Source organism: Puma concolor, chromosome D3 (genome assembly GCF_028749965.1).
Source record: "Puma concolor isolate L17-30 chromosome D3, mPumCon1.1.hap2, whole genome shotgun sequence".
In the NCBI taxonomy this organism is placed as follows: domain Eukaryota; kingdom Metazoa; phylum Chordata; class Mammalia; order Carnivora; family Felidae; genus Puma; species Puma concolor.
The window spans coordinates 56,617,537-56,886,361 of record NC_141678.1 but is presented as its reverse complement, the minus strand read 5'-3'; the positions used below and the strand labels follow the sequence as shown (position 1 = coordinate 56,886,361).

The following is a 268,825-nucleotide window of genomic DNA, read 5'->3' as shown; positions in this document are numbered from 1 at the left end:
CATTGAGCTCACCCTTTCTTTTAGCAGAAATGCTCTCCAGGTCAGTTTCTTCTGCATGGGAAATAATTCTAATCGGCAATCTCCCTTACTTTGAGGATTCATTCAATGGGGCAAGAGAAACAAAGATTCATGGGGGAGCTTGGAGAGACCAAGGTCAGATTTGCTTAAATTTCCAATCCTCAGCTGGACAGTTAATTGCAGTCTATGGAAATGAGGGAGAAGGCGAAAGGTAGGAAACTAAGCATCTTGCCTAAATTGCACATCTTTTAAAATCTGTGTATCTGCAAGACCCATTTAAGGTAAACATTACTCCCCTGGATAGCCTCTATACCAAAATATATAAGAGGGCCCTGAGCACAATTTATTTACTCTTTTCTGGGAAGGCTGGAGAAGAAAATCTATATTGGTGCCTCCTCTTTCATAAACACAGAATGTTGAAGCTTTAACTATAGATCATCTACTCCACTTCCTTTAAAAAAATATATATATATATATATACATATATATATATATTAATATTTATTTTTTGAAGGAGGGAGACAGATTGTGAGCGAGGGGGGGGGGTGGGGACAGAGAGGCACAGAATGTGAAGTAGGCTCCAGGCTCTGAGCTGTCAGCACAGAGCCTGATACGGGGCTTGAACTCACAAACTGTGACATCATGACCTGAGCCAAAGTTAGACGCTTAACCAACTGAGCCACCCAGGCACCCCTACCCCAGCTCCTTTAAACCGAGGGTCAAGTTGTGAGGTGACTTGCCCATGGCTGCAGAATTCAAGAAGCACTAATGTGAACAAGAGGCTCCATTTCAAGGTTACTGCTTTTCTCAACTACAGATAACCTTCATACAAATAACTTGTATTTGAACAGAGATTTATAATTTACAGATGGCTTTTGTTGGTACACTAGTGTGAGATGGGTGTGTCTGCCACTGTCACTTAATGAGGACATCATGTGGGAGTTAACAAGTTAACCTCCCAGGACTTGGGAGGGACACAGATGCTACAGAAAGCATGTACTTTTCTTAGTATTTCTTGACTATCCTGGGCTTTCATTCCTTTTAACCTTTTTTTTTTTCTAAGTTTAAAAGTATTTATTGTAGAAGAGTTTGGAAGACACAGAAAATCACAAGAAAAAAATTAAATCATCTGTAATTTTATCACCAGCTAGCCGGTATAGCAGTCTGAGATTATTTCCAGTATTTTTAATGCATAAATATATTTTTACATGGAGTCATAGTGTACATATTTTTACCCAAGATATGCTGCCATTTCTTTTGACATCAATCAACATCATTTTAACAGCTTTTAAGACTTTGTATACATTCATGATGTTTTCTGAAGCATACGTTTACAGGTAGAATTTTAAAGTCACAAGGCAATGCTTAAGGCTTCTGGTATTGATTGCCAGAGACAGTATCTAGTCACATCTCACCAGCAGCACTGAACTCCCAGGTTCCCTGAATTCTCATTTGATGAGGGGGAAAAAAGTGCCATCTCAACTCTTGCTTTAACACACATCTTGCAAGGCTGACCATTTGTCATCTGTTGGCATTTGTTCTTTTGTGATTTGCTTACTTAAGTACAATCTTTTCTACTGGGACTTTTTCATGGGGAGATTCTAGAGGTAAGTGGCTCCACAGAAAGGTTCTGGATTCCTATTGCCTGGGTTCAAAGTCTGACCTCACCACTTTTTAGCGATAGGATACTGACTAACCCATGATCTTAAGCCTTCACTTCCTCATCTGCAAGATATGAGCTGCTGGAGAAAGATACATACATACAAAGCCCTCAGCAAAGTACCTATTATGTTTCTTACTGATAAATGTTAAGAACTCTCTTTATAAACAATCTCTCCCTTTTGTAATGTTTTATCAATTCCTACTTAATAATTATCCTACCCTTTTCAGTTTGTTTGAGTCCTCATCTTGAGAGGAAACCTAAGAGTTGAATATGAATAGCTTTTACCATGTTACTTTGTTATCCTATCCCTTTGTCTTCACATTCTCTCTCCAAGCATGGGCATTTAGTCCACCTGCCATTCTTCCTGGTTATTACCTGCTCATCTACATATGCCCCAACAGGAGTGCTGTCTACTTACCCTCATGAAAATTATTTTCTTATGCACAGGATTCCAGATTCCCAGATTTGTTTTTGGTAAGGTGTGTTAGAACTCTTACCTGTTAGGTATTCTGACCATGACTTTCTGTTGCTCACTAACTTAGACACCTTTCTGCATTGCACTGAGAAGCATCAGTCAAGGGATACGTTTCCTGATGGGTTGTCAGAGGTGGTCTCTGGATGGACCATGACTGTTATGTCTACTTCCCTTTACCACTGTCCTTAACAAAATTCACAAGACTGAAATACTGCTGATACAAGACAAAACTGAACATGTGTGAGGTGCCGGTGAGGGGTCAGTCACTCGGCGACTGACAACGTTTTCTAGCACCTGAGCCAAGGGAGTACACTAGAAATGTGGGGGTGTAGCCCCAGAAACAAATGTGGTAGCCATAGCAGCTTCTGACAGAGCCTTGGGAGTTAGCAGGACGCAGACAGCAGCTCTGACAGTCTTAAGAACCAGGAGTCCTCTGTTTAGGAAAGGGAAGATTCAGGACTCCCAACAGATGCTTAACCTCTTAACCACTAGGCTAGGCTCTTTCTGACCCCACCCACCCCCAAGGTCTAGCTTAACCTACAGGCCAGGAAACTATAGTTATTAACCCTTTCCCCCAGCTCACACAAGCCCAAGACAGCTCCCTCTACCCTGTGGTCTAAGAGCTCCAGGTTTTGTCCAGTAACAGAAGCTTCTCCCCTGGCTCCTGTTTTACTACCAGCACTGCTCACCAGGTTCTGGCTACATCCATGCTTACTTAACAGACATGACTCCACCCCAAAAGGAACTCAACAGGAATGCTCCACACAAAACAGCCTTTTCATTTCTCAGATATGCCAGACATTCTTCCTGACCTTCGTCTATTGTTCCCTCTACTGGGCATATTGTTCCCTGGCCTGCCTGCCTACTTTGCTGGCTAAGTTCTACTCATCCTTCATCGTTTTTCTCAGAAACTTTCCCTGATCCAAGGTTGAGTCAGGTACTCCTAATGCCCCACAGCAGCGATTATACCGTATCACTGCCTGTCTTCCTTGTCCATTAAACTGTACAGACTATCTTCTTTCCCACTGTATTCCTAGTGCCTGGCACAAAGCAGGCCCTCAAAAAACAGCTGTTGGATACATTAGTTTGGATTCTTTCACTACCTCATTTCTGGGCTGTCACAGGCTCAGTAGGTCACTGATGAACTATTTCCCCATCTGTCTTGCTGCCCTGTCATTGTTCTTAATTGGTCAGTAAATTTTTTGTATTCCTGAGACAAAACGTCCCTCATATTGTCCACACCATATCCCAAACCTGGTATGTGGACAATCAGGTGCAGTGACACAGCCTGGGTTGCTGTACCCTCTTTGTGACACTCTCGTGGAAAATGAGGTTTCAATGTTATATTCCCATTTTTCTTATCTCCTGAGTATTCCTAATAGTAAGAGAAAAGCTGGAAGCAGTGATTCTTCCATCTGCTGTTCTGATTAGTCACAGGAAAAGCTTTCAAAGGACAATTTGCAGTAGCATTGAGAAGTGCTGCTTTAAGTCAGAATGACTCAAGATCTGGTAGTTTACCAGTCTGGAGTCTTGTTCCAAAGTAAACCCTTTCAACTAACAAAGATGTAAATCTGACCAAAATATTTACAACATTCCTTGTATTCACAAGTTACTTTACGGTGTGGACTCTCTGATGGCGCATGAGGACTGATCTGTGCCTGAAAGCCTTCCCACATTCATTACATATATAAGCTTCATCCCCAGAATGGATTCTCTGATGCTGAACAAGGGCTGAGCTCCTTTTGAAAGTTTTGCCACATTCATTACACTGATAAGGTTCCTCTCCACTATGAATTCTCTGATGTCTGATGAGGTTTGAGCTCAGACTGAAAGCTTTTCCACACTCATTACATTCATAGGGTTTCTCCCCACTATGTATTCTCTGATGGGTTATCAGTTCTGAACTCTGCCTGAAAGCTTTTCCACATTCATTACATTCATAAGGTCTCTCTCCTGTATGAATTCGCTGGTGTCTAATAAGCTTTGAGCTTTGGCTAAAGGTTTTCCCACACTCATTACACTCATAGGGTTTCTCGCCAGTGTGAATTCTTTGATGTATAATGAGATATGAACTTTGACTGAATGCTTTGCCACATTCGTTACATTTACAGGCTTTCTCACCAGTATGAATTTTGCGATGTCTAATGAGGGCTGAGCTCTGATTGAAGGCTTTCCCACATTCACTACATTCATATGCCTTCTCACCACTGTGAATTCTCTGGTGAATAATAAGATATGACCTCAAACTAAAAGCCTTTCCACACTGGTTACATTTATAGGGCTTTTCTCCAGTATGGATTCTCTGATGTTGTGTTAGAGAGGAATGCTGCTTGAAGCTGTGCCCACATACATCACATCTATAAGGTCTCTCTTCTGTAGGAACTTTCTGATAAGTTATAGAGTTTGTACTTAGAATCAAGCTGCTTTGAGGCTCATGATGGTCTCTCTTTCCCAGAGATTTGTGTGTGAAGATTACTTGACTAAGGCTGTCCCCTTGGGAAGGGGATCTTCTTAACTTCTCCCCTGTAGCATTTCCTTGTTGCCACTCTAAATTGCTTTCAGGTTCACTAATTCCTCCAGATGAAGGTTCCTGGGGAAGTCCTTGTGACTTTTCTCCTGAAATGTCCTTCTTTGTTGCTGTTTCACTGTTCTCACAATCTGAAATGATAATAGCAAAAAACAGACTGTTTTATTTCTCCAGTCACTCTCAATACCTACTTTCCATGTGAGAGGAAATACAGGCTTCTCCTTACAAAAGAGGTCACTGTCCACATATATCTTTCTTTAACGGGCCATACTAGGGTCCCTCCCTCCTCCTTTCGAGTAACTAACGCCTATATCTACACTTTGAAGTTTATTCTTTCCTACTTCCTCTGAAACTTCAATTGATCAATTACCTACTATTCCTTTCCTATTATTTTCAACCTCTTTATCTGCTGACTCCCATTCATCACCATTTAAACAAGCCCAAATTTCTCATCTTTTTCTTTTTAAAAAAAATTTTTTTTTAACGTTTTTTATTTATTTTTGAGACAGAGAGACAGAGCATGAACGGGGGAGGGGCAGAGAGAGAGGGAGACACAGAATCGGAAGCAGGCTCCAGGCTCTGAGCCATCAGCCCAGAGCCCGACGTGGGGCTCGAACTCACAGACTGCGAGATCGTGACCTGAGCTGAAGTCGGACGCTTAACCGACTGAGCCACCCAGGCGCCCCTCTCATCTTTTTCAAATCAAGCTCCTTGCCTACACATCTCCTTCATGCAACCTCATTTCCATTCGGTGTAAAGCTGATGCTGCTTCTTTTTATTTAAAAAGACAGAGACAGCAAGAGAGGGAGCACTTGCACACACATGCGCATGAGCAGGGGAGAGGCAGTGGGAGAGGGAGAGAGAGAATCCCAGGCAGCCTCCACGTTCAGAGCAGAGCCCCATGCAGGGCTCAATCTCATGAACTGCAAGATCATGACCTGAGCCGAAATCAAGAGTTGGATGCCCAGCCAACTGAGCGACCCAGGTGCCCACAGAGTAAAGCTTCTTGAAAGAGTTAGCCTTACTCATCTCTGTTCTGCAATCTGGTTTCTGCCTCACCTGTGCACCCCCTCCCCACCATGCTACTCTCATCAAGGTCACCAACGTCATAGATGCGTAATCCAGTAAATACTTTCTGGATCTTATTTAGTTGGCTTCCCTGTAGCACTGACACTGGGACCACACCTTCCTCTAGAGACATTTCTCTTCCGGTTATGTTAGCCTGATTTCTGGGGGCTGTTCCTTAGATTCAAGGTCAATCACTCAAACACAAGGTCCTTCAGGTGCTGTTCTGGGTTCTCATGTGTCCTCGCTCTACGAACTGTCTACCACCCAGGTTTCATCACTACTTATGTTATAAGCTAATGTCTCCCCAGGTCCCCAGTTCTATCCCAGTTCTCCCTATTAAACTCTAGACTATCATATCCAGTGTTAACTGGGATATTACTTGTGAATATCTCACAAGCCCCCAAATGGCTAAACACATCATCAGGTATATTTTTTTCCCTTATATTTTCACATTTACATGAATAGCACCATCATTAACCAAGCTGTTCAAGACTAAAACCTGAGAATCATCCTCAACTCCTTTCCCACATTCTCCACTTTTAACCATGACCAGCTACTGCAATGCAACTTAAAATGCTGGTCAAGAGACAGCTTTGATTGTCCCCATCTCTCACTGTAATACATCTTAATTTATTCACTGTGGCCATTTAGATTACAAGTTTCTAACAGGACTCCACTCTCGCCTTCCTCTAATCCATTCTCCACTTTGCAGCTAGATTCTAAAGCACAAATCCAATCAACTACTCCCTTGTTCAAAACCTTTCAACTGTGCTCCAGTGCACTCCTTCCAAGTACTTAAGATGTCCCACAAGTTTTCACAACCTGGGTCTCCTTTTTCTCTCTGGTTATGTCTCACCATTTCTCCCCTATGAATTCTCTCAAGTTAAATTGAATCACCTGCAATTCCCAGAATGGGTTGTATTTTCCCACCTTCAGGACTTTGTGGCCTTTGCTTGTGTGATATTATAATATAGGAAATATATATTTGGTCTTCATCCTCCGCTCTTGGCACAGAGCTTTAAAAACCCTTGCAACTTCTTTCCTAAGTGGTAGAGGTGAGAAGAGTGTCTTTTGTTACCCATAATAAGCCCCTATCAACCAGTACCTCAGTTTATGCTAGTGAGGTAACTCCTGGAGGGTAAGGGCTGGCTACCAAAGGAACCAACTATATGATTAGAAGGTTGGAACTTTCAGCTCTGCCTCCTGACCTCCAGGGAGAGGGGCTGGACATTCAGTTAACCAATGGCCAATGATCTAATCAACCATGCCTATGTAATGAAACTTCTATGAAAACCTTAAACAAAGCGGTTCAGAGAGCTTCCAGGATGATGAACGCATCCAAGTGCCATGACAGTGGTGAACCTCTAACTCCCCAGGGACAGAAGCTCCTGTGCTCAGGACCCTTCTGGATCTTGCCTGAAGTACCTCTTCATATGGCTGTTCACCTGTGTCCTTTATAATAAACTGGTAATGGTAAGCAAGGTGTTTCCCTGAGTTCTGTGAGCTATTACCGCAAATTATGAAACCCGAGGAGGTGGTCATGTGATGTCTGAATTGCAGCCAAATCGGAAAGAAGGGTGAGTAACCTGGGGATTCATTACAAGCGGAGGTGGCGGCGGGGAGGAAGGGAGGCAGCCTTGTGGGACTGAAACTTTAACCTGTGGGGTCAGCCCTAATTCTGGTGTGTCAGAATTAGTGTTGCTTAATGTGAAGGAAAACCCCCACACATCCAGTGTCAGAAGTGTGTGAGTAGAAAAAGTTTTTCCCTTTAGGATGGGAAAAACTCCCACCCTATTTACCTAGTTTTCTCCTTACTCATTGTTCAAATCTTAGCTCAGATGTCTCCTCCTCTGAGAAGTACTCCTTGAACCTCTAAGGTTGGGTTAGGTGTGTTCATATGTGCCCCCACAGTACCTAAAGCCCACTTTTATTCTAGAATTTACTATACTATATTGCAATTGCCTTTTCACTTGTCCACCCCATCTAGATGTAAAAGTTCCTTGAGGCAGAGACCCAGTGCCTACCACAGTAGCAGACATGTATTAGCACCCTATTAAGTTATATAACCAAGGAGTAAATGAATAAATGCCAGGGAAACTGACACAAGAAAGACTGACTGCACTTCCTGAGGGTTAGTAAATACAAAGCTGCTGAAGTGAATACCTCTGGTCCAGAGTAATAAAGGGGAGGCTCACATGTGGCATGTTTGTAAAATCCAATTAATTCTGTATCCTCAAAACCAGACGCCTGATAATAGTTCCCAGGTGAGTTTCTATTTTCTTACCACTTTTGGGGGAAAGGCAAGGTTCCCAGGGTTTCAGCTGTGTCTTTAAAGGTTGGAGTGGGATGTTTGTTAACTCTTGGGATGTTCCAAGACATGTCAGATCCTTCCATGGCACTGCTGGTCCCTGAAATCAGTTAAAACATGGTTAATTTTGTGAGAAACTCCCTAGGGAAAATGCTTAGTAAAAATCTGAAAGAGGTCAATGACATCCCCAGGGATGCGCAACAGGGGAAAAAAAAGACCTATTTAAGGACAGGGATAGGTATGGGCACAGTAGTCACTTCAAGGTATGGTTCAGTAGAGACAAATTTTCATCCCACTGCTATGAGGATGCTACATGCATCGGTCTGTAAATTTCTCTTCCCACAACACACCTGCTGCCCTGGATCATCAAATTCCCTCTCCAAATCTTCCAATAGGGTCACAGCTTCCTCGCCGCTTGTTGGGCTATGTTGCTGAACCCAGATCTGCAGCTCCTCAGGCAGGATGCTCAGGAACTGCTCCAGCACCAGCAGTTCCAGGATCTGCTCCTTCGTGTGCAACTCTGGCATGAGCCACTGATAACAAAGCTCCTGGAGTCTGCCCAGAGCTTCCCGGGGTCCAGGTGTCTCCTGGTAGCAAAACTTCCTGAATTGCTGGCGAAACAATTCTTGGCAGGATCGGGTACTTGCACTCTGCTTAAACTTCTGACCCCAGGAAAAGCTTTCTTCTACTTTCACTAGTATTAGTTCTTGTTCCTGAGGATTCTGAGGTACCAGGGTTGAAACTGCTCTAGATTCCACAGCCATTTTGGCTTGAACAGCTTAGCCAAAAGCTCAGCACAACTGAGTACTGTACTTCACAGTTTCTTTGAGTAATTTCTTCTTGCCTGAAAGATACAAAAGCACTGTTAACTTAGCAGTGGGAAAAAAAAAAAAAAACAACTCTAAGATTTATAATAAATATCAGTCATGCCAGTAATACATTGAAAGGGAAGAAGTTTGAGACTATAACTAAATAAACAATCAAGCAACAAACTAAAAGTCACTCATCCCATTTGTCTTCCATAGTGGAATTTCTACCACTAATGCCCTAAGAAATTATTTTAGAAGCAAAAGAATGCAATATTAACATGAATCACAAACTGAGAAATTTCCTTTTCAATTTTCTTTCAATCCTGATGGTATAGGGAAAAAAAATCTTTGTCTGTAAAACTTGCAGAATTCCCTTTTTAAGCCTCAGACTTCCAAGGGTAACTGTATCTAGCTAGGATTTAATAATACTGGTTTTTAAAATTTTATTTTTAGTTACCCTCTAGCTATGGCAAATAATATTTTCATTTGCGGTAACAACATTTTAAAAAATCATATTGAACAGAAGTTGATTTAAATAAAAACACTTTTTGGTAACTGCCATTTGATCAAATTTGGTTTTCAATGCATTTCTTCAACAAACACAGAGGCACTTACCATGGGCTCTGTCGTGAGCCAGGCTTAAGAATACAAAGGTTTTTGCTTGTTGAGTAAATGAATCTACAGAGGAATTAACCAAGAAATGTTTGTTAAAACGTTTACTGTGTGTTCAAAAAGATATCAATTGTCACGGAGACACAAAATCAGCAAAAACGTCAATCTCCGTTCTAAAACTTAGAATATACGAGAGAAAACATTTAGAGAAAAATACGGGAACAGATAATTATGTATTAAATTTTGTGATAGAGGTCACACATGACCTGATTCTAGGGATGGGTGAATATCCATAAGAGGGTATGCCCTTGAAACAGCAGGACAAATCAATCACAATTTGATCCTAACAGTACAAGTAACTTTAGAGATTAGAAGTATTTAGGCTAACATTTAGGTTTATTAAGCCAGCCCAGCCGCATTAGCCTGTATATGTTTGTATCCCGGTTAAACTTCAGCATTGGCGAAGTCACGGGGTGGGGGAGTAACTGCCCTCTCTGCTGGAAAGCAAGGGCCTAAGGTGGCCTCCTCTGGTCCCCAGGACGCTCAGAAACGCCGCCCGGACAAGGGGTCGCGACCCGGGACGAACAGGCCGGGGAGCAGGGCTCGTTCACCTTGCGCCCGCCGCCCGGGCGGCGGGCCCACCCCATCCCCGCCCTCCCTCCGCTCGGGGCCCGCGTCCCTCACCACGAAGCCCAGCAGCGGCCAGGGAGCAAGCCGCCGACTCCAAGCGGCCAGCCACAAAGACCGGAAGTGCGCGCCCGCGGCCTTCCGCTCGCGCAACCTCGGGAGCCTCCGTGTATCCCGCCCCGTGCTCACAGGCAGCCAATCAGCGCCGTGGATCCTTCGTTCCCATCGCCTTCCCTGCGGCCGGGAGCCCCGCGGAGCGTCGAGGCCCGGGTGTGAATGAGTCGGCGGGCGGGCGTCTTTCTGAGAGGTTGCCTTACGAGGGAGGGCGCTGCTTCCAACCTTGGCTGCCTCTTACCCTGACCTCTCACCGCCACCACTCCCTATCATTTCCCCTGCAGTTTTCCAGAAAAGTGTTAGGATTTTTCTGTAATTCCAGTGCGTTTCCAGTATCTCCGACAAAAGTAAACACGTGGATGAACAAGCCAGACAAAAAGTAACCATTTCTATTGCTCTTCCGTATGCATATCATTTTTGCCTTACAGCAGCTCTGTGCCGTGGCTTTATTATGCCCACTGTACAGCTATAGACAGTGCCCAAAGTCAAGCAGCGCGTGAACACAGACGCCCGAGTCCCCGTTGTTCAAGAAGACTGGCGTCCCAGACTGCGATTGTAACGGAGGGTTTTCCCATTTTTTCACTGTAACCCACCAGGCATTAAGACTTAGTGTTTACATTTTTCTTGGCCATTTAGTAGATGAAAAATGATGCTTCATGTTGTTTTAACTTCAGTTTCATTTGGATTAGTGAATTTGGGATTAAGGTATTTCCCTCTCATGTTTATTGACCGTTTATGGTTCTTCAAGGAAATGGCTTTTCCCATTTTTTAAATTGAGGTGTTACTATTTTTCTTTAAACTTGCAAGAATTTGTTTTACTTGCTAATGATATCAACTCTCAGTTTTTACAAATATTTTCTTTGTATTTATTTTTTGAATTTTGGCACAAGGTGATGCATAGTTCAAAATATCTTTTGCGAGCTAACACAATTAGGACGCACATATCTGGGGAAAAATAATTAGCTTTTAGTTCTTAATCATTGTGAACCAACTGGTAATTTTATCAATTAAGAGAACAAATATTACCATATGTTTCAGTTATCTGTTCCTGCATAGATAAAACAGCAGGTGTTTTATTGCTCACAATTCTGTGGTCAGGAATTCAGGGAGGGCTTAGCAGAGATGGCTAGCTCATGCTTTACCGGGTGGCAGCCTGCATGGCTTAATGGAGATCAGAGGGTCCAGGAAGACTTCACTCACATTGCTGTGACCTTGGTGCTGGAGTTACTTGATTTTCCATAAAACCTCTCTCCATGCAGTTTCTCATCATTCGGGAGCTTAGCCTAAGGAGTTTAGCACTTTATATGGTACAGGGCTTCCAACAGAGTGAAGAAGGGAACAGGCTAGTTCTCTTAAGACTTAGGTTTGGAATTGGCATTACATTACTTCTGCGGTATTCTTTATTATTTTTTTTTAATGTTTATTTATTTTTGTGAGAGAGAAACAGAGTGCCCGTGGGAGAGGGGCAGAGAGAGAGAGAGAGAGAGAGACAGAATCAGGAGCAGGTTCCAGGCTCTGAGCGGTCAGCACAGATCCGGATGTGGGGCTTGAACTCAGGAGCCAAGAGATCCTGACCTGCGCTGAAGGTGGATGTGTAACCAACTGAGCCACTGAGGCGTCCCACTTCTGCGGTATTCTGTTGGCAGAAGGACTAGACTCATGGGAAGGGGAAATAGACTCCACCTTTTAACAGGAAGAGCAGCTTGAACATAGAAGGACATTACCCTTGAGTCCAGTCTACCACAATTACTTACATGCAGAAGTAGGAGTGGAATTTAGGAGTGAAACTGTTGAAAGAGAGAAGGAATGCTTTTAACTGCAGTAATAGAAAACCTTACTAAATGTCCTTACTGGTTAAGCCTTTTTATTATCCCACATAGCTCCATGTGTGAAGGTAAGGCCATCCCTGGGATTGGCTGTGAACCAACCAAATGTGGTAAATAGGGCTTGACAATATTGTCGAGGACCCAGGTCCCTTCCCTCTTTTTGCTCTGCCATTGTTTTTAAAGTTTAAAAAGTTTTTTTTTTTAATGTTAGAGAGCACAAGCAGAGGAGAGGGGCAGAGGGAGAGAGAGAATCTCAAACAGGCTCTGTGCTCAGCATGGTGCCAGACATGAGTCTCAATACCACCACCCTGGGATCATGATCCGAGCTCATGAATGCTCAACTGACTGAACCATCCAGGTGTCCCTGTTCTGCCATTTTTAAGTGTGTTGGACTGTTTTCCAGTCTGGCTTCCCTTATGGTCTTAAAATGACTACCTTAGTTTCAGATTACAGATAATATCCAGAGCAGAAAAAGAGAACACCTTATGTTATGACTCTATTTATTTATAATGGGAGAGGGAGGGAGATGGAGAGAGAGAGAGAGAGAGAGAGAGAGAGAGAGAGAGAGAGAGAGAGAATCCCACATAGTCTCTGCACTGTCAGCACAGAGTTTGACCTGGGGCTCAATCCCACGAACCATGAGATCGTGACCTGACCTGAAACCCAGAGTCAGATGCTTAATCAACTGAGCCACCCAGGAGTCCCTGTTCTGCCCCCCTTTAAGACTAATGACGACTTTTCCCCCCAGCAGATTTCTTCTCTTATCTTATTAGTTAAAAGTGCTTCAACTGTCTGTGCCTATCACCAAAAAGTGGTGAGGCATCCATGATGGGCTCAGGCCAATTGAAATTCATATTCCACGTATGAGGGGCCAGTCTCTCCTGAAAGACAATGTGGGGAAGGTAAACAAAATTAGGTTATGTTAAAAAGGCAGAAATGTTAAGGCAGTGTAGGTGTGCTGAGAACACTGATTCCGTCTTTGGCCCTCCATGCTGTTGATGCCCTCGCAGTGACCTCCCTTGGGGCTACATGTTTCAGGCCCCTTGGAGATTGATGCACCCCCTGACCTGAATGCGGGAAGGCTTCTTCTAATTGTCCCTAAAGGGAAGCACAGAAGTTTCCACTTTAGAAAATTAGTAGAGCTAGAACTGGTGCACAGGTGACACCACTTGAGATAACTACCCTATGACCTCACCCCTCATGCCCTTTGCTCTATAGAAGCTAGGGATTAAGAGCCAGACTTAGTGGGGGATAGCTGAATAGCGCTTCGGATCGTCTGTCTGCCTCATTCTCCCTGTAAATTACCGTAAGAGTCTGTAAAGGTCAGGGGGTGGCTTGTGTCATTTTTCTGGTCTCAAAGTGCCTTCTCAGTTTGGAGGATACTTTACTGACTCTCGTCTGCCTTCCAAGAGGCAGAAAAAGGGGATAAACAGATGAATGTTGAGTGTGTAATAGCCGCGTCTACTCCAGTAGTTAAGCTGATTCACCTATATAGGTAAGAAAGTGAGACCTAGAAAAAGAAATTGAAATTCTAGTTATTCCTTATAAGATGGTGCGTATATTTAAAAGATAAACCAAATACTTAGCTGCAAGAGGTGTAGACGAGAGTTATAGCTAATGTGTAGGACTTGGTTAAAATTCCCAGTGGGATAGCAACTTACTATTCTTAACTTTAGCCATGAGGTCTTAGTCTGTTTGGGCTGCTATAACAAAAATACCACATAGACTCAGTGGCTTATAAACAACAGAAATTTATTTCTCACCGTTCTGCAGGTTGGAAAGGCTAATATCAAGGTGTTGCAGATTCAGCATCTGGTGAAGCCCCACTCCTGGTTCATACATCCGTAATTGGTGAGTAAGGCTATTCAGTAAATTTTAACTGCCTGAATTACTGTATCACATTCAACAGTGCTCTCTTTCAATTTCATCAAGCTAGATAAACTCCTTGAAAGTAGGGGTTCCTCGGTGGGTCAGTTGGTTAAGTGTCTAACTCTTGATATCGGCTCAGATCGTGATCTCAGTCATGAGACTGAGCCCTGAATCAGGCTCCAAGCTGAGTGTGGAGCCTGCTTGGGATTCTCTCTCTTTCTCTCTCTCTCTCTGCCCCTCCTCTGCTTGCTCACTTGTTCTCTCTCAAAATAAATAAACTTAAAGTCTCTTTGGGCACCTGGGTGGCTCATTGGGTTGTGTCTGACTCTTGATTTCAGCTCAGGTCATGATCTCATGGTTTGTGGGTTTGAGCCCCCAGTTAAGCTGAAAGTACAGATGAAGCCTGTTTGGGATTCTTTTTCTCTCCCTTTCTCTGCCCCTCCCTTGCTTGCCAGTGTGTGCTCTCTTTCTCTCTCTCAAAAGTAAATATTAAAAAAAATTTTTTTTAAGTCTCTGTAAACCACTATTTAATAATAAAGAATAAAATGGCCTCTGATGCTTAAGGCAAATGGATCATTCCCTTATTCTGCACATATTATTGAACGTTAGTATATGTGAAACTCTGGTAAGAAAAGTGAGGGATTCACATGAAATAAAAGATACGCTTCACACTTCACTTACCACTATAACTCCTAGAGTATAAACTCCATAAGGGGTTGTTTCCATGTTGTCTCTACAGTATGGCCTGGACTACAAACTTACAAGAGAGCTACAGTAATTGCTATTACGGTAATTAAACAAGGAGCCACTAAGGTGACTCTAACGCCTTAGCAGCCTGGGGAAGCAAACCAACACCTAAGTTAGAGTGGATGACTTTAAAAGCCTCGAAATCAAGAACTTGACACTTAACAACAGCTAATCACAAACAGCTAATAGGGTTCTCAAATAAGGCAACAAGATCAGCAATAGCCAATCAGAATTTCCTTGATTTGCTCCTGTGTCTGTGCTAGAAGCCCTTTCTCTTCGCTCCTGCTGGTGGATTGCCCCTAGCCATTGTCAGCTTGGCTCTGCCTGCTTTGCATTGACATTTGCTCAAAAAAACCCCTCAAAATTTTTGTCTACCTCAGTTTATCTTTTAACAGTGCTAAAACTAGTAATATGTATCTGAAGGGTTCAAAGACGGCAGGTTTTCAGAAAGGAAAATTTTGGATAATATGCTTAGACCGTTTGAACCCAAGATTTATTTTAATCAACTATAGTAAGAGGACAGACACAGTGACAACTGCCTTTGAAAAAAAAAGTTTTTTACAAGTGTCTAGGGGATGGGAGGCACTGCATGCCACATGGGGTCAGTGGGGTTACTCACAGGGAGAATCAGGGGTGGAGGGAGAACTAGAGCCAAATTATTATTATTTTTTTTATAGTGCTGGGAAGTAGCTGGGGGTGGATTTTCCCTACTGAGCAGAGAGCAAAACACCTGGTTGAGGCCTGTGGTTGGAGGGTTTGTAAGAGATTTCAGAGTGCCTGACGGTGGAGGTGTTTGTAAAAATAAATAAATAAATAAAAACCAAAAGAATCTTTGGACTGTTAGCATGACACTGTGACTCCAAGATGCCAAATCATCAGTCACAGCAATATCAAAAATGCTTATTACACTGTATATTCTATTACTGGTACCATGATGTCACCAGTTTAGCTTTGTATTTTTTACAGACAGATAATAGATGTATTAACAGAATAAGACAGTGTTTATTTGTAGTACCCACAATAGTAAAGAAAGGCCTTATTTACTAAGTTGTTTCTCTTTGCATCAATGTCAAAGCCCTTGGGGTTGCTCATGAGGTACATCCATGCACTTGTTGTGCCTGGAACAGAGTTAAAGCTACAGGCGGACTCTTTGCTGTTTTACTCTTTTCCCTTCCTTTTCAGGTTAACCACAATGACAAATTTCATCCTGGCTCTTAATCCTATCAGCCACTTCAGAAAGTGGTTCTGTTAGGACTCTGTTCTGCCTTAGGGTGATCCAGTAGAGATAAATTCTAAGATGAGGCAAGGGGAAAGGTGATGCCTTTCAAAGTGCATGGAGTATGAGTAATAAAATGAACAACTTAGCTAAAGAAGCAGAGTGGAACATTTTCTAATGGTTTTGTGGACAGGATCATGAGAGTCTGGAGAGAAAGCTTTTTAAAAAAAGCTGTAGGACTTGGGTACTAAAAGACATTCACCTCATTTCATTTTAACTGTTATTTGTGGGAAAGTGAACATGTTAAGAATCTAATTTGGTTGCCTTGGTTGTAATATTTGCCTCAATTCTTTTGTTGTAGCAATCATTTATTTTTAATTTTTTAAAGATTTTATGAAGTCCTCTATCTGTACACTCAACGTGGGGCTCAAACCCACAACCCTGAGATAAAGAGTCTCATGCTCCATCGACTGAGCCAACCAGGTGCCCCTGTCATAGTGATCATTTAGGAGGAAACGTAGGTTTTCCTTGAATTTTTTACAGAACAGTGAATTCATAGAATACCCATTGGTTTCTCTCTGACAGTGCCTAATGAAAAATTAATTTTTAATCTTGTCAGGCAGCATGGTGGTAAATGACTGACCAGTTTATATACTGCCCAATGTTCAGGCCCCTTGAAGGCCAAATACATTGTTTTAAAATACTTTTCAGAAGGTGCAACCTAATTTGCTTACCTTTTCTGGATTTGTTTTGCTTTTTTTAAAATTTATTTTAACTTGTTTTATTTTTTATTTTTTTAAATTTACATCCAAATTAGTTAGCATATAGTGCAAAAATGATTGCAGGAGTAGATTCCTTAGTGCCCCTTATCCATTTAGCCTATCGCCCTCCCACACCCCTCCCATAACCCTCCGCTTGTTCTCTGTATTTATGAGTCTCTTGTTTTGTCCCCCTCCCTGTTTTTATATTATTTTTGTTTCCCTTCCCTTATGTTCATCTGTTTTGTCTCTTAAAGTCCTTATATGAGTGAAGTCATATGATTTTTGTCTTTCTCTGACTAATTTCACTTAGCATAATGAAGCATACTTTGGCTATTGTTGATAGTGCTGCTATAAACATTGGGGTGCATGTGTCCCTTTGAAACAGCACACCTGTATCCCTTGGATAAATGCCTAGTAGTGTAATTGCTGGGTCATAAGGTAGTTCTATTTTTAGTTTTTTGAGGAAACTCCATACTGTTTTCCAGAGTGGCTGCACCAGCTTGCATTTCCATGTATTTGTTTTGCTTTTAAAAATTCATTATATTATGCTTTTATGCTTAGGATTATACTGCTGCAGGTAATAACATGTCCCTTTTACGTGGCAACTTCTTTGGGTGATATTAAAGAGATCCAATTGAATATTGTTTTGTAGATATTCCTTTATGTGGTCTACCAGTTTGAAATTTGTGATCACTTATATAGAGACCACAAGATGACTTTCATCACCAGGAGTAGAAATGGGTACCCAAAGGGACATTTGGGGCCAGTACTTTGGGGAGGATGGGACCAGTGGGAATGGGCAGAATAACATAATGGTTAGGAGTTTGGTTTCTGGAGCAACACTGGGTTTGAATCCCTGCTCTCTCTGTTGTTAGCTCTGTGACCTTGTGCAAGCTTCTTAAATGTTCTAATCTTTACTCTTCTGTTGTAAAAAAAAAAAAAAAAAAAAAAAGGCAAAGTGATGGTACTTACCTACTTTATAAAGTTGTGAGCATCAAGTGAATAAATACACTCAGAAGTGTTTGATGAATGTGTGTTGGCGGTATTTGGGGAGGAGGAATTGCATTGGTGAGGAGAATGTGGAGGCTAGAAGAAACAACAGTGCTGTAAGTCTGGATTTGTCCAATGGTAAGAATTATTTAGGGTCTTTGTTAAAAATACACATTTCTAGGCCTTCATTTACAACCTTGAGGGAGGGTTTTAGGAATTTGTTTTTGACAAATACCTCAGATGAGTCTTACTACCAAATTAATTTGGGAAACTGATGTGGTAGAATGTAGACTTCAGAGTCAGACATATGTAGATTCTGATCCATTCTTGAAACAATTATGTCCAAATTTCCACATGTACCAGAGCCTGCTTTAGGTGCTGGGCATACAGCAGAGATTAAAACCCACCCAAATCCCTTATTTTTGTCTTTATAGACTTTATGTAGTCTACTGGGATTCCTGTTCTAAGATGTCAACTGGGGCCTATTGGTGTGACTTGAGCGAACTATTTAAACAATAAAAGCTTTTTTTCTCTTGTCACACAAGCATTATAAGTTCATTAAAGAAAAAAATAATAAATCAGAAACACCATAGCCCAGTGAGCGTGATCATGTTGGAGAGGGAAACCCTTAGCTGCCCAGAGGCCTGATGTTTACGTTAAGTGAAAGCGTTTAAGGGGGAAGAAAAGTGGTGGGGTTGGTGGTTTGGTGGTGGTGAAGATGTCCAAGTGGTTCTACCTTGAAGTAGGAAATTGAGCCACTTGACCACAGAAGGGCCATTTATGACCAGCTTTCATTTGCTTGGGTTTTTGTGTTTACTGTCTGATGGCCTGGGTTGCAAACCTAATAGGTTGTTTTGACAAATCCCTTCAAAATTGCCTTTTGCGAGGAAAATTAGGGCAGATGAATTTTAGTTTTCTCTTCCTCCAGGAAGATATGATCAAACAGGAGAAAATATGTTTTCATTGATGGCTTCTTTATATATTTACTTGTGAAAATGGTTTTGTTCCTTTCTTCTAAGGGGATAGCATGGAGTACTTGATAAAGGTTTGAATTGGAGTTCAATTTAATATAACCGGTGTCCTATCTACTCTTAGAGTCAAAGCAGGAGCAGGAACTTTAGTTTGTTTAGTTTGTTTTTTATTTTTAATTAAAAAAATTTTTTTAAGATTTTATTTTTAAGTAATCTCTACACCCAACATGGAGCTTGAACTTACAACCCCAAGATCAGGAGTTGCATGCTCTACCAACTGAGCCAGCCAGGTGCCCCTTTGTGTTTTTAGTAAATGAATTAAGGGACACTAGGATTAAGATTGATGAAAGAATGCTATTTAATTCTGTAAAAAACAGATTAAAGATAAAATATTGTTTTCTTTGGAGTGTCTGTTTTTATCCTTTGATTTGCAAGTTCGGGATTTATTTCACACTGGATGTGGTGATTTATTACCATCCCTACTTTTGGTTCTTATGCTCTAAGTACATTATAAAAGTCATTAAAAACAAAAAATATAGTTTGGACATTGCTGTTGGGGGAAATGGAAGTGTTCTTTTCAGTGACATTTGAGACTGATAATGCTTGCCTCTTTAAGAGCCAAAGCTGTCACATTTTTTGCACTTTCTTAATGTGCTGCACGATTAGTAAATTAGTGTAATTTACTTTTACACTAAAGTATGAGTTTTTGGAAATTATGGGGATATAGAGATAAGGCTACATGCTTAAACATTACTCATCCTAACACAATCCAGTTTCCTGATACCATTCCTCTAATGTTGAACTTTTGAAGGTAGTGACCTTGTAACTGCTAGTACCTTGAAGTTGGCTCTTGAATCCTTATCCATTCTGAACAGTAGCATTTGTCACTGTCGACAGCCTATCTTTTTCTCCCACTCTACTGCTCCATCCACACTTTGCATGGCTAGCTCCTCTTTTGTACCTACTTCCTTTATACAGGCTTCTGCCCAGCTCACGTTCAACACTCCTCTCTTCATATATATTTCATCTACAAGAAATGATTTCACTCTATTTGTGCATAAATGATCCCCACGTTTGTTTTTCCATTCCTGACTTGTCTACTAAAGGAAAACTGTTTGTTTACTCATAAGACTTCTGATACCAAATGTGTGGGTTTCCCCACATCCAGAGGTTCTCCAGTTCCAAAACTGGAGTCTCACAATTCAGTCCATTCTAACGCTAGCTGCTCAGAGCTGGCACGGGCCCTGCAGGTGAAGGGCTCAGCCCCACAAGACTGTCACTTCACTTCAGATACCAATCACAAGTAGTGGGTTACCAGCTTATCCATGCTTTGGTCCAACCTGGCTACACAGTGGAGGTTCCCACAGCCCCCCAAAGGTTTGATAATTTGTTAAGATAGCTCACAGAAATTGAGGGGAACACTTTACTTACTATTGTTGGTTTATTGTAAAGAATACAAATGAACAGTCAGATGAAGAGCTATTAGGGTGAAGTCGGGAAGAGTCCTGGGTGCCAGAGCTTCTGTCCCTACAGAGTTTGGGTTGTGCCACCAACCTGGAGGCTCTTAATGCCTTTGTTTAGGTTCCTTTGGAGGTCCCATTTCATAGCTATGATTGATTAAATCACTGACCACTGATGATTAACTTGATCTCTAGTATCCTCTCCCTTTCCTGGAGGTTAGAAGTAGAATGCAAAACTGAAAATTCCAATTTTCTAATCAGGTGGTTGGTTCCTCTGGCAACCAGCCCTCGTGTTCCATCTCATTAGCATATATACTCAAGTATACTTGAAAGGGGCTTACTGTGAATAACAAAACTCTTCTCTCACTCCTACCACTCAGAAAATCCCAAGGGTTTTAGGAGCTCTGTGCCAGGAACCAGGGATGAAGACCAGGTATTTATTGCTTGTTACATCACAATATTACATCTACAAAGCTCCAAATCTTAATTCCTGGTTTGTATGAACATCAATTCCAGTATTGGTGAATAGTCCAACAATGCTTCAACATTCACACAGCCAATTCCAATTCAACTACCTTCCTTTATTTTTAATCTTATTATTGATAATGAATTGTTATTGTGGAATTATAATAGAGTAATTGCCTTACTTTACTTTAACTTCCACCCCCCACTTTTTTTTTTTTTAACACCTCATAATGTCATGACTAACCAGAAATTTAGGGCCAGTATAGGGGAAAACTGGTAATTTTTAAACTGTGGTCCTATTGAATTACCATCTGAAATAGCTCAAATTTGTTGTCTTTACCTTTCCACGATTTCAATTCAGGCCTTTGTCTTTCTTGTAAATAGATTCTTAATCTCCTTGATTCCTATCTGCCCTCTTATTCCAATGCATCTTTCAGATTGCTGCTGGAATCTTGACATGAATCCGATTATGTAATCATCCTATTTGTAAGTCTTTGCTGCCTTGCTGTATCCTCAGAATATAAGGTGCACACTTTTACCACTTCATTTAGCATCTTTCTCCTGACCGATATTACCTACCTGTGTACTTGGACACCAAAATCATGTTCCATTTCTCTCCTGCTATTGTTTTATTTCTTTGCCCTTGTCCTGACTTTAATAACATTGAGCTTTTGGTTGAAATCTTCAGCATCCTTCAAGGACAATGTATTGGTTATTTCCCTGTGAAGGCTCGCTTAGCCCTTAGGAAGGGCTTTGTTATCATTTGCTCCTCTTAACTTATTCATAATAGTATTCCTTGGACCTGCAAAACACTTGAACGTATTATTAAATTGAAAGTACTTATTTTTTGAAATTATCCTTAAATGTTTTTATTACCATTTAGTTCTTTGGTAAATTTCCTTTGTTTGATTTCTTAGCAAACCAAACTACTACCATCACCATTGTTAGCCTCACTTTGACACGCATTGAACAAATGTCTGGACTGTTTGCATACGATTGGGGTAGACTGGAGTACAGAAAGATCTAACCATTGGTCCTGCACTTAACTCATTGAACTATTCGGTAGACCTTGAATGATGGTAAGTGCGCTTCTCCCAGTGCTGTGCTACCATCACAATGAGTGGATGATCCGCTATACAAGTCTCTGTTTCCTTTGAAATTCAAGGTCATAAACCGATTCATACTCAACACATTTCTAAGCATAGTGGCTACTCCTTTACATAATTTTAAACAAGTCTCGAGTAAATTATGTGCAGCTAAGCAAGTTTAGTCTAAACTAAACTGTTGGGTGTTTAAATAGCAACTGAGGGGCGCCTGGGTGGCTCAGTCGGTTAAGCAGCAGACTTCGGCTCAGGTCATGATCTCACGGTCCGTGAGTTCGAGCCCCGCGTTGGGCTCTGTGCTGACAGCTCAGAGCCTGGAGCCTGCTTCAGATTCTGTGTCTCCCTCTCTCTCTGACCCTCTCCCATTCATGCTCTGTCTCTCTCTGTCTCAAAAATAAATAAACATTAAAAAAAATTAAAAAAAATAGCAACTGATTTCTCAGTCTCCTAGGAAACTGCATGGAAACCAGGGACTCAAGTAGTAACCGTTTAAATAGAGAACATGTCAGGATCTCTTAAAGCTTTAAAATCGAGGATAGTATTACCAGTTTGTGTAAGTAAGTATGACAACATGGTAGAAGGAAATGTTATGAAAGCACACAAGTGAATGCATTCTGCTAATGACTGAATCTAATCAAACCAACCAAAAATAAATTCAAACAAGTAAGTGTTAATTTTTAAAACATAACTTGCCCAACATTTTACTATAATTTTATTAGTCTGTAAAAGGATCACATGCTAGTAGAATCCTACAGGTATAATAAAATATATGAAGTTGTTGAATGTTCATCTAAATAGAAGTTCCTATGCCACAGGATAGATACCTCTATTTTTACTGAGGTGTTTACTTGCACAAAGAATGAGTAAACTAATCGACCTTAAAATCCTCACTAGTTTTTGTAGTTGATAGTATTATTATTGTTAGTATCTATGAGAATAATGTAGTTATATATGAAGGGTTAATAGTATAAACAGTAAAGTATATCACCTATTAATCATGTTTATTAGAAAGGTCATCATGTGCATATTAGAAGTATTTCAGAATATTCAAACAGTTGTCAATTTCTTATTTCCCACGCTCCCCTTGTTTGTTTATCTCTCTGGCTCTGCAGGAATCTTGTTAGTTTGTGTTGTGTTACACTTGTTGTGAGTTAACAAGTGATAATTGGCAATAGTGGTGATACCAGATCTAGTTGTAAAATGGATGCAACCTTAAATTACTTTTAGACGTGGAAATATACTTTGGCTGGACCCAGTAGAATAAATAGATTTTTGTTTATCCGCAGTTTAGTACTTTGGCAGTACTACTGCCAAATATTCCGGAAAAACAGTCACGGGATTCTTGAGACTTTTCCCTGGAGCATGCTGCCACCTGTTGGCCAGATAGTGCAGGGCAGAGCTACAGTAGGATCCGAGGGAGACTGCAGTATCATTTCTCATTCCCACTAACATTTAATACTTCCAGAACATAGAAAATTTAGATTTTCAATATCTAAGGGATTCATCCTTTTCTTTATAAGGAAAAAATAATATAACAGCCTAAGGAACCAAATAATCTGGAACACTTGGCCCAGAGTTTCATGAATACAAAGCTACTGTAACAGAGTAAATTCTAAAACACCTACTTTTGAGTTGTATAAAGCAAAAATAATTAGCCTTGGAAAGTTTCATAGCGAAACGCTTAAGGTGTGATTTATCTTATGCTTATTCAGTTTTGTAAATCTGTCACCACTTTTTTAAAAGTGATGGCATATATGAAAATGAAGTAACTTTGGCCTAAATGGAAAAGTGGCATATTTCAAATGTCGTTAGTAAATAAAATCTGTGCCTACAACACCTACATTTTTGATACTTAATAAACCAATGTTTATTTAGCACCGCTGAGCCAAGAAGTGTACTAGGTTCTGTGACTAGTGCAGTGAATCAAAGACCCAGGGTCTGCCCTCTGGAAACCCATCTAGAGGGTGATGCAGAGGTGGCAACAGAATTCTAGAAAAACAGAATAAGGTACAGTATATGCAGAGTGCTTTGGGACCTTAGAGGAGAGACTTCAAACCCCAGTTTGGATCATGGAAAATAGTAAGCATATTAGAGCAAACATTCTTCAGTAGTTTACAGCTGACATATATGGACTTCAATTTATGTCCCCATAATAAAAACTTAAACTCCAGTTTAATATTGTCAGATTTTTTTTAATGTTTTACTTATTTTTGTTTTTTTAATATATGAAATTTATTGTCAAATTGTTTTCCATACAACACCCCGTGCTCATCCCAAAAGATGCCCTCTTCAGTACCCATCACCTCCCCTCCCCTCCCCTCCCTCCCACCCCCCATCAACCCTCAGTTTGTTTTCAGTTTTTAAGACTCTCATAGGCTTTGTCTCTCTCCCAGTCTAACCTGTTTTTTTTTCCCCTTCCCCTCCCCCATGGGTTTCTGTTAAGTTTCTCAGGATCCACATAAGAGTGAAAACATATAGGTATCTGTCTTTCTCTGTATGGCTTATTTCACTTAACATCACACTCTCCAGTTCCATCCACGTTGCTACAAAGGGCCATATTTCATTCTTTCTCATTGCCACGTAGTACTCCATTGTGTATATAAACCACAATTTCTTTATCCATTCATCAGTTGATGGACATTTAGGCTCTTTCCACAATTTGGCTATTGTTGAGAGTGCTGCTATAAACATTGGGGTACAAGTGCCCCTATGCATCAGTACTCCTGTATCCCTTGGGTAAATTCCTAGCAGTGCTACTGCTGGGTCATAGGGTAGGTCTATCTTTAATTTTTTGAGGAACCTCCACACTGTTTTCCAGAGTGGCTGCACCAGTTTGCATTCCCACCAACAGTGCAAGAGGGTTCCCGTTTCTCCACATCCTCTCCGGCATCTATAGTCTCGTGATTTGTTCATTTTGGCCACTCTGACTGGCGTGAGGTGATATCTGAGTGTGGTTTTGATTTGTATTTCCCTGATGAGGAGCAATGTTGAGCATCTTTTCATGTGCCTGTTGGCCATCTGGATGTCTTCTTTAGAGAAGTGTCTATTCATGTTTTCTGCCCATTTCTTCACTGGATTATTTGTTTTTCGGGTATGGAGTTTGGTGAGCTCTTTATAGATTTTGGATACTAGCCCTTTGTCCGATATGTCATTTGCAAATATCTTTTCCCCTTCCGTTGGTTGCCTTTTAGTTTTTTTGATTGTTTCCTTTGCTGTGCAGAAGCTTTTTATCTTCATGAGGTCCCAGTAGTTCATTTTTGCTTTTAATTCCCTTGTGTTTGGGGATGTGTCAAGTAAGAAATTGCTGCGGCTGAGGTCAGAGAGGTCTTTTCCTGCTTTCTCCTCCAGGATTTTGATAGTTTCCTGTCTCACATTCAGGTCCTTTATCCATTTTGAGTTTATTTTTGTGAATGGTGTAAGAAAGTGGTCTAGTTTCATTCTTCTGCATGTTGCTGTCCAGTTCTCCCAGCACCATTTGTTAAAGAGATTGTCTTTTTTCCATTGGATATTCTTTCCTGCTTTGTCAAAGATTAGTTGGCCATACTTTTGTGGGTCTAGTTCTGAGGTTTCTTTTCTATTCCATTGGTCTATGTGTCTGTTTTTGTGCCAATACCATGCTGTCTTGATGATTCCAGCTTTGTAGTAGAGGCTAACGTCTGGGATTGTAATGCCTCCTGCTTTGGTCTTCTTCAAAATTACTTTGGCTATTCGGGGCCTTTTGTGGTTCCATACGAATTTTAGGATTCCTTGTTCTAGGTTCGAGAAGAATGCTGGTGCAATTTTGATTGGGGTTGCATTGAATGTGTAGATAGCTTTGGGTAGTATTGACATTTTAACAGTATTTATTTTTCCAACCCATGAGCACGGAATGTTTTTCCATTTCTTTATATCTTCTTCAATTTCCCTCATGAGCTTTCTATAGTTTTCAGCATACAGATCTTTTACATCTTTGGTTAGATTTATTCCTAGGTATTTTATTATTTTTTTTTTTTAATTTTTTTTTTTCAACGTTTATTTATTTTTGGGACAGAGAGAGACAGAGCATGAACGGGGGAGGGGCAGAGAAAGAGGGAGACACAGAATCGGAAACAGGCTCCAGGCTCTGAGCCATCAGCCCAGAGCCTGACGCGGGGCTCGAACTCATGGACCGCGAGATCGTGACCTGGCTGAAGTCGGACGCTTAACCGACTGCGCCACCCAGGCGCCCCTATTCCTAGGTATTTTATGCTTATTGGTGCAATTGTGAATGGGATCAGTTTCTTTATTTGTCTTTCTGTTGCTTCATTATTAGTGTATAAGAATGCAACTGATTTCTGTACATTGATTTTGTATCCTGCAACTTTGCTGAATTCATGTATCAGTTCTAGCAGACTTTTGGTGGAGTCTATTGGATTTTCCATGTATAATATCATGTTATCTGCAAAAAGTGAAAGCTTGACTTCATCTTTGCCAATTTTGATGCCTTTGATTTCCTTTTGTTGTCTGATTGCTGATGTTAGCACTTGCAACACTATGTTAAACAACAGCGGTGAGAGTGGACATCCCTGTTGTGTTCCTGATCTCAGGGGGAAAGCTCTCAGTTTTTCTTCATTGAGGATGATATTAGCTGTGGGCTTTTCATAAATGGCTTTTATGATGTTTAAGTATGTTCCTTCTATCCCGACTTTCTCGAGGGTTTTTATTAAGAAAGGATGCTGAATTTTGTCAAAAGCTTTTTCTGCATCGATTGACAGGATCATATGGTTCTTATCTTTTCTTTTATTAATGTGATGTATCACGTTGATTGATTTGCAAATGTTGAACCAGTCCTGCATCCCAGGAATGAATCCCACTTGATCATGGTGAATAATTCTTTTTATAAGCTGTTGAATTTGATTTGCTAGTATCTTATTCAGAATTTTTGTGTCCATATTCATCAGGAATATTGGCCTGTAGTTCTCTTTTTTTACTGGGTCTCTGTCTGGTTTAGGAATCAAAGTAATAATGGCTTCATAGAATGAGTCTGGAAGTTTTCCCTCCCTTTCTATTTCTTGGAATAGCTTGAGAAGGAGAGGTATTATCTCTGCTTTAAATGTCTGGTAGAATTCCCCTGGGAAGCCATCTGGTCCTGGACTCTTACTTGTTGGGAGATTTTTGATAACTGATTCAATTTCTTCATTGGTTATGGGTCTGTTCAAGCTTTCTATTTCCTCCTGATTGAGTTTTGGAAGCGTGTGGGTGTTTAGGAATTTGTCCATTTCTTCCAGGTTGTCCAATTTGTTGGCATATAGTTTTTCATAGTATTCCCTGATAATTGCTTGTATTTCTGAGGGATTGTAATAATTCCATTTTCATTCATGATTTTATCTATTTGGGTCGTCTCCCTTTTCGTTTTGAGAAGCCTGGCTAGAGGTTTATCAATTTTGTTTATTTTTTCAAAAAACCAACACTTGGTTTCATTGATCTGCTCTACAGTTTTTTAGATTCTACATTGTTTATTTCTGCTCTGATCTTTATTGTTTCTCTTTTTCTACTGGGTTTGGGGTGTCTTTGCTGTTCTGCTTCTATTTCCTTTAGGTGTGCTGTTAGATTTTGTATTTGGGATTTTTCTTGTTTCTTGAGATAGGCCTGGATTGCAATGTATTTTCCTCTCAGGACTGCTTTCACTGCATCCCAAAGCGTTTGGATTGTTGTATTTTCATTTTTGTTTGTTTCCATATATTTTTAAATTTCTTCTCTAATTGCCTGGTTGAGCCATTCATTCTTTAGTAGGGTGTTCTTTAACCTCCATGCTTTTGGAGGTTTTCCAGACTTTTTCCTGTGGTTGATTTCAAGCTTCATAGCATTGTGGTCCAAAAGTATGCATGGTATGATCTCAATTCTTGTATACTTATGAAGGGCTGTTTTGTGACCCAGTATGTGATCTATCTTGGAGAATGTTCCATGTGCACTCGAGAAGAAAGTATATTCTGTTGCTTTGGGATGCAGAGTTCTAAATATATCTGTCAAGTCCATCTGATCCAATGTATCATTCAGGGCCCTTGTTTCTTTATTGACCATGTGTCTAGATGATCTATCCGTTGTTGTAAGTGGAGTGTTAAAGTCCCCTGCAATTACCACATTCTTATCGATAAGGTTGCTTATGTTTGTAAGTAATTGTTTTATATATTTGGGGGCTCCCGTATTCGGCACATAGACATTTATAATTGTTAGTTCTTCTTGATGGATAGATCCAGTAATTATTATATAATGCCCTTCTTCATCTCTTGTTACAACCTTTAATTTAAAGTCAAGTTTGTCTGATATAAGTATGGCTACTCCAGCTTTCTTTTGACTTCCAGTAGCATGGTAAATAGTTCTCCATCCCCTCACTTTCAATCTGAAAGTGTCCTCAGGTCTAAAAGGAGTCTCTTGTAGACAGCAAATAGATGGGTCTTGTTTTTTATCCATTCTGATACTGTATGTCTTTTGGTTGGCGCATTTAGTCCATTTACATTCAGTGTTATTATAGAAAGATAAGGGTTTAGAGTCATTGTGATGTCTGTAGGTTTCATGCTTGTAGCGATGTCTCTGGTACTTTGTCTTACAGGATGCCCCTTAGGATCTCTTGTAGGGCTGGTTTAGTGGTGATGAATTCCTTCAGTTTTTGTTTGTTTGGGAAGACCTTTATCTCTCCTTCTATTCTAAATGACAGACTTGCTGGATAGAGGATTCTCGGCTGCATATTTTTTCTGTTCATCACATTGAAGATTTCCTGCCACTCCTTTCTGGTCTGCCAAGTTTCAGTAGAGAGATCTGTCACTAGTCTTATCGGTCTCCCTTTATATGTTAGAGCACGTTTATCCCTAGCTGCTTTCAGAATTTTCTTTTTATCTTTGTATTTTTCCAGTTTCACTATGATATGTCGTGCAGAAGAGTGATTCAAGTTACGTCTGAAGGGAGTTCTCTGTGCCTCTTGGATTTCAATGCCTTTTTCCTTCCCCAGATTTGGGAAGTTCTCAGCTATTATTTCTTCAAGTACACCTTCAGCACCTTTCCCTCTCTCTTCCTCCTCTGGAATACCAATTATGCATACATTATTTCTCTTTAGTGTATCACTTAGTTCTCTAATTTTCCCCTCATACTCCTGGATTTTTTTATCTCTCTTTTTCTCAGCTTCTTTTTCCATAATTTTATGTTCTAGTTCACCTATTCTCTCCTCTACCTCTTCAATCCGAGCTGTGGTCATCTCTGTTTTATTTTGCAGCTCATTAATAGCATTTTTTAGCTCCTCCTGGCTGTTCCTTAGTCCCTTGATCTCTGTAGCAATAGATTCTCTGCTGTCCTTTTTACTGTTTTCAAGCCCAGCGATTAATTTTATGACTATTATTCTGAATTCATTTTCTGTTATATTGTTTAAATCATTTTTGATTAGTTCGTTGGCTGTCCTTATTTCCTGGAGGTTTTTTTGAGGGGAATTCTTCAGTTTCATCATTTTGGATAGTCCCTGGAGTGGTGCGGACCTGCAGGGCACTTCCCCTGTGCTGTGGTGTATAACTGGAGTTGGTGGGCGGAGTCGCAGTCAGACCTGACGTCTGCCCCCAGCCCACCGCTGGGGCCACAGTCAGGCTGGTGTGTGCCTTCTCTTCCCCTCTCCTAGGGGCGGGATTCACTGTGGGGTGGCGTGGCCCATCTGGGCTACTTGCACACTGCCAGGCTTGTGGTGCTGGGGATCTGGCATATTAGCTGGGGTGGATCGGCAAGGTGCACAGGGGCGGGAGGGGCAGGCTCAGCTCGCTTATCCTTCGGTGGTCCGCTTCGGAGGGGCCCTGCAGCACCGGGAGTCAGACCTGCCACCTGAGGGATGGATCCGCAGAAGCACAGTGTTGGGTGTTTTCACGGTGCAAGCAAGTTCCCTGGCAGGAACTGGTTCCCTTTGGGATTTTGGCTGGGGGAGGGGCGAGGGAGATGGCGCTGGCGAGCACCTTTGTTAGCTGCCAAGCTGCGCTCTGTCGTCAGGGGCTCACCAACTCTCCTTCCTGTTGTCCTCCAGCCCTCCTGCTCTCCAAGCAGAAATGTTAACTTATAACCTTCCAGATGTTAAGTCCCGCTTGCTGCCGGAACACACTCCATCCGGCCCCTCCGCTTTTGCAAGCCAGACTCGGGGCTCTGCTTGGCCGGTGGGCTGCCCCTCCCCCTGGCTCCCTCCCGCCAGTCCTTGTAGTGCGCACCGCCTCTCCGGGCCTCTCGTCTATGCTTGGCTCCAGAGAATCTGTTCTGGTAGTCTTCTGGTGGTTTTCTGGGTTATTTAGGCAGGTGTGGGTGGAATCTAAGTGATCTGCAGGACGCAGTGAGCCCAGCGTCCTCCTACGCTGCCATCTTCCGCTCCAGATTTCTTTTTTTAAAAGGTTTTTGTTTATTTATTTATGAGAGCGAGTGCGTGTGTGAGACCAGGGTAGGGGCAGAGAGAAAGGGAGAAAGAGAATCCCAAGCAGGCTCCATCCTGCCATCACATTACCAGCACAGAGCCTGATGCAGGACTTGAACTCATGAACTGTGAGATGATGTCCTGAGCCGAAATCGAGAGTCCCGGATGCTTAACTGAACCACCCAGGTGCCCCACACTGTCAGATTTTTATCCAAACTGTATTATTCATTGTAAATTTTCTTGCTTTTTTTTCTCTCAAGGAGAAATACATCAATTTAGAAAAATGGTGCACTATTTCCATAATTAAAATGTAAACAATTTAATAACTAAAGCTTAGGCAGAAATGCAAGCAGGCTATGCAAGCATGCATATTTATAATTTCCCTGGGTTTAATATTCAGTGACTGAGGAGTGATCACTTTTGCTTTTCACGATCCCTTACCAATACTGTGAATGTGTTATTTCCTGTCTTGTAATTTAGGTTAATGTGCTGTAAAGGACTGCTTCTCTAAATTTTCATTTCTTTAGATACGTAAGTTTCTAAAATAGAGTTCCCTTCTACTTTTAAATTTGTTGTGTTTAAAATGAAAGGGCAAGCTACCGGCCTGGAATAAATGAATGAATAAAATAAACAAATGAACATGTGAGTATATAAGCATGCACACAGTGCACACACAGTACACAAACACGCACAGACCATGAGCTGTTGGAATATTTCTCTCAAGCGTTAGGTTACTGCTGTGGTGAACTGTGGCTCTTTGTTGATTTGTTTATTTTTAAGTAGGCTTCCACCCACTGTGGAGCCCAACACAGGGCCTGAACTCAGGACCCTGAGATCAAGACCTGAGCTGAGATCAAGAGTCGGATGCCTAATCTACTGAGCCACCCAGGCGCCCCTCTTTGGTATTTTTCTAGTAGTCCCCTTCCTACTGCAGAAGCCACTTTCGTTCCACTGCCAATGGACCACTTTCATTGTCGTCTTTTTCGTATACCTTACGTCCCTTTAAAATAGTGTGGCCTTTCTAGATCTCAGAATTTCATAAAAATTTGTTGTTAATGTCTTTAAAATTGGCTGAAATATTAGATCATTGTTCCTTTCTTGAAGTACATCTTAACTAATTTTTTTAGACTATTGAATGGGAAGTCCTTTTTCAGCATTTTGACTCGGGGCACTTCATAGCATCTTAAAAGTTCTAGTCTCTGATGAGAAGAGAGTATTCTAAGTCTAAAAAAATTGCATGGGATACCTTTTAATAGAGGTTAAAATGAATACAATAACCTTTTGAAAATCTACTTAAGGGGCACCTGGATGGCTTGGTTAAGCATCTGACTTTGGCTCATGATCTCCCGGTTCATGAGCTTGATGACAGTGTAGAGCCTGCGTGGGATTCTGTTTCTCTCCCTTTCTCTCTCTGCCCCTGACTCACGAGCTCTCTCTCACACAGAAAACAAAACAAAACAAAACACAAAAACAAAAAGCAAAAAATCATTTCATTTTTTTTTTACATTTTTTTAAAATTTATTTTTGAGAAACAGAGTGAGACAAAGAGCAAGCGGGGGAGGGGCAGAGAGAGAAGGAGACACAGAATCCAAAGCAGGCTCCAGGCTCCAAGAGAGCGGTCAGCACAGAGCCTGATGGTGGGGCTCGAACCCACGAACTGTGAGATCGTGACCTGAGCTGAAGTCGGACGCTCAACCGATTGAGCCACCCAGGCTCCCCAGCAAAAAATCATTTTAGAGAAGATGAAAATCTACTTAGAAGTTGTTTTGAGGGCGCCTGGGTGGCTCAGGTCATGATCTCGCGGCTTATGAGTTCAAGGCCTGCATCAGGCTCTGTGCTGGCAGCTCAGAGCCTGAAGCCTGCTTTGGATTCTGTGTCTCCCTCTCTCTGCCTCTTCCCCAGCTTACACTATTTCTCTCTCTCTCAAAAATAAATAAACATTAAAAAAAATTTAAAGAAGTTGTTTTTAATCCAAGTTTAACATATATTTTTGAAAGGTTCTAAACATTGTTATAAAATGAAAAATTTTTGTTATCCACTTGGTTCTCCCTACATGTCTACCTTCTGGATAGCCACTATAAATGTTTTCTTATATACCATTCTAGAATTTCTTTGTGCATAATAAGCAAATAAAATAGGTTTTACCTCTTACCCAAAAGGTAGCATACCATATACTGTTTTCACTGTGCTTTTATTAAAAAAAAAAACCAAAAACTAAGAACATACATAGAGATCTTTCTGTGTTATTTAAAGAGCTTTCTCGGGGCGCCTGGGTGGCGCAGTCGGTTAAGCGTCCGACTTCAGCCAGGTCACGATCTTGCGGTCCGTGAGTTCGAGCCCCGCGTCAGGCTCTGGGCTGATGGCTCAGAGCCTGGAGCCTGTTTCTGATTCTGTGTCTCCCTCTCTCTCTGCCCCTCCCCCGTTCATGCTCTGTCTCTCTCTGTCCCAAAAATAAATAAACGTTGAAAATAAAATAAAATAAAGAGCTTTCTCGGGGCGCCTGGGTGGCTCAGTCGGTTAAGCGGCCGACTTCAGCTCAGGTCATGTTCTCAGGGTCCGTGAGTTCGAGCCCCGTGTCGGGCTCTGTGCTGACAGCTCAGAGCCTGGAGCTTGTTTCAGATTCTGTGTCTCCCTCTCTCTCTGACTCTCCCCCATTCATGCTCTGTCTCTCTCTATCTCAAAAATAAGAATAAAAAAAGTTAAAAAATTAAAAAAAATAAAAAAATAAAGAGCTTTCTCAATTTTTATAACTGCATAGTATTTTATCCTGTAAAACTTATTAAACCATTATATTCAGTCAGTCAGCCTCCTACTGATGGACACTTAGATTGTTTTCAGTCTTTTGTGATTATAAACAAAGCTACCAAAAATAACCATATACATTTAAACATAGGATATTGACTTTTTTTTTGTGAATGTTTTTCCTCGTGTGTGTGTGTGTGTGTGTGTGTGTGTGTGTGTGTGTGTGTGTTTTAGGCTGTTTTCCATGCAGAACTTTTTTGATTTTTATATAGTCAATTTTGTCAATGGTTTCTTCTATGGGTTCCTTATTTTGTGTCATGGTTAGAAAAACTGCCCTTACCTCAACGTTGTAAATAAAATGTTTATTTTCTTTGAATACTTTTATTGCTTTGTTTTCATATCTAAGTTGCTGATCCATTTAGTATTTGTCCTGATGGAGAGTATGGGTATAACATCCTTTTTTCCATCTAGGTGGCTATTCAGTTGTTACAAAACAATTTATTAAATAATCCCTCTTTCCCCAACTAACTTCAGATGATACCCTTTTCATATACTTAATCCCTATATATGTATCTGATTTATTTATTGTCTTCCTGTTCTGTTTTTCTGTTCTTTTTTTTTTTAATTTATTTATTTTGAGAGAGAGAATGAGTAGGAGAGGGGCAGAGAGAAAGGGAGAGAGAGAATCCCAAGCAGGCGCCATGCTTAGCACAGAGCCAGATGCAGGGCTTGATCCCACGGCTGTGAGATCATGACCTGAGCCCAAACCAAGAGTCAGACACTCACTCAACTGAGCCACCCAGGCACCTGTCTTCTTCTGGGTTTATCTAGCAAAACATATGTCACTTTTCCTAATTAACTTTTGATTTGTTAAATATGAATATAATTTTTGTTTGTTTTTGTTCAGTGAATAATGTGGGGTTGTAAGCATTCAGTGCTTGGGGAGGCATATTTTGACTCTCAAGTTAAGGCATGGATAAAGTCCAAAGATAGAGCCACCCATGCTATCCATGCCTGCACCTTCGTACACTTAGTGTCCAGTCCTTGTGTGTTCGTCCTCCAGGCCAATGTTTTCTTCATGTTAGAGAGATGCTGAAAACAGTTTTTAGCTGTACAGTCTGTACATGAACTAGATGTTGTACATAATCAAAAATTTAAAAAGGGCTTGCTTTTGCCCAGCTCTACAACACAGAAAAATCAGAAAGTCACAGGTGTTTTTTTTTTTTAATACATTCTTTTTTAGTTCTTACCGTAACTTAGTAGATAATGTTTCTTTATTTTATGGATGACAGAACCAAGAGCAGATTGGTTAAATGAGCCCAAGTTCACCCAGGGAGTGGTGGAACCTGGATTTGAATTTAGGGAGGGCTTTGTCTATTTTGTTTTTGAGATTACTACAGATTCACAGGAAGCTGCACACATCGTACAGGGAGGTCCTGTGTACCCTTTACCCAGTTTTTCCCAGTGGTTACATAACATGTAATAAAATGACCGGGGAAACTAGGCAAAGGGTTGCATCTTATGTAACCATAGTACAGTATTAAAACTAGAGCATGGGCATCAGTACAATGTGCGTGTGTATCTATGTCATTCTATGACATGTGCACATTTGTATGACCTCTATAGAAATTAAGATACGGAACTATTCCTACACCACAAAGATGTCCCTCATGTTCTTCATTTATATTTACCACCCCTCCCCGCTTCATCCCTAACCCCCGGCAACCACTAATTTCTTCTCCGTGTTTATAATTTTGTCATTCGGGGAATGTTACATAGTGGAATAGTATAGTATGTGACCTTCTGAGATGGGTATTTTTTCAACCCATACAATGCCTTTGAGGACCATCCAGATTTTTGTGTGCAGTTTGTTGAAGACAGCATATAGTCAGGTTGGGATTTTTATCTCCTCTGATAATCTGGTGAATTTAGACTGTTTTCATTTAATGTAATTATTGATGTCAGGGCTTAAAAATTTTTCATTTTGTCCTGTTTCTCCATTTTGCCTTTTGTGGGTTACTAAAACATGTTTTTAGAATTTCATTTTGATTTATCTATGGTGTTTTGAGTGTATGTCTTCATATAGTTTTCTTAGTGATTTCTCTTGGCATTATATTACATATATATAACTTACCACAGTCTACTGGTATTGACAGCAGTTTGAATAAAGCATAGAAACCTCTGTCTCCCTCATTTATAATGTAATTATCTTAAACATTTGCTGTATATCCCTCTTCTATATTGAGAATCACATCGATTAATATAAAGTGGTTTGTTTTTTTTTTTTGCCTCAACCCTAAAACACAATTAACAAAACTCAAGAGGTAAAGGAATGTCTATTGTAAATTGTTTTTTAATGTTTATTTATTTTGGAGAGACAGAGAGAGACAGCATGAGCGAGGGAGGATCAGAGAGAAAGGGACACAGAATCTGAAGCAGGCTCCAGGCTCTGAGCTGTCAGCACAGAGCCCAATGTGGGGCTCAAACTCACAAACCACAAGATCATGACCTGAGCTGAAGTTGGACACTTAACTGACTGAGCCACCCAGGTGCCCCAAGGAATGTCTATTGTATGTACCTAAATTTTTACTCTTGTTCATTTTTCCTGATGTTCCAAGTTTCCTCCCGTCATTTTGTTTCTGACTCAAAGATTTCTTTTAGCCATTCTTTTGGGGTAGGTCTGCTGGCAACAAATTCTCTTATTTTTCTTTCATCCGAGAATGTCTGATTTCTTCTTCATTCTTGAAGGATATAGAGTTCTTTTCTTTTGGTACTTGAAAAATATTCAGTCTTCTTATGTATGTTTTACATATAATATCCAGGGATTTTCTCTGTACTTTGGAGGAATAGGGAGAAGAACATTTATACCATCTTGTCCTGGAACCAAAAACACATGGAACAATTTTTTTTTTAAATATTATTTGTATTCCAATTTGGAAAATGGGTACTCTGTGAATTCTCCAACATATAGTTGATTTTTTTCAAGTATTCTAGAATTCTCACCAGTGATATTAAAATTATATGTACTAAAGTCACCGGAAAGTGATGTCAAGAGCAAAGCTTAAGGTATCGGATGCAGGAGCACCTGGCTGGCTCAGTCTGTAGAGCATGCAACTCTTTTTTTTTTTTTTTTTAATTTTTTAATGTTTATTTATTTTTGAGACAGAGACAGAACATGAACGGGGGGAGGGTTAGAGAAAGGGAGACACAGAATCCAAAGCAGACTCCAGGCTCTGAGCTGTCAGCACAGAGCCCGACACGGGGCTCAAACTCACAGACTGTGAGATCATGACCTGAGCCGAAGTTGGACACTTAACCGACTGAGCCACCCAGGCGCCCAGAGCATGCAACTCTTGATCTCTGGGTTGTAAATTTGAGCCCCACGTTGGGTGTAGAGATCACTTACAAATAAAATCTTAAAAAAAAAAAAAAAAAAAAAAAGACATTGGATGCAAAATCTAGATGGATTTCTAGGGAGTGTAAAATGACTTGGTTGATCAAAAGAAAAAGATACTAGAAAACAAATTTAAAAATGCCAGCTGTTTGTCACCCATTCTCTTTTGGACTGATTACTTCTGGGAGCTTAATGAGATAATAGCCCTTTGTGAAAGGAAAGAACCTTAGAATCATTGAGGACTCTTTTCCAAAATTACACGTGCAGGACTTCAGTGTGACACATTCATTTGTGTTGATTGGAGTTATGTAATTCCTATCACCCAGGGTATTACAGCTCCCTTTGCTAGTGTCTAATCTAGTGCCAGACTCCCCAAAGACCCTGAATCTGGCAAGGCCACAGTAAAATGAAATGCATAGTCGTTTCTTAAAAAAAAAAAAAAAAAAAAGGCAGTCCAAGCTGTTCTCTAAGTTTTAAGCTTAGATTTAATCAAGTCCAGCCAAAATTCTTCCACCCAGGAGCTATTATCACATTCCTCCTTTTGAAAACAGCTCAAACCACGGAATTGCTGGCAGCCACATCCAATCCTTTAGAAACAAAAAAATTCTTAGAGCCTCCCAGTCTCTAGCTCTTACTTCCTTTTCCTGTTTAACATGTTTGCACAGTTATTTGGGAAACAGCAAAAAAAGATTTGAGTTTTAATTTGTCAGTCCTCAATTTAATGCAGGATAACTTCATGCTAATAAAACAGATAGTGAATCTGGGAGAAAGAGTAATTGGAAAACTGATGTGTATGGGGATTAATACAGAGAAGTATATATCAATAAATATTGCTATAGCTCTGTATTAATCCCCTTGTCAGTCAGAGTTATATGTATGTCTGTATGTGTGTGTATATATATGTACGTATGGTAGAAAAAGAAAACCTGAAACAAAACCCAAGAGATAATGGCAGTAACCTCAGACTGACATTAAAAACGACCAATTTTTATTTATTTAGATATTTAGAGCTGCAACTCCTTGGAAAAATTCAAAGCTGGACTGAGCCATAACCCCTTCTGTCCACATTTGTTTCTTCACCTTGTTCTTATAGATGTTAATGTGAGAAAGAAAATACTTAAAGATATATGTATTCTGCTTGTACCTTGTCAGAAGTCTCTATGGCTTTGTTTGGGATCTCTTTGTTATAGATGATGGCCGATAGCCACTTGCAGTTGAATAAACAAGATACTTTTTTTTTTTTTTATTGTATTGGACAGTTCATGCTAGGGAAGGCCTTATAGAGCTGATCCTGAATGGTACAGGATGTCCTTATTCTGAGAAAAATTGAGAAATACTCAGAGGCATGCTTTTGACTCCTTAAATCAGTACTGGTTTTTCTTAAATGAGTTTACCCATTTCCACCCATGAGCTCTGTTCTGAGGCCTGATTGTACTTTGCCATGGCTGTCAAAAAATTTTTGCTAACATTGGCTTAAGGTGTACATAAAAAATAATTTAAGGAAGGTATCATTCCTCCCAATCCTTTTTTTTTTTCAACGAGATGTTTGGAAGATAAAAAAGTACTTCTCTTCTTCTGCTCTGCTGCCTGTGGCTGGAAGGAAAGAGTTTGTTAGCATACCATCTTGAAGATGCAAACACCCCTGGTCTGTGCTTGTTTGATATAAACACTTGGGTTTTTATGAATTATGGAGGCCACTTCTGGGAGGAGAAGGGCTCGAACCTGAACAAATCACTGGAGTCCAGCCATCCCGGCCTTTCAAGGGAAGAGCCGAAGCTAAAGACCTTCCCTAGTTGGGCCATCAATCTGAATCAGAAAAGTACCTGTTCATTAAACTGCAAGTGGCCATCTGCTTGCTTAATCATGTGCTTCTTTTTTCTTTGCGCTGATTATTATTGTCTGATCTGGCCCCTTTTACTAATTAGCCTATGCTTGAGCCTCAGGTGAACCTCTTCCATTTGGTTAAGCCATTTGAAGGGGGGAAAATGTTGTTATTCTTAAGTTTACAAGGCCTGGTTATTTGGAGTCTGAGTTGATATTTGGCTTTTGCTGAGTACATTTGAATACTCCCGTATGAATTGTTATATTTTATTCTTTTTCTCAGCTTGGCAGTGTAGATAGTAATGTTTACATTTATGGTTTCTTAGAGCTAAACAGTATTCTTTGTTTCTTTATTAAGATACATATTGTAAAAGATTCAGTTGTAAAGTTTAGATAACCAGCGCTAGCCATTTGGTCTGCATTCTTTTGCTATGTTTGTAAAATACATGTTTGTGTGGGATGGGCTAGATATCTAAATGTAGCAAATAAAGCTATAGGAGAATATTTCCAGAATGTGATGGGGTGGAATGTGGAAGTGAAGGAGGGAAGCTTCTTAAGCAAGATGGAAAACCCAGAAGCTTGGAGTCAGATTTGAATGGAACATTTAAACTTTCTGAAGATGATATCCAGTTTGGGAAATTGTTTATAATTCCCAAACAATTGATTGTTTATTTCACTAAGCATAATGTTTTCAAGGTCCATCCATGTTGTTGCATATGTCATGCCATTTAGGCAAGGAATCTCAGGGTTATGGGGACTCAGGGCATATTCTGGAAGGGGGATGCCTTTATGTGGGTAGAAGTGGAGTGAGAGAAAAAATAGAGTGGAGGCCCAGGGAAATATACAGTGCATAAGGATGGACATTGTATTATTTACTGAAGCAAGTACTTAGAAATATTGAACTGCCGAACAGTAAAGGAAAGGTTGAGTATATCCCCTTCATAAGCCAGCCACGAAACTGTAAGCGACAAAACCCTTAATATTGGAGACTTTATAACAACTTGGAAACTACTTACTGTAATATCCATTGTGAAATATCCAGGCTGAAAAATTGAATGGACACTATGACTTTAACTACATAAAACATCAACTAAAGGAGGTTCACTTCTAGGAATTTATCCCACCAATATACTTGCATATCTGCATTAAGATAAGAGTACCAGAATGCTGGTTGTGGCCTTGTTTGTAAAAATAAAAAATTGCAGGGGCGCCTGGGTGGCGCAGTCGGTTGGGCGTCCGACTTCAGCCAGGTCACGATCTCGCGGTCCGTGAGTTTGAGCCCCGCGTCAGGCTCTGGGCTGATGGCTCGGAGCCTGGAGCCTGTTTCCGATTCTGTGTCTCCCTCTCTCTCTGCCCCTCCCCCGTTCATGCTCTGTCTCTCTCTGTCCCAAAAATAAATAAATGTTGAAAAAAAAAATAAAAAATAAAAAATAAAAAATTGCAAGTGAGTGATTTGGTATGCTACTGGGTCAATAAATTATGCAACATTCATTCATTGAAATAATATGCAGCCATTAAAAATAGTGAGACAGCTCTAAATATATACATACATATATACATTTTTTAAAAAAAGAATAGATCCCCTAATCTTCTATTTCCCTCTCATACTGTCACACTGTTAAAAATTTGTTTTAAAATCCAGCATAATGTATGGTGTTATATTAGTTTCAGGCATACAATACAGTGATTCAACAATTCTGTTCATTATTCAGTGTTCATCACAAGGGTACTCTTTAATCCTCATCGCCTATGCCACCCCTCCCCTCTCTCACCCCTCCTCTGGTAACCATCTATTTGTCCTCTGTAGTTAAGAATCTGTGGGGCACCTGGGTGGCTCACTTGGTTAAGCATCTGACTTCTGCTCAGGTCATGATCTCTCTGCTCATGAGCTTGAGCCCTGCGTGGGGCTCTACACTGACAGCTCAGAGCTCAGAGCTTGCTTCAGGTTCTGTATCTGTCTTTCTGCCCCTCCCCTCACCCCTCTCTCTCCCTTTATCTGTCTCAAATATAAATGTTAAAAAAATGTTTCTCTTTTTTCCCTTTGTTCATTTGTTTCTTAAATTCCACAGTTGAGTGAAATCATACAGTATTTGTCTTTCTCTGACTTATTTCACTTAGCATTACATTCTCTAGATCCATCCATGTTGTTGCAAATGGCAAGATATAATTCTTTTCTTATGCCTGACTAGTATTCCATTGTGTGTGTGTATGTCACTTCCTTATCTATCCATCTATCTATGAATCTGTTTTCATATTCTTTGGACAAATACCCAGTAGTGGAATTACTGGATCATATGGTAATTGTATTTTTTTTTTTAAATGTTTGTTTATTTTTGAGAGAGAGCATGAGTTGGGGAGAAGGAGAGAGGGCAGAGAGAGAGAGGCAGAGAGAGAATACCAGGCAGGCTCCACGCTGTCAGTGCAGAGCCCAATGCAGGACTCAAACTCTCAGACTGTGAGGTCATGACCTGAGCCAAAACCAAGAGTCAGATGCTTGACCAACTGAGCCACCCAGGCACCCCTGGTAATTGCATTTTTAATTAAAAAATTTTTTTTAATTTATTTAAGTAATCTCTGCACTCAATGTGGGGCTTGAACTCATGACCCTGAGATCAAGAGTTGTATGCTCTTCTGATTGAGCCAGCCAGGCACCCCTATTTTTAACTTCTGAGGAAACTTCATACTGTTTTCCATAGTGGCTATACCAGTTGGCATTCCTACCAACATTGCAGGAGGGTTCCTCTTCCTCCACATCCTCACTAAGCCTTGTTGTTTCTTCTGCTTTTCTGAGTTTAGCCATTCTCACAGGTGTGAGGTGATACTGTGGTTTTGGTTTGCATTTCCCTGATGATGAGTGATGTTGAGCATCTTATGTCTGTTGGCCATCTGTATATCTTCTTTGTAGAAATGTCTGTTCATGTCTTCTGCCCGTTTAAACTGGATTGTTTTGGTGCTGAGTTGTGTAAGTTCTTTATTCTGAATATTAACCTTTTATCAGATAGGTCATTTGCAAATGTCTCCTACCATTCATTCAGTAGGTTATCTTTTAGTTTTGTTGGTTGTTTCCTTTGCTGTGCAGAAGCTTTTTAGTTTGATGTGGTCCCAGTAGTTTATTTTTGCTTTTGTTTCCCTTGCCTCAGGAGACCTAGCTTGAAAATTGTTGCTATAGGGCCATTGTTAGAGAAATTATTACCTATGTACTCCTCTAGGATTTTTATGGTTTTAGGTCTCACATTTTGAAATTATTTTTGTGTATGGTGTAAGAAAGTGGTCCACTTTCATTCTTTTGCATGTAGCTGCCCAGTTTTTTCAACATTGTTTATTGAAGAGACTGTCTTTTTTGCATATTCTTGCCTCCTTTGTTGAAGATTATTTGACTGTATAATCATGGGTTTTTTTCTGGGCTCTCTATTTTGTTCTGTTGACCTATATGCCTATTTTTGTGCCAGTACCATACTGTTTGGAATACTACAGCTTTGTAGTACATCTTGAAATCTGGGATTATGATACTTCCAGTTTTGTTCTTGTTTTTCAAGATTGCTTTGGCTATTCAGGGTTTTTTTGGTTGCATACAAGTTTTAGGATTGTTTGTTCTAGTTCTGTGAAAAATACTGTTGGTATTTTGATAGGAATTGCATTGACTCTGTAGATTGCTTTGGATAATGTGGACATTTTGACAACATTCTTTCAATCCATGAGCATGGAATATCTTTCCATTTCTTTGTGTCATCTTCCAATTTCTTTCATCATTGTTTTATAGTTTTCAGAGCATAGGTCTTTTCCCTTGTTAGTTAAGTTTATTTCTAGGTATTACTATTTTTGAGCAATTGTAAATGGGAAGGTTTTCTTTATATCTCTTTCTACTGCTTCATTACTAGCATATAGAAATGCAATGGATTTCTGTATATTGTTTTTGTATCTTCTGACATTACTGATTTTATTTATCTGTTCTTGTAGTTTCTTGTGGGGAGTCTTTAGGGTTTTCTGTATATAGTATCATGTCATCTGCAAATAGTGAAAGTTTTACTTCTTACTAATTTGGATGCCTTTTATTCCTTTATCTTGTCTGATTGTTGTGGGTAGGACTTTCAGCACTATGTTGAATAAAAGCAGTGAGAGAAGACATCCTTGTCTTGTTCCTGATCTTAGGGGTAAAGCTTTGAGTTTTTTTCACTGTTGAGTATGATGTTAGCTGTGAGTTTTTCATGTATGGCCTTTATTATGTTGAGATATGTTCCTCTAAACCTACTTTGTTGAAGGTTTTTTATCATGAGCAGATGTACCTTGTCAAATGTTTTTTTTCTGCATCTATTGAAATGATCACAAGGTTTTTATCCTTTCTCTTGTTGATGTTATGTGTCACTTGATTGATTTACAAATATTGAACCACCCTTGCATTCTGGGAATAAATCCCACTTGTTCATGGTGAATGCTTTTTTTAACGTGTTGTTGATTTTGCTTTGCTAATATTTTGTTGAGGATTTCTCATCTGTGTTCACCAGAGATACTGGCCTATAGTTCTCTTTCATTTGTAGTGTCTTTATCTAGTTTTGGCATCAGGGTAACACTTGCCCTGTACAGTGAATTTGAAAACTTTACTTCCTCCACTTTTTTTTGGAATAGTTTGAGAAGAATAGACATTAACTCTTTAAATATTTGGTAGAATTCAGCTATGAAGCTGTCTGGTCCTGGACTTTTGTTTGTTGGGAGTTTTTTGATTACTGATTCAATTTCATTGCTGGTAATTGGTTTGTTCTTATTTTCTGTTTCTTCCTGATTGTGATTCAGAGGTTATATGTTTTCAGGAATTTATCCATTTCTTCTAGCTTGTCCAATTTTTTGGCATATGATTTCTCATAATATTCTCTTATAATCCTTTGTACTTCAGACGTGCTGAATTTTTTTTTTTACTCTTTCTAATTTGTTTATATAAGTGTGTGTGTGTGTGTGTGTGTGTGTGTGTGTGTGTGTGTGTCTGGCTAACAGCTTATCAATTTTGTTGATCTTTCCAAAGAAACAGCTCCTGGTTTCATTGATCTGTTCTATTGTTTTGTTTTGTTTTTTTAAATTTTTCTTGTGTTTAATTCTGCTCTAATCCTTCTGATTTCCTTCCTTCCTTCCTTCTACTGTTTTTGGGTCTTGTTCTTTTTCTGGCTCCTTTAAGTATAAGGTTAGGCTGTTTATTTGAGATATTTCTTACTTCTTGATGTAGACCTGTATTGTTATAAATTTCCCTCTTAGAAGAGCTTTTGCTGCATTCTAAAGATTTTGGACCATTGTGTTTACATTTCCATTTGTCTCCATGTATTTTCTGATTTCCTCTTTGATTTCTTCATTGACCCATTCATTATTTAGTAGCATGTTAACTAACTTTTGTGCATTCGTTCCCTTTCCAGATTATTTCTTGTGGTTGATTTCTGGTTTCATGGCATTGTGACCAGATAAGATGCATGGTTTGACTTTGATCTTTTTGAATTTGTTGAGTCTTGTTTTGTGGCCTAATATGCAATCTGTTCTGGAGAATGTTCCATGTGCAGTTGAAAAGAATGTGTATTCTGCTGTATTAGGATGAAACGTGCATATTTATGTTAGATGTGTCTGGTCCAATGTGTCATTCAAAGCCACCATTACCTTGTTGATTTTTCTGTTTGGATGATCTGTCCATTGATGTAAATGGGGTGTTAAAATCCCTTCCTATTATTGTATTACTATTAATTACTTCCTTTATGTTTGTTATTAACTGCTTTATGTATTTGGGTGGTCTAACCCTGGGTTGGCTCTCTTTGCTTCCTAGATCTGGATTTTTGTTTCCTTCCCCAGATTCAGGAAGTTGTCAGCTATTATTTCTTGAAATAAATTGTCTGCTCCCTTCTCTCTCTTCTCCTTCCAGGATCCCTATAACGGGAACATTGTTGTACTTGATGGTGTCGCTAAATTCTCTTAATCTATTCTCATTCTTTATTAATTTTTCTTTCTTCTGGAAAGAAGCTTGATTTGCTTTCCATTACTCTGTCCTCTAGGTCACTGATGTTCTTTTTCTTCTGCTTCCTCTAGTCTACTATTCCATCTAATGCATTTTTAATTTCAGGTATTGAGTTCTTCATCTGATTGGTTCTTTAAAGTTTCTGTCTCTTTGTTGAGACTGATGTCCTCCACTCTTCTCTCAAGTCCAGTGAGTATCTTTATGACCATTACTTTAAAATCTCCATCAGGCATATTATTTATATCCATTTTGTTTAGCTCTTTCACTGTGGATTTGTCCTGTTCTTTAATTGGGGGCATATTTCTCTGTCTCCTCATTTTGTCTAACTCTCTGTGTCTGTTTATATGTGTTAGGAAAGCCAGCTACATCTCCTGCTCTTGCAAGTAGTAGCCTTATGAAGAAGAGGTCCTATAGTGCCCTGTAGTCCAGTGTCCCCTGTTCGCCAGAACCTGGTGCTTCAGGAGCATCTCCCGTATGTGCTGTGTGCAGCATACTGTTGTGTCTGAGCTGCACTGGCCTTCAGTCCGGTCATCTTCAATGGCTCTCTTTGCCTGTCGTGGACAGGGTTTGCGCCCTCTGGTGTTAATGGGCCAGTCAGTGTCACATTGGGCTTAAGTTGGATCAAACCAGGTGTTTGCCAGAACTGTGGTCACTCCAAACTGCAGGATGCCTTCCCTGTGTTGCTCTCTGGAGGTTTTCACTGGTAGGCAGTGACCTGCATTCAGGTCAGATGTCTGCCCCCAGCCCACTTATGGGGCTGCAGTTGAACTGGTGGTGTGTAATTATTTTCCCCTCTCCCAGGGACAAGAGTCTGCTTGGAATGGTACTGGCTTCTGTTGGGGCTGCTTGCACAATGCCATACTTGTTCTGTTGCTTTGGATGTATTCCTGTCCTTTCTGGGTTAGAGGGGCATGTCTGCAGAAGAATGCAGGGACCCTTCGTGCTTTTAACAAGCTAGGTGGAGAGTGTTTGTGTTGCAATAGTTTCCCAGGTGTCCTTTTATGGAGGCTGAGGGGGTGGGTGGTAGAGGGAGCTGGCATGTACTAGCTCCTTTGTTTTTGGAGTAATCTCCTAATGATACCTACTCCTCTGAGATTATTAAAGAAATTTCCCTCTTGGGGCACCTGGCTGCCTCAGCTGGAGGAGCACATGACTTTTGATTTTGGGGTCATGGGTTTGAGGCCAATGTGGGATGTAGAAATTACTAAAAAAAAAAATTAACTTTAGAAAAAAAATTTCCTTCCAGTATACTCTGGGCATTTTTTAAATTGCTGCTTCTATGCTGTATCTTGACGGGGCTGTTTGTTGTGCTCTTTAAGCATGGAGACTCAGTTTCCTCTTGCCCTCCTGGCTGTCTCAGAGTTGAGTGCTGATTTTTAAAGTTGTAGGCATGAAGCCTGGAACTTTAAAAACTATGATTGTAAGAATTCGAGAAGTTAAGCTCCTCTGGTTTTCCAAGCCAAATGTGATGGGGATTTGTCTTCCCAGTGTGCGTCACCTGTGCCTGGGGTGCCTGGTTTGGGGTTTGTTCCTCTTCTTTCTCTGTGTCTATGGTGTCCCTCCCTCCTGTGGACAGTGCTGCAGGTCAGCTTGGCTCCCTACCACGTCCCTGCCCTTCCTAACCCTCTTCAGTGTGGCTTCTTCTCTACATTTAGCTGTGGAGATTTGCTCTGATAGTCCTTGGTTTATTTATGCTGATGTGGGTGTTATCTAGTTGTATCTGTGAAAGGAGATGAATTTAGGATCCTCCTACCCTGTCATCTTCCTATCACATTCTAAATACCAATATGAAAGCACCTCCAATAAATATTTTGGTATAAAGTAAAGGACTTTGCGTACATGAAAAAGCAAGCCTGAACAGGAATATTACAAATGACAGTACTTTTAAGGTGGCAGGGATGTCGGTAATGGCTTTTCTTATTTTTTATACATTCTTTAGTGCTTTTGTTACTTAAAAAGGAAGATCAAGGAAAAATAAATGCCTAAGCAGCCATGAGAGGAAAGATTCTTAAGCTCTAATTACCTCCCCCTATGCTGTTGAATTCTGGTGCTACTTAAATTTAAGCACACTTGTCCGTTTCACAAGTCTTCATCGCCCTTGTTAGGTTCAGAAGCAGAGTACTGGGACTTGGTTTCTGTTAACAGTCATTTTAGCACCTAGCATGTCTATGCATTATAAAGTGGGAGTTTCATGATACAGCTACATGCAGGAGGAAAGACAAGTTGAGAATAATCTTGGGCTTTGGTTGAGATTTCCTAACTGGTTTATTTCTGTTAATGATATCTTATACAGTGCCATAAATAAAGTAAGCCATCTGGATGCCTTTCCTGGCTTTCATAACTGAGGCTTAACTGGCATTATTTTCCCTTTAGACGTTGTACTTCCATTTGTACCTACATTTGGGACTCTTGACAACAATTTAGTCCTAATAGAAAAATTAAGGCAGGTAACTTCTACAGCAAAGTGATCTGGTACTATTTTGAGAATAGTATTTGGGGGTATTGAGGTAATAAAATCAGTTAAATGCACTGAATTTTTTTCACTCTCTGTGTTCTGTGAGATTTAGCAAAATCATAAATCTTTATCTTTCATTGGCCTGTTTTGCTATACTGATGAGATTTCAAGGGCTAAGCTGGTAACTATTTCTTATTAGCAGTACCTATGGAAGTGCCTGGATTATTAGCCCATTTTAGATTGCCAACTGATGCTGAATTTCTACTCTAGTCCTTTAATTACAATACTTTTAATTTTTTCCCAAAGTCTTGGTAATAATTACATTAAAAAGTTACTACTTTTTTTTCACAGATTAAAAGGAAATGATGCTAGATTGATTAAATTTTATTCTAGACACAGGCAAACTGTTTATGATTGTAGCTTCCTTAATTGGCACATAAAGTAACTTTTAACTATGGCTTACCTCCTAAAAGATATGATTCATTAAAATTGGAGAAATTCTCTTGATTTATGTATGGTTTTCATGTGTCCTTTGCTGTGTTTCATTCAAATTAGTAAGTAATCAGATTGCCAAGTTATGCTCACAACTGGTGTTTTAATTAGTTTGGGCTGGCAGCTCATTCATATGAATGTAATAAGCCAGAAAAATGGTGTTATTTTTTTAGTTGTGGTCTCAGATCTAAGTTTTATTTATTTTTATCTTCTGTTTTTTGAATTTGAAATCTCTCTATATACTCAAGAGACATTACATTCTGTATATTTATTCCTTAAACTTTGCCTTCCCCCACCCCTCCAGGAGGTTATCAGATTGATAATGGAGACAGTGAGACATTTTATAAGCAGAGATCCTGACTGGTTGAAAAAGTATATATATTTTATTGTAAAGTTTGACAGGTTGCAGCATATGGCGAAAACAACATGGGTTTTTAAGTTAGGCCAAGGTTGGAATGCTGATGTACTAATTACTGGTTACTTTTTAGAACTAGATGTGTACATTGGCAAATTGAGCTTTCTAACACACACTTGCTTTGAACATAAACCTTTGTCCTGCTCGGAACTTGTGAGACATAATAGGAGAGAATACATAGAAGTCTGGTTTTCACTTTGGCCTTCAATTCAATAAGCTTTTATTGAGTACTCACTACATCCTTAATATCTTTTAAAAATACATCTTCCATATGACTTCTTAATAAAAGGATACAGACTGAATATTGTACTATAGCAAAAGAGTAATTGATATTTTGTTATCTGGAAACCTCTCTTACTGTTTCTTTCTGCATGCCTATTATATAATAATGATGATTAATATTTATTATGGTAACCCTGAGCCCAGAGGATCCATCCAAATGATTAAAGATGTGGCAAGTCCTATGCTTTCATCTTTAAGCATTTTTATTGTGTTCTAATTCCTTAAAAGTCAGTAATCCAATTGATTGGGTTTCCTTTTGGGTACAGGCAGAAAATCCATAATTTAATCCCACATATTACTTGTAACAATGATAAATATGGACACTGTTGACCAGAATATCATTGTTTATAACCATTCCAGATAACCAGTCCACTGAAAATTAAGAATAACATAATAATAGCGCCCATTATCCAGTGCTTCCTATGTGCCAAGCTCTGTATGTTTCTCATCTACTTTTATTTAACATTAACTTGAACCAGGCAGGATCTGTGTTATTACCCCATTCACAGATTAAGGAACTCCAGGAGGTTAAGTAAAGTGCTCAAGGTCACATAATAGCTAAGTGGCAGAACCCAGACTCGAACCTCCAACCATCTTATTTAGCCACCTTATTCTAAAGCTTGGGTTCTTAACCACCATGTAATTCTAGATGGCCTTTTGTATAGACCTTCTCTTAAATATTTTTCATACGCCTTGTGGTCAGACTCTTTATCTCTGAATGGGTCTATGCTGGGAAAATGTGCCTTATTATGTATGCTATAATATATAAATCTAGACTATTTCAACAGGAGGGAAAATGTACTGGTAGTAGTGAAGCAACACCACATCTCTGATGTTGATGGTGTAGAAAGGTCACAGCATCTTCAACATCACTGTTGAAGACGTGGGACTTTAGCAGTGTGAAGAGTCCATTATGAGTCATTTCCCTACATCATGGACAGAAAGCAGTAATAGAAACGCCACATTTCACTTCGGTAGAAGATAAAAACAAAGAATGGGAGGGCTTGCTGGTAATACCTGCAGAGAGATGACCTGACAACATTAGCCTGTGACTGAGAAGGATTCTAATCTGTCAGTGGAGACGTCTTTAAAGTTGGCAGCCATCTAGACTGTTGTATGTGTGGTGTGTGCTTTCTGTCTGCATGGAGTATATGTAACATTGTCAAATTCTCGATGCACCCGCAGCCAAAATAATGTTAAGAACCAGCTTAAGTCTAAATTCAGCTATACAAAAATGATTTTAAAGAGGTAAAGTTTAAAGATATAATTGAAGATAATTTCTGAGGATATAATTGTGTGTGTGTGTGTGTGTGTGTGTGTATGTTTTAGTTTATTTCTGAGAGGGCATGCATGTGCTTGGGGGAGGAGGGGCAGGGAGAGGGGGAGAGAGAGAATCCCAAGCAGGCTCCACATTGTCAGTGCAGAGCCCAATGTGGGGCTCCATCTCACATACCTCACGTATGGTGAAATCCTAACCTGAGCCGAAATCAAGAGTCAGAAGCTCAACTGACTGAGCCACCCAGGTGCACCATTTGTGTGTGGTTTTATGTTATCTACTCCCATGAAGAGAACTCTGGGAAGTACTGCCTAATGGTTAAGAGCTGTAGGTTTCAGAAGTCACTAATTGGCTTTGAATCATTATTACTGTCCTGCCTGTTTCTTTTATTTTTGTTTTTATTTGAGAGTGCATGTGTGCGTGGGGTGCATGTGCATGCAAGCGGGGGAGGGGCCAAGGGAGACAGAGGGAGAAAACCACACGGGGCTTGGTCTCATGACCATGAGATCGTGACTTGAGCTAAAATCAAGAGTTGGACGCTTACCTGACTGAGCCACAGAAGTGCCTCTGTCCTGCCCATTTCTAATTTAACTTCTGAGGCTCAACGGTCTCTTCTGTATAATGAGAAATGATCACAATTAATATATTCCTCACTGGATTGTTATGGAGACTATATGAGGAAATTTGAATTATCTATGCAAAGAAAATATAATTAAGCAGGAAACAGTATGATACTTGGGTTCGTACGTACTCAGTAAATGATTGCAGTCAGAGTCCCATAGCCTTTATTTTAAAACTTAAAACAGCCAAGGTAATGCAGCCAATATCTATGATACACAGAAAACATAACAAAATGACTACATTCGTTGAAGTCAAGGAAAGTGAGCTTTCAGCAAAACTGAGGTAGGAAGTCTGAGAGAAGGCAGCTAGTTCATCGTGTTTGAAGTAGCACTCCAGGTTTCCACAAGGAGGTTTGGTGTGGGAATGGGGATTTAGAACGGATCTGATGGAACAGTTACAGGAAGTGTGTGATGTTGCTTTGGAGTTACATAGGATGTGCGGGTGGGTCCCACTGTACCACGTTCAGGTACTCCAGTGTTTAATTACGTGACTTCTGGGGTGGTTTTAGCTGTTCACAGTCAACGCCTTATTTATTGTAGTCATGAACACACGAGAGCCCTCATAGTGAGAAATACAGTTGTTTATAACGGGGAGTAGAAGGGAAGGGCTTGATAACTAAAAATGCTCCAGAGTTTCCTTGGCTCATTTGACAGTTATAAAATGGGCAAGTATAGTTCTTCACCTCCAGCAATAAGGAGACTTGTTCACAGGTTAAGTCTTCCAGGGCTGTGTAAAAGAAAGCACTGCTTTTCATGGTAAAATTTAAAGTTTCCAAACAGCAGTCGAAACAAGAGAAAATTTTATTTTATTTTATTTTTTGTATTGAGATGTAATTGACCTATAACATTAGTTTTAGATGTACAACATCTAAATTCAACATTTGTTTATTGTGAAATGATCACAGTTAAGTCTAGTTAACATCCATCACCACACATAGTTACAGATAAGAGAAAATATTTTAAATGATCAGCAATCTTTAAAACTTGAAGACAGAAACTAATATTTAAAATGAGCTATTTCCTTAATGTAACTGTATTAAATTTCCTAGCATGGAGCCTGGCAGAGTAGACTTTACATATTTTTCCTTCCCCTGCCTTTTCATGTCTTCCTTTGCCAATGAAAATTGCAAGCTCATTAGGGACTCTCCTGCCCCAGTACTACAGTGGTGTTTTCTAATGAATAACAAAACACATTTACATGATAAAATATCTTTCTTTTTTTTAACTTACAAGAATATCCTGCCTCTTCAGAGTCAAACATTCTCTGTTCTCCCAGGATATGAAAGCTGAACCCTTTTAACAAATAGAAACAGTGGATTTTCTTTGCTCTGCAATAAAGGCCATAGAAAAGTTTATGGATTCGTCCTTGGGTTTTATGAATGGGACATGAAAACACCCACTTCGCTTTTCCCAGAGGCTGTTTCAGAGAAAACCTCTATTCTCGTTCTACTTACATTCTAAATCCTTGCACAAAGCTACTAATTTATAATTGTTGATTTGGCTGAATGTATAATCTTAAAGCATTTCAAGTTCTTTTTGGCAACCACAGGAAATTTCCATGTTCTAAAAGAGAATGTTCAGTTTGCTTTCTTTAATTAGATGAGATGGTGGTTTTAACCCTATCAAGTGAGGTAAATTTTGATTGAAAGAAAAAAAATCTAGATAGTATGATAGGATAGTGAGGGAAGAATAAATCATGAAGAATGCTAGGCAAGTAGTAACTCAAAATTGAACTTCTGTCCTTAGTTCTAGGAGACTACCAATAGTGAGGATTTGTTTACTCAGAGGTACAAGAGAAATTCCAAGCCTCATGTAGTATCCCATTACTTGCAGTGACAAACATCTCTTTTCAACCAGATGACTCTTAATTTTGTGTTATAAGAGAACTTTGGGCTAAATTTTTATTTCTATAGTAGAGTCATTAATTTTACATGCAGTATGGCAATTTTTTGGTGTCTACTCTTGTTTTTTTTAAATAGCATATTTTGGTAGCACAGTATCATTCCAAATTATTCCTTAGGGGACACAGTGAATTCTAGGCTTATAGCAAATTGGGAAAAGATGGTGGGTGAACCTCTAGAAGCCTTAATAAAGCATTTGAAAACCTCTAAATGACAGGGTGGATTTGGGAGCTTCAGGATCTCCTTGTGTTTCTCTTGCTAGAAGTCTAATATGGAATTGGAATTAACCCTGGGAATCTACTTGGATGAATAGCAGAAATAATTTGTTCTGGGTATAAACCAGACTTACAGAATTTCAGGAGTGCCTGGAAGGGTAGATGGATTTTTGAGAACTCTCAGCACATTGGAATCACAATAATAGGTGGCAAGCTGTGGTCTCTCTGGTCAGATTGCCTGAGTTCATGTTCTAGCTCTCCCACTTCCTGGCTGTACAACTTTGGGAGAGTTACTCAACTTCTCTGTGCCTTAGTTTTCTTATTTATAAATGGGAAGATAATAACAGTAGAATTGTTTTGAGGATTAAATGAGTTAATTTTTAAAAGCCGAATATAGTAGCTGTATATGTTTAAAAAAGAAAATACCAGAGAAGAGAACGATCAACGTAGGCTAGAGTAGGGGTTGATAGCTTATGGCCCATAGGCCAGATTGGGCCGAACACCCACTTTTTATAAATAAAGTTTTATTGGAACACAGCTACACCTATTCATTTATGTGTTGTCTATGGCTGTTTTTATGATAGAACAGCAGAGTTTAGTAGTTGTGACAGAGACCCAGTGGCCTACAAAACCTAAAGTCTTTACCATTAGGCCCTTCACAGAAAGAGTTTACAAGCTCTGATCTATAGTCTTCATTCTTTTGCATTGGTATATTTCCTTGAGTAATGCTTTTGCCATAGAGCCAGCAAAAGTGCTTCCAGCTACTCTTTCCTTCTTTAAATGCGTGAGAGTCTGTAGGTCATGAAACTCCCACGAAGTAGCACATTGTTCCAAGCTGAGAGGCCGCCCCTGTCACAGAATGAATTGTGACTGGATCTTTTGTGGTGGCACTGTGGACCATTGAAACTAATATGAAAATTACCTTCTGAGTATTTATGCGAGATAATTTAATTTTAGAGCTCATAAACAAGATCAGAGTTATGTGGTTTAACAAAAGGTCTCCTTATGTGTACACACTCTTGCCAAAAACATGATGAAATCCTGAAATATGGCAAACTTAATGTGCACTGTTAGATTTACATGTGGCAAACAGAATTTACTAGTGTATCTCCTTCATAAATATTCTTGGTGCTATTAGAAGGTACTTGGGAAACCGATATAGTTCTACTAAATACGAAAATGATTTCCTCCTTTGCTATGGGGGCCCCATACCAATGGGTACACTTATACCAAAGTCCTGCAGGCAGTTTTTCTTTTTAAAAGTTTCTGTTCCATAGAAAACATGGTCATCTTTTCCCAGCATCTTTCCTGTTCATCTAAACCTGTCCTCATTCAGAGCGCCTACTCATTTTGTTATGAACACCTATCTTGAGGTTGCCCTGGTGTCCTATCTTTCCGAGGCTCCCAAAGCACAGTAGTGTACAAGGAAAGTGAAGTCTGCATTAGTCCTAGGTTACAATTTAGATTTGATTTATTTATCAAACTTTTCTAGGTAACTTTAAAACTGAAAACAACCTACTTTCTTTCAACCCAATTTGAAGAGACCAGGCTAAGTCATGCCTGCATGTCAACTAGAAAAGAAATGGTAAAGGAATATGTCTTCACAGATACCATATGTGTTCACTCTTATGTGGATCCTGAGAAACTTAACCGGAACCCATGGGGGAGGGGAAGGAAAAAAAAAAAAAGAGGTTAGAGTGGGAGAGAGCCAAAGCATAAGAAACTCTTAAAAACTGAGAACAAACTGAGGGCGGGGGTGGGAGGGAGGGAAGGGTGGGTGATGGGTATTGAGGAGGGCACCTGTTGGGATGAGCACTGGGTGTTGTATGGAAACCAATTTGACAATAAATTTCATATATTAAAAAAAAAAGAATATGTCTTCAAATTAACTCAGAATTATTGAGGGATCTATGACCACTCTGCAATGCACTGTCAGTTAGGGGCTGGTTTTATTATCATTGTTGGTGAATAGTAAATACCATCCATCAGTGATAAGTTTCATTCAGCAAGGTCTTCTGGACAGACTATGTTCTGTATGGCCATGTGTAGCCAACTAAATTGCATTAGTTATATTAGAACCAGTATTTCAATTACCTGACTATAGATTCCAATAAAGATATTTTGGCAATTTTGATTCACTAAAATAATATAAGCATTTAATCACTATAAACATAATAGCATGTATGAAAAAAGAACAATAGTCATCTTATTATAAAAAAGCATACTGTATAAAACTTCACTGACAATTAAAAGAAACAGACCAAAATAAGATACCGTTTTTTACTTAAAGGCTGGAAAAGATGAAAAAGTTTCATAATATGCCAATTTGTTGGGTGTGAGGGGAAATAACTACTCTCCTACATTATTGGTGGAAGTTTAAATTTGACAAAACTTTTTGGAGGTTTGCAATTTGGCAATATATATGAAAATTTATTCCTTTGATTCAGCAATTCTCCTTCTAGGAGTTTATTCTATGGATATACTCAAACATGCACAAAGATTTCTATACAATGATGTTCATTATACCATTGTTATAATAGTAAGAAGCTGGAGACAATAAAATCTATAATGCTTCTGTTATAGACTGAATTGTGTTCCCCCCCAGGTTCATATGCTGAGGTCCCCAGCCACCCGCCCCCTTCCCCCCATCCCAGCCCCAGGTATCTTAGAATGTGACTATATTTGGAAACAGGACCTTTAAAGGGGAGAGTAACTTTGAAGTCCTAGGGATGGTGCCCTAATTCAGTATGACTGGTGTCCTTATAAGAAGAGGAAACACCAGAGAGCAGGCACACACAGAGGAAAGGCCATATGAGGACACAGCAAGTAGGCAGCTATCTGCCAGCCAAGGGGAAAGGCTTCAGGAAAAAACCAAATTTGCTGACATCTTAATCTTGGAGTTCTAGCCTCTGGAACTGTGAGAAAAGAAATTTCTGTCATTGAAGCCTCCCACTCTGTGGTATTTTGTTATGGCAGCCCTAACAAACTAGTACATCCATCTAATGAAGTACTGTGCAGTTTCAACATCAGGTATACTGTACCCCCATTTATTGGCTTAAAAAAATTTTTTTTAAAGAGATATTGTGCCATGCTGCTTTTGGAGAGAGGCTTGGTAGTAGAGCTTGAGAGTAAGTGAGGAAAATTCTCATTCTCATTACATACCATTTTGTCTTCTTTGAATGTTTTTAGAAGAATGTATAGGGAGGGGGGTGCCTTGGTGGCTCAGTCAGTTGGGCATCTGACTTTGGCTCAGGTCATGATCTCGCGGTCAGTGAGTTTGAGCCCCGCATCGGGCTCTGTGCTGATGGCTCAGAGCCTGGAGCCTGCTTCGGATCCTCTGTCTCCCTCTCTCTCTCTCTGCCCCTCCCCCACTCACAGTCTGTCTCTGTGTCAAAAATAAATAAACACTAAATTAAAAAAAAGAATGTATAGGTGTTATAATAACAATGCATGTAGTTAAAATAAAAGAGCATTCTGCTTACAATATAGATATGCAACAGGTATGGGATGGAATACTGCTCCCACCAATGTATCTGCTTATAGAACAGTGTTTGTTTTGTTGTTTTTTCCCATTCCAAGTTCAGTGTTGAGGAATTTACCCTAAGAAACGACCAGAGATGGGTAAAATGATAGTTGCTCAAAGGTGCCTATCACGACTGTGTTTGAGAATGAAATATTGGGAATTTCAACAACGAGGTATGGTGTAAGACCTAAAAGTAAGGTTCAATAATTATGTGTTGCCTTGACACCTAAAATTGCGTATGTGAGGTGGGGGCTTGAATGGCCTAAGTGCTAGTTCCCCTCCCTATTCTGTTCCCATAGGTAAGATAACCTGGCCAGAAAACCCTCTTCATCATGGGGACCAAACATGGTGCTCTTTATCCCTGAGTAATAGCATTCACTTCCCTACTAGTCTGCAAAATTATTCAAAGAAGTCAAATTCAAATACTATCCTCCTTCAGGAAGCAGGGATCACCTCACCCTCTTATTATTACAAAGCCTGCCTCCCACAAACTCTGCTTATTCACTCTGTTCCCAGGTGTGACCCTCATATGCCCCTGTGTGGCATGCACTGTCCTCCTCTGGACTGTGAGTGTATATGATTCATAAACTGTTCCTCATCTCATCTGTCTAGTGTCACATGTTTGCCTATCCCCATAAGCCGAGGCTGCAAATCCCTCTCTTACCAATGGGGTGAAGAGGGGGTGAATAAAATACAGGGGATTGAGGAATTAAACTGCAGTACATCCCAAAGCCAACAGGCTATGCAGTCATTAAAAATCATGTAAAATATTTAATAATATGCAGAACTGCTTATAATAGATTATGCTTAATGAGTAACTGCTTTCAGCCATTGTGTCATCTGTCAATCTCTGGGTAGTTTCAAGGATGCAATGGAATAGTAGGTAATGGACATTACCTGGGGGAGCAGAAGGAAGCCTCCCTCCCCACCTGACTCTGATCAAGGATATTGGACTCTCAGATTGGGAATCTTGAAAGATCACTTTTTGCCCTGATATTTTGACTCATCTGGAAAATGAAGGGGTTGGGCATCTCTGTTCTATCTCTAAGGTGTCTTTTAGCTGTGATTCTGTAAGATTAATTTCAAGGGAATTACATTCCAGGCTGCAATGTTGGAATCACATTATGGTCTCTTGAGTGTAGGGGCACTACTTCCTGCGGAGACATAGGGACTGCGTGTGTATGTAAATACACACATATGTATACATGTATGCATGTGACACACATGCACACACAGAGATATATGTACAGGTTCTTCCCTACTCTCCTTGTCCAGCAGTAGATAATGACCTGCATTGTAATATGTCTAGACAAAAATGGGCTGTTAGGTCTCATGAAATCCCAGGACCATCATTCTGATACATCAGAGCATTCCAAAGTATCGTTTGGGAAATGGTATAGTGGCTTTGGAAACAAAGGTGGTGTTTCCCCCCAGCATTTTTACCTTTCAACATTCTAAAGAACTTGAACAGAAATCTGTATAACAGTCTTTATATTACTGCTTAGATTCTCAAAACAAAGACTAAGTCCTAGACAGTTGAGACCAAGGAAGAAAAAGCATGCAGTTTTTTAGATCAAAATTGCCTTGGAAATGATTTCATATGTATTAATACTTAAACTGATAATTACTTATAATATAACCTGTAATAAGATATAGAAGGGAATAAAGTAGTAGAGGGAAGGTGTAAGAAATCATTTAATTTAACTTTGATTTTAATAGGCCTCACTGATTCCAGAAGTATTCTAAAGTAATACTGGAGTCCAATTACATTTATCCTAGAGGATGAAAACCTGAATTCCTGAAATAATTTAGGAAGTTGTTTAACATGGTGGTTGAGAGCATGATTTTTGGAGTTGCACTATAACAAGGTCCCAGTAGAAATAAAATGATATATTCTAATACATTCAAATTAAGTTTATTTGGAAGGGGATTTAATTCAGGGATGATTTATAATGACAGAACTCTCATCAGAGTGCATGCCTTAGAACTTATAACAATGGCTTGATGGGATGAGAGGGTGGTAGAAACTGGTTTCTGGAGCCGTGAGAGACAGTTGTATGGAGAGCAGCATCTTGAGAACAGTGGTGATCTTAAGGAACACAGAAGCTTGAAGGTGATGCTATGGGGAGGGACCCCAGAGAATAGGCACCCCAGGTTTAGTCTCCTTCCTCCCCTCTCACCTCCTGCCTTGGTTCCCATCAACTGAAACAACTATAATCCAGAAGGCAAGGAATTCCATTGATGTGATTCATAGAAGCCAACCACCTGGTTATAAAGTTGGCACAATTTATAAAATTGGTGCAGAGATTAGGATGGAAAGCAGACTTGGGAAATGAAGAGGTCCTGCACTCAGATCCATCTGAATTTGAGTCACTGCATATAACTTTGGGCATATTATTCAGTCATCATAAGCTCATTTCCCCATATGTGAAATGGGCTTGATGATACTATCCCAGAGAGTTGTTGCAAGAATGAAGTGAGTAGTTTATAGGAAGCCCTGGGTATAATGCTCTACCTGTAGAAAAGAACAATAAATGCTATTTCATTATTACCATATCCTTCCCTGCCTCTTTATCTGTTCCTCCTCCTTCTCCTCTAAAGAATATGTTTTTAATGCATGCCTGCTGTGGCCTTGATCTTGCAAGGATCTATTGACTAAGACAAGGGTCCAAGGGACTGTTTCAGTCCTCTGCAAAGGGGAAGCAGTGTCTTGTGCTGTCCCTTGGCCCAGCATTGTCCCAGTCAGCTAGATCTTGGAACCCCCAATCTGATTCCTATCAGGGGTCTGTCCATCATAATGATCCTATCACAATATGCTTATCTTTCGTCTTGGTTTTTAATTTAAAATTTTACGTGAATACATTATGTTGTCAAAGTGTAGTAATGTTCATGTCTACTGTCTGGTAATAACCCTGGAAAGTTCATGAGACACAAAATGCCACCATCATTGGGAAAAGGGCAATTACTTTAATATGTTAACTGCCAGGATCCTTGGAATAGTTTCTGAAAACTCGTGTGTGAACTTTCTCTGGCGCCTAACTGTGGGCAATTCATTTTATTTTTGTTTAGAAGTGTGGTATTTTAAAAATGTCTTCAGAAAAAGCATATGTGCTTCTCATGATAAAACACAAAATGAGTGGAAAGTGAAATTTCATTGAATAGGAAAACATTATCCTCCTGACAGTATACACAGCTTAATTCATCATAAAAGGAAGAAGTGTGAGAGATTTTCTTAGAGTAACCTATTGTCATAATGATGATTTCTTGTATTGTATTTGTTTTTATAAAAAACATATTCCAAGCCTCAATGTGGAAACATGAGAGCTGAGCCAGTGAACACACTATGTGGGGTTTTAAAGTTAGGTCTCTGGGACTGTTGGCTCTGTCTCCATCTGAGCTGTTCTCCATTCAGAGGTTGGCAAGTAAAGTTCTTATTATATAACCCCGAGCTTCTATGGAAACAAAATCCCATGATCTCTCTGTATTCCCTTATACCATCAATAGGTTACTATAACAGGCTCCACTCAGGGACCCTAGGGTTAATATGTGTCTATGACTTCCTTGCTTTGGGAAGGGTAGTTGAAGTGGGTAGGTCTTTTCATTTCATTTCATTTTTTAATTTTGGAGAGTATTAGTTATCCCATTGCTTTTATTAGCACTGCTTAAGGGATACACTGTCCACTTCCCTTCTTCACTTCAAACACTGTCAGAATGGTGTAAGGAAGAAAATAAAAGTAAAAATCAAAGTATGTGTCAATATTGCCAATTCCTTTTTCTAAGAATTCAGAACACTTTTCATGAAGTGTAATAATTTCACATGATATCACATGTTAAGTGAAACCTGTCAATCCCCTTCCCTCATCCATCTCTCTCTCTTTCTCTCTACCTCTCACTCACTCACTCACTCACATGCATACTCACACATATCATGTGCCAGAGGAGAAATCAGTCATATTTCATAGAAATGGTGATGGTTTGGTTAACTGAAAACCCAAGTACACCCCAGATCTTATCCAGTGTTGAAGCACAAATGTGGAAAATCAACTCCAGAAGAGCATGGGAGATATTTCCTAACTTCACCAAAGATTTTTTTCTAAGTGAAATCTATGATAGTGATTCAAACTGTCTCCAAATTGTGAATTAATTTTGTTCCAAAAGTCTACTTGTCAGCCAGTTGTCATTGCTCAGAATTCATTTTTCCATCTAAGCAATGTTACAGTGTTCTGTTCCCAGGCTGGCTTCTAAAAGCTGATTGAACACATGTGCAATTGAACAGTGCTGCTCTAGATTTGCAGATTGTTAATACCTGAAGGATCTTCAGAGATTCTTCAAGTTCAGTAAAAACAAAGGATCAGAGAAGTTAAGTGACTCGTGATCTAGTACAGCCAGGACTGGATCCATATCTCCCAACTTTTAGGCCATGATCTTTCTTACGGTACTGTAATTTATAAAATGTACACTGCTTACCAGCTTATATCTCTAAAAAGTTACTTCGGAATAACTATATATCACTGTGACACTTAGAAAATGCTTTCCCATACATCAAGCTTACAAAATCTTCACAGCAATCCTATGAAGATGGTAGACCCTGTCCCCCATTTTACGAGTAAAGACATGGAAGCTGCAGGAGGTTCAATAAATTATCCTTAGCCACACAATTAGGAGGTGGAAACCTGGGACTCAAACCCAATCTTCTGAGTCTGAAGCCAGTGTCGGCTCCTCCACTGACCTTGTAGCAGTAATGAAACCCTCAAAGCTCACACACCAGGGTGTCCCATGGAGGGGCCAGCAGGCAGATGCTGTGCATGTGGGGGGCTAGGTCAGTCCTGGAGATGGGGGTACTGAAGAGCTGATGGGGAAGCAGAAATGAAGAAAGGGGATGGGAAGCAGAGATTAAGGGTGATGGTACAGCTTAGGGTAGTTCCCAGAGTCATGGTGGGTGGTTGGCAATTGGTGGTCCTCAGTGGTAGAAGGTTGAAATAATTGCAGAAGGGGTGAGTTGTGCTTGCTGTTGATATGTTTAGGTCACTTTTCGCTAGGAACTGCCTCCATGTAAAGGTGACCTTTAATAGATCATCTGGCATATGGTTGATGTTTTAATTATAATGTGTGGATTGGGCCTTAGTGCCTTGATATAAATAGGCACTCATTAAGGATTTAACCTAAGTCCTTATTTCATTAACCTAACTGGAATTAACCTAAAGCTTCACTATAAACAGATGAAATGGCTACCAAATATTTTTAAAAAAACGAATCTCCGTTTGAAAAACAAGTGCTTACTTGGATGATAAAAGCTAATGCTTTTACTAAATCTCCCTGTGCAGCTCTATGGATTTTAACCCCTACCTTTTTAGAAAGAAATGTTTACCTACAAAAAAGGAACCTCCTGAATCTGGCTGGAAGGAAAATAGATTACAGCTGCAAGTTTAAAAAGGCTCTGACATAATGGTTTGCACACAACACAGCGAATGTGATTTTTGAAATTCCCTGGAAAGGACAGAGAAGAAAGAAGCATTCAGGAGAATGCACCTTTTTTTTTCTGGTATGTGTCCGTTCTGCTTGATGCCCAGCCCCTCGTCGTGCTGGTTAAGGGTGTGGGCAGGTGAGAGTGTGGGTTTAGAGGCACGTTTGTGAAGATTCCTCCTGCTTGTTCAGTAGTAAATATGGAGTCGGATGCCAGTCTACAACTTGGTGGACTAAGGAGGGAAGAAATTAAATCCATAACAGCAGCCTGCGGTCTACAGGCTTTCTGCAGAATTGAAAATGGTTCCAGAACAACATCGTGTTTCAGTGCCACGCGCCACGTTTCTAAGTACTATGTCATATTGGAATTTAATTTGCATTCCTCGGCGCTTAATTTTCATTGTGAGGGGTCTTGTTTGTTCACTGATGCTTTCAATTTATTACCCTGCTATTTCAAAATGTATCACTCGAAGTTGCTGATCCTGTTAATGTCAGGAAAGGGAGGGAAAACCTTGCATGGAAGGACATGGAACTAATTTATGAAATGACTGGAAGGCTCCATCTGCCTTCTCCTGTATGCCATTCATTTGACCCCATGATTTCTTTGTCCCCCTCTTCTCTCTGATTTTTAATCTTGTTCTGTACTCCTTGTACTTTACCTAACTTTTGTCTTTCTCCATCTCCAGGTTTCATCTCCGTTCCTGCCTCTTCTTAAGCCTCCTTTCTTTATAGACTCCTTTCTCTCTCCTAAGAGCTTTTGTCTCTGGACTCTCTCCTCTTCCTCTTCCAGAGCTTGTTGTGTTGCTGCCCACCTACCTACTCTCTTTGGTCTCCTCCCTTTTCTTTCTTTATCCCTAGTATTCCCTGAGTTTAATGCTCCTTATTAAAAAATTTTTTTGTAATGTTAATTTTTGAGAGGCAGAGAGAGAGAGAGAGAGAGAGAGAGAGAGAGAGAGAGAGACAGAATCTGAAGCAAACTCCAGGCTCTGTGAGCTGTCTGCACAGAGCCTAATGTGGGGCTTGAACCCATGAACCGTGAGATCATGACCTGAGCTGAAGTTGGATGCCTAACCAACTGAGCCACCCAGGTACCCCTGATGCTCCTTATTTTTAATTATGTCTTGGAGTGTAAGAACAAGAGAGTGGTTCTAAGCTTGTGGGCTATATCCTGAGATCGAATATTTGGGAATAAGCGATTATTTTTTTCAACCTCCTGGTCTAGGGTTACTGAATCAACTTAAAGACACTTGAGAAAAAGGGAGTATGTAAATCCAAAGTATATGTCACAATTGTATTATTGTTCCTGCTAATAATAAATAACTCTATTTAATGACCAGTTAGACCTACCTTGCAGGTCTTCTAGCTTGGGTTAAATACTAGTTCAAGCAAATAGTCTCCATTTTGGAGAGGCAGCACAATATTGTGGGGAAAAAAACATGAACTTTTGAGACAAACATGTGAATTTGAATCTGAGCTCTGCCTTTAATTAGCACAGTAATATGGGTAAATTGTTGCCATCATTTAATGATTTATTTTTTATTATGAAATATCTCAAGCTCACAAAGAAGAATATACAATAACATCTGTTTACCCAACATTTAACTTTGTCAAATCTTATTTTGCTGTATTAATTTCAGATCTCTTTATTTTTGTTAAGAAATAAAACATTATAGCAATTACTTAATTGCTCTGATCTGGAGTTTCTTCTACACTAAAATGGGTCTAATCATATCTATATCCTGGAGTCATGAGAATTAAACAGCATGATGTATCTAAAGGGTCTGCCATATGGTAAATGCTTAAAAACATTAGCATTGTTTGTAAACAGTAATGAATAAATCACTTTAGTGGATTGTTAACAAACCCCGTATGATTGAAAGAAAAGACAGTAACATAATTTTGCTGATTATAGGTAGCCCCTAACCTTGACTTTATTATTATAAAAATAAAGGTGATTTTCTCTATCACTGCTTAGAAAAATGACCCCAAATTTAATATTTTCTGAAACAAAGTTTTTTAAAAAAATTTTTAAATTTCATAACCATTTGAATTTTTTAAAATTTTTAAATATGTTTTATTTATTTCTGAGAGTGAGAGAGAGCACAAGTCAGGGAGGGGCAGAGAGAGAGGCAGACACGGAATCTGAAGCAGGCTCCAGGCTCTGAGCTGTCAGCACAGAGCCTGATGTGGGGCTCCAACCCACAGTCTGTGAGATCATGACCTGAGCCGAAGTCAGACGCTTAACTGACTGAGCCATCCAGGAACGCCTCATGCATCTGAATTTTTAAGCAACAACCAACTAGTTCCTCATTAAATGCATGTTAGAAATCATACTTCATAGTTCCTCGGCTACTTTGTAAAAAGTATGACAAGTTACTTTCCCTGGCACATGAGGGTTGAACCACTTTCTCAGTGGGTTTTCCAGATGGTGGAATGGGAAGGGTTCTGGTAGCTGGTTCTGCTTCAGCAGCAGCTGCCCCCCAAATAAGCTGTTGTCCAGGCAAATGCATAAAGTGTGTCCTAGGTGGGGAGAGGGTGGCATATCCGGGAGCCGTGGTTGCCAGGGAAACCCGGTGGGTCACTGCCTAGAAAATCCCATGGCCATCTGAAGCCAGCTGAGCAGTTGGATGTTTGTCATTACTTATTAAGTGCCTATCGAATGCCTGGTACTCTTTTAGCAACATGGGATATAGGAATAAACCAGTGGTCAGAAACCCCTTTTGTCATGAAGCTTATGTTTGGGAAGGATGTTCAGAATGGAGAGATAATAAGTTAAAAAGGTTAGTGAATTTATATAATGTTAGAGGCAAAAAGTGCTAAGAGGAAAAAAAAAAAGGGAAGGGATTAGGAAGTGCTGGGTATAGGACACTGTTTACAATGGCTGTGGGTTTACTTAATTTGTTCATTCAGCAAACATTTATTGAATAACCATGCCATTTGCACAGTGTAGTGACATAGTGCAGGATCTGAAATCACTTACCTGGTGGGGACAGCATGTGTCTGGCAGGGTCTGACCATGGGAAGATGGGAGAGGACTGTTTCGACTCTAGGATCAAGGAAGGGTTTCTTGAAAAAGAATGTTGAGTGATAATATAGAGTTGGAATGGACGGGACATGACTGCAAGTCGGAGACGACTAAGGGGAGGCATCTAGGACAAGGCCTGGTTCCTGCATGGCCACCTGGGTGGTGGTGCTTCTATTGTGCAGAGTCAGGGAAAACAGGAGAAACGCGGTGTTTTGGGGATGATGGTGAGCCCTGTCTGATGCCTTTGGGAACCTGGGGCAGTTCCCTTCTGTGAGCAGAATTGATTTAGAGGCAGAAAGAGGTCTCACAGACTGCCTGGTGCTCTCTTTTACATGGGGCAGCCATGGATCTTTCTGTCCCTGCCACTTGTTTCCTTCCTAAGGGCCTACCCCCTAGGCTTGAAGATTAATCTTTGGGGGAAATTAAGAAACTTTTGTTTAAGAGCTCAGGCTGGTCAGCCTTGTGGCCAGTCATACCCAGAACCTCAGACTCAATCATCTGCCTGGGAGCTAGACCACCACAAAATTTAATAACTGGGTCTTTATTTTCCTAGGTTCTAAATCCTGTCCTGATACCCTATTCTCAACTCTTAGGTCCTTAAGACTGGTTTCCTGCTCCATAGTTCAGTCCCATTTATTCATGAATACTTGGTCCTGGACGCGAAGGGTGCCATGCAAGGAGAATTGAGCTGGTCATGCAAGCATGTAATGATGGTTCTATATGATTTGATGCAATAATAGCAGAATGTTTACTGTCCAGAGGAAGAGTTCTGCCCAAGAGCAGCATCACCAAAACCCACCTCTGGCCTTAAAGCCACCTGCTGTCTGCTATAAGATTTCCCTATTGGTGGTTGCTGGCCTGCCCACCACTATTCTCTCTCTACTCTGCTTCCACGGGACTGACCCCTCAGTAGCTTTAAGCATTCTTTTTGGAGTCTAGCATGGGTGACTTCACTGCCATTCTGTGCTAAATGCTTCAACTATATAGGCTCTTTCCCCTTTCTGTCCTCTCCTATCTCACTTTGACCTCCTCTGTACACTAGTTCCTAGTCCCTGTTTTTAACATGGAAAGTTAGCATCTGTATAAGACTCTCTAATCTGTATAAGAATTTGAATCTAGTTTCCCTGAGTCCCAGTGTAGCATTCCTTCCACTAAAGCTCCTGGCCATGTATTTGAAAGGCACAGCAAGGGATCTGCATATTCAGTAAGCACAGTGTGGTGATTTAAAAACCCATCTGCAAATTCTTTGACATTCCTCCCGTTAAAAGGTGGAATCTAATCTGCCTCTTTCAATATGGACTACCCTTTACTATTTGATTTTAGAGGATAGAGTATGGTAGAATGACACTGTGTGACTTAAAAGGCTAAGGGCAAGAGGTGACAGTTTCTGGCTGGCTCTCTTTTGGGATGTTAGCATGTGGAGCCTAGCCACCATGTTGTGAGGAAGCCCAAGCCACAAGGGGGGAGCTTTATGTTGTGACTCTGGCCCCAGCTAAGTTCCCAACCACCAGCCAGCTGCAACCAGCAGACTTGTGAGTCATCGAACCTTCAGATGCTTTTTACAGGTCTCAGCTTTGCGCCTTCCAAGATGGCTCTGAGTGATGGCTCTGAGACAAACTGTTCCTCCAAACTGCATTTAAGACACATACTTTTGGGGTGATTTTTGATGTTGTAATAGATCATCAAAACACATAATAAACAGAATTACTGGTTATACTAAAAACTGTAAGATATTTGAAACTTTGATTTTGTATAAGGAAGGCAAAAAAAGATAGCAAAATGGCTCCTTCTTGGACTAGAATTGGTTGGTGGTCTCTGAATCAGACCCATTAATAACATTCTTTTGAGAAACTAAATCCTCAGCTTTTTGTACAGGACTGACTTGTTTATCTACAGTTAGTTATGTCTATCTGTAAAAGTGATATAATATCAGCATATCTGAGCAGGAGGTCAGTCTCCAGTTGCTTACACATTATTCTTTTAACAATAACTTTATTGAAGTATAATTGATGTACAATAGACAGCTTGTGTTTAGATTATGTGCAGATAGTGTGGATGCATTTTGAGATATGTTCATACTGATGAAACTATCACTGCAATTAAGATAATGAACATATATTCATCATCCCCCCAAAAGTTTCCTTATGCCCTTGTAATATCTTCCTCCTGACCCTTCCGCCTCCCCCTGTCCCTCCTGAGGCAACCACATTGATCTGCTTTTTGATTAATTTGTATTTTCTAAAGTTTTTTTTTTTAATTTTTAATGTTTATTTTTGAGAGAGAGAGAGAGAGAGAGACAGAGCATGAGCAGGGGAGGGGCAGAGAGAGAGAGGAAGACACAGAATCTAAAGCAGGCTCCAGGCTCCAAGCTGTTAGTACACAGCCCAATGCGCAGCTCGAACCCACAAATGGTGAGATGATGACCTGAGCCGAAGTTGGACGCTTAACCGACAGAGCCCGCCAGGTGCCTCTGTATTTTCTAAGGTTTTATATAAATGGAATCATAGAGTATATATTCTTTTTTTGTTTTTCTTTTTCACTTAGCATAATTATTTAAGATCCTTGCTGTTATGGGTATCATTCTTTCATTCCTTTTTATCGCTTAGGAATATTTCATCATATGGATAGATCACAGTTGGCTCAACTACCCATTAATGGACATCGGGGTTATTTCCAGTTTTTGATTATTACAAATAAAACTACTGTGAACATTTGTGTACAAGTCTTTGTGTGGAATGGCTGGATCATGTGATAGGTGTATATTTTGCTTTTTAAGAAACTGTTTTCACAAGTGGGCACACCATTTTCCATTTTTACCAACAGCCTATGAAAGTTATACTTGTTTCGTACCATCACCAACACTTGCTACAGTGTGAATCTTTGTAATGTTAGCCATTCTAAGAGGTGAGTAGTTGTATTTCATTATTTTGCTTTGTATTTCCCAATTACTAATGATGTCAGCATTCTGTTGTTTCCTTATTTGCCGCTTATTTGCCTTCTTCGGTAGTATCTATCCACATATTTTGCCCATATATTTGTAGGATTTTTGTTTTCATTTTAGAATTTGAAAATTCTTTATATTTTCTGGATACAAATCTTCTGTAAGATATATGCTTCTCGGATATTTTCTCCCAGTCTGTACCTTGTCTTTTAATCTCTTAGGGGCTTTTAGTTTTCATGAAGTCCTGTTTGTCAATCGGTTATTTTATGGATCATATTCTTGGTGTTGTAACTAAGAAATCTTTGTCTAACTCAAGGTTATGAAGTTTCTCATCTATGTTTTGTTCTAGCAGTTTCATAGTTTGGGGTCTTAAATTTAGGTCTTCGATACATTTTAAATTAATCTTTTTATATAGCATGAGGCATTGCTCTAAGTTCACTTTTTGTTTGTATGCTAGCACTGTTTGTTGAAAAGATTATCCTTTCTCCACTGAAGTGTCTTTGCATTTTTTTTTTTTTTTTTGAAAATCAGTTGTTCGAATATGTGTGGGTCTATTTAGAAACTCTTCAGTCAATTTCATTGATGCATTTGTCTATCTTCATGGCAGTACCACAAATGTCTTCAGCATTGTAGCTTCGTAACATGCCCTGAAATCAGGTAGTGTTAATCCTTTAATGTTCTTCTAAAACCTTTTTTTTTTCTTTTGTTATTCTAGGTCTTTTGCCATTCCATCTGAGTTTTAGAATCAGCTTGTCCTTTTCTACAAAAAGCCAGCTGAGATTTTGATAGGAATTATGCTGAATCTATAGATGAATTTCGGGAGAAGTGCCATCTTAAGAGTTTTGAGTCTTTTGACCCATAAATAATGGGTAGATCTCCCTTTATTTAAGTGTTCTTTAATTTTTTTCAGCAATGTTTTATAGTTTCAGTGTACAAATCTTATAATCGTTTTGTCAGATTTATCATATTTTTGAGACTTTTGTAAAGGATATTTTATTTCAGTTTCTAATTATTCATCACTAGTATGTAGGTATATAGAAATATCATTGATTTCGTATATTGTTTAGATCTTGCAACCTTGTTAAATTCACTTACTAGTTCTAGAAGCTTTTAAAAGTATTCCTTAGCATTTTCTACATAGATAATCATGTCATATGCAAGTGACAGTTTTACTTTCTGCTTTCTTTTCCTTTCATGCTATTAAAAAAATGTTTATTTATCTTTGAGAGAGAGAGAGAGAGAGTGAGTGAGGGAGTGGCAAAGAGAGAAGGAGATGGAGAATCTAAGCAGGCTCTGTATTATTAGCGCAAAGCCTGATGCAGGGCTTGAACTCATGAACTGTGAGATCATGACCTGAGCTGTGGTCGGATGCTCAACCATCTGAGCCACCTAGGCACCCCTACTTTCTGCTTTCTAATTTTTTCCTTTTTTCTTTTCAAATGAATGCAGTTTTACTTTTTTACTTTCTAAGCCTTTTATTCCTTTTCTTGTCTTATTGAACTGGCCAGAATCTCCTGTATGATGTTGAATAGAAAAGGTGAGAGTGGAAATCCTTATCTTGCTGTCAATTTTAGGGGGAAGGCAGTCAGTGTTTTACCATTAAGTATAAGGTTAGCTGTAGATTTTTTGTCAATACCCTGTATTGGGATGAGAAAGTTTCCATATATTCTTAGTTTTTTTTTTTTTTAATCAGGAAGGAATGTTAGATTTCATCAGATGCTGTTTCTGTGTCTAGTTTGAGATGGTAATGTGGTTTTTATTTTTTAGTTTACTAATATGGTGATTTACATTGATATTTAAAATATTAAACTAACCTAGGATTATGGGACATCCCACTTGGTCATGATGCATTATCCTTTTAATATATTGTTGCATTTGATTTGCTAATTTTTTAAAAGAATAGTTGCATCTCTGTTTATGAGGGAATTTTATTCTGTATTTTTCTTCTATTGCCTCCATCTGGTTTTTATATCAGGATAATGGTGGTATCCTATAACGAGCCAGAAATATTCTTTCCTCTTCAATTTTCTGAAAGCGTTCACATAGACTTCCACATTATTTCTCCCTTAAATATCTGATAGAAACCATTAGTGAAGCCATCTGGGCTTAGATGTTTTTTGTTGTTGTTGTTGTTGTCGTTTTTTTACTGCATTGGTTTTAAACTACAAATTCAATTTCTTTAGTAGTTACAGGGCTATTCAGGTTATGTATCTATGTCTGTATCTTTATCTCTATTTTGAGTGAATGTTGGTAGTTTGTATTTTTCAAGCAGTGTGTCTATTTCATCTAAGTTGTTGAATTTATTGGCACAAATTTTTTCATAATATTTGCTTATTATCCTAGAAATATACATAGACTCTAGTGGTGTCCTCTCTCTCATTCCTGATGTTGATAATTTTATTCTTTTCCCTTAGTCCCCTCTGATCTGCCTGGCTAGAGATTTACCAATTTTGTTGCTCTACCCAAAGAACTGAGTTTTGGTTTCATTGATTTTTTTCTTTATTAGTGTTCCATGATCTATTTCACTAATTTCTGTTCTGATATTTATTATTTCCTTTATTCAGCTCACTTTTGCTAGAGATTTACCAATTTTGTTGCTCTACCCAAAGAACTGAGTTTTGGTTTCATTGATTTTTTTCTTTATTAGTGTTCCATGATCTATTTCACTAATTTCTGTTCTGATATTTATTATTTCCTTTATTCAGCTCACTTTTGGGTTAATTTGCTCTTTCTGTTTTGTTAAGGTGGAAGCTGAGGTGATTGATGTGAGAACTTATTCCTTTTCTTTTATAGGCAGTTAGAGCTATACATCCCTGTAAGTATTGATTTAGGGACATTCCATGACAGAGTTCTACTTCAGTTACCCTTCCCTGCACCATGACCTGGAATTGCTCTCAGTCAGTAAACTAAGTAGATTGTAGTGCTCGCCTCATTTGTTTCCTGTTTCTCCTCCATTGTCTGATATCCATGACCTTGAAAACCATTCTTTCATATATTTTGCCTGTTTTTTGGTTTTGTTTTGGCCTTTTCAGGTAGAAGGGTGAATCCAATTTTTGTTAATCCATGATGCTTGCAAGTAGAAGTTCTTATGTATTCTTTTTTTAATTTTTAATTTTTTAATTTTTTTATTTTTTAAAATTTACATCCAAATTAATTAGCATATAGTGCAAAAATGATTCCAGGAGTAGATTCCTTAGTACCCCTTACCCATTTAGCCAATCCCTCCTCCCACAACCCCTTCAGTAACCCTGTTTGTTCTCCATATTTATGAGTCTCTTCTGTTTTGTCCCCCTCCCTGTTTTTATATTATTTTTGTTTCCCTTCCCTTATGTTCATCTGTTTTGTCTCTTAAAGTCCTCATATGAGTGAAGTCATATGATTTTTGTCTTTCTCTGACTAATTTCACTTAGCATAATACCCTCCAGTTCCATCCACGTAGTTGCAAATGGCAAGATTTCCTTCTTTTTGATTGCCAAGTAATCCTCCATTGTATATATATATATATACACCACATCTTCTTTATCCATTCATCCATCGATGGACATTTGGCTGTTTCCATACTTTGGCTATTGATAGTGCTGCCATAAACATTGGAGTGCATGTGTCCCCTTGAAACAGCACACCCGTATCCCTTGGATAAATGCCTAGTAGTGCAATCGCTGAGTCGTAGGGTAGTTCTATTTTTAGTTTTTTGAGGAATCTCCATACTGTTTTCCAGAGTGGTTGCACCAGCTTGCATTCCCAAGTTCTTATGTTTCTTGAAGATACATCTTAATTTACAGGCATCATTGTGATTGTGGAGTGCACTGTTGATTTATCCTAAAATTGCTCTTATTCTCTTCTTTCACCCTTCAGACACCAGACCTGGCTTTCCTTTCCCTGAGACACAGTACATTGTAGTAGTTAAGAGCTCAGGTTTTGTTTCTCCTCAACCTTCTGATAGGCTATATGGTAGTTATTTATTTTATTTATTTCCCTTCTGTCCCTCCTCCTCCTCCTCACAAGTGCAGTGAAGAAAAGCATTTTTGTTGGGTTGGTTTTTGCTGAGGTTCAGATCCTGGATCTGCCACTTTTACTAGCTAGACAGTATAACTCCCTGCCTCAGATTCATCATTTGTAAAATGAGAGTAGTAAGGACCATCTCAGTGTGGGGCTGACAATTAAATGTTTATAACATCAAGCACTTAGAACAGTGCTTGGTACATAGTAAATCATTGTTCTTTTTTTCTTTTTTTTAAGTTTATTTATTTTTGAGAAAGAGAGCAAGGGAAGGGGCAGAGAGAGAGAATCCCAAGCAGGCTCTGCACTGTCAGCGCAGAGCCTAACTATAGGGCTTGATGTCACAAAACATGAGATCATGACCTGAGCTGAAATCAAGAGCCAGATGCTTAACCGACTGAGCCACCCAGGCACCCCATTGTTCTTTATTTTTTAATTTATTTTTATTTTTATTTATTTATTGTTTTTAGAGAGAGTTTTATTTATTGTTTTTAGAGAGGGGGAGGAGTGGAGAAAGGGAGAGAAAGAATCTTTTTTTTTTTAAAGAATTTTTTTTATGGTTATTTATTTTTGAGAGAGAGAGAGACAGAGCAGAAGAAGGGGAGGGGCAGAGAGAGAGGGAGACAGAGAATCTGAAGCAGGCTCCAGGCTCTTAGCTTCAGCACAGAGCCTGATGTGGGGCTCAAACCCACAAACTGTGGGATCATGACCAGAGCTGAAGTCAAACACTTAACCAACTGAGCCACCCAGGCGCCCCAGGGAGAGAAAGAATCTTAAGCTGACTTGCAGACTCCACTATAGTGCACAGCCCAATGTGGGGTTCAATCTCATGACCTTGAGATCATAACCTGAGCCGAAATCAAGAGTTGGTTGCTTTACTGAGCCACCCAGGTGCCCCGTAAATCATTGTTCTTAAAGATGTTACTGAATTTTCCTCACTAGAGACTGGACAATGTGACAAGAGACAACAAATGCAAGCTTAGCTCTCTCAGATGAGCCACAAGCCAGTAGCACTTAACACAGTTTGGATAGGGCTATATGTTGAAATGATCCACTTAAATAGGACTATTGATTATATGTGGATATAATGGCTATACTACTCCAAATTAAAAAAAAAAAATTTGAGCATGGACTATGAAAACACATCCTAGTGCTCCTGAGTCCAACATGTCAACCCATTTTGCAGTGAAATATATGATTGTTGGGGCGCCTGGGTGGCTCAGTCGGTTAAGCGTCCGGCTTCGGCTCAGGTCATGATCTCATGGTCCGTGAGTTCGAGCCCCACGTCGGCTCTGTGCTGACAGCTCGGAGCCTGGAGCCTGCTTCAGATTCTGTGTCTCCCTCTCTCTCTGACCCTCCCCCATTCATGCTCTGTCTCTCTCTGTCTCAAAAATAAATAAACATTAAAAAAAAAATAAAAGAAAAGAAATATATGATTGTTGATACTAAGTGGATAAATAAAGACTATAAAAAACCCAGCATTGGTTCAGATCGGGTTTTACCACCAAAAGACTTTGCTGCATACTTAAGAATAAACATCTGGATTTTCAGAACTTTTTGTATATTGGAATTGTGGGCAACAATTGGGGACCTTTTATCATAAGTCTTTGGAGAGGATTGAATACGTAAAACGTTTTTATTTTTGTCTTCGTTACTCATTGCCTCAGCATGAGCAGTAGTATCATGTAGCAGATGTAGTGATCGTGACACGATAAAAGTTGAAGGCCTGCTGGAAATGTTCCTCAGTTTCCCTGATCATTCAGGCTTGGTTTAAGCTATGGGGGGTGTTTCAGAGACGGGCTAGCTAGGAAAAAGGGCCTGGGAGGCTCACCCTTCGAGTTCTTTCCTGTGTTCACTGAGGGATGAAATGGAAAGGCTGGTGGTAAGTGTCTCCAGTGGGGGTGAATGGCTCTCAAAATATTGGGAAATGCCTTTTGCCTCCTCCTCTTCCCCTTCTCCTCTCCCTTCCTTTCCTTTTTTCTTCTCCCCCTTCTCCCATTTTGGTACCGGGTCTTATGGATGTCATCCCATGAGAAAAAGGAAATCACTTCAACCTTGGGCTAGGGGTTGAGGTTCACGTGTGGGTGGGGGAAGCTAACAGAGTTGTTGACGTGCTGCGTGTTGCCACCTGCACTGTGGAAGGTGAGGCTCACACTGCTTCCTCATGTCAGCGTTAACGTGGCCTCTGCCATCCTTGTTCAGCAGCACCCCCTGTTGTGCTGGCGTTTCCTACGTTTAGGGAGTGAACAGCTGGTTGACTTGGGGTTGTTAAACGTTGGGGTAGTTTCCTAAGGAAGCCAGTAGACGTGGGATTGTTCTAGCAGTGCTCCTGTCTTAACTGGAGAGTGAGATGTGGTACAGAGTCTTTCCCCTGATATAGCATAGACTTTGGAGGACTGTGAATCCTGGCTCTTCATATGTAGGTGTGGGCAAGTCATTTAGCCTCTCTGAGCCTCACTTCCATGAGATTTTCTGTCTTATGATTTTACTTTTCTAATCAAGATACCAATATCTTCCTTAGCCTTGTGAGAGTTAAATGTCAAAAATACGCAAACACCTAGTACCTTCTTCAGTGCATAGCATGTGCCCCATAAAAGGTAGCTACATTATCTGTGTGTCATATTAGTTTTTAGCTAATGAGAACTTGCTAATAGAATTATCACTTGATGATCTTTATAGTTAAAAAATGATGAGTTGTAACAAATGTATTACTCTTGGGGGGATTTGCTGGTGGGGGATGCTATGCATGTTTGTCGATAGAGGGTACATGGAAATCTCTGTACTTTCTGCTCAATTTCTCTGTGAGCCTAAAATTGCTCTAAAAAATAAAGTGTATCAAAATAAGAAATTATGGTATGATAACTGTAATAGCAGCCACAGAGCTATTCAGCATTGCACAGTAAAATAAATAGTTCTAAAGTATTTTAGAACATGATGGGGTTGTGCAAAGAGCCTGAGATTTAGTAACAAAATACTTGGCTATGTTTTTTACTGGTTGTATGATCTTGAACAAGTCACTTAATTGGATTTTAGTTTTATTTTCAGTAAAATGAGGATTATGATGTGGACTTTGCCTACCTCCTAGGTCTGATGTGGAGATCCAGTGAGAGAATATATGTGGAAGCGTTTTGTAACAATGTAATATGTCGTAGATATCACATTGATATTGTTTTGTAAACTTAATCTTTTCTTTGCCATTTTGGCAAAGGGACCCCTGGTTCTGCTCCAGGGGAGAAGACTTAATCACAGCGTAATAGTCTGATTTCAAAAAGAACCTTCTCATTTCCTGCCAAACCAACATTTCAGTTAGAGACAGGAGAATACCATCACTGAAAGCAGCGGGGAGAACATACATAGGGAGGAGCCTTGAAAAACGAGGTAAAATGAATAAAACATATAGAAATCCCCTGTTCTGGCCTTTCTCACTTGATACGTAGCTCATTCTTGGCAATGTATTTTTCTCTCCTGCTGCTGGGGTTTCCATTTATATGAACTTAGTTATTTCTATTTATGTAAATAAAATTAAGAGTGTAATTACTTGGAAAATCGAGAACGAGGGCTTGCTGCTGTGTGTATTGATGGTGAGAACGGGGCCGTTGGAACCTCAGATTCTGATTTTCTTCCTGTTGCTGGGTTGTCAAGGCATGTTACTTTAATCCTTTGTACTATCTCAAGTGCTCTCCTTTGCTCTCATGGGCCCTTGGAAATTAGCCTAGAGATTCAGTGTCACTGGCTTAATTGCTAGGAGGACCTGGGAAAGGCAGCCTGGCACAGTGGCAGGAGCATGGGCTCGGAGACCTCAGACCTGCCTTTGGGTCCCAGCTCTGCCACCTGATAGCTTGGTGATAGGAAAATTCAAGTCCCTTCTCTGAACCTCACCTTCCTCATGTGGAGAATGAGGATAATAACTTTCTACCTTTTAGGATGGTTTAGAGTGACTGTACATAATATAGGACAGGGCTCAATACAGGGAATTTATTTTTAATTATTAGCAGGAAAGACTTTGGAATTTGAATCCTGTTTCACAGCCTTTAGCTATGGCCAGAGGACAAGTCACTTAACCTTCCTGAGCTCCAGTCTTCTCAGATGTGACAGGGAGATCAAAGCACCACTGATCTATGAGGATTATTCTGAAAATTAACGCTAATACAAGTAAAGTTCTGGAAAGTAGTGTGAACTGCCTCTTTGTAATGCAGCTTGTTCAGTGGCTGAGTTTGCAGCCACGCGGATCTGAGTTTAAGCCCTAACTTGACCACTTAGCCCTTTTGAACTCCATTTTCCCTTTAGTAAAATGGAGGGTAACTTCCTCCTTGCACGGTTTTGTGACAGTTTATCCTTGCCACTTAAGTAAAACTGCTCAGTAGATGCTAGGATTATTATTGTAATTTGTGGTATTAGTAAGTCATTTGTGAGTTTCATTTGCTTATTGTGATTCTTCATTTACCAGAAAATATCCAATAGCTGATAGGAGTGTTTAAACTTTGTTTTCTTCCTAGACCTGTAAACATTTGCAGCAATGGAACAATTTAGTTTTTGACTTTTAGCTCAAGAAGTGAGGCTGGGCAGTAGGCATCTGATCTGAAGGCACAGTCGGGGAAACATTTCAAAGACCTTCATGCTCAGAAGTGACAGTGGGCATGGTCCTCACCCTCCCATTTAGGAAAAGTCTAATAACTCTCTCAGCCTGCAAAGGAACTGAGTTTATACCTGAAATATGAACTTGAAGACAGTGGCTCTTATATTTTCCTTTTATTTTGTTTAAACTTCATTTTTATTTTGAGAGAGAAAGCATGTGCATGTGTGCATGCAAGTGGGGGAGGAGCAGAGAGAGAGGGAAAGAGAGAGAATCCTAAGCAGGCTCCACATTGTCAGCATAGAGCCTAATGTGGGGCTTGATCCCATGAACTGCAAGATCATGACCTGAGCCAAAATCAGGAGTCGGACACTTAACTGACTGAGCCACCCAGGTGCCCCACTCGTTCCCTTTTAGAATACCGTTTAGAACCTGCTGGCCAGGGGCACCTGGTGGCTCAGCTGGTTAAGTGTCCAATGCTTGACTTCGGCTCAGGCCATGATCTCATGGTTTGTGAGTTTGAGCCCCACAGCAGTTTCCCTGGTGTCAGAGATTGTCCGCCTCCTATCTCTCCATCCCGCCCCGATTCGTGCAGTCTCTCTCATAATAAATAAACTAAAAAAAAAAAAAAAAAAAAAAAAAGAACCCTCCGGCCAAAGCTCAGAGGTTGGTTGTATATCAAGCCAGAAAACAAGGCGTAGACAGTGGTCTAGGTAACTAAAACCTGACATTTTCTTAAAATCTGAATTGTTGATTGGGGTGCCTGGGTGGCTCAGTCAGTTGGATACCTGACTTCGGGCCAGGTCATGATCTCAAGGATCTCATGGTTTGTGGGTTTGAGCCCCGCGTCGGGCTCTGTGCTGACAGCTCAGAGCCAGGAGCCTGCTTTGAATTCTGTGTCTCCCTCTCTCTCTGCCCCTTCCCTACTCATGCTCTCTCAAAAATAAATAAACGTTGAAAAATTTTTTTTAAAATCTGAATTTTTGAGATTGAATTTAGTCCTACAATTTGAATAATTTTCCAAATTGTTTCTCCTCCATGTAGATCAATCAAACATATAATTGTCAATCAGTAGTGCAGAGTGTTTTCTGACATTCAGCTTTGCAGGCCAGCTTGCCTTTAGAAATAATAAGGGCACTGAAGGATCCTCACCTGTACTCACAAGATCTTTTTAATACTAGAGCAGAAGAGAATTCCCTTACCCCTAGTTAAGTATTTTAGTCAGTGAAATGATTATAAAGTAACAATTACAAAGTTACTCTGGAATCAAGACACTCAGTTGCAAAAACTTCAGTTTTAGGGCACATGTTACAACCTGAATACTTTGAGCTGAGACCTGACTAGATAACATATTTTCAATTTGTTGATACAAATAATGGGTGTATTAGTTTATTAGGGCTTCCATAACAATGTGCCACAAACTGGGTGTTTTAAAACAGCAGAAATTTATTGTTTCCCAATTCTGGAGGCCAGAAATCTGGTCTCTCAAAGTATCAGCAGGCCCATGTGTTTTCTGAAGGTGCTGGGGAAGGATCTGTTCCCTGTCCTAGTGGCCTCAGGCTCAAAGATGCATCACTCCAATCCTTTGTCTTTACATGGTATTTTCTCTGCGTGTCTTCATATTACCTTTCCTCTGTGTGTGTGTGTTTCTGTGTCAAAATGTCCCCCCACTTTTTTTAAAAATAAAGATAGCAGTCGCATTGTAATAGGGCTCACTCTAATGATTGATTTTAACTTGATTACCTCCTCAAAGACCCTGTTTCCAAAAAAGGTTACATTCTGAGGTACTGGACTTTAAGACTTTAATGTATCTTTTTTGGAGAACACAATTCAACCCATAAAAATGGGTTTAGGTTTCTTACTAAAGAAGACTTACAAACTTTTCAGTACAGCTTGTCCTTGAACAATGCAGGGTTAGGGGCACCACCCCACCCACATAGTCAAAGTCCCTATATAACTTTTGACTTCGCAAAACTTTACTAATAGCTTTGATTGGAAACCTTACCTATAACATAATCAATTAACACACATTTTGTATATATATTACATACTATATTCTTACAATAAAGTAAGCTAGAGAAAATGTTAAGAAAATCATAAGGAAGAGAAACTACATTCACAATACTGTACTGTATTATTGAAAAAAATCCACATATAAGTCGACCCACATAATTCAAACCCATGTTGTTCAAGAGTCAACTGTATTTATTCTATGACAAAGGAACTCTCTGATAATCCTCTCCATCACACTCTTGGAGATGCATGTCTTTTTTTCTTTCCTTTTTTTTAATATTCACAGCAAGCCTTAAAAAATTTTTTATGCCAGTATAGTTAACATACAGTATTATGTTAGCTTTAAGTGTATAATGCAGTGATTCCACAGTTCTATACATTACTCAGTGCTCATCATGATAAGTGTGTTCTTAATCCCCTTCACCTATTTCATCCATCCCCATCACCAACCTCCCTTTCTATAGGTAAGAGTCTGTTTTTTGGTTTGTCTCTTCTTTTCTTCTTTGTTCATTTTTTTGTTTCTTAAATTCCACATATGAGTGGAATTGGTATTTGTCATATGGTATTTGTCTTCCTCTGACTTATTTCACTTAGCATAATACCCTCTAGATGTATCCATGTTGTTGCAAATGGCAAGATTTTATTTTACTTTATTTTTATGGCTGAGTAATATTGCAGTGTGTGTGTGTATTTCCATTCATCTACAGATGGACACTTGGGCTGCTTCCATAATTGGGCTATTGTAAATAATGCCTCAATAAACATAGGCGTGCATGTATCTTTTCAAATTAGTGTTTTTATGTTCTTTGGGTAAATACCCAGTAGTGGAATTACAGGATATGGTAATTAGATTTAAAAAATTTTTCAGGAACCTCCGTACTGTTTTCCACAGTGGTTGTACTAGTTTGCATTCCCACCAACATTGCAAGAGTGTTCCTTTTTCTCTACATCCTTGCCAACACTTGTTTTTTTTGTTGTTGTTGTTTATTTGTTTGTGTGTTTTACTTTAGCCATTTTGACAGGTGTGAGTGATGATATCTCATTGTGGTTTTGATTTGCATTTACCTGATGATGAGTTGTTGAGCATCCTTTCATGTATCTGTTGCTTATACATATGTTTTCTTTGAAGAAATGTCTGTTCATGTCTTCTTCCTATTTAAATTTTTTTTAAGTTTATTTATTTTGAGACAGAGAGCGAGTGAGCAGGAGAGGGGCAGAGAGAGAGAGGGAGAGAGAATCCCAAGCAGGCTCTGTGCTGTCAGTGTAGAGCCTGACACGGGAGCTTGAACTCACAAAACATGGGATCATGACCTGAGCTGAAACCAAGAGTCGGACACTTAACTGACTGAGCCACCCAGGTGCCCCTCTTCTTCCTATTTTTAATTGGAGTATTTGTTTTTTTGGTGTTGAGTTCGGTAAGTTTTTTCTGTATTTTGATCCTAACCCTTTATTGGGTATGTCATTTGCAGTATCTTCTCCTATTCAGTAGATAGCCTTTAGTTTTGTTGGTTGTTTCCTTTTCTGTGCCAAAGGTTTTTATTTGGATGTGGTCCCAATAGTTTATTTTTGCTTTTGTTTCCCTTGCCTCAGGAGACATAGCTAGAAAAATGTTGCTATGGCCGATGTCAGAGACGGTATTCTCTTCTAGGATTTTGTGGTTTCAGGTCTCATATTGAAGTCTTTGATCCATTATATTTTTGTGTATGGCATAAAAAAGTCATCCAGTTTCATTCTTTTACATGTAGCTGTCTGGTTTTCCTAGCACCATTTGTTGAAGAGATTTTTTCCCACTGCATATTCTTGCTTCTTTGTCATAGACTAATTGACCACATAATCTTGCGTTTATTTCTGGGCTCTCTAATCTGTTCTATTGATCTCTTTGTCTATTTTTATGGCGGCACTATACAATTTGATTACTACAGCTTTGTCGTACATCTTGAAATCTGGGATTGTGATACCTCCAGTTTTGTTCTGCTCTCTCAAGATTGCTTTGGCTGTTTGGAGTCTTTTGTGGTTCCATACAAACTTTAGGATTATTTGTTCTAGTTATATGAAAAATGCTGTTGGTATGTTGATAGAAATTGCATTAAATCTATAGATCGCTTTGGGCATTTTAACAACATTTTTAATCCAGGAGCATGGAATGTCTTTTCCTTTGTGTCATCTTTACTTCCTTTCATCATTGTTTTATAGTTTTCAGAGTACAGGTCTTTCACTTCTTTGGTTACCTTTATTCCTAGTTAGTATTTTTGCTACAATTTTAAATGGGACTGTTTTTTTTTTTTTTTTTAATTTCTTTCTGATGCTTTACTATCAGTGTGTCAAACTGAAATGGATTTCTTTTTTTTATGTTTATTTGGGGTGCCTGGGTGGCTCAGTTGGTTAAGCATCTGACTCTTGATTTTGGCTCAGGTCACGATCTTATGGTTTCATGGGTTTGAGGCCTGTGTCCAGCTCTGTCTGCACCGATAGTGAGGAGACTGCTTGGGGTTCTCTGTCTCACTTTCTCTCTGTCTGCCTATCTCTCTCTCTCTCTCTCTCTCTCTCAAAATAAACTTTTTTTTTTTTTTTTTTTTTCAACGTTTATTTATTTTTGGGACAGAGAGAGACAGAGCATGAACGGGGGAGGGGCAGAGAGAGAGGGAGACACAGAATTGGAAACAGGCTCCAGGCTCCGAGCCATCAGCCCAGAGCCCGACGCGGGGCTCGAACTCACGGACCGCGAGATCGTGACCTGGCTGAAGTCGGACGCTTAACCGACTGCGCCACCCAGGCGCCCCAAAATAAACTTTTAAAAAAAGTTTAAAAGTGGGGGGGGGGGCTCGATCTCAAAAACAGTAAGATCACACTCAACAGACTGAGTCACCAGGCACTCTGAAATGGATTTCTGTATATTGATTTTGTATCCTATGACCTTACTGAATTCATTTGTCAGATCTAATATTTTCTTGGTGGAGTCTTTAGGGTTTTTTATATAGAGTACTGTGTTGTCTGCAAATAGTGTAAGTTTTACTTCTTTCTTACCAATTTGGACGACTGCTATTTTTTGTTGTTGTTGTTGTCTAAATGGTATGGCCAGGAGTTGCAGGACTATGTTGGATAAAAGTGGTGACAGTGGATATCCTTGTCTTGTTCCTGATCTTAGGGGGAAAGCTTTCAGTTTTCTCACAATTGAGTATGATAATAGCTGTGGGTGTTTCTTTCTTTTTTTTTAATTTTTTAATTAAAAAAAATTTTTTTTAACGTTTATTTATTTTTGAGACAGAGAGAGACAGAGCATGAACGGAAGAGTGTCAGAGAGAGGGAGACGCAGAATCTGAAACAGGCTCCAAGCTCTGAGCTGTCAGCACAGAGCCTGATGCGGGGCTCAAACTCACAGACCACGAGATCATGACCTGAGCCAAAGTTGGCCGCTTAACCGACTGAGCCACCCAGGCGCCCCTGTGGGTGTTTCTTATATGGCCTTTATTATGTTGAGGTATGTTCCCTCTAAACCTACTTTGTTCAGGGTTTTTATCATGAATGGATGTTGTACTTTGTCAAATGGTATTTTTGCATCTATTGAAATGATCATACAGTTTTTATCCTTTCTTGTGTTGATGTGATGTATCCTATTGATTGATTTGGGAATAGAGAACCATCTTTGGAGATGCAGGTCTAAAAGGCATGAAACATTTGCAAATTCCAGTGGCTATAGTTCCTTCAGGTCTGAGAAGGTCCTTGATGTTTGTACTTATTTTGTTTTTTTTATAATCTGTAGAGAGAAGTAACAACATTTATCCTGTATCCGTTATTTAAATGATAATGTAATGTGTTTAAAGGTAGCAAATCACTAGTTAAAAAACAAAGGTTATTGTTTGACAAAGAACTGAGAGTTTAGTTGTAAGTATGCATGACTTAAGATTTTCAGAGTTGGCAAACAAAAATGCTAATGCAAATTTTTGTTGTTGTTGTTGACTAAGTGCATGAAAATCCATGGTCAGTAGAGCAGAGCTAATGTAGAAAAGATTTCAGAGGCTTTAAATTGGAGCTTGAAAGGGGGGAAAGAATTATTTCCCCTGCTAAAGAGTTTGAAGAAAGTTAAAGAGGGAAACATGACACAAATCAAACTTTAAATTGGCAGTGTGGTGGGCTTTATTCAATAGATATTTGTTGGGTACTGACTATGTGCTTATATTTCTAGGCATTTGGAATATCTCAGTGAACAAAACCTAAAAGTTACTGCCCTCATGGGGCTTACTTTCTTGGGGTGTGTGTGCTGGGACAGAACAGAAAATAAACTAATAGGTAAATATTAGAAGGTGGTAATTATTTTAGAGAAAGAAAAAAGCGCATGGTAGGGGAAAGAGGATTGGAGTACCAGAGAGGGTGGTTGCAGTTTTAAACAGGTGTTCTGGGCAGGTGTTACTAAGAAGGGAACACGTGAAGGAGGTGAGGGAACTATGTGGCTATCTGAGGGAAGAGTATTCTACAAAGGAAGAAGCACCAGGGCAGAATCTAAGGGAGGAATGTGTCTGATATGTTTGAGGAAAAGCTAGGTGGCCATTATGAATGGAACAGGTTCAGCAAAGGGGAGAAGTAGAAAAGGAGTCCATTGTGAGGACTTTTGTTTTCATCTGACTGATATGGGTAGCCATTGCAGAGCTAAACCAGAGGAATGCAATGATATGACTAATGTTTAAAAAGAATCTTCTTGCCTCTCTAGGAGGCAAGGGTAGAAGGAGAGAACATTTAGGGGGCCGTTGGGGGTAATCCAGGTAAGAAACAATGGAGCCTGGATCAGGGTAAGTAGCTTTGGAAGTGATGGACTGGACTCTGGATACACTGTTATCTTGATGACTTTTCATGTAGTCAAGAGGATTTTCTGATGGATTTAATGTGGAGAGTGAGAGTCAAGTGTGACAGTGAGAACTGTCTTGAGCAACTGGAAAAATGGAGTTGTTATCAGCTGAAAATAGGAAGTCTGTAGGGTCTGTATGTTTGAAAGGTGGGGTAGAGAGAAATTGGGTGTTAAATTTAGGATATGTAAGTTTGAGATGTCTGTTAGACAGCCAGATGGAAATATTAAACAGGCAGCTGTATCTATAAGTTTGGAGCTCAGCAGAGAGTTTGAGCTGAAAATACAAACTTGAGTCACTGGCATATAGAGACTGGATGAGCTCTCCAAGGGTGAAAGTATTGATAGAAAAGAGAGCCAAATACTAAGCCCTGGGAGCTTTCAACATTAAGAGGAGAAACCAGAAAAAGAGACTCGGAGGGAGGAATCAGTGAGGTAGAATGAATAGTAATAGGGTTTGTTGGGCTGTAGCAGAGGGGTAACCATCTGTTGAGACAGGACAAAAAGGATACATTGGGAAGAGGTCTTGAAGACCAAACAGAATCTAGATTTCTTGGATGCTGAAAGTGAGGTATGAATTGATAGAAGATTTGCTTAAAATGATTCATGGCAAATCTGTCCTTCTAATCCTACTTCCTCAATTCAATCGGAATCTTTGTGGTTGAAAAAAAATTTTTGATATGCAATGTTTAGAGATAGGCACCTCATTCTATCATGGAATTTGGTATAAGAGTATATTTCATTTTGAGTTGTTCAGAGTAACAGATCCATCATCTACATTGTGTGTGTGTGTGTGTGTGCATGCACATACACACTTCTGATCAGTGGGATTTTAGAGAGGCTTCCCCAGAGTCACCAAAGCCAGTAGGTCAGCATTAATTTATTAAAACTTAGTTTTACTCACAAGCTTGATAAAGGAGGAGCTTCAGGCTTGAAAGCCAGCCTTGAGGATGGAGTTTATTGAATCCTGGTTCTGGCCTCATGCTCTAGTTTTTGCTGAGATCATTGGTCTTGCTTGTTGACCTTGACTTGGGAACTTGAGTTTTCTTCAGTATGGGTTCTGAAATTAAAGCCCATTAGATTCCAAAGGAGACTGAAATAATATCTTTGGAAACTCAAGTGTAATGTAAAAATATACTAGAGAGAAAGATGTGGATATTCAACAACATCCCGCAAGAGAGATGAAGACTCCGAGGCCGTGGTTTGGCATCTCCTATGACCTACAGATCGCAGGTGTGTCAGCCCTAATTCCAGAGAACACTGGAGCACGGTGCAGAATTTTCACTGATTTTTGTTTGTGGCTATTGGGTAATTGCTGACTAAATTGGTCCCTCAAAGAAATAACTAAGTGTTGGCATTTAATAGCTTTTGAAATTCACTTTTGGACTTTTTTGGGGGGGGTTCCATTTTCCTTGTTGCCTTTTTCATCTAAACTCTCAAACTCTTTGAGAACTGCAGCAGGAAATTTAGATTTAACCTCAAGAGTCAATGTTTTGTCTTGTGTCTCCTCTAATATAACACAGATGTTAGGATGGCTATATTTTACTTGAACACTTATTGAATTTCTTCCTTACTCCTTTCTCTTTTTAATGGGAAACAGTCTGACTCTAGTCCTCATTAAACTCAAAGAATCCAAATTGTAATCTTGAGAATGTACATGGAGAGAAGATCTTTTCAGGCTATTTACTGAGATTACAAACCCTTACATTGTTTCACTATTCGAGGAAAAAACCTCCCATTCAAGAGAAAGACACTGAAAAACAAACAAAATGTTAAATATTAGGAAAGTATTAATTTCAGGACTGAAAAAGTAGATCTTCATGTGTTTTGTTTTGACCAGAGTATCAGTTCATTACCTGAACAGTCTGTAATAAGGGTGAGATGTCACTTTTTACCACTCTGCATCCTAGGTTTATAATGCCTAGGTTTTCTATCTAGAAGTCTAGTTCTCCTAAATTGCACCACTTAGAGGATTGTCAAACCATCTGAATATTTCAGCAATTATGAGGTTGCTATTTCAGCTCCATGCTGTGTGTACCCTCTCTAGGTCAGAGAAAGACCTGGTGTGTCCAGTGACTGTGATAGAAACAACAAAACCTGCCTCCTCTGGCTAAAACGCTGTATTTATCTATCAGTACTCAACCAACAGTGTGATTTTTTTTTTTTTTTTTTTTTTTTGGTGGTGGTGAATTTAAGAGTTAAAACCACTGCATAATGTAGATGTGTAATACGAACTTACTCATATGGTTTAGGTACCATTTCTTCGTTGGCTCAGTGACCTGATCTGCTTCAACTAGTCTAAACATATGTGTCATAATTTTTGTAACCTCTTTTGATTTACTCGATTACAGACTTTCTTGTTGACTTGTGTTACAGAGGAAAATAAACATGTATCCATGTCCTCAGACCGGTCACTGATTTGTTTACTCTGACAGAATGCATCATCAAACAGAGCTGTCCAAAATGGAACAGTGACCTCTGCTCGGGTAGAGAGAGCTCTTTGGTCAGTGTAGCCAGATGACAGGGCATGATTCTGGCATGTAGCCAGATGTCTACATGGTGGGGATCTTATAAAGAGACAAATGCTCTGAATGAGCAGTAGGTCCAGTCCCTTCTCACTCCTAGATGTTTTGATCAATTCATTTGATTCAATGCTGTCAGGACTGAGTATCTGGAGGACTTGGTTGCAGATGAGCAATTTGGAGTCATGTTCACATCTGGCCCATTTTGTGCCAGTGAACCTGCTAATAATTACATGTGTACGCTTGGCCATGTAGAATCAGGGTTCTGTGGGAGGAATATTTAAAATAATTTATTATTTTGGCATTGACATTTGCTTTGAAATTTAAATTTTCTATCATGTGCTCATTAGGAATGCTGGGCATCTGGTTTAAAAAACGTCAGACAACCTGTGTTAGCTCTTACTTCTAAAATAACATATACATAAGACTATAATAAGAAAACCAGTTATTATGTTAGTGATTCTATTGCAGCAGGCAGCAATTTTATGTATCTGGTCAAGAACTATATTATTTTCTAATAAGATAGTAAAAGATTTCTATTGTTGTCACTATGATACACCTTATTGTTGTAGAATTATAACAAATATTCATTTATGAATGTCTGTTCCTGCCTCCCCATCCTGCCCTATGTTTCTTTCCTGAGACTTGGAATAACATTTAAATGTCAGTTTAAGCCTAAGAAGGTAAATTAGAAGGCACCGGAGAAAGGAGTAAGGAGCTTTTAGTATGGATTGGCCTTGGTTCAAAACTCAGCTGTGACTCACTAGCTGTGTCCCATAGTTTCCAACTTCTTCTTTTCTTAGATTCTTTAGAAAAAAAGCCCTGTGCCCCGTGAAACCTGCTTGATACAGGTCCTGTGCCCAGAGAGAGACTTCTTTCACGAGAGGGACCGTTGTTCCCAGTTGGACCTGGGGCATTAATGGGAGCAAGGGGGAGTGAAGTAGATGAAAGCCAACATCAGATCTTCTCTCATCCTTTTCTATTTTATTGGCTTGTACCTTGTTCAGCAGTAGGTAGATCAAAAATGGAAGGAGGAAAGAGCAGCAAGGTACTGAAACCAGAGTGTGCTCAACAACGAAGATCTTGATATTCTCAAAAACTAGCATTTGGCTCAAATAATTCTGTATGGCAAAGATGAAAGCATACTCAATTTATGAGAGTTATGGGATAGCTAAAAAGTCTCTCATAGGTATTTTTATGTCATAGGGCATAGCGGAAGAAAACACTGAAAAAAGATACTTTTCAGGAAGTTTTGTTCCCCTTGGTATCTCCTGCCCTCGTTTTCCCTCCTTACTCTATGGGTGGTCTTACTCCATGTGACATGTTGATCAGGCAATCTAGCCTGTTTATATTTATGTCTGTTTATATTTATGTCTTGCCTTCTCCAGTGTGACTGTAGGATCTAAAATCCTCACTAGTGTCATGTACCTGGTACAGACCCTTCCAAAGTGGAGGTGTGAATCCATGAACCAAGTTTGCTTTGACAAATTCACTCAATATATACATTGCACACTTAATAACCATCCGTCTTTTATTGTTTTAAAAAATGTTTATAACGTTTATTTTTGAGAGAGAGAGACAGAGTGTGAGCAGGCGCAGGGTAGAGGGAGAGGGAGACACAGAATACAAAGGAGGCTCCAGGCTCTGAGCTGTCAGCATAGAGCCAGACGCGGGGCTTGAACTCATGAACTGTGAGATCATGATCTGAGCTGAAGTCGGATGTTTAACTGATTGAGTCACCCAGGCATCCCAGTTACCACCCATCTTTTGAAAGAGCTTCAGGTCTTCAGGTCTTTGAAAGAGCTTCAGGTGCTGGGGATAGCTAACCTGATTTCAGGATGCCCTTCCCAGCTTTGATGATGCTATATAGAGACTTGGAGTTTATGTGGATTTGTATATAGAAGATTCTTAAAAACTAAAATTCTTGGATGCAAAGAACTTGGATTTAGATCATACAACTTGTGTGTTTTGAGATTTTTACCTGCTAACAATTACAGATTATTATATAAGTTTACTTCTGGAGGATCTAGCAAAATATACTCTGAATATGGTGACATTGATGTCCTAATTTATAATTAATTTATGATGGTATGACTGACAGATTTCAATTTGGTTAATACAGGGGATGATAAGCCTTATAGTTCAACAGCAGCATCATAAGGACTCTCATGCATGTGATTGATTTTGTCAGGCACAATGAATAGTGAATTGCTTTCCTTCTCCCTGGGAAGGTGTTGAAGTTGGGTGACATGAGAGGAAGCTCAGTGCTACCTGAGACCTTCTGTGATTAGAACTGATTCATGTCCAAACCACTCCACTTGGCAGGCTTGGAGCTGCAACAGATGAGGTTCCTGGATCTGGAGATGGGTTTAGAGGAAGGGCAGGCTGGCCTGGCCCTTGGGCTGTAGAGCAGAGCCATAGGAGATTGAATGACAAGCATCCAGGGCAAAGCTCAAGTGGGGTGCCAGACTAGCTGAAGAAGCCAGAGCAGAGAGAGGAAAACTGGGCATGAGGCTACAGCAAGGAAACTGAGGGCATTAGACCTAGGAAATGAAGATATAAGGGCAGGCAGGAGGCAGAACACTACAGGTGCCTGGACAAGGTCAGGCAGCCGAGTTCATTAAAGAGCCACCTGTAGCCAGCTTGCTTCCTTTACAGTGAGAATGTCTTAAGGCATATGCACTGTGCAAAAGATCAAATTGCTGGATTCTCTAACCGTGAATCCTCAGGATCCCTGGGCTTGTAAGAGCTGATTACTCTGGCTTCAGGAGAGTGAAAATGACTAGGTTATCCTAGGAGAAGCTGGGGATATCTGACCCTGCACTATTCTACCTTCTGTCACCAATCAGATAAATAGCAAACTACATAGCAGGTCTCAGGAAGTGTCATGGTTAAAGGAAAATGCTGGAGAAGAGGTAGGAAACTGGTCCTTTACAACTGGTTTGAAACTTTACACTCTGGCAGCTAAAAATGTATTGATTCTACATTCTCTGGTATCTGCTTTTACTATTTGGCCTGTAATAGAATGCATTTAATGTATGTTTATTCTTTAATTTTGGTGTGGTCCTTTGAGTGTTAGAAGTTAACAATGAAGGGGACAGGGCATCTTAGTGGCGTAAATCATTAAAATGGTCTTAGTTTCCAGTTTCATTTCATTAAATGATGGTTTGTTCATTTTAATTTTAATACAAAGAAGCTATTGAAATGGAAGACTATTTTCATGTTCTCATATCAGAGCCAAATGAGCAAAACATTAAAGAATAGTAGTTGAAATGGTTTCCAAATCAGAAAAGCCACATTTCTCTATAATTTTCTCATTCTGGTTCCTATTTATATTTTCTGTGGAGGTTGAATTGTGGTTGTCATAGCAATTCCTTTTTATATATGAAACTCTGATAGTTGGATTTTTATTATTTGTGTCCCTACTCAAGACCTATTCAATTCTAAATATTTCTTTTTAAATAATATCTGATTAGACTAGGTCTTTTAACCTTCACCTTTTTTGACCTCTGAATTACAGGATTTCTTAAGACTGTATTTTGGTCGACCAGAAAATAGTCCTATGAGAGGGTGGTTTGATGATGAAATCCTGTGAGTCATGGTACCCATCATTCTTTTCTTTGCCTTGAGCACGTGCAGTGGCACTGAGGCCACTGGGTATTTCCATCCCGGCTGTACACAAGTGATCTTGGCTTAAATACCAAAAGTCTTTGCAGGATTTGTTTCCTTTTCTTTCTTTCATCCTCTTTATTTCCTTCCTTATGCATTTATATTTTTTCACACAATTTTCACGTATTGTTTTGACCCCTCTACTAAAAATTTTGGTTTGAAGCAATGACCCAATTCTTGTCAAATCCATTAGTGTCTCAGAGTTTATCATTTGTGTCTTTCCTTTTGATATGGTTGACCAATCAGTCCTCCTTGAGGCTGTCCCCTTTGATTCTTTTCTTTCTCTTTTTTGTCCTTGCTTCCATCTTGCCACCCATCCATTGGCTATGTCATGCCAAGATACTATTCAGAGCCCTGCATTGTTCTAGTCTCTGAGTCGGCCTTTCCCAGCATCTCCTGGGCTCTTCTTTAATTCGTTCTAAAATGAGCGCCTCACCTCCAGTTCTGCTTTGAACAGCTCCATCTTCCACATTCACTTCATTGATGGGCTTTTTCACCTCTGGATGCCACCTGTCACTAGGGAGGGCTAAAACTCAAATCCATATTGCTGGTTCTGACTGCCCACCTCCCTGCAGTTCTCTGTCTCCAAGTAGAGGTGGAGACAGGGCATCTCCACTTTTGGGATCTGCCATCTAACACTGGGTTCATAGCTTCTCCTGTAATTCCAGTCTGGTTATTTTCAACTACCAGAGGCAATACTCGTCTGTCAGTTGTCTAACCTGAGAACCTTTGAATCTCTGGCTCTCATTTCCTTTTCATTTCCTGTATCCAGATTCTTAGGAATGATCACTACTAATTCACAATGTTTTTTGACCCCAGCACTCTTTTTAGCTGTGACTTTCTAATTTTATAGGTGAGGCCAGGGAGCTTCTTTGCCCTCTTTATCAGTTACCACAGAGAAGAGCCAGGACCTGATTTGCTGACTTGAATGCCAATCCCTGGTTAAAAATCATGGGTCCGGAGCAGTGGTTCTTATACTTCATGGTCTCAGACCCAATTTACACTCATAAAAAATGTTGAAGACGCCAAAGAACTTTTGTTTATATGGATTATAATTATTAATATTTATCATATTAGAAACTAAAAGTGGGAAATTAAAAATATTCTTTGTAAAAAGCAGTGAGCTCATATATGAGCACGGCACATTTTAATGAAAAATACCTGTTTTTCAAAACAAAAACTTACAAGAGTGATACTATTTTATATTTTTGGCAAACTTTCTTAAGGTCTGGCTTAATAGGAGACAGTTGGACTGTTAAATCTATTTCTGCATTTGTCTGCTGTGATATCATACATCCTGTAAACTCTGGAAAGATCCACTGTTCATGGTGCAAGAATGAGAGTGAAAAAGACGAGTAATGCCCTATTATCATTAGGAAAATGACTTTGATTTTGAGGACTCCCTGAAAGGTTGTTGGGGTCTCCAAAGGCCCTATGATCACATTCTGAGAATCATTGGGTCTAGAGAGTTGCTAAGTCTTTATCTTTTTAAAAAAATTTTTTTTCTTAATGTTTATTTATTTTTGAGAGAGAGACAGAGCGTGAATGCAGAAGGAGCAGAGAGAGAGGGAGACACAGAATCTGAAGCAGGCTCCAGGCTCTAAGCTGTCAGCACAGAGCCCGACGTGGGGCTCGAACCCACGAACTGTGAGATCATGACCTGAGCCAAAGTCGGATGCTTAATTGACTGAGCCACCCAGGCACCCCATGCTAAGTCTTTTTCTAACTCAACATTTTATTCTTGTTCACGACCTTTCAATTTTGGTTTTGAAATTTACAAAAGAAAAGTTCAAAATTAAACGCAATCATGTAGTTAGAATCTACTATTTATCAACAACATTCAATTTCTAAAGCTTGAAAATATATTCTATGATGAAGTGGTAGCTTTTTAAAGATCATGATGTAATACTTCCATGCTTATTCCATGTTGAGCCCCACTGACCTGTGTGGAGCCTGCTTGGGATTCTCCCTGTCTCTCCCTCCCTTCCCCACTCATGCTCTCTCTCAAAATAGACATCTTAAGAAAAGATTCTCTCCCTCTGCCCCTCTCCCCAGCTCCTGCTCACTTGTTCTCTTACGCTCTCTCTCAAATAAAAACTAAAAAAATAAAAAAACAAAAACAAGTAATAGTTACATGCATGCATGTAAACAGCTTAGCATTGTGCCTAGGACACACTTGGGACTCTTCACTGTTCTCTCCAGTTCTGTGTTTTGATCTATTCCTCTGACCACATGGACTGTAATTTTAATAGAGAATTAAGTTTCTGTTACTTGTGTTAATGGAGAGTAAGATGGATATATAGAAAATACCTCTAAACTCTATCACTGTACCTTTCGTCTTCTTTATTTAGTAAACATACTGAGTTTTTTCTATGTGCTTAAAATCCTGGATGCTGGGGATATTAAATTTGTAGACAAAATGGTCCATCCCTAATATCATACCCAGTATGAACACAGCTTAAACACCAGTGATCACAATATAATGTGTTAACAGAGAAGACATACTCCTTTAAGAGAAACCTATATTGACACAATGCAAGGTGCATTGTCTCCGGGACCCCGCTAGGTGACCAATGATTTCCAGTTCCATTTCTGTCAAGAGAGACCATTTAGAACGTGTAGATCTAAAGATTTCCAGCACTTAGTATTAAGCAGAAAGCTTATCATCTTCCACCTAACTATGGAAACTTTGATTCTTCTTAGGTCTGAACATAAACTAGAAGAGTTGGGTGTATAGAAGTGGGTGGATTGTGGGGAGAGGAGGCAGGAATTTAGAGCTAGAAAGGAAAATGGTGGCAATGGGGGATCTGAAAAGGAGCAGTAGCATAGGTACTATCTCTGTATAACAGCCTGTGTCCCTGGAGAGCAGAGAGAGTATCTCCTTTTCATGCCACACTTGAGTTCAGCATGGACTGAGAGAAAAAGTACCATCAGTACCGCCACTATTACTCCTCCTGCTAACTGCAGAGGCAACAAATGTGCTGAGTACTAATTTTGTCCCAGGCACAATGCTAAGCTGTTTACATGCGTGCATGTAACTATTACTTATTTGTGTTTTTTTTTATTTTTAAAATTTTTATTTGAGAGAGCGCGTGAGAGAACAAGTGAGCAGGAGCTGGGGAGAGGGGCAGAGGGAGAGAATCTTTTTTTAAGATGTCTATTTTGAGAGAGAGCTTGAGTGGGGAAGGGAGGGAGAGAGCGAGAAATAGAGAGAGAGGGCGGGAGGGAGGGGGGGAGAGAGAGAGAGAGAGAGACAGGGAGAATCCCAAGCAGGCTCCACAGTGCGGGGCTCGATCCCATGAACCATGAGATCATGACCTGAGCCTAATTCAAGAGTTGGACACTCAACCGACTGAGCTACCCAGGCACCCCACGTATAACTATTACTTACTGAGCCCTGTGGATGTGCTAGCCTGTGGGCATACAGCAAGGCTACTGTTATCATCCCTGTTCCAGATAAGCATATTGAATAAGTTTCAGTAAATAGCCTAGTAACTTGTCAGATGGCAAAGATGGGTCCTTATGCATCACGCTGGTAGATGAGTCACTGAGTGTACGTGGACATGTCAGAGGATGGACCATCTGTGGGGTCACTGTCTTTGCTGTGATTTTCTTCATCAGAGGTAACCAAAGCAGAATGTGCAGTCTTGTATCATCAGGCCACTGGGAGCTAGTGTCATGGTGAATGTGGCAGTGGCTACGTTTCCTCACTTATTTGGACGCTGGGAATACAGAGACAGGTGGATAGTGTGATTTCTATGTTGAAAGTGAAGGGCATGTCCAGTAAAATATGGTTTTAAAATTATTCCTGAGCTGTTTTTAAAATCAGAACCAATAAAGAAATCTATCTAGAGGAAGCATTTCCCATTAAGCTCCCCTTTGGAAATAGCCCACGTTTTCTTGTCCTTAGGATAAGGAAGGCAGTTTCAGGAGAAGGAAGTTTGGGGAGAGAGCAGGGCAGGAAGAATAGGAACTTTTTAGATAACGGTCACTTGTAATGGGTTTCCTTTCACCGACGCTGCCTCCCTGGTTACCTCACAGCGTACCTGTTTGTTACTTCACAGTGAGGAAGGATGGTTGCCAGGTGAGTGACATCACATCAGAGCCCTTCCACTGGCTCTGTTTTCTTCTGGTGCCATGCTCCTCTCTGCAGTTATAGAGCTTCTGGAAAGCCTGGAGGAACTGACACTCCTGTTCACCGTGTCATGTTCAGGGCACAGGGTGTGGTAAATATAGGATCTTTTCTTCCTTCTTAGGAGCGGGAAAAAAAGTGCCAGGAATGGGATGGAGGTGAGTGAGGAGGACATGTCCTTACTGCCAAGAGAGGGGCTCATGTGAAAGCTGGGTGTAGTATGTAAGGGGTGACTGGCTGGTAGTTTCCACCTGCTCAGCTGCCCTGGGTGGAATGACCCCAAGAGGCAGCAGGTTGGGTAGACATGCTCTTTGGCTGGAGCTCTGGGAAGTTTGGTACAAGGCTCTAGAGGAGAGTGAAAGAACAAACCTGAGATCATTCTTTAGCTGCTTTGTGTTGACAGTTCACTTTGGATCTGTGTTTACTTTTATTCCATTGGCTTAGGAAGTGACCTCAGGTCAAGTGAGTGAGAAAAAACAATTTAAATTAAGTCGAAGTACCCATGAAGGTGGCATTTCAATTCAAACAAATTTTAAGCACCTACTGTGCCTCTAAAAGCAGTTTTATTTTGCATTTGACTTTTTTTTTTTTTTTTTTAATAAGGTAGTTCAGACGTTAAGCCTAGGGAACCATCCCTTTAGGGCCATGTTTTGACTGTGTCATTTGCTGGCAGTCAGAATTTTTAAGAACCAGAAGGGATCTCAAAGATCATGTCATCTGATTCTGTCATTTTCGTTTTCATTTTATGAAACTCAAAAAAGTGAGGTGCCAAATTATGTTAGCGCAGGCATAGCAAAAACGCAACTGAAATCACATTCCCTCTGCACGATGTTCGCACAAAGCAACAACATAAAACTTGTCTTTTGCTATTAACTACACTGCACTGGTTATCTGTTGCTGCATCACAAACCACCGTGCACTTGGTGACTTAAACCAGTTTATTATTTCTGTGGTTCTGTGGGCTAGCTGGGCAATTCTTGCTTGGGGTCTCCCCTTGCTTGTGTGATGCTCAGAGGTCTGAGCCTCTGAAGCCTCAAAGGGGCTGGATGCCCAGGACACTTCACACACATAGCCACCGGATGAGGCCCGGCTGCTGGGCTTGGGATCGCCTTGTCTCGAAGGTCCCTTCTGCTCTGTAAACTTGGGCAAGTTAGTCCCTGTCAATTCTCAATTTTTGAGAATATCTTAGGTTGCAAGGAGGAAATTCATTTAAGTTACTTCTCTGACTTCAAGACTACACATACATGTCACATCGATAAAACCGATCAACTGGATTTCAAGAGCAAAACAACTGGTGAGTCGTTCAGGGTTCAAGCAGGCAGTAGATGTTTATGGATCTTAGCTAAAATGTTGTTCCTTGGTTCTTGCTTGTCTGTTTTCCTTTTGCTTCTTCTATTTTCTGTTTCAGACCATCTTCTTTATGTATAACATCGCTTGCCATGATGCTTTCTCAGGGCTCCCTTCATTCTGCATCTAAGTCTCGTTTCCACTGCTCAGTCCTCAATCGTTAGTACAAATGAGACGGAGAGGAGGGCAGAGGACCCTGTGAGTGGCCCAGTTCGTAGAGTCAGGCTATGTGGTCACCGGCAACCCTGGACTAAGTGCCCCTGGGTTAGAATTTCACCATCAGCTATGGCTGGGTGGGGACAGGATCTTGGGGTTACAATCTATGACTGCTTAGGGCTATCCCTTCTGCAGGTGCGTGGTGGGGGGAGCAGTGGGCAGTGCTGAGATGTCTAGTACTAGGGTAGTGGTGGTCTTCTAATATCTGGATCACCTCCCTCATAGACTATCAACAGAAAAATCAGTAATAATAGCGACTATTTATTAAAACTCTATATGCAAGGTACTTTATCCATGCTATCTCCTTTGTTCTTCAGAATGACTTTGCAAGGTAGGTCTATTCTATGTATTCAGATGAGGAAACAGGTTAAGAAATGATCTGCAATTTGCTTAAAATCACACAACTAGAAATGATGTGCCTGGGATTTGACTCCAGGTCAGTGCATTTTCAAAGCCTGTTCTTTTTTTCCTCTGCATGGTGGATTATTTTATTTTTTTAAAAATTCCAGTATAGTTAACATACAGTGTTATTAGTTTCAGGTGTACAATAGAGTGATTCGGCAATTCTATGTTACTCAATGCTCATCACAAGGGTACTCTGTAATCCCATCACCTGTCTCCCCTCCCATCTCTCCTCTGGGAACCATCAGTTTGTTCTTTATAGTTAAGAGTCTGTTTTTTGGCTTATCTTTTTTGTTGTTGTTGTTGTTAGTTTTTCTTAAATTCCACATATGGGTGAAATCATCTGGTATTTGTCTTTTTCTGACTTATTTCACTTAGCATTATATTTTCTAGCTCAACCCATGTCATTGCAAATGGCAACACTTCATTCTTTTTTATAGCTGAGTAATACTCCAGTGTGTGTGTGTGTGTGTTTGTGAGACAAAATATTCATTCATCTATCCATAGACATATGGACATTTAGGCTGCTTCCATAATTTGGCTATTATAAATAATGCTGCAATAAACACGGGGGGGGGTATATATCCTTTCAAATTAGTATTTTTGTATTTTTAGATAAATAGCCAGTAGTGAAATTACTGGATCATATGGTAGTTCTATTTTTAACTTTTTGAGGAACCTCCATACTGTTTTCTACATTGGCTGTACCAGTTTGCATTCCCATCAACAGTGCAAGAGGATTGCTTTTTTTCTACATCTTTGCCAACATTTGTTGCTTTAGCCATTCTGACATGTGTGAGGTGGTATCTCGTTATAGTTTCTTTCTAAAGCTTATTTATTTATTTTGAGAGAGCCAAGCAGGCTCTACGCCATTAGTGTAGAGCCCGATGTGGGGCTTGAACCTGTGAACTGTGAGATTATGACCTGAAGTCAGATGCTTAACCAAATGAGCCACTCAAGGCGTCCCTCATTGTAGTTTTGATTTGCATTTCTCTGATGAGTGATGTTGAACATTTTCTTATGTCTCTGTTGGCTATCTATATGTCTTCCTTGGAGAAATGTCTGTTCATGTCTTCTGCCCATTTTTAATTGGGTTATTTGTGTGTGTGTGTTGAGGTATATAAGTTCTTTATTTTGAGTACTAGCCCTTTACTGGAAATGTCATTTGCAAATATTTTCTCCTATTCAGTAGGGTTGTCTTTTAGTTTTGCTAGTTGTTTCCTTTGCTGTGCAGAAGCTTTTTATTTTGATGTGGTACAATAGTTTATTTTTGCCTTTGTTTCCCTTCCCTCAGGAGATTGTACATCTAGAAAAATGTTGTTATGGCCAATGTCAAAGAAAGTACTGCCCATGCTCTCTTCTAGAATTTTTATGATTTCAGGTCTCACATTTAGGTCTTTAATCCATTTTGAGTTTTTGTGTATGGTGTAAGAAAGTAGTCTGGCTTCATTCTTTTGCATGTAGGTGTCCAGTTCTCCCCAACACCATTTGTTGAAGAGATGGTCTTTTTCCCATTGTATATTCTTGCCTCCTTTGTTGAAGATTAATTGACCATATAGTTGTGGATTTACCTCTGGGCTCTCTATTCTATTCCATTTATCTCTGTGACTGTTTTTGTGCCAGTGCTATGCTGTTTTGATTGCTACAGCTTTATAATATAACTTGAAGTCTGAGATTGTGATACCTCCAGCTTAGTTTTTTAAGATTTCTTTGGCTATCTGGGTGTTTTTGTCATTCCATACAAATCTTAGGATTGTTTATTCTAGTTCTGTAAAAAAATGCTGTTGTATTCTGATAGGGATTGTATTGATTGTGTAGATTGCTTTGGGCAATACGGACATTTTGATGTTTGTTCTTCCAATCCAGGAGCACGGAATATGTTTCCATTTTTTGGTGTCATCTTCAATTTCTTTCATCAATGTTTTATATTTTTCAGGTATTATGGGTCTTTCATCTCCTTGGTTAATTTTATTCCTAGGTATTTGGTTATTTTTGGTGCAGTCATAAGTGGGAGTGTTTTCTTAATTTCTCTTTCAGCTGCTTCATTATTAGTGTATAGAAATGCGATGGATATCTATATATTGGTTTTGTACCCTACAACATTACTGAATTCATTTATTGGTTCTAGTAGTTTTTTTGGGGGCGTGGGGTCTTAAGGGTTTTCTATATTTGGTATCATGTCATTTGCAAATAGTGAAACTTTTACTTTCTCTTTACCAATTTGGATGCCTTTTATTTATGTGGTTTAATTGCTGCAGCCAAGACTTCCAGTACTATTATATAAAAGTGATGACAGCAGACATCCTTGTCTTGTTCCTGATATTAAAATCTTTCAAATTTTCACCATTGAGTATGATATTAGCTGTGGGTTTTTATATATGGCATTAAAAACATTTTTTAAGTTTATTTATTTGAGAGAGCATGGGCTCGGGAAGGGCAGAGAAAGAGGGGGAGAGAGAGAATCCCAAGTAGGCTCCGTGCTGTCAGCACAGAGCCCCATGTGGGGCTCAATCCTATGAACCATGAGATCATGACCTGAACTGAAATCGAGAGCTGGTTGTTTCACTGACTGAGCCACCCAGGTGCCTCTCATATATGGCTTTTATTATATGGACATATGCCCCCTCTAAACCTACTTTGCTGAGGGTTTTTATCATGACTGGACATTATACTTTGTCAAATGCTTTTTTCTGCATCTGCTGAAATGATCATACAGTTTTAATCCTTTCTCTTATTGATGTGATGTATCTTGTTGATTTGTGAATTTTGAACCATCCTTGCATCTTGAGAATAAATCTCACTTGATCATGATGAATGAGGTTTGTTTTTAAAGAATTGTTGGATTCAGTTGCTAATATTTTGTTGAGTTTTCATCTACGTTCATCAATGATATTGGTAGTTCTCTCTTGTTTGTAAGATGTTTACCTGGTTTTCATATCAGGGTAATGCTGGCCTCATAGAATGAATTTGGAGGTTGTCCTTCCTTTTCCATTTTTTTTTTTTTTTTGAATAGTTTGAGAATAGGTACTAACTCTTATATAAAGGTTTGGTAGAATTCACCTGTGAAGCTGTCTGGTCTTGGGCTTTTGTTAGTTTGGAGACTTTTGATTACTGATTCCATTTCATTGCTGGTAATAGAGACCAATTACCAAATTTTCCATTTCTTCCTGATTTAGTTTTGGGGGAGGTTATAGGTTTCTAGGAATATATCCATCTCTTCTAGCTTGTCTAATTTGTTGGCATGTAATTTCTCCTAATATTCTCTTACAACCTTTGTAATTCTGGGATGTTGGTTATTATTTATCCTCTTTCATTTATTTGGGTCCTCTCTATCTTTCTTTTTTTCCCCAAGAGTCTGGCTAACAGTTTATCAATTTTGTTATCTTTTCAAAGAAATCAGCTCCTGGTTTCATTGATCTGTTCTACTGTTGTTTTTTTTGTTTGTTTGTTTGTTTGTTTTTTTAGTCTCGATTTTGTTTATTTCTGCTCTTATCTTTATGATTTCCTTCCTCCTACTGGATTTGGGTTTTGTTTGTTCTTTTTCTAGCTCCTTTAGGTGTAAGGTTAGGTCGTTTGAGATTTGTCTTCCTGAGGTAGGCCTGTATTGCTATAAAGTAACCTCTTAGAAGAGATTTTCTGCATTCCAAAGATTTTGGGCCATTGTGTTTACATTTTCATTTGTCTCCCATGTATTTTTTAAAATTTCCTCTTTGATTTCTTGGTTGATCCATTTGTTGTTTAGTAGCATGTTGTTTAACCTCTGTGTATCTGTGTCCTTTCCAGATCTTTTCTTTTGGTTGACTTCTAGTTTCATAGTGTTGTGGTCAGAGAAGATGCATGTTATGACTTAGATGTTTTTGAATTTGAGACTTGTTTTGTGCCCTAATGTGTTATCTATACTGGAGAGTTTTTCATGTACACTTGAAAAGAATGTGTATTCTGTTATAGGCTGGAATGTTCTGAATATATCTCTTACATCCCTCTGGTCCAATGTGTCATTCAAAGCTATTGTTTTCTTGTAGATGTTGTTTGGATGATCTGTCCATTGATATAAGTGGGGTGTTAAAGTCCTCTACTATTACTGTGTTAGTATTGATTACTTCCTTTATTTTGTTACCAACTGCTTTATGTATTTGGTGCTCCCATGTTCAGTGCATAAATATTTAAAGTTTTTACATCTTCATGTTGGATTGTTCCCTTTGATTATATAATGTCCTTCTTTGTCTCTTGTTACAGTCTTTGTTTTTTATTTATCCAATATAAGTATTGCTACCCTGGTTTTCTTTTCACTTCCGTTTGCATGTAAATGATTTTCCCTGCCTTCACTTTGAATCTACATGTATCTTTAGGTCTGAAATGAGTCTCTTGTGGACAGCATATAGACGTCTTATTTTTTTATTTATTTATCATCCCATGTCTTTTGATTGGAGCATTTGTTCATTTACATTCAAAGTAATTATTGATAGGTATGTATTTATTGCCATTTATTGCCATCATCTCTTGACTGATTTTTACAGATATACTTAATTTTACATCTTTTGTGCTTCCCACTTTTCTTACTCCTGCTTAGTCTTTCCTTTCCATTCAAAGAATCCTGTTTAACGTTTCTTATAAGGCTGGTTTAGGGGTGATGAATTCCTTTAACTTTTGTTTGTCTGGGAAACCCTTTATCTCACCTTGTGAGCGACCGCCTTGCGGAACAGAGTATTCGAGCATTCGGTTGCAGCAGATCCGCCCCCTCCAGCCAGGCCTGCCTTAATTCCGGCAGTGGCAAGCCCTCTCTCACAGACGACCAGCACACAAACCTTGCTGCCACCGTATGGGCAGGACACACATTGCGTACAATGTGTCCACTACCTGCACATTATGGATCTGTCCCCTCCGCTACACTCTTGGCTCACGACCCTCCAAAGCGGTGCCACAAGCATGGCAGTGTGCAAGCAGCCCCAACAGGAGCCAGCACCACTCCACAGTGACTCCTGCCCTGGGGAGAGGGAAAGATAACCACACACACCAGTCAGACTGCAGCCCCAGCAGTGGGCTAGAGGCAGGCAGCTGGTCTGACTGCGGGCCCTGTCCACCAAGGACAGCTTCTCAGGGGACAACACAGGGAAAGCACCCTGCACTTGGATGCTAATGCATCCCTGGCAAATGCCTGGTCCCACTCAACTCAAGCCCAAGGCAGCCCCAGGCTGACCTACTAACACCAGAGGGACTAAACCCTGCGCCCAACAAGCAAAGAGAGCTCCTGCTGACCACTGGACTGAAGGAAAAAGCGGCTCAGTCACAGCAGCCAGATACGTGCAACACACGTAGGAGACACGCCTGAAGCATCAGGTTCTGGTGAATAGGGGACACTACAGTGCCTCCTGTTCATAAGGCCACTACTTCCAGGAGCAGACACAGCTGATTTCCTAATGCAGAAACAGACACAAGAGTCAGACAAAATGAAGAGAGAGAAATAGGCCTCAAATCAAGAACAGGATGAAATCACAGCAAGAAACCTCAGCGAAATGGAGTAAGTAGTATGCCTGACAGAGAATTTAGGGTAGTGAGCATAAAGATATTCACCGGACTTGAGAAAAGAGTGGAAGACATCTGTGACACCCTTAACAATGACCCCAAGACTGGCAGAACAACGTCCGTAGCTAAATGGAGAGACAAGGCCACATCAAAGAGGGCGAGGAAGGGTGGAGATGCGATAGGGAGCGAAATGGACCCGCAGGCCTGTCTTCTAGAGGAAGGGACCTATGGGCACCGAGAGGGGACATAAACAGACTGTCAACTGGGGATTCCACGTGGGGAAGATGCATCCCTCACACTTGGCTTTGGGCCAAGTTTCATGAGTTCTTAAAACCAGTGGGATTAAAACCTGGAATTTTAAAACTCAGCGGGCTCTGCTCTGTGAGAGGAAAATGAATATCCACCCTTAAAGAGACAGCACAACGAACAGCCTGTGGAGGTACAGCATCAAAGCAGCAGTTTGAAAAATGCCTGGGGCCTCCGTCAGGGAGAGTTGTTTAACTCCCAGAGTGTAACTAGAGGGACAGAGATTGCTGGGAAACCCCTCCAGGAACCAAGGGGCTGACTTACAGCATTTCCCTCCCCCGCCCCGAGCATAAACTTACAGCAACGGGGGGGGGGAGGGGGGGGGGGGGGGAAGCAGTGGGGTGCCAACGCCCACTCCCTAACTTGCTAACACTGCCGACCCTACTGCCCCCAACTCCCCTCACCCACCCCCATTTTACCGTTTTATCCTGGGATGAAGCCTGGAACTCTGGGAGCAATTTTCTGGGCATAGACTGTTTTGGTCCCCGGTGGACTGGTTTTTACCGCACTGCGTCTTGACACCTTGTCATCTGGGGTAGGCCTGGTGACTCATAGGAGCAGCCCCCCTAGAAGGTTCCTGTATTAGCTGTGAGATGCTGTGACGGTCAGGCTCCCTACTTCACTTAATTTCTTCTTAGGACCCATGGAGAAATTTCGCTTAGTCCTAAGTACATCTACTCGACATAACTGTTTCTAGCTTATGGACTCTTTAAATTGAGTCATGCTTGCTTACCTCTTGCTATTGGCAACTAGGAAGCTCAGTGGTAATTCTTCCCCTTCATACTAGCAAATTCTAGAAGACCTTAGGGCATGTGTGAGGCTCCTGACCATACTTCTGGCTTCCTTCATCTCTTCCCTCCTCCTCATTTGCCTTTGCTCTGATTTCCTCAGTTACAAATGTAATGTACTGCTTACAAAAAAAAATAAACTGCTTTACTTTTTTTTGGACTGAGGAAGGTATGGATTCAAAATGCACCCCCCCCTTTTTTTTAAGAGTTCCATTAGAGTAATTGAAGGATACTGATGTGATAGTAGGAGTAAAAAAGTCACTACTGACTTGTGTTTTACCCATTATTGGTGCTAAGCTTTTGAAAACCATTAGAGGAGAAAACAAAAACACCCTCCTGTTCCCTCTGCCTTTCTTTAGCTTAAAAATCTCTTGGGTCTGAGGTGGTAGGAGCAGCCTTCCTGGATATGGTTTTAAAGAGTGTCTATATTTGCTGATATTTCCCTCTCTTCTTGGGAGGACAGTTAAGTCAACGCATATTCATAAACATCTTTTTAGTACAGAAATGTGACCAGGAATAAACACCCTCTCTGTGAATCAGCAGCCAGTTCGCTCCATGGTTTCTAGGGCATGGTTTCTCCACAGGAGCAATGTTCATGGAACCCCTGACCAAAGATCTTCCACGGACGAGATACTTGGAGCCGTGGGCTTCTCTTGTGCCAAAGCTGCAAGCTTGGTGGAATCCTCTTGCCGGCCTTTGCCTCCTGCCCGCCTCCGCTGGCCTTGGGCCGCCAGTCCTGCTGGTGTCCTCTGCCCCCCCACCCAGGGTCTGGGCTCTTACCTTGCCTGTCCTGTGAAGCTGTCCAGTACAGCTGCTGCCTCAAGGTAATGTGTTGTTGTGGAGCTGCATCCGGGTTGATGATGGGATCAAGTTCCCCCCTTCCCCACCCCCATGCGATTTTCAAAACAGGAACAAGTGACTTGAGGATACTGGATTCTTCTTAAAATATCTTAAAAGGCAAGAGGGATCACCTCTTATATCATTGTCCCCTTTGCAGTCTTTCCTTCTCTCTCCTTCAGTAGGGAAATCGTGTAAGGGAACTGCCACTGAGCTGGAAGACTAGCGAGTGACGAGAGAGCTGAAAGCTCTTGTAGGCCCAGCTTTGACAGGTACAACTGTTCAAGAGTCCTCCTTCTAGATTTAAAAAGCCTCAGCAGGTTCAGCCCCACAGCACAGCACATCAGTTTGGGGGCCCTTCTACATAGAAACCCACCGCTTTTGTTTTTCTTTGTGGAACGCATGCATTGTAGTCCCGTAAGAAAACGGGAGAGGCCGTTCACAGCCTGGAAACCGGCGTGGGTAACAGAACACTACCGTGCAGCATGCCGGCGTAGGCCCACCGTTCCCATCAGTTCGGACACCGAGGACTTAGATGAGGCTCTTCCTCAATGTTATGTGCTGGCTGTATAGCTGGGTGGCCCAGCATACCATTTTCTTTTTTTAAAATATTTATTTATTTTTGACAGAGAGAGAGAGAGAGAGCATGAGTGGGAGAAGGGCAGAGAGAGAGAGGGGGAGACAAAGAATCGAAGCAGGCTCCAGGTTCTGAGCTGTCAGCCAGAGCCTGATGCGGGGCTCGAACTCACAGACCGCGAGATCATGACCTGAGCCGAAGTCGGACGCTTAACCAACTGAGCCACCCAGGCGCCCCCGGGCATACCATTTTTAAGTTGTGTGTAAACTGACTATTAGTGTTTTCAAATAAAAGTCTGGAGCCTCTTTTTCATTCTCAGAGGCTAACAAAATCGTGTGTTCTAACTACGGGTTACCTATGCTGTGAAGTCTTTGCTTAGTAAAAACAGCAGAGATACAACCACATGTCTGCAATTTCCAACATTATGTCCTCAGAAGAGAAAAATTATTACATTTGATCCTTTATAGATCTGTAGGTATGACAAATACAACCGTTCACTCTGTTTATTAAATCTTTAAAAGGAATATGTTTTTCATCCTTAAGTAAATGTTATCAAAATTTAGAAAGAAAGGAAAACTAGACGACGTTGGATGTTGTAGTGATAATGTCTTGGCTGTGACTGGTCAGCATTCTGTGACATTAATTTCAAATCACTCAAGAAAAATGGAAAATGTTCTGAGGTAAAATTCACATTTTCCTTCTCTGTCCCATCACATGAGCTAAAAGGGGTGAGGTGGGGTGGGCAATGTCTGTATCTGTAGGCCAGGAGGATCCCTGAACCTATCTTTGAGAGAGCTTAGCCTATGAAAGACTGACATTTAAGGTAATTTTCTGTAATGTCTCTCGGGAAGAACTTTGAAAAGCCGTTAAAAAACTGTTTCACTGGGAGAAGGTCACATTTCATCTGTATGATAAATGTATCAGATTCGAAGGTAGTGTCATAGTAGTAAACTGTGAATTTAGATCAGATTAAAACTGTGAATACATTTATGGGAACTTTTTATTACTTCTCTAATTTCTAAAGGTTAGAAATTAAGGTGTGAGACTGGACCAAAAATTTTTAGTGAATAAGATAAACACAATTTAAAATAAAAAAGTTATACAGATAAACTTCAAAACCTAGAGAAATAGTTAAAAATATGAGGGACATTTGCTGCATAGCTTTTTTCTGAAAAAAGAACACATTTAGGTACTGGGCTAGTTCCTTCTGAATATCATAAATTCAGAGGTATGTCGATATATTATTACCCTTTAAAAACACTTTGTTTACACTCAGTCTTAACAAAATACCACAGGAAACCTGAAGAAGCTAAAACGTGACAGGCTACAAAGATGCAACATTTGCAGTGGAGAAAGAAAGATGCATTCAACAAATTAGCTTCAGCTGGGCCTTCCCTTGATCACAATCCTAATCTCAACACAGGAGGCAGCAAGGCCTTAACCAGTGCCCTTTCTGTGTGAACCCTACCTGTACGAGGTGGGGGGTCTAGTTAGAGTGGGGAACGGGGGTCCTGCTCGTGGGCAGTCATGTGAGCTGAAGTCCTGGTGCCATCTGAGGGTCCTCCAGGGCTCAATGGATTTTGCCTATTGCCTTTGTTAGGCAATAAAGCCAGAATGTTTCCAGTGAATTCCCGGTTTCACAAACAGTAGTTGTTGCACATCAGGGAGGTGCCCTGCTGTCACACCGATGCTGTCGGGTGGCGTGTGTGAGTGCTGACAAGCTGGGTCGGTGGGTATTGACTAGTGACAGTAGCTGTAAGGATCATAGTAGCTGTGTTCCAGAGCGAAGAGGAAGACTCAGGAAGGCCAGAAATGAAGTCATGTGTTTCATTTTAGAGAACTGGCATGTTAAAACTTAGTGGAATTACATGAACTCCTCTCTGCCCCCACCTCCCCCAGACTGCTGGGCCTACCCATAATGCCAGTAGGAACGCATTACATTTTTAGAGACCATCTCAGATTGAGTCAATGGAGCAAACATGTTATTTCACCACTCGTGTACCATCAGTGATGTGTTCACCAGAGTCCACCAGTGTGCCCTGTAAGTAAGAGAAATTACATGGATTCTTGACTATTTGTGGGCAGATGTCTAATACCTAGTGTTTAAAATCCCAGGGTTAGTGGATGAAATGGAAGCACGTGGGTTTTGAGCATGAGCTTTCCCAACCCGGGTTACGGCTCAGACTTCTGTCACAAACTTACCCGGTGTAGACAGGAGTGTAGATGACGAAGAGTGGCGGTATCTTTGTCTTCTGTCCTTTTCCCACTTCTCTGCTCTTAAAGGGGCCTAAAGGCAAGTGAATGGAAAACAGTCGCCAAAGGATAGTATAGAAACAAAACTGGCCTCTAGGTGGTGCTTGAAAGCAGTTCAGGGAAGGCTGGCCTCCTTCAGGGTGAAGAGTATAGGTCGGCTGAGCCTGAGTAACCTGCCAGCTCCTGGGCAGAGTCTCCAACAGACTGCCATCACCTGTTCTAGCCTCTCCAGGTGGCTCACTGGGCCGCTTCTAATGCATTTCTTTTTTCTCCTCTTCCTGGGCCTATAAGTTTGGATTCTATTTTTGTGTATAAATCACCACTGTTAGCCAAAGTTGTCAAACTAGAGGGGGAGAACGCACTGAACCCCAAAGCTTTTGCTGATCCGAGGTTGTTTTGCCATGAAGCCTTCCTCTGAAACATCTGCCTGCTTCTGTCATGGTTCCCTATTTGCCCAGCCCAGTCTTGCCCAGATGGGGCAGGCTGGGCCTGCAGGGGCCAGGCTTCCGTTTGCCTGCAGGTGGAGTACTGCCTAAGGGAACGGCTTATCCTTATTTTGGATGAAGTCCTTAAAAAGGGATCACAGCTGCTACATCTGATATCAGGTACTAACCTTTAATTCCTGTTAAAACCTTTGCCAGCAATAAAAGCAAAGACACGCCCCTGCCCCAGCCCCTGTAAATCATCCTAAGATGTGGGTAGTTGTGTGAATCCTTGAAAACAGCCTATTCATACACACATGCTCACTGAGAAGCAAACTCTAGCATAAAAATTTAAGAATCTGTAAATCCAGTCCTTTTAACATATACTTTTTTTTTTATTAAATATGTAAAAAGATAAACGCAAGTCAAGTTATTCACATATTCAGAGACAAAAAAAACTATTCTACCATGCGACAATAGGCGGGTAATGTAAAATGAATGAGATACATCTGAATAAGACTTTTTCATCTATTATGTCATTACTTATCTATATTTATAATTAACAATACATATGTTTACATTCCTTTCAGTTTACATTTAATATATAACAAAAGCTTTATGGTGTACTATTTAGTAAAAGTAATCTGAATGCATATTAAACCTTAACGGAATAATGGAAATACTCACCAGGGAAGGGAGGAGTTCTTGGTTCCCTTCTGGAGTTTACTTCTCTCTGGTCAACAAGGTGTTTGTCTTTTCTTTTTCTGCTTTTCTGCTTAGAAAGAAGAGGGGCTCGCTCTCTCTGCCCCCTGCTTCAATCACTTCCTATCTGACATGAGCAGCAGAAGTGCTATAACCAGCCACAGGTGTGTGACTAAGAACGAAGTCTGGCTTCTGAGAGGGAGGGGGAGCACACGAAGGGGTACTTCTCAGCCCAGCGTGAGGATGCGCGATAGGGGGCCGTGGAGTACGGCATGCCCTGGATGCTGGGATGGGAGAATGATGGGGTGCAGTCCTCAGCAGCCCTGGTAAAGGAGACGCGGTCTGCACAGAAACAGGGGTGCAGCCGAAGAAGACCGAGCTAGCTGTTAAAGATTTCCCGAAGCATCCATGATGTCACGTGCGATACGGCACAATGGAAGAGGTTTCAGATGGAGACAGAAAGAGGAACTTGTAGCTCTTTTCTAAATCAATGAATAGTTGGCTCCAAGGCTCTCTCATGGAGAATGAAGTATGACCCCTGGGGAAGGGGAAGGTATCGGGCCAGTATGTTTTTCCAGCTGAGAAGGCTGGGGCTGTTGGGGACAGAGCAGTGGTCACTTGTGAGGCTGAGGCCAGTTGCACATGATCACACAATCACCCACATGACAGGAGTCTGGGTCTCACTCCCCGTGACACTGGGTATTACTGAGATGTCCAGGGCCGGCCAGGAACTGCCTAGGAAACACTAGAGTATCATCGGCATGGAATTACTTACTGTGCCTCTTTACAAAAGCTATTTTTTGACAAGGAAACGCAGGACAAAAGGCCAGGAGGAGACCACACCATTAAGCATGATGCCGCGTATAGCACAACCACTACCTGTAACCAGGTGTGGGAGGGATGTCACTGCCGAGAGCCAGGCTTTCCAGCCTGAGAGAAATGAGCTGCCGCTGTTGTGCAGAGCAAGCAGGAGAGAGAAGAAAGGGAAACCAAATACCACAGAACCTCTGTCCAATTCTGCACAGTGTGTTGTAATAACCTCAAAAATACACTCTTTCACATGTAACTCAGATACCACGTTGCTGCAAAAGATTTTGAGAAGACTTCTTTTGGTGGAAAGCTTCAATGGTGGAATTGAGAATTAGTTCATCAATTAATAAAGAAATGTCAAAGCTTTAGGATACATAATTCAGAAATTTATTTTAAGCTTCAGTTAAGAGGCAAGTGGGGTGGGCACACTTGTTTGGCTTGCACCTGCTAAGTCAAATAACAAGTGAAGTAAATCTGAAGTTAGAAACCAAGTGAAATGAATGATCCAGGAAGGGATACCATCTGTCAAAGGAATAAAAGAGGCAGATTTGGAAAGATACTAAGAAAATGTGCAAATATTTGTTAAAAAAATAAGGAATGCTTTTAATTCATTAATGTTTCCTCTCTTTATGAATTGCCAAGGTTATCAAAGGTCAATGACAAGGAGGGCCACAGTATGAACGAGGGGAGATTCCTTATTCCAGAAGGTATTGGGAGTCCTAGAGTTTCCTGTACTGTCATTCCAGTGTCAACACCAGACTTGGGAAGATGGCGTCTCCCTTGGAATGATGCTCCTAGTAAGGTGGTCTTCACTTCCAGCGAGTGTGCAGCTCCCTGCGGAACCCTGACGCTCACGCGCTCGGGCCACACACCCTCAGGGCATTCTACAGGAGGAGTCCCCTAGCGTGGAGGACAGGCTTTGGGCGGAGACTCAGAGAGAGGCAGGAGGACCGGGACCTACGCAGACCCCCTCTGGACTGTAGCTGACTGACAGCTTACAGGGAGAGGGGCTGCCCACCAAAGAGGACCCTGAGAAAGAAAATAGCATGAGAACCTGGGGGTGGGGGTGGGGGGCAAGCAGTTGGAGAGCTAAGTTGAGATGGTGTTGTCCTTGAGTGAATGTCTTTCAAAACTAACTGTGAGTTTGTCTAACATGCTCAGGGAGAAACACTGGGCCCTGAAGTCCTAGTTTTGATTCTTTTTTTTCCCTTAAGTGTTGGGAGTAGAGGGAGAAACTGGTTTTCCCTATAAAACAAGTCACTGTCCTTATGGCTTTCATATCAAGTATCTCTTTCCCTTTGTTCCAATTTATCATTTGACCAAATTTATGTTCAGAGGTTAGACTTGCAAACATCAAAGCACCACAAATGTGTGACATCTAGTGACACTGGGTTGAGAAATGCCAATATAAATACCATATATCAAATTACCATTGTTTCACACCAGGATAAAAAGGGGGTGTGGGTGGTGGTGGGGTGGGGAGAGTTGTTCTGGAAAGAAATGAAAAAGAGCAGAATCAATCTCAAGCAGCCAAGTGAAGTAGAAGATGTGTGACCCCACGATCTCTCAGGTAGGCCGCCACACGGCCGGCTGCTAACGGGTCTTGGCAAAGGAAACGGGAACCGAGCGCCGTGGCTGGCGTATGCAACAGTGCGTTGGTGTTAACGGCAGACTGGGAACAACTGGTTTCTGTTGAGCTTGAGGCCACACGTTTCTCCAGAAGAAAAGTTCCCACGCAAAGTCGAAGTTGAGAGCTGCCGGGACCCTTCAGTACTCTTCCTGCTGCTGGGGCTGCTGTTCGTGGACTTGTTCCTCTGCCTCCGGCTCTTCCGGGTGACCCTCCTACAGCACAGGGGGAGAGGTTTCGGCTGGAATGATGGACGTGTGGGCGGCCCTGCAGAGGCCACAGCCCCACGACCCCTGCCCAGGACGGCATCTTCAGGCTGGGGGGGGGGGGCATGGGTGTAGGCACACCGGCCCCCCAGGCGCTTCCCCACTCCCAGGAGCCAATGCGCGCACCCAGACTGCTCAACGGACAGGTCATTCGAGAAAACACTCATCGGGGTCTGCGCACCGAACAGTCCTTCTGTCTTGGAAAGACCTCTTCATAGAAGACGTTTCCTACTCTCCTGCCCTTGTGTAAGAGAACCGAATGCACTGCCTCACAAGCATCCTGACAACCACGAGGGAACCCACTGTGAGACAGCACTGGGCCCCGGGTCTCACCCGACCCCACGGGCCGGGGACGTGGAGCTTCTGATTCCTTCCCTGTCCTGCCCCAGTAGTATGTCCACCTGAAGCAGACCCTGTGCTGTGATCTGTTACTACTCTGATGCACGGACCCGGCTGGTTGCAGTGGTAAGGCAAGGAAGACACACGGGTTTGGGGGGCTTCTCCACCAGGGGGGCTCAGCAGCTGTAGCTCAAGGACTCTGCTCTGGGAAAGTGAGGCCTTGGTGCGTCCTTCACTGACCAGGACCTGGAGGGGTGAGGTGTCCTGCTTGGCTCCAAAAGACCTAGTCATTGATTTGCCTGACCCCACGAACGCCAACTCCAGGGAGCATCAACCCTAGTCAGCTCGTTGATATTGTGACCTCACAGAGAATAAGCTGCTCTTATTACCCAAGCAGAGGGAGTGTGGCTAATGAGTACCGCCGATGGCTCCTTCAAGAAGGCACGCAGGGACCTAGAGCCACGCATGTGGCCCCTCACAGCAGGCACATGCACTCCTTTCTTAGCCAGAGACCCCTGCCTTCAGGTCTATTCCCTGCGCTTAGGACAAGCCAATCCAACCGACCGTAGTCAGTCTTCTCCCCTGAGCCACAGTTCTTTCTTTCCCTGGTCTTGGAGTGCTTTGTTTCCAGCTTGGCTATAAAACTTGGGCTTGTCATCTTGTCTCCACACTGTGGCTTCTGCCACTGGGTCCTGAGGTTACTCAAGGCACCAAGAGGGCCTCATCCATCTGTGTCCTACGTCACTTATTTCAGAACTCAGTGCAGGTTGTGTTGAAGGGAAGAAATCCCCGAGGACAAAACAACAGAGGATTTGAGACTCTCAGCCAAGGTGCCATGCTGCATATTTTCTGAGAGGCAGTAAAATGTCAAGGTTCTAAACACGGGCTCTGGAGTTCATATCCTGGCTCTGCTCTTTACCAGCTGGGTGACTCTGGGCATGTAACTTAACTGCCCAGTGCCTCAGTTTTCCCATCTGTAAAATGGGGGATTGTAACAGGAGTACCCGTTGAACAGTTTTCCGTAAGTTTCACTGATCGAGGAGTCAGTGGAGTCCTTGAATTCAACAGAGAAGTCAAGGTAGGTATAGAACAGTGTTTGGTTCATAACACATACTTGTGTGAGCTGCAATTATTACTTCTTGGTGAGAGAACTCTCTGAAATACATTCTAGAAGTGAAAAAGTTTTAACAAGTCACCTTTTCTGGGACAGCAGTACAAAGGGCCATCACACTGAGGACCCTGGTTCAAATCTAGCTCTGTCCCTTTCTGGCTCGGTGTCCAGAGGCCTGTTACTTACAAACGGTCAGCTCTCTCTGTGCCCAGGACCACACCCTATCAGCAGCACCCACAGCTCGCCCGCCTCTGAAGCGTGAAGGTCCAACACCCTACTCTGCCTGCACAATGCCATCCTTTGGCCCTACCCACCCCCCACTTGCTCCCGGGCCCTCATGGCAGCTGCCCACTGCCCTGCTCCTCTCCGAAAGTTCGTGCCTCAACGGCGAGTGCCATTCTTGTGGCAGTAGGGGAGTAGTTCTTGCGGGGACTGTCACTGGCTTTTCCCAGTAAGTGCTCTCGCTCTTGTCTGGGGGCAAAAAAGAAATCTAGTGGTCGTGGGACTTTACCCAGACTGGTGACCTGGGAACTCGCAAGTGTCTGTTCTGCCAGTATTCCTGGCTGACCCCTCTTCTCCCTGCCTTCACCCCAGAACCAATCACTCCTCTAAGCTTTCCGTCCTTGTTCATGCTTCCATCAGGTTACAAGCTGCAGCCCCGAGTGTACGCGCGTGTGTGTGGGCTCACTGGCTGGCTGCACAGCTGCCTCTCTGGCTGAGTTCCCATCCCCTCTATGGGTCAGGGATGTTAATTCATCCATCATCCTAACCGTTCAATGCTAGTGTGGTGCCTTCATTTCACACTGCTAGGACTTCAGCAGGTCTCAAGAGTACTTTTCTTACCTGTTTTGTGCGTGTTAGGCTGCATGGAAGATCTCAAAAAGGAGGATCCGTATGACATTTTACAGAAAATCTTATTTGCTCACATCACAACTGGGAGTTAACCCAGGACGGAACGTCAAAGCTTGGATTCAAATACTGTGAACCTGTACCAAGCTGTAGGACCAGGAACTTCTAAGATCAGACCTCACCCCTGGCCTCCTGTTTATACTTGCCTAGCCAGGGGGCTTTGTGGTCTCCAGCTTGTCGAGGGCAGTTCCCTCAGTCACAGGGCCCCATTGTGATGCCCTCCATCTGCAGGAACTGCAGACCCCAGGCCCCTCTTACTGGGATAAAGAGCAAACCTCCCAGCTTACCAATGGATTGCTAATGCTAGGGGTACAAGCTAAGGTGGTCTGAAAGTCTGCAGACAAATCTTTAATTCTGAGGCAGTTACACTGCATAGCACAGCTGAGTGCTCCCACCTCACACGATACCGTGTAGGCTGGCTCACAGAAAAAAAAAAAACTGTCTTCTTACACCCCATACAAGAAAACAAACACACATGTAAGCAGGAGGCCAGACAAAATTTATGCCAGATACATGACCAATGCCCTGGAGTGCCACCTGCTTAATTCTAATATTTGCTTATCAATCCATCACATCTTTCTGAATGTTTAGCTGTATCCTTAGAGTTCCTTATTCTTAAGGAAGGCCCCCTCCTTCCTAGATGTACAGGCTCAGCTGCCCCCACGCACCCCAGCCTCATCCAGCCATTCTTTCCTCTGACCTCTGTCCATGCTGTTTTCTCTGCCTGAAAAATCCTCTCCCTGCCTTAGCTCCAGGACTGCTGAGGGTCCTAGTCATTCTTTGAAGCCCACACAAACGTCCTCTTCTCTGTCAAGTAAGTCTTTGCTGTCTCTCCAGGCTCCTTGTCCGTGATCACCACCCAAGTTTATGTGTCTGTGATCACATGTATCCTACTCCAAGATACTCTAGTCAGTGGTGCCCCGTCTGCCTGCCTCACTGAGGCAGTGGCTCTGACCCCTTTACGCACACCCCATGCTTCCTCCAGTGACAGAAACACAAGCTCTTCCTAAGAGCTCTTGGTTGAGGGGGGAGGAATCGTTAGGTCACTTAACAGTGGCTTCTGTGACAGTGCCTCAGGAAATAAGTTGCCCGTTTGTATCAGCAGGTACACCTCAGCTGACAGATGGACAAGGCGGCAGTTAACCAATGAATAAGCCGAGATACCTGTGGCCCGTGAGGGAAAAGATCCTGAAAATGATAAAGAGAGGCACTGGAGAGATGGCAGGTGATCTGCTCTGGAACCTTCCATTAAGTTGCTACAATTGTGAACTGAACTGCGCCTGTTTACTGCTGCACACGCCCTGCTATCTGCATTTCTGTATCTTCCAAACATTCTATTCTAGGATCGTCTGACTCGGAGAATCAAAGGCCAGCCACCATCAAATCAAGACTTAAAGAGGCCTCTCCAGCAAACACCTGCACCTGAAATGTCCACGTAGGGCTCATCTGTGTTTTCCTGAAGAATAGGCACTCAGGCAGGAGCACACTAAGAAGGCAGGAATCTCCCCTGGGGCAGCCCTATCGGCTGCTGCCACCAGCATTCAGTGGCCCGTGTCAACTCTGAATTTGGAGTTGGAGAGCGCCCCTGTACAAGGACTCCGTCTGGGGAGACTGGGGACAAGATCCGGCTTGAGGTGACCATCGCAAGAGTTTTCCTCCTGCCGACAGCACAGGGCGGGATAGATCTGGCCCTGCACGCTGCCGTCCTCCCTCAGTGGGCCTGGTCCTTCAGCTACACAGTGCTGGGGAGACTGCATTGGATTTAGCCTCCCACAAGCTTGTGAAGAGAATAACTGTAATTCACATAGTACCTGATAGACTACCAAGCACTCAGGGTGGTGCAGGCACACTAGACATCAACCAGAGGTTTCTGCCATCAGATCTGAAAATACGGAGAACCATATTTTGTGGAGCCATCGCTGCCTCTGGGACCTGGCAAGGCAGCGTCCCAGGACTTCAAGATCTATAGTCTGAGCCAAAGATAACAGAAAAAAGCTTAAAAAAAAAAAGTGGTGGGGGCGGGGGGAGGGTGAGGAATGAAAAAAGTGGAGAGGCCTCAAACCTGGGATTTCATCCCTCGAATTCCAAATCTTACATGGAGTAAACATTTGTCTGGTACTGGGCTGGAATAAGTCATAAAGTACCCTTGCCGGTGACTTGTTCCATTCTGTCCAAGTGCTAACACACGCAACTCGACCACCGGGCTCTGGGTGCGGCCCCAGGCCTCCTGGGCCAACAGAGTCAGACTCTTCCACCAGCTTCAACACAGCCTCAGGAAGAGCTTGAGGCCCCCGCCTACTCTTCTGCATCTTCCACAGGGCGGCTCTGTAGAAGGTGACGCTCCTTCAGGCTCCCACGCTTGTCTTGGTGCCGGGGCCCCTCACTCCCTGCACTGGCAGACGACTTCTCCCGCCTTGCCTTGCCTTCCCTTCCCCTCCTTGATTCTTGAGAGATTTGGTCCTCTGCTGCTCCTCACACCTGCTTTCCATCACCAGGATGGATCCACCTCCCGGGTCCCCGCCTTCCTCATGCTCCTGAGTAGCAAGCCCGACAGCCAGGTCTTCCCCGCAGTGAATTCTAAAAGCGTTTTTCAACTGAGGGCTGTTGTACAGCACCGGTCTGTGCTGGCAATGAGTAACCGAGACAACCGGCTCTGAAATAAAAACCGTCGGGCTTGCGGGGATGCGAAAAACACTTAGACTAATTCCTCCTCAAACCATACTCTGATCTGTCATGAAGAATCCTTACATCTACTTTTATTGCTCATCTGCTCAGAGCTGCAAACCACTTAAGATCTGGCTGCATAAACCTAGTTTTCTCAATCATTCCTCCTACTCTCCCCCTCCCACCCCCATCCACTCATCTCTTCCCAGATTAATTCACGAACACACATCCCACAAGCAGGGGTCAATGGATCACGATGATGATGACACTTATTCCTGAGGGAATAGCACACGCACAGGAGGAGTCCTAATCCTCAGGGATCCCAGGGCAGCACCCGAAGACACACAGACTGCTGCACCTTGACCAAGAGCATCGCTTTAGAAGCCAAGAGTCAAGGGCTCTCCTCACACTTACGTGTTCTTCCGAAGCATAGAGGACTTCCATTAGTCGCTGCACGAGGTCGTCGTTTTCCTGCCCATGCTCTTGACAGAGTAGCTCAATCTCTCTCAACTTGCCAAAGTAGAAATCCCTTTCCTTTTCCACACCTTCAAGGGCAAGTTTTAATGAATGTACCTGCAAGGGAGTGAGGGTGGAAAGAAAATTCCCCCAAAATCCGGTATAAAAATGTGACCAACTACACCTGCCTATAACATGTGACACATGCAAAGACAGATGTGCCAAAATGACTACTAGGCAATGGAGCTTGAGCCTGGGCCACAACGTCCAACTTCAACAACACACTAGTCCTTCCCTCTGCCAACTGAGTGTTCATAACCACTGTCCGAGGGATTGTTCTGCTCAAGGTGGTTGCGTCCGGACCCTGAATGAGCCTTCCTCCTCTCTTAACACAGACTAGGGCACATCCTTCTACTCTGTCCAGCCTCTGCAAAGAGGGGAAGCAGAGGAGAGGGCTAGCACTGTGGTTACTTGAGATGTATTCTGAGGACCCTACTTTCTTCTGAGGACCCTACTTTCTTCGGGTAACCATATTTTGTTGTGGAGCCCTTCGTAAATGTTCCTGAGCCACACTAGGCAAAGTCTTTCTACTGAGAAACTGCGTCTTAGCTACATGAGGGAAACTGGGCAAGACTGAAAGCGTGGTTCAGTGGATCTGTTTCAATTCCTCTGGTTCTAGCTTTGGGGACATCGCAGGAAATAGGGGGAAGACTACAAGAAGGAAGCCCCATTCCCTCAGAATAATAGCCCTTGTTCCCTTTTTCCCTGGGATGCTGGTTCCAGGACCTCCCAGGGCTGGGTGGCCTCTCACAGTGATTACGGAGATGGCGCCAGGGAAGGAGCCAGCAGTGAGGCAGTGTCACCCGGGCTGAAGGAAAGCTGACAGTGCCCCACTCCTACGAGCACAGTAGCTACTCACAGGCCTAAACCATGACCCTGTTCCTGCTTCCCGAGAATCCCTTTTTTTAAGCCCCTTGTGCATTTATATTTACAGACAATATTTGTCAGGAGGTAAATTGAATCTTTCATGGTCTCCATCAGGTGAAATCTCTCATTCAGTGTATTAAAAAATCACCCTAGGGGCGCCTGGGTGGCGCAGTCGGTTAAGCGGCCGACTTCAGCCAGGTCACGATCTCGCGGTCCGGGAGTTCGAGCCCCGCGTCGGGCTCTGGGCTGATGGCTCAGAGCCTGGAGCCTGTTTCCGATTCTGTGTCTCCCTCTCTCTCTGCCCCTCCCCCGTTCATGCTCTGTCTCTCTCTGTCCCAAAAATAAAAAAATAAATAAACGTTGAAAAAAAAAAAAATCACCCTAACGGAATTTCCAAAAATGACATTTGGAATGGGAAATTGTCTTCTCTAGTAATCCTGGGCCTTTGGACATGCTATTTATCAAACGCTTACCAAACATCTGCAGTGTTGGTCCCCTTCCTGCACACCCGGCATAGGCCTCGGGGATATGGCCCCTCAGAGTTCACCTCACTGCCTCCCTCACCCGCTGCTCAAAAAGCAGCTTTCCCTAGCTTTTACTTTTATTTTTGATGATGCTATGGTTGGGATATTTCTAAGAAAGGAAGGCAACCAGCAGCCTCAAGTCCAGGAAAAAGAAAACTTCCCTTTTTCTAGAAATCCTTCCTTGCTTTACAACAAACCACCCTCCTCCCCAGGCTTGGCCACAGAATCCCTCTGAAGCCTGCATTGGTGCCAGTGGACAGATCTCTGGCAGTTGAGGAATCTTGAGTCTGTCAGCGCTCCCTGAAGGAGGCAAGAAGGGTCTCTGGAGTACTTCAACCCATGGAAACTAGGTGTGTCTGCCTCTCGAGGGTGCTCTGGTCTGTACAATGTGCAAAGAGGTGAGGCTTTTGTAGAAATATCCAGTCCAGGTTGGCGTTGGGTGGTATTCCAGATCGCCAGGCAATAGATACACAGCTATAGACATCCCTGGTAAAAAGTGATAGAGGCCCAAGTATATGAGGATAGCCAACTGGCAAAGGAGAGTCCATGTTCACGGTCGCACTCATGCAGAGTGATGCCACCCGCACCCTCATGTATCAAACCAGAAGCCTAAGTGGTGGAGGGGATGCTGGGGATGGACCCTTGAGTAAGTCAAGAGGAAGAGACAAGAGGGGGGACGTTCTCTTCTCCCAGTTCTCCCCTCCCTCAGTGTCTGCACACTGCACGTCCTCCTAGGGAGGCCGCCCAAGCCCCAGCATCCGTCCAAGCCAACTGACGCCCACTCTCCAGCCCCCAGGGGTCCCTGAGCGCAGTGGTGACTCCACCCTACTTCCTGTTTGCTAACCCACTTGCCATAAATGGCCCCTAATTATTTCAGTTATGTCTTTTTCTCCCCTTTTGATTCATTTCTATCATTGGAATTGTCTAGCACAGTGGTACTTTTATAGCATGTCATGGGAGACTGCCTGAATAGAGGCAGGAGGCCAAGAAAAGGAGAATTCTTCAAGTTTATGGCACTCGTCACTTTCTCTATTACGACATGTAATTCACTCTCCAGCCTAGGCATGTCCTCGTCCTAGAGTCCTGAGTCCCAACACAGCAATGCCTCTGCGGCTACCCATCAGCTTTAGGGAGCCACCCTGCAGGTTACAAGGGCAGAAAATGGAGGGGGCAATAATAGATAACCATGCAAATGGGTCTGGGTAAGTGTTCAGTAAACAGTTGAATGAATGCTCACAATCTGGGGTGTGTACAACCTTCGCTCTGAGGGACTGGGGAGGGGAAGAGATGGGCACACTCACTCCTCCTTGATGTAAATGCATCAGGGGATAGGTAGGGGAGTGAAGCCCTTTGGAAGTAATAAGGAATTACAGGACCATTGGGAAGTTCCCTCCCTCTCGAGAGTGACATTTTGGATGGTAGGATGAGGTCTGGGTTCCTTGGGGATGGGAGGCTCTTTGTGTAAACGGACAGCTAATGAGTGTAGAGGCAGTGGGTCTGGTGGACTAAGGCTGAATGGCAGAGGGGCAGGAAGGGTCTTGAGGTTTCTGTGTGGTTATACTTTGGGTTGGAAGTTTGGAGACCAGGGTGTGGTAGAGGGGAAACAACAGGGAGGAGAGAAATCATGACAAAACATGAGATAATCAAGATATCAAAAGAACTTGGGTTTCTATAAGAAAAGGGTTATAAATCTAAAGCATTATAGACCCACACCTGAATCTCTTTAGGTCTACTCTGATTTGCTCTGAGCCTTAGGCATGTGGCCCAAGGCTCATTATGGCTGTCGTACCTGCCTTTTATGTGAGAAAAACTCATTACTGGGAATATCATATGGGCTCAAACTGAGAATGAGCAGGTAATTAGAACATTCCAGAGTTTCTAAATCAAAGTCCTGCCCATTGGATAACTTAAGGTTTCACTATTTTCATTAAAGTGATCAGAAGTGTAAAGAAATACCCTAGCTAAGCAGCTGCCTGCTTTTAAACTAGATTCTTGATTGCAAATATACAATTATCTCAAAAATGGTTTCCAGACTCTTGCTGGCTCATCAGGAATCCGATTAATCATTGGGAATGGCCCAGCCACTTGGCTGGGAACAGCCTAAGAACCTTGAATAGAAGCTCCTCTCCGGGTAGTGGGAGTAGCCAGGATAAAAGACTCTGCAGCTCAGGGTCAGGGCGGGTGGCTTCTTCAGTGGGCCTCATGCTACCAATCGTTTTATTACCTTTAAGCTACATATAATCTCAGGCAAAATTAGCTATCGTTAGGTAGAAAGCATACCTAAACTTTTATATGGAAATTTTCAAAGGCAGCAGAGCTAGATCTACCATAACCATGAAGAATGTTAGACGAAAAGGAAAGTTCTTCGACTTCAACCACAACCGTGGCCTTCTGATCCCCCAGTATTGGGGTCAGTGCTTCTGTGGCATCAAACATCTGCTGTCGTGGCAAGCATTAGGTTCTCGCTTTCATTTGCACGATCACCTACCCCGTACAACTGCTGTAAGCTCCGGGGGGGGAAGGGTTAGCTATCTCACTACCATTATATTAGCACCAAGCACCGAGTCTGTCACACAGAACAAGCTTAACAAATAGCTTGTGCAGGAAAGGAAGGAGGAAGAGAGACTAAAGTCATGAATGCTATCTCGACCGGCCAGAAGTGGGCAGACAGTCCAGAGTCTGGCCTGGAGCTCCGGACAGGCACTGAGGTGTGGGGGATGGGGATGCTGCCTACAAACCTGCATTTACCTGGGGCTGAGTCATCTGTCCTTCTGTCTTAATGTACAGCTTTGGGATTTTTGACTAACATCTTATATTCCTGGCGGACCGCTGGTTTCATCTGCCTGAATGATTCCTTTTATTCTTAATCATTTGGAACCAGATTCCCTCACCTGCCCTCCCTTATCTCAGGCCTACAGGTGTTTGGTCCCTCCCCTCTCAGAGACAGGGCCAGGGCTGAGGGGTTACCTGTTCATTAAGCTGTATGACCTGTGTTTCTAAATCTTTATCAGATTTGGATGCTGAGCTGCTGGATGAAGCCCTTTTGGCTGATGAGGGACGAGAAGGTGTAGATCCCGGCTTAGATGCCGGACTTGATTTAGCCGCACCTGAAAGTAACCAGAATAGATTATAAATACGGGCAACATTAGAAATGCTTTTTAGATACACTGCAAATGTATAAAGGAGTTACTAAGAAGTATAAAAGCTATCCCCAAGGACTCTTTCCAATCACAAAAGTAGCCTACATACACTTAGAAAAAGCACCGACGTTAAAAGGACAGTGCCATCTTTGGCAACTTATTTAATCTTTCTGAGTACTTTCCTCCCCCTCAAGTTAATAGGAGATTAAGCTGTCCTTTGTGCCTCTGGTGAGAGAAGAAAAACTGATTTAACTAAGAGATTTTAAGATTTTTTTTTTTTTAAGAGGAAAGGTTCTGAGATAACCTCAAAGCATCACCATAGTTGAGTTTCTAACAAACAACAAAAAAGAATTTATAACAGATGAATACTTTAGAAAAAAATTCAGAGCAAGTGTAGGTTTTTTTCTCTTTTGTTTCCTAGTTTAGCCACTGAAAGCGCCTGGGAGCAATGACATCTCCATAGCAGCGTGTGTTCCAGGTGCCTACGTCCTGGTGTCTAAGTTTTATCCTGCAGTAAGAGCTTCTTGAGAGATAGCAGACTCCGTGGGTGGGGCAGGAAAGGTATGGCGTGAGCCTGGGACACCTTCTTGTGTCGCAAAGCAAGGATGTGCTCAGGACTAAGGTCAACGGGAACAGGGGCCAGTTTGAAGGTGCTTCCAGATAGCCACAGCTGGGACAGTTTTACATGTCAAAAGTGTAATGGCTCTCATGTGCTAGAACACACTGAATAAATAAAACTCCAGTCTATAATGACGGAGAAAGGAGGGAGGGAGGGTATAAAGATCTTTACAGAACACAGCTAGTAAATGTAGAAGAAATGTTAGAACTTGAAAAATCATGACAATACAACAAGCATAACTGATCCAGGAAAGGCTCAATGACGGACTCTGAAACGTTAAGTGGGAAGTCTGGAGGGAAAAAGACATTCATGTGTGTCAAGATATTGGCCTAGGATTTATTTACTACAATGGAAGAAAGATACGCCTTTACAGCAGGGGCCGGAGCGGGGCGTTGTCTGGGGCTCAGCATCGTAAGTAATTAAACAGCATCACTAATGATGATAGAAGCTAGGGGAAAGAAGGTCCTTAACATCAGGTAAGAGCTCACCCACCAGAAGCTCAGCTCCTAATAGGTGATCACAATCTAGAACATGACACAGACATAGGCAATGGCTTCTGCAGCCAAAACAGAAGCCAACAAGGTAGATGTGGTGATATTTACACACGTTGTGGATTAAGAAATTCAGGGTCATTACCCACGGCCCACCCAGGCCCTTTTACTCTGAACACAGTCTCAACCATGTGGTAGCTCAGGCTGGTGGAGGGGCTCCTCTTATGTATTTCCAGTAGCCCTATTCCCCACCACATCCCGCACACTCTTCCTCCAGAAGGCTCCGGGAACACAGGGGCCAGTGTTCATCACCTTTGCAACCCCAGTACTTAGCACCATGCTGGGCTGAACCGGTATTTAGTGAAGGTACAAATGTTGAAATGAATACATGAACAAGTAAATACAACGTGGTTATGCGGTTTCCAGTCTCAAGGTTTATCAGCACCAACAGATCAGAAACAGGCAGGGGGTTATGAAGCCAAGTGTACTGACAGCAGTTACAAGTTTCGACTAATCTCCTAATTACAAAGTGGCAAACAGGAAGAGTTCCGGTGCCTGGAGTCATCAGTTATAAACATGAAGTCATACGCCCCCCTCAGGAAGCACTGACAACATCATACCCTTTAAAATCCGTTACAAAGAAAAGAGAGAATTTTCTTCTAAAAATACAGGGAAAGGCCTAATATATTTTAAAATGAAAAATTCAATTGGGAAGGACTTAAAATATTTGACTATCCGAAGGTAAATCTTCAGGGACCTGGAAACCTGGCCCATGCAGAAGACCTTCCCAAGGATTCTAGAGAGCTGATGCTCTGCTTCATTTGTGATTCACATCAAGTTGCAAGGACCCTTCATCTCTGCAGGAGCCCACAGAAAACACTCCTCGAACACCACTTCCGACCCCACTGGCCAGGCTCTGTACAGGCCATGCTGGCAGGGTAGAGAAAACTGTGTGGATAACAACAGAGGAGGCAGGGTGAGGACATGCTGACCTGGCAAAGTGCCTCCTCTGAGGGCAGCTACCAGCCAGCCCCGCTGAGGGAGAAGCTTCTGAAAAATCAAGTTACTTCAGGCCTTTTTATCAGCAATACATCGTATTTTAATATCTATCATATCTGACAGAGAGCAGCTTCCAGAGGGAGGTTCAACACCTCTTATTTACTAAATACAGGTTTACCCGGTACCTACCATGAACCACGTCCCACTGGAGATCCCTGCTCTCCAGGAGCTCAGGGTCTCATGGAGCGACAGCTGTGGACAAAGGCCCGGGCACGGCCACACTCACCGTACCCAGGGACAAGGCAGTGTTCCCGACCACATGACCACAAAGCATGATTCATGCTGCGACCCCCTCGCCTCAAACACTCCTCTTCCCCTCTGAGGGACTAAGTGTAGCGCCCTGCAGATATCCGCTTGGACGATGCCGCTCCGGGAGGCCGCAGCACCTGTCCCTTGTAACCGCACAGCCGTTTGTGCCTATTCTCCCATTCCAGTCTACAGGTAGGGGTTGCATCTGTTTTACCATTTAATGTTCCCAAGGCCAAGCTCCGTGCCTGACCCAGAGGCCACGCTCAATAGACGTTTTTATCAATAACGTTAAAACCACTCCAAGGAGAGGTATCTATCCGGGTCAACAAACCGGGGAGAGCTCAAGGGGCTGAGGCCAACGTCCAAGTCACTGGCAATACGTGAAGGAGACCAAACAAAACATCATCAAGTTCCCCCAGAGAGCTCCTACTTGGTTTTCAGATCCTCTTCTGTTATCACCTGGGCCCTTCTAGATGGAACCAGGACAAAGTTCACGTAGGGAAATCGAGTCAGTAAGCATTTAAGTCTGAGTAGGCAGGGGCAAGCTAGTTTGTACCGTGCCGTCCAAGTCAATGCCATGTTCATTACCTCTTCTGAAGCAAACAGCGCCCCGCAGAAGGGGCTTCCCTAGAGTGCGTGACCCACCCTGGGCACTTCTCCCTGAGCAGGGCGGCGGCTAGGATGTGGCTCGTTGTAACAGCTGACCTACGTTCATCAGACACTCATTCTCACACCCTGCCCTATCCAGCCCCACGTAAACTTTAAAAGAAAAACACGGAAGGAATAGAAACCTGACTGCTTGTAAAAGCCACTACTAATTATATTTTTAGGACATCATCAAATGCAGCTTGAGAAAAAACCTGAAATGAAGCAAAAGTGGAAGGGTCGTGGGCAAGCCAAAGCCCTCTGCGAGATCAAGTTATCAGGAAGAGAACTATGAATAAGCAGAGGAAGCTCGCTGGGGAGGAACAGGGGGCCACAGGAGACCCTACGTGGCTCCCGGGGGACAGGCCGGAGCTGCTGCAGTGACTGATGCTGCAGCGGCAGGTACGGCTTCTTCCCCGTCTCATGGATTCTGTCCAGGTTGGCTGGGATGCACAGTCCCCATCTTTCACCTGGTACACATGCATGCAGCTTGTGGCTCTCTCAAGATGACAGAGATGAAAACAATGGAATCGCCTCCACCTCGCCCCGGACAGTCACTCACAGGCTGGAGAAAGGAATGGAAAATAAATTTGAAAGACTGAGTTAACAGAGGAAGTAATTAGTATTTGAAATTTAAAATCAGGGGTTTTGAAACTGTGATTAAATTGTTTGGAAAGAAACTGATAACAAAGGGAAATAAATGTCTAATGAATGAGGTGTGAGAGGGCAGTGCTAGTCAACTGTGCTTTTATTTTTCAACGTTTATTTATTTTTGGGACAGAGAGAGACAGAGCATGAACGGGGGAGGGGCAGAGAGAGAGGGAGACACAGAATCGGAAACAGGCTCCAGGCTCCGAGCCATCAGCCCAGAGCCCGACGCGGGGCTCGAACTCACGGACCGCGAGATCGTGACCTGGCTGAAGTCGGACGCTTAACCGACTGCGCCACCCAGGCGCCCCTGTGCTTTTATTTTTAAATGTTTATTTTGAGTGCACGTGCATGCACTCAAGAGAGAGGGGGAGAGAGAGAATCCGAAACAGGGTCTGTGCTGTCAGCACAGAGCCTGACATGGGGCTTGATCCCGTGAACCATGAGATCGCGACCTGAGCCCAAATCAAGAGTCGGACGCCTGATGGACTGAGTCACCCAAGTGTCCCGTCAACTGTGCATTTACACTGCTTCTAAGGGATGAAGAAATTAAAGAACAGGAAGGCCGTACAGAAGATCTTAGTATCGTCAGAGGTTTAAAGTTTTAAAACCTAGACAATTCAGCATTAAACTAAAAGCTCATTTTTCGAAAGAAAATAAAGTGAGCTCTTTAAATCATAACAAGCTATAATCTGATGTGGAAGTAATCTACCCCTCACAGCTATTTCTCACATTGAGAAATACTAAATAGTAAAATTCATAAAAGTAAAAATGAAGGCTTTTGTTCATTCTATTTAATGATTTCATGGTTTACTTTTTAGAATAGTAAACGATATCCTAAGGTATATGACACCCATTAGACTGTTAAGAACTGTATTTTTGTTTATTTGCTCTGGAAGTCTTGCTGTCTCCTTTCAAGCAAACATACTCCAAAGTGTACCCAGCTTCTGGGGTGCCAGATATTATTCTGCCATTTACCTGGGCTGCTAGAATAAGGATGTTATTAGAAAATTGTAATTATCAATATCAGCAAATTTAACATTGATCTATTACTTTTATGTAAGTTACTATGTAGATTCCAATTTTGTGAAATGACCCAATAATGTCCCGGATAGCATCTATCCCGGCTTCAGATATCGGGGTCCTCAGTAGCTGCCTTCCTGCTTCCTAAGAATGCACCCAGGGCCACGGTGACTTCACTTCTGTGCCTTCCCATGCTTCTGTGCTCAGTGATGCTTACATGAAAAACATTTACATAAGGGCTTTTAAAGAGAGTGCAGCTCCTTCAGCTATACGGCAGATATTTTTTTTTTCCTCGCAGCTATCAACCATTCCAAAAATTTTTTTGAAGCTGTATTTGATGTCCTGAAAACATAATTAGTGGTAGTCCTGTTTTACAAGAATTTTTTTTCCCTCAAGCTTTTCTCTCTCTCCCTAATTTTCCCTTTCAAAATAAAAAGGAGTTTCAGAAGCAGAGAAAAATAGACATAAATTCTGTACAAGTCCCTGTAATTCTCTGACTTTACTCACTGGATATGGACGTGATTTACAATGCTAGTCTTTGAGCAGTTGTGTCTTAATTAATGCCTTTAGGATTTGGTGTATAAATATGATTCTAAGACATTTTAACCATAGTTGTAAAAAAACAAAGAGTAGCCTTATTCACTGTCTTAGTGAAGCCACAGCATCACTGTGTCTAATGTCAATAATTAGTAGCTTAGTGTTTATGGAAAATGCTACATTTGGGCCATATGAGGCCCAATGAATTCATAACGATAAAGCAAAGAAAAGCATTGTACTCGGCTTTATCCTTCATGGCCGGAGCTCTGATGGAATTTAAACATTCTTCTCACTTAATCTGCTGTATTCCTTCTGCCAAAGTCATAAACAGAGGAGCTAAAAATATGACATTAAAACTGTTGACAAGAACCACAGAGACATTAAAAACATGTGCACGCGTGCGTACACGCTCAGGAGGCAACTGATCTTCTGGTCATCCCCAGCTTCTTCCCTAATTTGAGAGCATATTCCCCTCCACCCCCGGGTCCTTTTCACTCAGTTAAAAACCCCACAGAGGTGGGGGCTGGGGAGTAGGTGAAATAGGTGAAGGTGGTCAAAAGGTAGAAACTTCCAGTTATACACAATGAGATACCAAATCACACCTGTCAGAATGGCTAAAATTAACTCAGGAAACAACAGATGTCGGCGAAGATGCAGAGAAAAGGAACCTTTCGCACTGTTGGTGGGAATGCAAACTGGTGCAGCAGCTCTGGAAAACAGTATGGAGGTTCCTTGGAAAGTTAAAAATGGAACTAACCTACAACCCGGCAACTGCACTACTGGGTACTTATCTCCAGGATACAAAAATGCGGATTTGAAGGGGCACAGACACTCCAATGTTTATTTTTATTTCTATTTATTTGTTTTTTTAAGTCTGTTTATTTTGAAAGAGACAGAGATAGCGCAAGTGGGGCAGGGGCAGAGAGAAAGACAGGGAGAGAGAGAGAGAGAGAGAGACAGACAGAGAGAGAGGGAGGGAGGGAGGGAGAGAATGGCCAAGCAGGCTCCACACTGTCAGCATAGAGCCCCATGCAGGGCTCAAACTCACGAACTGTGAGATCATGACTTGAGCGGAAGCCAAGAGTTGCACGCTTACTGACTGAGCCACCCAGGCACCCCTCACCCCAATGTTTATAGCAACACTATCAACAATAGCCAAATTATGGAAAGAGTTCAAGTGTCCATTGACCGATGAATGGATAAAGATATGGTGTACATATACAATGGAATATTGCTCAGCAGTCAAAAAGAATGAAATCTTGCCATCTGCAACAATGTGGATGGAACTAGAGTGTATTTTGCTAAGCTAAATAAGTCAGTCAGAGAAAACAAATATCCTATGATTTCACTCATATATGGAATTTAAGAAAACACCTGAACACAAGAAGGGAAGGAAAAATAAGATAAAAACAGGGAGGCAAACCATAAGAGACTCTTAAATACAGAGAACAAACTGAGGATTGCTGGAGGGGAGGCAGATGGGAAGATGGGCTCAATGGGCAATGGGCATTAAGGAGGGCACTTGTTGGGATGAGCACTGCGTGTTATATGTCAGTGATAAGTCACTACATTCTACTCCTGAAACCAATAGTACACTATATGTTAACTAATTTGAATCTAAGTAATACAAAAAAAAATTCCCGTTACAAAGTAAGTCTGAGGAACTCATGTACAGCAAGGTGGTTATATGTAACACTGTATGTTTGAGAGTTGCAAAGAGAGTAGATCTTAAAAGTTCTTATCACAAAAAAATATTCTAATCATACAGTGACAGATGTTAATCTAGACTTATTGTCGTGATCATTTTGCAATATATACAAATATTCAATCATGTTTATGCCTGAAATGATTATGCTGTATGTCAATTATGCCGTATGTCAAAAGCAAAACCCCACAGACCTGAAACATGACAGAAGATGCACTGTACCTACATTGATTGGTTATTTGTGGATGACCTGCCATCACTTCCTTATCCTTTTTACCTTGGTCAACAGATTTTATTTTTTAACTGGGAACGGGAATGAACTTGGTTAAAATAAAAGTAAATAAAGCCACTGCTGGGGATAGAGTATAGGGCTGGAGTGACGAGAGGATGGAGCTCCCACAGCAAGAGGGTTTCCTGAGTGCCGAAACGGACACGGGAGTGGCCACACTGCAATATGACTGACTGCGCCCCCACCCTTCTCACGGCTTTGGGGTCTGACCCTTTTCTTGGAAAATGGCTCCACGCCTCCCCTTTGTAGGCTCCTAATGAGTTCTCTGAGGGCAAAACAAAGGAAAGTGCCTCTGCGGCCAGAGTCCAGTCCACGTGGAACATCAACGGGGGCTCCAGGATATTCTGATTCAGCAGGTTATTAAGAGGCTGGTTCGTATATTCTGAAATTACTAGTTCACGGCCCTTAGGGCTTCTGTCACCAGTGCAGCCCGCGGCCAAGTGTGGCTCTTCCTTCTCGCCACTTCAGGGTCAGCTTGTAAAAGTGGGCAGCCCCTTTTCTGAGCACCTTGGAGCCTAGCAGAAAGCACACCAGCCGTGTGGGCACGGGGATCGGGTATGGAAGTGGTAATCCTTCAGCTTGCCCTTAGGGAGGCAGTGGCTGAGCTTGGGGGCCTGGTCGCCAGGTGGCCTTCACGGCAGTCCGGGTGCTGCTGCCTGGACCCCTGGATGCGAAAGACCGCAAAAGTAGTGCCTGTTTCCCACAGTCGGGAAGAGCACAGGACAGGTCCTTAAGAGCCTGGCACATGGTAGGTGCTCGATAAATGTGAGCTCACATTAGTAGTGCTGTTACTCAGCGAATATGATCCGACCAATGATGAAGTACACAGGTTTCCCAGTTCCAGACACTAGCAAGATAAAAACTAAACCACTAAAGTAGTAAGAACATCAGACTCTCTTTCAAGAAATCTCTATAAAAATTTTAACCCATAAACCACCAGTGGGCACCAAGGCCTCGGTTCTCCAGTTCCATTCACCCTCTATCTTGAAAATCAGCAAGCTGGAGTCTCTGTGCCCCTTCTTAAATTACCCTGACTCATTCATTCAAGCAGCCAACATTTACTGACCTCCTACTGTGTACCTGGCAAGCTATAGGCAGTTGGGATAAATCAATGAATGAAACATAGAAAATGCCTTTGTGGAATTTACATTCTAACAGCAGAAATGAGATAATAAACATCATGATACATTAGTAAGTGCCATAATAAACCGGCAAGCAAATGCTATGGAGAAGAGACCGGCAGAGCAGGGCGAGGGTGAGCAGCCTCTGCAGTAGCAGCTCCGGGTGTCTGAGTGCCCAGCACGTGTCTTTCTCCAGTCTCAGCTCTGCAGACCCAGGAGCCTCCCATGGGCCTCACTAGACCCAGGTTCCCTCAGAAGGACAGGGGTCAAGATCACGGAGCCCTCTTGATGCAAGTCCTGCCGCAGGCTAGCAGAGACATGAGGCGAGACGTACGCCAGGTCCATGTGGCAGTCACCCTGACCCGCAAGTCCTGTTCCTCACAGAAGCCTATGTCTCTTGTGACAGCTCCAGAGGCATAACCTTCCAGAATCCCTGAAAGAGACTTGCCAGGTGCAGGAGGAACCCTTACTTCCAGGCCTAAGAAAGTCAGATTGGAACAGAGGCCTGAGAGGGGTGAAGCTGGTGCCCTGGACAGCCCAGGAGCAGAGCATTCCAGGCAACGGCAAGGCCTGATGCCCACACGAAGGCCCTACCTCATCTGGGGCAGGGGCCAGGTGGAGTGCTGCCGCAGAGCAAGCCTGGGCCAGTGCAGGAGGGGGCAGATCGTCGGGACTCAGAGGCCGCAGTCAGGAGGTGGGCTTTCGTTCTGAGGGGAAAGGGAAGCCGCGGCAGGGTCCCGAGCTGAGGAGTGACATGGTCTGACTGCTGTGTGGAGAATGGGCTGCAGGAGGGTGAGGGCAGAGGCAGAGTGGCCAGAGAGGAGGCCACTGCCGTGATTTTCCTGGTATGAGTAGTGAGTGCTCAAGACAAGTTTCCTTTAAGGTAAATCATTTACAATGGGCCAGTTCAGAAAGCCCCATCATGTACCCTATAAAATAGGCACCAAATGTCTGGCTGTTTTATACGGCTTCCATTTTGTAATGTTAACAGCAACCTAAAAAACATTTTGTGATCAATAGCATCTGCTATTGACTCTGAGAGGAAGGCTGAAGAAAAGTAGGCGGTGACAAGGGCTATGAGTCAGCGTGTGTCCCTCCCAATTCACTCCTCAGGGTCATTACACAGTGTGATAACTGGTTCTGCCCTGGGAGCAAGCCAGGGAACTACACTCAGAGTGAGAGGCCTGGGATGGCATGGCTGCCTCTGCACCCAGAGCCTCAGAGCCTGAAGGCTCCCCTTCCGCGGCCAGGGGTCACAAAGCCTGCCCCCGCGGTGGCCAAGAGGACCTGAGCTTGGCTGGCCAGCATGAGCACTCAGAAAACTGAATTACTTCTGCCCTGGTTACTGTCCCTGCTGGAGATGATGTGCTTATTTTTAGCCATCATGTGATTCTCCAGTATTTTCCAGGCTCTGCCTGAGTCACTATGGTTTCTGAGAATTTTTCATAGTGGGAAAAAACGCACAGAACTTCTCCTCTTAGAATGGCTCAAGTATTAAAATAGCTAACTTTTGAATAGTTGTTTGAATGTGGCGTGTATTTCCTTATGATAAACCGACTCTTCTCACATCTTGGTAGGTAATTAAGGGTGCTCTGAAACACATTAGGTGCCGAGCAATCACTGTCTTAGTTCAAATTCTCGTTTTTAACTTGTCCTCAGGGCAACTTCTCTCTAGAAATGGCAAGGATCCCTCACTCCCATGAAAACAATACACACCAGAATCCCAACAAGTTAGGGAGGCGCCCCCTTGCCTGTTTACTGCAGGAGGAAGAAAAGCTAGTGGGTGAAACAGCCCAACAAACCTAGCCAGACCATCAAGAGTTAAAACACACAGGCATCACCATGACACCGCGGCATCACTGTACTCCTGGCATACAGCAGCCCTTCAAGCCAAAAGTCTTCAAATTAAGATGGCTATTGCGTAGGAACACGAGCACTCAATACTTCATGATGGACAGATACAGTCCTGACTCCACTGTCAAGACCAGTATTTTAGGTTATTTTTCTGGTGGTGGCAAGTTGACTGTGCTCCATCAACACGATCTTCCCCAGACTCTCTTGCAAACAGAGAGATGTGGTCTGAGGCCACAGAGCTGGAGCTCAGGGAGGCGAGAACCAGAGCTGAGCCTCATATGAATCTTTTACTACAACTGGCTCCTGGCTCCAGCTTCTCTGCTTTCACCAACCAACCACCAAGCCAGAAAAATGTGCATCGTATATCCTTGGCCAACCTCATCTCCTACATGGTTTGTTGGAACAGCTTCTTAGCTAGTCTTCTGGACTGTAACTGTGCCACCCGCCATGTATTTTCTACACCAAACAGCAAACTTGTGCTTAAAACCTTTCAGTGACTCCCAACTGTTCCCTTTAAAGCATAAACCTCTGTGACCAACAGAACCTATGGTGACCTCCTCTCCCCAATAATCTTCACCTCCTGGTATTCTAATCTTTGTATAGTCCCTTCCTCTAGAGTATGGGTGCAGCCTGTGCCTTGCTTCTAAGCAACAGAATATGACAAAGGTGATGGGAGGTCGCTCTCATGATTACGGTACTCTACAGAACTCTGTTTGGCTAGCATACACACCAGAGAGAATCCTATGGGTCTAGAAGCAGCAAGATGCCACGTAAGCACCCATGCTGGAAAAGCCCATGTGGCAAGGAAGCGCAGGTGGCCTCTGGGAACTGAGAGCAGCTGCCACCAGGAGACTGAAACCTCAGTTCTGCAGCGTCAAGGAAACTGTCACAACCTGAGAGCTCTCCCCAGTTAAGCCTCTGATTAGACCACAGCCCCAGAAGATACCTGGATTGCTGCCCGGTGGGACCCTAGAACACAGAACACAGCTAGGCTCGGCCTGGACTTCAGAAGGTGTAAGACAATAGATGTGTGTTGTTTTAAGCTGCTAAGTTTGTAGTAGTTGTTTTGCAGCAACACAGTCTGAGTATCACCTCTCCACTCATTATACAAGGGCCCCACTCACCTCTGCAGCTTTACTTCGCAATACCCATGCAGAATAACACACACTTTACCAAATACAGCATATTCTCTCTTGACATCGATATTCTACTCTGTTTGCAGTGCTCTTGTCCATACTCTTAACCTGGCTAACTTCTACTCATTCAGTGACTCGTCGTCAAAACCCCCATTTCCCCCAAAAAGCCTTTCTAGAATCCACAAGACCAGCTCTGATGGTCTTCCTACACACCCTGATAGCACAGACCTCACTTTGTTGTTATTGTCTATTTATTACCAGGTTTTCATCACAAGACTGTAACTTCCCTGAATCATGATGTGTTTCCAGAACTTCTTACGGTGCCCTGACAAATATGTGTTGAGAGACTGAACGAAAATCCAAGCAAAGCTTTCATAAAAAGAGCAACGACTCCAGCAAACAGGAGCTGTTTAAGAAGGGTTTTTTTCTGAGCCATTGTGTAGTACACCATATACTATTTCCGCAGCTACAGTACAAGGGGCTCCTCAGGTGATAGACAGGACTGGAGAGGATGCCGAAAATAGTCATACACGTGGGCTTCAGTGCTGCATCTTCCTGGATCCAAATGGACATGCTGTGATTCAATTTAAATCAATTCAACAAATTCTAAATGAAATTCTTCAAAGTAAACAATGTTTCTCTTCCTGCCCAACATACCAAGTGACAAAGAATGGCACCAATAAGAAAAACAGACCTCGTTCTGCCATCTTGGAACCTGTGGAGGCCTGCTGGGAGGGAGCAGGACTCCTAAAATGACAAGTATGTCTGGAAGGCTGTGGTCCAAGGCCATTTTTGCTGGAGAAAGCGGGGTCTCCAGAACCAGAGAGAGCACAGAGCTCTTCTTAAAATTCAAGATGTTTATGCTTGAGATGAAACAGAACTGTATCTAGGCAAGAGATGTGCTTATATGTAGAAAGCAAAGAAGAGCACAGTGACTCCTGGTGGCAAACTGAACAAAACCAGAGTAATCTGGGGAAAAGTAACTCATGCTCATGCAAACAGTGCCGTGGTTCATGCCAAATTCCAAAGCAACCTTAGTGCTAAAGCCATTGGCCACAGAATCCATGTGATACTGTGCCCTTCAAGGATTTAAACTTACTGTAAAGTAAATAAAAGTGTACCTTTGCTCTCTTACGGGGGGCAGGGAGGGAGGAAGAAAAAAAGAAAAATAGGTCCATGGGTGACCTGTGATACTCTGTTTACGGAAATGGAGAATAAATGCTAAATCATTGCCTCTGAGACCTCCTAAGTTTTGTCGTGAGGCGGAGAAGCCAGATGCCAAGTTATTATTCCAACAGAGAGAAAAACGATGATGGGAGTAACACGTGGGATTTAGCACAAAACCAAGGAGTATTTCAACATACCCAGGGAGCAGTGAAAATGACCCAATACCAGTTATGAAAGGAATCAATGCTGTTTAAAAGAGGCCTTGATGCTTTACTTCCCAGTGCAGGTGGGACAATAATGGAGGCCATTGGTCCTCTCCTGCAAGGCCGTGAGTGAAGGAACAGACCCCAAGAGGCCAAAATACATGTCAGTTGTGTCTGAAGGGCTTACTCTTCCCTTTGAAATCACCTAGACCATCCATTCAGAGAATGAGGTCAATCCAAGGGTTAAGAAATCAGAGATGAGGAATCCCGCTAATCCAGGACCCAGTATCCCAGGCTTCACGTACATGTCTGCTTCCAGGCTGCAAAGAGGCCTGGAACAAGTGACTCAAGGTTTCCTGCTTTTACAAACCTATACAAAAGACAGCAACTCTCACCCAGAACCTGCTGCAAGGATGAATGAGAATGTTTTTAAACTTGAAAAAGCGGCTGCTAGTTTTAAAAATAAAAATGGAGTTCATTCAAATGCAACAGCATGTGCTCTGGTTCCAGCCTTTATGCCACTGCAGAGACTTTCATTTCCTCCACACACTATGCAATTTGAATCTGGTTTGTGAAAATGTACTGTGGTTCAGCATAGCGTAAGGAGAAGATCAGAACATAAAACAAGACCACATCCATAATATTTCAGAGGCAATATAATGGTTTAAAGAGTAGGCTTTGGAATCACAAGGTCAGGCTTCAAACTCTGGGCCCCCCTTTTTTTTTTTTTTTAATTTTTATTTAAAAAAACTTCTTTTTTAACATTTATTTATTTTTGAGAGAGAGAGAGGGAGAGGGGGGGGAGAGAGAGAGAGAGAGAGAGAGAGAGAGAGAGAGAGAGAGAGACAGAGCATGAGTGGGGGAGGGGCAGAGAGAGAGGGAGACACAGAGTCCGAAGCAGGCTCCAGTCTCTGAGCTGTCAGCACAAAGCCTGATGCGGGGCTCGAACTCACAGACTGTGAGATCATGACCTAAGCTGAAGTCGGATGCTTAACCGACTAAGCCACCCAGGCGCCCCTGGGCGCCCTATTTCTAGTGTATGACCCTGGAAAGTTACTGAACCTCTCTGTGCCTCAGTTTCCCTACTTCTACAACAGGGGTTATGGTTGTAGGTTTTGATCTCTAAGCTTTCAAATATTCTAGTTTTACAGAAAACTAGGTCAGGGTTTGATTCCAAAAAGCCAAAATAACTAAAAGTTGTAAACTGAATTAGTAAATCCTTTATCAAAGATGCAGTCTCAGTAAGCAAGTACATTGGATAGCCATGAAAAATGCATGGCTGTTCCTCGGATGCAGGCCCTCAGCCTTGTCCACAGATACTGCCAGAAGATTCCTATCCAAAGCTCCTGAATTCTTCATGTCTCTGTTCCTCACTGTGCTCTCAATATTCCAAACTCACAGATATTCAGTATCCTGGCAAGGCAGAGCACTGCTCATATTGTATTGCTGTGGTTTTATCATTACAGGTTGAGAAATACAGTTTTAACTACTGTTTGAGGAGAAAAGTATCCTAATGCCCTGTGGTATATCTTATACATCTTGCATAAGACAGATGTATAACTGGAGGAACAAAACTACCAACAGCCTTCTCCTTCCCATGAGCAGCCATTACCTGCTTTGCAGCTTAGCAGTGGGATGGTTTCTTAATATGAGGAGGTCAAGGGGATGCAATGCTGATAAGGGGCAGGGACTGAGTGAAAGATACATCGTTCATATAATAACCGCTAGCATTTGCTTGAAGACAATTCTTGCTAATTATGGGACTGGTAAGAAAAATGCACCTCTTCCTTGTTTTGAGTTGACATTACATGATCTCTTAAAATGAATATTTGATCCTTGAAGAAGTAAGCAGGTATATGGAGGTATAGTTTGTGGTTAGGTGACTGAGGCCTCTGAGAACAGTTAACAGCAGGAGGATACCGGGAAGGTGCAGAGAATAAATAGGCATGACTCATCCTGATGCGGAGACCACAAAGGGCCAAGGAGGATGCCTGTGCATACCCTACGGCTCTGAGAAGTCAAATGCTATCAAGGACTGGTCTGGTCTAAAGAACAGACAAGGGAAAATGCATTTCTTGGAATAAATAATGGCTTTGGGGTGAGAGCAACATTTGTGTTTAAAGGGCAGACTGTTCTCAAAAGGTAAATGAACACATATGTTTTGGCAGTAGTAAGGAAATGGAAGTCCTGCATGAAGGCACAGGCCTCACACCAAGGTCAGGACCCTCTGAGTGAAATTTAACTTCGTGGGTACTTTTTACATGGACTCTAATTGAGTCCCTGTTAAATTAAAAACATCAGAACACTTTGGAGCAATACACCAAAAGCTTCCATGTCCACAACAGAACATTACAATGTCTACGATATAATCCAAAATTATTCAACATACAAAGATCCAGGAAAATGTGACACGTTCTCAAAATCAACAGATGCCAATGGTGAGGCGATCAGATGGTGGCATCAGCAGACAGGAGCTTTAAAGCAGCTATCAGAACCATGCCCAGGGAAGTGAAGGATGTTCACAATAAATGAAAGGTAGGCAGTACCAATAGAGAAAGAAAAAAAGGGAATTAATAACTGAAAACATACAAGGGTTGAAATTTTAAAAATGCTCAATAGAAGGGAAATGACAGAGGACAAAGAGGGTTAACCTGAAGATGTATTAATAGAAACCATCTAATCTAAAGAAGAGAGAGCGTGCTGAGAAAAAGGTTAACAGAGCCTCAGAAACCCGTGGGAGAATTTCAAAAGCTCTAACATATGGATAAATGTGTCCCAGAAGGACAGAGAGAATGGAGCTGAAAAATGGCTGAAAATCTCCCAAATATGGTAAAAGACATAAATTCAACAGATTTAAAGTAGCTTAATGAACTCTAGAACAAGAGAAATTCAAAGAGAACCATGATTAGGCACATCCCAGTCCCACTAACTGAAAACCAAAGATAAAGAAACTCTTGACTGCACCCAGAGAGGAAAAACATGTTGCACATGGGGAAGAACGATTAGAACAAGCAAGCCCTTCTCATCTCTGGAGGCCATGGACACTGAAACGACATTTTTAAAGCACATAAAGGTGGAATTCAGGTGGAATTCTTTATCTATGGAAATTTTTGATCGTGAAAAAAAGACATTTACAGAAGAAGGAAACTGGAAGAACTTGTTGCCAATGGACCTGCTCTGTAAGAAATGCTAAAGCAAGTTCTTCAGTATGAAGAGAAATGAAATCAGTAGGGAACTCAGAGCTTCAGGGATGAATGAAGGCGACTGGAAATGGTAAAAGGTAGGAATGGGGGGAAAACCCACTCTTTTTTCTCTCAATTTCTTTTAAACACACACGATCGCCTAAAGCAGCACTGCCTCCTAGAAATATGTTAATCAATTAAAAAATTTTTAAGATGTGAAATGTAAGGTATGCAAAAATACACATAATAAATACAGATTATTAGAGATTTTGCATTCATTTTTTTCCATACTAAGTCTTCTACATCCAGCATGCATTTCATACATACAGCACATTTCAGTGCAGAATAAGCACATTTCGAGTGCTCAAAAGCCACTTATGAAAACAGTGTTGGTCTAAAACAAAAGTTGTAACATTGTCCTGGGGGATTTATAATGTATGTGGACGTAGCACATGTGACAAGTGTAATAGTCATACAAACTATATGGGACAAACAAAAGTGGGAGGAAGGGTTGCCAGGGTTCCGCATTTTACATGAAGAGAAAATACAATTTTTAAGTACACTGTGAAAGTATATATATTGTAATTCTTAGAGCAACCACTGAAAAAATTAATGCAAAGAGATATAGTTAGAAAGGCAATCAAGTAAGTTGGAATATACAATATCTGAAAAATCCAGAATATGGATATGGCAACTAAAGTGCAAGCAACCAAAAACACAAGTGGGACTACACTGAAGTAAAATGCTCCTGCACAGCAAAAGAAACCATCAACAAAGTTAAAAGACAACCTAGAGAATGGGAGAAATATTTGCAAACCATATATCTGATGAGAGATTAATATCCAAAATACATAAAGAACTCCTACAGCACAAGAGCAAAAAAAACCCAAATAACTCAACTCAATTAACAATTAAAAAAAATGGACAAAACATACAGAGAAGGACAGATACCATACGTTTTCACTCTTATGTGGATCCTGAGAAACGTAACAGAAGACCATGGGGGAGGGGAAGGGAAAAAAAAAGGTTAGAGAGGGAGGGAGCCAAAACATAAGAGACTTAAAAACTGAGAACAAACTGAGGGTTGATGGGGGGTGGGAGGGAGGGGAGGGTGGGTGATGGGTACTGAGGAGGGCTCCTGCTGGGATGAGCACTGGGTGTTGTACGGAAACCAATTTGACAATAAATTTCATATTTAAAAAAAAAAGTGAAAAAATGGGACAAAACACATGAATTGACATTTTTTCAAAGATATATGGAAGGCCAATAGGTATATGGGAAGATGCTCAACATCAGCATTCATTAGGGAAATGTAAATTAAAACCACAATGAGAGTGGGGCACCTGGATGGCTCAGTCAATTAAGTGTCTGACTTCGGCTCAGGTCATGATCTCACAGTTTGTGAGTTTGAGCCCCAAGTCAGGCTCTGTGCTGACAGCTCAGAGCCTGGAACCTGTTTCAGATTTTGTGTCTCCCTCTCTCTCTGCCCCTCCCCTGCTCACACTGTCTCAAAAATAAATGAGCATTAAAAAAAAAAAAAAACCACCACAATGAGATATCACTTCATGCCTATTAAAATGGCTATCACCAAAAAGATAAGAAATAACAAATACTGGTGTGGATGTGTGTAGTACACAAGGGCACCCCTGTGTACTATTGGTGGGAATGTAAATTGGTGCAGCCACTAAGACAACAGTAAGAAAGATCCCAAAAAATTAAAAATGGAATTACCATATGACCCACCAATTCAACTTCTGTTATTTATCCAAAGGAAATGAAAACACTAACTCAAAAGGTATCTGCACCCCCATGTTCATAGCATTATTTACAATAGCCAAGACATGGAAATTACTTAAATGTCCAATGATGGACATATGGATAAAGAAACCGTGGTACACGCACACAGTATTTTTAGGCCATAAAAAATGATGAAATTCTGCCATCTGCAACAACATGGAAGGAGGACCTTGAAGGGATTATGCTAAGTGAAATAAATGAGACAGAAAGACAAAGATTGTATGATCTCACTTACATGTGGTCTCTTTAAAACAAACACACAAACAAATAAACTCAGTAAAAGAGATCACACTTGTGGTTACCAGAGGCAGAGAGCAGGGAGAGGTGAACTGGAAGGTAGCCAAAAGGTACAAACTTCCAGTTATCAGATAAATAAGTACCAGGGATGTAACGTATAACATGATGGTGACTGCTAACACTGATGTAGGATCTGTAGGAAAGTTAAGAGAGTAGATCCTAAGAGTTCTTATCACAAGGAGAGATTGTTTTCTTCTTTTTTTATTGTATCTATATGAGAAGATGGATGTTAGCTGAACCTATTGTGGTAATCATTTCACAATACATCTAAATCAAACTATTATGTTGTACTCATGAAACTCATAAACGATGTAAGTTATTTCCAAATAAAACTTGAAAAAATAATCATAAAAAATCCAGAAGACAACAGGAAAACAGAAAAAAAAGAGGAGATAAGCAGAAAACAAATGATAATATGGTAGACCTAAATCCAGCTAAATCAACAGTTACATTAAGTTGTAACAGACTGGAGAGTCCAACGTCCAGAGATTATGAGGATGAATAACAATGCAAGACCCAATCACATGCTTTTTATAAGCTGCACACTTTATTTATTTATTTATTTATTTATTAAAAAAAATTTTTTTTTTCAATGTTTATTTATTTTTGGGACAGAGAGAGACAGAGCATGAACGGGGGAGGGGCAGAGAGAGGGGGAGACACAGAATCGGAAACAGGCTCCAGGCTCTGAGCCATCAGCCCAGAGCCCGACGTGGGGCTCGAACTCACGGACCGCGAGATCGTGACCTGGCTGGAGTCGGACGCTTAACCGACTGCGCCACCCAGGTGCCCCAAGCTGCACACTTTAAATATGAGCTCAAAGACGGGTAGAAGTTTAACGTATCATGGGGAAAGATATACCATGCAAGCAGTAAGCATAAGAAAGCTAGCATGGCTGTTTAGTATCAGATAAAATAGACTTCAAGACTAAGAGTTTTAACGAAGATAAAGAGGGACATCTCATAAAATACAAAGGTCAATTCATTGGAATGATTTAGCGTAACAATGTATGTATCTCACAACAGAGCCCCAATACAGGACACAAAAACTGAGAGGAAGTAAAGGGAGAAAAGACAATTCCACAATCAATGTAACACCCTCTTCACAGCAATTATTCGAACTAGACACAAACAAAACTCAGTAAAAGCATAGAGGATCTGAAAAACACTATCCACTACCTTGATCTGATATTTCTAAAACGCTACGCAACCAACAACTGCAGAATACATATTCTTTTCAAATGAACAAGGTATACTGACCAAGCGAGACCATATTTTGGGCCATAAAATTAAGGTTGGAACAAGGACAAAATCACTATACACTGCCACATTTCACTGCCTCTCCTAAAAACACAGAACAGAAACTTTTTGGGAAATTAAAAGCAACTCTTTTCCCCAAAGGAGGTGACAGGCAGTGCTTACTTAGATTACAGGTGCTCAACAAATGTGTAAACACTTAAATACACCAATAAACATGAACACCCTGTTAAGATTATATGAATAGCCTTAGAGAACCCAAATTAAAGTTAATTGGGAGAGTATTTACATATTCAATAGTTTTGGAAATACACTGTTAGGATTTATTTCTATTTACATTTAGGGATTTAAGTGTGATTGTGCAAGTACTTTATTCTGTTATACTTCTTAGGTTGCTTCCTTTTTGAAACCATTTTTCTAATATTTCTATTGATCTGATTTTAAGGCTGGAACACTCAAGTCCCTGAGGAAAAGAGAAAGCACAGCCTCAATTTCCATAGCAACTCTAAATCCATCACATTATATTTGTATATGAGAATTTGATTTAAATATATTAATATATGTGAATTTGCAATGTGTCTAAGCTGTAGTTGCCATAGGAACTGCAACTTCAAATTTCCTTTTAAGTTTAGTAAATGCTCACACTTGACAACGGATTCCCGCCCCCCCCCCCCCCCCCCCCCCCAGCTATCTTGAGTTGCGGATATGGCTCACTGCAATAAGCTTATAAACATCATGACTCACAATGATAGATGCACTTAATAGGTATCTATCATTATGGAAACATATTTTTTTTCAATATATGAAGTTTATTGTCAAATTGGTTTCCATACAACACCCAGTGCTCATCCCAAAAGGTGCCCTCCTCAATACCCATCACCCACCCTCCCTTCCCTCCCACCCCCCAGGAAACAGATATTTTAATACATGCGCTTCATTGGTAGATCAAAAGCAACTAGAGATGCAATGCTTCAGAACGCAGATGGCAGACTTGCCAGGCAGCCATTCACCCTTATGTGACAGCCTCTGCTTACGCTGAAGCTTGTTTCAGTCCAGGTAAGTCACCCAACCGCACTGACACCGATGGGCTCTATGGCTTCTCGGAATCTACACGACGACATTTTGGATCTGTACTGAAATGGCAGAAAACTCTGGTACATTCTCATGATAACTGAATGCACCAAGAATGTGGAGTGTATCTAGTTTATAAAAAAGCAAACAACCCATGGTGCAGGCCTACAGAAGTAGTCTGTGTGATGAAAAACATTATTATTATTATTATTATTGTTGTTGTTGTTATTATTTTGCCAATGTAGACAGTACTTTCTTAAGTGGAGAATCCATTCCAGGATCACATTTCCACTCTAATACAGGCCCTTTGCCACTTATCGCTGCTCTTAATGTATTATAGTCAGGACACGCAAGTTAATTTGTTATTAGCCTACAGAAATATTTGGGGAGAGAGAAATGCACTGCAAAATCAATCAAGTATTCCATGGCCAAATGAAAAAATAAAGACCATCTCTTGCTTTCAGTTCTACCAGCCATTGCTTGTTTCTACTAATGCAGATGGTTGAGAAATGACAAGGCTTAGAGGTGGAGGGCGCCTGGATGGCTCAGTCAGTTAAGCCTCTGACTTTGGCTCAGGTCATGATTTCATGGTTCTTGAGTTCAAGCCCCACATCAGGCTCTCTGCTCTCAGCCGAGAGCCTGCTTTGAATCCTCTGTCCCCCTCTTTCTCTGCCCCTCTCTCACTCATGGTCTCTCTCAAAAAAAAAAAACAAACATGGAAAAAAAAATTAATTGGGCGCCTGGGTAGCTCACTCAGCTAAGCGTCCAACTTCGGCTCAGGTCATGATGTCACAGTTTGTGGGTTTGAGCCCTGTATTGGGCTCTGTGCTGACAGCTCAGAGCCTGGAGCCTGCTTCAGATTCTGTCTCTCTCTCTCTCTCTCTCTCTCTCTCTGCCCTTCACCCACTCATACTCGGTCTCTCAAAAATAAACATAGAAAAAAAATTAAAAATAAAAAAAAAGAAATAACTGATAGGACATCACTGTTGGGTAACTGTGCTATCCATCTGAGAATTCCCAGAGAGCTGACCCTCACCTCATCATTAAGCACTTAAATTTTGGGTAGACAAAATCAGACTTGTGAAGAGAATGGCTTTGAATGGCTTCAGACCAGAGGCAGGTGACCAGTTTAAAGACTGTAAATAGTTCATGGGGGAGATGATTATAAACAGAATCTTAAGTATTAGAAGGGAACGCTGAGTGGATCAATTAGTGTAGGCTGGTGTCCTAGTGATCCTGAGGGATAAGGAGAGGCATGGAGCTATCTGATCGTCTAGTAAAGCATTTAGGCTGATGGGCTGTTTAGTAAGGTTTTCTGAAGTTTTTTTTGGCTCTTCTTGTACTGATGCTTGTACTTTCTATTGCGATCAGTCTACTCCTTGCCCTAATAAGTTATGTGCTGAGAAACCATATCCCTATGTTTGTTAGAATTACACTTTTGTATCACAGATTTTAGAAGACATTTTGGCTTATATTTTCTTGGCTGTATTCCCAAGAGCTGGATACTGGACCTTGAGAAAAATGAGGTCTCACTGTATTTATAGGAGTCTTTCACCTATTATAGCTTTTAAAACAGTGTTCTACATGCGATGTACACCTTGCTATAATTTTTTCCACAGTATAGTTTTTCCACCCACAATGTCCAAGAGACAGAACCTATTTTATTAAAAAGGGTATGACTCGTTTGACTTTTGAAAATATCCTTTCTCCCTGATTAAGACCAATGAGGTGAATGAACATGGTCAAGGTAACAGGAACATGAATCTTTTTTAAAAAATTATTTATTTTTGAGAGACAGAGGACAAGCGGGGGAGGGGCAGAGAGAGAGGGAGACACAGAATCGGAAGCAGGCTCCGGGCTCTGCACTGTTAGTACAGAGCCCGACACAGGGCTCAAACTCATGAGCCATGAGATCATGACTTGAGCCGAAGTTGGATGCTTAACTGACTGAGCCACCCAGGCACCCCAGGAACATGAATCTTAAAAGAACTACTGCCTCCTGGAACATTAAGAACCCTATTTATTAAAAAAAAAAAAGTAAAAACCCTATTTATTACCTGTTGACTTTAATGTGTTTTCTGAGCTCTGTCACCCAAGAGGTTAAGCTCTGGAAGAAATCTGTTTCTCTTCCAGGTTCACAGACATTCTATCAAAATGGCACACGTTTCTCTGTGGCTTCTGTGAAAGACCAATGGAGGAAGTGCTAGAAAACGAGGCCAAAGCAGCACCGTGGGCAGTGGTGCAGATTCAAGGACACACTGTGATTGTGGAACAAAAATGTACTTCTGAGGCCTGTCCAATTTCACTACTAAACACTTGAAGAAAAAAAGTGGCAGCTGAGTTTTAAGATGAATCTGTACATCAATAACAGCTATAGGAAAAGACCCCAAGACCAGAAATGCCAGCTACCATGGGTCTCGCCTCTCCCCCCATGTCTTCCTAACTCTAGCTGCCCACCAAAACCCCTGATCCGGACAAAACACACCCCTCTTCTACCCCATCTCTACACTGATCCAAGTTTCTGACCACACTTAAAGCCCAATTTGAACTGCTATAATTTTTTGTTCCCCAAACTCCTTGTGGCCTTTTACCCAACCTCTCCCCAGCACTTCTGATTGTTTAAATAATAAAATAAAATAAAATAAAATAAGATAAAATAAAATAAAATAAAATAAAATTAAATAAAATTAAATAAATAAAATAAAATAAAATAAAATAAAATAAAATAAAATAAAATAAAATAAAATAAAATAAAATAAAATAAAATAAAATAAAATAACAAAACAAAACATTTCCCTGCCTCTCTAAATCTTTATCAACACTCTTGACCTTATTTTCTTCCTTCAGCATCAGGGTCCTGCTCCACAAGTTTCCCCTCCTTTTTCCTATCATCAACTAATTCTCCTCCAGGGACCTTTCTCCCATCTCCCACCTTACAAACTTGCTCACTGTGCCTTGTCCTAGAAGCAAACAAAAACAGATCAAGGACACTACCATTCGCCTTCTAATCTCACTTCTCGATGCTGTCTGCTTTCCCCCACAACTAAATGTTTTTCCTCAACTTTTTTCCTGACAAATTTGGTGAAGGTGGGATCCCCTCTCACTGCAGGACTTTCCCACTTGTCAGGTCACGCCCTCGCCTGGTCTCTGTGATCTAGGCATATGCATTCAGCACTTTAACAGACCAGTTCTCTAAAGGATTGTTCATCACCTCCCAGGAGTCCATTATCTTTGGCCTATTTTCAGGCTTCATCCTCTTTGAACTCTCTACAATTAATATTCGGCACTGCTGGTGACCCCTCTTTCTAGAAATTTCCTACTGTTCATTCTCTGATGCTGAGCTTTCCTAGTTTTTTCCCTGATGTTTATATCTTTTTCTTAGCTTCCTCTTTTTCCTCTTGCTCCTTATTCCTTAGCTTATTTTATATAATTTCATTCATTCTATGGCTTCAGAGCTAGACTTTTATGCTATCTTAATTTCCTTCCTCCAATTCCTCTCCCCATTCTGAGTGCCATCATTGCACTGAGTGACCCCTAAGGTGAGAAATTCAATGGGCTCGTCCAGGCCTCATTTTACTGGACTCCCTTCCACAGGTTCAGACATTGTTGGCCACTGTGTTCCTTTCCTTCTGCTTCTTTGACATGTTATTCCATCACTTCCTTTAATCTTTCTGGCACCTTCCCTGATTCTTGTGCGAACCCTTGCTTTTCTGCCCAAACATTAAATGTTACAGTTCTTCACGTCAGTCTCTCCTCTTCCAACTGAGAGCTTACTTCCGGCTTCAATTACATGAACATATGGAAGACTCACAAATGTATACTGATAGTCTACACAACATGCTAGTGTTGTTTAGCATTAGTATTGTTATAATCATCTCCTATCCATTCTAATTGGAGGTTGGGCATAAATAGGGAATTTGTGTCATTTACAAAATTAATGTTATTGATTTAAACAAGTGTGAACACTGGTTTTCAGAATGGAACAAATCGTTTTCTGGCGATCTCACTGTTTGACTGTCCAGTACCACAACTGGTGTTTGTAATAATGACTGCAGTTTTAAAGAATACCCTCCTGCTTGATAAAGTCTGTGTTTTATGGAAGGATGTTTGTAGTTTTAAAAGGTTTTTATCCACAAAGTTTAACAAATTTTAAAGTTCTAGGTATTCAACCTCAATGACTTCACTTTTGGACCAAGCTATACAAAGGAGGTCTTGCTGAATATTATCATGTAAATATTGGCACTGACCATACAGGAAATAGGATGCATATTTCAATGACTTTTCTTTGAAGGATGTAGAGGATTATTCATATTTAAAAGCAAAATTGGTTCATATTCTGGTTTGTATGGCCAGTAATTAGGCAGTAAAACTACTTCAGCTGAAATCTAAACAGACTTGACATATTTCAGAAAAAAGTACCAAGAAAATGAAACCTATCCCTGGAGTATTATTTTAACATATAGCTTCAATGATACAAAGTGAGTAACTCTGCCTTTTTAAGAGATTAAATCATGATCATTAGACTTATTACAGATAAGGCCCTGCTATGAAGATAAATGTGGTCAAATAGACAACAATAAAAATCATCCAGAGGCCTAAAGAGATTGACTGCTGGGAAGAATCAAACACAGGAAAGCACACAAGAGCCTGAGCCACTTTCCAAAATGCAAGCAACTATACGATTTCACTGTTCCCATACCTGCGGTGGGGGAGTTTGCGTGATGAGACTTTTTTGGCAGGTTGAAGATCTGTTCGCCAGGGTCGGGGGGAGGGATCGCATCTTGCCCTTGCCGCGCTTCTACAGGATCATACTCCTTCCCATCGTAGTTAGCATCATAGAATTTCTTAAACCATTGAATGAAATCCAGGTTGTCCTGGAAACGCCCCTTCACCAGCTTCTCCACTGGGATCACCTGCAATATAAAATCGCCATGTGAGTCGTGAACCCGTTTATGAGTATTTGGCACAACTGAAGCATTTCCTATAAACTATTTTCTACGGGTCAGGGATTATTTACTGGTCTCCCCCTCAGCTTCTTGGCCAGCTGTATTCTAGAATTCACCTATTTTTTTTCATCATATGCAAGCAAAATTAAAATAAAATGCTGTAGGTGTTCTTCTGAATTATTTCACACCTCTGAACAAATGAGACGAAACAAAAAGTACCTTAGCTGTCAAGAGGGGCTGATTCTCTTCAGAATGTATTTGATTACACAAGCATCTCCATGCAAAAATGGGCCTGGGATGTTGTGCCAGTTCAAGATTGATGGGTTTTCCATATTTCTTTTTTAAAAAATGTTTATTTGTTTATTCTTAGAGAGATCGGGCCAGCAGGGAAGGGGCAGAGAGGGAAAGGAAGAGAGAATTCCAAGCAGACTCTGCACTGTCAGTGCAGAGCCCGATACAGAGCTCAAACCCACGAACCATGACATCATGACCTGAGCAGAAACCAAGAGTCAGACATTTAACTGACTGAGCCACCTAGGTGCCCCTTCAGTATTTCTTTCTAACACCTGCTCCTGCCATGCTGGAATAAACTCCTGTAAGGATTATAGCTACCAGAGGGTGTGAATGAATAAGACTCAAATCAATGCAAACATGCACATATCTAACGGTTTGTAGGAAGCAACACAAATTTTCCTGTTTTGTTTGTTTACAATGTAGAGAGACAAGCATTATAAACAACTGCCTGCAATACAGGGCCTAGGAGTTCACAGGCTGCACAGGAACACGGCTAATGTCCACGGGAGTGCACAGGGACAGAAATGGGGTCTGGCTAGGGGAGGCACTGAAGGCATTCTGGAGGAGGAGGTACTCTGTATTCACCTCCACTTCTGAGACAAATCTCAGCTTTTCATAGAGTAACCCTTTCTACTGGCATCCTAGACAGCAAATGGGTACCCCCCCCCTTTAGAGGTCACACGAGAACTTTCAGAATTATGACAGGAAGAAATGTGGGGTGACTCATTAGCTTTACTTCAGTGGGCAGCTATTTTTGAAGGAAAATGGAAAAGGACTTAGTTATGCAAATTGTGCCATTACCAGATTCTGACTTCCTCATCTTTGAGTCGGAATCCTAGCTGAATGTAGGCCATGGGAGTTACAAAGCTAGGGAGTGAGTCAGATGATGTGCACACAATTCAGACACAAACCTAAGGTTGAAAGGGCACAGCTTCACTGACTAATATGAGCAGAAGCCATATAAATTAAACTCTCGGCAAGGCTTTGCCATCTCTGGAACCAGATACCCCTGATACCCTAAAATGGATCATCAGAACCACTTAAAAAATAGAGAACAGGGGCGCCTGGGTGGCGCAGTCGGTTAAGCCTCCGACTTCAGCCAGGTCATGATCTCGCGGTCTGTGAGTTCGAGCCCCGCATCAGGCTCTGGGCTGATGGCTCGGAGCCTGGAGCCTGTTTCCGATTCTGTGTCTCCCTCTCTCTCTGCCCCTCCCCCGTTCATGCTCTGTCTCTCTCTGTCCCAAAAATAAATAAACGTTGAAAAAAAAATTAAAAAAAAAAAAAATAGAGAACAACCTCTATCAATGACCACTTGAAGAAAAAACACCAACTGAAGCATTTTAGGCAAGCCATTAAACTAAATCATTAGCAGTACATTTTTAAAATGTTTTTTAATATGTTTTTTATTTTAAAGTTTAGTGCACGTGCACAGCAGGAGAAAGTCAGGGAGGGGAAAACAGAAAAAGAGAATCCTAAGCAGGTTCTGAGCTGTCAGCACGGATCCTGACAAGGGGCTTGATTCCCATGACCCTGGGATCATTACCTGAACCGAAATCAAGAGTCGGACATTCAACTGACTGAGCCACCCAGGCGTCCCAGCAGTAAGTACATTTTTTAAAAATGTTTTTGATAAAGCTAAAATTGAAATGAACTCAAGAATAGAGCAAAATAAAGAGAAACAAACTTTGGGAGGAGACTACATTTTTCATGAAGACTCCTCCCAAATTTCACTGAAGTCCACCCACAGGGAAGAATTCCTTCCACACATGCACTTAATATTTGACTTTTTGTTTTATTAAATATTTTCATGTCTTCATATGTATAACTTTTGTTTATGCTGATACTGATTTTTAAGTGCCTTCCTAGAGCATAAGGCCCTTTAATTAACATGCTACTTTCTTTTGTTTTCTGCCAAATGTGAAAATTTAGAAACAGTTTTAGATGATGGTGCTACATTAACCATTGACAGTAAGCACTTACTTCTGTTAATTTCACATTTCCCATCAAAATGGGACCTAAGCTCCCAAAATGGGGCCTAAGCTCAAAATCTCGGGTGGCAAGCAAATCTTTACACAGATGCTTTCCCCTGCTGTCCTGCTCTGACAAACACACACAGGGACCACTGTCTATCCAAGGATCCTTGGGGGAATCGTAGCATATTACGTTAGAGAGGCCAACAAAGGTGATTGAGGCCAAGCTCCCTTCACTACAAGAATTTTATCCTAAACATTCTTCAACAATGGCTCATCTCCTCTCTATGTATACACTTCCACGGACATATGGATGCCCCTAATCTGTTACATAGCAAGTTATGAGTGGTTTTTTTCTTTTTGATCTAGAAGCATGTATAGAGAAAAGATACAGAAATGGATAGGGAAATAATGCTGTTAATAAGTAAGGAGAACCTATACAGCTCTGATTTTGAATATTACAGAAGGAGCTAACTGGAAATTAACCACAGCAAAGGACAAAGTTGAAAGGACTCCAAAAAGGCTGAACTGTTAAGGGGTTAATTTGAAATAAAAGTTCTGAGAAAACAAGAAGGCAAGATTTTAATATTTTGGTAAGATTGCTTTCATTTAGGAAGATAATAATTGCATTAAAATGTGTGCAGTTTTGGGGCGCCTGGGTGGCGCAGTCGGTTAAGCGTCCGACTTCAGCCAGGTCACGATCTCGCGGTCCGTGAGTTCGAGCCCTGCGTCAGGCTCTGGGCTGATGGCTCGGAGCCTGGAGCCTGTTTCCGATTCTGTGTCTCCCTCTCTCTCTGCCCCTCCCCCATTCATGCTCTGTCTCTCTCTGTCCCAAAAATAAATAAACGTTGAAAAAAAAAATTAAAAAAAAAAATAAAAAAAAAATGTGTGCAGTTTAGCAAACTTTTCTCTTTTCCTTTAACCTGTCTCTTATAAAACACTATTTAAAATTTTCATTTCCATGTAGCCTACTTATTGCTACTATTGATGCAAAGTTATCTGTTCCTCCCCTGCTGCTTTTTCTCTTTCCCCTTACTCAAAATTCATTTCTTCCCAAACCTATTCCCTGTAAGATATACAGCCATGGTAAAGAATATGGATTAAATATGTATTTGAGTAATAGGAACCATGCAGAGACTGAGTGGACTTCAGTGACAGTCCTTTAAGGGAGAAGAAAGGACTCTAGTCTACTTATTTGTACCACACTGGGACAAAATTCTAACATTTAAGGGGCGGGGGGAAGGCAGTTTATGGAGACTGAGAATTTGAGTGTATACACTATGCTCAACATTTTGATACACATTCCCTCACTTTCACATCATTACTATGGGAAAGGGGTTATGGTCTCACTTTATAGGTGGGTAACTCAAAGAATTCAAGTAACCTGCTCCAATCTTGGACATGGGATACAAACCCATGCCATTTCCACTGTAACCTGCCCTTTTTTCCCCAAAGGAACAAAATACACAAAGAACCACGGTGGCATCTGGCAAACAAAAATTTCTCTCCTGCAATGCTAAAACAGAACAGCAACATTTGAACCTCTGTAATTACCTCTAGTGTTTAATCTAATGGCTGTTAAGTTTAGAAATTTCCTTAAATAAAAGCCTCACACAAATATAGGAAGAGAGGGTTGATGCTTTATGCTAGGTACAGACCCCAAACTACTTTGACCATATTAAGGAATACGCCTTCGGATTTTTGCATTTTGGCACAAAAACCAATTTTTAGGAAAGATCACGCATTTTATGGAGGTAGAAGTCAGTTTCCTACCTTATCAACATTCATTCGCTTAAACGATGCTTGCAGAAGTTTAAAATTGTGAATATACTCATGCTCCAACTTTGCTTGAAATTTTACTTTCTTCAAACTAATGCAGCCTGGAAAGAGCATGTCCATGAACTGGCAATAGGCAGCCCCTGGAAAGAAAGGAGAAAAAGGCTGATGTAAGTCTGACTGAGGATTGTTAGGCAGGAAGGAGCCCCCCCAGCTGTGTGCTCCTCTCCCCCATGTGCTTACACATCCTTATTCGATTGGGCTGGGAGCCAGAGAGGGAAGGGACCATGCCTCCCTCCCACCACTTTTCCCATTCCTAACCACTGTGACAGTGATGCTGTGTTCACCAGAGCATCCCCACATTCCACAATGAACAGAAATACTTTTTTAAAAAATGTTTATTTATTTCGAGAGAGAGAGTGGTGAGTGTGAGTGGGGCGGCGGGGCGGAGGGAGCAACCTAAGCAGGCTTCATGCTGCCAGTACAGAGCCTGATGCAGGACTCGAACTCACCAACTATGAGATCATGCCCTGAGCTGAAACCAAGAGTCTAATGCTTAAGCAACTGAGCCACCTAGGCACCCCAATACTTTTTGAGAGAGAGAGAGAGAGAGAGAGAGAGAGAGAGAGAGAGAGAGAGAGTGCCTGAGCGTGCATGTGCGCACCAGTCAGGTATGGGGAAAGGGAGAGAGAGAATCTTAAGCAGTCTCCGCACCCAGCAGAGAAAGAGGCGGGGCTTGATCTCAAAACCCTGGGATCATGTCCTAAGCCAAAATCAAGAGCTGGAAGCTTAATCCACTGGGCCACCCAGGCGCCCCCAGAGATATTTTAATGCCAAGGAACTCAGGATAAGAATAACTCTTCTTAGCTTCTATCAGAAAAAAAGGAACATTTTCTTCCCTCTAGATGCTACCTGCTCCAAGTCATCAAAATACACAGATGTAAGAGAAAAACAGAAAGTTTAAACACAAGAGAACTACAAAATTTCTCATGAAATGCATAGCTCAAAAAATAAACATGCAAATACAAATATGCCCAAGCTGTTTTTTTTTAATTTTTTTTTTTTTTAACGTTTATTCATCTTTGAGAGACAGAGAAAGAGCTTGAGCAGGGAAGGGGCAGAGAGGGAGACACAGAATCCGAGGCAGACTCCAGGCTCCGGGCTGTTAGCACAGAGCCTGACGCGGGGCTCAAACCCATGAACTGCGAGATCTGACCTGAGCCGAAGTCAGACGCTCAACCGACTGAGCCACCCGGGCGCCCCTGCCCAAGCTGTTTTATATCCATCTTGCAAAATGACTTAGGTGAAACTGGATAACTAAACCACCTAATACCCAAAACAGTTGTATACCAATTTAATTCCAGTCTAGAGCAATGGGGTCCTATATTAACATGAAGGATGAAGACAAGGAGACTCTGAAACTTACAGAAGTTCAGAGTCATGCTGTTTATGACTGAGAAATAAAAATAACAGAAATGTTCAATGAGTCCCCTGAGGAAATGGTCAGAGAAAAAAAGATGAAGTCTTTCATATGTATTTTTTTAATGAAGAACTCTTACATCATGACAATTTCCACTAGAAAATCCCAGGAAGATCATGTTTATGGATTCATATCTTCTTAATAGTTAAGGCCGCAGGCATTTAGAAAAGGAAATTCAAAGCCCGAAGGAGAAACAGTAATTGAGTGGCAAGAATGGGAACAAGATGCCATTTCTGTGTTTTGTTGTGTTTTTTTTTTCCCTTCTTCAGATCTCTTGGTCTGTTTCTATAATGTGCCTGTGTTGGCCTTTCTGGAACATGAAGGAATTCCCCTCATCTTCTGGTATTAAGGTTTCTGTGAGAAGCTCTTTATTGTATTCGGGTGATTTACCTTTACATGGGAAGAAGCTAAATGATCTCTTATGTCACACAGATGTTGAGCATCCTTTACTGAGATAGGAGAGAGAGAGAGAGAGAGAGAGAGAACAAAGTATCCAGGATCTAAGGGCTGCCTCAACAGGAAGTGGTGAGGTAATTCCTTATTCAGAGGTAATACTATAAAATCATGAAATACAGGCTGCGGTAAAAAAACCACCTCCAGAATCTTTGCATCTATGAAGTTTCTCCTTAGATGACCACACCCTGAGCGCAAACTAGTAACATTCCCACTCAAGCAGATGGGTTCTCTTAAAAATGAAGTAAAACAAACCCCAACAAAAACCACTGAGGAGGTAAGAGAAACATCATGATCTTGGGGGGCATTCTTATAGCCGTAATTATTCAGGTCTCCCTTTTCAAGTACCACCAGATGGAACAAATTCCAATAGACATCCGAACACTATTTTTACCAGAGATGGAGATGTCTATAAATACAACTGTCTCATCACCTGCTTTTTGTAGAGTTGTTTTTCTCTAGCATTTAGCATAAAATGTACTTATGAAGATCCAGATACTTCTGCATTCTTACAAGCCAACCAACCAACTCTCTTACTTCCAAAATTTCCAAAGTACTAACAGCTTTTGGATAAAAAACAAACCTGAATTCAGAGAGGGGAAAAAGGAAAAGTCATCTCCAGTTCATCTAAAGAGAACCACCTTAATGACCTGGTATATACCACTTATTAATTAATTAATTAATTAATTTAATTTTAACAGACTGATCCCCTTCTGGGTCACGTTTAATACTTAGACATTTTTTTTTTTTCAACGTTTATTTATTTTTGGGACAGAGAGAGACAGAGCATGAACGGGGGAGGGGCAGAGAGAGAGGGAGACTCAGAATCGGAAACAGGCTCCAGGCTCTGAGCCATCAGCCCAGAGCCTGACGCGGGGCTCGAACTCACAGACCGCGAGATCGTGACCTGGCTGAAGTCGGACGCTTAACCGACTGCGCCACCCAGGCGCCCCAATACTTTGACATTTTTAATGGCTGATTTTTATATCATGCTAAGCGACTTTCCCAAACCAAGATTAGATATTCACATACATTTTCTTCAAGTATTTTGTGGTCTCAAGTTTTACATTTACATCCTGAATTCATGCAGAATTTATTTTGGTCTAGGACATAAAGGATGGCTCTAATTTTAGTTACTCCAAATGTTGGTGGGAATCTGTCATTTTTGGCATCCCAACACTTGGGCACCTTCCTGTCTAGTGGATGCTACAGTGCCCTACCTCCCATCCCAGTATGGACAGGGGGCAAATATCCTTTTCCCCATCCCCAGCAGTAAAGATGCAGGCCTGTGACCTGGGCTATGCCTGGGTCTCAGAGTCTTGACAGTGACCGAAATACACAGGGGATACTAGAATTTAATCATGGTAGCACTGGTGGGATCTAGAGTCCTGGGACAGCAACACAGTGGCATCCTAGTCCAGTAGCACAAGGGAGGCTCTCTTTCCAGCTTTGGCTTGGTTTCCCATGGTCTCTGAGGTACTAAATATCTTTCCTATAAGTTTGTCTCTGCATATGCTTGCCAGGATTATTTTCTGCTATTTTCTTTTCTTTTTTTGGCGGCGGGGGGGGGGGGGGGGGAGGAGGGTTTGTGAGTGCAGCTTTTTGTTTTATTTTTATTTAAATTCAAGTTAGATAACACACAGTGTAGTCTTGGCTTCAAGAGTAGAATCCAGAGATTCATCTCTTACATATGACACCCAGTGTTCATCCTGAAAAGTGCCCTCCTTAATGCCCCTCACCCATTTAACCCATTCTCAACTAGCAACCCTCATTTTCTGCTATTTTCAACCACAAATCTCAAATGTTAAAGTAACCTAGGTGTTGATCATCATCATTTCATAAATAATCTATGTTTTTCCTGAGGAAAAGCATTATCTTTACTATATATTGCTTTCCTAATACAGGCATTCAGGTCTCTTTCCAGACAAAATAATTTTGGTCTGTCCCAGGGATAGCTCATACTCTTTGCTAATTAAATGCTGCAATATGTGTTATTTTTTATAGAATAATTTCCCTTTTCTCAAAATTGTCTTAAACTTTATCATGCATTTATTCTATTTTTGTATTTGTCATTCATGGCATATAGAAAATAAATTTTCTTTGAAAATTAGTCATTTGCTAAGTAACAGCTCTATTGAGATATAACTCATCTATCATAAAATTCAACCTTTTAAAAGTACAGTTGATCCTTGAGCAACATGGGGGTTATGGGCACTGGCCCTCCGGCACAGTTGAAAATCTTCATGTAACTTTTGACTCCCCCAAATCCAAACTACAAATAGCCTACTACTGACCAGAAGACTTAATAATAACAGTTGACACCTTCTGTAGGTTATGTTTTCTATCCAATTACTACCTTATAATAAAGCTAGAGAAAATGTTAGGAAAATCCTAAAGAAAAAAATACATTTAGAAAATGTACTGTAGGGGCGCCTGGGTGGCTCAGTCGGTGGGCGGCCGACTTCGGCTCAGGTCATGATCTCGCGGTCCGTGAGTTCGAGCCCCGCGTCGGGCTCTGTGCTGACAGCTCAGAGCCTGGAGCCTGTTTCAGATTCTGTGTCTCCCTCTCTCTGACCCTCCCCCGTTCATGCTTTGTCTCTCTCTGTCTCAAAAATAAATACACGTTAAAAAAATTTTTTTTTTAAATAAAAAAAAGAAAAAAAAAAGAAAATGTACTGTAGTGGGGCGCCTGAGTGGCTCAGTCGGTTAAGCGTCCGACTACGGCTCAGGTCATGGTCTCACGATCCGTGAGTTCCAGCCCCGCATCCGGCTCTGTGCTGACAGCTCCGAGCCTGGAGCCTGTTCCGGATTCTGTCTCCCCTTCTCTCTGCCCCTCCCCTGCTCACACTCTGTCTCTCTCAAAAATAAACATTAAAAAAAAAATTAAATAGAAAATGTACTGTATTTATCTAAAAAAAAAAAACACGTAAATGGATTGATACAGTTCAAATCTGTGTTGTTCAAGGGTCAACTGTAAACAAATTCTGTGCCTCTGAAGATACAGAATCGTGTATCCACCACTACTATCTAATTCCAGAAGATTTTCATTATCACCAAAATGAACTCCATACCTGTTAGCAGCCACTCTCTCCCTTCCTGTCCGCCCGGATCCTGATAACCAATCACTGATCTATTTTCTGTCTCTACGGATCTGCCTATTGTGGATATTTCGTATAAATGAATCAAAATATGTAAACTTTGTGTCTGGTTTACCTTAGCAAAATCTCTTCAAGGTTTATCCATGTTGTGGCGTGTACCGGAAGTGCATATTCTGTTCTGTGGCTTAATAACATTCGATTGTAGGTATATGCTACATTTTATTGATTTACTCATCAGTTGGTGAACATTTGGGTTTTCGCTTTTGGGCTATTAGGAGCAATGCTACTATGAACTCTCATGTACAAGATTTTGTGTGGACTTAAGTTTTCAGTTCTCTTGGGATATGGTACACCTCTGTTTAACATGTGAGGAACTGTCACACGGCTTCCTATTTTACATTCCCACCAGCAACATACAAGGATACTAATTCCTCCACATCTGCACTAACACTTACTGTCTTTTTGATTCTAGTCATTCTAATAGGTGTAAATTTTGACTTAATTTCCCTAAAGACTAATAATATTAAACATCTTTTTCATATGCCTTTTGGCCTTTTATATATCTTCTTTGGAGAAAGGTTTATGCAAATCCTTTGCCAATTTTTAAATTGGGTGATTTTTCCTTTTATAGGGAAGGTGAAAAATCTCCATTTTAGATACAAGTCTCTTATCAGATACCTAATATGCAAACACTTTCTCCTGTCTGTGGATTGCCTTTTTACTTTCTTAATGGCATCCTTTGAAGCACACACATTTTTACTTTTGATGAAGCACAATTTCTTTCTTTCATCACTTGTATTTTTGTCATTTCTAACAAACCACTGCCTGCCTAATCCAATATCGTAAGGATTTATACCTACATTTTCTTCTAAAAGTGGTATAGCTTTAATTCATACACTTAGGTCAATGGTCCATTTTGAATTATTTCTTATATATGGTGTAAAGTTTGGGTCTTTGTTATTTTGCATGTAACTATTCAGTTGGGGCACCATTGTTGAAAAGACTATCCTTTCCATTTAATTGTCTTGGCACTCTTGCTGAAAATCAATTGCTATCAATGGCATAATTTACTATTTCTGGAGTCTCATTTTTATATTTGTGCAGTAACAGTCTTGATTACTCTTTAACTCTCTACTGCACTAACTTTGTGCAGTAACATTCTTGATTACTCTAGCTTTGTAGTCAATTCTGAAATGAAAAGTAGAAGTCCTCCAACTTTGTTTTTCCTTTTCAAACAGGTATTCTGGTTCCCTTGCATTTCCATATTAGTTTTAAGATCAGCTTGTCAATTTCTGATAGGGAGTGGATGATAGAGGCTTGGAAAGTACTGCCATTGTAACAATAGTAAGTCTAATCCATGAACATGGGATGTCTTTAATAATGTTTTAAAGTTTTCAGTATATAAGCCTTCCACTTTAAAATTTTTATTTTCTTCAATTCTACTATAAGTTGAATGGTATTCTTAATTCTATTTTTGGATTGTTCATTGTTAGTGCATAGAAATATAATTGATTTTTGGATATTATCTTGTATATCCTACAACCTTGCTTAACTCATTTCAGTTACAATAGTTTTTTCTTGGCACTTAGGATTTCTTTGCATACAAGATCATGACATCTGTAAACAGAGATCATTTTACTATTTCCTTTACAATGTGAATGCTTATTTTTCTTGTCCAAATGCCATGGCTTGAACCTTTAGTAGTATGTTAAATAGAAGAGCTGCCAATGTACATCCTTGTCTGGTCGTAGTGGGGGAAAGCATCTAGCTTTTCACCACTAAGTATGATGTTAGCTTCAAGTTTCTCATTATCAGAGGAAGTTGCCTTTTTCCTCCCAATGTTTATGTATTTTTGAGAGAAAGAGCACGGGGGGAGCGGCACAGAGAGAAAGGGAGACACAGAATCCGAAGCAGGCTCCAGGCTCTGAGCTATCAGCACAGAACCCGACATGGTGCTTGAACCCATGAACCGTGAGATCATGACCTGAGCCGAAGTGAGATGCTTAACCAACTGAGCCATGCAGGTGCCCCAGGGGAAGCTGCCTTCTATTACTAATATTTTTAACATAAAAAGGTGTTGAATTTTGTCAAATGCTTTTTTTTCTGCAATTATCACATGGCTTTTGTCCTTTATTCTATTAAATGGTGTACTATACTGGTTTCTTTAATCCCATTTGATCTAACCTTGTATTAATTCCATTTGATCATGGCATATAATCCTCTCTATATGTTGCCAGATTCATTTTGCTAGTATTTTGTTGAGAAATTGTGTCTATATTCATAAGAGATATTGATCTATAGTTTTCTTGTGATATCTTTGGTTTTGGTTGATACTGGCCTCACAAAGTAAGTTCGAAAGTGTTTCTTCCTCTTATTTTTTGAAAGAATTAGTGGAGGGTTGGTGTTTTTTTCTTTGTTTGTTTAAACATTTGGTAGATTTCACCATTGAAGTCATCTGAGCTCAGGGTTTTCTTTCTGGAATTGTTTAAAAATTACCAATCACATCTCTTATTATATAGATCTATTAAGAATTTCTATTTTATCTTAGGTTTCAGTCTTTTCAGGTCTTTCTAGGTTTGTATCCACTTTACCTAGGCTATTTGGTTTTTAAATATTCATTTCCTAACTTATGAGTTCTAATAAATTTTCAGTTGTTTCTCTTTAGTTTTCTAGGGAGAAATAAAGTGATACATTTTTGTACTGTATTTTTGTGTATGTATATATATAATGTTTATTACATACTTTTTCTTTAACAAGAGTATCTCATGTCCTTCCTCTAAGTCAGTTATTGACCACTGATTTCTGATCCTAAGGAAGTATTTTTCTCAGTTTTACCAAGAGTTGTTATCAGGAAGGGATCCTGAGTTTTACCAACTACCTTTTTAGCAACCATGGAGACAATAAAAAAGTTTTTCTCCTTTGATCTATTAACTGATCAATAACGTTCATGGATTTCCTAATGTTGAATCATCTTTATATCCTTAGACTTAAGTCCTACTTCGTGATATTTACAAAGTTTTTATTACAGTGCGGGTTTAGATTCACAAATACTTTATGATTTTTGCCCCTATACTTGTGAGGCTGTCTGCAACTTTGTGTGCTTTTGTCCTGGTTCTGATTATTCTTTTAAGTTTAAAAAATACATTGGGGAAATTTTCATAATTTTGGGAGTCTAAAAGCTTGTGCACATAAAAAAAAGGCTTTGATTAGATTGCTCATGGCAGTTTGCTAGCTGTATACCCTCAGTTTTTTCCTTCTCTATGCTTTCAGAACCATATAAGTATCAAACAGGTGGAGTAATTTTTCTCCAACAGGCAATGTGGAAAGAATAGATAATATTAGCATTTCAGGTAATTTCAGGTACATTATGTGATCATTTAAGGTATTCTATCATAGGTCAGATTTTCTAGAGTCAAAGGAACCCCTGAAAAATTTTAAGAAATATCTTATTGACCTTGGGGAGCTATACTTAAGATTTGTTGTCACTGCTCCTGGGTATGTCCACTACGGGTATTTTCAACTTCCAGTTCCCCAAATCTCTACTGCACAAGACACATTATGAAAAGGATACTTTGAAATTAATTGTTGCTAAGAACATGGTTAAGGGTGCTTACTGGGGCAAAAAACTATAATCATGGCATAACTTGAACAAGGCTGTTGTATTCTCTTTTCTATCAAAGGCTAACCCCTCCAGCTGTGCTGTAGATCCCATGTCTGCTCATCCTCTCGTTGAGGTCATGGACTCCAGCTACTCTTAGTCTCTCAGAAATTGCAATGCGCCAATATCATCTGACTTTGACATAATAAAAATCTTTCTTAATTTCATGTAATCCTTTAGCTACTATATCATTTGTCTCCTCCTATTCACAACAAAACTTGACAAAGTTGTCCTTATTTCCATTGTTTACCATTCAAACCAATCCTAGTATCTTCCAATCTTACCAAGTTCCAGTTAAGGTCATCAATAGCTTCTCTGTTACCAAAACTAACAGTCCTCTTTCTTCATCCAACTCAACACCTCTGAATACTGTCTGTCTTGTTGACCATCCCTTCTTGAAATTCTGTATTTTCCTCCTTAGACAGAATGGGTATCAAAGAACTGATCAATTCAGCAATCATTACTTTTGCCCTTTAAGTCTCAGCCAGCCACAAACCAGAATGCTCTTCATTGACAGGCATACAGATTTTTGGGCCATTTCCTTAACCTTGCAGTAACATGGCCTACATTTTGCACAGATCCCACTTCCATCAATTTACGCTAAGGTTGCCATTATTCAGAACACATACCACTCCTTACTAAGGAGACTAACATGGTTTCCTAGGAAATCACTATGAACTCCTTCCCCACTCTATAGTGACCTATGACGTGGCCTCTGTCTACCTCTCCCTTGTCTAACTTCCCCTTAGGAAGCTCCTTTCACACTGGCTTCCTTGCTGTTTCTGGAACACTTCAGGCCTGTTTCTGCATTATGACCTTTATATAGGCTGTTTCCTCTGGAACTTTACATTCTTCTTGCCATTCATATCAAGGCTTGGATGTCACCTACCAGGAAAGGCCCTCCCATCCCATCCCATTTGAAGGGACTCTCTTGTCACTCTTCATCATGTCATCCTGTTTTAGGTCTATTTTATTAATTTATATGTTAGTCTGTGGCTTCCCTTCCCTTGCTGCAATAGAAGGTTCAAGAGAACTTGCACTTTATCTGTCCAGGTCCCTTCTGTATCCCGAACTTTGATAGTGTGGCCTTTAATATCTGGTCAATGAATCAAAGTTTACCTATAGTAGCAGCTGAACCCCAACAAGGGCTAGTCGATGGTAAAATTCTAATGTTACCAAAGTCCCAAATAAAAGTACGAAAAGAGTTGCTACATATTTTAAGAACTCATGGGGTAAAAATTAAGCAAAAAAGCAATCTAAACTAAGAACCACTCTGGAAACTAAGTGTGCTGAAAGGTGAAACATAAGCCTCCAAAGGCTAAATATAACACACTCTGGTAAAAAGCAATCCAAATTGTAGGATGTTGTGTTTAACAAGATCATGATGGGCCATGTTCTGAGCCTGTGAACTCAAGGCACGTATGCATTTATGAGGGTCAAGTTCTGAAAATGAGGGAGTAAGTAGAAAGTAAGGAAAATGTTCTGTCTTTGTGCCATGCTATGCCTGCACATGGTTCCAGTTGTTACAACCAAAAGTGACATAATGGAGCTAAAAAGTTTGGGGACAGGAATCCAAAATGAATAGGTGAGGCACTGTATAAAGGCAGAACTCAAAAATGAATACCTAACCCTCCAAAGATTCAAGGATGTACGATTTAAATCTATGGAATCATGAAAAGCATGAGAAGATAAATAATCTCATTTCTACCAGATTTAGTATTAGGGAATCAGGATAAACTGACATTTTTAAAAGGAAATGTTCAGACAACAAGAAAGGAAATGTTAATTTACAGATTATATCATGCCAAGAAATAAATGAAAATACCCATATTTATTTAAAATGTTAAAACATTCGTTATCAATTTTTAACCTGAACCTCACAGAGGTATTTTTATTATCACCATCCTATTTTACAGATTTGGGAACAAAGTTCAGAAAGTCATCCAGCTAATGAAAATAACAGAAGTGGAATTTATACTCTGATCTGAACTTCAATTTCTTAAATACTTCCTCTTCTCTATGCTGCTTCTAGGAAATTATAAGCAAAAATTCAAAGAAAGTTTGGAAAATTTCTAGATTATAATTCTGTAAGAAGTCATAAAATGAACTGGAGAACATACGAACCTTTCAGACTGATGTCAGAGGTAGAGGGCCAGCTGTACCTTTCCTAGTTATAGAAGAATTTGGGCTGAAAGCATAAGAGACTGTTGAGAACTGAGAACAAACTAAGGGTTGATGGGGGGTGGGAGGGAGGAGAGGGTGGGTGATGGGTACCGAGGAGGGCACCTTTTGGGATGAGCACTGGGTGTTGTATGGAAACCAATTTGACAATAAATTTCATATATAAATAAAAAAAAAAAAAAAAAAAAAAAAAAAAAAAAGAAGAATTTGGGCTGGATAGATAGTTCATTTACCTGTCCCTGTGTCATGATTTTATATTTTTTAGTACATATACACTCATAAGAATTTCATTTTACATGTTTATGTAATGTATATACAAAAATGTACGTAAAATAGAATACATATACATTATCTCATAGCACTTTCCCTAGGAATGTGACCTTGTCTGCAGAGAAGACCTTCAGATATATTGGGTTTTGCCACAAAGAGCTACTCAAATTGCCCATCTGATGTTCTCACAGGCCAAAGAACTATTATATACCAATGTCTGTATCACTGGATTCAATTTCAACTTTCCACCATCTTAGGTGGTACTGATGGAAGGGTCAGAAGAAAGACAACCTTAATTTACTGGACACATCCACACAATTCTGTCAATATAGGTAAAGGACTTCTAACAAAGCTGCTTCAATTAGGACCACAAAGTGGGCAGAGAAGGATAGAGAAATGAGCTGTTGGTCTTTAGATCTAAGCCTTAATCATCTTGAATAGACCGTGACCGGGCATCACACCTTTCTAAAACAGCAGAATCCCTGTCTGCAAGACATCAGGTTTGGATAGATCTCTAAGCTCTAAAGTTAAATGATTCTCCAATTCGGTCACCAACTTCTCTTTTAAGGGATACTTGATATTTCTGCTAATTAGGAGACAACAATGCTTCATTATCATATGACTAAGTCTTTTGTCAGAGCTCTTGCTCCCAGCCTTTGCCATCTTTTGTCATGGTTGCTGGAAGAGACACTAGGATATCACTGCGTCTGGGGTAATGCTCCCAGGGGCACACACAAACACACACCCCTTCTAGATGACAGTTCTTCCATGTATTCCTCCTTGAGCTCTTGACATTTATATTCTCAGCAACATAACTGTGTTCTGTCACCTTCAATAGTTGAATTAAAGAGCTTTCACATTAGAATACTGTTTTTACACAATCATCACAGGATCATTCCGGCTCTATTTGAGCATTCGGCCCTGTCATTCCTTGAACATGGTCTGCAGAAGCATGGCTGTAACTAAAGCTCTCATCTCATGTTGAAGGCAGTATTCTATTCCCCTCTGGGAAATCAGAGCCTCATAACAAGGAAAGTGAGACTGCAAAATACAGGGTTACAGATTTCCAGCACATCAGCAGAAATCTCCCTACCTACACAAAGACGAGGGCTTGAGGAGCTTAATGGTAATCGAAAATAATGCTTTGAAACATTAACGTTTTAAAGGAGTTAAAAATCCTCAAGTTAGGCTGTATTTTTCTAATCCAACAAAAATACAATTACGTTAGTAGTAGCTTTGTTTTTGTTTTTATGGGCATCTCCCCCATTCCTGGCACGAACAGCTGCTTGATAACTTCAGTTACCACAGTATGATTTAACTCCCTTAGAGTGAACTTAGAGCACCGTCTATTTCACCTGCCCTGAGTCACAAGTGCAAAAAATAAAGATCCAGAGGTTCAGAAATCTGCTTTCAACGGAGCTTGTTCTCTGGAATTCCCATGGTCCTCCACCGAGCTTCCCGCTTCTTCCCACTGTTTGGAGTGATGTCAAATTTTTATTCATATTTTAAATAAGTCCCAAAGACAAGTAACTTTTAAATGGATTCCATAAAGAGGAACAGGAGCAATAACCAGCAGGAAGATTTCAACTCCCACAGACACAGAGAAGGCTCACGTGAACTGTGCCGAGTGCTGAAAAGCACCCCATCCTTACCCTTCTCCACATACAGAGTAAGTTGTCAAAGGACATTTTCATCTCTTCTTTCACACAACAAGAAATACACCAGCGATCGCTATTCAGGCAGATGGAGTTTTAAGAGCATCAGCAGATAGACTACAAGGCCTTGCCAAACCATGTGGTTGGGCTCTCATCTGATAGGTACACTCAGGTTTTTACTAATTTAGAGGATATAAAACTTTCTGAAGCATCTTATGACTTCCAAATACTAAGTAACAGAAATGACAAGTACCGCACAAGAAATATTGACGAAAATAATTATACATCAAGAGATGAAGTATGCTTACTATGGTGAGCATTTCATAATGTATGTAATTGTTGGTCACTATGTTGTAACCTGACACTAATATTGTAGAATACTTTATTTCAATAAAAATGGAAAATTACAATCTTGTAAGGCTGCAGCAAATTGCAGTTAAAGGTGTTAACATTCTCTGCTTACAGCCTGCCTTTAAGAAGCAAGACTACTTTTTAAAAGGTAATGTTACCTTTATACTGTACTTCTATTAAGAAAATTACAGAGCAATGTTGAAAGTGAGACCTGCTGTAGAGAAAAAACTGATCAGGTATTAAGATTAATGTACTAAGTTGATTTCTAAGTGCTTCTTCACCAAAAAAGCCATGGAAGAATAAAGATTTTCTTTTTCTTTTTTTTTTTTTTTTCAACGTTTATTTATTTTTGGGACAGAGAGAGACAGAGCATGAACGGGGAAGGGGCAGAGAGAGAGGGAGACACAGAATCGGAAACAGGCTCCAGGCTCTGAGCCATCAGCCCAGAGCCTGACGCGGGGCTCGAACTCACGGACCGCGAGATCGTGACCTGGCTGAAGTCGGACGCTTAACCGACTGCGCCACCCAGGCGCCCCAAAGATTTTATTTTTCAAAAGGACTGTCAATGTAGCAAAAATCTCCATATGAAATAGTCCTTAAGATTTTATGTATCGTTTTTTTTCAAAAAATTTAACATTTTTCATTTATTTTTAACAGAGAGAGACAGAGCATGAGCCAGGGAGGGACAGAGAGAGAGGGAGACAGAGAATCTGAAGCAGGCTCCAGGCTCCGAGCTATCAGCACAAAGCCCAACATGGGGCTCCAACTCATAAGCCGTCAGATCACGACTTGTGCCGAAGTCAGGTCCTTTAACTGACTGAGCCACCCAGGCGCCCCTACATATCATTATTTTTCAATAAAAGGTAAATTTTAGAGAAATAATTAGAGATTATAATGGATAGAAATGTACAATACACAGAGCTGTTATTTTAAGGGCGGTATTTGTGAAATAATTGTTGCAGAAACTATTCTCTCAGTTGAAAATTAAAATGTGAAGAATGCTAAAGTATGACTGGACTATTTCTGGTTGTTTTTTTCAACTAAATGGTGATTACCCTGTAACTTGTCATCTTGTGTTTCAAAGTTTTTAGGAAAAAATACAAAATTTCAAATCTGCCTATTGATACAAAAAAAGATTCAGCCAAATAAAAGAATAACGAAGTGGGAGATGAAGAATCATCTTCTTGATCTGAAATACTTTTCATTTGCTAGTTGACAATCCAGTGCTGGGAACCTGGTTTCACTTCTAGTTTCCAATACCAGTGATTTCCTTTAGGGTGATGGACTCAAATTTTACCAAAACAAGCTGTCTAACATACCCAGCTTCATACAGAAAGATCTGGCCTCTACATGGGAATCAAGAATGAGGGAAACAGAAGCACTTGGAGCACAGGCAGGCATGGTGTGCAGGACAAAAGGTCACTGGCTTCCAGGGAGTCTGATGCTGAAACTGGCAGCGAGATGTCCCAATAGCTTAACTCCCTGAATAGAGCTAAAGTTAGCATTTGGCATTCCAGACACAGGAGAAAAGGAAGCACAAAAAGCTTTCTTACAAATGAAAAACAAGGTAGAAAAGTACATTTGAAACCCACACTGAAGGGGTCAGTTTTCTTATTAGGGTCATCAATACAGAAACTTCTGTAAAGCTGTGACATCAGGGGACACAGTTTTCTTACATGTGCATTCGGTATTTTCACGTTGTTTTGTATCACCTCCTCTACTTCAACGGACAGTTTTTTTTAAGTGTTGAAATTACCTATTTAAAAATGGAAGATTTTACTTAACGAAAGCTTGAGGTGGCGGCAGGAATCTGGAAAAGACGGGTTTTGTATCTAATTTTTGTGGTTATAGATCACTGCTAAAAAAATGCCAGTCCATAGGTGACATATAGGGATTTCACTTGATTAATCAATGAAAAGCCAGTGAACCAACAAATACTTATCGAGGAATACTTACTTAAAGAACCAAGTAACTTAGTTTTGAGAGATGAGACCTAGGAAAATGAGCAAACACACCAAACTGGACGTCCTAAAGTATATGGCAGAGACAGAAATACTAGAGCGCTTAGTTCAAAAATTTTGCCCAAGAGAAAGCCAAGAAAGAGTAAACAATATTCTCAAACAGATGAAGTCAAGTCCAGCTTGCATGGTCATTTCCAGTCCTCAAATGGTTTAATAACCTTTAATGTTGAGGTTATAGTGACCCTAAGATTTTGTACAGCCCTGAAAATTAACATCAGAGACAGCTCACATCTTGTTGAGGGTGACCTGGAAGAAGAGGAAGGTGGCACTGGGGATGGACCTCAAGGGCAAGCATTCCAAGAAAAGATAAGGAATTAGATCCTTTAATGAAAGAGGATTTGAGGCAACTGTAGGTGAAGGGTAGGGTGTAATGGGGGTAGATGCTGCAAGGACTGTTTGTAGCAACTGCTCAAAGCTTTAAAAGCCAAGAAGAGAAGCAACTTAATTTGATAGGTAGTGGAGAACCAATGCTTATTTCTGGGCATAAGTGTCTTTATAGAAAAATGCCTCCTAACATATGCCATTTTTAAGCTCCAGTTTTTTAGAACGTTATCTATTTTAAGGGAAAATGAGACTAATGGCAAGAAACCTAAAGCCTATACACTCTTCCCAATTTTTCAAGGAATTTCTACTGAATCATCATCCATGTTTTTTTTTTTAAAGTTTTATTTATTTATTTATTTGGTGTCGGGGGGAGAGCGCACGAGTAGGGGCAGGGAGCAGAGAGAGACGGAGAACGAGAATCCCAAGCAGGCTCTATGCTGTCAGCATGGAGCCCGACATGGGGCCTCATCTCATGAAACATGAGATCATGACCTGAGCTGAAATCAAGAATCGGACGCTCAATGCACTAAGCCACCCAGGCGCCCCACTGCCCGTACCATTCTATCAACAGTTCAACATGCTAGGCCACTATGTGAATACTAGGTGTCATCAGCTGATGAAGCAGCTTTTAGTACAGTGCAAGATGGAGTGATATGAATTGAGCGGCACAAACCCACAGTCCATTTCTCCACAACAGACCACTCTCTACAGTTGCTCTTTTTGTGGCTGAGGTCAGTGTCCCTGGGAACTCTTCCTAGATCTAAGTTATTTCATCTGTTTCACCAAGACTTACAGGTGAGGCCTCCCTACTTACCAGCACGACCCCAACAAATCCAGTCTACCAGCTCTCACCAATGCCAGTAACATGCTCTACTTTCCAGAAGCAAGCATTCCCTTCCCCCACAGCTCCCTGAGGAGAGGTCTGGTGGACAGAGAAACTCCAGAAGGCCAGGTGTGGTATCAAAAGAAGAACCACCATTTAACATTCATGCGGACTGTGACACATTCAAGAATTTTCTATAATGAATTGCTTTCTTTCTATTTCACAGATTTATCCCAGAACACTTTCGCTTTTCTAACAATTTTCTAACAATTCTAGTGTTGGGAGGAATCTAAATTAGTATGAGGAATGTATGGGCATTTACTTGAGGGATTCAATTACAGGACCACAGGAGAAATTAAAAAAAAAAAAAAAAAGGCCAAGTTTTTTAAAAAAAAACACACACAATTACATATAATTTTAGAGTTGACATACACATTTTCATTAGAATTTGGCACCTTATCCAGTTTCCTGAAGTTCTTCCATGAACTGTCATACAATGTAATCTAGAAGAAATCAAAGTGGAGAATGATTCTCTTATGGAGGGGAGGAACTGCAGGAAATCGTGTTGGCATGAGTTTCCCATTTACATGCTTCTTATTGTCAAATAATTTGGTCATAAAAGCTTATGAGTGTTAGTACTTGGGTAAGATCAAACCCTTGGAAGGGAGGGGACAAATACAGAGAGGTAATTTGCAATCTGTCTGAATTACGTAATGGTTACAGAGTGGAAAAAACCCAATGTGCAGAGCCATGCAGAGTTGCCAAGCAATTCAATTATTTTTTCCAGGTAAGCAATCCTAACATGCCCAAGCATTTGAGGGCAGCTTCTGACACTCCTTTCTTATAATGTCTACATGGTTGATAAGCTGTGTATTTAAAAACATCATTTAGAAAAACAAATAGGTTAGAAAAAGTATTCTCCTTTGAAGAACAAGAAAACTTGAAGCTACTGGTTTGATCATCTTAACTGTGTGGAAACTAGACAGTTTACTAATGGTTCAGATATTCCCGTGCACAAACTGCCCATTAGAGTTGTGGCCACCTGAATGGGGAGACAGGCTAGACATTTACTTTTCTCCCGGGACCATGTCCCACCTTTGCTTTATACTTAGGGAAGCTGGAAAAAAAGGAATCTGAGTGCTCTGGCTACAAAAGTTATCAAGGAGAACTTTAGCAGTAAAGGAATCAACTGGTCTCCACTGGATACGATCAGTATTGTTTTTATATAGCTATATCCCCACATCCCTACACCTGACACATTGTAGTAGGCACTCGGTAAGTCTGCTGTCTTTGGGAATACAAAGCCAAATGTTAAACATCAAAATGACATCTGAACGGTACCTTTACTCAGGGTACCACAGTACCTTGGGTGGTGCAGTGGGTTAAGCATCTGACTCTTCATCTTGGCCCAGGTCATGATCTGAATTCAAGCCCCACACAGGGCTCTGTGCTGTTGGTACAGACCCTGCTTGGGATTCTGTCTCTCCTTCTCTCTGTCCCTCCCCTCCCCTGCCTGTGCTCTCACTCTCTCAAAATAAATAAACTTAAAAAAATTTAAATGGTACCCTTACTCAAAATCCCCATCTTCCTCTTCTTGCCCTGAATCTTATCCATATTAAAAACCTAGTTTGAAAGACATCTCAATTAAATTATGCTTCATAAATATTTACCATCCACTAAATTTGCATGGCTATTTGGCCAAAGACCCAAACAAGGCTAAGACAAAAACCTTTTCTAGACTAAAATAATCTTTCTTTGAATACCACAGCATTTACTACTTGAAACATTCCTGTCCCTTTTCTGCTGCCTTGAATCCCAATCTATGTTCCAGAGTCTTATGCACACATGTGCATGCATAAAACCCTGCATCTTTTCTCTGCCTTCAGTAACATTTTTCTGCCTAAAATGTCCTTTTGAGACTTGTTACACTTGAATAGAAATTTCTCATTCTTTAAATGTTAGTCCAAATATCACTTCCTCTATCAAGTTTTTCTGTTCTTTGTACAGACTTCACTATTTTATTATAATGGGTATGGGAGCCCAACAGCAGGTTGACTTGCATTTTAATTAACAATCTCTCTCCTAACTGACTGGTGAGTAACTCATTAAGACTGGGAATGGTGTCCAGTCCACCTTTCTACTGCATTAGTAGGTGTCTACTCTGACTATAGACCACTGACAGCTCTAGAATCTCTATTTGGAAAATAGGAGCTGCAGCCTGGGTGGAGTTGGGAAACAGATATGGGAATAAGGGGACAGAACTGGACGGGAAATGGGTGAATATTCCTCAATGTTGCATTAGCATGTCCCTTCATAAAAGGCTAAGAAAATCAACCTTCCATGCCGAAGGGGTTGGATAAGTACTGACAGAGGCTCTTAGCGTAGCTGTTGCAACCCAGGTTTGCTGAACTCAGTGCAATACTGGGAAAACAGTGATACCTTGATGTCTAATTCCTTTGGGGGAGGCCAAGCCTGTAACAAAATTTTTCTCAAAGATGTTATTTTTCCTCAAGAGCACAGAAAGGAAGAAATGAGGATGTGAGGTCCTCTTAGGTACAAGCTTGTTAAATCAAGCCTGGATTCAATGTGAGGAAAGGGCTACATTTTTGAGATTCAAATGGTGGATTGTGCACCCATGTGCTTAAGTGTATTTCTAAGGAGGCATTATCCAGGCTACTGTTTCACTGGCCAAGGATAATTTTGCGAGAGCTGAACAAGCTCTTCCAAAGCGGGTGGTGAAATCTCAGAGCCACCGTGTCTTCCTTGCAGGGAAAGAGTTCAGAGGAGGAGAGGAAACCAAAAGGAACAGGCAGAGAGAAGGAGAAGCTCTTTCTCTACTCCATCCTTTGTGGGTAGAGCAAGGAAAAATTAGAAGATGGGGAGCAAGTGCCTGTGTGATTGATTCTACTAATGTCTCACTACCTTTGGTGAGAAAGGTCTTGATGAGACCACTGGGTCACATCCGTGTCATCTGAAGAATTACCAGATACATCTCAATTCTTCAAGTAGTAATAGAAAGGATTAGGATGTGGACTTCGAACTCCTCCTTCTCTAACATCCTAGAGATGTCTAATGGGTTCCTGATTAATGGATACGGAAAGAAAAAAAATCAAACACACACATGTGCACACAGTGAGCTCTCCATCACACCCACAGCTGCCATACATACATCAAGGAAAGCATAAGGTTATGATCCAAGGACATCCCAGTTCTAGTGTCAGACATGAACATTTGGTATCCTCTTGTATAAAATAGAAATTAAACATTCCTATTCTTCCACACAGGCTGTTATAAGAATTAAAGTAAATACACATAAAAGCACAATGAAAATGGTCAAGAGCAATATATAAAAGCTGAGGCCTTAGGACAGCATTATCATGCCCCTCAAGTATACAACTATGCATTATGTTCCTGGTTAAGATCATCAGAGCTATAAGAATGAACAGGATTGGATTGGATTGTTTCAGATATGAAATATGAATCTCCAAAATGCATGTTTTAGATTCAGAGGGCAAAGAACCAAAGAACAAAAGGAGGTCCTTGGCCTCCCACCAGCACAGGAAGGCTATGAACACATTCCCAAGATCCTCCAGTTTATCTACTCAAAAACATCCGAGGGCTTCTCCAGGCCTGAAGTCTTTCCCCAGATAAACATATGAGGTGCTTAAGTAATCACAAGTTCATTTATGAAAGGAAATGACTATTTTTCCCCAATTTTATACTCTTCCTGTTAAAGTCTTTAGATGGTTTTAGCTGAAAAGGCAAAGAAAAAGAGCAATATGAATACCAAATAATGTTTTATAAGGAACATATCTGTCTTGTAAAGTAAATGACAGCTTTGGAAAAATCAAAACAGCTCACAATATATTGGAACACACTTTTTAAAACTTAAGATACTTGTTTTTATACATCTTGGTGAATAACCTCAAAATAAATACACGCTTTTAAAGTAAGCAAACATCTTATAAAACAGAGACAAAAATCCAAGGAGAAGGGGCTCTACAGGTTTCTGATATTAGAATTATGAATTACAAAGGAGCCTTAAAATCTGCCATGTCCTTGGACTCCAGCCTGATGTTTCCCAAACTCTTCACCAAGAGTCCTGGGACCATGGAGTCAGGACTCCAGGCAGTGTACCTGACGGAGTTAATCAATGCTGGGGCTTCTGAGATGCATGCGTAGTCTAGGCCCTTTACTTCCATCAGTACCACCCTCATCAGATGGGACTTACCCACATTACAACAGTGCTCATCTCTAGATTCAGAACCATGGGTTCACTGATGGTTTTTGAGCAGGTAAAACTCAGTAGAGTCTTACTATAGATTAGAAGAAAAGAGAACCTGAATCCACGAAATTACATGGTAATGAGTTTCTGGAATAGCAATATACTTACTAAGAACTCAGACTGCATTCATCTATGACATCTGAGAATTTTCTCAGGTAAGCGAAAATAATGAGACACAAGTCTAGAGTTGAAGGGATCACTTTGTACAAATTCATATAATTACTAAGTTTTTGTGATTTGGTTAGAATTCTCAAAGGTAATCATCTGGGTTTCTAATAATATGTCATTAATTAGTTTTGTTTCTGTTAAGATACTATAATTAGTTCATTGTGATTACATGTGCCTTGGTTTTTTGTTAAGTGTAAATACTGCCAGTCTTCAATAAAATAAGCACGTTCCAGGTGATGTGTTTTCCCTAGCCTATTTCCCCAGTGTTCATCATTACCTATGAGAGACTCCAGTAGAAATGAGTAAGTACACCAAGGACGTGTCTGTAGATCTGTGTTTGTGAAAAATATTAATGGAGTCACATAAACTTATCTAGTTAGGGACCTGAACAGTCATCACAGAGGACTGGCATTATGGACTTTAAAATATTCGTTGCGGGACACCTGGCTGGCTCAGTCAGAGGAACATGTGACTCCTGATCTCAGGTTGGGGAGTCTGAGACCCATACTGGGTATAGAGATTACTTAAGTAAATAAAAACTAAAAAAAAAAAAAAAAAATTGAAGTACATACTGCCTTTCTTGAAAAGAAATGAGCAATTCTATGGTTTCCTGAGAACATCTCACATGTATGCATAGTTGCTTCAAATACAGTAAAAACAATCTTTGCATACTCCTATGATGAAATCATGAAGAAAAACTCTTTTTCTTAGAGACGACAACATGCTTCACGTATTTAAGGGCTGTACCTAATAAAACACATATTATCTTATCTACTGGTCACCCTATCTGACTCAAGAGGGAGGACTTCTGAGGTCTTTCCCAAACTGTGGCCATTTTAAGTCATCCAGGCAGGACCCACCCAACTCCCAAAGAACCTGCAGGAAGGTCTCTCTCCACAAACTCCTCATGACCCACCCCCACCCCTTCTTTATATACCCAAAGCTCTTCCAAAGCAGCACTTACCACAGTGTTGTCTCTAATCTTTTGCAAGGACAGTGCCCTGCTGTACTGAACTCCCAGAAGACCATGACTATGTCTTATATACCTGGGTTCCCAGGGCCCAGCCCAAGGAAAGGCTCAAAACATGTGTGCCAAATAAAACTCAACTGATTATCAGAACCAAATACTCCTTAGTATGAGCTAGATGAAGATGCGGCTGACTGCTTTCAAAGACGTATCTTCCATATACATAAAAAACAAAATTTATAGGGGCAGTTTGATCAATGAAGGTAAAATGCATATACACTCCAACAAACACCCCAACAAAAACACAGAAGCACCAACTCATGTTTACTTTCAGTATCAAAGTATCAAGATATATGTAAACAAATTTACAAGGGGGAAAAAAAAAAACTAGAGTATTTCATATTCTGCTCAAAAAACAAACTCCCTTTCATCCTAGGCATTAGTTGGGATACTGCAGTGATAGAACCTGAGGCTGGACCACCCCTACTGTTACCCAACTTACTTTTTGCCCCCTTACTCTTTTAATTAGTCAGTAGGCGGAGATATAAAGTAAATGGATTTTAAAATTAAATGAAGTCAAATAGAACTGGAGAAAGAAACTGTCACCAAAGAAAACCCCAAACAAACAAAAAAACCTACCTCTCTACATAATACAGCACCAATATGAACAATATTCCATTATAATACAATTACATCTATAATAGTAACACAATCCAGGATGACTTAAATTTCTTACAGCAAATAATAGTCTGATGTTATAAAGCTAAGTAAGCTCTTGAGCTATCAGACACTGATGAAATATCCTTACTTGGTTTCAGTTCAAGAGAGCCAACAAGAGAAGGTCTACTAAATTTAGACTCTGAGCTGATTTCATCACTAACCTGTCCTCCTGAAAGAGGTCTCTGAGGACAAAAAAAGAAGGCACAGGGGACACCACAATAGGATGGGCTTAACCTATTTAACAGGCACAGACTGTAGCTGAATATGGTCACAAAGAATATTTTGCTAAGGTTCACAGCACCTGTACAGGCCCCGGGGCATGGCAGACAGCCACACCTTTGTGAATCCCAGAGTGTTTCTGTTGAAGCCTCGCTCCTTCCAGAGAGCCATCAAGGACCCAGAATTGTGAATGTGACTACAGTGACTGCAATATGACCAGCTGAATCCACAAGTTTTCCCAGAAGAGAAAAAATACCAGAAACTTGATCCAAGACAGGGCTTGAAACAATTTGGAGAAGCACAAATTGAAACTTCAGTCAAATAGTGGTCATTTCTCTTTCTTTTTAAGCTGGTGAAAAAAAACACCTAAATTTTCCAGCACAAAAAAAAAAACAGTTTAATTCAAATTACACTTTACTAAAATACTAAAATGCTCAGGAAGATCAATGAACTGTTAACCAGTATAGTAACACTACAGGCAGTGTCCACCTGACTGGGGTTTGTAGCTCTGAATCTGCAAAAAGTCAGTGGTTTGCTTGTCCTAAGAAGTGGGTGAGGAGGAGGAAGGGAAGGTTGCACAGAGAGAAAAGGGCAGTCTGCACTAGGCTTTGGAGGTATGGGAGAGCCACTGGTCACGTGCTTGCTGGTCAAGCACAGGCAGTGACTCAGCAGTGGACCCAATGACTTTGCTGCTTTAGGTCCCAGATCATAGGAGAGGATGGCAACACAGAAAAATGGATGTCAAAGGAATGTTTCAAAGGAGATTTGATATATTAGAACAGGGGAAGAGGGGTGAAGAGGAAAAGGTACATTTCTTCCATCCCCATCAAACTCCTCTAGCCATTTTTTCCCATTCCTCCCCTCCATAGAGTCTACTACCTTTCCTGTCACCTCCAGTATGGTATCTCAAGTTGTTAAAGTTGTTTTTAGGGATTTTTAGCACCATGCTGTCCATCCTCCCTCTGTAGTACCTTATAAAATATTCAGTTCACTGGTTTGAGCTGTGTACTAAAGTAAACACAAGGTATCTCAACCCCACTAAAAGCATTAGGAATTTTACAAAGTATACAACAAAGTGTTCTGAAGCTGAATTAACCTAGTACTTCATGTGGTTCAACCCCCTATTCAACTATGGGGAAACCCACATATATTGTTCATCTTTAAAACAGATTTAGGTGAGCAGTGCAGTGTCCTGTTATTATAGGTAGTATTCACATCCACTGATATACTGCTCTCCATTTTATACAGCCTAATCTTTTACTTGAGACATAAAGGTTGCTTTTCACAAGAAGCGAATGCCAACTAAATATGCACATGATTTATATGACCCAGATTTACTGTTCAAAATTTTTTTAATGTTTATTTTTGAGAGAGAGAGAGAGAGAGAGAGAGAGAGAAACACATGCGTGCATGAGTGGGGAGGGGCAGAGAGAGAGAGAGAGAGAGAGAGAGAGAGAGAGGGAATGAGAAGCAGGCTCCAGGCTCTGAGCTGTCAGCACAGAGCCCGAAGAACCCTGAGATCATGAAATGAAGTCGGATGCTCAACCAACTGACCCACCTAGGCACCTCCCCAGATTTACTGTTCAGAGCAAACTTTCATAAGGTGACATCGCTGGGATAAAATAACAGGAGATAAGAGTGAGTCACTTCCATTGTTTTGCAACCTACTACAATCTATTTCCAAGTATTAGACCTTCTCACAACACCTCTCCTTTAAAGAACTTTTAAAATGCTTCTATAAGAAACAAAAGCTATATGAAGGCAGAAAATTCTGAAGAAAAAGGAACACAAACATGAAGAAGCCGTATGTTACTTTTCTATGAGCTAAAGAAAAGCTGTCATTCGCTTTAATATTAGCTGGATTGATATCTTTTAGCTGGAAATAAAAAAAGAAATAGAAAACAATGCAAATGGGGAAAAAATGCCAAAGGAGGACTGCCAGAATTAGAGCATAAGTCTTTGGCAAAAAGAAATAATTGTATTGAATAAGAAAAAAAAAATCAGTTTAAATACATGAAATTATTTTTTTTAATGTTTGTTTATTTTTGAGAGAGAGAGAACGCAAGCAGGGGAGGGGCAGAGAGAGAGAGAGAAGGAGACACAGAATGTGAAGCAGGCTCCAGGTTCTGAGCTGTCAGCACAGAGCCCGACGTGGGGCTCAAACCCACAAATAGCAAGATCATGACCTGAGCCGAAGTGGACGCTTAACTGAGCCACCCAGGCGCCCCATAAATACGTGAACTTAATTTATATTTTACCACAGCATACTAAAATAAAACCACACGTAGACAACTGAAGTAATCAAAATAAAAGTTGAAGAGAAAAATACCATCCAAGAATTTGATTACTTTTAAGTATGATGAGGAGAAATCACTTAGGTCACCAGTATTTGTTTGTTCTTGTCCTAATAGCACTGTCCTAGCTGTCTTCAATGTCTTCTAGAACAATGAAGGGTATAAATAAATAAATAGAAAGACAGCATCTTCCTGCTAAATGCCACTGCTCAAGAATCAGAGACTAAATTATGAATGAGGAAACCGTGCCTGATAGATTTTGGATATTTTAACTTCATTTTTAGTGGTTTGGGGTTTCTCTAAAATGCACTGCAAGCCCTTGGCTACAGCACAGAAGTACTTGGGGTGCTTGTTAAAATGCAGATTTTAGGCTTCACATCCGGAGATACTGGTTTGCCAGGTCAAGGGTCCTAAGAATCTGCATTTTTAAGCAGCCCCACAGGAGATACATGCATATGGTCCACAGTTTCAGGAAACTACTGCCTAAAATAAGAGACCTCTTATGTACCCTATGGATTAACATGATTTAAGCAAACACAACAAAACAAACAAACAAACAAACAAACAAACACGTGACCCTCTGTAGTACAGAGATCATAGTAAAACCTGTTTCAGAGCAGAAAGGAACCTTTAAATCTACTCTATTCTTCTGAACAAATCATCAGCCTTGTAACCTTAGGTAGCCGGGGAGTCTTCTTAATGACAATTATCTGTTCGGTAGGGAGCCAAATGGTTTTCACAGGTGTGCCATCAACCCATGCTTGATAGCAATGTAGCTACAAATGGTTGAAAAATGCATACCAGTGCTTGAAGATAACTGTAGAAGAATCTTTCCAAAATTCTGCTTACAATTTTGTTGAATTCGCCTTACTATAAATCTGAAAGATCTGCAGAGAAACTGCATATATTACTCAAACATCTATTACATCTATTACGACTCTATCTCAAAATCCTAAATGGCCCCTCATTGCATTTGCTAGCAAAACCTCTCCGTGGTCATCAGAGAGAAAGCTGTTAGTGGGCTCCTTTACTACCTAACTCCTTCCTTCTGGCCTCTTTTCTATATGATCAACCCCGTTCCCCTTATCCACATGTACATACACCCACTTTGAGAGTAAGACACATTCCTGTCTTTGCCCCTAGCAGTTGCAAACTGATTTTCATTCCCCCTAAAAGGAGCATTTCTGAGGCAACAGTTATGTGCCAGGTGCTGTGGAGAAACGAACTCCAAGGAATTACGAGGCTGAAGGGATCTGGGTTAGTAACAAGGGAACGAACTGCTAATGACAGTTTTTCCCCAGCAAGTCAAAACTAAAACACCGGAGTGCTCCAGAATGCACCACAAGAAGAGTGCCATCAAATCTGAGTGGAGATCTGCAGCTGAGTTAGATGCAACAGGGGTTGTTTCTGACTGTGGCTGTGGGAGTCATTTCAACAGGCCAACAATATATACCTCGTACGTTCTCACAGTCCAAGCCAGCTTCTCTTAGCTTGTGCTCAAGGGCAAAGAACTGGCTGGTGAGCATCCATTAACGACCTCACAAATCATAGGACTTGTTTGAGGCCTGGGCACAGAGAGGGGGAGTGAGGCAATGCGTAGGTTCCAGCCAACCTCACTGTCCTCCTCGGGGGACAAATGATCACGGGAGAAGAGGTGTCAATAGTAGTGAAAGACTGTCCTCTGGTCTGTTCTCAAATCTTGACCTGGAGAAAGGAGAATATATTCCCTGGGAGGCGTTGGACTCAGGCTTACTGGGGGCTTTCCAAATTCTGGCTACACTTCATGAAATCCTTTTACACACGACCCCCTAGGAAAGATAGGAGAAGGTCTTTCTGTTGCACAGACAGCACTACGGCAGCTAAACCTGCTAACTCCCTTGTATCTGTTATGCCTTGTGGAATTTCACATGAACACAGTTCAGGAATATTTTCTAACACCATTTTTATGTCAGAGCCAGGGAGGAAATCTCTTACCTGTAAGTTCACAAGTAGAATACACTTCCTATTTCCAAAGGAAGACTATTTCTTTGATAAACATTCCAAGAATGAATTACTTTATCAGTGGCACGTTTTGGAACATGCTCCTGCTTTATCATCGATGTTAAATCTTAATTACTTTTTTCTTAAACTCAACATGTATTCCCCACAGACCTACTTTATACCAAGCATGGTGCCACCTTAGGCATCTGACAAAGAATAAAACACAGTCCTGTCCTCAAGGACTCCTGGTTCCTTCAGAGGAGTGGGAGCTGGACCTTCTGGCACAGTGTGGTTAAGTGTTACTCTGGAAGAGTGGGCACCGTGTTTTGGGGGAATCTGGGAAACCCTTCAGAGGGACAACAACTGAGTTGGATTTTAAAGTGTCAATGAGGGGCGCCTGGGTGGCGCAGTCGGTTAAGCGTCTGACTTCAGCCAGGTCATGATCTCGCGGTGAGTTCGAGCCCCGCATCAGGCTCTGGGCTGATGGCTCGGAGCCTGGAGCCTGTTTCCGATTCTGTGTCTCCCTCTCTCTCTGCCCCTCCCCCGTTCATGCTCTGTCTCTCTCTGTCCCAAAAAAATAAATAAACGTTGAAAAAATAAAAATAAAAAAAATAAAGTGTCGATGAGATTTTAACATGAATGAAAAGAAGAAGAAAGACTTTCTCAGCAAAAGAAGCATGAAAACAAGTTATGGGATGCAAAAGGCCATCTGTAGGGAACAAAGAGTATTTTGTGGGACTGAGGCACCGGGGGAGGGGGAGCAGGCAGGATGGGGGGCACGTAGATGTAGAAACTGAGGAGACAGGATGCAGCAAGAACAGAAAGGACTTTATCAGCCATGCAAAAGAATGAATTTTATCCTATAGGAAGGACAACATGGTGTCCAGAAGGTTTTTAAAGAAGGGGTTATAAGACCCAACTTGTGTTTTAGGAACGCAAGAGTGGTGGCTGATGGGATGAGAGATAAGAGCCTATAAATCCAATTACAAGGCATTACAGAAACCGTTCATAATATGCATTGGGACGCCTCTATGCTCTTAGATGCCCGTTATCATTCCCCTCTCCGACACACACACATTTTTTAGTTACATCTGAGTTTTGTCCCTTTAATTATGTATCAATACTGATAATTCTTTTTTCCCCACCCAAGATGTATCATCTGTGGTTCATAAACTAATATTCCAGACGATAGCAGTAAACATTTAGGTAAATACAGGCTTAATAAAATAATCTCTTACCTGAACAAAGCTGTTCCACTTTTGTGTAGTTTAAAGATACTATGTCATTAACCCATGCGATGATGTCATGTCTGCTCATAGTCTCTTGGGTTATCGAGGTAGAATACACATTGACCGCCATTCCCCAACTAGAAAAAGACAAACAAGGAAAAAATTAACTCCGGAACATAAAAGATACCCATTTCAAGGTCAGGAACCCTGGTCCAGACCCTAAAATGTCTGCTTTGGCTGAGTCTTTTCTCTTCTCTCTCTCTCTTCTACATATTTGTTATGATACCATTAAATTTCATGTGTTGTTCATGCAGTATTATCCCACACCTCCTCCCCCGCCCCGCCCCCGGACTCCCATGTTTTTTAGGTTCTGAGACACCGATTTTTCTGATGTAATTTAAAGTCTCATTTTCATCCTTAAGTCTATGCGTGGTATTAAAAAGGTCCCTAACCGTGTGCACTACAGTCCCCTTTATCTTGTACACAACTTCACTGTACTTTCATTACAAGCACTCGCAAACAGTGCCTCCTCCTGCACTCCTCTTTGGGGATGTAAATGGGAGCTCCACTGTATCCAGTTGGTCAGGCTGAAAACACAACACCCATTCTTGCCTCCTCCGTCTCCCTCACCACCACATGCAATCCACCAGCAAATTCTACTGGCTCTACCTTCCAAGTACTTTCACACTTCGGTCAATACTCACCTGATGTTGGGCAATAGTCTTTTCACTGGCCTCCCAACTTGCACCCTTGCCCCCTCACCACGTGTTCTCAACACAGCAGCCAGAGCTATCCTACTGGCAAAAATCAGATGCTTTCTCTTAATTTAAAACCTTCCAGGGGCTCCTGGGTGGCTCAGTCAATTGAGTGTCCAACACCTGATTTTTGGCTCAGGTCATGATCCCAGGGTCATGGGACTGAGTCCTGCATCGGGCTCCTTGCTGAGCGTGGAGCCTGCTAAAGATTTTCTCTCTCCCTCTCTCTGTCCTCTCCCCTGTGTGCACTCTAAAAAAAATAAATAAATAAAAAATCCTCCACTGGTTGCTCATCTCAGAGCACAATCTGAAGTTCTTACCAAGCTTTACAAGGCTTTCTACATTCTGCTCCCAGTCACTGTCCCTCACTCCACTCCATCCAGACCAGCCTTGTGACTCTGGCTTTGCACTCTCCTCACTTCCTCCTCAAGGCTTTTGCATTTGCTGTGGCTGCAGCCAGGACCATTCCCCAGTTTTGAGATGCACTCTCCCTCATTTCTTTCAAGCTCCCCTCAATGCCACTTCATTAAGGGGGCGTCATCATTATCTCCTATTCTTTTTCTCTCTTCACAGACACAGGACAGAAGCTCCATGGGGGCAGGGATTTTGTCCATTTTATTCTTTGTATACCCCTGGTGTCTAGTCCAGTTCAGACAGAGTAGGCTTTCGATAAAATTGCTGAATGCAGGCATGTGCTCCCCCACTCCCCCCATCCCATGTAAGATAAGCAGGGCAGTAGGTAAGCTACAGACTTTTTTTTTTTAATCAGCTTTAGAGAAAACCCACTTCAGAAACAGGCTTCATATAGGTTTCATCAGAAAAAAATTCTCACCTAGCATTCTCTCTCTCTCAAAGCTTTGGACAAAGCCTTTACAAAAAGTATAAAAACATTTGAATAATTTGAAAGACATGTACTGCCTAACTGCATAGATCTCCCCTTTATGAAACTGGGAAAGAAGACTAATTATTAATATATTTCTCTGACCATTTCATGATACCAATTTCCCCAACTTTTCATCAGAGTGGCATATACAGAAAAGGTTTTGTTCAAAATATTTTGTTATCTATAGTTTTGTGTCATTGGTTTTTACAGCTGTTCACAACAAAATTCAATTGAAGTACAGACTTTTCCCATATACCCCCCCTTTGTCCCCCCACACATACAGCCTCCCCTACTATCAACATCCCACACCAGCTGGTACATTTATTACAATCAATGAACCTACACTGATACATCATTATCACCCAAAGTCCATAGTTACATTAGGGTTCACTCTTGGTGTCCTATATTTTATGGGTTTTCACACATATATGACGCGTATCCACTATTGTAGTGTCGCACGGAGTAGTTTAGGGAAACACAACACCCATCTAAAAATCCTCTGCTCCGCTGATTCATAACTTCCTCCCACCAATCCCTGACAGCCACTGATCTTTTTACTGTTTCCATGGTTTTCCCTTTCCCAGAATATCATACAGTTGGAATCATACAGCATGTAGCCTTTTCAGATTGGCTTCTTTCACTTAGTGATGTGCGTTTAAGGCTCCTTCACATCTTTTCATGGCCTGACAGCTCATCTCTTTTGAGCTCTGTTACACTGTGTGAAGGCACCACTCACTCACTGAAGGTCATCTTGGTTGCTTTCAAATTTTGGCAATTATGAATAAAGCTGCTACAGACATCCATGTGCAGGCTTTTGTTTGGAAATAAGTTTTCAATTCATTTGGATAAATACCAAAAAGCCCTACTGATGGAATATATGATAAGAATGTTTACCTTGATAAGAAATTGCTAAAATGTCTTCCAAAGTGGCTGTGCCCATTTTGCATTCCCACCAGCCATCAATGAGAGTTCCTGTTGATCCACATTCTCACCAGCATTTGGTGCTGTCAGTGTTTTAAATTTTTTCTTTTTTTGATGTTTATTATTGAGAGACAGAGACACAGAGTGTGAGCAGGGGAGGGGTAGAGATGGGGGGAGACACAGAATCTGAAGCAGGCTCCAGGCTCTGTGCTGTCAGCACGATGTGGAGCTCGAATCCACGAACCGTGAGATCATGACCTGAGCCCAAGTGGGTCGCTTAACCAACTGAGCCACCCAGGCACCCCTGTCAGTGTTTTAGATTTCGGCATTCTAATAGCGGTACTCTAGTAAAAAAATTTTAATGTTTAAACCTGGTTGAAACCTTGTGATTTTACTAGTTCTGTGCAACATATTAACACTTGACATAATTTTATGCAAAATGTGTGTATAAACTTTCATTTTGAAAAATTTTATATATGTGAATCCTATTTGGAAAGTTTTTGAACATATGAAAGTAGAGAGAACAGAATAGCCAGTTGTCTTCACTTCTTGGCTTCAACAATTACTAACACTGGCCAATCCTACTCCATTTAAACTACAGTCAATACTCTCCATCCCAAAGCCTACCCTCCATTCCCCAAGCCAGTCTATTTTGAAGTAAATACCAAGCTTATCATTTTGTGTACAAGTATTTCAGCATGTGTCTCTAAAAGATAAGGACATTTGAAAAAACTTCAAATAGCATTATCACATCTAAAAGTAAAAATAATTTCTTAATATCAAATATGCATTATATCTTATAATTTCTTCTCCTTTCTAACATATATATGTAAACAATATATATATGTAAACATATATATGTAAATATAAACATATATACATATAAACATATAAATATAAATAAAAAAACATATATATACATAGTTGAAGGAAGTGGGTTGTCTTGTACAGTTTCCACAATCTGGACTTTGCTCACTGCATGCCATTCTATAAATGGGTCATTTGATCTAGAGGCCAGATATGATTCAAGTTCTAATTGGGGGTTTGGAGGCAGGACTACTTACTTGCAGTGTTTGAACTTCCATCAGGAGGCACATAATGTCTGACTCCTTTTGGGATATTGTTAGCCATTAATGATATTTGTTTAGAGACTTCAAAGTGATATTCTGTCACTCATTTTTGATTTACTACCTAGCATAATTCTACAAAGAGAAATTTCCCCTCTGAGGTACTGGTCATATTAACTTATGATTCGCTTTATTGACCATTTTTTTTCAAAACAACGAGGTAGTTCTCTAATAGTCTCCCAAGTTGACTAATGAGGTTTTTAATTCTGAAGTATAATTAGGAACTCCTAGCAAGTAGGTTTCAATCCATGTTTCAACCCACCACAGTTTATGTCTTTGCTGATGTGTAAGCTTGTAAGAACTTATTCAAGCTGGTTTCTGAGTTCTGCTGACAAGGTCCTGGGAGTCTCTGATAACGTCTTTGCTTTCTGGGATGGCAAAATGTTCCAGGCCCAACTTGGACATTTCTCACCTTAGACCTAAAACCAGGAATTTCTCCAAGCGTTCCTTCTTTCTTTAGTCACAAATGGTAGAGATAAATATTTTTAAGCACGGCGATATGTGACAGAAAAATCTCGTTTTACACAAAAATCTTTGAATTTATAAAAGGCTTCTATTTGGAGTGCTTATTAAGTCTACAGCAATAAAGATCTGCTTTCTACTTGCAGTGCGAAAGATTTTATTTTTAAATAAAAATATTCATCCATCCCCAGAAGCACCCTTATCTCTAAAATTCTCTTCCCCTGAAGACCTAAAACAAAAAACAAAACCTCACGATACTGGCATTTCAGATAATGTGACCATTGTTACTACTTTTATACAACATATGAAAGGTTTTTGAGTTTCTGGTTAATAATGTGTGTTGTTTTAGTCTATCATTTATTAAACAAAACCATTTACTTTTAATACCTAGTCAACTTTGTATGACTATGTAAATTATGTAAAATCTCAGTAGAGATAATTCAAAATTTAGAACATTTTGAACTGCTTAATTTTCTTTTACAGGTATAACTTTTGGTAGTTGATGTATGTTTCTGATGGCTTCTTCTTTAGGCAGTACTGAAAAGCTTTTGCTTTACCATGCAATGTATTGTTGCAGGATGAGGCATCGGGGTCCAGAATTGTGCTAGGTGACATCTAGCCAAATTGGGACAATATTTTTGGTCCAGATGATTTAAAAACAACCAGCCACAAAGCAGGAGCAATACTGTCAGGTCTGTGTTTTAGACAGATAATCTATATACAAGTGAGTAGAAATGTTCTGTGGTTTCCTAACAGAAATGTGCAACAAAGGAACAGGCAGCCATGAGAAGAGGGAAGCAGGTCATTCATTTGCTAGAGGTTCTGTCAATGAATCACATCTCCTCTGGGTGTTTCTTGATAACATTCACCTAAGGGGAACAATCTTTCATATCTAAATAAACAATCTTTCATATCTACAAAAGCAAGTAAAATTGGGAAGACCAGACAAACAATGAAATAGCACCTGATTTTTGCTTTAGAAAAACTGTTAATCAGTTACTAGACTCACCACTCTAGCCTCTGCCACATCCCCTCTCTAACTAACACAGCTGCAGTCCCCAGAATCAACTCACCCCACCCCCAACAGTGACAGTAAGACCAACCGGCACTAGGGGACCTGTGGGAAAAGCAGAATGGAGGGCAGACCAAGAGTGAGGGTGAAGGAAGGAAAGTTAAGTTTTCCTTCTTTCCTTTTTTTTTTTTTTTTTTTTTTAAAGTAAGCTCTACACCCAGTGTGGGGCTTGAACTCATGATCCCAAGATCAAGTGTCACATGCTCTGCCGAATCAGAAAGCCAGAAGCTTCTATTAGGTTTTCTAAAATAAAACAACGACAATGCATCAAATAAATAGATTTCCATACCTACTTCAGACTAATAGCCATGGAACCATACAGATAATTTCTATTTACAATCCATGCTGAGTAGAATATTTTTATCTACCTTCCTCCAAATGTCACCAAGATACTCACAATTCATTTCACTTTGTGGTTGTCTTTTGCTCCCTTTATTAGTTCTCATCTCAAGGTGCAAAGCCTTCTGATTTTTGAGGCAGAGTGCTGGGTCTAGACCCCCTCTCCGCAGAAGGGCTGGTGCTCTTCCTAACCCCTAGGAAGTGAGGTGGCTCCAAAACGCAAAAAGAATTCCATTCCTGCTTTGCCATCCATGCTTTGCTCTTCCCAATTCCTTCAGCTCCCATTTTTCCTACAGGCGCAACTTCAACATATTCAAGCCTAATTTATTCAGGTGACCACACAGTTCATGGGAGGAAACTGATCTTTTTCCAAGTGTTAAACTCAGGGCTGGTGAGAGTGTATTTACTGGTCTTAGCTTTTCTGTGGACACATTCTAAAATCCTAAGATTTCATTATAATTTTTTCACTGTCAATCTAGATTACAGTACACAAGTACCAGCTCCTGATTATTCAGAAATGTTTGGATAACACAAGGAATTTTTCTATTATTTTTAAATGATTTCATGCTCCCATTTGGATCCTTGAAAGAATCCTATGAGGAAAGCAGGGCAGGAATTATAGTCTTCCCTGACAAATGTGGATACCCAGTCTTTCTGAAGGTAGGAGTTAAAATAATTCATACAAGACACTGATGAATGAAATTGAAAAAGATCCCGATAAATGGAGAGATACTCTTGGACTGGAAGAATATTGTTAAGATGCCCATACTACCCAAAGCAATCTACAGGTTCAATGCAATTCCAATGGCATTTTTTACAGAACTAGAACATAAAAAATTGTATGGATCCACACAAGACCCCAAATAGCCAAAGCAATCTTGAGAAAGAGGAATAAAGCCCGAGGTCTCATGCCCCCTGGTTTCAAACTATATCACAAAGCTATATTAATCCAAACAGAATAGTAGTGGTATAAAAACAGACACATACGGGCACCTGGGTGGCTCAGTTGGTTGGGCGTTTGACTTTGGCTCAGGTCCTGATCTCACAGGTTGTGAGTTTGAGCCCCACAGTGGGCTCTCGCTGCTATCAGCACAGAGCCCACTTAGGATCGATCCTCTGCTCATGCTCTCTCAAAAATAAAACATTAGGGGCGCCTGGGTGGCGCAGTCGGTTAAGCGTCCGACTTCGGCCAGGTCACGATCTCGCGGTCCGTGAGTTGGAGCCCCGCATCAGGCTCTGGGCTGATGGCTCAGAGCCTGGAGCCTGCTTCCCGTTCTGTGTCTCCCTCTCTCTCTGCCCCTTCCCCGTTCATGCTCTGTCTCTCTCTGTCCCCAAAATAAATAAACGTTGAAAAAAAAAAATTAAAAAAAAAAATAAATAAAACATTAAACAAAATTTTTTAGGGGTCTGGGTGATTCAGTTGGTTAAGCGTCCGACTTCGGCCCAGGTCATGATCTCATGGTTTGTGAGTTTGAGCCCCACCTCAGGCTCCATGCTGACACCTCAGAGCCTGGAGCCTGCTTCGGATTCTGTGTCTCCAACTCTCTGCCCCTCCCCCACTTGTGCTGTGTCTCTATCAAAAATAAACAAAGTGTAAAAAAAAAATTTTTTTTTAATTTTTTTTAAAAACACACATAAAGCAATGGAACAGAATAAGGAGCCCAGAAATAAACCTACACATATATGTATGATCAATTAATTTAAGACAAAAGAGGTAAGACTATACAACAGGGAAAGACCATCTCTTCTCTGAATGGTGATGGGAAAACTGGACAGCTACTTGCAAATGAAACTGGACCACTACCTTACCCATATACAAAAATTAACTTACAATGGATTACAGAGTTGAATATGGGATGTGAAACCATAAAGCTCCTAGAAGAAAACAGGTGGTAAGCTTGTTGGTCTTAATGTTTTTTTTTCAGATCTGACTCCAAAGACAAGGGCCACAAAAGCAATGATAGCTGAGTGTAACTACATAAAACTAAAAAGCTTCTGCACAACAAAGCAAACCATCAACAAAATGAGAAGGCAATCTACTGAATGGGAGAAGACATTTGTAAATGAATTAACCAATAAGGGGTTAATATCCAAAATATATCAAGAACTTCTACAACTAAGTAACAACAAACTAATCCAATTAAAAAATGGACAGAGGAACTGAATAGACATTCCTTCTCCAAGACATACAGATGACCAACAGGCACACGAAAAGGTACTCCACCTTTTTGATGATGCCCACCATAAATCATCAGGGAAATGAAAATCAAAACAACAATAAGATATCACTGCACGCCGGGGCACCTGGGTGGCTCAGTTGGTTAAGTGTCGGACTTCAGCTCAGGTCATGATCTCGCAATTTGTGAGTTTCGGCCCCATGTCGGGCTCTGTGCCAACAGCTCAGAGCCTGGAGCCTGTTTTGGATTCTATGTCTCCCTCTCTCTGCCCTCCCCCATTCATGCTCTGTCTCTCTCCCTCTCTCAAAAATAAACAAAAACATTAAAAATTTTTAAAAAGGTATCACTGCACACCTGTTAGAATGGCCAGCGTCATAAAGACAAGAAATAACAAGTGTTGATGAAGACGTGGAGAAAAGGGGTCCACACACAGTGTTGGTGGGCATCAACTGGCGCAGCCACCATGGAAAATAGTATGGAGTTCCTCAAAAAATTAAAAATAGAACTATCATATGATCCAGCAATTCCACTTCTGGGTGGTTAGCCAAAGAATACAAAAACGGTAATTTGAAAAGACACATGCACCCCTATGTTCACTGCAACATTACTTATAATAGCCCAGACATGGAACAATCTAAGTGTCCATGAATCTTAACGATGTGATGATACACACATACACGCACACACCAGAGCTACTCAGCCACAAAAAAGGAAATCTTGTCGTTTGTGACAACATGGATTGACTATGAGAGTTTCACACTAAGTCAGACAGAAAAGACAAATAATTTCACTTATAAGAATGACTGACAAATGATTTCACTTCTAAGAAAACAAAACCCAGACTCATAGAGTGAACACAGTGATAATTGCTACATGGGAAAGAGGGGGTGCCTGTGAAATGGGTCAAGGGGGTCAGGAGGTACAAATTTCGAGTTATAAGTCCTGGGGATGTAATATATGGCATGGGGAATACAGTTAATAATATTGTACTAATTCTGCACAGTGACAGATAGTACCTAGACTTCCAACTGACCCAGCCAGGCACCCCTCAAAATACTAATTTTAAAGTTTGCTAATTTCCAAAGACTCAGTCAAGAAATATAAATGGCTAAGAAAGGTAAGTAATACCAAATTCTACAAAATAAAGAGAATACACCGTGCAAGGTTTATTCTGTTTGGATCCTCAGCATGTCTTTTACACAGAAACAACAGTTTATTCTTCCATAACCTGCAATCTGGTCTCCGGGCCAGAAACACTTCTCTTTGTGCCATCCATGCAGAAAAGGAAGCCCTCTACTTTGTGGCTTTCAGTCAGATTTTTAACCAGATCACTGTGTGTTTAAAACCTAGTAAGTACAGCACCACTGAAAGTAGACAGAAGACAATTCTGAAGCACGATGGTCTTTGGGACACCATACTTTGACTGGCATTTAAATTTTAAAATGAACTCGCATTCACTGTTCCTACTTAAGAATAAACCAATAACCACAATATATTAATACACGGTTTTCATGATATTTGGAGGGTCTTTCTGCAAAGCTGGCTATAAATCTATTTTGCAATCAGGAGAAAGAAAAACACAGAAAAACAGAAATCCCTGTGTACCTCCAGCACGCAAAGTCACAGTTCTGACTTGCCCATGGAGAGTGCCTTCAGAAAAAGGACAGCCTCAGGCCGGGGCCAATGTGTTGATTTTGTCTCTGTATTCAACACGTGGTGGTGGGCAGGGCACAAAGAAGTACAGCCAGTCTATGCTTTGCAGCGGTTATTCAGCCATATAAATTAGAAAGTGCATTTCTGCTTACTGAAACAAAAGGAATTTTATGGGACAGACTTGAGTTCGCCTACTGAGCAAAGCCTGGATAAAGACTTGGCAAGCCCCACACCATGGAAATCAAAGAATGAATTCTATCACCTTACCAGTTATGGGCCCTTAAACCCATTACAAAATATCCTACAATTTTGTTGTCCAAGAATAAATTTGGCAGGGTTTGTGAATTATTGCAGAGGAGCGTCTCTCTAAATTTTGACAAATACAGAAGATGTCCTCTAACATCATGTGTGGCCCTTAAGTGAAATTATTTCTTCCATAATTCATTTTCTCTCTGGGCCCCAACCTAACCCTTACAAATAAATCACAGCCATACGTGGGGGGTGGGGGTGGGAGGCAGCGAGTTTTCCTCATTTCCTCCCTTCACACATGGACCGATCACTCCCTTTTGAAGGAAATAGTGTTTCTTTGGGCAAGGCTCAGGATAAGCCAGGTGTCCCAGGATCCTGGCTCTGGTCCTGTTTTGGGTGTGCGGCTATAAGGAGAGGAGTCTGAGAAATTAATTTTGGAAAGGAAGCATGTGGAACTTATTTTGATTTTGATTTCTTCCCCCTACAACTAACGTCTGAGTCTGCCAGGCTTCCCAAGTTTAGACACGACCATCTGCAGAAGAACAGCCCTCTCTAAGTGGTTGACTACTGTAGTCTGCTGCTCTGGTAAGGAGGTTCTGTTTGGCTTAGATTGAACCCAAACCCACTCTGAAGCGGAACCATTAAAACACCTTCCTGACATAAGTTACTTTCTTCATGCCACTGCCTACAGGAGTCTGAATGCAACTGGAAACTTCACATGCAATATAAAAGTTTCTGAAAATTCAACCCACTCTATGCCAATACATTCCATTCACACATTTTATACTGACATCTGACAGCTATACCCATATTTGTGACCGTCTGTCTTCTCTCTCATAACAATCTCTATTTGCAACACGCTCCCCCATCACTGGGAGAATATACCTCTACCAGTCTAGGCTAAACACATGCAATGCACCCTTCACCCAGTTTCACATAAATGAAAACAAAGAGCAGCCTGGGAAAGAGGTACAAAGAATAATGGGGGTTTTTCTTTCACCTGAGAAACTTTAGTTTGAGCACATAAGGATTCCTGAAGCCCTTATAATAATCCATAACCCAAGTGGTTTCCTCAGTGACATTTAAAGATTTCACTGCTTCACAGGAAGCCATGTCCTGCTGACCAGGTATTAATGTTCATTGCAAAGCATCTCAGAAGTCGTTTGTACCATGTTTCCATACATGCCAAGGTGGAAGAAGCACCAGGGAGCCATAAGAACACCTTTGTTTACCAACCATTGGACTTACACGTGGTCCAGGTCAAGGCCTCACTTTTAGTTCTTGTCTCACATGATGGGTGGGTCTACTCTGCCTTCAGTTTTTAAGGTTTGTCAAGGTTGGCCTGTTCCTACTACCAGGTAAAGAAAGGGTGGGGGTGGGGGTATGTAACTTCAAACACACTTGCAAACATAGCTTTTGATTCAGAAGTAATTTTGTGTCCTTTTAACAGAAATGGCCATTTTGCAAATACTTCAAAGGATTCACAAATACCATAAACGTTTACAAAGAGATTTAGCCAATCGTTGGCTCTATTTCCTTCTCTGACAAGTGGCATCATTCTAAAATAACCTATAAATATTTTGAAAACATGAAGCCCAAGGAAGAAACCCCAACTTTTCCTCCAAGACCACTTCTGCATTAGAATCTATGTTATCAACTCAATCTGAGGGGAAAAAGAGATTCAGTTCCACAGCAGACACTTAAATCAGGGAGTTTTCGTTTGAAAAGCCTTGTATCAACACGACACGATTCTGCCTGAGTGCCTCCTTCCTGGCTCCCTCTCTAACAAAAGGCGGATGTGAAATCTCCCGTGGCTGTCCCTCATAATGAACTGGGCATCAGCAGGGAGTGACGTGTAAATGTGTCCCCTGAACCAGAAACTTCCCTGCTTTTCAGCTGTGCATAATTCATTCTCTAGATTCAATACCATGAGGAGTAGGATTTAAACATTCCACCAAGGAAAGACTATCTCCAGATAATTCTCAATTCATCACTTTCTCTTTACTTGTGACCTGAAATGTGGGGGCAGGGACACACTATTTGTATGAGGAGGGAGATCAGGACCTAGAGAAGCTAGAGTCAAAGAGGGTATCTCTGAAAGACAAACCTTGACAAGATGAAATCTCCCTGGAGAGACATCAGAGAAACCATATTGAGTTTCATTTAAAATTAGGTATTAGAGCTTCCATTTAACTTGTGGAGTAACTGACGGATGCATGAATTGTAGGGCTGGGATGAGAATTTAAGAGGTCATTTATTGTCTTCAGGTAATAATAACACACTTAAGCCGCTGTGGGCAGATGTGCATCTGTTTTATTTTTACGGGGCTCTGTGACTGTTATGGGATTAGACACACAACACAAGACTAACTCCTCCAGGCATGGACCCTCCCTGGAGAGCTCCACCAGCCTGGGGAGCAGAGCTGAGCGCAGTACTGACCCCAGACAAGGACGACAGAAACACCAGGACATGGCCACAATGATAAAACACACATATTCTGTTAAAACGGATACTGCGATGTATTTTCTCAAGATTAGGCTATTCACCACATAGAGCCGGTGAAGAAAACCAACAAAAGGAAAACTTTACTATTAAGCTGCTTGGAGAAACGCTGGAGCAAACATGAGTTTTATCAGAGGCCGGAGTTGCCTGCTTGTTATTCCAGGCTTTTCTAGGCAGTCCCCCGCAATTATTAATGTGCTCTTCAGTATCAGTCATCACTCAATGATAATGCTTTTAATGTGTGCACAAAGTTTCACTTAGTCTGACACTCTGAAGTCTTAACTCTAGCTAATAACTGCCACCTCTCAGTAAAAATGAACAGAAAATACTCTTTTCTTTCATGATGCTCCTATCTTTTACAATTAACTGTTACTTTTAAAAACAGATTCAATTTGCTCTTGCCATATCACCACCATGTATCCCAAGTACAATTTTTTTCTGAGAGAGAGAATGCTCCAGGGCATGTGTATGAGTGGAGAGGGAGAGGGAGAGGGAATGAATCTATATATTTTTTTTAACATTTATTTATTTTTGAGAGAGGTAGAGACAGAGTGTGAACAGGGAAGGGCAGAGAGAGGGAGACACAGAATCTGAAGCAGGCTCCAGGCTCTGAGCTGTCAGCACAGAGCCTGATGTGGCGCTTGAACTCACGGACCACAAGATCATGACCTGAGCCGAAGTCTACGCTTAACCACAGAGCCACCCAGGTGCCCCAAGAGAGAATGAATATCTAAGCAGGCTCCACACCCAGCGTAAAGGCTGATGCAGGGCTCAATCCTACGACCCTGGGATCATGACCTGAGCCAAAATCAGGAGTCAGACACTTAACTGACTTAGCCACCCAGGTGTCCCCCAAGTACCTTTTAAAAAAAATAGAATGATTAAGGGGCACTTGGGTGGCTCAGTTGGTTAAGGGTCTGACTTCGGCATAGGTCATGATCTCATGGGTTCATGAGTTTGAGCCCTGTGTCGGGCTCTGTGTTGACAGCTTGGAGCCTGCAGCCTGCTTTGGATTCTGTGTCTCCTTCTCTCTCTGCCCCTCTCCCTCGCTCACACTCTCTCTGTCAAAAATAAACATTAAAAAAAATTTAAAAATAGAATGATTAAAAGATTTCTCCAACCACCTGTGAAAGGAGTTTCTATAACTAGCCTTGAAAATCCACCTCCATTTTAACAGCCATGTCATTACCTGCCTGAACCACATTAGATACTATTCAGTAGGTGCCTGACTTAGCCTGAGTGCTCACAATATTCTAAGCAGACAAAACAAATAAATACGACTTTCAAAACAGCATATATATGTTTTGATGTTTTTAAACTTGGAATTAATGAGTCAATAGTTATAGCCCTGAAATGACTTGGAAACTTGGCTTTTATCCCAAGAATGAAGAAATTTTTGAATTCTAAAACAGTTCTTGGTGGCATGTGTGATGTTCACCGATATGAAACTCAGCTGCATATAACAAAAGAGTAAAAGGCCACGGCCTTACACACACACACACACACACACACACACACACACACACACACCAGGCATACATTTCTTCTTATGGTCAGAAGTGCAGCTGATTATAGCTGATTTATAGCTGATTCTATTTGCCTAAATGTCCATCTGTTTCAAACAGTGGGTGGCTTGGTCCATGCTCTGAAAATAATTTCAATGACCCAGAGCTCATTCCCATGCCACAGCACTTGGCTGGTTTCCTCAGGGCACCAACTTTTGCTCAGTGCTCCCCCCTACCCCCGCCCCCAACTTGGCTCCCAGTCCATCCACTCGTTCTTGACCATATGCCTTCTGTTTATTTTCCCAGCCCTACTTGGCCCTGTTCCCTCTCACCCTGACCTTAGCTCTCTCCCATGATCCAAGTCATTGCCAGTCAAGTCCCAAGTGCCCCTACCACTCCCCCCAGCATAACCCCAGGCCAACCCTTTAGGGCATGGGTGATGCACCCACCATGGAGGATGATCATGCTCATCATTAATCCATCATGCATACAATTAGGTGCATAAGGTATACCAAAGAGTATGTGATGGATATGCCAACACTAGGCAAAGTTGTGTGTTAGGTAAATTCTTTTCTTTGGTATTGTCCATCTCCCCCCTTCCAGATTCCTAGCTACTGTGTGCTCTTGGGAGTGCTGACCCCTCCTCAGGTACTTAGCACTTTCAGCTGTCTGCCTTCTCTAAGCCTTCTGCTAAGAAAAAAGCAAATGAGGGATGACAGCTTCAAGGACAAACCTTCAAGACCTTAGGCAAAGGAAGAGGTCTCTCCCAGCACTTAGCACCTGCATCTCGTGCTTCAGGTTCAGCTCAAATCTAACTCCTAAGCAAGCCCTCTCTGACCATCCTCTCTCTGAAGGGGCCTCCTCCAAGTATTCCCACATCACACTGTTCTTGTCTTTGTGCTACTAACTTAGTCTGTCATGATCTCATCTGTTTGTTGTCTGTCCACCACCTCCTGCCCCCACAAGGTAAGCTCTGCAAAGGCAGATCCTTTATAGAATGTATTTTGTTTACTACTGTATCTCCTTTGTCTAAAGTAGGCACATAGTGGGGGCACAACAAAAAGTAAATGCCCAATGAATGTATGTGTGGGAGAGTTTCGTGGGGAGGGGAAATTCACAGGGTACCTAAAATCATACCTCGTAAGGCAGAGTATGTGAGATAATTAGGAGGGAATGCATTAGGGTTGAGCGGATTCAAGGCCTCAGTGTTCTAGGTCTAAAAAAGAAAGAATCATGCAGAGAAATGTGCCATCTTTCAGGTCTCCAACATGGATATGAAAAGTTCAGTAGCTGTATTGCAGCTTCACTGAGCGCACTGATCTAGGAAGCAGGGGCATTGGCTTCTAGGAGTCGGGTTCGTAAACTTGGGACACATGTGCCTCATCTCTTCAGATGTCTTTTTCTTCACCGGCGTGTGTAACACACATTTTCTCCTTTCGTCTGCACAGCAGTGCTACGGGATAGCTATTGCTCTCATGCCATGAGGTAGGAAAAGACACACAGACTCTGGTCTAGTGACCTGTCCACTCACCGCTGAGTGGAAGGACAGGGATTTGGAGCCGGGGCAGATTCTAGGATTCTTGATTCTCTCAACAAAGCCCCTTTCTACTCTGTCATTAGAGTAAGTGGGATGTAAAAAGAACTCCAAACGGCATACAATTGTGTTCTTCAATAAAACCATTTTTCCTTTTTATAGCTCTACCAAGGCCTCCTTGTACATTTTCACTTTAACCAAATGAGTTTTCCTGAAGAAGAGCCCAAAATGTAGAGATTTGGGTGACTACTTAGTTTATTACCGGGAACGATTTTTGGCTCAAAAACCTGCCAACTGTAACATATAAATATGCTATGCTAATATTTTAGGAATCACCATATTTTGCATTTCTGGTTACCACTTATCTCAGACTCAACTATCTCAATATGCTTTTGTATTAGTTTAGTCAAAATGGATAGAGAGCACGTACATTACCACTTACAATTTTTTTCCAACCCTAATAAAAGACATCAGTGTCTTGACTACATGTTTAGAGAAATCTATTTGAAAAAATACATCTCTTGGTATTTCACTCTTAGAGGCTATCCAAAGCTCTTTATTATGGTAAAATTCATTTTTAAACTCATGAGAACATTTTGAAATGGAAATGTAAAGTGAAATGCCAATAAAATTAAGACTAAAAGGATGAGGGATGTGCACACCAGTGTTAAAATATATTCTGGTAAATCAGACTTCAAAGTGGCTAATGTACCTCCATCTCCCTCCAGCCCTGTTCATGCGGTTTAGTCTTAATTCTTCTCATAGTAGACTCTGACACAGAACCAAAATGGCCAATTGGCAAAACAGTATAACATTAAACTTCATAAATATTACATAAATGTGACAAGGTACTGATGAACTTCTCCATCAAACCCATGCCCCGCTCCAGAGAACATCCTGTGAATTACATACAAGATGGCTGCACATTAGGAGAACAGGAAATGTAAATTTCAGTTATTTAAGCTAAGATTAGTAATGTTCAGCCAAATGGGTGTTTCAATAGGGAAATGCTATCAAAACCAGGCACACACTTTTGTCACCAGTTCACCAGGCCATCGTTCCCAAAACTTCCTTTCCCAGGTAAAAGGATCCACAGTTTGTTCAGAGAATAGATTTCTTCCCATCTCCCCAAATTCTACCCTAGAATCACAGTTCATCCTTCTCTCCTGTCCCTAATTACTCGTTTGGACAACCAGATACCAATCCTATCTTCCATGATACTGGAGTAGAAGAGGTGTTTGTTATTTGTTTTGCATTTATTTTTGATTTGATTATTTTTGATAGAGTGAGAGAGAGAGAGAATGAACAAGCAGGGGAGGGGCAGAGAGAGAGAGAGAGAGAGAGAGAGAGAGAGAGAGAATCCAAAGCAGGCTCCGAGCTGTCAGCACTGAGCCCGATGTGGGGCTCGAACTCACCAACTGTGAGATCATGACCTGAGCTGAAGTTGGACGCTCAACTGACTGAGCCAACTAGGCGCCCCTTATTTTGCTTTTAAATCAATGAACTCATTTGCCATTTACTCACTATAATGAAGAGGCTAACAGACTTTTGTATCAGATGTACCCAACAAAAATCAGTTTACACACACACCTTGCAATACCTCTTCACTCTCCTATTGCTTTCTTACAGATCAAAAGTTAACACACTTCATGCATCAGTGTGTTAATACTATAATTCCCCAAGAGAAGTGCAGATACTGAGCATTTGAGTCAAGAGTGGATAAAACTTGTGCCATGTCCAAGCTGAAAAAGGTACAGCAACAACAGGAGCAGATTCATGGTAAAACCCTTGGGTTTGGTAAAGAGTAGAAGCACAATAGTTTCTTGAATTGAAGTCTCCTTTCCTTTTTTTTTTTTTTAGTGTTTATTTTTTAGAGAGCACAAGCAGGGGAGGCACAGAGAGGGGGACAGAGGATCTGAAGTGGGCTCCACGCTGGCAGCAGGAGCCTGATGTGGGCTCCAACTCACAAACCGAGAGATTACGACCTCAGCTGAAGTCAGATGCTCAAACGACTGAGCCACCCAGGTGCCTCTGAAGCCTGAAGCCTCCTTTTTCTTATTCGCACTTTTTCAGTCTGAGGATTTACAGGAGCAAATGACAAAATTTAATATACTGTTGTCATTTAACAAATGTGGGGGATCATGGTCTCTATAGAGTTTAGAATGTTTTGTTAAACTTGAGAAAACTAAAGAAAGAAAAAAAACCCAAGTAATTCATGAGCATTCAGCATAATTAAGGGAAAGCAAATTACTTAAGAGAAGCCCATATGAACGTTTTGACTAAATAACTAGAGCTATTACTGTAGACAAAGTCTGAAGAATAAGAAGAGTTGGTGGATAAAGTTAGTTCTAGAATAGATGTTGTATGTTAGGAGTTACCCAGTATTTGAGCCAATGTAACGAATGAAATTTGGTCAAGTGCATCCCCATCTTGTCCCCATTCCTAGTTTCTGGGTTTAGTTTCTAGAATTAATTTGACTTAGAGACTTTAAAACATTTAAGAAATTAAATTTGAATTCAACAATTGAGCATACTTTTTTTTTTTTTTTTTGCCTCTCCAGACTTAAACACCTGATATTACGCTGGCTGACCCAATGTCTTCAAGACGTAGTTTACATTATTTCAGTTTTGGCTATTGATAGTATACTAAACATAATAAACCTAATACCATAAAATATTGACTCATATACGTATTTGTGTGTGTATATATGCTACGAAAGAGTCTTAAGATTGTTTTCATTTGATTAGACAAAGTGAAACTCAAAATGGGATGTTAGTAAAAAACAAAAACATTTTTTTTTTCAAATTTGAGAGAAAGAGGGACAGCACAAGCAGGAGAGGGGCAGAGAGAGAGAGGGAGAGAGAATACCAAGCAGGCTTTGAGCTGTCAGCACAGAGCCTGACATAAACCTTGATCTCATGAACCATGAGATCAAGAGTCAGATGCTTAACTGAGCCACCCAGGTACCCCCAAAAAACTCATTTTGTTTAAAGGTAGATGTCAAAAGTGTTACTTTAAAAAATGTTTTTTATATTAAGTATTTTTTCACTATAGAAAAAGCAGAAATAAAATTAAAGATGACTTTTACCTTTTATAGGAGTGTGTGGGGTATGTGTATGAATTTTATATGCACTTATTAAAATGGGTATGTATACACACACACACACACACACACACACACACACACACACACGGTTGAACAGTGACCCTCCAGAATTCACATCCACTTGAAACTTTACTATATGATCTTATTAGGAAACAGTCATGGCATATGTAATTAGTTGGAAGTTATACTAAGAAGGCCATGTGGAAACAAAGACACAGACACACAGGGAAGGAGGTCATGGAATAACAGAGGCAGAGTTTGGAGTGAGGTAGCTACAAGCTTCGGAGGGAGCACAGCCCTTCCAACACCTTCATTTCAGGATTCTAGTCTTCACAACTTTGAGGGAATAAATTTCAACCCGCCCAGTCGGTGGTAATAGGTTACAGCAGCCCTGGGAATCAAAACAGTCCACACACACTTTTGTACTGATCAACTTGCTCCTCTTAACGTATTGTGAAAGCTGTTGTATCTTCTTCATGTGTAGTATGTGTGCTACATTTCATTGTATAGGTGTACCACAATGTACTGGCTTCCAGAATTTTTATGGTAGCCTGTTTAATTCCAAGAACTTGTAGTTTGGTCATTTCCTCTTTTGGCAGTTTATTATTTCAAAACATCAGAACTGGTGGTCACTTAAATGCTAATAATGACCAAATCATTGTTGGCTCACATAAAAAGATAAGGACATTTTTTTCATGTTCCAGAATTCTTCAGGTGATTTTTGGCAGAGGTTCAGCTGTCTGCTAGTTAAAGTCCTTTAAGCCAAATGGACATTACTGGTTCTGGGCTCCCGTGTTAACAGGAAAGGAAACAAGCAATCATCTTATAAAAAAAAAAAAAAAAAAAAAAGTCACGTCCTTGGCCATCGTAAACTAAGGGAATCACAGGACGTCCTGTCTAATGGTATTTGGCTTCCTTTCACGGAACAAGCTCAATTAAAGCAAAAAGAACACACTCAATTCTCAAGTGATATCTGAGTGGCTGTGACCTGCTCTGTCCCAACTAGACCACAGAAAATAATCATCCATAACCTAGATTGCAAGATTACTGCTATCATGGAAGCAGTAACTCATCTGGAATTTGGCCTGAAGGTTTTGCAAGAAGATGAATAAACGACAGAGGAAATAAGTTAAGCTCACAAAATGTACTAGTAGACCTAGGGCATTTGTGAAGTCATAAGATATTTTATAATATCTTTAGATTTTGAAACATATGTGGTTACGAAAATTTGGCTGTTAGCTGCGAAGATTCTGGAAGCTAAGCATCCCCACTCTTCTCAAAAATCACAAGGTCCCTCAGTTGATCCTTTCAGGTAAACCAAAGATTTTACTGGACATTTGCTTCCCAGTTTCTCAATTCTACTTAAGGCAATTTCTCCTTGGGGGTTTAGAGAAGTCTGGAGTCAAACTAACAACACCAAAACTTCCAAATTAAGAGAATGCATCGAGGAAGAACTGGGGGATGTTTGCCTCTGAGTTAAAAAAAAAAAAGAAAAAGAAAAAAGAAAACGGAGGGCATCCAATGCTTAAATACCCTGATTTTTAAAAGTGTGAAAATTGTTCTTTGCTACCTTTAAAAGAGAAAACATTTCTACACACATTTTCCTCAAACACAGGAGTGGAAACGTTGATCCAACATCAAGGGGACACTCAATACAAAGAAAAAAGTATCTACGTAATTACTGGGTTCTTCTCCACAGAAAAAAACATCCCCTAGCTATCCAGATGCCAAGGAAAACCTAGCTGTTAAATTTAACTCACTCATATGCAACTTTTAAAGTGGGTGTAGTAGTCGTTCTGCCCACCCCCCCAAGTAGAAGAATGATTCTGTTACCTTACTTTTTTTTTTTTTTTTTAAATTTTTTTTTTCAACGTTTATTTATTTTTGGGACAGAGAGAGACAGAGCATGAACAGGGGATGGGCAGAGAGAGAGAGGGAGACACAGAATCGGAAACAGGCTCCAGGCTCTGAGCAATCAGCCCAGAGCCCGACGCGGGGCTCGAACTCCCGGACCGCGAGATCGTGACCTGGCTGAAGTCGGACGCTTAACCGACTGCGCCACCCAGGCGCCCCTGTTACCTTACTTTTTAAAAGTCTATTTTAATGGAGTCTGTTAATACCTACAGAGAGCTGGACCTAACTGCTAGAAAAGGCACTGTAGACAAAGACCAGGTAGATCAACTCTTCTTTTTTCTTGAGGAGTTTGTATGCAGGTGAAGAACACAAGACCCGTATCCATTAAAATCTAAGGCAAGACTATATTACAACATCTATAATACGTTTTTATAATCCCCTTAACAACAAGAAGATAAAACACCTCATTTTAAAAAACAGGCAACTGATTTAAGCCGACGCTTCACTAAAGATACGCAAAAGGCAAATGAGCACACAAAAAGACAGCTAGTATCATTCATCTCCAGGAAAATGTAAATTAAAATCTCCATGAGATACCTCTACACATCTGTTAAGGAAGGCCAAAATTTACAAGACTGATAACACCAAGTGTTGCCAAAGAGGTGAAGCACCTAGAACTCTCATGCATTGCTGGCAGGAACAATGGCACAACCGCTCTGGACATTTGCGGTTTCTTAAGGTTGACTATAGGACTCAATCATTTCCCTCCTAGGTATTTACCCCAGGGAGATGAGAACATATATTCCCATAAAGACTGTACATGACAATTCACAGAAGTTCTATCCATAATTGCTAAGAATTGGAAGTAACCCAAATGTTCATCAACTGGTGAATGATAAAATATGGTGCAACCATACAATGGATTGTTCAGCAACCAAGACTGCTGAACTGCTGATAAACCCAATCTGGATGAATCTCAAGATTATGCTGACTATAAGAAGTCAGACACTATAGAGTACAATCTGCATGGTTCCATTTAGATCAAATGTAACCTACTGGTTGGTGACCATGTAAGCAATTACCAATATAGAGCAGTGGCTGCCTCGGGCTACGGACAAAGGGTACCAGGCAGCTTCTGGCAGTGATGGCTTCAAGGGCAAATACGCGGCCAAACCTCACCTACACTTTAAATGGATGCAGTTTAGTGCATCTAATTCTTTTTTTTTTTTTTTTTTCAACATTTATTTATTTTTGGGACAGAGAGAGACAGAGCATGAACGGGGGAGGGGCAGAGAGAGAGGGAGACACAGAATCGGAAACAGGCTCCAGGCTCTGAGCCATCAGCCCAGAGCCCGACGCGGGGCTCGAACTTAGGGACTGCGAGATCGTGACCTGGCTGAAGTCGGACGCTTAACCGACTGCGCCACCCAGGCGCCCCTAAGTTAATTCTTAAAAAAGCTGATAAGAGGGAAAGGGCTACCATGTGATTTGTTTGAATTTTTTCCTCTGATTCAGTTTAGACTTTTAACTAACATCTGCTACACGCCAGGTACTGTAACAGGTACTGAGGCCACAAAGATAATAGATTATTATAGAAAAAGGGTGACGACAGTAGACTGGAACTCCTAACAACAATACTGGCTGACAGTTCCGTTCTGTTCTATCCTATTCTAGTCTATTCATTTATTTGCGAGTGAGGGACAGAGCATGTATGCAATCAGGGGAAAGGAGCAGAGGGAGTGAGAGAGGCAGAATCTTAAGGAGGCTCCATGTTCAGCATGGAACCTGATGTGGGGCTTGATCCCATGACTCTGGGATCATGACCTGAGCTGAAGTCAAGAGTCGGGTGCTCAACAGACTGAGCCACCCAAGTGCCCCTACTAGTAAGTGCCCCTACTAGCTGACATTTTAAGAGATGTTTACTTTGTACCAGTCACTGCTTGGTATACTTTATATTCCATAGTTCATTTAAATCCTCATTAAGAACTCTGTGAGGCTGATGCTATTATTATTTCCACCTGCTTAAGAGGCTTAAGAGGCTAAGAGAAAAACGAGGCTCAAGAGGCTAAAAAGTTTACACTAGATCATCTGGTTAGAAAAGGGTAGAGCTGGCATAGTGAGTCTGTCTCTCTAGCAACCTGAGACTTTGAGAACCCCGACTGTTCTGAGGGCGGACCAAGAACGGAGGTGCCGGATGGTGCAGACCATCTGCTCAGTCCAGTCCAAGTTCTGAACTGGGGTTGAGGTAGCAGTGACACAGTCATCACACAGGCTAGAAATATGTTTGCTGTTATTCATGCTGACACCTTTAAGTCAATGTTATGACAATGCTATGTGCAGATCAGAAATCCCAGGGAGAGAAAACCTGGCTTCTCAAACACCAAACCTGCTTTTCAATTTATCGTGCACTGCTAGCCCCACGAGGGGATTTTGCAAAGACTTACAGGTCCCTGTTCTCTCTGCCATCAGCCCCCAGCCTCGCTGGCTGATGGCTCTCATCTCTTTCTCCTCCTCTCTGGAGAGCTGGCGTTGGAGGGGCAGATTCACTCTGCTCCCAGACACAGAAAGACAGGGGTCAAAGAGTGAGGAGGGAGAGGCTGGCACACCCGTCTGGAAAGCCCTCACACTGTACCCACCGAGCACCCCCTCTTCCCCATCCTCCTTTACTAACAAGACATTCAGCCCACAAACTCCACGAGCTTTCTATTTCATGGTTATTGATGGTGAGCAGGTCCCTATAGCTGGGATAATGCACTCAGAGCTCCCCTTTTGTTTATTCCTAATTGGTCAGTCTCCATGGGGATTCGCTCAGCCTTCATCCAGACTGGGGGGTGAGGGGGCTGGAGCAGGGAGGTACCGTGAATGCAGATGGCTGGTTTCCTGCTGGCATGGCACTATCGCAGGGGTCACATTAAGGCCAGATATTGCTCAGTAACTTCCAGAAGGTAGGAAGCTGGTCGAAGAGCTGGGGAGGCCAGACGTCTGCAGCCGAACAAATGGCACTGACATGGTACCTCCAGCTTTAGGGGCCCACATAGCACCTCACACACACAGCAGGTGCTCAAACGAAGAGAAGAAAACAAAAATTCCAAGGGGGTATCGAGAAAGAAATCTCCCAGAGGATTATTTTGCAGTTAGTACAATATTCCTGGAGCATACTAAGCAGGCCGGACGCATTACAGATCAACACAGGCGGCGGCTCCAGAGCAGCCGGGAGAAAATGAAACAAAATCTGGGCTATGGGCTGCTATGTGCGCAGCCTCACAGGGCAGATACTGGAGGAGCACATTTCATTTGTGATCTGTGACCTTTTTTTAATGTAAGAATAGTACCTGCATTAGGCAATTCTTTACCATCATCCATGTGACTTCAGTAAGTCTGTTATTTGGAGATGCTTCCCAACATATTTCAGCCCGTAAACCTCATGATTTAAATGAAAACTAATTTAAAAAAATTTTTTAATGTTTATTTTTGAGAGAGAGACAGAGAGAGAGGGAGGGAGGGAGAGAGCGCACTCGAGTTGGGGAGGGGCAGAGAGGAAGACACAGAATCTCAAGCAGGCTCCAGGCTCTGAGCTGTCAGCACACAGCCCCACGCGGGGCTCGAATCCACGAACCGTGAGATAATGCTAAACGAAAACTAATTTTTAAAATTCGTGCTATTAAAGTACTAACTGAACCACCACTGATGAGGCAATACATTTATGGAATTCCAATTTAAAAACAAAATGGTACACATGTACTTATCTGTGCAGTTGCCAGCATTATTATTCTGTTTCTCTGTGCACATCAAGTAAGTGGGAATAGTCTTATTTTCCTTTCTGTATAACAGTATACTGTACTGTATTTAACCTAGTGATGGTCAATGCAACTATCATAAAAATCTGGAGATCAAAGAGATAAGCCTTTTACTCTTCCCACATGACTTTCTGTCAGGATAAAGGAACTTTCCTACGCAGGTCCCTCAACATTGCTGAGACTGTGCCTCATGGCTGTATTAAAACTTATTTACAGAGGTCATACTAAGGGAGACACACACACACACACACACACACACACACACACACACACACACACACACACAGTTTTTATTTACAATGCTCCATTTCTGAAAGCTTGTGAAAATTACAGGACTGATAACTTCACTTCTGCTGGACAGTGATCACAAAAATCGGGGTCAAGTGTGGGTCCCCCCACCTTCTCAGATGCCTCCTACCAAGTACTATTTGACAGCCTGCTGTCCCTGACCCTGGGGGTTTTAGGAGGAGGGGCTGTGCAATATTTCCCTCTGCATTCTGGGGGCCCAGGAGCGGAGAAGAAGTCAGTAAGGTTGCCTAAAGAATAGATTCTTGAGCGACTGTGGGAGTTTGGGCTTAAATCTCAATTCCTATGTAAAATCCAGAAGTGGGAATTTAAAAAGCTACATTAGCAACAACTTGAAAACATGTTTTGGTATTTCAAAATGACAAAAGGAAATAGATGTGGTAGGGGGTGGAGCCCACTTTGGAAGCTTCACTTTCTCCCGATGTGTGGACCCACCAAATGCAAACCCTGCAAGGAATCACAGGGTTGGGGGCTCTTAAATAAAGGGATACTGCTATTTAGCATAGGAAAATGTCCCCAAAATGTTCATGCCTCTGGCAATTTTGACAAGTTACCTCTCAGGGCTTTGCCAGGATAGGATTATACTCAAGGAAAAAATTAATGTCTTTAAAACAAAGCAAAACAAAAACACCACTTCTGAGGGGGAAAAAATGGGATCACAGAAATCTAAGGAAGAACAGTAGAAGAGAAATTTCAGGCTTATGCAACAACCAACACTGACCATCGACTCCAGGACCAATTCTCTATGATAGATGACAAGTCTTATAGACTACCAATGCACACTATACATTAAAAAAAATTTTTTTTAACGTTTTTATTCATTTTATTGAGAGGCACAGCAAGAGCAGGGGTGGGGCAGAGAGAGAGGGAGACACAGAATACAAAGCAGGCTCCAGGCTCTGAGCTGTCAGTGGGACTCGACCCCATAAACCGTGAGATCACGACCTGAGCCGAAGTTGGACGCTTAACCGACTGAGCCACCCAGGCGCCCCTGAGCACACTATACATTTTTAACTCCTACTTTTCGCTCTCAAATCTCTTGCCCTTTTTCTTTTCCGTTCCAAGTCATGGCCAAAATCTGATGCCTCTTGCCTCTAGCAAGTCAGGTCTAGAAATAACAAAGACTGAGCTCTAGCCATATTTTCTTTACTGGACAAACTACACAAAGTACACCATCACTAAAAGGAGCCATATCAACTTGACTATCCTACGTCTATATCATCACCTTCTGCTCTTTTAGAAACAAACAAACAAAAAAATCATGCCTAAAGAAGCAAGTCTGTCCTGGTTCAAGTGAGTAAAATTCTAATTAGCCAGGGGAGATCTGACACTGAAAACGTACAAGTATTTTTTCTTTTTTTAAGTAACCTACTAAGAAATTATTTCTTGGTGGCCTACAAAAACTGTTTAATCTTTATCCCGCTATTTTCATTAAAATGAATGATCACCCTTAGGGGATGCATTTAACAAAAAAATTTTGGAGAAATTTCTTTGATTCATACTACAGGTTGAAAGGTGGGTAATTTCAGTTTTTGCCTATGTGAATTATACATTTCCATTTTGAAAGAATTTTCTCAGGAAAATACAAATTCTAAGGGCCCCAAATACTGAGATAAACCATCAGAATTTTGAAATGAACTAAGAAGCAAGGTCCCTGTCATACTGGTGGGATGTGTGTGGAGTGTTATAGGAAAAAGGGCTGCTGGAATTGTGCGTAAGATGCCAGGGGAGTAGGACACATCCAATTTAGTATCACAGAGGCCGACACTGAATGGCAGCCTAAAGTCAGGAAGAATGAAACTATTCTAACTACGTATATTCTAACATATTTCATTGTGAAGAAACATACTTTTCACAAGAAAAGAACAAATCAATTTTTTTTAAGTGAAATGTAAAAAATTCAAAAGTAAGCAAATCTACTCAATCCAGGTTAAATGCTCAGTCTACTCTAGAACCTGCCATCAAGGGGATCACCTTCTAGGCGTATAAGGAACTGGCTCTGGAGCCATTTGGAGTGCTCCAGGAAGCTTCATCTGAGAATATCTGTACATTTTCTGGCCTTAAATGACTCAGAAGGATCCTTCACAATGAAGTATCATCCACCCTGCTTCTGAGTTTGGGAGGATTAGAACAGCGCCCTCTTGAAGCTATATGCTAGCTACCTCTTGAAGTTCTACAGCTAACTATGTACTGGGCTTCTACAAATACAGAAGTCACTGTCTGAGCTAACTGCCAGTCCTGTGAAGGGACAAAGCTGCTTTGATTGCTTCTACTCTCGGAAGGAGGACTCAAGTCAGGAACGTACACCTAGTCTCTAGGGCGGGGCTTGAGAATTCAGTCAGGGCAAACTGAGTATTCTCTAGCAATTCTGGCCCTCTAGGGTGGGGCACTGGAGGACTCCCCATTTCCTTTCAACTCCCATTTCAAAACAAGAGATAAATGCCAGCATGCATTTCTATTTTCATTATGCTGTTTTTCCATTAATGAGTTTTCATTAGCCTTCAATTTTCAAGTTCTGACTACCCTGCCTGCCTTTCAATGCCTCGGCCGTATCTTCCACTACTGCCCAATATGCACACCTTGTCAGGCCAATGACAATTCTGATTCTAAAGCCTACACTCCTTTCACCAAGACTTACGGTCTTCCTCAGTGTTGTTTAGTTTCCTAGAGCACACTGGCTTTGAGGGGATCTTTTTCTACTTTGAATCACTGTGGACTGAGGAAATGCAAACCACGTTTACTATTAGATCAAGCCAAGTATTCACAACAAGGTAAATCTGTTACACAAGGAGTTGCTTATACATCTGACTTTGCTCCAACTCAAAGTCCTTAAGGGGCATCTATCTCAGACCTATCTCAGGAATTTGTCGAACTGTCTAAACCGAATGGAATATTTAGATTAGTACCAGTATTTCCTGCTCCATTAATCTAAGGGATTATTCATGGAAGCTTCAAGAGGTCCTATCAATACAGAAAAGATACTGCATATGGAAATCAACGTCCTCAACTCAGAGGACCACTTCAAGCCACTGTTCTGCCAGGATTGTACCCTGTAAGAAGATACAACCAGTGACACCCACTGCTGAATACGGGTGAGCATCTCACCACAGGTGCCCAGAAGACCAACCCCTTAACAGAAGTTCGGACAAAGAACCCTGAAGAGAAGTTGAAAATTAGGCACCTACCAAGCATCAAGTAATCCTTTGATTTTTACAAATACGAAGAAAAATATTAAGGACAAAAGTCACTCTTTCCGAAAAGTTCCTATGACAAGTAAACCCAGATGATACTGTGACATACCTAATAGACAAGCGAAGCTAGACTTTTTGCTGTCTGCAGCTGCTGTTGTGGGGAGTAAGGATCAGAAATCTACATTCTGGTCAGAGAAAGCCGTGTTATGACAGCCTCTATGAAATGGAACATGCCTTCACAACTCTTTTATACACACACGATATTTCTTTTTATTTTTCTTAAGAGTTCATTTTGCAAAACTGGCAATGCTGGGTGGGAGGGCCAAGGTCTTAGGCTTACATTTTAAGTTTTGCCTTCCTTTACAGTCCACTTCCTGGGGCCAAGCCTTTTTTTTTTTTTTTTTTTTTTAAGTATTCCAAAACATATGCTACTGTAGTTGCATGTTCAAACACTCATGTGGAAACAGTCCCCTGGACTTATACGTTCATTCTTAAAAGACTGGAGTATGCAAACAAAGATGCAGTGGGCAGAAGGCCAGTTAATAAATCTCATTTCCTACTAGCATCTGCATGAAACAGAGCTATAGGGAGTAGCTCCTCCAGGGAGAGCCAGAGCACGACTCATTCGCTCTGTGAATTAAACAGTGTCACCTCAGATGGCCCACACCACATTTATTTTTTAAGCAGCTCTTAAAATATATGGATTTCTCGTGCTCATAAATGCACTGAGGAAGCTGGGTCCAAGGCACTCACACAGTAGTGAACATGAATGGTGGAAACATCCACACAGTCCTGCTGAGCCATTTTTGCACGGGCTCCTTTCAACTGAAATCACTAATGAGAATAATTTCCAAAAGGTAACTTGCTCTTCCTATCAAAGAGCACCTGGGTTTCAATAATGGTGTACCACCCTCTCCAGTCCAGGCTACAAAAATGGGCTTGGTTACACAAAGAGATACCTGGATTAAGATAATCTGGGTCATGAACCATATTTGACCCTTATCTGTAAACAATCCAGTGCAAATGTCGTGACGATAATGTCTCTTGCTGGGAAGAGTTGACCATCTGTCCAGTTGACAGTGCTGGAAAGAACAGTGTTGTTCCCTAGGTGTCCTCTCCTCTTCTCACCTATGCCAGCTCTTGTCCTGGAGCTCCGGGAAGATCCCTTTGCAGTAGTAATGGCATTCTTCTTGTATTTACATAGATCGTTTAAGAAAGTCTTTGTTTTAAATGGTTGAAGCTAACGAGCAAATACAGAAAATGAAGCCAAAGGTAAGGGAACCGCTGGTAAAGAAGTCAGCAACGGAATCAGGAAAAGTATTCCCTCTGATTGTCCCAGGGCTCCGGTCTTACCCAGACACTCCATGGGACTCAAAAAGAACTCTTAAGCACATATAATTTTTGAGGGCTATAATGAACCCACCACCAAAGTAGACTTTATTTGGTTAAATCTCTCTACTTGGGCTTTCACAGTACCTTCCAAGTTTCCTCAGCAATTACATGGCAATATTATTCCAGCCTCAAGATGCCAAAGTAATTATGGAACACTTCCTGGATAGAAAAATGTCTCACATTTTTCCTTCCCCTATGCCCCTCCAAAAAAATAAGTGAGAGTTCTACTACATGGGCCATCCACTTTGAAAGGAAAGCAGACCAAAGAAAACATAAGGTGGATCTGTCTTAGCGTACCCCCTTTGTATAATTTAATACCAATGCCACCTTGGAGGATTCCTTCTTCATTTAACCTATGACATCTCTCACTATGGTGTCCAGTAATCCTATTATATAAAATACAAATGCAATAATGCTCTTACTGACTTCAGAATTTTGTACAGTCAGATCTTCTTTAAATTCAGTTTTGTTTTTCATAGAATTTCAGGTACCATTACAGGGACTCAAAACAAACTGGAAATAATTTAGGACATGGAAATAACTTAGATTGAATTTAAAAGGTAAATAAGATTTCATTTTATAGCAATAGTTTGCCACCAAAAGGTAGCATTTAGCCTTTCCACCACCAAGTAATTTTCCATTGCCATTTCAAGTTTGTTTATATGACTAATAAAACCCAACTAGGCAACTTCCTTTGGCGTATGTGGTAAAATTCGAACTCTTACAAGCAACTGCTACTTAAGTCACTTAAGAAACGAGGGTTTCAAATTTATTATCCGTAAGAACAGTTGAAAGAAGTGAGGTTTAAAAGCAACTCAGGGTTTGGGTTTTTTGTTTTTCAATTCTATTTTAGGCTTTGGAATGTGCACAGGGAAAGGTGGATGAGTAAGAGAGAGAAGGGACCCAATGTTCCAATCACAAGGATCTTCAAAAGGAGACAGTCCCAGAAGCTGTGGACCAATTTTGGTTTATGTTAAGAGAATAACAAGTGCTTGGAATCTGTAAGGATGCCATGTCAACCTATTAGCTGGAACCATAAGGCATGAGATTTTGGTGACCTCATGGGCACAGCCAAAATTAACTCCAAGTATTTATGTAACTGCCAGAGATGACAGGGCAAAGGTTGCTTATGATTTTTTTTTTTTTTTTGAGTCAGCAAATAGGGTTTCTTTGGCCACAGAGGAAGTCGGGGTACTCTTGGTCCTATTTTGTAATTATGTCATATTTATACACACCACCGAATACCCATAATACCATCTGAACAAACGTTTAGATGAAGGCATTAAAAAAAAGAGTTATTTCCTGTTGCTCACTAGCTGAGAGGATGCGCTTTAGAGGTATGTGTGCTCTGCCTGAAAGCAAAAGCATTGTTAGTGGTTATCAAGGTAATATTTAAAAATAACTACCCTAGTACAAAAGAACTTCAGAGGAAATATGAGGGAAGCTATCGGTCTCCCCTCAAGTCTGGCCTTGAGCTGCATTAGGCTCTAGCTGCATTCTCCATTACATTGTTATCCTTATCAAACAATGCAAACAATTTTAATGAGCTTATCTACTACAACATACTGCCAGATATGCTAATGTAAAAATGATGCCAACCTTACAGTCCGACTCATTAATCAAAAAGCTCACAATACAATGACCAAGATCAGTCCCAGCCTCACATCAGACCTCAGCAAAACAGCAGGAATTACCTTCCTACTGTTTAAACAAGGGAGGGCTCCCCCACCCATGCGGAGGCTATAAACTCCTAAGAAAATGCATAAGGGCACCCGGTTTTCCTCAGGTCCATTGCAGTCCGGTCTCTTTCTAATAAACCACGGGTTCTATGGAGAAGATTTTGGTGAATGTCTGACACGGTGACCTCTGCTGTCAATCCTTGCACCAATCAGCGAGCAGAATTCTTACAAAGCTCCATCAATCTGGCGGTTTAACATCACAGACTGCAGCTTAATCTAGAGGATTCCATCTTTCCTGCACACACACCAGGGCAAGCGCAAATATTTTTCTCGCCATCCTCCCGTTCTCTGCCTTTAGGCACAGCCTACCCAATGGTTCCTTTAAAATCTAAAGGAAAGGAGAAAAGGAAGTGCTACAGCGTGTCTCTCTTTGGAGAAAGGGAAGAAATTGCTTGCGTTTTTACCAGTGTGGAAGGAAGGCGATGGAAGGAGACCCCTCGCAGGCAGCAAACCTATTCACAAAATGCTCTCCATCTGCAATCATGAAGCCTCAATGCACGGCTAACATGACACATGGAAACAGCAAATGATCACAAGCGCCCTCGTGAACGCACGTCTGCAGCCCGGTCCGGGCGCAGTGTCCGCTCCATTATATAACGGGCCGGATTTCCGCGCGCCCCCGCCGAGCTCCCCCGCCCGGCGCCGCTCCCGGTGCCAGCCCCATTACCTGTAGGAACGCTCCCCGCGCACTGTGTGCTTCCGGAAAGGAATGATGGTCCCGTTATCCTGGATGATGTCGTTGTTGTTCTCGCCATTTGGGGACAGGGTTTGGGTCGGACCAGGCATTGGCGCACTCCCGAGGTAGGGAACAAACCGCGGCGGGCTGGCTGGTGAGGAAGGTGGCTGCGTCGCGTCTTCCCGCTCGCCTGCTCCTCGCGCAGACCTTGCCTGCCGCCTGCTCGCTGGCTCCCTTCTCCCCGCTCGGCTCCCGCCCCGCCCTCCTGCGTCCCGCCCTCCCGGCTGCTGACGTCAAAGCGCCGGCAGCAGCACCGGGTCACGTGGCCGGGCCTGTCACCATAGCAACCCGCTAACTCATCACCTCTCCTCAATTCGCACTGGGCCGAGGCGTGACCATGCCAGCAGCTCCAGGCAGGCACCGGGGCAGGCCTACATCTGGCACGTAAAACCCCAGGCCACCCCCAGCCCCCCTCGCAGACTCGCCTCGTCTGAAAACCAGCTCTTCCTCTAACCATTTCCTTTCCGACCCGTGCTCCAACTGCAGCTGTGTACACAAAAGAACGATTCAGGCAGAGGGGTGTGGGAGACCCTTTAACTCCTTCAATACCAAGTTCTTACAGCATTCAAATTAAGCCCGGTCTGGTTTCAAAAAATATATAGAAAGATATGGTGGCCTGCTTCTAGAAAACGTTCACCTTATCAGCTTCCTCCCCCATTCTCTCAACAGCAGCAACCTCCTTCCCAAAAGAAGCCCCAAAGCTGAAAACCTAAAAGAAAACTGCTTTTCCTTCCAATCAATGTAGACTTTCCTTTAGTAATGTGAAGATTAAAGATTGCAAATTAAGAGATTATCTGCACAAAAGAATTCTCAAAGAGGGCTTAAAAAAATAGCTACCCTTTTAGCACAGGGTAACCCAAGAGCCCCCAATTCCAATTCTTCAACTGCCTCTTGATACCTATAATTAACTCATTTATTTTATTTTCATTTGTATTAAACAAGTCAACACTCAACTTAAGTATTTGAAAGCTCCCCACATTCTAGCTGTTCTGTATCATTGCCACACAATTTTCAAATACATTGGCTATGAGACAAGTGCGATTATCATCACCCCTATTTTAAAATGAGTCAACTATTCTATGGAAACCAATTTGACAATAAATTTCATATATTAAAAAAAAAATGAGTAAACTAGTGAGATTAAAGTAACTTGCTCAAGGTCACAGAGCTAGGAAGTGGTGAACTGGAACATCAAAATGACATGCTTTTTATCAATGTGATTGGACAGTACTGATCTATATTTAATGTGAGCTCATAAATATAGATCAAGGTAAGTAAGAATCAAGTACTTTATGTACATTCGCAACATGAGCACTGTGAACAGACCTGTGAGCCGAATTGCTAGTACTAGGCAAAGTCGATGGATTAGATTATAAACTCTCAACAGACCCCAGATGCATCCATTGCTTTCCTTCAGAGAGGAGAAGAGACTTTAAAGGATCTCTGCTCATCAACGTTTATTTATTTTTTTGGGGACAGAGAGAGACAGAGCATGAACGGGGGAGGGGCAGAGAGAGAGGGAGACACAGAATCGGAAACAGGCTCCAGGCTCTGAGCCATCAGCACAGAGCCTGACGCGGGGCTCGAACTCACGGACCGCGAGATCGTGACCTGGCTGAAGTCGGACGCTTAACCAACTGCGCCACCCAGGCGCCCCGGATCTCTGCTCATCAAAAGTGGTCTCTGACCTTTTGTGGGTGTGAAGGGAAGAACCGGGGTATAAAAGACAGCATAAATGTATGTAGCAGAAAGTACGAGGCTATATGGCTCATCCCTTCACATCATTGTATGGTTTATCAGCTTTATCATTTTGTGGTACAGACATTTAAAAAAAAACAACCCACAACTTTGTCATTCCTGACAATTCTCCAGTGTATCTCCGTGGTAATAAGTTATTTCTGGCACCAAGCTTCTAGAATTAGAAGCAAAAAGTTCGCAACCCAGATGGTAATGATAATCTCAAACAGGGTTTTTTGGTTTTTTTTTTGTTTTTTGTTTTCTATTTTATATTCTTCTTTGGGGCCATATTTTAGAAGTTTTTGTTTTCTGCTTTTCCAGTGAACTCCAGTGAATCTCATCACATGAGATTTTTTTCCCCCTCGTACAGTAAGGATCTACTTCTGACCTAAGACTTGCAAGGTACACAGATAAACATATCTAAGTACAAGAGATATACAGCAAGCCTCACACTGCACACTGAGCTAATGAGGCCTGTGAGTGTGTGCAGTCATTGCTACAAAGATCCACCGTTCCTCTTACTATTTCTGTTACTGGCCCCACAGTTGTCAATTTCCTTACTAATTTGTTCCCTTTCACCAAAGCTTCCCCTTTCTTTGGGGATAGTCTGGAGGTGAAAAGCACAGTCTACAAATCAAGTATTTAATGTTTTTAGAGTACATCCTCTCATTTTGGGTTCTTTAGTACAGCTTTCTTCTCCACGATCCCATATTTAAGCAATAATTGGTGTTATCATGGGGACTAAATTTGTCAGAATTTGAATGTATAGCTCATTGACTATCCCATCTTATTTTGTGGAAATTATAGTTCCACTGTTTCTATGCCGCTTATGAAGGAGAGGACTATGGCCAAGAATTTGGGTTGATAGGCTAAAAGGGAGGGGTGGTGAGTCAGGTGAAGGAGGTATCTAAGAATCCTTGTAAATCTTCTTCTAAGACTGCTGTGAGCCATGATACTATAAAGGGACCCAGAGAGCTCCAGAGACCTGTGATTACCTTCGGAGACACTGGGGTAACCGGGGTAATAATTTGAAAATACTAAACAGATGTGTTTTCATTCCTTTCCCCATAAATCAAGTAGCCTGGCAGCCATTCTCCCATTCAGCCCTAGGGAAAAGGAGAGGGCAAATTCCACTTTGGGAAGGTGGTTGTAGGATACAGGGGAAGTGCCAAAAAGACAGGGGGAGGAAAGAGTCTACCCCTTCCAAACCTGACTGAGTATAAAGAGATGAAAGGAGGAAAAATCAGGTCCCCAAAGGGAGATGTTACAGAGGTCTGGCTTTGTTCTCAGCCTCTGGGACTTACCTTGACCTCCTTTCCCATTTGAGACTCTGAGAAATAACCACCTCAACGAGCGTCTCCCCAACACTTCCCTCCCCAAGCAAGGTACAGTCCCAGCACAATCAAGACTAATATCAGTGGCTTGGTATGGTTAGGCAGAAGGGCCAGGGGGAAGGAAGGACATCTAAAAAACTGAACAACCACCCAAGAGACAGAGTTATTCAAAGATAGTCTAAACTCCAATAGGTTAGAATTCTGTGGATTGACAAGTTTAAAACCATTTGTTTTCCCACCTCTCATCAGGGTAAGGACTACCACATAGATCAATTATAGAAAAAAATAACTATGCAAAAGCATCTATGAATATCTGAGTGTGGATTTTATCTTATGTACCCAGGTGTTTCTAAAATAAAATATATGCAGACCATTGTCTTTCATTTCCAACTGCCCCATGGAGAAACGGCTCCTTCATCAAGCATCAGGATTAAAACTGGGCCTCTGGAGCCAGTCAGATCTGGGTTCCTTGCTTGGTTTCATTACCTGCTGGCTATGTGACCGGAACAAGTTACTTTGCATCTTTAAGATTTAGGCTCCTCACTTTCCTCACCTAGAAAGTAGGTGTGATAATGCTGCTTTCATATGGTTGCTGTGAAGATGAAGTTACAGAATATATTTAAGGCAGTTAACACAGTGTCTGGCATATGACAAAGGCCCTTTAGTGGTAAATGTTCTATATAAGGTGGCGCCAGGGTGGCTGAATCCGTTAAGTGTCCAACTTCGGCTCAGGTCATGATCTTATGGTTTGTGAGCTCAAGCTCTGCATGGGGCTCTGTGCTGACAGCTCAGAGCCGGGAGCCTGCTTCATGTTGTTTGTCTGCCTGTCTCTCTCTCCCCCCTCCTCCGCTCGTGATCTGTTGCTCTCTTAAAAATAAACATTAAAAAATAAATAAAATAATAGGTAAGGCATATTCTTGTGTATGAGAAGCTGGTACAATAGGGAAGGTCCTAGGCTTGTCCTTGAGGAACTCATAAGGTTGTAGTGAGCAAGATAAAAGTACCAGCAATTATGATACAACATAATGCTGTAATAATGGTACCATACAGGGTGACATAGACCCATCAAAGATGAGCACCTAATTTAGAATGGAAATTAGGAAGGAGGTCTGAAAAGTTCCCCCAAGGAACTATCTCCTAAGCCTTGGATGAGTAATAATTATAACCTTTTTTGTTCACTTCCTACGTGCAAGATAGAATGTGAGATCCATTAGGGTAGGAGCTCCAACTCTTTTGTTCACTGCTATCTCTGGATCTCCTAGAATGGAGCCTGGCAGGTAGTAGGCACTAAAGGAATACCTAATTCATTCAGTTATTCAATATCTGATTTGATTCTCCCAAAAACCCTAATGACAAAATTTAGGCAAAAAGAGGAAACGCCACTTGTCCAGTATTGGGTCTCAGGGTTTCCTGGCCCCAAAGTTCATATGCTTATCCATTAGGCTGTATCGCATTTAAAATAGAATGGTAGTATAGTGAGAAGATAAAGGATTTCTCAGGCAGATATACTTAGATACAGAAGTAGGAAAGGGAGTGAAGTCTCTGGGAAACAGCAATCTGTTTAGTATGGACCAAGAGCAGAATACACAGCACCAAAAGATAGGGCAAGGACCAGGTACAGAAAGGTGCCATGGCCCAGTGAAGGAGCTTGAACTTAATTATGAAGGTGTTTTAGAAGGATGAAGTGTTGTAGGGAGATAAATTAATGGTGCAGTTTGCAGATCGCAAAGGTCTGATGCTGGTTGTAGTGTAGAGAATATTGGAGAAGGCTAACATGAGTCAGCAATAAAGGCCTCAACTAAATCAGTGGCCAAGGGGCTGTGGAAGCAAGCACAGATCTGTGATCTTCAGAGGGTGTAATTGTTAGGATTTTCTGACTAAATGGGTGTGGGCACCATCGTTGATGGAGGTTAAGAGTAGTTAGTGAAGGAGAAAGACATTTCAAATGAATTTCAAGTTTATGGCTTGGTTGACCAAATAGATAATGGGGTCATTTATCAAACTAGGAAATACAGATGGAATCGCCCTTCTGGAAGAAAGGCTGTCAAAAGTTTGTATAGAGAGAAGTACCTCTAGGACACCCAAGTGATGAGAACAAGTGGTTACTGGGTTTCACACATAGTGGGTGTTCATTTAATATTTGTTGAATAAAGGAATATATGGGTCCTTGAATTTATTTGGTATGTTTGACTTGGATATACATAGGATTTGGAGGAAATATCTCATAGGTGAGAACTGAAGCTGTGGGTGTTGGTGCCCATAGAGCGAAAGAGAAGGCTTGGCGTAGAACTCTTTAAAAGCCCAAGAATAAAAGAGAAGCCTGCGAAGAAAGACAGGGGGATTTTGCTTGGTGGGGCTAATCAAAGAGGGAGTGGTTTCACTGTGCCCAGAAGAGAAACGAATTTCAAAAAGAAATCTCTCAAGACAAATGTCACCAAGTTTGAATCACATAAGGGCAGAGAAGGGTTTACTGGATTTTAGGTGTTCTCAAAGGTAGTTTTAAGAAGTTGGATGTCAGATCAGACCCATTAATGATAACTGAAGAAAATAAAGAAGTAATCAAGTATGGAGAACCATAATTCTCTGCAAAGTCACTAATATTCTGACTAAACCAAGATATTCAAGGAAGGAGGAAATATTAAATCAAGGTTCATACGTAGTACTGGAAACTAACTGGAATCAACAAGTATTTGCACTAAAAAGTTTCCAGCAATATTGGAGGGGCCAATATGTTCATTAATATGCACCTGTTAGGCACCAGATGAACTGACCCTTCCTGTGAGCCCCCATTCTAGTGGGGTCATGACCCACATCCCAACAGAATGATAAAACATATTTAAAATGCATGTTTGGAGAACAGCATTACTAAGTCAGACCCAGAGGACACAGAGCCATGAGAGTAACAAGCAAAAAAAGGAAACCATCAGATGTCTCAAACACAGGCCTACTCAAGGAAGATCAAACTGGGTACCACCACAGATTTTAATTTTTAGAGTTCCTAGCCTATAGCACAATCGCATTTCTCTGGAGACTTCAGCCAGCAAGCACTGCCAAAAATCCTGGTCTACTTTTCTAACATGTGAAGTTCATCTAGGACAGGGATTTTGCATTATCTTGGATTTGAGAAATCAAAAGACCATACAGAGAAGATCTGAAATCATTAGCCAGGAATGGATATTAATCCTGATTCCATCCCAGAAGCCCTTACTCATCACAAATGCCTTTTCCAGGTGAAAACATGTTCACTGAAGCTGATAATCGCTGCTGTCAAAGGCATTCACAGCTGTCACACCACTTTAGATGGGGGGCTTCCTTAGATTGTTATCACCTCCGGATGTAGACAGAAGATTCCACTTAGCAGTCACATTGCTGCCCTGGGACAAGTAATTTCTCCCATGTGTATGTCCTAGGACATTTTCCAGTAGAGAATGGCAGGGACAAGTTATCAATCAATGGCTTAAAAATATGCTCCACATCTAAAATAATAGCAGTGGAATATACAATTGGCCAGCCAGTGGTGCTGGTCCTGAAATTGCATTGGTGGCATAGAAATGTATTTGGGATTGGTTCTTGCTCACTACTTTTAATCCCAAGGCATCAAAGATTTTTATTAGTTCTTTCTTTAGATCTGATGAGAGTTTTATGATATGACACCTCCTGATTTTAGTAATAGCCTTTTACTTAAAATTGGTGCGTAAGGTTTTCCCCCTACATGAAGCTCCCTTTAAAGCCAACTTAAAAGGTGTGCTCATTCGTGATGGACTTTTGAGATTATTTGTCCTTGGAGATTACTTATCAGCCATATTTATAGCTATGCTGATATATTCATATAGAATTTTGCAAGCCTCCTATCTGCTGGTAAAATAGCAAGGTTTCCATAATGTCAAAAGATAGAACATCGCCACTGCCTAAGATGTCTTGTGTGTTGGAATTTTCTGATTTGCGATTCCTTGGGTTTTCTCAAGCTTTGGACTTAACTTTGTGGAATAATTCATACAACATGATGGGAATGCAATTTAAAAACACTCAGCACTATGATTTCTGTAATCTTTCAATCAAATCTGTGCAATGTGAGGTTTCAGTCTATTAAATAAAAATGTGCTTTTGAATTATACCAGCTGGCTAAATTTAAGAGCCTTAAGTATGTTTTCCATAAAAATACAATGTTATAAATGTTATAATTGAAAAATGTATTAAGTATCCCAGAAATATAGAAAATAAAGTAACCATGCCTGGGGAAACAGGTAAAGCTTTGACCAAGGCAGTGATCAGGGCTCATTCATTCAACAAATATTTATAGAGCACCTACTATGTGCCAGGAAAAATTATACCTTTTGGAAATACAGAAATTAACAAAACTAGATGAAATTCCCTGCCTTCATGCAATTTTCACTTGAGTGAGTGCATAGGTTATGGGGTTGAGGGGATAGTCAGAAGAGAGGAGTTCAGAAAGGTAACAGAAGGACCAGAATGTACAGGGCTTTGAATGGCCATTGTAAAGACTTCCACTTAAAACTAAAGTTAGAAGCTACTTATTTGTAGCAGCGTTAGCAGCGTCTGCTGGCACAGATGTGGAATGCTAACAATGGCAATGATTAGCAATAGCAATGCCTAACATTTACTGAATATTTAACGGGCCAAGTGCTAGTCTTTAATTGAACAGGTACTTTAATCCTCAGAAGCTTATGAGGAAGGAGCGACTTTAAATCTCACTCGTTAGAGGAGGTAACTAGTTAAAAATAACTTAGCCTGATCACCAGCCAGGAAGTGGCAAAGCTGGGCAGGAATGTACCTGCCAGGTGTCAAAGTAGTCATTCTTATTCACTAACAACAGCCTGCCTTCCACTGGAGTCTGATAAAACCTGGGGGGTAAGAATGCAGAATGTAAGGTTGGAGAGTAGCAGGGATGAGACAGCAGAAGAACACAGAGGCAAGAGAATGTAGATTGCTGCCCTGAAGGCAATTAATTCGGTCAAGGGGGCAAAGAAGTAAAGCCAGAAAAAGGCTGAAGGCAGGGACAGCCAGGAGGGGAGGGTAAACTCTACAGAACAGCACTATCCATGGGAAGAGGTTGGAAGAAGTGGAAGGATAGGAGCTGAAAATTATGGTTAAGGAAAAGGTGGGGCAGGGTGTAGTAGGAAGATACACCAGGATTTGGGGTTAGTGATATACATGATTAATAGAGACAAAGTATTTTCTTACCCTTTATTGATAGTAATTAACTTTTTCCCCCTGAGTAAACCTCAACTATCAATGTCCATTTCTTTGCTATCTTCTGGAGGGGAAAAGACAACCACAGGCACTGTTTTTTGGTACTTGTTTCTGAAGTTAAAATCTGCTTTCATTTTCACTATGCCAAGATCGTTATAATTCAACCATCCAGCTGTAGACATGACTATTTGAGTGCTCTCATGGAAATGTGTCTGAGCCCAAATTCATGAAATTCCTTTATTTCCTTCCCATATTTTATTTCCATGTTTACATAAAGCACATCTTGTTGAATTGAGGGGACAAAAGGCATCTCGGGCTCAACTGTGTGGCAGGAGAAATGATGAGCCTATAGGTACAATTAATAAATAATCTTCCAGAAGTCCTCAGAAGCTTTCAAGAGAGGATTTCCCTAGGGCTCCCAAAAGTCAACTAACCGATTTGGCTTTATTTCTGACTTTGATATTAAGAAGTTCAGGGGCACCTGGGTGGCTCAGTTGGTTGAGCGTCCAACTTTGGCTCAGGTCATGATCTCACACTCCGTGGGTTCGAGCCCCGCATCAGGCTCTGTGCTGACAGCTCAGAGCCTGGAGCCTGCTTCGGATTCTGTGTCTCCTTCTCTCACTGCCCCTCCCCACTTGCGCTCTCTCAAAAATAAATAAATGTAAAAACAAAAAAATTAAAAAAAAAAGCTCAAACTGAGTCAAGAGACTCATTAATATAATTGTGAAGCCAGGAGGCAGGGTAATTGTGCAGTGAAGAGACAATAGTTCTAACAGGCACCAGTGGCCTTCAAAATTTCAGAGGCACCCAGAACTTGGGCTACCAGCAGCAACCAGGGACACTGGGAGGGTGGGGCTTCGCTGTCAAGTACGATGTTCATGACAGCCGAGCTGTGGCTCACGGATGTCTCCTCTACAGCTTGTCAAGGGAACATGAGGCCAGCAGCTGGGAAGCAGTGTGAGTAATGGAAGAGAAATTCCCCAATTTCTGACCTCATCCGAATAAAATTTTTAAGAAGAAAATTAAAGAAGCTTAGTTCATTAAAAAAAAAAAAAAAGAATGCAACTGGAAGTCATGAAGACTAAGTTTCTATCAGAAGTGTTCTAATTAGAGCTTATACTGTGCTTAATCAAGAGCTCATAAAGCCAAGTACCTTCATGTCCTCAATTTGCATTCACTGAACATCTACAGAACATGAACATGAAGGGTCCAACTACACAGCAGAGCACATGAAAACAGAGTCACCTTCAGCTAGCTTCCACTTAATTTCTAAATGAAGTTATCAGATTCTTAGGAAATACGAAAGGATCTTAGTCTCCACACCATATGGAAAGCCACAATGAGTTAAAAATCAGCTGATACAACTCCAATCAATTCTTCAGATTAGATCTCCTCCACAGCTTGCCTCTCATACTTTCCCCAAAGCCCCTAAATTCCAGTCTTCAGGGAAGATCCTATCAGCCTTTAAGAATGCAATGGGATCATTATAAACAAGAAGCAATGGCATGTCTAGTGAATTTTTATTATTTTTTGTCTTTCCATCCTTGTGGGAACAATTCCTTCAAACCTTGTGATTCTAGCTGAGTTTGACAATTACAATATTTCATCTTCCTGGCCCTAAGGATTGGTTCAGAGTTAGGCCTATGATCAAGCTATTTAGAATATTTCTCTAGCTTTAAAAAAAACTAAAGCCGCAGTGTGTGTGTGTGTGTGTGTGTGTGTGTGTGTGCGCGCGCGCGCGCGCGTACACACATGTGCACCCTTGTACTTGGGGAAGGGCAGAGATAATAGCCTCCTTATTGAAAATAGCACTCTAGAATTGAGAAAACATGGTATAAATTGTTCAGCAAGAAATAAAAGGCATCCAAAGCAGAAAAAAGTAAAACTGTCACCATTTGCCCGTGACATGATATTACATATGAAAAATCCCAAGGACTCCATGAAAAATCTGTTAAAATAAATGAATTCAGTGAAGTTTCAGGGTACAAAAATCAGCATACAGAAATCTGTTGCATTTCTAGATACTTATCAACTATCAGAGAAATTAAGAAAGCAATCTCATTTATAATGAGATCAAAAAGCATACAATACCTAGGTATAAACTTAACCAAGTAGGTGAAAGACCTGTACCCTGAAAACTATAAGACACTGATGAAAAAATTGAAGACACAAATAGATATTCCATGCTCATGGATAATATTGTTAAAATGTTCATACTATCCAAAGCAATCTACAGATGCAATGCAATCCCTATAAAAGTTCCAATGGCATTTTTTCAGACAAATAAACACAGACAATTCTAACTTTTGTAGGGAACTACAAATGATCCAGAATTGACAAAGCAATCTCAAGGACAAAGCTGGAGGCATCACACTTCCTGAAGTCAAACTGGAATACAAAACAGTAGTAATCAAAACAGTATGGTACTGGCACAAAAACAGACACATAGATCAGTGGAACAGCATAGAGAGCCCAGAAGTAAACCAATACATAGGATTAATTTATGACAAAGGAGGCAAGAATATATAATGGGGAAAGAACAGTATCTTCAATAAATGGTGCTGGGAAAACTGGACAGCAACATATGTTAGAATGAAACTGGACCCCTACATCATACAGACAAATGCCTAATAGATTACAGACTTAAACAGAAGACCTAAAACCTTAAAACCCCTGGAAGAAAACATAGGGGTAAAGTTACTTGGTATCAGTCCTGGAAATTATTTGTTGGATTTGACACCAAAGCAAAGTCAACAAAAGCAAAAATAAACAACTACATCAAACTAAAAGCCTCCTGTATAACAAAGGAAACCATCAACAAAATGAAAAGGCAACCCATAAATTAGAAAATATTTGCAAGTCATATTTGACAAGGGGTTACTATCCAAAATACATAAAGAACTCCTACAACTAAATAGCAAAAAAACAATCTGATTTAAAAAATGGAGGGAACTCAACGCATTTTCCAAAGATGATATACAAATGGCCAACAGGTACTTGTAAAAGTGTTCAACGTCACTAATTATGAAGGACATGCAAATCAAAACTACAATGAAGTGTCACCTCACACCTATTAGAATGACTAGTATCAAAAAGACAAGAAATGGGGCGCCTGGGTGGCTCAGTCGGTTAAGCGTCCGACTTCAGCTCAGGTCACGATCTCACGGTCCGTGAGTTCGAGCCCTGCGTCGGGCTCTGGGCTGATGGCTCAGAGCCTGGAGCCTGCTTCTGATTCTGTGTCTCCCTCTCTCTCTCTGCCCCTTCCCTGTTCATGCTCTGTCCCTGTCTCAAAAATAAAAAAATAAACGTTAAAAAAAATTAAAAAAAAAAAAGACAAGAAATAAATTGTTGGCAAGGATGTGGAACAAAAGGAATCCTCGTCCATTGTTGATGAGAATGTAAATTGGTACAGCCACTCAGGAAAGTAGTATGGAGTTTCCTCGAAATGTGAAAAATACAAGTAACATATGATCCAGAAATTCTACTTCTGGGTTGTTAATGGGAAGAAAATGAAAAAATATCTGCACCCCCACATTCATAACAGCATTGTTTATAATGGCTAAGACATAGAAGCAACCTAAATGTATAAGGACACATGAATGGATAGAGAAAACATGGTAAAATTCCCCCCATATTGGAATAGTATTCAGCCATAAAAAACAAAGATCTCTTGCCGTTTGGGATGACATGGATAGACCCTGAGGTCATTATGCAAAGTGAAATAAGTCATACAGAGGAATACCAAATGATCTTACTTATTTGTGGAATCTAAACCAGCCAGCCAACCAAACAACCCCCTAAGTCAGAGATACAGAGAACAGATTGGTGGTTACCAGAGGTGAGGGGTGAGAGTTAGGTGAATGGGTGAAGGGAGCCCAAAGGTACAAACTTCCAGTTATAAAATAAGTCCTGAGAATATAATGTACAACATGGTGACAATAGTAATACTGTACATTTCAAAGTTGAGGGAGTAGACCTTAAAAGTTCTCATTTTCACAAACAAAAAAACCCATTTGTAACTATGTGTGGTGATGGATATGAACGAGATTTCTTGTGATCATTTCCAATATATACAGATATCAAATCATTATGTTGTACACACAAAACCAATACAACGTTATATGTCAATTATATCTCAATTTAAAAAAGAAAATATAGTATACATTGTATAGTTACTATTTTTGCAAGGAGTAGATGTTGAAAGAGGTCATAGTTAAGATTAATGGACCACTCAAATTTGAATCTAGATGCTGGTCCTTCAAAATTGAGTAATCTTGACAAATTACTTTCCCTAGTTTCAGCTTCCTCATCCATCAAATGGGGCATACGAAGATTTACAAAGTAACACTTTGAGACATAAAGCTAGGTTCTTGCTTTATCTGCTGAGGTCACCATTTTTTTAGGATTTTCCCTTCAGAGGTTTGATCTATTTCTCCTCTCCTGGAGTCTAGGCAGGCCCTGTGGAAGCTTTGAGGGATAGATTTTTAGCAGTATATTTTATTGGCATAAAAATTATGCCAACTAGTTCCTAGCCTTACAATGACTAGCAGCTTCTGCCTTGGTCTCTTGGAATCCAGCTGCCCTGTAAGAAGCTTATTTATCCTTCATCACCATGCTGTGGGAAGTATAAGCCATGTGGAGAGGCCCCGTAGGAACAGATCATGGGGAGGAAGAGAGCACGGAAAGAAAAGGAGCAATAGGGAACGGTGGTTCCAAGGCTCATGACCAAAGGTCCCAGCCACCGCAGCTAATAGTGATCCACTATGTGGATCAAAGATAAATTGTCTAGCCAAGACCTTCCTGAATCCCTGATCCACAAAACCATGAACTATAACAAAATGGTTAAGTTTAAGAGTTGGGGGATCACCTGTTACACAGGAATATAGATAACAGCAACACCCTACTGAGTCCCTATTGCTGCATAAAGGATCACTCCAAAATTTAGTGAGTTAAAACGGCAATCATTATCTTTTATTCTTCAGGCTGACTGGACACAAGTAGCAGGTTGTGACTTATGATCTCTCAAGCAGTTGTAATTAGAAGGTAGCCGACTACTGAAGACATCTTAATGGCTTTCTCAGCCTCCCAACTGATTGTTGATGTTGCCTTTTGGTTGGGACCTCAGCTGGAGCTCTTGTGGAACACCCACACACACCTCTCCACACGGCTTGGGCTCCCTCACAATATGGAGCTGGATTCCAAGCATGATCATCCCTAAAGAACAGGCAGAAGAGGATGGGATTTCAGAATCTACTCTTAGAAGCCCTAAGAGTAACTTCTATCATACTTCGCTGGTAACCCAGTTGCAAGGAGGGATACAGACTCCATCAGAACCATAAATGGGAGGATGTCAAAGCACACTGTAAGAGAAACGTGTGGTAGCCGTCTATGAAAAATAGATTCTGACACACATACACCCTTTTCGACCTCCTTACTCCCCATTTCTTCCTCACAGGGTTGTTAAAGAATTTGAGAGAAGGAAAAAAAAATCAGTGCTCAAGTACTGAGTTTCAAAATAGACTTTAAAGCCCCTGGCATGGAAAATAACCTGAAGAAAAATTTGTGAGCCTCAGAAGTCTGATTTTCAAGTATTAAAGGCTTAAGATCCTTGAATGACTCAGAACTTAAAGTTCATGCTATAAATCACAAGACCACATGACTAGCTGGAGACTGTTGAGGTAGGAGGCTGATGAGTTACCCTGAGAAGGGATTCTGCCCTCCCTCCTATTCCCAGCCATGCCTCAAGCCAATGGGAATCTGCAAGTAGAAAGAACCTGTCCTTTGCCTTATGTCTGGAACCCTAAGGGAAGGCAAAGCCACACAGAGGTTTCTAACTCACCACAACACAGAACATGAGGGGATAGATATGACTGAATGGCTTAGCAGGATATGGATTTTTCTGCAGAAAGGCCAAATATTTTTGAGGAGAGAGGGAGAACACACCTGACCCCATGTGGTAGCCACAGAAACATCAGCAGAAAATAGACGCGGTCTGCTGACCAAGCAGGTTTTCCTGAGGGAGAGTTGCCATGAAAGCAACTCGAAAAATCAGATCTTCATTCAGGTTTCCAGAAGCACCTTATAAAAATGTGGTGTGGTGTCCACAGTCATCGCTGCCTTCCCTCACTTACTGAATATGCAGGCCAGAGGCAGAAGCAGAAATTAGGTTGGTGCCATTGGTTTGCATGATGCTCGGTGCATTCAACGAGGAAGCATCTCCCTCACTCGGCTCCCCTCCTTCTTGAACTGTACCCATACCCAGCACTCAGTTTTGACTCCTCACAATCTCCACCTCCCATCCCCATCTCTGATTCTGTCACCATATCTGTTTGTTTCAGTGAGACCCGAGACATGGAGGCCCCTCTTTTTCTTCTACCTCACACCCTACTGCACACCTCCTACCTCAGGCCTAGATGAGAAGACTCCTGAGAGGTTTCCTTACTTCCTTACTCTTATTTCTCAAGGCTTTTGACCTCTCACCATAAGAGATATCTTTTGTCCCTCCTTTTTCAAATGTCTTCACTGGTTTCCTATCACTTTCAGGTTAAACGTTCCAAGTCTTGTTTTTGACACTGACGTGCCCTATACAATCAAACTCCCTTTAGAAACATATCCCTCACCATATACAGTAAGGGTGGGATTTAATTTGGTTTTACCTCTTACCCTGGAATGCTAGTCCTGCCTTCTGCTGTCAGCATAGGAAAAGACTTCTCTACATATAATTAGTCGAGAGAAGAGCCTGTTAATATTTGTTTTTTGTTTCTTAAATAGGCTCTGTGCCTGGCATGCAGCACACTCAAGACTTGAACTCATAACCCTGAAATCAAGACCTGAGTGGAGATCAAGAGTCAGATGCTTAACGAACTAAGCCACCCAGGCACCCCAATATTTCTATTTTGAATCCTTCACATAGGCTCTTGTAGAAATGAATTCTTCCTTCTGATCATTGTACTGGACCATGTTCAGTGGGACTGCTAGACCTCTAGGCTACCATTTGAAAATAACTTCAGCTTGCCTCAGGATCAAGCGAGGAAGAGGATAGCAACTCAGGTCAAGTGAATTATGATGTAAGTGTAACAGTATCTGAGTTGTCCTCTCTTTAGAGTCCCTGTCCATCCAGGACATTCAGGACGAGGAGAGAAAGCCAGGAACATTCAGCCACCACCATCTCATCTTCACAACTGCACTGACTAGTCAGGTTACATCATGAAAGTCAGGATTTCTGTTTTCAGCAAATTAAACGATGAGTTTAAAAAATTGATAGGCAATTCTTGGGGTGCCTGGGTGGCTCAGTTGGTTAAATGTCTGACTTCGGCTCAGGTCGTAATCTCACAGTCTGTGAGCCCGAGCCCTGTGTTGGGCTGTGTGCTGACAGCTTAGAGCCTGGAGCCTGCTTTGGATTCTGTGTCTCCCTCTCTCTCTGCCCCTCCCCAACTCTTTCTTTCTCTTTCTCTTTCTTTCTCTTTCTCTCTCATAAAATAAACATTAAAAAAATTATTTTTAAATCCATAGGCAATTCTTGCTTGGAAGAAATAAGGCAGCATAGTATTGCTAATTCATATGTTCAAAGTTCTGCAGAGGGTAAGTTCTAAGGCTGGACGTCAAGTCCAAAATAAGTCTCTCTGGCCGTTACTTCCATTTGGACACAACCTGCTGAACAGCAGCCTCGCATTCTGCACGCAAAACGCTCGACTCCGGGTAAAGTAAATCATTCCACAAGTGGTCCTCCTCCCACATTCACATTACTTGAGAAGAGTTCCTGAAGTTTGGACACAGTCTGTGGAGCTGAGCCAGCAAACTTCACAGTGGTTATGAAACAGCTGCAAATCCACACTTAGGTCATGCCTTGTACAAATACTCTAGAAAGGATACATTCACATCGAGAAAGGCAATGTGGCTTTGCTAGTGCTCATCAAGGTGAGCAGCCTTTATTTCACTAAGATGACAATAACAACCTATTGGGGGCTTGCTTCCTATTCCTATAAATCCTATTTGAGGCTGTATAGTCAACCTGGATTACTTCTTTTCTTTTCTTACAATTTTTTTTCATATTTTATTTTCTCCAATCCCCCTCCTCCAAATAAACAAATAATAATTGACTTCCCTCGTCTAAAACCATCACTTGAGCCATTCACAACATGGAAGCCAAGAACCCAACCACAAACCAAAACAAAAACACTGACTTTACCTGGCAAAACAGAATGCCCTCCAGCAAGGGGAGCTGTTGCCATCCCTGAGTATTAGGGTTCCCGAAAAGATCTTTTTTGGATTCCCTTGGAATATCAGTCAGGCAATTGTGAGAACCAAGTTTTCTGTGTGATTTTACACATAATTATCATTCTCTGCAAAATGGGAAATGGAAGCTCAGTGAACCTTTGGATTCTGTTCCAAAGATTTTGTAAATTTTACTGATCTCGAGATTGTTTCCATTTGCTAAAGAAAAGCAAGTTCTGTAGTTCTAAAAACTGAAATAGATTTGTGTAAAATGCTTTCTTCTAATTGCAGTATGAAAAAAAGTGGCATTTTCGTAGGAAAGCCTTCAGCAAATAATTCCAACAGATACTCCAGGAGCGAGGAATGATGTCAGGCTGTGAATGGGGAGGAGGACCTGGAGAGTTCAAAGTTAAGGAAGAGGTTTCAAAAGAGCTCTATTCTTCCCAGCCTCAAGTTAGGTGTTAAAAACACACACACACACACACACACAAAACTTGTAGTAAACAGGATCAAGTAAATAGGATCAAGCCTGGGAAGTTGCTAAAATCCCAGCTCAAGGTAGCAGAGCAGGATTAGAAGCTCACTGAAAACTCCAATATTCAGAGCCCTGGAGCTTTGAGAGTTCCTAATGCAATAAAACCTGGGCACTTTCCCCCAGCCACAAATCAAATCATTGAAAGACACGATAGAGCCTGTATACACACTGTTAACCTGAAGCATCAATTCTTTGTTGACCTGAAAGTTTTGACCAAAAAAGTGCTACTTCGGTTATTCTTTCCTGTGGTCAATGGTGTCAAATGTCATATATTTGACATTTATGATTAAATAAAAAAATATTTGACCTAATGACAAATATCACTTAATACAATGGCCACATTTTCATATCTTGGCCAGCCCACAGAAATACTACTAAGGAACACCAAGGCATCAGTAAATTAGAAAAGAAGCATACTATCTGGGTATCACTTTGTCAGTAGCTTCAGTTTAGATTATGCGCGTCAAAGAGTCTGAAGTATCATACATCTTTGTCTTATTCTTTAAAAAAAAAAAACAAAACCCATGCTGTTCAGTTATCTACCAAATCACCAAATCCTACCCATTCTACTCCAGTTGCCTCTCAATTTTTGTTTCCATAATCCTGTCATCTGAAATACAGACAAATGTGGAAAACTTCCAAGAGTCTATCAGTGCTCTCCTTTCAATCCATTTAACGCATCTGACTGTTTGTAATTCATAGAATATGCAGAACAGTTTGAAGACATACAGAATGTGTAACATTAAAAACAAAGCTCTCTCTTACTACTGTCCCTTACCCCTAGAGTCCCATTTTAAATAGTTAATCTTTTTGAACTATTTTTGTTTTTAATTCTCCGGGGGTTACAATTGTAGCTCTAAAAATTCAGGAATGTTCTGTTCTTGATTTATCAACACAGTATTTTCTTTTTTTTTAAAAATTTTTTTTTTTATTTCCAATGTTTATTTATTTTTGGGACAGAGAGAGACAGAGCATGAACGGGGGAGGGGCAGAGAGAGAGGGAGACACAGAATCGGAAAAAGGCTCCAGGCTCCGAGCCATCAGCCCAGAGCCTGACGCGGGGCTCGAACTCACGGACCACGAGATCGTGACCTGGCTGAAGTCGGACGCTTAACCGACTGCGCCACCCAGGCGCCCCACAACACAGTATTTTCTACTATGAAAGAAATCCAACACCCTTCTATTGCTTCTTGCCTGTTTCAGTTATTGGTAATCTTGTGAATTATTCCAGGGGTTACCATTATAATTTTAAGCAACATTCTTAAAATCCTATTTCTTGACTTATTCCAAGGAAGGTGACCTATTGACTCTCCATTTTAGGTCTCTTCTCAACCTTTTCTGTTTTTCATTTTCTTGGTTTTACCATTATGTCTCCTTTATCCTCTGTATTTACATTATAATCTATGACTATACTTAAGGCTTCCTTGTTTTGACTATAGATTGCTTCTAAACTTGAAGTCTAGTAGATGGCACTTATGATTGTCAGTTCTTTTCTTCAAAATCAAATGGTATCACCTTTCATAGAGAAAGAAATCTCTCATTAAATCTTGCCATCAGAAGAATATTCTAACAAAACCATGAAAGTCAAATGGATTATCTTTCTGGGGGCCATTAATTATTCAAAAGCTTGCCTCATTTGAAGATTAAAGTTGAATTTTACCCTATCTATGTATTTGATCTATCTAAGAAAGTTTGTCTTTCTTAGAGATTTTAACTGTTTTTATTTCCTGACAGAAGAAACCTATACCATCATTATCTAATAAAGAATACTCAGATTTGAACTCTCAATTTATGTAGAATCTGACTTTTTTTTTTGCAAGACCTTCCTCACTGAACTAATTTAGGCCAATTGCTTTGATATTATTGCTGGCATCTTGGTATTTGTTATAATTGGACTCTTCCAGTATTTAGTATATAGTTTTTAGATGCTATGTTATCCTCTATGTTTTTTCTCTCTTATTTTCCTGAACTAGATCTTCAAGTTGTTTGAGAGGCAAGAGAGGTAAAATTTTCAAGCCTTCAGGTCAGAAAAGGTCTCCTTGCTCTCATACTTTGATAGTTGGGCTGAGTACAGAATTATGGTTCCAAAATCCATTCCCTCAGTGCTTTGAAAGCCTGGTTCTATGGTCTCCCAGCCTCCAACACTATGTACCAAAGTTTATGCCATTCAGGTAAATACTCGTGTTGGTAATCTTCTTATTGTCTGACTTTCCACTCCAGAAGCCCTAAGAGTTTCTTTATCCTGCAATGTCACCAAGATCGGTAAAGGTCTGGCCTCTTTTCATCTGAATCTTTAGGCCTTTCTTTCTGCTGTCTTTGTTTTTCCCTTTAAAGACTCTTCTTAAACTATGTTGGAATGTCTAGATCATCCTTTGGATACTCTGTATTTTCCACCTGTTTTTTGCTTTATACTCTGGAATACTCTTTTTTACATTCACAAAGTCTTCTCTTGATTTTTTTTCATTTTTTCAATGTTTATTTATTTATTTTTCTTGAGAGATCATGAGCAGGGGAGGTACAGAGAGAAAGGGGCACAGAAGATCTGACATGGGCTCCATGCTGACAGCAGTGAACTGGATGTGGGGCTATAACACATGAACCATGAGATCATGACCTGAGCCAGAGTCAGACGCTTAACTGATTGAGCCACCCAGGTACCCCAATTTTTTTTTTAAGGAAATGGGTAGTATACGATGAATGCAACACTTTTCATGCCAAGGATTGAATTTTGTTTTCTTCTATTCTTAGAAATATTTCATCTGGATTATAAAAATTCTTTGAATCATTTCAACTGTTCTTTCCCCATATTTTTGTCTTTAAACATTTTTAACTAGCAGTATAATCCTGTCCCCTTTCCATGTTCTAGAAGTTTGTCTATTTCTGGTCCTTACTCCCATTTCCAGAACTGCCATGAATTTTTTCTTCATAAAATTTTTATTTCAACTGATCATCTGGAGAGAAGGGAAACAAATCTAGATTTAGACGAGTGTTCTAGAACTCAGCGCTTCCAGGTAATTGCAATGTGTTCAGTATGTTTTACTCTCTAAAATGCGAAGTTTAAATACAAAGTTTAAATGACTTAGTCTGATATTTGGGATTCAGCACAGTTTGATCGTAGTTCATCTTTCTTCCTTAATCCTCCAGTAATCACATTACAGAGTCAGTCATTCCCTCCTACCTTCCTTGAGAGGTCTCTGCTGTTCCTTATACCTTCTGACTGCTGCCTGGAATGGCCTTTTTGCTCCTCATCTAACCCTTTTTTTTACAAATATGGGTTTACAAATATAGGCTCAGTTCAAATTCCATCTCTTCTGAAGCCTTTATGACCATCCTAGGATAGCCAAAATTCAGTTATATTTGAAACCATTTATTGGGGTGCCTGGGTGGCTCTGTTGGTTAAGCGTCCAACTTCAGCTCAGGTCATGATCATAAAGTTCATGGGTTCGAGCCTCACGTAGGGCTCTGTGCTGACAGCTTAGAGCCTGGGGCCTGCTTCAGACTGTGTCTCTCTCTTTCTCTGCCCCTTCCCCACTCACACTCAGTCTTTCTCTAAAATAAACATTAAAAAAATTTTTTTAATTAAAAAAAATAAAACCATTTATTGAGTTCCATCTGAGTAAATTGTTCTTTGTGCCAGCAATATCAATTTTTTCAATCCGAATTCTCTGCCATTTTTACCCTGAAATACAAGATAATTTTACCTAAGTGGAATTAAATTTAAAAGCAAATGCTTCATGTTTTGTTATCTTCCCATACAATAAGATATTGAATTTTTGATGAGGTGCAGAACACACGATAAGAGCAGAAGACAAGAATAGACACTTTTCCAAAGAAGATCTACAGATGGCCAACAGACACATGAAAAGATGCTCAACATCACTCATCAGGAAAATGCAAATCAAAACTGCAGTGAGATATCCCCTCACACCAGTCAAAATGGCTAAAATCATGAACGTAGGAAACAACAACTGTTGGTGAGGATGTGGAGAAATGAGAACCCTCTTACACCGTTGGTGGGAATGCAAACTGGTATAGCCACTCTGGAAACCAATATGGAGTTTCCTCAAAAAGTTAAAAATAGAACTACCCTACAATCCAAAATTACACTACCAGGTATGTACCCAAAGAATACAAAATACTGATTTGAAGGGATACATACGCCCTAATGTTTACAGCATTATCTACAATAGCAAAATTGTGGAAAGAGCCAAAATGTCCATTGACTAATGGATAAGGAGATGTGGTATATATACACAATGGAATATTACTCACTCATAAAAATGAATGAAATCTTGCCATTTGCAATGACCTGGATGGAGCTCCAGTGTATTTTAATAAGCAAAGTAAGTCAGACAAAAATACCATAGGACTTCACTCACGTATGGAATTTAAGAAATGAAACAAAACTAGCAATTGTGGGGGGGGGGGGGTAGACAGGAAAACCAATAAACAGACCTTAACTATGAACAACAAATTGATGGTTACCAGACGGGAGGGTGGTGGGACATGGGTTAAATAGATGACGGGCATTAAGGAGCGTACTTGTGACGAGCACTGGGTGTTGTATGGAAATGGTGAGTCACTAAATTGTACACTGGAAACTAATATTATACCGGTGTTAATTTTTTTTAAAAATCGAGGAGTGTGCCTGAGTTAGGCAATTTCTTAAGTTTTGTTTTGAGCAGGAGGCAATAGCGATTAGGTATTCTTACTTCAAGACGCCTTTCTAGAAGAATTGTTATCCTGGTTGGAGGCAATAATGTCATCATATAACATTCCAAGCACTCAATTCATATATATATATATTTTTTTGACAAACCAAGCAAAGCTTTTCTCTAAGCTGGGCACCAGAAAATGATGCTAATGGTGCAGTCCAATTTGTAAGCCAAAGCATGTGGTATGAGTGGCATTACCTCACAGGAGTTTGAAATGTATCACTCCCCAAGAGCAAAAATAAATTTGAAGCACAAGAATCCTGTGAGAGAAACTCTACCAAGTAGATATTATGTAGCCTAGTCATTGCCTGGGAAAATCACAACAGAACACATCAGCACTTTGAAACATCATGGTCCAGTGAAGGACTAACACCATACTCCAAAACAGGAGCATGAAGTATTGGAAAATAAAAAATCCTCATGACCTAGAATGTAGTTCTCTAGGGAGACACTGAGGCTTATCCTGACCTTTACTGTTCATGTTCCCTAACGTAGTTTGATGTTAACCTGATAATCTTGGATTCATTTGAACTGCTTTCCTGAAGACTGAAACATGACTAACTTTAGAACAGAGGCAAACACGTCAGTGCATGCATTTTAAGCAGAATGATATTTGAGGTAAGGAAGGCTGAAAATCTGTCATCCCCAGTACAAGTCGCTGAGCAACCTCATGCCAAGCCAGTTTCATAGATTATGCAGAATTCACGAAGTATAAATTAAGTGATTAATGTCTGGGATGGGAATGATAATTAAAACAGAATGGATCACCTCCTTTTCTTTAGAATATTATGTTTGGGAAAAATTACACGTGAAAAAATTTTAAATCCAAGGTAATACACACTCCGGAATTCCCTAGTATAGGAATTATTCTCAGGGGATGTGGTAACACACAGCCATAAGACTTCCAGTCAAGGGGATTATTTAACAGGTTAAGATTCATAAGTTTAAAACCTACCAAAGTTAGCTTTGAAATAGACTACTTAAGTCAAACAATGGCAGGTTGGAGTAATAATAGTAGGTTAATTCTATAGACTATTCTATAGACCTTAACACTATAATCATGAATATATGTTGGGCAGCATGGAAAACTGCTCGCAACATAAAAGGAGATTAAAAGGCAGTATACTGAAGTATGCACATAGTATTGTTACAACTGTGTAAAATTACATGAGACCTAGAAGGAAAAGAGAAAAATAAATCATTAGGGTAGGATTATAGGTGACTTGCTTTTCAGGATTTCTACTATTATTTTCAATAATGGAAATTTTGGAAAGACCACAGAAGTAGAACATCATATATGTAAGACACTGAAGAAGAAAGGCAGGGGTCACCTGGGTGGCTCAGTCCATTAAGTGCCCGACTCTTGGTTTTGGCTCAGGTCATGATCTCACAGCTTCATGGGTTCAAGCCCCACATCAGGCTCTGTGCTGATGGCATGGAGCCTGCTTAGGATTCTCTCTCTCTCTCTTTCTCTCTCTCTCTCTCTCCCTGTCTCTTTCTCTATGCCCCTTCCCCCACTAGCACGGTCTCTGTCTCTCTAAAAATAAATAAATCAGCTTTAAGAAAGGCAGGCAACATTGGAACCATGGGAGATGTTTGATTAAATGAGTGTAGATAATCTACGTCTCATAAGATATGCCATAAGTATACTTAATTACCAAGTGACTTTTGCCTAGATGGTAAAAGATGGTGGTGTAGGTCTGTTTCTTGAGTAATTTTAATTCAAATGATTAACTGTACATCATCTATGGCACTAACAGTTGTATTTCCATGAAGGGTCACCTATAATCAACATAACTGAAATGGTGGGGGAGGGTAGGGAGGGCAGGCAGGCAGGGAGAGAAGGAATATAGGGTACAGCTTGAGATAATCAGAATTAAACACACACACACACACACACACACACACACACACACACACACACACACACACACACACACAAAGTCATTTGCTTCCTATTACCTCTATTCCACTTCCAATCCTACTCTGAAGGTTTTCTGCTTCTCTGGTAGTTCCCAACATGTATATCTAGCTGTGAATACTGCTTGTGGAAATAGCTTTGGACTCACACTTGCTTGGGTACTAATCTTGCCTCTATTACTTACTAAGCTAGAGGCCTGGACAAGTTAGTAAGCTCTGAAACTCGATTTTCTCACTTACAAAAAGCATAAACAGGGGTGCCTGGGTGGCGCAGTCGGTTAAGCGTCCGACTTCAGCCAGGTCACGATCTCGCGGTCCGTGAGTTCGAGCCCCGCGTCGGGCTCTGGGCTGATGGCTCAGAGCCTGGAGCCTGTTTCCGATTCTGTGTCTCCCTCTCTCTCTGCCCCTCCCCCGTTCATGCTCTGTCTCTCTCTGTCCCAAAAATAAATAAATGTTGAAAAAAAAAATTAAAAAAAAAAAAAAAGCATAAACAAATTTCATGCAGAATGTATAAAGATTCCCAAGACATCCTGTGTGAAGTTGCTAACACAGTACTTCTGTACATTAGCCATTCAAGTTTGTTCTCTCCCCATCTTCTTTCCCCCCCTTTGTACACAGGACTCTGGTATTCAAGTATTAGACAGTTTAGGTAAAATGGAGGTGAATCCACCTTAGCTGTAGGTTGTTTTTACATCTTGCTCCTTCTGCCATATTTACCCTGAACACATACCAGAAACCCCAGGCTACAACCAACTTGATGACAGAATGAGGCCAGGCCAGACTTGTTTGGGCATCAAAGACCAGAATGAGTTTCCTGGGTTGGCTGTATCTGTAAGCTGTGTTTAAAATTTCAGTTCTATCTAATCTGGCCTTTAGAGCTGGCCGCCCAATACAGTAGCCACTGGCCACATGGGGCTGTTCACATTAAGAATAAAGAAAATGCATTTGCAATGTTCATAGTCACATTTCAAACACTCAGTGGGCACATGTGGCTAATGGCTATCGAATCGGGTGGCACAGATATAGAACATTATCACTGCAGAACATTTAGAACTCTGCCCTAAAGTTCTGAAGCTATCAGTGGGAATAAGAGGTGTCCTGGGATTAGTGCCTATCATATTCATTATTTTGCATCTTTCGGACTGGAAAAATAAACTCAGATACTGATGGGGGGGGGGGTAGAAGAAACACTTGATTAGGGGTCTCAATAGACACAAGCATTCCAGGCAGCAGCAGCCTATGAGACATCAATAGCATTCTTTCCCACATACCACAGCCCAGTTGTAAAGTGATAAGGTAGGTAAACCTCAGAGTAATTTTAGTGACATTTTTGCTAGCAAAGATGAGTACCAAATCCTTAACCAAATCCTGGTGCTCTGTGCAAGAGGCTGAAATCCACCCCCATTGCTGCAGATAGGATTATTGAATCACTATATTGCACACTTGAAACTAATAGAACACTGTATGGTAACCATACTAGCATTTTTTTTTTTTTAAAGCAGAAATACCTTATGAAGACATACAGCAGTTAAAGTTTTCCTAAGCAGTTGGCAGTTTTTTGTTTCTGTGCAACAGAGTGGTGGACTCTGGTGCTACAAGTATCTATGATGGGCAAGGGGCGGGGAGGGGACACCAAACTACTCCAACTGTTCAGCTTCACTCTGAATTACTCGAGTCAGTTGTGAATTAAGGCTGGTTCCTAATAATCTACTTTGTCAACAGGGGGCCCTCATGAGCTACCATCCCTGCAGTCACCTCGAACCCGTTATAAACCAGAATATTAGCAGCCAGTCACCCGGGACCTACAACATTTTAAATAAAGCATTAGCCCACTTAAATAAAATACATGTAGTGTCCTCATGATCAAATTTTCACGTTTCTCCCACAAAGGAGCCCTTAGGAAGTTTTCATCTGCTCAGGCACATGTGCTTCATCTGGACTGCTGAGCCCTGCTAAGACCTCTTGGGGAGGGGGGGAGGCACTCTGCCTAGAAGACAAGAACAACTATAAATTCATGGTCTCCCAACCTGAGTGGGTGTCACCGCTTCCGGATCATCCCTCTGTCTTCCTCGTCAGCACTCTGTCATTATTCATACACCAGACATTTTAATATTCTTTCAGTTTCTTTAGATCTCTGACCCTTCCACCTTCCCCTCCCTCAGCAGATGGTCTTGCCTCTGACTTCAGAGGGTATTGAAGCCATTAGAGGAGGATTTAAGTTTCCTGCCCCCAAACCTACACATTCACCTACAAGGTAGCCCTTTCATTCTGTTTCTTGCTTGCTGCAGTGAAGAGGTATATCCTGGCCAGTTGCCTCTTGTCTTCTCAATGACTTGCCTGGTCACTCTCTACCAGACTTTACGTGCCCCTTTCTCTTGGCTCCTTCCCAGCAGCAATGAACTCTACAGTCCCTTTTATTATTATTATTTTTTATTATTTTTAATGTTTTATTTTTGAGAGACAGAGTATGAGTGGGGGAGGGGCAGAGAGAGGGAGACAGAGTCCAAAACAGGCTCCAGACTCTGAGCTGTCAGCACAGAGCCTGACGTGGGGCTTGAACCCATGAACCTTGAGATCATGACCTGAGCCAAAATCGGACACTGAACTGACTGAGCCACCCGGGCACCACCCCCCCCCCTTATCTTAAATCAACTTTTCTTCCCCATAGATTCCCCTTTCTCTCATCTCTGTAGCCAAATATCTGAAGGCTTATCTAAACCTGCCCTCTCCACTTGCCCTTGACTCCACTTTTTGCATTCTGGATTCCAGTTTGACTAGGACACTGAAATTATCTTCATCAAGATCACCAACTACCTCTTTGTTGCTAAAAATCAATAGGCACTTTTTAGTCATTATCTTACTTAACCTTTGCAGAGCATTTGGACTTGCTCATTCTTGAAATGCTGTTTTCCTTAGGCTTCCATGACAACATATTCAAATGCTCTTTCTCCTGTGTTGCTGGCTCATGATTAATCTGTCTCATTGTAGTGAATAAATGGTACAGATACTTCGCTATTTTCACCATTTTCACGGAAATGTACGGTTCAGTCACGTCAAGTACATTCACGTTGTGTGTGACCGTCATCGGCATCCAACTCCAGAACGCTTTTCGTGTGATAAAACAAACTCTATACCCATTAAGGAACTCCCCTTTATCTCCCTCTCCCAGCCCTTGAAAACCACCATTCTACTTCTCCCCTCTATTAATCTTATTCCAGGTAACTCATGAGTGGAATTATACAATATTTCTCTTTCTGTGACTGACATTTCCTTCAACCTTAACATTCATCTGCCGTTTCCTTTAATAAGGCACATGAGTACTTCATTCTATGTATATTCGGTGCTTTGTTTATCCCTTCCTCTGTTAACGGGCACTTGGACGGCTGCTACCTTTTGCCTATTGTCAATAATGCTGCTATGAGAATGGGTGTATTCTTTTTCTTGATCTACCTCAATACTGGTCATCTTTAAGGTTCTACTCTACTAGGGCAATTTTAGCTCTACTCGCAGCTCCCAAAGCTGTTAGTGACTCCCAAAGCTGTATTTGTGGTTCATTTCTCTTCTGGGGGTTCAGATTCCAAACTCCACATATATTCATTTAGATGTCACAGGCACCCTAAACGCAACATGTTCAATGCTAAGCTTCAGATTCTTGCCATCACTCTAGTAATGTTCCGTTGTCCTGTGTTTTCTATCTCAGCAAGTAACCTCCCACTTATACCAGGCACCTGGCTGTCACCGTCTGGCAACCATAACACTGCCACTGGCAGAGCTTCTAGGGAGCCCATTCAATTCCATGGTCACCAGGGGACAGTTTCTCACTGTGGCATCCTCAGGACCCCCTGATGGGGGTCCCAAGGGTCAGTCTGCGCTCCTCTGAAACACTCCTCTCTTCCGAAGTCCCCTCTATATGAAATGCTAACGCCTCCCTAGAGCTCTTACCTTATTTTCCTTCTCAGCCCTGAAATAGTGCTTACCACATAGCAAACCCTCAATGCACATGTCCAAGGATTAACCCTTGACTTCTTCCTTACCCGATCCTGTCTATCTCACCTTCTAAGTTATATTCAAATCCACCCACCTCGCTACCCCAGCTGCCAGAGGGACCATTTTAAGATATGAAACTGGCAGTTTTCTCTACTTACTTTCACTTTCAGAAAACAACCCAGGGGTGCCTGGGTGGCTCAGTCAGTTGAGCATCAGATGTTGGCGCAGATCATGATCTCACCATTCGGGAGCCCTACTTTGGGCTCATGGCTGTCAGCACAGATCCACTTCAGATCATCTGTACCCCCACCTCTTTGCCCCTCCCCCACTAGTGGGTGCGGCCTCGCTCGCTCTCTCTCTCCAAAATAAACACACACACACACACACACACACACACACACACACACAAAGCCAACCCAAAGGTCTTTGCTGGCCTGCCAAGGTCTTTCTTCATCTATCTCTCACTACTGATGCTGCTCACTACTGAGCCTCTTTTAACTTAGCCAATATGCCATACGCTTCTCTTATTTTCTTTCCAAGTTTCTGAAGAGGCTGCTAGTCTTTTTACCTGAACAACTCTCCCTTCCCTGCAGTCCCCTTCTCAACATCTGCTGCCTCCTCCTTTTCCTTCAGGTCTTAGAGAAGAGGTCCCTGCCTCTTGGAAGCCTTGTCTCATCTCCCTGCTCCAGTTGTGGTCTCGTTTTCGCTGCTGGGGGCTCCCGTGGCCTCCTGCATTTCTCCCTATGCAGGAGGCCCTGCTTAGTACCCTGTCGGGGGCTGCCTGATCCGTGACTGTTCTCTGCATTGGGCCATAGCTGCATCAGGGTGGAGACTCTGAATTTCTTGCCCAAAATGTACCCTCTGCCCCTTGAACAGTGATGGGGCCATGGTCAAGGCTTAATCTTTAATATACAATTTTTAAAAATTAGCCTTATACCATGTTCATAGACCGTATGAAATAAGTACTGAAGAGTGAAGAACCATGAATAAAACCTTCTAAATTGCTCCTTAAGCATAATTAAGTGAAATTCAGAAATGAGAATATTAAGTTCTATACCAGATACTTCTATAAATGTATTCTCGGGGCTCCCAGGTGGCTCCGTCGGTTAAGCGTCCGACTTCAGCTCAGGTCATGATCTCGTAGTTTTTGAGTTTGAGCCCCACGTGCTGCCCCCTCTGTGCTGCCAGCTCAGAACCTGGACCCTGCTTCAGATTCTGTGTCTCCCTCTCTCTCTGTCCCTCACCCGTTCTCTCTCTAAAATAAATAAATAAATATAAAAATAAATAAATAAGTGTATTCTCATTGCATCATTTATTGTCCTGAGTTTTAAAGGGTAACCTCATTAATACACAAAAGGACCCCTGTCAAGAACCTGTAGCTCTAGGTGGGAAGGAGAAAGAAAAATACTTGCTGAGTGCCCATGATGTATCCAACATTTGCGTTTCTTCCAAGTGTTCTTACAACAAACTCAAGATGTAAAAACTCATGTGGCCAAGTTATTTGTCCAGATGCTAAAGGAGGAAAATGGCAGATGTAGGAATTTGTTCCACATTTCCCTCTCTACTAATCTATTCATCACTGTTTTAAAATTTAATTTAAAATTTAATTTAAAATTTAAAATTTAATTTAAAATTTAATTTAGCTATTTAGGGGCATCTGGGTGGCTCAGTCAGTTAAGCGTCCGACTTTGGCTCAGGTCATGATCTCGCGGTCCGTGGGTTCGAGCCCCGCGTCGGGCTCTGTGCTGACAGCTCAGAGCCTGGAGTCTGTTTCGGATTCTGTGTCTCCCTCTTTCTCTGACCCTCCCCTGTTCATGCTCTCTCCCTCTCTCTGTCTCAAAAATAAACGTTAAAATAAATAAATAAAATAAAATAAAATTTAATTTAGCTAAGTAAATTAAATTTTTAATTAAATTAAAATTTAAAATTTAAATTAAAAAATGTAATGTAAAAATTAGAATTTAAAGTTTGTTAGCAGTGGCCTGAAATGGATATGACACATATTGCTTCTACATGCAGAAAAAAAATGCATGGGCTAATTCTCTTTTTAGTTCTTATTACCCCTATGGTATACGTAGGCAGGGAAAATTGCAGCACTGAGCACAGAACAAGCAGTGAGTGAGTCAGAAGTCAGGGTCTGGTGCCTGGACTTGGTCATCAAACATCCAATGGTAGGTTTGTCACTTAACTCTCCTCACCCAAGAACGTTCATCTTTAAAATGGGGGGAGTTGGATTAGACTGAGGTTTCTTCCAGCTGTTTAAAGAACAAGATGTAAATGAAACCCTTTTAATTCTTAGTGATTTGCTCCAGTCCTCAGCTGGTGAGGGCCAGGGATCCCAGCCCTAGCTCAGTGTATTCTCAGTGAATATACTCACTGAGGACTGAGTAGGGATGGGGCTAGAAGTATAGGCCAATTAAAAAAAAAATTTTAGTGTTTATTTTTGACAGAGAGAGAGAGAGAGAGAGAGAGAGAGAGAGAGAGAGAGAGAGACAGAGCATGAGCAGGGGAGGGACAGAGAGAGGGAGACACAGAATCCGAAGCAGGTTCCATGCTCTGAGCCGTCAACAGAGCCCGACGCGGGGCTCGAACTCAGACTGCGAGATCATGACCCGAGCCGAAGTCGGCCACTCAACTGACTGAGCCACCCAGGAGCCCCTAGGCCAATTTTAATTGGAATGTTGGGTCAGCCAACTAGAATAACCTTCAAACTTATAGAAGCAGATCTCCCGCAGATTATGAAAAGGAAACTAATGAGGAAGACTGTCAGAAGAGGAGTCAAGTAAAAGCTCCACTTCCAGAGAGGACCCTGGCTTTATCCCTATCTCCAGTGGATCCTCTGCTAGACAAGCCATCCTACTTAGTGTATTTAAAAAAAAAAAAAAACAGTCAATTCCATTAGATGCTAACCTTTAAGAGCCCTATCTTATTTACCCTTATAACCTTAGCTTTTAGCGTAGCACCTGGCACATCCATAAATGTTTATGGTATGAACGGCCAATCTCCCCAACATTAGTATCCCAATCCAACTCACCTCCAAGGTTCAGCTCAGATGCCACCTCTACCCTCCAACCCCACCCTTTCCTTCCACCTGCCCTCCCACGCTCCCGACACATCTTTCGGTATTTCTCCTATGGTGTATCTCATTTTGTATACAGTTATAGAGATTACATTTATCTATCTTAGCTTCCCAATAAGGTCAGACTCTGAGACATGAGCTATCTTCTGCTCACCATGGAAACTCTACAATATATAGTTTAGAGCAGGCACTCAATAAATGTGGGAAAAGCTTATCATTTTTATATGTATATCAAAGCAACTAGCACTGTTTTTTTACATATAGGAGACACTCAAATATTATTGAATTACATGCTCTTTCTGATCAAGTTGTGGTGAGGCTAGTACTCTCAGTGTGCTAAGGACTCCAAACCTTTTTTGAAGAAATATGATAGACTAATTTAAAAGTCTTAAGAATGGTCATATCTTTGAATAATCCACTTCTAGGAGTTTGTAGTAAGGAAATCAACAACAACAACAAAAAGATATAAATTAGACTGAACCAAACCAACAACAAAATTGGAGGCTACTACGGTATAATTGATATGATAGTGTTCCAAGGATAGTTCTGAAGATCTTCAAAGAAGCTTATGACTAACACTAAGTAAAACACAAAGTTCACATCCAATATAGAAAAACAGGAATACTTGTGAGAAAAGAAAATATGCAAAAAACTGAAGTTATTTTGGGATGGTGTTGTTATGGGTGATTTTCTTCTTTCCAAACTTTCTTATAAATGTATCATTTTTATAATAAAAATTTGGCATAATCAACATTTATCTTTCCTTAATGTGGCTATATTTTCCATAGATAGTTATTTAGTGAGGACCAAAGCATAAAACTGAATTGTCTACAAACAGCTATGCTCTAGGATTTAACTCCAGGATTCAAAGGAGACCTCACTAGGGAGGCTATTCTGGGTCATAAGGTAGAAGGTACAGGCATTGTTGGGCATAGTGCAGAAACAGATTTGGATAAGGAGCAAGCAGCTAGACTCAGTCAAGGATTCTCAGGAACCACACAAGTGAGTGAGATGACTCACTCAAGCAACTATTAACACTAGTTTCTGAGAGGGTTAAGTAAGGAGGCTGCAAGCCAGAAGGGATATGAAGAGCAAGGAGAGGAATTAAGAACAGTGGTCTTCTTGTTAAGGAGATAGGAAATGGTGGAGAACTATTATCTCACAAGGTTCTACAAACTATGGCTTGCCAGCCAAATGCCATCTACTGTCTGTTTCTATAAATAACGTTTTATTGGAACACCGCCAAGCCATTTATGTATTGTCCATGGCGGTTTTCACACTATGAGTTGGATAGTAGTGACAGAGACCCGTATAGCCCACCAGGCAGAAAATATTCATGATGTGGCTCTTTACAGAAAAGGGAGCATTTGTCCTGTAGTCCTAGATATAAAGACATTTATAAATAGACACCCCATTTAGGCATTGGGGTACCTTTTTCTATTACTTTTTCTTTGAACATACCGGTCTAGGAGATAGGCATCTATAGAATTTATCATCCAAATGCAGATACTTTTGAGGGTGAAAGGGGGTGCTTATGAGACCATGCTCCCAGACAATGAAGTAAACCAGGACTATCCCAGACGCATGGGCCCCCTACCATAAGGGCTGGTAGCAAAAGAAGTTTCAAAGAGCACTCAAGGTCGGCTTTTAGGTGTATGAGGCAAGCTCAGGTGACTCTCCTGGTCTCCTTGATTCTTTCTACTTTAATTGCCCTCAGATGCCTTTCTACTTCCTTCTGTCCCAGCTCTGGTCCTTGAAAAGTCCCGCTGCTTGGATACCAGTCAGAGTTCAGGATCTCCATTTTCATTAGAGCAAAAGGAAAAAAGTTTACTCAGCCCATTTAAATAAATTATTTCACATCAATACAAGTAAGAATTTTATACCTGCAAATTTCACTTGGTTTGATATCAAGATAACTCCTTAAAATGCTATCCTTTGTTGGTATTTAAGCTTTCTCTGCTCAAATAATTAAGAAATAACCATTAATCACAGCATTTATCACAATGGAACCCCAAACCAAATATATTATCCATTGATTTGAGCTTTTAGTACTGAAACTTTTTTTTTTTTGGTAAAAATTTTTGGTGTTGGGGGAAAGAAATAAAACTAAAGATGTTTAGAACATTTTTGGTGAAGTCTTGGATGTTTTACTCAGACTGTTCTCTGAACAACAGTAGCTCACAGCTTTGAAACCTCTGTGGATGGCTTTCCAAAGGTTGCCATCTGGTGGAATTTCAGTTAATTGTTCCTTTGTTCTAGGGAGCTGCTGGAGGTGAGTGAACCTTGAAGGCATTAGAGAGACTCAGAATACCAGTGAGAGATAAGTGAAGTTGAAATGATAGGGTGTCAAACACAAACCCTAAACTGAAAAAAAAAAAAAATGAGGCTTTGAGTCTTTGTCTCCTTCCCAAATCCTCTCCACTCCCTATTGTAAAGTCTGAGAATTTGCCTTGATTTTGATTATAAATAAATGAAATAGAATATTTGTTCACAAATAATACTGAATGTCCTGAGATGACTTGATTACATCTTGATAATCTCCCTTCACGTATCATTAATAATATCTCCAAAAGTAAACTTTAATTTGCTTGGCCATTTTTAGAGGAATTGCTGATAGTGGTTAATTAGCCCTTGATACACTTGAGAGATGGATTATAGTTTGAAAAATAATGTTTTAACGGAGAATGTTTACTGGAATACTTTAATTGTAAAATGGGATTTTGAAAATAAATTGTTACAAAGGCACCAATACTTCAATTCCATCAGTAGACAAGGATTGCCACACTATTTTATATTTAAACCCTACCTTGAGCATCCAGGCTCTCTCCCTGGCTGTCGAGATGAACCGTACCGTTGAGAAGTGGGATTCTGGGATAATAAGAAAAAGAAAAAGAACGTTTAATAGGATGAAAACATGGGAGCAAAGAGTTATAATTGAGTTCATTGGGTGTAGTTAGCTATGGAAAGGGACTTCGAAACATACACACAATAACAAAACACAGTTGGTTTTACCACAGGGGAGAGATTAAGTTAGGCAAGCAATAGGGTTCTCAGTCTCTATTTTACATTAATTTTTAGGTTGATTATGGTTTATGAGTATTTAGTATAATGTCAATTTTATGAAAGTAATTTCTTATCTTTTCACCTTTCCCTGTGATAGTCTGAGGCAAGGAGAATTCATGTGTTAGCAGGAAGCAGAGACTCTATGGGGTATCAAAGGTCAACATCAAACTTCCTGAAACTTCAGCTTATTTTCAGGGTTTATTTTTTTCAGAGTACGCTCCATGCCCAGCACAGAGTCCAACACAGGGCTTGAACTCACCACCCTGAGGATCAAGACCTGAGCGGAGATCAGGAGATGCTTAACCCACTGAGCCACCCAGGCATCCCTATTTCAGGTTTCAGATCTAATATCAACACAGGCTTATTCTTCTAATCGGAAGGTATTTTTTAATAGTTTAAAAATTTTTAAATAAATTAAAAAATAATTTCTTTTTGAGAGAGACACAGACAGAGCCAGCAGGAAAGGAACAGAGAGGGAGACACAGAATCCGAAGTAGGCTCCAGGCTCTGAGCTGTCACCACGAGCCCTACACAGGGCTCAAACCCACAAACAGCGAGTTCGTGACCTGAGCCGAAGTCAGATCTTTAACCGACTGACCCACCCAGGTGCCCCAATAGTTTATTCATTTTTGAGACAGCATGGAAGCGCGCATGCATGCACACACACACACACACACACACACAGAGTGGGGGAGTGGCAGAGAGTGATAGGGAGACAGAGAATCAGAAGGGACCTCTCTGCTGACAGCAGAAAGCCCGATCCAGGGCTGGAACTCACTAACCTTGAGATTGTGACCTGAGCCAAAGTCAGACGCTTTACCTACTGAGTCACTCAGGTACCCCTAGTCAGAAGATTTTGAAAGCCTAGGCATTCTAAACAATGCCAGGATCCAACTTAAAAATATATATACCAACAAATGATAATTTGTGTCAATTAGCTATTTCTCTTCCAAACATGCTCTAGCTAAGTGAGAAGACAGTAAACTGACAAAGGACGGATCTAATTCTTAAGGCTAAGAAATGTGTCTCAATTCCAGGTTTTGAGGATCCAGTGTCAGGGTGGGGAGTGGATGGTTACTGGGGAGACTGTTTATGGCTCAAGCTGGTGCTGCTGAAAAGGACCCATGATGTATATGTGCACAAGCCTTAATGGTCTTTCCACCCCCCCAAGGAACACATCAGAAATGACTGCTGCCTTCCACCTAGGCCCTCACCCTGCACACTGCTCTTCTGAAATGGTCCTGTAACAGAAAATACAAATGCCTTTGGTGCCTACTTGGTTTTTTAAAAAGTCAATTGCATAAAAATAAAGTATTTGTGGCACACCTGATGCAACATGATTAATCCTAGACACAGTTCTGGAGATGTTGCCAGGAGATTTCTTTAAAAAAAAAAAAAAAAAAAAAAGGAGGCACTTTACACCTTTTCTATAAGACAAAATGGAGATGGTAAGACAGTGCAAGGAAAAAAAATAGAAACAAGATAGTAGGTGCTGAGAGAAGTAAAGGTAGGAGCTGGTTTTTCAATGTTATACTCTTCAGTAATGGAGCTTAAAAGGCATTTGCAAAGTTGGCTTGTTTCAAAAAAAATCAGAAAATTTAATATACATGGTCTTGAGGACCGAACTCTGGTAACAATTTTTTCTTTCCAAGAGAACAAGTAGAATTTCTTTAAATATTTTAGGGCAGAGTTTAATTGCATAGGTATTTCACATCTTTCCATAAATCTAACGATAGTTGATAAAAAAAAAAAATCAGACAAAAAAATCTGTTCCCACCCATGTCATTTTCCTAGGTCCTCCAATCTTCCAGCAATTAATTGAATTACGCTAAAATTTTCATTTACCTTATTTAACTATGTTACCAGGGAAAGGACTGGCCACCCAGCTAGGAAGCAAGAGTACAAAAGTTCCAAGTTTACCTATAAACTAGATAATTCACCCTTTGAAAATTCAGGATTGGCTGTATACAATTGGTCTTCTTCTGCTGACAATGACCCCTCGCTCATTTTCCAACAGCTGTAATGGGTCAGTTTGAATGGGATCATTTACTGAAAACTATGCACGAATCATCTCACACATTTTATCTGATTTAACCTTCAAAATCTTAATACCAGTTAAGAAACTGAGGCTCAGGGTGGTGGTGCCATATCCGGGGTGGTGGATCGATGTCCATATCATGCATCTAGAAAGTGACCCTTTCTGACAAGAGTCTGATGGACTCAAGTGTCTGCTCAGCCTTTCACCCATAGCCACTGGAAAAGCCAGGCCTTCGCCATAGATTTGAAGACCACAGACAGTCTTTGCTCTGCTCGTGGCAGAGAAGTGCTCAATAAGGCACAACCTTGCAAGGTGGCAGGTGAGGCAGTTTTGTCTGTGATGCGCGACAGCAGCAAAGAGGTTCTTATCCATAAATTTCATACTTGATGCAAAAATTAAAAATGGAGCACAGTATAAATACAAAATAGAAAACTAGGAGAAACATAGAAAACCTTTGAGACCTAGGGCCTGGCAAAGAGTTCTTAGCCTTGATACCCAAAACACAATCCATAAAAGGTAAAGTTAAATACACTGGACTTCATCAAAATTAAAAACTTTTGTCCCTGTGAATTGGATGTAAATACAAGGTATAAACTAGGAGAAAGTACTTGCAAACCATAGATCTCACAAGAGGACTAGTTTCTAGAATAAAGAATTCTGAAAGCAATTAAAAAAATTCAGTTGAAAAGTGGGCAAAAGACGTGAACAGGCATTTATCTGAAGAGGATATATAGTTAATAAGTATATGAAATGATATTTATTTTTTTTTATTTTTTTTTATTTTTTTTTCAACGTTTTTATTTATTTATGGGACAGAGAGAGACAGAGCATGAATGGGGGAGGGGCAGAGAGAGAGGGAGACACAGAATCGGAAACAGGCTCCAGGCTCCGAGCCAGCAGCCCAGAGCCTGACGCGGGGCTCGAACTCACGGACCGTGAGATCGTGACCTGGCTGAAGTCGGACGCTTAACCGACTGCGCCACCCAGGCGCCCCTATGAAATGATATTTAACATTAGCCACTATGTGGGTGAAAATTAAAAACCGTAATGAGATATCACTACACACATAGCAGAATGGCTAAAATAAATAGTGACAACTTGAAATACTGATGAAGATGTGAAGAAACTAGAGCAGTCACATCACTTATAAGAATGTCTAGGGTTCTGCTACCCTGCCAAACATTTGTCTTAACACACAACTACCATACAATCCACCAATTGTACCTCTAGGCATTTTTCCAAATTAAAATGTACATTTATAGCAGTTTTGTTTGGTTTTAGCAGTAGTCAAAAGCCAGAGACAACCCAGATGTCCTTCAACAGGTTAACGGTTAGTCGAACTGTGGCACATCCCTACCACGGAATGCTACTTAGCAATAGAAAAGAACAATTCATACATACAACTTAGACCAATCTCCAGAGAATTATCCTGTGTGAAAAAAGGCAATCCCAAAAGGTCATATACTGTATGATTACATTTATCTGACAGTCTCAAAATAAGTATAGAATTGGAGCACAGATTAATGGTTGTGGGGTAGAGAAAGAGAAGCAGGAGTGGCAGGAAGAGGGGGTGATTATAAAGAGGCAACATAAGGCATCCTTGTGATAGAAATGTTCTGTATCTTCAACGCGTATTAGTGTTGATATCCTGGTTGTGATGTTATACGTTTGTAAGTTGTTGGGACACCTGGGTGGCTCAGTCACTTAAGTGTCCAACTCTTGATTTGGCTCCAATTGTCATCTCCCAGTCATAGGATCGAGCCCCCTGTTGGGCTCTGCATGGACAGTGTGGACCCTGATTGTGATTCTCTCTCCCTTTTGCTCTCTGCACCTCCCCGCTCCCCAAATGACCAACATAAAAATATGTAAGATGTTACCACAGAGGGGGAGAACAGAGTAAAGGGTACATGGGAGAGAGCTCCATATCGTTCCTTACAAGTACACGTTAATGCACAATGATCTAAAAACAAAAAGTTTAATTTAAAAAAGATTGGCCAGTAACTACAATTGAGGGGGAAGCGCTCTTATTTTCTTACCTTTTTAGAGAAGAACAAAATCCCCCAAACAGTGGGCAAGATGGGGTTGGGAATTTGTCCCACTTCGCACAGATCCAAGAAAAAAGCTCACCCACGGTTCTAGCATGCAGAAACCACTGCGAACAGTTCACTCCTGCCTACCTTAGAGTTCTCTATCATCCCCCTTTTCCACATTAACCTTAATAAACTTTCATTTAAAGTCAAAGTATCGATACAAATACACTCAAAACCAGAACTAACTTCTAAGTAGTTTGTTATGCTCTGCATTTTTGAAACGATCTCTCCTACCTTCGGGTTCAGGCGATCCAAGAATTTCCAACAATTCCCACCCTTATTGGCTCAGGACTAGCATTTCATCCCCCGCGGTTCTCGTAGATGACAAGGTAGGTGTTCTGTATTCTAAACCGGGTCACACTACAGAAGAGCACAACCGTAACCACCCCTACACAAGCATGAGATTACAGGGTTTTCTTTTACGTTAGAAGAGACCACGTTGACTTCTACTCTTCCTATTTTAAGCGCTAGGCAGCTTCTCAGAAATAAGCCAGCCGCTGTCTCTTGGCCTTCTGGTTTTAAATGCAGAGAGCAGGTGTCTTTGTTAGAGTAAGAGTCACGACAGAGCCAAACTCTTTAACAGAGCACATTCTCAGTTACTATAAAAGTCTATTTTCCTTCATCCTCTAGCAATTTCAAATCCTCTTTCTTTGAAGAAACTTGGAATTCTGGCATCCCATGTGTGGGGCATAGAGCATCTGTCCTAGCTTGAGAGTCCCCTCTAGAGACTGCTTCCATGTCTGGCCATATAGCCATAGGCACTTAAGAGGTATCAGAATTAAGAAGGGGTTGTAAAGACTTTCCAATCATGCCCCATCATTGAAAGATCTCGCTCTTTCTTCAGTGCCCTGTATCTAACCAGTGAGGCTTCTGATCAGTGCAAGGTTAAAGCATTCTCTGCACAAAAGAGATGGGAGTCACAGCCTCTCCAGTTGCTCCTGGCTGTATTTTCTGGGAAGGGGACACTGCTGGGACATGAACTGAGGTTTTCCCCTCCAGAGAAGGGCCAAGTGATCTCTGGACCTTCAGAATGAGCTGTATCCTCAATTCCAAACTCCTGGGGCTGCTGTGAGACATCGAATCACTCCAGTTATAAATCACATGCTTTAGTGTGGGAGGTCCACAACTTTCTAGGAATAAAGCAGAATGTAAGCATTAACAGAAAGTCACAGACTATTAATCCTTAGGCTGATCCTACTCCATATTAGCCTTCTGAAGAGTCCTGCCTCTGCCAAGCACCACCTCAATTATTGGCCTCGGTTGGGTGGGTTGGACTCAGGGCCTTCCCCAGAGCAGCAGCAGGAGGTCAAGAGCCCGCCCAGTTCAACTATCTCAGGGGACCGAGAGGCATGACTGCCGGGAAGCACAGAACTGAGCACACACCAGGGAAACCAAAACCAAATGAGATTATCTGGCAAGTAAAGGAGGTCAAATTACACTGACTCTTGGGCACCGAGTGGGATACAACACATTCCTCTCCTTAAGCAAGACAGACTACAAAATGACCCATATTGTATATTTAAGTGCTTTTGAAAAATTATAGCTGGCAGATAAAGGGATTTTGGTGGAATACATTAAGAACGGTAATGATGTTAAAACTTCTTTTGGTCGTGTGATTTAGGCTTCTATAAAAATAAAATATAATCCCCCCAAACGGTCTTAAGTCATAGCTATAATAAAATAGAAATTCAGTTATTTTCATACAAATGGAGCCTCACCCCCTCTTAGAATCCTCCTTTATCCATCTGCTACTTCCCATGCGAACCAGGATTAAAATAATTTGAGAGTGCCCTTTCTATTCTAGAATAGACTACTCACAGTGCTCAAGGCATGAAAGTAAAATAAAAAGACAGACCTGAGAAACTACATGAGAAATGCCATATGTATTAATTCTGTGAAAGGTTCTTAATAATTACACGACTTCACTATCCTCTTATCTGTTTATAATCAGATACCCTTGAAAATAGTTGGAATGGAAGAAAGGCTCCTTTCCTCACAAGTTGACTGCTAATAACACGTAGCAGAATGTTCGTGAATAAACAAAGTAGCACAGTGAATGGGATCAGATTCATTTTAAGAGCCCAGCATCCTAATTTAGCCTTTGGGTTATAGTGGAAACTAAATCCTCCCTTTACATGTGTCCTGTCTTTATGGTCTTATTCTTTTGACCATCCAAAGAAGAAATACAGTAACAAAGTAGAAGCATTGAATGGGTAACAGGAAATTTAATAAGACTTTGGCCATAGCAAGAAGGTTAGGATACCAGGTACGAAGGGTTGCTAAGACCTCTCTCAAAAGGTGGATAGCCATTGTCCACTTGTAGTGTTGTGTGGGAAGATTTTCAAACTAACATTTTCAGCAGTCTGTTAGAAGTGTTAAGTGGATGGAAACTTCTTGAAATACGCAGGATTATTTGCTTAGCCTCTACCCCCAGGTTTTCTGTTGGTGCTGATGTACATCCTATAATGCTCATGTAACCACCAACAACACTGTTTTGGTGGGGGGTCCTACTGTGGAGTTTTCTAGAGGAGACCCACTTACAAAATATTTGGGGGCTGGATCAGTAATCATTTAATGGGGAAATTTACGCTGAATTCCACTCACCTGGAATCTAGTGACGCTCCAGAACAGAAGTACTGATTATGTTATCAGGGATCAAACTTGGGTGGGTGGGTTGTGGAGCATAGGGAAACAAACCCCCATCTATTCTAAGAACTAAATCTGGGCCAAATACCCAACTTGAAATGTTTCCTAAAGACTTTTCTTTCCACAATTATGCAGGTCTATAGCTCTTCCTGTTTTTTGTAGTCTATTGGTTTATTAACACGAATACAACATGCACATAAGCAGTCTGTTATTTTCTTCACTGGGCAGCCTGGCATTGGGATTGGGGACTGATGGCCAGCTGGGCTGCTTTTTCCATAAGGGCTCTGAGGTGCTTGCAGGAGACATTGTGAGCAATCTCTACACAGTAAGATTTGTTGCACATCAGCAGCACTTCAAGCTTCTTGATGTTGTGGACCAGAAACTTGTGGAAGGCACTGGAGAGCATGTGCTTGGTTTTCTTGTTGCTCCTGTAGTCAATGTCAGGCACAAGATCGTGCCCTTGAATCTTCTGTGTACCCTATTGTCAGTGCCTCTGGATTTCCACCAACTGTGCTTAATTTTGACACCTAGGTCTGACTGGTGCCAGATGAACTTCTTGGCCCTCTTTTTACCAAACTTGGGCTTCACCAGAGGTCTGGGGGCAGCAGTGGTCCCAACCAGGAGCTGGCTTAAACCCCTGCAGGCAGCACCGGGGAAGAGGATGGCTCTCCATTTTGTAAAAATGTTTCACAGACATCATCTCACTCAGATCTTGAAATCTCAATTCTTTCTCCACAGGTTCACTGTGCTCGCCTTTTGGCTACTGCCTTTTGCTCCTTGATTTTTCTTCCTTAGAAACTCTCATCTGCTATGGAGTTGCAGAGCCCTCTAAATGAGCTTTTCCCCAGATGGTTCGCCTCACTCTCTGCCTTCCAAGGAGTCTTTTTAGACATTCCCTCCCGGTCATCTCCCTCCACCTCAAAGAAATTAAATACTACCGAATAGATTTTATCTGTTAGGGTAGAGCTTTAGACGGCCACAAACCACTGTAATATCTGATTTTTGTCCCCATTGAGAGGGCATGCTCCAATCTAATTGAACAAAAATATCACGCAACGTCTCTGGGCTGAGATGTAGGGATACAACCAGGAACCAGGTGGGCCCTGTCCTCCTACTCGGTGAGATACAAAACCCTTTTTTGCTTAACCCCTAAAAAGAGTCATCAATCACAGGAACTTATTGTAGGAAATCACACAGCTGATCAAGGACAGAGCTGGGACCCAAATTCTGGTCTTCCGAGTTTCAAATCACATGCTTTTCCTATGAATCTGTTCTGACCCATTCTCCTTTTTTCTCCTCTTAGCTCAGGCTTTCTTTGCATTTTAAAAATCAATTTCATATTTTTGGAGCAACAGAGCACCAAGTTTTAATCTTCATAATTTTTTTATGCAGTTCCTAATCATTCATTTGTGTAACATTTATTGAACCCATGAGAACAGTTACCGCTTACGTGCGGCTTCTATGTGTCAGGTGCGGTCCTAAGTGTGTTCCCTGAATCAGCTCATTTACTTCCCGCTGTAACATTCTGAGGGCTGTGATTTCTTATTTTCATCTTACAGCTACATGGAGGCTTGTGGCAGGGCCAGGACTTGGGACCTCGTGAACATCATGTTACACACCTTTTATGTCCTAGGCACCCTGCTAGGTGCCGGGGCTCTAAAGGGTGAGAAATTTACAGTGCAGCCATCCAGGGGCTAATAGACACACTCATAACTATACCATGAGACTGTGAATGCAAGCATATTGACAGGGAGGGTCAAGAACAAAAAGGAAAAATGTATGACTGCTGTTTCCTGGATGATCTGTAGGATTTGAAGGCCATTGTTTTCCTCATTCTGAAAATTAGAGAAAAAGAAGTATTTTCCTGCTCAGTTTCCCTTATGGCAGTGCTTTTCAGATTTTGAGTCAGCCAGGAATCTTAAAATTCAGATTATGATTCTATAGGCCTGGGGTGGGGTCTGAGATTCTGTCTTTTTAGAAACTTCTAGATGCTGCTGCTGGTCCAGGAACCACGCTCTGAGTTGCACAGAATCTGTTCTCAGAGCTCTTCCCACAATCTGCTATGTGCTGATCGGGGCTGCACTTAGATGGGCCATCCACTCAGACGATTCCAACTGATGTAAACTCATTTATAGCTCCGACCTTGTCACCAAAGATGGATCAAAGCAAAATTTAGGAGGTCAAGTCCATCCTTGGGACACATTTTTCCTTGCTCCACTGCTCCCCCCCAACATCCCTAATCCCCCAGTGGTCACGTACTCATCAAGAGTTTCAGGTCCTTAGAGAAAGTTCTCTGCTTTCCAAGAGGATGTGTAGCTAATTAACTCATCTGTGCAAATGCGTTGGGGAGTGCTAATCACAACCATTTGTTATTTCTTCTGCTGACCCAAATGGCTGGTTCTGGCTTTGGTTACACTGGTGCCCTCAATGAAGCCATGTTTATCTTCCCTTGCATAGGGAAGGGACTCAGCTGAATTTACTGCACATACATCCAGCATGCTTGAGACACAGGAGGATGCTCAGGTGAGCTAAGTAGTCTCTCTAAAACAAAAAGGGAGCAAAAACCTTAAGTTTGCAGAAGCTAACTCTTTTGGTAACTCTAGTATACTTGAACTGTCATTTTGCCTAAAAGAATCAGGTTCAAAGTAGGTTTTGAGATTGCCAGCACTTTCTAACAACACTCCTGGACAAGTCATGACTTCTCCAGGTGCACTTGCATTCTTTTTTTTTTTTTTTTTTTTTCTAACTTTCAATGTTTATTTTTGGCAGAGAGGGAGACACAGAATCTGAGGCAGGCACCCGGCTCTGACTGTCAGCACAGAGCTTGATGTGGGGCTTGAACTCACAAACCAAAAGACCTGAAGTCAGATGCTTCACCAACTGAGCCACCCAGGTGCACCTCCCCCTCCCCCGCCTTTTTAAATTTTAACTTGCATATTCAAACTGAGGGAAAAGAAGCAACCATTCATGTCAGAATATTAAGAGTCTTCATCGGTGATGGGCTGTATACCAAAATGGACTTATCAACCCATTTTTTGGAACCCCATTCATCTTTCCATGGGAAATAGGAGGCTGTTACAATTTAATAGCTTTATGAACAAAAGGGAACTTTGAGGGTTACGTGGAGAATCCAACTCTCCTTTGTAAATCTGCCTGGTATAAAGGGCACTGGACCTGGAATAAATTCCCTGGGACTGAGGTTCTCCCCCTTATGTGAACTGTGCATATACCATTTAAACTCCAGGCTCCAGGGGTGCCTGGGTGGCTCAGTCGGTTGGGTGTCCGACTTCAGCTCAGGTTATGATCTCGCCGTCCGTAAGTTCGAGCCCCGCATCGGGGTCTGGGCTGACGGCTCAGAGCCTGGAGCCTGCTTCCGATTCTGTGTCTCCCTCTCTCTCTGCCCCTCCCCCGTTCATGCTCTGTCTCTCTCTGTCTCAAAAATAAATAAAACGTTAAAAAAATTTTTTTTTAAACTCCAGGCTCCAGTTTTTATAGTTTCCTGTCAAGTGCAGCTACTTAGAGTGTTCGTGCTACATAGAAGCATCCTTTATTGCAAATTTCTCTGTAAATGGGAAACACTCATGATCATCATCACTATTAAATAATTGAGTTTGAACCACATCTCCCTTGTCAATTGGATCTGAATATTAGTCACAGGATCAGGAAGTTGAAGTACAAGCAATTATGGCAAAAACCAACGGCTTGGAAAGAATGGGAGAGAATGCCCATCTGAAGGGATCTTGTGGGTGTGGCCTTGAGCAGGACCCTCACTCACAATAGGTGAAGCCTCTTGTGCTGCCTCTTCTGTAGTCCGTGACCTCAGCAGGTTCCACGGCTTGACCACAGATCTATTAAGGTTGGCAGTGGAGGGAGAAAAAAAAAAAAAAAGCAAAGAACAAAGCCGTCTTTTGATCACAAGTAGAACTTTCCCTGTTAGCTTTAGGTCAAATGCTAGTCAGATCAGGCCATTGTAGGGATTTCATGCTTCGCAGACATGACTGCACTGAATGCAGGGTTTTAAGATTCTTCTTTCTTTCAAATCTTTTCAAATCTTCCTAGAGAAGCTAGTTTTTCTGCCTTTTGGCTCCTCCCCATCCCACAAGGTGCTTCCTTTCTGCTCCCCATGGGGAGATCTACCGCACCCCCTGGTCTTCCCAGGAGCACAAGGTGCTGGAGAGCCAGGAGGAGGAGGGCCTCTTGTGTCTGCCTGTGCTTTGGGGCAGCTCAGTACAACTCATTGCTGGACTGGATCAGTAGTCCCGCTTGTCCAGGTCTTCCCTGATCTCTAACAGGGTAAGATCTACGACCTGTGTATAGCTCAGCCCAGGCCCACTGAGGGAGAGAGGACCAAATACTGACAACCAGGCGTGTGGGGAAAAGGGAGCTCAGCGGGCGATCTGAGTGGATGCTCTTTAAAATGTGCCTGCTCTGCCAGAAATCCCACCACTTTCCTATTTGGGTCTACAATGGCCTCATACGTCAGAAGCTTAAATCCTACCACTACTTCTGCCCTGTTGCAATTTAAATAATTCACAGTGCTAACGTGCTATTGAAATGATTTTCCTCATGTTTTGAAAAGCTCATGGGTTCTCTGAAGTACAGTTCCCATTACATTTCCTATTATAGTTCATTCTAAGAGATGGATTCACAGCTACCTTTTGGAGCGCTGGGATATCTTGTGGGGGAAGCAGAGGGAAAGGGAAGATACCCTCCTAATCGAGGAGGCTAGAGGTCACAAGTGAATTGAGTTGTTTGCATTGCACCTGAAGCAGAGTTGGGACACAACCCATGTCCCCCCACAATCAATTTAAGTTGACTTGTTAATAAGAACAGTAAGAATGATGTGGTGTCTAACTTGCAAAGATTGTGTAAGCAGAGGAGAGGCCAGCATTCTTGGTCTTAACTCCTAACTCATGCTTATTTCTCTTTTGAAGATTTTGGTAGATATTACTGCTTCCTCTTTGAGTGTATTCTTTCTCTAAAACTTTAATTCTTCATCAATGGAATTTAACTTCCTCTTAGTTTTTTAAGCTCTAGAGCCTCTGTTCATGATCTTTAGGAGATAATTTTTTCAGATAGGGAAATCAAAGTATGAAAGTCTCCCCACGCCATACAAAAGTAATAACACAGTTATTAACTACTTAACTTTCAAAAACAAACTCCCCAGAATGTGAAAAACCAAAAAATACACGTGGCTTTTAGATTCCATGAGCAACGCTGAAACCACGAAACCTCATACGAGTTGAGTGTTAAAGGTCTCTTTCCTTTGGGAGGGGCCACAAACCCCATGGGAAAATATGACTCAAAAGGACTTAGGCTTGAGGTCACAGTGTACAGAACACAATTGTTCTCCCCATCCTGCATGGCTCACCTGCGTCAGGTTGCTCAACAAGGTACACTCTGAAGGTGTCAAATGACTCTTAAAAACCCCACCCAAGGTTCCCTGTCTGGGCGAAATTACGATGAATAGCATCATCAGACATGCAGATAAGCAGCTTAGGACAGAATAACAATGTAATACACTCTTCCACAAGAGAAGCCACACTCAGATGCACACTCAAGTTGGTGTCCATGGTGATGGGTCAGCACAGTGACAGGCTCCCAAAGGGGAAAAGAAGCCCCACATTCTTCAATATAGTTATACTCCCCGTGGTCTATGGGGCTAATTGTGAGAGCCGCTGGTAAGCAGTACCAGGAGCCTCTGGTTCCTTTCAAATAAGACAAACAATAGCCTTGCAGGACAGACATTTCTTGTTTCTGGGTACAACTTGATTCCAAAGCCCTCATCCGTCTCCTGCTAATTCAAAACAGCAGCCTCCCGGGCTAAGCCTCATTCCATCAGATTGTTCACCCTTGAGTTCACAAGACGTTCCTTCCACAATGAAAGGACCAAGTGGTTCCTGAACACAGAGAAAGCTCCTGTTCAGCTGCTGTTTCATTTTAGTAGGAGCTCAGAAACATCACTGTAGAAGTTCTTACTCTTTGTCTACAGTTTTAAAACCAGTATCTGGAAAAAAGAAAACGAGTCCTCAGGGTATCAGGGGTTCACTTTGAAAGTGGGGCTGGAGGAAAGGCAGGATGGTGGACAAGAGTTCTATCATGAGATTTTTTTGGATAACAGATTTTTTTTTTAATGGAAAAAAATTCCATACGGTAGGATTCACGATAAAACACATTGTAACATCTATCAGGATTAGAAATGATTTTGCAGCATTCCACGATTTACCTTTCCTAACACCTACGTGTATACTCCATCAGAGAACCATTATCTCTAGGTCTTACCAAACGCTTGCCAGAATCTGCCCCTGCAGGTTCCCTCAGAGATGTTGGTGTTTAACAAATGTTAAATGCCTTAAACAAAAAAAGATGAAATTCCAACAGTGGCTTTTCTGGAGTTATTCACAGAAACAGAAGCATTTCTCTCCCCTCAACCCCCAGTAGGTTTTCCATAGTCTCCCAAACATGAGCCAGTGACCCTGAGAGTCCTACCTAAATACCCACTTTCCCAGCACGGAAACAAAACTTCCACCTATCTCTTTTCACCTACAAAGCAGTGGGGTCAGAACGTGACAAAACAACTCCAAATATTGAATGCTTACGTATCAATTATGCTCCACTCGGACCTGGGGGACGTAAAGATGAATACGAGTCCATCCCGACCGCCAACCAATTTATGTGCTGGGGAGGCCCATGTGTGGGGAATTAAAGGCAAACTGCAATGAGTCACCTGACCTATCCTGGATGGGTGGGGCTGTGGGAGGTGGGGAGAGGTAATGGCTAGGAGGTTAGGAAAGGCTTTCCAGAACAGCCTTTCTCAAATGTTAATCCAGAACACCTGAGAATCTTACTACAGTGCAGATTCCGATTGAGAATGTCTGGGGTGGAGCCCAAGCTTCAGCATTTGTAAGATGTTCCAGGTGATGCAACAGCCGCTGGTCCGGGGAGCACACTCTGAGCGGCAAGGACCTCGAGGAATGAACACCTGACATAAGACAAAGGCTGAGCTTGAGTTAACCAAGGAAAGACGCCTTGGGCAGAAAAACATTCAGAGACACTGAAGCTAGAAAGATCATGCTGGATGTGGGGAGCAACATTCAGCACGGTAAGGGAGAGGTTTATGTGAAACATTGTTGAGTGCGAATACAGTCAATAAAAGCTTTACACAAAAATGGGAAAAAAATATTTTTAATAGTTGAACGGTGGTGGTAAGGAGTGGTCCCCCTCTCGCCCCTTCCTCATCGTCGTCAAACTCTCGCTCATGAATTTTGTGTGGCATTTATTAAAACAACCACAGAAGGATACATTCGTTTCTCTTCCACATGCTGGTGAGGGGAATTCTGTACTGGGGTGTCTTTTGACAAAATGACCACGCGGCTTCCTCCAATCTGGGATTATGTGATGGGCTAAGATACACAGTTACTTAGTGACTGATGGCAACGATTATGTAGTGACAAGGTTATGATCACTACAGAAAAAGCTGTGTTTTTGAAGGAATAATATTTTATAGAAGGAGTCAAGTAATTAAAAACATTGAAGCGTGTTTTTATAGTCCATCCGTAAAATTTCACCTGGGGAAAAAATGCGAGAGGAATTATATAGAATTTGGACAGAAGAAAAACACCAAGCGTTGTATCTTTTGACTTCACAGAGCAAAGAGTGGCACCCCGGTGAGGAATTCATTGCTTGGTGTCCCAGAGCACCTTGCTGTCACAGGAAAGGGGGAGAACTTTTAAGTTCCTGAGGGACAGAAGGGAAGGTTGTGATTGCTAAGGATATATGGCCAAAAGCTATACGTCTCTAAGATACGTGCTCTGTGGTTCCATTCCCAGCACATACGTGAACTCTTAAAATTAACATCACCTTTCTTCCAAATTAGGTGTGTTGCAGGAAACAACATATATAATATTTAGTCAACTGCCAGCCATACGTGAAGGTCACTAAACAAATCTATGTGTCACTCTACATATTATAGTCTTCATAAAGACTCACACATTGTGCGAGTCTTACAAGAATCCTGTGAGGCAATGCCGGGCTCTAGTGTCTCAAGTTGACAGATGAGAAAACTTAACTGGAGGGGCATTGATGAAAGATGGTAAGTAACATCTCCAAAGACAACCAGTCAGTCAGCAGCAGAACTAGTTTTAAGCCTCAGGCCGTCCAATGTTCTTGCTGCAGTTCCAGAATTTTTGCTGTGACACAACCCTGTAACTTCTTTTTAAAAAATGTATTTATTTATCTTGAGAGAGAGAGAGAGCACAAGCAGGGGAGAGGCAGAGAGAGGGGGAGAGAGGGAGAATTCCAAGCAGGCTCCACGCTGTCAGTGCAGAGCCTGTTGCGGGGCTCAAACTCACGAACTGCGAGATCATGACCTGCGCAGAAGTCAGATGCTTAACCGACGGAGCCACCCAAGTGCCTCCAGAACACTGTAACTTCTTAAAAAAAAAACAAAAACAAAAAACAGGTGGGCAGGCAAAGGATGTGAGGATTTTGAACGTGAAAGGAATCAAAGTCTATGGAACCTTTTCTCTGAGTTTTTAAAACTCAGAATTTCACAGACCAGTTTGGAGCTTGCCATAGGCTCAAACTGCATGCCCTCTGTTCAGTTTTTTTTTTTTTTTATGTTTATTTATTTTTGAGAGAGAGAGAGAGAGAGAGGCTGAGAGAGAGAATCCCAAGCAGGCTCCTCACTGTCAGCACAGAGAGCGACATGGGGCTCAGGCTCATGAATTGGGAGATCATGACTTGAACGGAAATCAAGAGTCAGACCCTTAACCCACTGAGCCACCCAGGCACCCCACCCTCTGTTCAGTTTTAAAGGAACCTAAGGATGTAAATATATAAACATGTGGTGCTGGCATATAAATATCCACTTACAATATATGAAATGAAGAAACACAGATTTGCTGGTGACTTGAGGCCCAGGAAGTGTGTGCCACTTAATTTATGGGTTATTGATGAAAGACAAACCAGGATGTTATTTATAATAGGCTGTCTGGTAAGTCCTTAGGTCTTTTTTTTTTTTTTTTGAATTTTTGAATTTTAAATTTTTAAATTTTTAAAGATTTTCAGTAGGTTCCATGCCCAGTGTGGGGTTTGAACTCATGACCCTGAGATCAAGAATCATATGCTCTACCGACTGAACCAGCCAGGCATCCCATGAGAGTCTTTTTCATACTTATACTTGTCTTATTTTGTTAAATATGTAGATTATAAAACAATACTAGAAATGGTCATTTAGGATTCTCATAAGAAAACAGAAATATAATAATTGCGTATCAAAGATATTTGATCAAAAGAAACTATTTCTTCTTAGGTGTTAAAAGGGAATTTTGTTAAGGATTATTTCAACACGGTATTAAATCAAAAGGCCAATTTATGTGTGAAAAAGTGAATCCTCTGTTTCAGGGTTTCTCAAACTTTCATGTGCATGTGAATCACCTACAGATCTTGTTAACGTAAGGACTGGTTGCCGAGGTCTGGGGTCAGCCCGAATCCTGCATTTTAAGACACTCCTCTGGCGTACTGAAGCTGCAGGCCCGGACGTCACACAACTAACAAGGCATCCTTGGAATCCCCTGGGAGTGAACTTCCTTGGAATCACTAGAAATCATCAACTTTTATTAGCAATGTCATGCTAACAATCTACCTATCAATGTATCTATTGAATTAGAGAAGGTCTGTAAAAAAATAGAAGGTACCTTTCAATAGCTTACAAAATAAGATGGCCAATTTTCTAGTTCTAGTTTCTACTTATTTCCCCTCATTGTGCAGAATACTGCAGATAATAGCTTGATTTTTTTTCTTTAGTAGGTGAAAGCAGGGCAGACATTTTAATGTATTACCTTGGACATAGAGTCTCAGATCAGATATTTTACAGACCAGAAAAGCTAGGACTTTTGAAATTTATGATGGGATAAAAGTAGGGTTGCAAATTTGGAGAAAACAAAAAAGAGATGAGAAACACCAAACAAAATTCCAAACAACCAAAAAAATGGGATGCTCAGTTACGTTTGAATTTTAGCTAAAAGACCAATTCTTTTAGTATGAGTATACGCCATGTAATACATATATGTAATATATGGGACATAGTTACACTAAAAAAAAAAAAATCATTGCTTATCTAGAATTCCGATTTAATTAGCCATCCTGTATTTCACCTGGCAACCCAAGAGAAACGCCCGTTCCCCCAAATTCTAACTTACCCTGAAATGCCGAGAGAACAGGTAGCGTGGAGAATGAACAGACAGACCCCCTGACAGTGCTGTTTAAACACTCTAACTGCACCGGGAACTGCTTTCCGGATTTGCCAGTCACACATACAGCACTTGGTTGTTTATGCTGTTGATTTGTGGAAACTCCTTTCAGAAGATTTGTGCCCAGAAGACTCCACTTGAGAAAAAAGTTGTGATAGAAGGCAAGCTGGAAACTAACAAAACAATCTTCCGTCAATAGTTTCCTTTTGGGGAAGGACCAGGGGGAGCAGAGCAGAAGGGTTTTCCTTCTAGCTCCCACTCTTTTGGAGACTGAAGAAGATCAGCGGGAAAATGGAGACAGTGGTTTCTTGGTTAGAATCATGAAACGTTCTTTGTAACGGATCAAATTCTGGCAAGCTGGTTGGGTTTTAAAATTATTGAAAGAAGGAAAGAATGCATAAGGTGGTTGCAGGGATGCTCCACTTCCTGCTCATCAGTTGTTTGAAAACGGCCTCTACCAGCTTTTAAAGAAGGGAATCTACTCTTGCACTGCTGGTGGGCACGCAAACTGGTGCAGCCGCTCTGGAAAACGGTGTAGGGGTTCCTCAAAAAATTAAAAATAGAACTACCCTATGACTCAGCAACAGCACTACTAGGAATTTATCCAAAGGATACGGGAGTGCTGATTCATAGGGGCACTTGTACCCCAATGTTGATAGCAGCGCTTTCAACAATAGTCAAATCATGGAAAGAGCCCAAATGTCCATCAACTGATGAATGGATAAAGAAGATGTGGTTTATATACACAATGGAATACCACTCGGCAATGAGAAAGAGTGAAATCTTGCCATTTGCAACAACGTGGATGGAACTGGAGGGTATTATGCTAAGTGAAATAAGTCAGTCAGAGAAAGACAGATATATGTTTCCACTCATATGTGGAACTTGAGAAACTCAATAGAAGACTAGGAGGGAAGGGAAGCGGAAAAAATAGTTTCATACAGAGAGGGAGGCAAACCATAAGAGACTCTCCAATACAGAGAACAAACTGAGGGTTGATGGGGGGGGAGGCAGGGGTGAGACGGGGAAAATGGGTGATGGGCATTGAGGAGGGCGCTTGTTGGGATGAGCACTGGGTGTTGTATGTAAGTGGGAATCTACTCCCGAAGCCAAGAGCACACTGTATACACTGTATGTTAGCTAACTTGACAATAAATTATGTTTGAAAAAAATAAAGAGGGTAATCGAGTTCTCTGGTTTCACTTTCATGCATGGCATCCAATAGTAAGTGTGGCACACTTTAGCAAAACTGAAAGAAGTCACCTCATTTTCCACCTGCTTTTTCTGGCTTATTTTACCTTCTCTAACTCCAAATACCAAGAGTTGTTCTTGCCACGTTGTTTGTAATTAATTCTAAGTTAAAACCAAGGTGTACCTGTTAGCAAAATGCTTGAGTGTTCTGCCCCTGTTCAAGCAATTGAAACTTACGAATTTCTTACTCTGGAAAAATACAGTAAATCTTCATTTTAGAACTACTTTTTTTAAATTCAAGTTTTTATTTTAATTCCAGTTAGTTGACATACAGAGTTATATTAGTTCCAGGTATATAATATAGGGATTCAACACTTTCATACATCACCCTGTGCGTATCACAACAAGTGCATTCCTTAACCCCCATCAACTATGTAGCACATTCCCCTACCCACTTCCCCTCTGGTAACCATCAGATTGTTCCCTATAGTGAGGAGTCCGCTGCGGGGGTGCCTGGGTGGCTCAGTCAATTAAACGTCTGACTCTTGGTTTCAGCTCAGGTCATGATCTCCCGGTTTCTGAGTTTGAGCCCCTCACTGGGTTCCACACTGACAGTGTGGCATTCTCTCTCTCCCTCTCTCTCTGCCCCTCCCCCTCTCACTCAATCTGTCTCTCTTGAAATGAATACACTTTAAAGAAAGTTTTAAGAAAGAGTCTGCTGGGTCGCCTGGGTAGCTCAGTAGGTTAAGCGTCCCCTGGTCGCGGCTCTGGTCATGATCTCGTTGTTTGCAAGTACAAGCCCCGCAGAACCCTCTTGGGATTCTCTTTCCCTCTCCCCCTGCCCTCTGCCCCTCCTCTGCTCATGCTTGCTCTCTCTCTCTCTGTCTCAAAACAAATAACTAAACTTGAAAATAAAGAGTCTGTTTCTTGCTTCGTGTCTCTCATTTTTTTCCCTTTGCTTGCTTGTTTCTTAAATTCCACATATGAGTGAAATCCTATGGTATTTGTCTTTCTCTGACTGACTTATTTCACTTAGCATTATACTCTCTAGCTCCATCCATGTCATTGCAAATGGCAAGGTTTCATTGTTTTTCATGGCTGAATAGTATTGTAGTGTGTGTGTGCGTGTGTGTGTGTGTGTGTGTGTGTGTGTGTGTGTACCACATCTTCTTCTTTATCCATCACCCAATGGACACTTGGGCTGCTTCCATATCTTGCTATTGTAAATAATGGTGCTGTAAACATTGGGGTGCGCATATCCCTTTGATTTAGTATTCTTGTATCCTCTGGGTAAATACCCAGCAGTGTGCTGCATCATAAGGTAGCTGTATTTTTAACTTTTTGAGAACCCTCCATAGTGTTTAATTTTGGAACTCTCCTGGGGAGAGCTACATGTGATATATGTATGGCACAAGTTATATTAAAGAAAATCTTGTTAGTAAAATATGAAATCTACATTATAATAAGGGAGGAAAGTTGCTTTTTAACTTGAACTGGTTACACGATCTGTCCTCAGTTGTCCCCCTTCATCTTTCCCCCCCAAATACTCTATCATGAGCAAAAGTAAGTTAAGTCCCCTCAGGAGTTAGATATCTATATGCCATTACTGCCAATAGTCCTAGGATGGGGTTAAATGCCCTTATAATTTGTTTTGTTTTGTTTTTAGAAATTATTTAGCTGATCTCAGGTTCCTCAAACTTTACATTATCTGAAATGCATTGTTTGATGTAGTGAAAAAAAGCCCAAACTATCATTTTTTGGTTTCTGAATTGCAGGTGTACTGATTCTGGAAGGGAGGAAGAGGACGAGTTATATATAACCCTTGAAGTTGCTCTATTAATCTAAGTGAAACTCATTTACAGTCGGTGGCATTAACAAAAGAGGAAGTTCTCTTAACTGAAGGAAATTTCATGAGGCAACGCTTAAAGTAAAAAATTAAGACAAGGTCTCATTAATGTTGTTATTGCTCTTTCAAAGGTTCTTTCTAGAATCTTAATAGTAATCTCTCTATTCTTGGGAAGAAGGCAAATAATTTTCATCTCTGGATCATGATCTGATCTGTTTCTGAATTTGGAAGTTTCAAACTAAATTGTCTATGGCATAATGTCAGCTTCTAGGGATGTAAGTGACTGTAAATCTGCTCATTATTATTATTAACAAAATTTCTTTTAATGTTTATTTTTGAGAGAGAGAGGCAGAGCACGCGTGGGGGAGAGGCAGAGAGAGACAGGGAGACACAGGATCCGAAGCGGGCTCCAGGCTCTGAGCTGTCAGCACAGAGCCCCATGCAGGACTCAAACTTACGAACCGTGAGATCATGACCTGAGCCGAAGTCGGATGCTTAACCGACTGAGCCACCCAGACACTCTAAAACTGCTTACTATTTAATGATCCTTGCCTTTGTTAGTAGAGAGCAATTTATTTTAAGTGTATACTTTAGAGGAGTAGTGCGATTTTCAAAACCGGCAAGTTTCCACATCATGTTTTAAGTGTGTAAAAGGACAGTCAATGAAAAATTTCAAATCTGAATACATCTTCAAATTATGTCTTCATACGCTCAATGAAATAAGCAAAAAATGCCGTCACAGGTTTGAGAAAAAGAAGTTCCTACTGCTAAAGAGTTAAGGCAAGTGTCACCCTGGGCTCACTGTCAAGGGTGTGTTTTCCCATCTCCTGGAGCACTGGAAACACTGACATTGGCTCAACGTAAGTCAGCACTGCCCTGTTTGGGCCTGTTAAGGTTCAGAAGTTTTATAGTTCGCCATTCACAAAAATTCGCATATGCTTTAGAAAAGTACTGCTGTTTTGCAAAGTACATGCACACAAAAGAGAAATAGGAAACTAAACTATTTTTAGTGAGTTACCTATGTTTGGAAACAATTTTTTTTTTGCCTTCTCTAACAGGGAAAAAAAACTGAAAAAAGACTAAGTGAGCAAATTCTCATTCAGAACCGAAGTATGTTGAATGAGAATAAATCAAGGGCGTGCCAATTTGTACCTAAATACTTAGTAAATATTTTAGGCTTGGTGGCCCGAATGGTGTTTGGTGAAACTACCGTGTTTCAGTAGCACTAAAATAGCCATAGACAAAATATAAGTGACTAAGTATGGCTGTAGCCCAGTAAAACTATTTTGAACACTGAAATTTGGATTTTGTATAATTTTCAAGAGTCCCAACATATTTTTCTTTTCTTTCTTTTTTTTTTTTTTTTTTTTTTTTTTTGATATGTTTTCAACCATTAAGCAAGCCACGGAAACCAATTTTAGTTCACAGGACATATGACCACAGACAGTGGGTCATAGTTTTGCTGATCTCCAAAACACACGGAGCCATGGCTTTCAACTCAACACAAGCCTAGTGCCATTACGTGGAGTTTGTCAGGAGTCACTTTTGAAGGGTGTAGATTATTAGGTTTGTTGGAAGGAACTTTACCAATAATCACCTTCTGTAACTCTGGGGTAACAAATCACAATTTTGAATGCTTCTCTTCAAATTTATGGTTTCAAATTTGGTGAAAAAAAAAAATCGTGCAATTAGTAGATTTGAAACACTATAGCCAGATCTTCCTGATCAGGGAGAATAAATTCACTGTAAGCATCTAAGATGGTTGCAGATAAATATGTAAGATAGTTGGATTTTATTCTTTGTGGTCTCCAGAGGGTGCAGACAATGCTCTGTGGATGTAATGTGCTACGAGGGAGACATTGACGTGTAAATTGAAGGACTATTTAGTTAGAAGCTATACAGGAAGTTTAAGTTTTTATTGGATGGCATGATTATTATTAACCTGTAAGGGCCCTTCAAACAAGAGAATTTATGTTTCTATGATTTGGGCAAAGATTCTAAAACTTCCTATTTTGGTTATCTGGATAAGAAGCAAACAATAGCTCAGCTTTTGGGGGGTTGGTCTAGTCCAAAGGTTGATTACTTCAGAATAAAGTTGGTGAGATCATCATGTGTGTTAGAACTGAACTTGTCTAGGGGCGCCTGGGTGGCGCAGTCGGTTAAGCGTCCGACTTCAGCCAGGTCACGATCTCGCGGTCCGTGAGTTCGGGCCCCGCGTCAGGCTCTGGGCTGATGGCTCAGAGCCTGGAGCCTGTTTCTGATTCTGTGTCTCCCTCTCTCTCTGCCCCTCCCCCGTTCATGCTCTGTCTCTCTCTGTCCCAAAAATAAATAAACGTTGAAAAAAAAAAAATTTAAAAAAAGAACTGAACTTGTCTAGCCAAAACCTCCAAGCAAGATTATATTCCACTCTATTCAAGAAACAGCTCCATGATAGAGTCAGTACCCCTGGTTTCTCATCACTTTAGAGTATCATTTAATATTGGGATTTGTGCTCTTTGGCGCATGGGAATTCTCTCTACCAGAGTTATGTTTAGGCCCTGATATACTAAGGAGACCAAAGGGCTGTATAAATTTAAGGTAAAAAAAAAACCAAAAAACAAACAAAAAACCTGAATGATTCTGATCTATCCCCAAAACTTCAGTTTCTAAAATTGAGGTGATACCCCTTCTTTCTACATCACCGCTTCTGGCTTACTTGTAAATATTACAGAAATAGGTCTACACCATCCTCTGATGAACAGTTTCTCGTTAATCTGGATTAGACCCATTCTTCTAGACTACGTTTCAGCCTTTCAATATCTTACAACTCCCAGGAAAGGGGCTGGAATTTCAGAAACGTATCCCCAGTGCCTTTTCTTAGCTACACAGAAATGAAATGAGAATGGGCTCATTTCCATCACTTTGGCCTTTGGAAATTCTTATTAACACTTATTTCTGGTGTTATGTGTCAAAGAATATATCCAACTTCTCATTTTAAAATATGCTGACTATTTAAATCTATTTGTGCTATTTTTTAAAAAAATTTTTAATGTTTATTCACTTTTGAAGGAGAGAAAGAGAGAGACAGAGTGTGAGTGAGGGAGGGGCAGAGAGACAGAATCTGAAGCAGGCTCCAAGCTCTGAGCTGTCAGCACAGAGCCTGATGCGAGGCTCGAACTCTTGAGCCATGAGATCATGACTTGAGCTGAAGTTGGTCACTTAACCGACTGAGCCATCCAGGTGCCCCACTTGTGCTAGTTTTAATCAAGGCCGATGACAATAAAAGCTGTTTAACTATTAACTCGCAATGCTCTGAAAGAACTCTCCTAGCTTGATGAATTCCTTTAGGCATCCAGATAGTTGGATGGGATTTTTCCATCATAATGGGCAGAGAGCAAACTTTTGTGAAGTGAATCTTCACATGAGAGTGTAGTTAAGTATTCTAACCGTTACTAGTTATGCTCAGAAGTCTAGGTTGTTTTTATGGTAAAACTGTAAATGAACAAATGAGCTACCATTTCATATCACTTAAGAATTGTGATGGACCTTTAGCTCCCACATATCCAGAATGTCCGTCTTGGAAAATAACAACTGAACGTACTCAGGATGCTCTGCTTTCAAATGTTCTCCTCACCTTTTGATAATGTTCAGCATACACAAATAGCATTCACAACACGAAAGGTATTATGCTCTGTGCTATGGGAGCTGCAGACAGAAAGTCTCCTGGAAGAGAATACCAAGCAGGGTGCATAGGGGCTAGGAAAGATTCCAACAAAGTTCTATAGCTGATAATATTGAATGCTTGCTGTGTGCCAGGCACTGTTGTTCCCCCTTAAAGAAACAGAATGGGGAAGGAAGCAGGTAGACTCAATCATGGTGATATAAAAGGTAATGAACAGAGGAGTGGTATAAAAATTGAAGTTACGAGTAATAAAAATAAGAAAAATAAGTTTATTGACAAACTACAAGAGCCTTAAATACAGAGAACAAACTGAGGATTGCTGGAGGGGTTTTGTGGGGGGTGTGGGGGGGGGGTGGGAAAGGCCAAATGGGCAAAAGGGGCATTAAGGAGGCCACTTTTTGGGATCAGCACTGGGTGTTATATGTGAGTGATGAATCACTAAATTCTATTCCTGAAATCATTATTACAGTCTATGTTAACTAACTTGGAGCTAAGTTTAAAAATAATAATAATGATAATTTAAAAAAGAAAAATAAGTATACTTAATAACCTGTGTACATTAAAAACTTAAAAAAAATTTTTTTTCAACGTTTTTATTTATTTTTGGGACAGAGAGAGACAGAGCATGAACGGGGGAGGGGCAGAGAGAGAGGGAGACACAGAATTGGAAACAGGCTCCAGGCTCTGAGCTGTCAGCACAGAGCCCGACGCGGGGCTTGAACTCGCGGACCGCGAGATCGTGACCTGGCTGAAGCCGGACGCTTAACCGACTGTGCCACCCAGGCGCCCCTAAAAACTTGTTTTAAATGTTTATTTATTTTTGAGAGAGATGGGCAAAGTGCGAGCTAGGGAGGAACAGAGAGACGGAGACACAGAATCTGAAGCATGCTCCAGGCTCTGAGCTGTCGAACATGACCTGAGCCCAGGTGAGACACTAAACTGAGCCACCCAGGCGCCCCCTAACCTGTGTACATTTTGAAACAAGTTATCTTACAAGGGTCGTGTCTTAGGGATTTTTTTTTTTTAAAGCAAGAAATCACTAATAGCAAACATATTCATGCAAATGTTAGTTATAACCATTTCTATTTAAATAGACCCTTTAATCCACCACTGAGAGTGTGATCAAACAGTATTTGAGTTTTCTATACTCAAAACTTATGCACTGCTAATTCATCGTCTCTACTTCACATATTTGAAATAACCCAAACCAGTTCACATTCTCCAGGTTTTTTTTTTTTTTTATATGCCTTCCACCAAGGAAGTTACAAGATGTCTAGTTGGTTTTGTGTTTCCTCCTCTAACAGGAGAGCGCATTATAACGAAGCAAGTGGAACAGGCGTCTACGAGCAAACATATCCTGATCAGATATTCAAACACGCTTTCAAAGGAGTGGAATAGTGCGCGTCAAAAAGCTACTGGATGTAATTACTTCCTATTCCCCGGGGCTCCGCCTTAGAATGAAGTCTGCTGACTCACCAGGCTGCTCCCAGTTAGTTTCTGCTGGGTTTCCCCACTGCCTGTGCACGTGAGTCATCACGGGGAATGAAAGTTTCTACCGGCTCCTTAACAACCATGCAGAAACCAGACACTGACAGTGAACTTCAATCTTTCCAATAGGAACCGGACCTAAGGCAAGAGGGGGTGAAAGATGATGTGGCAGGTGTCACCGCCAGCCAAGCCGCCCGGTGACAGTCCCCGCCCTAGGGCGTCTGTGGGCGGCACTCCAGTTCGAGCTTCGCCCCCGCCCCCACCCCAAGTAGTTAAACTGGCATCTTGTCTTGCAAGCCTTGCAGCTGCTGGCCACTGAACTCCTTCTTTGCGTCAGTGTTGCTCAGACTTTGCTCCACAATGGGATTACCTGGCGATTAAAGATGAATAAAACAAATAACAAACCCGATGCTTGGCTCTCATCTCCAAACAAGCTGATTTAAATGGGTTGGGATGAGATATGGACATCAGGATTTTCCAAAGCTTCCCAGGTAATTCTAACAGACAGCAAAGTTTGGGAACCTTTGCGATGGAGAAGGTCACTCTTCCCATGCAAGTGAAACTTACCAGTTAAGCATCACTAATGACCACCTGGTGGCCTCCCAAACCATCCTGGAGATCTAGTGACACATAGCCCCTGATAATTTAATTAGTTTGGCAGCCACAAAGAACGCTAGCAAAGCAAGGGGGCATTTTCAGAAGAGACACTGGCTAGTCAAGGACCATCTTCCCTCTTAGCTTACCAAAAACTTGGCTACATTTAGTGCTCAAGAGAAGCGTCTCAAATGTTGCTATTCTTTTTTGTTACCTTTTGATCTCTGCTCTGTTTCATCCCACAGAGTCTTGCTCCGCAAAGCTGTAAGCCTCGGGTCCTCTCAGATTAGAAGCAGGTGCTGCGTCAAAGCACAATCAAGACGGTACTGCACGCTTCACTTGGGCTGGGACCGAACCGCCGCCTCTCAGCGCGGCCCCAGGGTAGATACTATGCTAATCGAGAAAGTTCTTCCGTCTCCTCGCTGGCGGGCGGGTGCAGGTTTGAACACTTAACCCTTGATTTTACGTGACTGCATTATAGTGCGTTTAGTGACTTCCTCTTGCTTAGCGGGTCTGGACCACGTTCCATGTTTTTGGAAGAGAGGACGCGAGCAAGTGCTGGCGAAAACCCGCAGGGAGGGGACAGCAGTGTCGGCTGGTGCCAAAGTGAAGGGATGGCTAATGTTCGGAATATTAATTACTCCACGCGCTACTGACCCAGCGAAGACTAGCAGAAGGGGACTGGGGGTTAAGACAAAGGCTCCTCCTGATCAAATGGCTGCAGCGCCCCTTCCTCCGAGGTTATAGCTCTGCCTTCTGCGCCAGGCGGCACTTGGCAAGGCACTGGCAAAGTGACTCAAGGGGTGGCCAGATCCACTATCTGAAAGTCTGCATTACCGAACGCTCCAGACTCAGAGGGGAAGGTCTTTCTGTGCCCACCCCTCCTTCCTGCCCTTTGTGGGATTTCTGGGCTTCCGCGCAACCCTTCTAAGGGTGGACTGAAGAATTTCCTACGGAAGCAGAGTGAGGAGTCGCCGAGTAGCCCTCGCCCTGCGCCCAGGGTGATCTCTGCAGAAGAACCCGTTGGGGTCAGAATAACAACCCGTTCTCACTTCCCCAGACCTGGCTCCCAGGTCCCGGGCGCCAGGAGCACCAGCGGGAGCCGGAGTTGGAATGGGGAGCTGTGGGGTTCGCCTCCGCCGGAGGGCAAGCACCCGCGGCGGCGGCAGGGCCGGGGGTCTAGCGTTTGATCCCCAGCAGGCCGGCGCCAGCGCGCTGCACTTCCTGGTCTGCCCGAAGTGCGCTGCCCCTGCCAGCTCCCTCGGTTCTCGGTCCCTGCGCCCCAACTCTGGCGCCTCCAGGTCTGCGCGCTGCGGGAGCGCACCCCCAAACCCCCCTCGGCACCAGCGCCAAGTGTCCGCGTCCTGGACAGTCCCGGCCCTCACCCCAGAGCTAGTCCACTTTGCTTCTGCCAGCGTGGCAGCCCGACTCCCTCCCCTCTTCCCGGGTGCGCAGCGCTGGGGCTACGAAGAAGGGGTGCCGCTCGCTGGCGGGTGCACATCCCCGAGCCGCGGGGCCGACCCCTGCACAACTTCTTGCAGGGCACCAGGGACCCCGGGGTCCCGCTGGCTCCGCGACCCGCAGACTGCAGCCCCCCGGCGGCGGGAGGAGGCGCGGCCAGCGCTTGGCCTGGGAGGGACTGCGCCCGGGCAGGAGGTGTCGGGGTGCGCCAGGGCGGTACCGCTTTAAATGCACTTGACTCACCTGCTCCGGCGCTGTTGCCTCCTTCCTCTACTGACAGCTGGGGGCTTTGTTTTCTCCACCCACCAGGCCGGGTGCGCTCCGCCCCCACTGCCGCACGTGACTCGCCTTCTGCCACCGCCACCGCCGCCGCTCGGCTCGTCCACCCTGGAGAGCTGGCCGCGCCACCCTTTTCAGGGGTGCGGAGTGCGGATAGAGACCCCAGCCGAGCACAGGTCGCGGCAGGTCCGAGGTGACCTGTCTTCGGGCTGGTTGGA

General features: G+C 41.3%; 2 protein-coding genes and 3 long non-coding RNA genes across 8 annotated transcripts; 2 read left to right on the top strand and 3 right to left on the bottom strand.

Annotated features, from left to right (window-relative positions):
* Positions 1 to 1,138: 1,138 nt before the first annotated feature.
* Positions 1,139 to 10,244, bottom strand: ZNF397 (zinc finger protein 397). Of its 2 annotated transcripts, XM_086682750.1 has the most exons (5): positions 10,165 to 10,234; positions 9,484 to 9,546; positions 8,410 to 8,903; positions 8,036 to 8,159; positions 1,139 to 4,814 (listed from the first exon to the last, which is right to left on the bottom strand). In XM_086682750.1, exons 3-5 carry the CDS (start codon positions 8,821 to 8,823, stop codon positions 3,766 to 3,768), a joined length of 1,587 nt encoding a protein of 528 aa, XP_086538876.1. In that variant the 5' UTR covers positions 8,824 to 8,903; positions 9,484 to 9,546; positions 10,165 to 10,234; the 3' UTR covers positions 1,139 to 3,765. The 2 variants fall into 2 exon arrangements, with proteins under 2 accessions (XP_086538876.1, XP_086538875.1); XM_086682749.1 differs by lacking the exon at positions 9,484 to 9,546 and having other exon boundaries at positions 10,165 to 10,244.
* Positions 10,245 to 103,954: 93,710 nt separating this feature from the next.
* LOC147575583 (uncharacterized) lies at positions 103,955 to 112,899 on the top strand. Its single transcript, XR_015242533.1, has 2 exons — positions 103,955 to 105,845; positions 111,849 to 112,899. It is a non-coding gene; the product is annotated as an uncharacterized LOC147575583 (long non-coding RNA).
* MAPRE2 (microtubule associated protein RP/EB family member 2) lies at positions 106,856 to 268,613 on the bottom strand. Of its 3 annotated transcripts, none has more exons than XM_025931273.2 (8): positions 268,572 to 268,613; positions 240,804 to 240,865; positions 175,975 to 176,102; positions 147,787 to 147,932; positions 143,503 to 143,716; positions 118,282 to 118,421; positions 113,822 to 113,980; positions 106,856 to 108,333 (listed from the first exon to the last, which is right to left on the bottom strand). In XM_025931273.2, the coding sequence occupies exons 3-8, from the start codon at positions 176,093 to 176,095 to the stop codon at positions 108,259 to 108,261; spliced, it is 855 nt and encodes a 284-aa protein (XP_025787058.1). In that variant the 5' UTR covers positions 176,096 to 176,102; positions 240,804 to 240,865; positions 268,572 to 268,613; the 3' UTR covers positions 106,856 to 108,258. The 3 variants fall into 3 exon arrangements, with proteins under 3 accessions (XP_025787058.1, XP_025787056.1, XP_025787055.1); XM_025931271.2 differs by lacking the exon at positions 268,572 to 268,613 and adding an exon at positions 267,082 to 267,242; XM_025931270.2 differs by lacking the exons at positions 240,804 to 240,865; positions 268,572 to 268,613 and adding an exon at positions 207,197 to 207,462.
* LOC147575582 (uncharacterized) lies at positions 132,743 to 143,372 on the top strand. The gene is made up of 2 exons (XR_015242531.1): positions 132,743 to 134,480; positions 140,937 to 143,372. It is a non-coding gene; the product is annotated as an uncharacterized LOC147575582 (long non-coding RNA).
* Positions 194,234 to 197,307, bottom strand: LOC147575581 (uncharacterized). Its single transcript, XR_015242532.1, has 2 exons — positions 196,330 to 197,307; positions 194,234 to 196,083 (listed from the first exon to the last, which is right to left on the bottom strand). It is a non-coding gene; the product is annotated as an uncharacterized LOC147575581 (long non-coding RNA).
* Positions 268,614 to 268,825: the final 212 nt, after the last annotated feature.

Bases quoted from the DNA above. Each gene is read 5' to 3' on its own strand.
- ZNF397 (XM_086682749.1), bottom strand. From the start codon at position 8,823: ATGGCTGTGGAATCTAGAGCAGTTTCAACCCTGGTACCTCAGAATCCT. The intron at 8,160-8,409 runs GTGTGTTGTGGG...AACTGATTTCAG, and splicing joins TTGATGATCCAGGGCAGCAG to GGACCAGCAGTGCCATGGAA. The intron at 4,815-8,035 runs GTAAGAAAATAG...TTATCATTTCAG, and splicing joins TTGCCTTTCCCCCAAAAGTG to ATTGTGAGAACAGTGAAACA.
- MAPRE2 (XM_025931270.2), bottom strand. From the start codon at position 207,315: ATGCCTGGTCCGACCCAAACCCTGTCCCCAAATGGCGAGAACAACAAC. The intron at 147,933-175,974 runs GTAAGAGATTAT...CTTTCTTTCCAG, and splicing joins AGTGGAACAGCTTTGTTCAG to GGGCTGCCTATTGCCAGTTC. The intron at 143,717-147,786 runs GTAGGAAACTGA...TTTATATTGCAG, and splicing joins AGCGAATGAATGTTGATAAG to GTGATCCCAGTGGAGAAGCT.